The sequence below is a fragment of the Anastrepha obliqua genome, chromosome 1, assembly GCF_027943255.1.
Source record: "Anastrepha obliqua isolate idAnaObli1 chromosome 1, idAnaObli1_1.0, whole genome shotgun sequence".
Taxonomy (NCBI): Eukaryota; Metazoa; Arthropoda; class Insecta; order Diptera; family Tephritidae; genus Anastrepha; species Anastrepha obliqua.
This window is the reverse complement of record NC_072892.1, coordinates 57,564,957-57,839,834: the sequence shown is the minus strand read 5'-3', so window position 1 is coordinate 57,839,834 and position 274,878 is coordinate 57,564,957. Positions and strand designations below refer to the sequence as shown.

The window sequence follows — 274,878 nt, the reverse complement described above, 5'->3', positions numbered from 1 at the left end:
AAAGAGAGAAGTTTAATAGAGTTTCACAGATTGTTATTTTGCGCGAAAATGCAAAATCGTTGTACAAATAGGATAAAATAAAAATGAAAGTAAAGATAAGGAAAAAAGTAATGATAGAGATAAAGATAAATATAAATATAAAGATAAATATAAAGATAAAAATAAACATAAAGATAAAGATAAAAATAAATAGAAAGATAAAGATAGAGATAGAGTTAGAGATAGAGATAGATATAGATATAGAGATGACGATACAGATGGTAGAAAAGATTGATATATATGTAGAGATAGGACTGAAAACAGAAGTACAAATAGAAATAGGAATAGAGATTGGCATCGATAAAGAGGTACTCAGATACGGATAAAGATAAAGATAGATAGAGATATGGAGAAAGAGATGGAAATAGAAATTGATATGGAGATTGAGGTTGAGGTTGAAATAGATACAGAGATAGAGCTACTGATGTAGATAGGGTAAATATAGATTTAGTGATATAGTAGAGATAGAAATAGATTGACATTGATATAGAGAAGGGAATAGAAGAAGAGATAAAGATGGGAAAAATATAGATATAGAAATAGAAGAAAGAACAGCAATGGAAGCGGAGATTGAGATGAAGATAATAATACAAATACTCATTGGGATAAAGACGAGTTTTGAGATAGAGGTGGAAATATAAATTTACATTGAGATTGAGGTAAAGATACTGATAGATACAGATGTAAGGGCAAAGACAAGTAAAGATAAAGATCAAATTAAGACATTCATGTATATAAAAACGGAGATGAAAGTAAAATGATAGATATAAAAATAAGGATAAGGTTTAAGATAGAGATAAAATTAAAAAATTCACGCGTAATAAGGAAAGAGTTTTTCTTTAAAATGGAGCTTTTTCTTTCAATCGGCGTTGCGATTATAAACGAACTGAACTCCAACTTACAATAATAAAACAAAAATAAATAATTGGCGCGTACACTTCTGTTGGGTGTGTTTGGCCGAGCTCCTCCTCCTGTGTGGTGTGCGTCTTGATGTTGTTCCACAAATGGAGGGACCTACAGTTTCAAGCCGACTCCGAACGGCGGATATTTTTATGAGGAACTTTTTCATGGCAGAAATACACTCGGAGGTTTGCCATTGCCTGCCGAGGGGCGACCACTATTAGAAAAATGTTTATGTTACAATAATAACCTATCAAATTTTGAACCACTAACATACCATTAGAGCACTATACTCGGTGGCACAAAATTAATCACCCTACCAAATATTTGCCATGGTTTGCAAATGGCAGCGGATGAATGGCAGCTGCAGTTTGCAAACGGAAATGTAGTACGCAAAGATCAAGATAAAGATTTCCATGACTCATAATATGTTTTTTTCTCATTTAGTAAACAAGGTATTAAACAAAAAAAAAAAAAATTCAGTGATTAATTTTCATGTAAAGTCAAGTCATATATAATGCCTAATTCTTCAGAACAGACTACAAAAGCTAGGTCGTAGGACACTTGATAATCCCACTTCTTAAGGTTGTTCGTGCACCCAAAGGTTGTCGCAATAAATTGATTGGACTATTTACGCAAGCAGTCGCAGCACCAATTAGACGAATTGCATTGAGGAGGAAATCAAACAGTTGCGAACTCTTGGTGGTAGTTTTTTCGCGGTCGTAGTAGTTTCGCGGTAAAAGTTCGATTTCTTGTTGATCCAGGCTGATCAGCGAAAGTATAATGCAAAAAATGGTGCCAAGTATTTAGTTTCTTATACCACTTTTCTATGACCAGATTGGCTAGAGGCCGATTTATTTCTTCAAGGATATTTCTTCGAATCGAAAATTTGTGTCATTCAAAAAAACTGATTTTGTGAGTTATATATTATTGTGTGTTTCGATTTCTATTGTTTATTAAGTGTATATGTTACCTATTTTAGATTTGTTGTAATTTCTATTTACTTTGTCCTGCTTGAAACCGAGAATTTCTATACCAACCTACTGGTAATCTGATTATTATTTATTTTCTGATTTGAAGTATTTTAGTGGCCTTAAATAATTTAGTTTTCGTATTTTTATTTGTTTGCTGTTATTTCGTCATCTTCAGGAGTTCTTGGCTGTGCTGCGGTCTTGCGCTTAGAAGAAAGTAGTAGAAAAAGTACAAGAAAATAGGAAAATTATTTGTTTCTTTTAAAATATTGACTTTTAAAATGTATTTTCGTTATGAGCCAATTAAACTTAATTCTAAATATTTCGTCTTGAGCGCCACCCAGTGAGTAAAATTTTGTGACTTAGGCTTTTTTTCATGCAAGTAATGCCGTTCTTACAAATATATCGACCTCAGTATCATCTAACGGATTGATTCCTGTGAATTAAGGTGCCAAAGTTCCCGGAAAGTTATTTTTAAATCATCTGCAGGATTTTAACTAAATGGTCAAAAACGAAAGAAACCTAATACAAATTTATGAATTTAAGGGGAAATCTTTTCACGCCCCAGAACGATGACGTTTTAAAAATAAAAAGAGAGAGGAGCTTAAGTGTATGTACATAAGTAGGAATTGATGAAAAAATATAAAAATAGCTACCATATAGTTATTATCAGGCTTAAACACACAAGGATGGATAGAGCGGAAAAAGTTTGTTGGTTGATTTGAATATTCCTGCCTCCTTAATACATTTCGTATGCAAACATACAGAGTTATTATTTTTAAAATGGAATTCAGAGATGCTATGCGGTGTATTATCCAAAAAAATTATTAAAAAAAAAATTATTAAAAAAAAAATTATTAAAAAAAAATTATTAAAAAAAAAATTATTAAAAAAAAAATTATTAAAAAAAATCAACTAATAAAAATCAGTTTAAAACTAAATTTTAAAGCTTTTTTAAATGAATTTTGATCGAACATCCCGTACTGCCTCTTAGGCTCAGACCCTTCAAAAAATCGTCCACAAATGAAAATAAAATTATAAAATATCAGATACATACATACATCTCCCATTACTTCCGCATAAAATTTAAACGAACCCGACCGACGAAGGCATGTCTGCTTCACGGTGGAAATTCCTCAACTCAAGGACACCAATCTCAATCTCTCAACATACATACATATGTGCATTCGCCTCTGGAAAGAGTTGTATGTGTGTGTGTGTGTGATTGTTTGGAGAATTACAAGATTAAGTGCAAAACAGCGTAAGAGGAGTAGAATATTCGAAATATAACATAAAATCACCAAAATAAAAAAAAAAAAAAACTAACGAATACCAGGCTTTTGAGCTCTTCAGTCGAGTTGAGCTTATACTCGTATACCCCTTCCCATACAATTACAATCAAATATATACATATGTACATATACTTAATCGTCGACATCAACGTCAGCGTCGGCTATGGCAACATTGATAACTGTGACGATTGTCTTTGTAACCTTCTTGGTGCGTATCTTCGTCTTCGTTTGCAGTGTGCGCCTTCTTGGATTTCACTGAGTTCTGTATTTGCTGAATATTCCCTTTTGCCGTCTTGCATCCACTTATAATTCGCATGTATTTAGTTATGCATGTGTGGTTACACATTCATCCGAAAGCAGTTTTATCTTTCTTGTCTTGAAAGCGCACGCGAGCTGCCACATCAGATATCCTTGCTCTGCTTCGCACACAATCTACAGATAAACAGACCAGCAGTTTTCAGTACTACGATTTGTATTCTTCTTATTTTATGCTGCTTATTTTGTTTGATTCCTTTTATAATATATATAATATTTTGTTCGTTTTATGCTTGCTTTCTATGTATGTATGTGAATGTATGTATGTCTACTACATACAATTCTCTTTCTCTACCTCTCTCTTTCCCTCTTATGTCTTAGTCTACTATTTTTTCAACACTATCTACTGCTGATCTTTGATTAAGTTTTAGTAGCTGGTCAGGATGATGTGTAACTCGTTTTTTATTTGGTCAAGGCTTATCGCCCAAGTATTAAATTTTTAGTATGTAATGGCTTTTAGAAATGTAAATGAAGAAATATAAAAAATTCGGCCTCAAAATTTAGATGTGTTTTAGAAAAGGTCGGACAATATATGACAATATATCCTCAGTTAGTCTAGACGTAACACAACTTATCTTGACTTAACTTAAGAACTTGGGAGTACCCAACACGTCAATTTTTGTTTTTTGTATCTTATTAAATTTTATCTATTTACAGTTGTGCTCCAACATAATTAAGCTACTTTATCTTTTTAAACTATTCGAAATATTTTTTATGTTAAATTTTTTTCTTCACTTTTTTATACAAATATATTTCATTCTTTATAATTATTAATCAAAGTTCCAAACTTTCTTACAAAAAATTAAAAAATTTGAAACTATTGCCGGTGCAGTTAATTCTGATTGAAATTGTAGTGAGACAGACGGTGGTTACGCGGATTAGTGAACAGCTGATTAATTAATTGGATAGTTTCGTCAGCAAGAGATGGACCACAGACAACGAATACGGGCAATAGCTGCCCTAGTACAAACAAATAATTGTTTATTAAAAAAAAAACAAAAAAAAACTTAAATTGAAATTTCTCAAACTGCTCTGAAATATCAAAACAATTAATGTAATTTCGAACGTGTTAGTGCCAACTAGCCTTGCATCCAGTCTTTCTTGTTCTTCTCTTTAAAATTTTCATTATTTTTCATTCACAATAGATATTAACCTTTTGGAGACAGAGCCGCTCGATGGGCGAGCGTCGCTGAGGACGAGAGGTATTGGAGTGCGCAGTAAAGAATATAAATACGGTGTACGTTATAAAAACTAAGGCTTTATTTAACACAAGAAAAATATTTATAAACAAACTGCTATCACTGCTAATGTTGAAATGCCTGAGTGGATTCCTTATTGCACGGATTTCACTTCCACTTGACGAAGTAATGTCGTCGTCTTCAGTCTTATCAGATTCAAAGTAATATTCGTCAGAACTGTCACTATCTAACGTATCTCTAGATCGCTTAGCCATCGTACGTAGGATAAAATATATAAAAAGCTTGCCGGTTCCTCTAGCAGTGACACTGAGAGACTAAATCGAAGGACTGAAACTCGTTCTGACTCTAGCGTCGTCTCACATCGCCAGTTTACACTATAAGGAAGATAAGACTTCATCGCCAATGGCTCCTAATGTCTTTGAATGAGAACGTGACTCTTTTACTATACCTATACGTATCTTATCGCTCAGAACGACAGACGTCGCGAGCCTTGCTACTACGAACAAATTTGGGCAGCTAAAGGGTTTTTCAATAAGGGCGGGTAGATGTTGAAATGGAATAAAATGGCGCTTGCTGTGTGCCACGTAGCGCCGTCCTGCTGGAACCACATGTCGTCTAGGTCCATTTGGTTCAATATGGGCCATAAGAAATTGGAAGGGCCACCACGTCTACCGAAAAATGGGCGCAATGCGCGCAACGTTTGCGTTAATGAACACTCATTTTGATAATAAAGTTTTATCATTTGAACGTGCTGTTCAATCGTATAACTTGTCATGATGATTTGGCATAAGCAACAATAAACAAAAGATTTGACAGATGTCATCAAAACAAAGTGGCTGCCACAGGGCGCCAAAATCGACCCGCGCCAATTGAAAAACCCTATACAGGGTTGGCCATATTAAATTGACCTATGTGATTATTAAAAAAATATGGAAAAAGAAACATTTTTTTGTGTTTCATTGTGAAAAACATTTAATTTAGTTCAAGGAGATTCGTTTACATCACTTTTTGAATATGATATCGCGCAAGTGGTCGCCCTTAGCACGTATTTGGATATGTACAGGGTTGGCCATCTTAAACTGACCCATGTGATTATTAAAAAAATATGGAAAAAGAAACATTTTTTTGTGTTTCATTGTGAAAAACATTTAATTTAGTTCAAGGAGATTCGTTTACATCACTTTTTGAATATGATATCGCGCAAGTGGTCGCCCTTAGCTCGTATAGCGTAATGTGTCCGTTTTTCGGCGTTTTCCATAGTTTTGGCCAGCGTCTCGGCCGATATGGCGGCTATTTCCCGTCGGATATTGGCCTTAAGTGCGCCTAGTGTCTTTGGCTTGTTGACGTAAACCTTAGATTTCAAATTACAGTAAAAAGTTATAGGGTTACTCAATGGGTCAGTTTAATATGGCCAACCCTGTATATGCCGACACGCGTCCCCAAAGGGTTAACTGTCATTTTTTGGCAATGTTGCCATCGAAAATTCCCCTAATCCGTTTAACCTATGAGAATTAAGTCTAGTTGTCAATCCGCATTAGTTGTACTTAATTTCTGAGATGATTCCGAATCAAGCGTTAATGCCGATTACCGCTACCGTCTGTCTAAGATATTACAAAACGAATTTTAAAAACAAAAAAAACCATTTTGTATGCATTTCTCAGTTAGTTATGCAATGTCATAGTTGAGAGAACGAAAGTTATAAGAGTTTGGGGATTTTATTGAGAGAAAAAGTAATGGTAAATACTTTTATTCCTTTGAGGAATAAAACTGTGGAATACACTTCATAATTTGAATTATCCTTACCAGGTGAACTATTACGATAGTGTTGAAGATATGTGTTTAAACAGGAAAAAACGCAAAGGAATGATTATTTTGTTGTCTTCTGATGAGAGCAGTGATGAAGGTGGAGGAGGAAGCAGTGATCAAGTTGAATACGCCAGTAAGATTAGAAGAGAACCCAGATATTGGTGCTCGTGATGCAAGGTAGCATTATGTGCTGTCCTGTTTCCTATTGCTTCTGTTTTCATTCCTATAATGCTTTAATTTTAACGTTATGTGATCTATTTTTTATGAATGAAATAAATTTTCCAAAAAACCAACTCGCAACGTTTGATGTTTAGTCATAATTCCTTAATTTTACAGGCAGAAACATTTTACGCTGTTTATGTCTTTGTTGAAAAAGAATAAAGCAGGCAGAAGAAGTTTTTCCTCACAAAATTAAAAACTTAAAGGGGTAGAGAAAGAGCAACTGAATTTTGTTGGAAAAATAATTTGGTCTTTCTGTGAGCTCTGAAGAAAATTTAATGAAAATTCACAAAAAAACCAAAAAACAAAAAAAAAAAGAAGTCAATAAACGTTTTAAAGTGTATTCTTCATCCGCATCGCAGTTTTTCTTATTCTTTGATAAATTATACATTTAGATGACATTCTCAATCGAAAATAAACACACTATTTAAGAAAAACCTCATAATGCATATTAAATCGCTCCTAGTCGGCACATAGAGTAGTTGACACAAGTGAAATATCATATGTAGTTGCGATCTTACGTGTCACATTTCGAACTTTCAGGAAAACCGCAAGTGTTGCACATTACTCTCTAGTTGGCCCTACGCATGTATTTTTCACACAACCTAATTTGGTTATATTTTTTTTCCAGCCTCTCACAATTTTTGTCATGTGCTGCTTAGTTAATTACTGAGTTAGTCGTTAACTGGTTTATTAAGTCGCCTCTAAATCTGTTCAATAAAAAAATCTCCTCATATAGTTTAACTTCGCTATGCCGTTCACGTCCACGTCCACCTCCACATCCACATTTTCAAGCTTATTCTAATCCACATATCTACATATTTATATTTGTATGTACATACGAGTAAATTTTTGTTAGTTAAGCATTTACTTAACGGACATTGAATACCACAGAATCCACTCAACAGTGTGTTTGTCTTGTGATATTCTTCGAAAAGTGTACAGTACGTAAGTGGACTATAAGCCGTCGGAAACGCATAAGTGTCCATATGCATATGTCCTCCATGGGCATACAGTGCAAACATATGTATTATCTACAGCATACTAATTTACAAGTGATACTCAATCCTTGTGTATGCGGAACTACGCTTACGGGTTTATAAGTACATGTTTGTAAAGTAAAGTGAGGGGCATAATTATAAGGTCACCACTTGTTGTTAAGTTTTGAATACATAATATTTCCTTTTTTTTTTAATTAATTTCAATTCCTTTTTTGTAAATACATATTTTATGCCATAACAAATACCACATAAATCTTGGTTTCAAAATTTTAGCAATATTGTTAAAAATCATTACACTTTTTAGTCAGAATTGTGGGGAAATTCTGGGTATGCAATTATAGTCCATTTAATTCTGGGAAAATAAAGTGTCAGTTTGAAGTGGCTCAAAATGCTCGTTGATTTTTTATAATTTTTTTTCCTTGGCATTGTTTTGCATTTTCTCCACAAAACGAATGAACGATATACATATATTTTTTTTTAATATAGAGAAAAGAGTGGGCCACAAAACAGCCTACACAAAAACCAGAAATTCTGACTTAAAATTTGAAATTTTAATGAAAATTTTAATTTATTTAAATTAATGAAAATTCAATTAAAACGCCACTTAATATATTTAGGTACATTGGTATATGTATGTAAAGTACAATATATTGTATGCATGTATATGTACGTGCAACATCTCCACTCTCACTTATGTATGGCTTTACTATACCTATGTAAATGTGTACTTAATCCTTTCATCTCATCTCTCTCATCGTTTACCATTCTCGTTGCATTATTGAGCTCATGCACACACACAGACACATACACAGCGTAACATTTATGTGTTTCAAATGGAAATCTCCATTAGCTCAAATGTTGATTTTAAGATGGATGTAAATATTATTTGGAATTTTCATGCAAAATTTAAGTGGCTTCATATTTGTGTACTTACATATCCGCTATATACACACATACATGCTTACATACGAATTTAGTTCTATACCTATATGAGTTGGCTCAATTATCTATTTTTAGTTATTTAATGAACATGTTTTGTTTGTTTAGTAAACCATTTCAAATACTTGCCTCTTATCTGTTACATAGTAAGTCTAATAGCAATTTAATCATTTGACAAATTCTAATATTGTGAATTCTCTTTCTCTCTTTGCAGGTAATTGTTACATTGATTAAGTCGATAAGTGGCACACATTTTTGGTAAGCGTATTAAAGAGCCTCTAACAACCATTCGCAGTGGTATATGCAATCAGCAGTAATAGGCTGCGTGCAAATAGAATCAGAGAAAAATGAATGAGTATTTGGCAGATATTCAACTGAAAGAGTTAATGTGGCAAAAATGCAAATTGCCTACTTTTATTAAATTTGTCATAAATTTTGCACTTGCTTTCCGATTTAAGGGTTCCTAGGCTCCGCACTTTCGTAATGAAATTGTTTTGCGTTGTAATATATTTATATACAATATTTTTTTTATAAACTTTATCAATTAAAAAGAATGCAAAAATGTGAAATATTTTTGAGGAAACTTGATTTTTTGAATTTAAACGCATGTTACTCAAAAAGTACTATTCCGATTGACTCAAAGTATATATCAACGCAAAGAGACGACATATAACTTTTGGTTCGTTCGCTATTTTTTATTTCAAATTTAATGTTTTGTTCAAAATCTAATTTTTCTGTTCAAAATTTATTTTTTTTGTTAAAATCTAAGTTGTGTGCTCAAAACTAAATTTTTTCTTCAAAATCTAATTTCTGTTCTTTTTTCTGTTCAAAATTTAATTTTTTATTCTGTTTTTTTTTTTTCAAAATCTAATTTTTGGTTAAAACCTGACTTCTCTCTTCAAAATTTAGTTTTTTGTTCAGAATCTAAATTTTAGTTTTTGTTTAAAATCTGATTCTTTTCTTAATTGCTTACGAGATTTTGGCCGAGTTTAACAAAGCGCGCCAGTCGTTTCTTTCTCGTGCTAACCGGCGCCAATTGGACACACCAAGTGAAGCCAAGTCCTTCTCTACCTGATCTTTCCAACGCAGAGGAGGTCTTCCTCTTCCTCTGCTACCACCAGCTGGTACGCATCGAATACTTAGCGTTTGTATCCATTCGCTGCGCTATGGCTATGTCGCCATTCACTTAAAATTTGATTGTCATGTTCAAAATTTTATTGTTTTTTTCAAAATCTAATTTTTCTGTTTAAATTTGAATTTTTTTTTCAAATCTTATTTTTCTGTTCAAAATTTAATTTTTTTGTTTTTTAACTAAGTGTTGTGCTCAAAATGTGTTCAAAACTGAGTTCTGTTGTCAAAATTTAATTTTTTTTAACAATTAATTCTTTTGTGCACAATTTAATAAATTTTCAAAATCTAATATTGTTTTTTAATCTTATTTTTTTGCTCAAAATTAATTTTGTGTACAGAAATAAATTTTTTGTTCAAAATTTATTTTTTCCAAATCTAATTTCTTTTGTTTAGAATTTACTTTTGAGAATAGGGCGATGATAGGAAAAGTAGGAAATTGAAGGGGGTGGTTCGAGTGTAATGTGTCTTGGAAAAGGCAAATCGATGATGTTGCTTCTTAGTGTTGTTGACTTATTAACGTCTGATGCACAATCGAAATTGAACATATCTTTCATGAATTTGATAAATGTTTCGTCATTTTTCACGTTTGTGTAAATGTATCTTGACCTATTCCATTGGGATTCCATTTACCTCCTTCTCTATATCCATACAAAATATCTATCAAACAAATAAAATTAAAATTTTGTTTTGAAAATTGCAACCATTACATCAATATTTTCTTATGACGTTGTCACGTTAAACTATCGTCAGTAAACCGACTTTACAGACAACCTCTTTTTTTTAACAATTAATTCTTTTGTGCACAATTTAATATTTTTTCAAAATCTAATATTTTTTTTAATCTTATTTTTTTGTTCAAAATTAATTTTGTGTACGGAATTAAATTTTTTGTTCAAAATTTATTTTTTCCAAATCTTATTTCTTTTGTTTAGAATTTAATTTTGAGAATAGGACGATGATAGGAAAAGTAAGAAATGAAAGGGGGTGTTTCGAGTGTAATGTGTCTTGAAAAAGGCAATCGATGATGTTGCCTCTTAGTGTTGTTGACTTATTAACGTCTGATGCACAATCGAAATTGAACATATCTTTCATGAATTTGATAAATGTTTCGTTATTTTTCACGTTTGTGTAAATGTATCTTGACCTATTCCATTGCGATTCCATTTAATTCCTCCTCTATATCCATACAAAATATCTATCAAACAAATAAAATTCAAATTTTGTTTTGAAAATTGCAACCATTACATCAGTATTTTCTTATGACGTTGTCACGTTAAACTATCGTCAGTAAACGGACTTTACAGACAAACTCTTTTTATGTTCAAAATCTAAGTTCTTGTTCAAAATATTATATTATGTTTTGTTCAGAAATTAATTATTTTTCAAAATTTTCAGGGAAACATTTTTATCAGTTCGTTCGAAAATCGTGTAACAAATTTTGTGTCAAATAACGTATTGAGGTTCTAATTACTCAGCGCATGCCGTGCTAGTTAAGAAATATATTATATATTCCGCAAAGCGCGTCAATCTCTACAGGTACTCCTTGAGAGAGCTCAAGTTTCTTGCTAGATTCCAACATATTCTAATTCCAATTTGCTTAAAAACGCTGCTCAAATTTTCTGCGCAAATGCTTAATGGGAGGTCACAACTAATGTAATCAATGCAATGCATTCCGAATAACTATAATTTCGCGCCTGTGCAATTGTGAATTATTATCGCACACATTATGGTTACCGCCACTCTCACACACTCACTTCATTCAGCAAATTACGTATACGCCACCGGTGGGAACGCAAAAGCAATTGTAAGCGACCACACGAGTTGAGCGTTGTACGCGATGCAATTAACAGTTTTCAGTTTACACTTTGCTGCTTTGCATGATGAACATTTGACTTTTGCATTTGAAATTCGTTGATTTCATTTATGGTCGCTTATTCGAGAAACGAACACTTAAAGTTGGACGCGTTAATTAGACAGCGGGGCCCGAAGGGCACTTGCCACATGTGTTGAATGTTTAGAGCTGTAAGTTGTGAGGTGATTTGAGAGAGGGAAGAGCAGATGTGTCTCTTCACTGAGTGATTTCTCCTGTTGCTGGTACGATAGCAATCTCTGGCGCGCACGCTTATGTTTGTTTATCTGTATGTATGTGCATATATTTTACCTCATGCATATATTTGTTTAGTTTTTTCACACTTTTAACATTTAGTTGTAGGTGCAGCTAGTGTTCGATCCAGACCATAATTCGCTGCGAAACGAAAAATTCGCTCGGATACTTTTTCGAATTTCATGCGAAACCGAATATTTTTATATACAAATACAACCGAATATTTTTATATATAACATTGGAATATTAACGAAGTACTGTCTTGCGAGTTTGCGATTACTCTGCATTGCTACCTATGTGTCTGTGTAAAAGTATGTTACTTCGTATGTGGTTATATTAAAGTCGTTTAAGCATAAGTAACGGAAAAATTCAATTTTAGCTTTTAAAATGCAAAAAAATTGCTTAAAAATCTTTAGTCAGAATTTTTTTGAAAAATTTTGGGAATGCACTTTTGTAGCCCACTCAATATTTTTTTCTTTGTGCTGTTTTTGCCGGTTTTCCATATAACCAACGCTCGTAATTGGTTAATATGGGGGAAAAACGCAAGATCACCAGCAAAACAAGTTGTCAATAATCTTAACCATTTTTGAACACAGGTGTATGCACCTACAAATAAATGTTTTGCAAGTAAATGTATCCACTAGGTATCGCAGTGATCGTGGTATTATGTACAAAAAAACGTATTTATGCCTCGATTTAGTTTATGCTCAGGACTTAATTATTCTAACTATTCTAAAAGAAGTGCTTCTGAAAAAACTGTATTCACTAAGAGAAGCTGGGACGATATATTCCAAAAAAGCATTGTTATGGTACGATTTGGGTCATATTCGGCTATTATACAATATAAGAATTAAGGACCGATGTTGCGGCCAATGCTCTTTGAACTTCGCGAACAAATTTATTTTTCTCAAAGTAAAATTCCACAATTTGAAGCTTTGTTCTGGGTTTAAGCGATTCATGATGGCTAGGTTTGGCAAGTGGATACTGAACAGAATGTCAACACAGTTCGCCATTCTCAGCTGTCAAACCATAGTTATTGATATCGGTAGCACTCATTCAGCTTAAAAAACACACTTTATAAGGAAGATTTGTAATTTTTCAAATTGTTTCGTACGTCAATCATGTTTGACACCTGTGAATTAGACAGTTGCTATATACAAGCAGGCAAGTAATGAAGTGCGTAAATATTAAAATAAAGATTTCCATCACTGAAAATACTTTTTTTATATTTATAAAAAAAGTTATATTAGTTAAAAACAAAATTGTATGTTCAATTTCGAGCGATCTTTTGCTGTACCTAAAAAGAAATGCTATAGAAAAAATGTATCCGCGTTGGTTTCGACCTATTAGGTTACATTGCAGTTGAGATATTTATAGAAGACGCATCAATTATGCGGTTTATCAAAGTGCAGGACTTTTGTTTTGTTTCTTACCAAAAGACTTCCAAATATCTATATTTTTGTCTTTAGAAAGTGCATTAATATAGTTTTATATCAGCGCTCTTTGCCCTCATATAACTCGAGCTGAATGTATCGAAAAAACTTTTATTGGCTTTGCTCTACATTCCCTTCGTTTCCGTGACCCAGTACCCTCATACTAATCTAGATGTCTGCTTATCAATTTGAGATTTCTGCAGGCTCGGCGATCTATTTTGTCTTTGGCTTAGTCTTTGATTTTATATTTTGGAGTACCCCATCTAGAACGCTGCGTAATTTAGATTTTTTCCATATTGGCTTTGGTAGAACTCTGTATGCAAGGGTGTATCCCAACCTGAGAGCTTTGATAGACTTCACTGATATCTACAAATCTTTCGGAATTGACTTTGCTTTCTCTATACACCCTTTCATTAAACCTCTTAATTATGCTTATAAGTAATTGATTTCTAATGTTTTGCTATATTTTCTGCTTACTGATTAAGATTATTTTATATTTTTTGTTGAAACATCCGCATTAGTTTGTAAGGTAATTTGTGTTTTTTGGACTAATTTTTACTGCAATAAGTAAATGAATTAATAAGTAACCCGCTCAAAAATTTCAAAAGTTTGAATATGAAATTTGTTGGAAAAAAAATCCTTGTGCTAAAAAACGAATGAATTAATTACGCAAACAAAATGTTCGAAAATAATTTTTTTACTTTTATTTGCCAAAATAAAGTGTATAAAAGTGTACATACCAGTATCGGACACATTTTATAGGCACCCTTTGGCTGTTTATTGTTAAAGTTAGGAGTGGCTGTTCTCATTTTCTTACCCAAAAATGCTATTTGTTCCAATTTTTTATGTTTTAAACATCTGTGCAATAATAAATTGCTTAACAATATTTTTTGGCCGTAAAATGAGCTTTTAAAGTTGTATAGGAAATTTCAGGCATAGCATTTTGCTAAGCCTTACTAGCACATTTTGTGCCAAGTCTTCATGAAAGTTCTTGCCGTTTTCAATTTTTTCTCGTACAGTGTATTTATCAGTTAAAAGTTAAAAAAACTATCAATTTAAATTACAATAAAAAAGCAAACAACATTTTTACAAATTTAAGATTTCTTATAGTCCAAACAGAAGTTTTAATTGAGATCGAATTCGCTCGACAACCGAAAGCGAATATTCGGTTGTATGCTAAATAGTGGAGGCGCTAGGCTGTGCCTTTACTGTTTCACTGCCATTGCCAATGCCTCTGCCGGCAGCTAGTGAAGTGACTGACCGGTTGACGAACTAAATAACTTACTACTTGCCTGTGTTTTATTATGATGATGATGACTCAGATCGACTCGGCAGATGACGTTTGCCCCAGTAGCATACTGCCGTGCGCACACAATTCATTTAACTACATGCCGAGCAGATGGCATACATACACACACTTGCATACAAATAAACACAGCGATATCAATATGCACTATTCAAAAATCACCCATGCACCGACCCTTCTCCCAGTATGCATAGGTGCGTGCTCCTCTCTTCTTCACCTCAACTCGCAGCACTCACTCGAATGTAGCACCAGCAACAGCAACAGCGTCTCTTGGCTCTCCGTGGCTGGCTATTGACGACTGTAACAATCACTCAGTTCAGGCAGTTCACACTCGCAATGCTAGCTTTTGTTGTGCTATAAATATTTTATTTCCATATGCATAACAATTTTTTCACCTCCAGTACACATTACATTGTTGTCACTCACTACCTCATCTCATTCCCTTCTTCTAAAATATTATATCATTACTACTATACGGGTGTAACCGCAACCACTAACAATTCCCAGATATTCAGGTATTCCATTTTCCAACTGTGAAGGCACAACTTGCTTGCGTGCTTTGTGCTGTGCATACTTCCTTCCTTTCTGCTCCCTTTTCGTCGCTGACGAGCATTTGTATGATCTTTCAATTCTCACAAAAGCGTCAAGTAAACAAAACATTTGTGAAGACCAAAATGGAAAAATTAAGTTACAAAAGCGTTGAACGTCGAAGATTTCGCGCGAAAATTTTCGCGAACTGCACGGTAGGCGAGTATTTTGCATTGTTTTTTTTTATATTTTTTCCCCACAAACTTGAGCGTACAAACTGAGAAGAAATTTATAGTAAGGATGGAAAAAGTTGAAACAGTTTGTTGTTACACTTTGCCTTTTATTAAAAGATAAAGCAAGGAATAATCATAATAAAAAGGTGAGCGACGGGCTCAGAGGTTGGTAGTTTTGTCATTTAAGGTGAAATACAATATTAAATATTAAGTGATATAGTCGTACAGGTGTGACCAGCTCGGTTTTTCTACACAAAGTCTGAGTGCACAAATGTTTTCTGTCGCAAGTAAATATAAAATTTTACCGGCAAATAACTTTTTTTTATTATGTAAAAGCAGAAAAAAATCAGAACAACATTCGTTCCCCTGGAGTTTGTCCCAATGGTAGGGGTGTCAGTCGCAACCATACATCGATGTTTTTTTCGCATCGATGCTTCGAAACTTACATCATCGGTGCATCGATACGCATTATTTTCCTAGACTCTGGAAAGAAAACAAAACACCAATTTCATGGAATTATACTAGCTTTGATTTACTTATTTGTTATGCTAATTCAAAAAGTGCGTACGTGTTATTTTTTTTTTTTTTTTTTTTTAATATTTTGAAAGTTTTTCAATTTAACATTTTTTTTAATATTTTTTATAAAAGTATTTTTCATGCTTCAAAGCCATGTAAAACATTTTGTTTAGTACAAAAAAGTGCAAGTCAGCAAAGAAAAAAAAATTAAAAATCAAAGCAATTGAAACTTGCAATTGACAAATTTACAGGTAACTGCTGAGCTTGTGGCGGAGGAGCCATTGCCGGCGTGCAGCGCGATAGGCTTCTAGTAGGATTTGGAAAATTTGAATTTGATAAGTTTACAGCGGCATTTGATAAAATCAATTATTTTTCATTGGTTTTTGCACGTCTTCGTAACTTCTTTTTTTTTGCATACTGTAAGAATCGCACGTTGTTGAAGATTATCTTTCTTACACAGAGATGAATAAGTTGCCTCTATATAGTTGCCTATCCATACTCCTTATATGACCCATCAAATTTGAGGTATTGTCCGCGCTTTTAATTGTTACTTTTTGCATAAATTGCATTGAGCACATTTCTCTTTTTTTTTTTTTTTAAATCTCCATGCAAACGAAAAAATATTGTGTGGCTTCTGAAGTCATGCAAGGCGTGGTGGATAATTGAAGCAACGCAGAGGATATTGGAGAATTGTGGGCAGAATAAGCGCTATTATTACACCGGCAGACATGTTGTTGATGACATCACCGATAATGAAGTGCTGGACGACAATCCAAAAAATACTTACATTTATACAATTTTATATATGTATATATATTATATTTTTTATTTCACTACTTTTTTACGGACATGCCACACTCTTTTTCCTGTGAGGTATTTAAATGCTGCACTTACAAAAATTGTGACAGTTATGATTTCGAGGTTCTAAAAGACTTCGTTTATTTAGGAAACAGCATTAACACCGATAACAATGTCAGCCTGGATATCCAACGTAGAATCTCTCTTGTCAACAAGTGCTACTTTGGACTAAGTAGGCAAATGAGTAGTAAAGTCATCTCTCGACGAACAAAACTAACACTCTACAAGGCTCTAATCATGCCAGTCTTAACGTATGACGCAGAAGCTTGAACGATGACAACATCCGATGAAGCGACGCTTGGAGTGTTTGAGAGAAAGATTCTGCGTAAGATTTTTGGACCTTTGCACGTTGGCAACGGCGAATATCGCAAGCGATGGAACAATGAGCTGTATAAGCTTTACGACGACATACACATAGCGCAGTGAATAAAAAACCAGCGGCTACGGTGTCTGGGTCATGTCGTCGGAATGGATACAAACGCTTCAGCTCTGAAAGTATTCGATGCGGTACCAGCTGGTGGTAGTAGAGGAAGAGGAATACCTCCTCTGCGTTGGGTCAGATCAGGTGGAAAAGGACTTGGTTTCACTTGGTGTGTCCAACTGACGCCGGTTAGCACGAGAAACAAACGACTGGCGCGCTTTGTGAAATTCGGCCAAAATCGCGTAAGCGGTTATCGCGCCAATTAAAAAGAAGAAGAGTTACAAAAATTGCGTGTAGTTACAAAAATTCACCTTTCCTTCTAAAGGACGCAAATTAGTTCGTCTTTCTTCTATGTCCACAACCCAAAACATTGGTCTTCAAAGCTGCATACTCAGATATTTTAGAAAAATTCCGACTGAAAAGTTTGAAGTTTTGATCAAAATGTGTTGATTTTTTTAATTTAGTTCAAAATAAGAAACTTCGAGTTGCATGGTTTTTGAGGTATAATCTTATAATAAAATAAAATAAATTCGATGAAATCTCCCAATTGTTGACTATAGAATTCTGAATTGAGTTATAATTATTTTAGAACCATCAAATTTATAGCAAAACCTTCTTGGTTGTTAACCCGAGCTTGAGATTTTGTCGTTGCTGTTAGAACAGTTTAGGGGATGTTGCTGAAATGTCAGTCCTTGGCCAGGCATAAATCCGGTCATACGTTTGTCGTGAGACCGGCCTGTTGGACCCGCTCTCGACGATTTCATATCATACCGTCCGCATCAAAAATGAGTCAACTTTCAGCAAAGATTCGCAGGCGTTAATTCAATTGCCTCAATTCGTGTGGAACCCATCCATCCAGGCTTTCTTAAAAACAGGAACCTGCAATTTCATGCCGTCTCCCAATGGTAAATTGCTTTTTTTTGTTTAGTTTTTGTTTGAAGAACTTTTTCATGTCACGAATACGAGTAAATACTCAGAGGTTTGCCATTACTTGCCGGGTGGTTACTGCAATAAGAAAAAACTTTTCCCATAATTTTCGTGTTTCGTACCCTCAGCAGATTTCGAGCACTATCAAATAGTAATTACGCCCAAAGGGCGTCTGGAAATAGTTCCTGTTTCAACATTGTCGATGTTTGAATTGTGAGCCAAGAAACCAAACACATTTCTTTACCACGTGCTTCGACTTTTGAGCTTGGTTGTGGAGGTACTGAAGAATGTATCGAGCTTCCTCTATTTTTTTTCTCCATTGTGGAATGCTGTAACACACAACTGACTTTACCAAATACAAAACTGTGAAAGGATTTTTTTTTGGTGAAATATCACGCTTAATTTGGAGGATAGTATGACCCGTCACGATGTCGTGAGATATAGCTCACCAAACGCATCAAGCGTTAGTTTTTTAAAGTGAAATATCTTTATTTCTTGTTTTTACATTTTTTTTAATTGAATAATTATAATAATTAACTGATTTTTTATTTTCTTTTTTTTTTGAATAAAATTTACTTTTCGCCAAAAATGTTTTGGAACAAAAGTTTGTTTGACTCTTTTGTTTTTGATCTTTCAAGTGAAATATCTTTTTTTTTTATTTTTTAATTTAATAATAATAATTAATTGAAATTTGTTTGGAAATTTTTTCGCATAAAATATACTTTTCGCCGAAAATTTTGTTTCAAATTTTGTTTTTTTTTTTCAAATTTATGCTTTTTGTTTTGTCATATTGGAAAAACACCTTCCCTCAGATTGGGAAACAAACTTTTTCATGAATAGCTGCGACTATGCTCAGTAATCTTTGAAAGTTTCATAGTGGGATTCCCATAACTTTAAATAAAATAAAAAATGCAATACATATAAATTTAATTGTTCACTATTTAATATATCCACACTTTAAATGAAATTGCTCTCCAGTGGTTCTCTACACCAGCGCTCATTATACAACTGCTGCTACTCCCAACTTTAAATGACCTTTCCGCCTTATAACCTATTCCATGCTTGTAATATTAAAACACTCTCCAGCTACTTACCCGCTCTCTCAATTATTTAAAATTTTAAGAATAAATAATTTCTACCTTTCCGCCTTATAACCTATTCCATGCTTGTAATATTAAAACACTCTCCAGCTACTTACCCGCTCTCTCAATTATTTAAAATTTTAAGAATAAATAATTTCTATCGCCGCCAACTTACCTGTTCAGAATGCTGAAGCGCTTATAAGTTAAATTTAATTAGCGAAGTTTTCGAAATTATGCGCAGCGAAACTTGTGGAAAGCAGCTGTCATTTAAGCTGCAAAATTCCTGCAAATCTGTGGAGCTTAAGGTGCAATATTCTTAAAGCTTAATACGTCAGAAATCAATGTAGTATGGGGTAGTGCATGATTTTCGTCGAATTAAAATTTCTTTTGATTGCCAATTTTGATTTATTGTCGAAAACCTACTGAAAAGTATGCACTGGTTTCTGGATTTTTTTTCTTTTTTGGCCTAATTTTATCGGCATGGAATTTTCAAATTCGATTCCCTGCGTCCACTCTTTTCTTCACGGTAACAGTTTTGATTTCACTTGTAATATTTTTTTTTACATAAGCGACACTGACACATCCTACTGACTAACACCTGGAAGCGCCACATGATTATTTTCATTAACTATGCACTTTTTATACTTTCATTTTTAATAAATTAATGACGTTAAATTGGCTTGCCGGGAAGTAGAATGCTAAGCAGAAGTATGAAGAAGAGTAGAAGTATGTCGGCAGGCAAGTGTTAAGTTAATTGTTTTCAATTTAGAATTTCTACAGCTTTACAGCGGCTATTATCGTGCACCACTTTGGTAATATTATGATACCAGCCCTTCAGTTAGCTTGAGTGCAGTACTTAAATTTTTTTTTGTTTTACTATGCGCTCGTGTATACCCTGTAAGAAATTCAACTAGGGTCGAACTGAGAAGCCTTTAGTGAATTTAGAACTATGAATAAAAGTCATTTCTTCACTTTTCAATGTAAGCAACTCATGAATCTTACATTGCGATGTTGTGGGAGAAGTAATTTGTACCCCGCTGTATCCCTTCTTCGATAGTTTCTAATTAGTTCCAAATTAGCTGGATGAGTAATAAATTAGCTAGATAGTAGATGGTACCAATGCTAGTGCTAAATTTAGCGTTTTAATTCTTGTGAGAAGCAAAGCGATTTTGGGCTATATTTGAAGTTATGTAGCAATGCGATTTCGAAAAAAATACCATACACAGCACATTAAAGTAAATATCTCCTTGAATTCCGTTGCGTTTACTCCAATAGCTCCTTTTTTTAATTTATAAACTTCTCAATATTCAAAGATCTACTAAGGAATTGCGTACACGCGTTCTGAAACTATAACTTATTACGTAAGGTTTTCGCTGTTGGGTAGATATTGCATGCATATACTTATAGATGTATATTAGGGTGGACCTTAAATGCAGGATGAAAAGTTTCACCACAGAAATGTTTTTTCCTAAATTTCAACCCCTACTTTAATACTATTATAGTGAAAGATATTGCGATAAATTTTGGTCCTGATAAGAGACGCGTTTAGACCTGATAGATAGACATTAATTAAAATTATTATTTTTTTAAGCTAATACTCAGAATTGATACTTAGTTTTACTTTTTGAGTTCCCTGTGCGACACGCTTTAACTATCTCCGATCTGATCAAAATTAGATTATCCCCACCGCACGCGAGCGCTGTTCGCTCGAAATGATTGGGCAGTTGAGTATATTTTATGATAGAAATAAAAAAAATTATAAAATTTTCGAAAAGAACCGAAAATATTTCACTTGAAAAAATTTTCAACATTGAATTAATAGCAAAATTATTTTTCAATATTTGTATAACTTTTTTTCAAAATGTTTATAATTTTTTTCCAAATTTTTATAACTTTTTTACAATTGTTATATTTTACTTATAGAGTGAGAGCCCGCGACGCCCAGACCTTCGTTAAATTATAAAAGTTGGAAATTTTTCTATATACGTCTCCTATACAGGTATAAGCAAACCCAGATTATTAAACCTGGGTCGCGTGGCTTTGGCAGGTAACAAGTAGTAAAGGTGAGTAAAATTGAGTCTCAAATTTGTAATAGTATAAAGCTTAGTTTTTATACATTTCAACTTACAATCATATCAGAAACTGCCTCGTCCATTGGCGGACACTTAGGGCGGTAACAACCCCTCCCCAGACACCCTAACATTCTAATTATTTATAAATCTACTTTCGTCATAGTATAAAATCTAATTTTTATATATGTTATTCAGAGATCTATAAAAATAATGTTTTCACAATCCCCAGACAGTTTCGACGGTTCCCCTATCTTCCCAGACATAATGAAGTCCACTCCAGGCGTGAGCGCGATGAATATATATGTACGTTGGCGCGAGTGAAATAGTGCGATCTGTTCTCTAAATTTATCAAGAAAATTCATTATATACATTTATAACAGATAAAAAAAGGAAATTTTTAAAGGAGAACGCAGAAAAATTTTCATATTAACAAATTATTAAATCAACAATACAATAATGCGATTTTTATTGAGTCAAGTGGAGATCTACGAAAGTTGTAAATATCAATCGAAAATTTTTTCTAGTATTGTGCAGAAAAAAATACGAAAAATCGACAGCTGATGGTAAAATTCTAGAAGTTTAAAGTTAAGAAGATAAATTTGTATGCATGTTAGTTTTACTGTAAGGAGAGAGAATAATTTAGATCGTAATTGAACCAATCGAAAAAGATTTCAATTATATTTATAATTATAGCCATTACAATACAAAGTAAAAATATAATGTGTTAAACATTATTATTAAATCAAAAAAAATATTTAATCAACTTCATCGTCCTCGTCGGTATCTCGATTATCTTCATCGCCGCTACTCCATTCTGCGGATTTGTCCTCATGAATGTCATCGTCTTCATCAGCTTCTGTAATAATTAAAGCAAGTTAGAATAATTATGAATGGTTGATAATTTCTTCATAAACAGTGAACATTATAACATACCTGACAAAGTTTGTAGAGAATCACTGACATAAGTAGGTAGCTGATCTCCTTCAAACCATTTAAAATGGTATTGATCATTTTCCAGTACCCAGCCATTATTTTCAGGTTTATGTGAAGTAGGTTTTCTTAAGTGAGCATTGTTCCAAATCGTACAAATATAATTAGCTCGTAAAAAATGCTGTAGTAGCTCATTTTCACAAGGTGGTAAACTGCTAGCATCAAAGTTTCTCAATTTTTTTCGATTGAAAGCCTCATTAATGTCGGAAACTTTGTATGAGTCTATAAACATCTGAACTCGAGCAGAATTGACATCAATTGCATTCCGAACATTATATACACTGCATATATATTTCTGAATACTATTGAAAATGTTCTTCTGTTCACTGCTGTCCTCTATTAACTTATTTTCGCCGAACTTTATAACTTTATCATTGTTAAAATGAACTCGACAATCAGTATGATAATATATTTTTGGAGCAGAGTAATTATTCAATGTAGTTGAAAACTCGTTATATTCTTCTAAACCTTCAATGTTAGAAAAAATACTACCTTTAAATTGGTTTGTTTCAGCTGCATGAAGTGAAAGCATTTTTGAGCGCACTTTCTTCTTCTGTTTATTACAAAATATACAAACAATCGGAGAGTCATTACTACTGACAACATTTTCGGGTTGAGTATTTACGTCCTCAATTACATTGTTTACTTCAGTAACATCTGGTGTACTAATGTCACCATTTTTTTGATAACTTGTCGATTGTAAGACCTCTGATTCACTAGCTAAAGTCGATTGTGAAATTGTTGAAGGTTCTGTATGTTGAGGCGGTAAATGAGATTGTTCTGTGGAGGTTGAAGGCTGGAGCTTTATCAATTCAGAATATAAATTTTGTTCTGATGATGTTGGAGATTTTGTTGCGAGTTCGGTAGTGAACTCAGGTACTATCGGTGTATCTGGAGATAAATTGTCTACACTAATCGACTCTTTGTTTACTCTTTTTTTCTTTTTTAAATCTGCAGGCTCCGAATTGTAGTACTGTTTATTAACGTCTGTGAATGTTTTATGGCATTCCCGGAGATAACCTCCATCTGTATATTCATCAGGCAAAATAACATTCGCATATTTAAGGTTGTGTTTTTTTCTGACTTTCAAAACAGTTCGGCACTTCTTTAATGTCTCTTCAGAAAGCAATATTAATTTCCCCTCACTTTTCTTACAAATAAAACAACTTAATTTGTTTTTTTCCGGTTCCTCCGTTTCCATGACAACACTTTATCACAACTAGACCACTTATTTTATAATAAATTTTGCAAATAAATTATTAAACGCTTGCTGTACGTATAACAGTTCACACTACATAATATACAATACGGAGTATTATACAGAGTATAAGACAGCTGATGCGCAGAAAAAGATCGCCGTAGACCAATCGCGCTATTTCACTCGCACCAACGTACATATATATTCATCGCGCTCACGCCTGGAGTGGACTTCATTATGTCTGGGAAGATAGGGGAACCATCGAAACTGTCTGGGGATTGTGAAAACATTATTTTTATAGATCTCTGAATAACATATATAAAAATTAGATTTTATACTATGACGAAAGTAGATTTATAAATAATTAGAATGTTAGGGTGTCTGGGGAGGGGTTGTTACCGCCCTAAGTGTCCGCCAATGGACGAGGCAGTTTCTGATATGATTGTAAGTTGAAATGTATAAAAACTAAGCTTTATACTATTACAAATTTGAGACTCAATTTTACTCACCTTTACTCACCTTACTCACCAAAGCCACCGCGACCCAGGTTTAATAATCTGGGTTTGCTTATACCTGTATAGGAGACGTATATAGAAAAATTTCCAACTTTTATAATTTAACGAAGGTCTGGGCGTCGCGGGCTCTTAGTCTATTAATTCAATTTTTTTTCTTTAATATCTTTTTTTTAATTTTTAAAGCTTTTTTTTCAATTATAAATTTTTTAAATTTGAAGTCTATTATATTAATTTAATTAATCTTCTTCTTCTATACTATAAAGGTGAATGTCTGTACGTTGTCCGCGCATCACTACAAAACGGCAACACCAAATGTCGTATACATTTTTATACATTTATATTTTCACCCAATGAAGGTTATAGGCATGTTTTTATAATGGAACTCTCTTCCCACAGCCCCCAGACCGAGCCACCCCTCTCATTCGTCACTAATAATCGAATATTTGCTTAAATTTAATCTAAAAAATCTTAGTTTTTCCTATTTCCCACTATTTATAGCACACTCTAGACTTCATAATCCGCATAAGCTGTTCAACTATGACCCAATGAGATAGAAATCTATGAGATAGAAAATTAATAAAAATAATTTTGCTTGATATTTTTTTGATTGGTTGTTTTGATTTTATTCAACGAGGCATAACAACGGATGCCGTTTATTGTAATATTATGGTTATTAATAAAAAACTATTTTCTATGAAATTATTGTTTGTAATGCTTTTATATACATATCCTAAATCCCTCAAAACTACTCCTACGCGAGCAGGGCCGCGGGTTAAAGCTAGTTTAAAATAATTTTAAAATTCTTTTTTATTGACATTTTTTTCGAAATTTCTTTTAAATAAAATTTTATTTAATTACAAATGTTTTATTTATAAATATTTATTTTTTATATACTAAATTTTTTTTTAGTGTTTTCAGTTTACTTCGTGTACTTATTAACTAATTTTTACAACAATATTCAACGTACTTGGCATACTTTTTATGTGGCATCTGTTAACATAGTTTTACCGTTTGAGTGGGTGATACTAAAAAAAATCATTCATGTAACTTTTATAAGGAACACCCTTATATATATCTGACTAAGAACTTGGCTTGGTTTCAAAGCAACTTTTTGCCTCCAACATCGAATCAACACTTTCAGCTGCACTCAAGCATCGGTTGTTAGCTTAACAAAGTGGCAAGAGACATCCCAAAGGGAGATGCACTACTTTTAGGATGAAGTGAAATATTGTCGGCTGACTTTTGTCCGCCACTTGATGAGAGCATAGACGGATAAAGGGAGGTAATGTAGAACGGAGAATACATAGAAGCAAGCAAATAATAATTTTTCGCTATTTTTTCTCCTCGAAGCACAGTTACGTTAAGTCAACCGAAACTGCTAGCAAAAGCCAACTAAAATCCTTTTAGTATTATGGCAAAAGTAGGAAATAAAAATCCTAAACCAAAGCGTTAGGCTTCACTGCACTTGACTAGTTGACTGGCTGGATGGCTGTGCTTTGCCAGCAAGTTACATAGTCGAGTGACAAAAGCCAATAGCAATCAAATGGAAAAGCGAGTAACTACATACATCAATCACTTGGTTAGTTTTCGGTGCGAGTTAATATCGGCTTAATACAAACATAAATATGTACGTATGAACATATGCTTATACATATTTTCTTGCTTAGTTTGGGTAACTTCTGTTTGCTTACATACATACATAATTGGCGCGTACACCCTTTTTGGGTGTTTGGCACTCGGAGGTTTGCCATTGCCTGCCGAGGGGCGACCACTATTAGAAAAATGTTTTTCTTAATTTTTGTGTTTCACCGAGATTCGAACCTAGGTTCTCTCTGTGAATTCCGAATGGTAGTGACGCACCAACCCATTCGGCTACGGCGGCCGCCGTTTGCTTATTTGCTCGTTTCTTCGTATTTTGCCTAATAAAGTCAAGCCGTTTTCATGTAACACAATCCTTTCCACGAAAGTTAGATGCCTTTTTACGTGGATTTGTTGGCGTATACGGCATTCCTTATGTTTTATGTATCGTTCTTTACTCGCATTTTTGGCATCTCTTACTTACTTACTTCTGCCCTCATTGCCTCGTGGAGCATAGAACCTTCTTGACTTTGCCTTAAGTAAAATATATAATAGTAGTTTTCTTCGTAGTTAGTATAAAAAATCGTCTGCAGCTTAACTCAGCCAAAGCATATACATACTCGTATAATATTAAATATACACGCCCGCATTGTGTTAACGCACTTTCTTTGCCTTTGTGTTCATTTTCATTTTTAAACTCTCTTCTCTTGTTATCCCTTCGTAATAAAATTCCTCGTAAAGCAATATTCTGCTCGTTTTTAATTAAACAGTAGTAATGTTCATGATGGGTAAATTGTAATAAGCGACATTACGGATGAGCTATCAAAGAATATGCTGCCAAAAAGATTTTCGTCCGCGGTGATCCTACAGTACCGGTTACATTATGAAGCTGCACAGTGCCTGCACGTCCGCTTTAATCTCTTTAAAATCTAATCCATGAATAAATTGGACTAGATTCGTAGGCATCGAAGAACACAGATGTTCGTTTCGCCATGCATCTTTTTAAAAGCCTCTGACTTAATTCTAGCTTGGATGTTTTTCAACAAATGGATGAACATACAGTTTTATGCCGCCTCGGAACGGCAGATGGTTTTTTATCAAGAGTTTTTTCATGGCAGAAATACACTCTGAAGCTTGCCATTGCCTGCCGAGGAGCGACCGCTATTAGAAAAAACTTTTTCTTAATTTTGGTGAAATATAGAAAATACAGAAATATTTAGAACATTCCAGTTGAATAGTTTGAAGTTTGATCAATCAAATCGTTGAATTTTTTTTTAAATTAAATTTGGATTTATATTATTTTAGTAGAAGAATGAGCCATATTTTCTCAAAAAAATTATCAAAATTAAATGAAGAACAAATAAATGCTCAAAACTTGTCAATGAAACCTGGCTCTATATTCATTAAACGCACTGTGGTTTTCGTATCATTTCTCTTGGCTTGGATTTCGGTATTAATCTTCTTAAATTTTTCTAAATGCTTCTTTCCGTAAGCTCAACGATTCTTTCCTCATCGGTTATTTTCCTCAAATTCAGGTTGTCTTTGCCACAGTAAAACTATAATAATTAGGTACTTGTGAAAATAAGTCAGTAATGACGAAATATATAATATATTTCAAGAACTTCGAAGGAAAGAATTCCCAAAAATTAAAAAATATATAGAATTTTTTTTTAACAACTTGACGCTCGGGGTTTTTCACAAAAACGTGACCGAAAACTTAGATTTGTTTTTTTTTTTGTATTTAAACTGTTTATCTAAGTTTTTATTGTTTAAAAATAAAAATAACGATCGACAAGCACGATTCGTTCATATGTATGTCGTATTAATATACGAGTAGTACAAATATGTCGAAACCTGCGAGCAGCACTCCGGTTGGTGTGTTAGAGTGTAAGTATGGCCACGGCATGCGAGCGCTGTTTGTTCAAAATCATTAGACGGTTGAGTATATTTTATGATAGAAATAAAAAAAAATTATAAAATTTTCAAAAAGAACCGACAATTTTCACTTGAAAAATTTTTCAACTTTGAATTTATCGCAAAATTATTTTTCAAACTTTGTTCCAGAATTTTTATAATTATTAGCAAAATTTTTATAATTTTTGCAAAATTTTTATAGTTTTTTTAAGTAATTTTTTTTTAATTTAACTTTTTCTTTAATTTAATTTTTTTTCAATCATAGATTTTTTAAATTTTAAATTAATTTAAATTTAAAACTAAAAATAAAAAAAAATTGGAAAAAATATTTAAAAAAAACCGAAGAACTTAATTTCAAAACAAATTTCAAAAAAAAAAAAAAAAAATTAAAATTATTGAAAAAAATTCAGTAAAAATAGAATTTTAAAATTATTTTAAATTCATTAAATTTGAATTCGGTAGTTGAGAAACAAAAAAAAAATATTTGTAAAAAAAACTTAATTTAAAAGCAAATTAAAAAAAACAAAAAATTTAATAAAAAATTTTATTAAAAAAAATTTCAATAAAAAAAGAATTTTTAAATTATTTTAAATTAATTAAATTTAAATTAAATTAATTGTTAAATGAAATTAATTAATAGTATTTAATTAATTCAATTTAAATTAATTTTAAAATTCCTTTTTTATTGAATTTTTGTTTTTTATCACATTTTTTTATTAATTTTTATATTTTTTTTTTTAAATGTTTATGATAAAGTTTTTTTTACAAATATTTTTTTTTTACTTTCAAATTTTTTATTTTAAATTTTTCCAGTTTACTTCTTGTACTCAAGTTTACAAATTCATTAGTTAATTTTAATTAATTATAACAATTGGCAACAATTTCCAACATACTTTGGTCACTTGACATGCTAGCGCTTGTATGCTAATTATACTGTTCCTTGGCCGATTGAACAACTCATGTGCAAGCCGTTGTTTTTGTTTGACCACCTCAAGGTCTCAGAGGCAATATGATAACTTACTCCGACACATGATAACTTGCATATCCTACGTAGTGTCACTGCAAAGTAGACCTACATTAATGTGGAATTTTCTACTTTAACATCTATAAAAATATAAATTAAAAATATTTGGAAAATAGTTTCTTTTAGAAAAGTGAAAATTCCTTCAGGAGCAGGAATCTAAAAACAAAAATCATATCGCATTACATTACAGTTAAATAATTCAGAGATTTTATAAGCTGCGATATAGATATTTTAAAATTTGTTCAGCATTTAAGTGTGCTCAGGTTTCACTCTTCGGTATTTTATCCAAGCAAATTCAATATCAGAATCGCATGAATTGCATGCACGCCCTGCAAACTAAACAAAAAATGCTGGAAATTTTATTTTGCTCCCAACTACCGACACACATTCGTAAACACATATAAGAATGTAGTTCGCATATCAGCTGCAACTGACAGCAAATGCAATTCTTAAATATTTTATTTCACCAAAATGAAACTACGTACAATAACTTACAGTAGCAGGATACTATATGATATGAAAGAGCGGGTATATGTATGTGTAGCATGGCGTTGGTATATGTGTGCTTCAAATGTTGCGCTAAAAAATTTTTGTTGCAAACATGTGTACGCGTATGAGTACTGCATGCTTACATTTCCGAAATGTTATACTCTAAAATGCATACGAAATAAGTACAAGAAAGTGCACGAGGTGAATAGGTTCCATCCACAGATACGCATATACACACTACGTTTTGAGCAGAGCAGACTTTACAAATACTTATACAATTGGTAGCAATTCTTCACTCTTACATTCAACTATGCACAAATGGGCCAAGGGCATTTGGTTGAGAGAGGAGCTGATGGGGAATTGTGTGTGCCTATCGGTATCGTACAGCACAGCCATCTTACCACAATTGCGGTATCGAATGTTCAACTTAAGCTACCAGCATCAATGGCATCCCAGCATGGCAGCAATGATAGTGCCATTAGTATCCGAAAAACACCCGCTTTTCTGTGCCATTGACGGCAGTCAACAGTGTGTTTTCAAGGTTATATTGAAGCCACCTAATGTATGGTTTTGCTTTTGGTTTAAGATGTTTTAAAGGTATTCCATAGGTATTTAAAGGTATTATATGCGAATAATATATACATGTATGTATGTATTAGTCGCCATAAAAGCAGTGGGCGTATGAAGGGAAATATATGTACAATTATTTGTAGTCATCTCATCCAATTTTGGGTTTCTAAAGATCGACATCGAAGAAATGTTGAATTGCCATCGTTTCGCATTTAAATTAGCTGAGGCTGATATAAAAGGACTACTTTATGAGCCACTCAATGAGGTGAGGTAATTATGAGTACAGCATTCACCAATGTTGTTCCTATGTATGTAGCTTAACCACAGCGTGTGGCAACCAAAAGCAAGCCTACACTATTTTTTATTTTCATAATACAGTCTTGTTTTAATTTTTTGTTTAATATTCTAGAAATGGTGTTATTATTATTTATTTTATTATATTATTAGAATTTATTAAAGGGGGTGGTAGGGTTTAGCGCTAAAAAAAAAACACTTTTTTTTGGAATTTTTTACAGAAATATGGCTTAAGATACTTTAATAAAATCAGTTGCATGTTATTGTACATCTTTTCAATAAGTTTTTAAAAAATAGTAATAATAAAATATTGACAAATAAGCCCATGACAGAGTTTTTTTGGAGATATGTTTTTCGAGAGGTGCTCTGCGGTGCCAATCGGCATTCGTCGTAGAATCATCTGAAACTAAAAAAGTCGAATTTTTCAGTAAAAGTATGATGTAATGCTCCCTCCCCCCCCCCCCCCCCCCCCCCCCCCCCCCATTAATAAATTTTTTTTTTGTCATTTTTGGAGTTTTGGTGGCAAAAAAAAACGTAAAACGAGCATTTTTGGCGAAAAATTTCGCCATATTTGTAAGTGAAAAACAACCTTAAGAAAAAAAAAATTAAAAAAAAAACAGTGGGGGGGGGGGGGGTGAGGTTTTTTTGATTTAGAAAACGTGTGCGAAATTTGAAAAGAATCGGTTGAATAGTTTCGGAGTTGTGATTGGCATTGGATTTTAAGAAGTCGTTTCGGGAAAAACGCGTTTGTAAAAATGACTGAAAAATTATCGACGCTCCGCATTCGAGGTAGAGTGCCTACAAAGGCTATAACTTTGAGAGTTCTGCTCCGATCCACTTAAAATTTTGACACAACATTCTTGTAATGATTTACTATAAGATGAGTGAAGAAAAAAAATTTCGATTTTGTGACCGAAAAGGCGGGTCTATTTCGGTAATAACATCACGGATTTTGAGTTTTAAGACCTCAATCAGTTTAATTGGCTCCCTATAGACTTTATCTTTAACATAGCTTTGCAAAAAATAATCCAGTGGTGTTGAAGCTCGTGATCAGAGTTGTCAGTTAACATCTGAATTTGGCAGTGTGACATGTGGCATCGTCGTGTTATCCATATCATCAATATTAGGTCAAAACTCAGTTGTTAACATCTCTCAATCGCGTTATCCGCGTGACCGCATCTCCAGCCTCATTTTGAGAAAAAAGTGGTCCAATCAAGTCCACAGACACTGGTTCACGACATTTGTTGGTATTGACTCATTATGTACCGACTGAACCGACTCAAATTTATGGACAAAATTCTTGATAGAAATCTAAGAAAGACATTTATGTTGACGTCGGCCGGCAAGGTTATGGCGTCGGTCTTTTGGGATGCCCATGGTATTCTTTTCGTTGACTACCTTCAAAAGGGTGGGCGCATCAATAGCGAATATTACATGGCACTACTGACGCGTTTGAAGGCCGAAATCGTCGCAAAACGACCGCATATGGCGAAGAAAAAAATCATTTTTCACCAGGATAATGCACCGTGTCACAAGTCGATGGCAACGATGGTTAAATTGAACAAGTTGGGCTTCGAGCTGCTCCCCCACCCACCGTATTCGCCAGATTTGGCCCCCAGCGACTATTTCTTATTCGCTGAGCTCAAAAAAATGCTCGCAGGCAAGAAATTTCGATCGGATGAGGAGGTCATCGCCGAAACTAATGCGTATTTTGAGGGTCAGCCAAAATCGTTCTACAAAACTGGCATCGAACGTTTGGAAAGGCGTTGGACTGACTGTATAGCCTTAGAAGGAAACTATATTGATGAATAAACTCGAATTTTGATGTAACTCTTGTGTTTTCTTTGTTAGACCGGGGACTTATTGACCGATGTGTTATCTACCGAGTGACGTAGCTGATTTTGTAAAAAAAAAATTCACAAATAGGAGAAATTAAAATTCGATTTGCTAAAAAGGTTAAAAAAAATTATAAATTCTTATATTTTTGTTGATTGCAAAAAAGCGTCACTCTGTGTAGACTGTATATAAAAAAAAAATGTGTGTGTGTGTGTGTGTATAATCAAAACCTCTCTAATTATTTTTATTGGTAATAGCTTAAGATATTTATAAGAAAATGTACTTTAAATTAGGCAGGAAAAAAATCCGTTTTTTAATTTCAGGGTTGTCTTACTCCTTAGGAAATTTAAATTTTCTATTGCGATTTGTATATTTTTTTATTTAATTTATATCGTAATTCTGTCGATTGTTTTAAGTCATTCAGCTTTTATGTTTTCCTTTCATAAACTTCCGCTTTAAAATAACCCCAGTAGAAAAAATCAATTGTTGTGATAAAATGTGGAATTTCTTATCTATAATATAAAAGTGTATCGCAAAATGTGTTCTTTCTTTAAAATGTTCCTTGAAGTCCAAGGATGGTTTGTACGGTGAGAAAAATTCGAATAATTTCCGGGAAAACGCTAAAACTTTCGCTTTCGTGTGTGTGCGTGTTCGCGTTGGAGGATCTAATGCGTTCACACAAAACTGATAATATCGTGAACCCGAACAAATTGAAAAGTAAAAAATGTAAGAGCTATAGATTTGATTGGCCTCGCAATATTCTTTCTTTTGTTTTAGTTTCAGAACGAGTTAAGGAAATATTTCACGCACAAATAATAAATAAAAATAGCTAAGTAAATTCTAAAAATAGTCATGCAGGGTTGAACAAATCCAAACATATTTTAAGAATACCGAAAGATAAACATATGTATTTTAAGAAGAACAAAAGACAAACATGGTCAATTGTATCTTGCCATCAGATTTGTTGGTATATTCACCAGGTAGTCAAACAAAAAACATTGTATAGGGTTTTTCAGTAAGAGCGCTTAAACTTTTGAACTTTTTTGAATAAAACACAAACGGTTTGACTTTTTTAACTAATTTTTTTTTTTATTATCGAGTTTGAACATATACATTTAAGTATGAAATTCGATTTCTTTTGCATGACCACCGCGTGCACGTTTGACGAAGTCTCATCGTTGAACCCAATTTTCGACCACTCTTTTGCATAAATCGGCCGAAATTCCAGCAATTTCTCGTTCAATATTGGCTCTGAGCTCACAAATCGTCGCCTGCTTGTTACTGTAGACCAATGACTTCACATAACCCCAAAACAGGAGGGCTTGTTAAATGGACCGTAAAATGGCCGTAATGCTCTTAAAGTAGCAGCAACAGAACGATTATTTTCATAAAAAATTTGCACGATTTGCAATCGTTGCTCAAGTGTGTAGCGTTCCATGATGAAATGAATACTAATGAAGTTTACAAATGACAAGCGAAAAATAAAAAATATTGCGTCGTTCGCCCTCCCTATCGGAAAAAAGTTGAAGCGCACCTATTGATTAACCCTATATATCATAAAGCTACAACGACATAGTACAAATCATGTATTTAGCGATATTAAAGCCGTTCCTTTTTTAGCATGAAACTCAGGTCCTTTAAGATCAATTTTGCAGCAACAGAGCGCAAGGCCAAATTATTAAGCGCAATGTCCTAAACGGATCCATAAGCAATGTTCAAGTCCTCTGCCAGCTCTTTGATGGTTAATTTGCGGTTATTGATCAACTTTTCTTTCACTTTATTGATATTTTTATCAGTTTTCGGTGTCGACGGGCTCACGATTTCTTCGATTTGTAAACGGCTGTTTTCTTCAGAGTGTCATTACCGAAAAATTTTTCAACATTCAAGGTTTTCGCACCAGTAAATCCATTTTTAACGCCAAACTTTATACCAACTCGTTTTTGCAAATTTAAATCCAGTTTTAAAGCTGTGAAAAGTCGAGCATGTTGCATGCATTAAGAGTAATGCCATCTGGTGAACATATTTTTAAGAGAAACATTTCTTCTCAACATGTCTCAGAAAGTTTGTGTTTTACTGTTGTTGTTTGCGCTTGATATACCTAAATTGTCAATAAAATTCCGAAATATGAGCCAAATCGGATTTTTAAGGGGTAACACCACTGTAGAAATTTCAAAATATTGATTTTTTTTTATAAGTTTAAAAAATTCTTTGAACCTTTTAAAATACAGAACAAAAAGTTTTATACGTTACCGAAGTCTATTTCATAAATATTTTAAGCTTTTAACCAAGCGTTAGTGACTGCTACCTAACGACTTCTCCAAATTTCCAAACTTTAAACGCGTTTTTCTCAAAACACGTTTTCTGAAATTGGCACGCAGCATAACTCAAACAATTTTAAATATTTTTAATCAGGTTTTTCACTACGTCTGTATAATAACCTTCTTAAGAGAAGAGCGTAGGGGATTTTCGATAGATGAATTTAAACGATTGTTATAATTATTTAAGTGCCGTTTTTTTAGTCCAAAATAGAGTTTTTCCCTTCAAATGCTTGCTAATTGCACAAAAATAAATATTTTTTAAATCCCCTACGTGTTTCTCTAGCTATTCTTATCTAGATTAAGAAAAAAAATGTTTCTTTGTTCCAGATTAAAATTTGCACCCTCTGTGCTGGGTGCCGCGGAGCTCCTTCAAGAGAAACCACATTACAAAAATGTCTCCAATGCCGCCATTTTGTAAAATTTTTCGATCAAACTTTGTAGTTTTGTATTTTAGTATATAAGTAATAACTTCCCAAATCAGAGTGATTGTTTCCCCTTTCCTTCTATACAAAAAAATTCTTTAAAAATCGTGTTTATTTTACGCGTGTACAGTGGTGTTACCCCTTAATGAGATTTGTCGAAATATTACATTATCAGATAATATTTCTAACACAAAAAAATAGTCAATAATAACCTTCGAAAATACTTTTTACAAAAGTGGAGTCAAATGAATGTAGAGCAGAAATCAGTTTATCGCTTTCACCTATTAGCCTTCTTAGTCCTTTTATTTTTTTATTAGATGTAAATAAATAGGCGGGTTTTTATTCTAAAATGACGGCCCATGATATAATGTTATTGACATGTATAGATTACGTCCTATGCATTATAATTTTTATCTCATCTCATATTGTTGTTGAATTAGAACACCTTTTTTAATATCCTGTCTCGCGTTTCATTTGTCCCATCAACAATTGGTTTACTTTTATTGTGTCACCCACTCGCTTGCTTTTATTTATTCTTGCATCAGCAAATTCCGTTTGATTTTTATCGGCTTTTCCTTTTGTTGTTCTCATACCTACTTTTCATTTTCTAACTATTCAAATCTACGGATTGAAAGGTTTATCTTCACGGTTTTTTCTTTTGCATGTATTTGTACACCGGTAAGCTCATTTGTCAAGGACCAAGGTTCTACCCTTGGCATAATGGCATAATATTTCATTTATATCTTTCATTTTGTACACGAAATCATTTGCTTAAGATTCACTTTATTTTGCTAAATTTTTAACGAGATCCTCCCTAAAGTGATTGACTTGATTCCATTCCGTTCGCTGTCGTTACAAATTTCTTTGTTTTGAATACCTTGCGTGTTGGTACGAGTATTGATGACGAATAATGATTATGCTTTAAATTAGTGCGAGCTAATAAATGGCAAACATTCAACTTGTTTTGATTGCGCCTCAATTGATAAGAGCAAAAATGAGGGATGGCTAGGACAATTTTTCTTAAATAACAATTAAATGTCGGGGAAAATACATTAATAGAATTCGTTAGGCCGAAATCGTATTATAAAAATCAAGTATATATATATATATATATATATATATATAATTGGCGCGTGGACCCTTTTTGGGTGTTTGGCCGAGCTCCTCCTCCTATTTGCGGCGTGCGTCTTGATGCTGTTCCTCAAGTGGAAGGAGGTACAGTTTTAAGCCGACTCCGAACGGCAGATATTTTTATGAGGAGCTTTTTCATGGCAGAAATACACCCGGAGGTTTGCCATTGCCTGCCGAGGGGCGACCGCTATTAGAAAAATGTTTTTCTTAATTTTGGTGTTTCACCGAGAGTCGAACCTACGTTCTCTCTGTGAATTCCGAATGGTAGTCACGCACTAACCCATTCGGCTACGGCGGCCAAGTATACCACCTTGATGAAAAAGTTCCCGGAACCACGCTCCAGATCAACTGATTTCAGTTCTGTTTTGTTTTTTTTTTTTTGTAAGCCTGCCTTATCTTGATTAAATTTCTACCACAATTTACAACGTCTTGAGTATATCTGCCTCTGGTTTTCGATTTTTTTACAGTTTTAAAAATGGAGTTTAATTTCTAGCAACGATTTTGTATTAAATTTTGCGTTAAAAATAGATTTTTATTTAAAACATCTAATAAATTGTATGAAGCTGCTTCGGTAGTGAGGCTTTAAAGAAAACAGACACTTCCGAACAGATCGCGAGTCCATCGAGGATGACGAACGTAGTGGCAGAGCGTCGATCAACCTTCAGAAAGCTGGCAGAGGACTTTAACATTGCTTAATGATCTGTTCGGAATATTGGAGTTAAAGATTTCTGTTTGCGCCGTGTTGCTGCAAAGTTTGTCAAACAGGCCCTGCAAAATCATACAAAAAACAGACCGCGTTGATATCGCCAAAAACATGACTTCCAAGGCTAAATCCGACCCAATGTATATTAAACGCATCTGATTTGACCAGGTTGAAGGCGATAATATCACTTTTGAGGAATATACTTGTATTTTTTATTTTCTTAATATATTCCGCGAACTTTTTGATCAAGGCGGTATAGTTTGTTTTTCAATAGATGGCCGCAGTGATAAGCGCTGATCGAAATTTAGAATTATAAAACACGATAATGGATAACTGGAGGTTGTGTCAGCTTTTTCGTTCTGGTTCGGTTGAGAAGACACCTTTTATTTATAATATATTAAGCTAACGTACTTGCTAGAACTGGTTCGGCGGGAATCCGCAGCCGATTGTGGCCGTTTGTGTACCCTCAACAGCTGCCCACTTTATAAAATTTTTCGATATGCCCCACACATCAGCAGAATTTATTCCCTTAATCGAGTAGTACTACAGAAGTGGCTTTGTGTGAAATGTACTTAGAGAGTCACGAGTCTGTATTTCATTACGTGTGTGAATATCATGCCTTCAGGATAAGGCGATCATCATGGATGTTGGCATCATGGAGCTTAACCTTAATGGGTTCCTTCGTTTTATTAGCGCTCAGGTTGTCTGAACTTTTAAGACTTTGAGGACCTTACTAGGATTGATTCAATCTAGACGGATTGTTTGATAAAAGGAAGGCATTTTACTGAGGTAATTAACTGCGACTGTAAGTCGCTGGGTGCTGGCAATCTGCTCTAGCAACCTGGGTGAAATTTTGTATTTAGATAATAGTCTTTTTTCAAAGTTCATCTAAATAGGTGTTGCCACTGAGTGTATTCCTATACGTTTGTCCTTTTCTTAAAATATTTATTAGATAAATAAAATATCATAATTTAGGTAGCAAGTGAGAGGTATTATTGTTGGGTTTATTTCAGAAATATTTTGGAATAGAGTTGGTAACTATTTTTCAATATACAATTTTTATTTGATTAAGTACTTAAACTGTTAGAATATGTACTTAAACCATTTAAGGAAAATGAACGACTTCAAAAATGTGTAATTTTATTTTTTATTGTATTCCAGAGAATATTTAATGAGTGTACCTTTTATTCAAATTATTTAAAAACAATAAACTTACCTTAACAATATAGGTTTCAAATGAATCACATTTAAGTAAGTTTTGATCCGAAATATTGAATATTGAATTTGTTTAATATAAAATAGGTGGGCAGCCTTTTAAAAGAATATTTGAATTACATTTTTTGTCGGACTAAATATTGAAATAGCTAACACACAAATATTAAACGCAAATTAATTACGCCGAAAATTGTTGCCACCTTGTTTTTAATATAAAATGGGTGGTCAACCTTTTAAAAAGTAGTTTAATATACATTTTGTATCTCTTTAACAATTTAAGAAGAAAAAATATGAACAATAAACTCAAATAAATGACGTCATAACGCTTAATGTAAAATGTGGTGGCAACCTCATTCAAAAAATATTTCTGTATTAACTTTCTACCTCTTTATTTTGAAAACTAAAATATAAACAATAGACGAATATATAGAAAGTGAAGAAAAAAGGTTGCCACACAATTTTTAATATAAAATGTGGTTGCTTGGTTTTAATATAAAATGTGGTGACAACCTTTTTCAAAAGCATTTCTTGGATAAGGGTGCATAAAATTAATTGTCTACCCGAATTGGGGCAGCTAATTTAGTTGTTAAAAAATTTACAGGTGCACCCAGGAACTGGTGCATGGTGTTGGCAACCCTACAGAAAGCACTCTATACAGAAGAATTGTTCTTATATAGGCCCAAGAGTCAAATCTGGTACTTAGAACTCTTCTTCTTATCCATGTATATATAATTTCAGCTTGACGAAGCATTCGACTGAAAACTAAGATATTTCACAGAGTTTTTGACTCATCTGCTAGCTATGTAGCTTCCCATAATTGCCAAGTTATTTCCCTTTGCTTTTAAAAGATTGTACGTGTATTTAGTTCATACACATTATCTGGAGACCTTTTTTTACTATGCGCAGGAGTATGTGCTCACCTTGTTTCAATTATTCATATTTTCCTACTGAATATGCAAAACGTCATCAAAGAGTAGTTTAAAAAAAGCTCAACTAAAAAATAACTACAACTTACGGCAATGAATGATTTCATTTACTGCGATGTTGAGCGCATCCTTCTTCAGCGTACAAAAAAAGCAACAACAAGAATAATTGCTCATGCATAGCTTATAATTGCTTAGTTTGCGGTAGTAGCAGTGACATATCTTCTTGCCATTAATAGCCAGAACTCATCGCCCGCTTTTCTTTCGCATTCACTTTCGCCTTCTAAAAGTCCTTCGCAGTGAACGAAGTTGCGTCTGATTCAATTGCACCTGATGCAATTGCGCTGGGTTTCCACATCAGCAAGTAAGGCAGTGACAGTATTTTTTTCGTTATCGTCAGCTTTTACCCTGTTGCTCATAATGGTGGCTGGCTGGTATGGCTGTCGAGTGGGTAGGTTGGGTGTTGGATGAAAAGCAAATCTGCCTGAGCTCTCTAGCCTTCAAATTGCCATCGTTACTTTTTACTACTACAAAAACAAATATGCTACCCCCAATGCATCCACAACGCATCACAAATTTGCAAGGACAGCACGTAAATTCACTTACATACTATATGTCGGTCAACGGGGCGTATACGCAACACAACCGAAGGCAATGCAGAAATATTTATATGTGTTTGTATGTCTCGCGTGTAAAACTAATGAAAGTCTGTGTGCTTGCGTGCATATTTAGATGATGTTACCTACAAGCATCTCACTGAACCTCAGTTATCTAGCACCAAGTGCCGCCGATCCGATGAACCCTCAACAGATATGTCACTACATTGGTGTGGAATCATCATAAAATCTGATTGGTGACAGTGAGTCTAGTAATTGAATTTTTTAACTCACATCTACTGAATATGATTGTATTAAATGCTTGTAACAGGTGTTTTTCTTTTCTGTTTTTGTTGAAGGTATAGAATTTATTTGCCAAATCAAATGCAAATCAGTAAAACGACTACTATTCTGCAAATCTAAATTATCAAGAGGATTTTTTAGCAACTTCGAACTTGCACTTTAAACTTAACGTGCACTAAAATTTAATGAGCTTGAAAATTTCATATCAAAAATCTTCTAGAAATTTTAACTTAAAGCCGTGGAAAGTTCGCGAAATTGTTCTAATTTTTGTATAAAATTTGAAAATTATATTTATAAGATTTTTGTCAAATAATTCATTATACTTTTATAAAAAAATAATGAACATTATAAAAACTAGAAATATATTCAAAATTGGTCAAAGTGATGATGTGCTATAATTTTCTCGCGTTGTGGTACAGTACATACTATAATCCAACCATCAGGTTTAATTTTTTTGTGTGAGATTGTTTAATGGTTCTCAAAAATCCCTTAAAGGAAGTCACATCCCATAGCCTAGGCGGTTTAAAGAATTTAAATTAAAGGCGGTGTTAATATGGGAAGTCAAAAGTTCATGATTACTAGCCTGTTCTGTATTTCGAAAACAAAAAAAATATTAAAACATCGTCTGTAGTGGAAGTCAAACTGCTGTAAAAACCTTAAAAACCGCGCGCACCTCTTCTAAAATTATTGAGAAATGTAAGCTGAGGCTGAACTCATCTGCAAGGCAGAATGAGGTTGAACTGTATAGTGGAAACAGTCGGGTGCATCACGGCTGATAAATAAATCCCATGCCCTTTGGTGCAGTATTGACACCTAAAAAACAACCCAGTGTTTTTGGAAAAGGCCAGAAAGAGCAGGGGGAAGCTACATATAAGTATGCAAAATCAATGGAAACGACATATGGTCACCATAGGTATCATCGATGATCCGCAGTATGCATGTTGTTGAGGATAGTATAGAACCGATTCTTTGCCGTTTCTTTCGCCACACTTAGATGGTTCATTTGTGGATCGGATGATGGCCGAGCTACATTCTCTTTTCCTCGACAAACTGCTAAGATTTAAACAAACATATGAGACGTTTGCTGAGGTAATGAGGTAATAAATCTCCACCCCACCTGTCCCTCAAATTCTATCTCTTGCCTCAAGTGCATTGCCCATTGCTGGGAAAAAAATCCGGTCATCCAGAATTCTATTCAATTCCATTAAAAGGGAAAATGTTGGCAAGCTCACAACTTGGATTTGAAATGCAAATCACAAACCCATCGCACACCTCCTTCAGACTTTTTTTTTCCTTGTTCACTCCTCTCGGGAGCATTGGGCCTCGACAAGACCCTTATCTTGCGTTGGCTTCGTTAATCTATTTTGATTTCTGACAGGGTAGGTGATTAGTCTACCAACCTGTCGTTGCTTAGGGACAACGCCTTCTCACTGCTTGAAACGATATCTGTGTTTCACATTTTTCTGTCAGAAGAATCGCACTGATGGTTGAGGACTTCGCTAAATTTAATGTGACTGCGCTATTACCGCGGTTACCCGCTTCCTCTGGCTGGCGCCACTGATACAATGTGTAACAGTGTGTTTGTTTTAGCAGCCACAATGCAAATAATGCGTTGACTATTGTGCGAGAGTAAGGATGGAAAGTATAAGTTTTTGGGTTTGAGGAATTATTGTTTTTTTGTTTTTTTTTTTTTAGAAAGTAGGTAAGTTTGGAAAAGTGTAGGGACCGTGCTTTGCATGGGATTCGAACCCTCTGGGATGGCACGCTAGTACACTTACGCTAGACTATCGAGGCCGCTTCAGAATATAGTTAGTTTGTGTGTTTTATTGGGCTATCGCGAATCTCGGATGTGCTTGATCGACTTATAATTGCCAATGAACCCAGAGTCACATCACGCAGGTGGTGAGTGAGTTTTCATCTTGCCAGGGCTGCACATTCGCAGAGGAGGTTAACTTGACTCACTTTAGATGAAGTATAGACCAGTGATGCCTTCGTTATAGAAGCAACATCGAAAAGTTATATTTTCAAGAATAGCCGAATAGCTTAGTGCGTCACTATCATTCGGAATTCAGAGAAGAAGTAGGTACAAATCTCGCTGAAAGATCAAAATAAAGAAAAAGTTTTTTCGAATAGCGGTCGCCCCTCGGCAGGCAAGGGCAAACCTCCGAGTGTATTTCTGCCATGAAATAGCTCCTCATAAAAAAATATCTGACGTCCGGATTCGGCTTGAAAATGTAGGACCCTTCATTTGTGGAACAACATCAAGACGCACGCTACAAATAGGAGGAGGAGCTCGGCCAAACACCCAAAAAGGGTGTATAGTACGCGCCAATTATATAATATATATATATATATAAACATGATATGTACTTTGCAATGTAAAGTACTATGTCGGTCATTATAACCGGACATACTTTATTAAAAATTGGTCATAATAAGCGACATGTCACTATAAGAGAAGTCATTATAACCGACTTTTTTATAAAGAATTGTGTATGAAAACAAAAGGTCGTAGTGTAGCTACGTCATAATAGGCGGTTGGTCAATATAAGCGGATTCTGCTATATACAGGGTGAACGATATGAAGTGTTACCAACTTGACACTGCTCGTATCTGTAAAACAGCTCATGACATCAACGTCAAAATTGTTCTAATGACAGTTCAATATATTGTTTATAAGCCATCAAAAGCATTTGCTCTCAGTTTTGTTGAATTTTTTTTTCTGTGATGGAATTCAAATGTAATAGTGTGATTGCGTTATATTTGGCTGGAAAATCACAACCAGCGATTGTTCGTGAACTCAGTCATCTCAAAGTGAATAAAATGTTTGTGTATCGCACTATAAAATGTAACAATGATACTGCTAGCTGGTAGATACTGGTATGGAGGTGGACCAAAAAAATCCGCAACAACGCCAGAAATGGTTCGGAAAGTGAAGGCGCGACTTGAACGAAATCCACGTCGAAGTGGAACGAAAATGGTCAAAGAACTGAAAATATTGCAAGACAGCATTCAACGCATATTGAAAAATGAGCCCAAGGTCAAGGCTTACAAGTTTCAAAAAACACACGATCTTTCACCCCAGCAAAAGAAAAATTTCCCAATTGAGCACTTCATAAACACTCAAAACGATCGTGTTTACTTGACCGAACGTTCATACGAGAATTCGAGCCTACGATTGGCCCCTCGAAGCAATTTCCCATCGCAAGTAATGGTTTGGGCCGCAGTGACCGCTGATGGACGCTCTCCAATCGTTTTTGTCGAGTCTGGTGTCAAAGTGAATGTGAGTTATTGTCAGGAAAATGTTTTAGAAGCGGCAAAAGGTGGTCATATCGAGCTAAAGCGAATATATGTTAAAATTGTAATCATTTTTGAACAATTTTGTCTTTGAAATCAATAAAAACTAATTTCACACAAAAAAGTTATGGTGTTTTGAATAGGTAACACTTCATGTCATTCACCCTGTATATTTATATATATAATTTGGTCTTGAAATAGTTCTCACTCTAAATATATCAATCGCGCCTACGCACACATTAGCAACCATGGCAAGAAAGAAGCCTCATCGTAATGGGGGAAGCAAATTTTCACATTTTCTAAAAGGTTTTTGAGAGTAAGTCTTTACATAGCAGCAGACATCTCTATATAAGTCTAAACAACGCTCTCTATATGTATTTATAAGCTCACAGTCGTGGACGGTTCAGGCGGTTTATCGCTGCTGTTGCTGCTTTTACTAAAGTTCTCAACTGCTTCGCCGCACGATGACTCAGATAAAATGTGCAAACTGTTGCATAGCTTCAGGCTGCCTAGAGCAAGGCGCTTATGCATACAAATACAAATGTAAATATTTATATGTATATCAGTGGCGGATCCAGGATTTCATAAAGGGGGGGGCTCCGGGGTATTTTAGAAGGGTGTTTTTATTAAAAATCAATTTCGTGAATAAAATATGGCATTATTCGCGCTGCATGTCGTGACTAGCCGATGAAAAAACTAATAGCTCTAGATATCTTGTAAAAAAAATTCTAAAAATAGTAAAGGACTTTGATTTAAAATTACAAGAATAATTGGCGGTTTTTATACATCGTGGGACACCTTCATAAATAATTACGCCTATTTAAGATACAATATATTATAACATGTGTTGGAGCCAACTTGCAATTCAACCATGTATAGTTTAAGTACGAAAAAATATCAACCCTGTTTGTAACTTCTTTACTTCTTCTTCTTGTATTAATGCTTACTGTGACTCAATTCACTCCAATAAAGTTCTTCAAACGAAACGGTCGTGTTTATATATCTATACTAATATTATAAAGAGGAAAACTTTGTTTGTTTGTTTGTTTGTTTGTAACGAATAGGCTCAAAAACTACTGGACCGATTTTAAAAATTCTTTCACCATTCGAAAACTACATTATCCAAGAGTAACATGGATTACATTTTATTTTGGAAAAAATAGGGTTCCGTAAGATATTTGGATTTTTCGGACACAAACTGAAAAAAATCTTATATATAAAATAAAGTCAGCTTTTTGTGTGTGTTCGCTAACCGGCCGTGTCTGCACCGAATTAAACCAAACTTACACACATTGCTAAGAAGGTATTGAAGATGGTTTCCGTATAGTTTGGATACCTATTGGTGGATAGGGCTCGAGATATAGGTCAAAACGTGGACCCGGGTAACCTTCGGATGTGTATGTACAATATGGGTATCAAATGAAAGCTGTTGATAAGTGCTTTAATACGGGGTAATTTTCATACCTATTGATGACTAGGGTCTCGAAATATATGCCAAAACGTGGACCCGCCGTGTCTTTGCACCGAATTAAACCAAACTTATGCACATTGTTAAGTAAGTATTGAAAATGGGTTTCGTAAAGTTTGGTTGTAATTCGGAGCAGTGGCAACGGGTACAGCGTTCTTTTGAGCCAGCCATAATGTCGCTTACTTTTTTAACGCTTGGGGCGGAACTGAACTGTCAAATTGACAGTGTGAGTTACAATGTGTCAATATTTCTTTCTGATTTGGATGCCATAAGGAAAAAACGTAAGTGCAACATGTAAAAATTGTTTGTGAATTTTTTTGGAGTGGATTTTGGAACAGTGAATAATTTCTTACGAAATTTGAGAATTTAATGTGAAATCCGAATGAAATTATGTGTTCGTGGAAAAAAAATTGTTTTTCGTTTTTTTTTTTTGAAAAATATAAATGGATAATGGTTAAAAAAGCTCCAATGCTTAATAAAACATATAAATTGAAACGAAAAATTCATGGATGATCAGGAAAAAAGACGATTGTTTATTCATATGCGTTGATTTGAAATTTAAAAACAATCTTCTTTTTTCCTGATTTTCAATTTATATTTTATATTTACTCAAAAACAAATAGAAAAACAAAAAATATTGTTTATGCCAAAGCGCTTGAATAAAGAAATAAATAATATGAAAACCATATATTTTCTGTTCTAAACCATATCTATTCTATTTTAGTGTGCCCAGCGAAGGGGGCCGGGTTTGCTAGTAATATTATATATTTAATTGCGCTTTTCTCTAACAACATGTGTTGCTATATAACGGCAAGAAAGTTACCATGAAAGAGCCGTTGCAGCTTTTCCTTATCGTAACGGCGACACCCTGTGTACTGTTAACTCGAAAGTTTAAATAGCGCGCCAACGAAATCGCGATGACGGCGCCGAGTGATTTTTCCCTAAGTTTTTTTGGTGAATAACTAGGCTATCTTTAAACATGCATGAACATGCTTCTATTCTTTTGTTTCTTTCAACGAGCAGAATACATTGTGTCGAGCATTTGTTGACAAGTAGTTAATGTGATTGTTAATACGCCTCCTAACATGAAGAGAACATTATTTTCTTATTTCGAGCGCCTTGATCCAGAATCAGAACCAAAAATAAAAAAGAAGGAAAAACAGGTAAAGTTAAAAATTTGTATCCAAGAACAGTCAGTGTACAGTTGGTGCTCAAATTAATAGAATCACTATGAAAAATTCAAGTTTCAGCCATTTAACTGATAATAATCAAAGAATAGTCTATTTTTAATATGTTGTTTATTAAATTTCTATAATACGACAAAAACAATATACAAATCAGTCTTTTATTAAAAAAATATCAAAAAAAAATCAAAAAATCAATATTTTGCGTGAGCACCTCGTGCAGCAATTAAAACCGGAATCCTTTTGGGTATGCTTTCAACGCATTTTAAGCAGTTTGTTTTTATTTGGTCGTCATTTTTCCAAATATTTTGCAGTCTTTCGCTCAGTTGTTCTTTATTTGTAATATTATCTTTCGATATTTCTGTCTTGGTTGACTCTTAAGGGTTCTCAATTGGATTGAGGTCTGGTTAGTTTCCTGGCCAATTAAGAACCTGAATTTTTTGCTCTTCCAAAAAGCTGCTCACAAAAAGCCAAATATATCGAACGGTAATTTCGACAAAGCAATGATTGCTACAATGTTTCACATTATACAAAAAAGTAGCATTTCCTAACATTTTTGCAAACTACACGTCATTAAACTCGGCAATTTGTTCCTCTACAGTATGATTCTAATAATTTGAGCACCCACTGTAAGTAAAAAGTTAACGTTTTTTGTACAAGATATTTTACTGTAAACAATCATTCTGTGTATACAAGTGTTTTCACTCCAAATCTTTTTAACTCGTGCATATTTTTATTATAACTCAACATGCAGAGCTTGATTAAGGAAATGTATCACTCTACGTAGTTGGCTTTTTACGTTCTTTACCTCTACGAAATATCATTTTTAGTTTCAAAATTCACAATATAATTTACAATATGAATGGTCCGGACCCGAAAACCCCCCCCGTGGATCCGCCACTGATGTATATACCTAAATATGTATGTACAAATTTGTACATATATGTAGTTATCTGAGTGTAGAAGAGATAAGTAAGTGTGTATGTCATAACCTCCTGCTGCGCGTAAATTTATTGCCTTCCTTCTTTCTTCTACTAAAATAGTTATTTTCTCAATCCTACTTTTATTGGTTTTTCTTTAATTTGTTGATGTAGCTGTTGTTTTTGTCCCTTCAGCTGCTACTCCTGTAAGTTATTTTCAACCTTCCAAGAAAATACTTCAAATATGTCTTAGTCTCTTGTGTTCTCTTCACATCTTTTCCTTTGTGCTTTTCTTTTATGTATGTGCTTTCCTTTAGGGGTTTCTTCCCACAATTTGACTTATTACTTGCTGTGCGCAATTAGGTATGTAAAGGTTTCTACGAAGAAACGTTTGCGGCTTATATCCTCTTTGTATTATAAGAGCAACCAAATACTCTTAAGGGCTTTAAAGCAACACTCTTTACTACAAAAAGCTTTTACGAGTTGTTGCCTTGTGTTATGGTGGGCAATAAAAGAAAATATTTGATTAGATTAAAATAAATAATATAGTACAGTAAATAAGATTCCATTTTAGTAAAAAAAAAAAACGATTACGAAGTAATTAAGTTTAACTACTTGAATAATATTTGGGGTGCATTCAAGTCATTAAGTGTCTACTTAATCTAAAGTAGTCAAATAGACGATTAATTTCATGCTCTGCTGAGCTCCAGAACATAGCTGTATTGAAGTGCGTGTAACGCAAGAAGAGCAAAAGAAGTCGCTATCACCAATGTTTGACCAAGAACGAACCGAATACCATCCAACAGCCATCAAATTCAACTGATATGACTCCCGCAATTTTTTCTGTTTGGTGGATTCACAGAACTACTATATGCGCTCCCCGTTGCCGGAAGGAAGTAATAGAAAAATCGAAAACGGCTCTGATGTCTATACCGAAAATAGAGTTCCAGAAATGTTTCGAGAGCTGGATAAAACGCTGGCATAAGGGCGTGGCAGTTCATGGGAAGTTCTTTGAAGGCGATGATATCACTTGGAATCAACTTGTATTTTGACTTTTCTGAATATATCCCGCGAACATGAGCTGGTATACAAGTATTTACCCAGTTGTTTGTGCCACTTAGGCATCTGTGTTGGTCGGGATCCCAGTACATGATTGGTGGTTTCCTCTTCCGCCTTACAAAATCTGCCAGTTCCAACGTATGGGAGCATATTACCAGGTTAATAAGGTGAGAATTCAATCTACTATGCCCTGTTCGAATTCATGTTGTGATGTTAGTCAAATTATTTTTAATCAATTCCGTACAATCTTTAAACCGGCTTAGATCAAAGCTGTCTATAATTGATTTGATTGCAATAAACCGGATAGATTGTCCGCAGTATTTAGGCTTTACTAGACTATAAAAAGGCTGTAGGCCGAAAAGCGGGGAGCTCGCTGCTTTACTGGCTAATTTATTTGTCATTTCGTTTTCAGTAACTCCTGTATGCCCTGGAATCTATAGAATATGGGCAAAGCATGTAAGTAAAACCTGTGTTAAAAAACATGTAAAGCGGAGGAAAAGAAAGGTAATTCTAATTGAGTCTTAGTATTTACCGATACGATCCTCCAACAAAAATTCAATGCCAATGAACAGTCCAGCTTTGTGTAACTTTCGAGCTGCTCTACACATTGCATTACATTACTAATTATCAATTATTATTATTTTTTTTAATTTTCGGCCACATCTCACTCCCACCCCTAAAATTAAATACGAAACTTGGTCTGGTCAAAGCCGAATAAAGTTAGCGTAATTAGACAGGTCATTTGAAAACGCAACCTTGTAACCTCTTTCACAAACAGTTTGATGCTCTTTCCGCAAGTCTCTCGAACCCTTTCCAAGGTTAGTAGCTGTTGTTGGAGCAACTTACAGGTGCCTGTAATCTCTTGTAACAGTTAGTCCAAGAAACAGACTGTGGAACAGACCGGGTGGGACCAAACAAAGAGAGAAGTTTTAGATGACTAAGTTTAGGCGGCCATGTGAACAGGTTGTTAGTACAGAAAACCGGTAGGCTCTTTACTCGTGTCGCTTGAAACCTTTTTTTTTATTGTGCTTCTGGCAAAGCAAATTTCATGCACCAGTAAATTAGAAAGCCTGAACGTCTAATGTCGCTGCGGTGCTGGCTTCTTCTGGCCCATGACATTCCAGCACCAGTTTTGATGTAACCAGGAAAGAGCTGATAGGTTTAATTGCTGCCTGGTTATCAGTAAGGGTAGCTATACTTCAAGATTAAAGTGAGCACATCTTTTTTGTATCCCTTTCCTGGCCCGTATTGTAGATAATTTTGACATTCAAACCACTAAATCGCGAAGAAAAATAAATCAGCTATTCTACTGGTATTGCTTTGTATGGATGCCTTTTCGCTTTATTTGTGTATCAGGACAATTTGACGTTTAGCTGGAATTTCTCAAGAGGCCTATCAAAAACGCTCATACATATGATAATATATATCCAGATATAAGATATATGATAAATAAGTACAGTGTACTCTCTCTTAAGCGGACATCTAAGGGACTGAAAAAGTTTTGCGCTTATGAGAAAAGTGTAAAAAAAGTGAATAATATTTTATGGGAGGCTTAACGTGTTATGGGAGGGTTGTTCGCTCAAGAGAAAATAAATTTTAAAAATTCTTAAGGATTTGTGGTATGTACTGAAAAAAGTGTCCGCGTATAAGTAAGAGGTTTGTCAACTTCGAGATATGGGCTATTGTGTATCCATTGCTCCAGGCAATTGGCAGTATGGCATTAAGCGGAATAAGTCTAAGTGGCACCTTGGTTTTATTTGAAAAAGAAAATTAACTAATGCTATTAAAAAAGTCACATCTGTTTTCTTTTATGTTTTTATTTGATCTGATGAAAACCCAAGTGGCAATTCAAGGCTGCCCATTATTTTCTGCTTATGCCGAAACAAAAACTACTAAAGTCAAAGCACTTTTGTACCTCGCGGCTAACTCAAACAAACTGCAATTTTCCACTGCAATTAACCTGTTCAAAATATCCTCAAAGCATTCGTTGTACTCGGCTAAGGGTATGCCCTAATTATAAATACTTGACCTGATAACCTTGAGCCCTATACTGAACTCCCGCATGCAGACATGCACATGGATACATATCTATAAGTATATATGTATATGCAACCGAGAAGAGAAAGAAAGAGAGAGAGAGAGAGCAATGTCCCACACTTACTCATGCATGTATGCCAAAGGTAATAAGACGACGTTTACGTATTTTCATATACACACATACATACGTATGTACATATTTACAAATATTCTACGCACTAAATGCAATGACAGTTAGCTCAAACACCACCTAAAAGAACAACAGCAAATACTCGAAGGAGTGGCAAGGACTACACAAAATCTATACCAGATTTAAATGGCATAAGTTGCTGCTGCTGCTGCTGCTGCTGCTGCTCTCAACTATTCTGTACGCCCATCTATTTGGCCTAGCAGCATTACACACACAAACCAAGCTCATAACCTTGTGGAAGGCCATGGAAAGGCATCACCAGAAGGACACTAGTAGACACAGACGAAAAACGCGAAAAAGTATCAAGGAGAAATGCAAACAGGTTGCAAAAGCTCTGCCTTAAAAGCAACGTGATAGATAAGTATGTCGACAGAGCGAGAGAGAGAGAGAGATAGGGAAATGGAGAGAACGCTAGAGAAATGAAGCTCACTCTTGCACAGCTCTCTTATCCTCAACATCTCGCATTCCCATTCCCTACACTGGATGCGAAAATGTGTTCAGCTGAATTAGGTCAATGGAGCGCCACAAGGCGCATGAATTCTTTCGACAGCTCTGTTGACTTTCAAATTGTTGACATTTTTTGCACATTGTTTGTGTAGACAGCGCTGGTGGGGACAAGACAAGGCTAGTGCTACTAACAACACAGCATAAGTGCGGGCATATTTTTGTTTTGGATACATACATTTTGATATGCAAATAAATTGGCCATAAAGTCCACTTTAACGCAAAAGAATTTTATCAATTTTATGCTATGAGTTTTTTCAAAGAAACTATATTGGAAAGTGAACTTGGAATACAAGGACTGTACATAAAAATATGTAGGACATAATGAGCTATGTGAATAATAAGCTATAAAAATAATGGACTACATAGTAGGAGTGAAAAACAGCCGATACTATGTAGTTACTTTGCATGATCAAGGAACTTATTGATTTACGATACCCCTTTGCCCAAATTTTAGAAAAAGAAATGAGATAGATTCCATGAAAAGGCTGTAGCGATTTATTACTTCATCTGATAAGCCTTATCTATTATCTTATTTTTCAGAAATTTCTTAATTTGAAAAAAAAAAAATTGGTTTGCACTTGGTAGGCTGATTGATGGGTTTTATTGTTGAAATAGTTGATGCCCGCGCGTTTGCTTGCGTATTCCGTATGAAGCACTTAATAATAAATTAAGAAAAGGGAAAGGAAACAGTTTCTGTTAGTCATAATGAAATTTTGCTTTATATTTAATTTATTTTTATTTACAAAAAAAAATTGTTAGGTTAGGTTAGACAGGCTGCTTGTCGGAGTCAAAACACTTGATGGCCCTAAGGCTCACGGTGATACTTGCATTTGATTTTCATCCCCTAACTAAGTTGCTTAAACCACTTAGATATTTTTAAGAACTACCCCCTCCAATGAGACATTTTGCAAATTTCCCAGGTCTTCGAAGTAATACTCGCTAAGATATTTGGCACGGCGTCTTTGAAGTGCAGGACATTCACAGAGGAGGTGTTGTACCCACTCAATTTCTTCTTCATCTCTACATCTCCTGCAGAAGTCATTGTCAGGTACTCCCATTCTACTGGCTAGGGTGCGAATAGTACAGTGACTTGTTATTACACTTGTGAGGACGCTGGTAGTTGATCTGTTGAAAGCAGACACTTTGTCCTTTTATGATACAGTTTTGACCAGAACTCTTTGGATACCCTAAAGTTAGTAGTCAGATACCACCCGATAGTTTCCGCGATTACGCGCAAGTCAATCGCAGTATACAGTTCGTTTAGAGAAATGATTATGTCCTCTACCACTCGTTGAAGGTCAAGCTCAGAACCTTTCCTTGGACGCTCTTTCATTAAGGTAAAAAAAAAAATAAAAATGTAAACATTTTTTAAAAATTCAACAAAGTTTCATCAAAATTTCAAACTTTTTTATCAGAATTTAAGAAAGAAAATTCAAGTATGTAATTTTATAACCCATTGAATTCTGGCATAATAAACTGCAAATTTGAAGTGGCTGCAGAAACGCGTTGATTTTTGACATTTTTTTTTTTGCGTCGGTCTCACGTATTTTATCAATAAATAAAAATTTCGAGCAATTGTTATACTATTTTCTTCTTCTCAGCTGTTCTCATCGGGCAGACATTTAGACATCTGAGCTCTCACTTCTTGTGGATATTGCGAGTTTAAATATCTCACACAAGAGGTTAATACAAATTTGATTAGATACTGTTGGTCGTCATCCTTTAATCCATGGTATCACAATGGACGAATTTTGATTCTTTATCGAAATGGGCCCCCCTCGAGTGAGCAACCATTTACCTTATCCTATCCTATAGTATTTGTAACGGTTACGTACAAGAAAATGCATAACACCGTCAACAAAAAAATTATTAAAAATCAGGGCGAATTTCGCGGCTTTTTCTACTGTCAAAATATTACAAAATTGAGTAGGCAACAAAACTGCGTACCCAGAATTTTTCTACTAAAAATTTGAAGTTTTAATGAAAATTTATTGTTTTTTATTTTTGATGGTACACAAAAATTGAAATTGTACATATTTTTGTTGTATTATAAACTACACATGTACATATTTATAAAAAAAAAACTAAAAGGTATTCGTATAAAGGCGTGCTAAAATATTATCTTCTTTTAAGTGGCTTATTCAGAAGTAAGTACATTGTTAAGAATGGCAGTAGAAAATGAAAAACGTAAGAAGATGCACGTGGCTACAGGGATAGCAGATTTCAACATATTCAAAACTTTGCAATATGTTGCGCTGACATTATTGGGAACAGATGTGCATGCACCCTATATTGCGAACGAATTTCAAAACACTTTAAAAAGTAAAACAATAAATTAAACCTTCTCAAGCATAAATTGCGAGATACCCACGTCCTAGCACTTAATTCATCTGCATTATTATTAACCATTTGCGCCTTAAGAATTCGGTGGCAGCTACGAACACCCTGAACACCTTTCGTTTAATACCTACTTATGAAAAATGTAACTCTATTTCGATTTTCACGATCCTTGAGATTGTCGGGATATGGTTATTACACTCCCGGGATCTAGGGACCCATACATCCATTTAAGTGCAAACCGGTTTTTTTTTTCAATATATTTTGAGACTCTCTACTACACAATGATTTAAATATACTTTTTTTATTTAATGTGAAAATTTTGTAATCAGTAATAAAACAAAAGCCAAATAAATGTCACAAAAATTCGATGCAAACCAAATTTAAAATTGGAGAAGGAGTGTTCTGAATACGATTTACGTGGGACAAAACCTATATAAAATGGTTTGAACTTGAAATGATGAAGTCAGCATTTTATTTTATTATTTGTATGTTACATATCTGACTACTACTATAATATTATTTGACACCACATGAATATTGATATTTTAGTCATTTGAAGAGTTGAGCACTGGGTACAAGAAACCCAGCTGATTCCTATCAAGAGAGATTTGTAAGCGCAAAGTGCTTTTCAATGTTCATTTTTTGCTATAAAAGATACCATTTCTGTTTCCATTTCATACGCTACGTAAAAAATTTGAAATGCCGAAAATCCCGGGTTAATTTTCGGGATTTCAAAAGTACCGGGCTTGACATCCCCACCAAATATATCCTATCCAAGTAAAATTTATGATTACTTACTCTTTAGGTGGCTACCTGAATTTTAGCTTGGGAACCCTGTTTTTGAAATGAATTTTTCTTAAAAATATTTGTATTGATGACTTTCCTTTAAGCCTTACGTTCGTTTTTTAATAAGTAACCCTTTTTAATTACAAATAGTTGGCAACATCCTGTTAAAATAAAATAAAAATTAAAAAAATGCTAAGAGTTAAGAAGCCAAAATAATTCTCGTTTTTTTTTATTCTTGACTTAAAAAAATAATAATAAATAATTTACTAAGTGGCGCAAAATGAGTCATTCAATTTTGTTTTTGAATTTAAAAAGTACCGGTATACCGGGATTGGCTTTCCCACTACGTAAATCTAAATATCCAATTAAAATTTTTGATTACTTGCTATTCCGGTGGCAACGCTGGAAAAATTTATTTTTGAAAAGGATTTTCCTTACAAATATTTGTCCTAATGGCTTTCCTTACGTTCGTTTTTTAAGAAATAACCCTTCTTTAATTACAAATAGGTGGCAACAACCTGTTGAAATAAAATAAAAATTTAAAATAATTCTAACATTCTCGTTTTTTTTGTTTTGGCTTAAAACATCAAAAAAATATTAATTTATAAGGTAACGCAAACTTAATCATCCAATTTTGTTTTTGACTAACTTTATTTGCTAAATAAACAAAACAAATGATTTTGAATGATAGAAATCCTTATTTTGACCTCTCCGCCTTGTTAATATTTAATAACTTTTTTATCTTACCCGGTATGTAGAAGTTTTTCAGGGTCGCTATAACACCGGGTTTAAAGTATTTTTTTTAAGCATAGAATATATTTGACCTTTAAACACTTCATACCAAATTTACAGAAAAGTGCATTTTTGCCACGGGAATCCAATGATAATTTTGTAAGAATTGGCTGCGCGGATAAATTTAAAATTAAATATAAAAAAAATTATATGGAGGTTTAATTTTTCGGCCATAGACTAAATTTAGGGATCAGATTAAAAAAAAAAATTATTTTGCCAAGGTAATGTAGAAATATGTGGCCCCCGATTTGTTGGAACGAACCAAGAAACCTGTAATACATTCTGCCTCATATCATTAATCAAATCGCAGATCTTGTCTTTTGTGGTCCCTCGTTTGGCTTAAAATAAAAGTTCAACTTATTTGTGCTGCCTGACTGCTCGATCTTGGCACATAAAAATGAATTCGATTATCCTTAAAAGTATAAAAGTAATCACTTTACGACTCTCAAGCGTTCTCCCACTTGTCAGAATAAAATTAAGACTGTACCAAAAACCCCATTCAAAATATCATAGCTACATTTATCAAGCCATAAATTCGTTTAGCATATTTTTTTTTAATAGCGGTTTATGAATTATTTCGACGTGCCTTTTACTCATAACTCTTTGCACGTATCCTTCACATGCCCATTGTGTGTGTGGATGTGTGTATATGTATGTGAAAGTATGGGTGTGTTGGTAATGCATTGAAATGTTTTATTGCTACACAAAAATATTCCTTCACATTTCGAGAGCAATCAAATAAAATATTGCTAAATGAGCTTTTTTTCAACCAAATAAAAGATTTACATATACACCTGTGTTCACAATAATAGCAGCGGCACGTATTGCAAAGTTTTGACTATTTATTTATTTTTATTTTTTCTATTTTTATATATAGTTTATACTACAACAAAAGCCAAAGCGTTTTCGTCAAAATTACAAACTTTTTAATCAGAATTTTTAGAGAAATTTCAAGTATGCAGTTTTATAGCCCCAAGAAGTGCAAATGTGAAGTTGCTTAAAATTCGTGTTTTTTTTTTGTCTGTGGATTTGTGCATTTTCTCCATATAAAAATGGTTCAAGCCTTTGTTATTTGGATTAAAATTAAATTTTAAAATTTAATATAAATTTCTAGAATTTTTAAAATTTTCTAGCAAGTTTGAAACACTAAATAGTTACATAGTTTTTGTTGTATCGGATGTTTGTTTTAAGAGCTTGAGAACTTAAAATTATGATTGAAAACATAAATATTATTTCAATGAATTTTTTTATTATAATCAGGTAGATAATTTCATGCCATTCGATCATATTGACTACTCTTTCCAATAAATATGAATAATAAACCAAACCGAGCCCAATCCGCAAAACAGCGATGCAACGATGGTCAGTTGACTTCAATTCTTGCACGAACTGTATTTTGTAGGCAGGTAAGCCAAGATCCTTGCATAAAATTTTCAAGTAATCGGAGCATAAAGGCCAACAAGTTGAGAATGACCACGATGGTGAAATAGTTGATGCACCACTCTGGCACTCGCCAAGTAGCACAAAAGTGCCGTTTTTATGGCATTATGAGATCTCCAACAGGAAGATATCTACAGCCAGCCAGCCAGAGCTGTTAATGTAATGGAGACGATTGATGGGATTTAGGTTGGAGCACTGATCCGGGCTGTCGGAGAAAGTAGCACCCAGTGACCTTAATCGTCTAGCTGCCAAACCCGGACAGAAAGTGCTCAACAATCTCCTTCTCTGAAAGATCCTAGCTTTTACATTGGATGACGTGGAGTCCACAAGGCTTTCTGAGTCCTGCGTCTATTTTACTGGGGCCTAGCACATGAAGAAATGGAGCTCGATCTTTTTTGTGCTTTTTTGAGAAATAAGTTGTGTAATTCCCCTTTAACAACTGTCAGGGTGATGCCGATGAACGGGTGGGTGGTCTTCGAGACTGAGGGACTGAACCGTTTCCTGGCAAGCTCATCAACAATTTAATCTCCCTCTATGTTCCTATGACCTGGAACCCAGATCAGACAAATGTTACTTGCACACCCAAGAGATTTGTCTCCTCCTTACAGGAGTTTACTAGTTTGGTTCTGCTCCATAGCGTCAGTCGCGGCTTAATTATCGGAGAAAATGTTCCCTAAGCATTTTTCATGCCTGCAGGTTCGCAAATAGATAGAGATAGATAAATTGGCTGACTTAGAGAAAAACCCTGCTCCGACTACCAATTCCTTTTTGGAGCTGTCAGTGAAGATAGAAGTGCAAGCTTTGGTGCAGATTTTTCCCTCGATCCAATCCTGCCTATTTGGAAAGATTACCCTAGCACGACCCTCAAACTCTAGTTTGCAGATAGAGAGATCTATCCGAAGTTCGAAGAAATATGGTGTTAACTGCCCAAAAATGCTACCACGTGCCTTGAGAGATTGCCGCCAGAGGCTAAAACTCCTTTGACCTGATTGCACTTTGAGCTGCGATGGAAATAACGTAAAAGTCAATGGGAAGTAAGTGCAAAACGACATTCAGAGCACCACTGGGCCAAGTTTTATATGCTCCGTTGATGCCAATGCATGCAGTCCTCTGCACCCTCCCCAGTTTAGTGATATATAGCCCTTCGGTAGAGCTTCCCACCAAACCAGTCATCCATACGTTAAAGTTGGCAGAACCGCTGCGTTCTACTTCCTCAGCACGACCTGTGACTTGAGACCCCATTTTTTACCGAACATAGATTTGCAGGGATGGAAGGCTATACTAGCAAACCTTACCAAACACACATTCCCAGCTGTCGATACTTCTCGTGCAGCTAAAAAGCACTCGATAGGAGGAACTACATTTTTACGAAAGAAACAAAAATTAAATAAATATTCAAAACTGTGCAATAAATCGCGCTGCTATTATAGCGAACGCAGGTGTATGTTCATATCAACATGCATCCAAGTACATACATTCATACATTTATTATTCCTATACTTTATTTTATTCCTATACTTAACCTCTAATCTCGTGTTGTTTTTGTTTTTTGTTTTGTGTTTTTTTGCAGGAAAAAGACCAATATGGCAATGAAGTACAGCGCTTGGCACGTCCTCTGCCAGTCGAATATTTGCTGGTAGATGTGCCCGCCTCAACACCACTGCAACCCCAATTCACATTCACACAATACAAGAAACGCGGTGAACCATTCCCCGTGGAGAATCGTTACCTGGATGGACATTTGCAAGATTTTAATGCGCTAAGCACGTATCTCTCCCACTGGACGGATCAAGAGTTTCTCGAGGCCATTTCAGATTTTCACTTGTTGTTGTATCTATATAGAATGGACACGGTGCCGTTGCGTGCACACATGGGCCCACTGTTGGAGGCCGTACGCACCAAAAATGCCGATTTGGCATACAGCTTTAAGGCTAGCGAGCCATGGAAGCTACTGGAGTCGCTAATACACGCAAGCACCGGCGGCAGCAGGTTAGTTTAACGGGTGCCACCCACTTGAATTGAAGTCATAGAGCACGTCTCCTGCTTGACTTGATGGCATTGATATAATGCAATGTATTTCACTTATTTACTATTTTATTTTATTTTTATTTTTGCTTTTTTGTGCCACGTATTTATTTTTTATCCGTTCTCTTCTGTCTTTTGTAGCGGCCCCTCTGCTGGTAATAAGGCTGCTGCGTCCACCACAAGCTCTGCCACAGGTGCTGCCGGCACGAACAATCAATGGCAGTGCAATCACTGCACCTTCATCAATCCTGGCGAATTGAGTTCGTGCGAGATGTGTTCGCTGCCTAGATAAATGCCTATCGCCCTCGCTAATTTCACCGTCATCGCCACCTTTGCTGTTAGCGCAGTCATTTTCATTCATGGACAATATCACTTGGTAGGTTTGTTCGTTGGTTGGTTGGTTGGTTGGTTGATGGTATTTACGTTCGGCTGAAATATAGCAAAATTGCTAATTGGCAGAATTTCATTGTTTCATTTAAATTATATTGGAAAACAAATTATATTAAATTTGACAGCATACAGAAAACACGCAGAATAGACACATTTTGTAATATTCTCTGATTATTTGTAATTTATGTCCAAATAAATTAAAACTGTTGCAAAGTAGCTGAATGATAATAATAACGGTAACAACATCTACACAAACTGTCACACTCTATATACATATAAATATTAATAAAATAAAGGTTTGGCGAACGCTGATGATATGCCTACAGGTGTATTTATTTGTAGCGACTCATTCATGCAAACATACATACACACACATGGATAAACTTTGGAGATTAAAATTGTATACCTACACAGCAAAATAAAGAAATACATAAATGCAAAAGGATGTAAAGTCATCGTCGTCGGTATATATAATTATTATGTCATACATGTTTGTGCTAAAAATATAGATTCAATAAATAAATAAATTATTTATCTATTAACTGAATTTGTTTGTACTTGGTAGGTTTTATAAGCAAATAGCAAAGGCCCACAAGGCATTTTACAAAAAACCGGTGGGTCTACTCTGTAATGCGATGCGAATGGTAATTGCAAGGAGAAAGGAAATTTAATATTTTAATGTAAGATATGTATGTATGTGTGTATATCTTTAATATACAGTCACACAGAAAATGCACATACACTTCACAAATACTAAGATATATTCCGTCAAAAAAAATATCGAGAATTGTTGATATAAAAAACGCGTGTTACACATACCTCACGGAAATAAGTAACGGGGGATTTTTTTAGCTATTATCTTTTTAACCTGGGACCTGTCAATTGGCCACCCAGATCGTGCGATATAACGCGTTTAGATTATTTTTTGTGGGGCTATGTTAAAGCTCATGTCTATTCAGACAAGCCTGCTTCAATTAACGCATTGGAAGACAACATTAAAGCATTTATATGTGAGATACCGGCCGAAACATTGGAAAGAGTATGCCAAAATTGGATTAAGCGGGTGGACCATTTGAAGTGCAGTCGCGGTCAACATTTGCATGAAATAATCTTCAAACATTAAATTATATGTGACTGTACTATCGATTTAAATAAAAATTTCATTCATTTTTCTGAAGTTTACGTGTGTTTTTTTGAAAAACTTTCCTATAGCTCTATATGTGCAAGGGTATTTTCAAATGAAAAACTATAAAGAAGCAGGAGAAAGGTTCAACCAATAATTTTAATGTAGGGTTTTTCAGTAAGAGCGCTTTAACTGTTGAACTTTTTTGAATAAAACACAAACGGTTTGACTTTTTTAACTAATTTTTTTTTATTATCGAGTTTGAACATATATATTTAAGTATGAAATTCGATTTCTTTTGAATGACCATCGCGTGCACGTTTTACGAAGTCCAATCGTTGAACCCAATTTTCGATCACTCTTTTGCATAAATCGGCCGAAATTCCAGCAATTTCGCGTTCAATATTGGCTTTGAGCTCACAAATCGTCGCCGACTTGTTACTGTAGACCAGTGATTCCCAAAGTGGTCTATATCGACCCCTGGGGGTCTATGACAACCTGCAAGGGGTCTGCGTCAGCGAAAAAAAAATGTGGGGGTCAATGAAATGAAAATGGGGGTCCGCGATAGTGGATCTCAACACATACACTGATAATACCTATTTACTTACATCATACTATCTTATAATATCAAAATATATATCCATTATTTATAAAAGCACCTATGAAGTAAAAACTTTATTATATATTATAGAATGTAAATATTGCCAACGTCAAATAATGGAAACGTCAAGTGTAAGAACGGATATCAGCAATTCTGGCTGCAAAACAACATACCCGTTACTTATCCCGTATTATGGAATATAGCGAGGAAATTTTTAATTTCCTTTCCATCGTCATACCTACTGGAAAGGGGGTTCAGCGCTGTTACCAATCTCCTAACGAAAAAAATAAACCCTTACCCTAAGATTAACCCTTACAAAATTGACGCCAAATGTTGATAATTTATTATTAAAGCATCAGGTTCATCCTTCTCACTAAAAATATTGACTTATTGCTTATGTTATTTTATTTATAGTTTATTTTCTGTTACGTATATTTTACATAACAGATACAAAATTTTTTAGTAGTTTTAATTTAAATTCAATTAATATTCAATTAATAAATGTATAAATTAACATGTGTTTTTACTTTAAGTTTTTAGCACTAAACTTCACTACAGTTAGAAATTTACAGGAAATCAATATCAGGTAAGTAGGGGGTCTACCCAACACGGAAAAACATGGCAAAGGGTCTACGACACAAAAAAGTTTGGGGAACTCTGCTGTAGACCAATGACTTCACATAACCCCAAAACGGGACGGCTTGTTAAATGGACCGTAAAATGGCCGTAATGCTCTTAAAGTAGCAGCAACAGAACGATTATTTTCATAAAAAATTTGCACGATTTGCAATCGTTGCTCAAGTGTGTAGCGTTCCATGATGAAATGAATACTAATGAAGTTTACAAATGACAAGCGAAAAATAAAAAATATTGCGTCGTTCGCCCTCCCTATCGGAAAAAAGTTGAAGCGCACCTATTAAATAACCCTATATATTATAACCTTATATTTCGGAAAAATAGGAACAAAAAATTATACAAGAAAAATTCAACTTGACTAAACTTATTAAATTAACAAAGAAATTAAAATAACTTCAAATGAAATAAGTATATGTGCATTGGCCTTTCTTTACACTTTTTTTCAACGTTTCTATAACTCTCGATTTTCTAATAATTAACATGTTTTTCATTTTGAAAAAGAACATCATTTATACGCTTAGGCTTAGAGTCTGTCAAGTTTTGAAGAGTGGAATCACCTATCTTAAACTAAAGCACCTTTCAGGTCTTTCATTGTCTCAAACTACCGACCATTTTTATAAATAAGGGCCGACAATATTCCCCAAAGGTCGTTAATTGAGTTTAAATCGGGACTTAGTGCTGAACTGAAATTTTTCTTGGCGATAGGTAGGCCTTAGTTAAACGAGCCGTATGGATACGCCCCAATCCATGTCTTGTCTTGCTGGAAAGCGCAGTCGTCTCCGTCTATGCTTCCCGCAAACTCAATGGGAACATCCTCAACATAGAATTCTGCGTTGGCTCTTGTCGGAATAAGACAAATTGTAAACTTTCCACCAAGTCCGAAAGCGGCCCAAATCATCAAAGACCAGCCACCCTGGTTCCGCTCATGGTGCGTTTGCCGTGATTACCTAAGGTCCCGCCAATATTTCTGGCAACCATCTGGACCATCTAAGTTGAACTTTTTTTCGTTTGAAAATAGAACGTTTCAGAATTCGTTAGTCCAAGATTTGTATTTTCCGGCAAATGCTAATAGTCTTGGTACCGGCTCCCGCAAACAATATTTAAGTGTTCCGTCCTCGACCAAAATTTGATGTATTCGTCTCTCGGTGACCTTAAGACTTAAATGGTGTTTGATTTTCTTGCAAGACATTTCTTTTTGAGCAGCCAGACGACGAATTTCTCGTTTGCATGTGCTGTCGATGTTAGTTGATCTGCCGCTTCGGTTGAGTTGACCATATGTTTCTGGATTTTTAAGAAATTTGCTGATGGTATTTCTATGCCGATTTACTCTAGCAGAAATTTCATAAATAATTTTGCCTCTTTCGCTTAGCCCTTTAATCAGACCACGCTCTTCATCAGATAAATGTCTTCCACAGGGCATTCTACAGTTAAACCCATCAATAATTCAATTATTCTTTGTTCAAAAGAAGTAATCTAGTTTACTTACATTTTTCTTTATGATACCAATGCAAATAACACACGATTTTTTGAAAACTTGCTCTCAGTGCTTGCCAAATCAATACTGATCTCTGATTGCACATACCATATACTTATTTCACATGAAAACCAAATCTAGCAACACAAATTTGTAATAACGGTACTAAGAATAATGACTAATGAAGAATTTTGCAACCGAATAGTTAAGTTGGACTGCAAATGCAGACTTTGGCTTACCAAACAAAAATGTACCGTTACTATCAACAAAACTTTGCACATATACTTATTTTTTTGAGGTATGTCTACATTTTTTTTTTTTGCTGCAATGTTGGTACAAATATCCTCTATAGTGTCGCAGAGTTTGAGCGTGATCTGTCAATTAGCTTGTTTTTTTTTTCATTTAATTAAATCAGTCAACCGCAGGTGTGCTCTGCGATTTTCAATATGGAAAACAATATCGAACGAATAATTTGTTTTGTGTTTCGAGGGGGTTTCGTGTGCCGAATCAATGAAAATATTGCAAAAAGCCTATGGCGAGTTATGCTAGTGCTTTATCAAAAACACGGGTCTACGAGTGGTATACGACTTTTGCAGATGACCGAAAAATCGTGGAAGATTTGCCCCGATCTGGTCGCTCATCAACGTCTTCAACGGATGAAAACGTTGATAAAGTCAAGGAAATGGTGCTGCTCATTTAAGTTTGAGAGAGCTAGCTCGTGACCTTAGCGTGGCTCACGAATCAATTCGCAACATTTAATCCCATCAATCGGGCATGAGACGCGTGGCTGCTCGACTCGTTCCAACAGAGTTGAATTAAAAAAAAATATTCATCGAAAGAAGGCGGCTGAAGACATACTTGAGCAAGCGAATTTGGACCCAACGTTTATCCAGCACAACATAACAGGTGATGAGACGTGGGCATATGAGTTTGACATGCAAACCAGTCAACAGGCGGCTGAATGGCGCTATCCACATGAGCCGAAACCCAAAAAACCAAGTCAAAGTTGGTCAAAAATGAAAGTCATGCTACTCGTTTTCTTTGATTATCCTGGTGTTATACGGTAAATGAAAAATATTATTTGGAAGTTATGCGATGTTTGAGAGAGAATGTGTTTAGGAAACGGAACAATTTGTGGGAAGAAAACTCATGGAACTTGCACCAGGATAGCGCACCGTCTCACAAGGCTTATATTGTGAACACTTTTTTTACCAAAAACTCGACAAATATTAGCGAACAACCACCGTATTCACCGGATTTAGACCCCTGTGACTTTTTCCTTTCCCCAAAACTTAAATTGCCACTCCGCGGACGCTGCTTTAAGTCGATAGAGGCTTTTAAGGAGAATTCGCTGAAGGAGCTGAAGAAGATCTCCTCAAACGCGTCGTCAAGAACTAATCGTTGGCATATGTGTTTTGCTTCGAATGGAACCTATTTTGAAGGCGACAAAATAAATTTTGATGATGAAACATTTTTTTTTTTATTGAACAATTCCCGGTACTTTTTTGACATAAAGATATTAAAAAAACTGAGTGCACCAACGAAATACTAAAGAACACAAATATTTATTCCGACAATAAAATTTAAAATGTAGCATTTTGAGACTATGTCGGGTGCTTTTTTAAGAGCTTGGGAATTTAAAATGATAATACAAAACAGAATTATTTTTAGAGAAACTTTTTTTCTTATTATAATCTAGTAGATAATTTCACAGCTTTTATATTTTGAATGTGATTTGCGGCATATGTCGGCTGCGGCTACAAATTACATGATCTATTCGATCAGTCCAATTATTGACTACGCTTCCAATAAATCTGGACGTCTGGCGTATTGTGTTGCAAGAAGTGCCGTCTTGTTGGAACCAAATGTCGTCGATGTTTAGCTTATAAATTTTTGCATGTAAACCGCACGTAAAATAAACGAAATGCTACAATATATGAACTTCGCGAACAGATTTATTTTTCAGGTAAGTAAAAATTGAAGCGTTATTCTGGCCTTAAACGAAATGACTTGCCAATTCTGAACAAATAAATAATTGGCGCGTACACTTACATTAGGTGTTTGGGCGAGCTCCTCCTCCTATTTGTGGTGCGCGTCTTGATGTTGCTCCACAAATGGACGGACCTACACTTTTAAGCCGACTCCGAACGGCAGATATTTTTTTATGAGGAGCTATTCGAAAAAACTTTCTTCATTTTAGTGCTTTACGGAGATTTAAACCTACGTACTCCGAATGGTAGCCACGCACCAACCCATTCGGCTACAGCGACCGCCCTTGCCAAAACTTACTGAACAAAAATGTCTACTCAGTTTGTCATTCTCAGCTCTTAAACCATTGTTGTCCATATCGGTAGTTCTCATGCAGCTAAAAAAACAGCAGATATAAAAAACGAAAAATCGTACTCTCTAAAAAGTATTTAAATCTAATTATGATTAATGCAGATAATTGAGTTAGTATCTAGTTGGGCCTTACTTTGCCTCTGCTACTGGTCTTAAGCGATTTTTATCGGTTAAAATTTAATTTTTTTTTATTGTTTCAAATGCTATTCGGTTCCATTCGCGCTTCCGACCATCCTTCAGTTCCTGTTTATGTTTGCTATTAGTTCCTTTGCGTATCCGGGTTTTCTAATTAATGGTCAATTTCCAATGTATTCCGAATTTCTACGGTTGTTGAACACTTCTGATGCGTCGTTTAACTCTTTGAGAAAGGTTAGTCGGACGACCGCAAGAATGATAGATTACAAGGTGGCGCCTTCCAAATTCGTTGCAACGTCATGCCCCGAGAATACACGAACAAAAGGAAGGGAAATTACTTTTTGTGAAGGGTAGGAGGAAGCGAAAGTAATAGAAACTACCAATCACAAGAAATTATACATATACGCACATAAATTCTTTCTAGCCACGGTGTCATCCGCAGAAAAACTGCATTTGGAGGTATTTGTATAATTTGTGCTTTCACATTGTTTTATTAGTTTGTTTCGTTCAAATGTCACAAATCATAATATTAACAAGAAATTCACTGAATTTCTACAAACCTGTGACTTCCCCTACTTTTTTTATTTGTTTTGTATTATTATGGTACCTTAACATACACGCCGTGACGTAAACTCTTACAGCCAGGCGGCAATCAAATCAATGGAGGCAGTTATACTAAGATCAAAGGTTGCACAGGAATGCTTGGCAGCTCTAAATGATATTAGACCATCTTCAAGTTATGGGTTCCGGGACATAGAGATATTGAAGGCAGTTACACGGCCGATGAGCTAGCCAGAAAGGGTACTAGTCTTCTACCGCTTGAAAATAGAGGCAATATTGGGATTCCTATGGCAACTTGCAAATTATGGACAAAAAATAATATTCTCCAGGAGGCCAATAGGTCATGTGGAGCAGAAAATACTTTTGTGTCAGCAGGATAATTTGATAAATAATAATCTTTTTTTTTGTGTCGGTTTTTCAATTAGCCCAAAAGAGCTTAGACCTATGACTTTAAATGGATGGTAGAAGAACGTTATTATCAGGCCAGTCCATAAGTTTGTGCGTATTTTACCCATAATTTCGCTTTTGTACGTTTTTTGCATACAAAAAATTATTCGTGGAATATAACGGGACTATTTATATTTCCTTTGATATATTGTGCATTCAACAAAATGGAATCTTCGAACGTGTATAAGAGGCACTTTTTGTATTTTTTTTATAAAAGTGGTAAAAATGCAACAACTGCTGCTGCAGAAATACCATAAACACTGTTCACGGAGAGGATACCGTGAGTGTAAGAACTGCGCAAAAGTGGTTTTTAAAATTCCAAAGTGGTAACTGCGACGTGGAGAATGCACCGCGCGCTGGTCGTCCTGAAGTCTTTAACTCCGACGCCTTGCTCTAACTCGTGGAAGCTGGGCCAAGTTTGACAGTCGATGTGATAGGTCAGAGGTTAAATTCATTGCATAGTTCACAGTTCACAGCCACCTGGTTCAGTTGGGAAGGGTTTCGCAGCTGGAAAAATGGGTTCCGCATAGACTTTCCGTCGCCAACCGTCAGCAGAGAGTTAATGTGTGTTCTCAGTTGCTACAACGGCTTGAAAATGAAAGTTTTTTTACCGTATCGTTAGTGGTGACGAAAAATGGGTCCTTTACAATAATCCTGTTCGCAAACGCCAATGGTTAGATAAAGATGAAACACCAGAACCGACCCCTAGAGATGGCCTTCACACCAAGAAGATTCTTCTGTCTATTTGGTGGGATATGGCCGGTGTTATTTATTATGAGCTTCTGGAACCAAACCAGACGATAACTGCGATATTATTATTCCCATCAGCTATTCAACTTGAATGAGGTACAATTTTGTTTCACCACGGCAACGCAAGACTTCATACCGCAAGGCAAACATTAGGCAAGCTGAACGAGCTCGGATGGGAGCTAATACCCCATCTACCATACTCTCCGGATATTGCACCTTCTGATTATCATCTTTTCCGTGGACTTCAATCCCATATGAGTAACAAGAACTATTCCTCAAAAGAAGCTATAAAAAGGGATATCGAAGCGTATTTTGGCTCCAAAGTCAAAAAAATTTTTGAGCAGGGAATTAAACATTTGCCTTAACGTTGGGAAGACGTTGCAAATAATGAAAGAATATATGTATATATTGATTAATAAATACTTTAAACACCTTTTTTATAAATTTTAAAACCACCTTTAAAAACGCACAAACTTATGGACAAACCTAATAGATTGTTGACGTTTAAGCCAGACAGTGTTCGACCCTCTCGAACAGCGGTTTGCCCACGGTTAACTTTCTGTCCTTCCATAGGGCGGCATTCACAGAGGAAATGGAAGATTGTGTCCTTTTTCTCGGGTTGTTTCCAACTCTGACAGTATGTCTTGTGAGGGATGCCCATTTTGGCGGGTTGTTCTCCGATAGACCAAAAGCCAGTTATGAATGCCCTTAGTCTCCAGGTGTCCCGTCGTTTCATGTTTATCAATGTTGACGATTGCTTGATTGCTAATTTCAATCTCTCAACCTACAGGTACAGAGTAATGCGAAAAAAGAAAATCAGTAATGGATTTCAAACGTAATAGTATGATTACATTATATTAGGCTGGAAAATCACAATCAGCGGTTGGTCATGAGCTCGAACACCTTAAAGTAAATAAAGTTTTTGTTTATCGCACTATTACCCGTTACAATGCAACTGGTAGCGTCGCTGAGTCGATGAGAAAATTTTTCAAATTGAACAATTCATAAACTCCCAAAACGATAGGGTTTATTTAACCGACCGTTCATACGAGAATTTGAGTCACCGATTGGCCACCAGGAGGCAGCACCCGCCACAGGTAATGGTTTGGGCCACTGTAACCGCAGATGGGCGCTCTCCAATCGTTTTCATCGGGTCTGGCGTTAAGGTAAATGCGAAATATTATCGGGAAAGTATTCTGGAGGTTGCTTTGAAGTCGTGGGCAGACAAACATTTTGCTGGCAGACCATGGACGTTTCACCAGGACTCGGCACCGTCTCACAAAGCTCGAATGAACCTCGAAACGAATGCCTAAAAAACGACGTCCCGAAGTTTATAACGTCTACACAATGACTCTCAAACTCACCAGACGCGAATCCGATGGATTATTCTTTTTGAACTATTTTGGAGAGCAAGATTCGAACTAAAATATTCACCAGTCTCGAGGCGCTGAAAAAAGCCATTGTCTGCGAGTGAGCCAAAATACCTGCAAGTCACATTCGGGCAGCTTGCGATTCGTTTCTGCACCGTCTCGAGGCCCTAGTCAAGGCAAAAGGTGATCATATCGACCAAAAGTATATTGATTCTTAATTTTGTATTATTTTCACATGCCTTTTACTTTGAATTGAATAAAAGTAATTTTCCAAACTATATTGATGGCCTTTTTAATTGGTTACACTTCGGGTGCCGGACCCTGTACAGTCCGCGATGCGGAGGTATTTTATGGAATTTCTATTCTTGACTGCGCCTAAAGGTGTAAATACCGATTCTGCAAGAGCGTTGCCTTGGCAGATTCCCCACTTGCCAGTTCATCTGGTTTTTCGTTACTTTCAATGTCCCGATGTCCCGGGACGCAGATTAAAGTAACTTTATGGTTTTCACTCAAGGTGGTAAGGCTATTCCTACTTTCTTCCACCAACTTAGAGGTTGTTGTAGCCGAATCCAGTGCCTGCATTGCAGATTGGCTATCCGAAAGAATTGCGATATTGCCCTTAAAAGAGAAAACTGCGATTAGTAGCCTACAAGCTTCCCCAATTGCCAGTACTTCCGCATGGAAGACACTGCTGGTATTCGGAAGACGCACATATTTTACAATTTTAGGTCCATGAGAATATATACATACCAGCTCCAACACCACAATCCATTTTACTAACTAATTTTTACCTGGAGGTACCGCAGAAAAAATTGATGAGAAAAAATTACAGGGAAAAATTGAATACCCTTTACTTTATTACTTAGATTGGCTATCCGAAAGAATTGCGATATTGCCCTTAAAAGAGAAAACTGCGATTAGTAGCCTACAATCTTCCCCAATTGCCAGTACTTCCGCATGGAAGACACTGCTGGTATTCGGAAGACGCACATATTTTACAATTTTAGGTCCATGAGAATATATACATACCAGCTCCAACACCACAATCCATTTTACTAACTAATTTTTACCTGGAGGTACCGCAGAAAAAATTGATGAGAAAAAATTACAGGGAAAAATTGAATACCTTTACTTTATTACTTACAACTCTCTAGAAAATAAACTCTTAAATATATTTTTAACAAAAATAGCACTTTACCCTTAAAACTATGACAACTTCGAAATCAAAATCAAATTCATTCATTCTTCGTTTAATGACTAAACTGTCTGGATTTATACAAAATATTTGTAGTGGAAAAAATTATTAATAGCAAATTTTTCAAGTTTTTTTGCACAACTCACCAAATAAAATCACTAACAAAATTCGAAGTATACTTTCGGTAAGTCAAATGTCTACATTTTACTAGCATAAAGTGTTGTCACTGAAAATTTTGAATTTCGTATATTTGGAATCAATTTAATGGGACTGGCAATGCCGAATAGCCCCTAAGAAAAAAGCTCAACGGCTAAAAGCTCTCAAGCCAACAGCTGCTGGCAGCGTCTGTGTGTGTGAGCATGCACATACATACACACACGGACGTGAAAATGTCGTGACTTCACTAAATGGGTGTGTATGTATAATAGAAATGCGCTGATGACGTCGGAGACGCCATGCGAGCGACTAGCATGACAAACTTTCTAGACAAATGGGTATGTTGTTCTTGGCAATAATAATGGAAGCGCTTCATAAAACGATGAATCAACGATACCGTGTAATTCGTCGAGTGTTTGTGCTTTTATTTATTTCTTTGGTTTTTTCTGTTTTTTTGAGCTACTAAATTTTTACTACGTTTAACATTGTTCTTGAGCTTTTTACGACTGTCATTTCCGTTTTTATGTACGATGGTTTGCTATTGGCTCCGTCTTTTCACATTTATAGGGTGAATCGAGGGTGATTATGTATAGTACATATTTATATATTTACGTATGTGTGTGTGTGTAGAACCCAGGTGGCTGGAAGTAAACATTACTTGTTAAAGGGCATTTGAAGGTCTTTTGTGTGTACAAACAAATCGAAAACTGTTGGCTTCTGCTGACGATTTCAAGTTTGTTTATAACCAGCTTACGCACGACACGGCGGGTGTTGCTAGTAGGAAAACCTACAAATGTCCTCGTGTATGTTTGCTGTCAAGGAATGTAACTTATTTATGAGGAAATACACAGTGTGCAAAACTCACACCCTTCTCACATTACCAGCAGCTCTGGGCCAGCACTAGGGAGGCATACGACTTGTTGCCAGCAACTGAGCAAGACAGACACTTTCACATGATCAGCCAGTGTTTGCGGCATTAATTTTTATTTAGGTACTTTTCCAATTTCCATTCAGCAAGCGCGCCCACCTCTTTTGGCCGTTTGTGGCCTGTTGCTGTTGCATACGTGATCGCGAGCGCGTTGACAGTGCAGTTATGGTATACAAAATACGAGTACTTATCCATTCATGCTCGCCTGAACCCGTACAAGTTGCCACAGCCGTCAAATCGTTACCTACACTCGTGCGAAATTTCGTCCGTCCATTGCATTTAGCTAGTCATTTGACGGTGTAAGCTTTTTTTACCAATACAAATATCCAAATACGCAAAATAGGCAGCAATAACAATTCAAGTTCTGTTCTATCCAAAATATTGTTCCAATATATAATACATACTTGCATACATATTAACAATTTGTTTATAATCGATGTAGTATAAAACGTTATTTGTTTTTTTTATTGTAATGCGAATTCTCTTGTCAGCTTTAGCAATCTAACTCACAACTACTGCATTCATCTGGTGTTTACTTTTTGATTATTAGCTGTTTGCCATTTGTTGCGTTGTGTGTTTATCTATGTGTGTACATATGTATGTACATATGTTTGTATATTTCATTAACAAAGTGTTGTGTGATTTCTTACCCTACAATAGAGTCAACTTATCGCTTACATTTTACATGCAGTGGTGTGTTTGATTTTTTACGATAGCGGAGCGGGCGATAAACCCCTTGGGAATGATTCTGATTTGTAGGTTTTTAAGTTGTTGTTGTTTTAACAGCATAAAACATTATCCCAAATATTTGAGGAAAGCTGCTGAAGTCGTAGTCCTTGGCCGAATTTAAAGACGGTTGCTCGTACAAATTTTCGAGTTTATGATTGTAGTACTTCCGCTGCTCCCTCTAAATTCACTACCGTATAGCAAGGTTGTCATAACAATTGAGCGATACAGAGAAATCTCCTATCTAGAAGACGGCTCTTTAGGTGATTGCACAAAGCAGTTGTTCGCCATAAGGATTCTGTGAGCAAATTCTGCTCACAAATTCGTTTGAATTCAATCACAATCGTTTTGAATTCTTACGACTTTCCTTACAATGTGCATAGCCGCGTCAAGCGCACGAGTATTAGCGTATCGAGTATTCTGAATCCATCGCTGAGAAGAGCTAGTTTCGAATTATGCTGTCGTAAGCTGCTTTGAAATATATGAAAAGATGATAGGTCATTATGGCGTTTTTCGGTTAAACTCGCGTCTTTGATCGTTCACGTTTTTAAAACAACTTCGTGTGTTACGGCAGTTGAGGCCTACTTCTAGGAGCTTACATTTTTCATTGCTAAAACTTCCCTTTTTTTCTCTTCCCGTCGTAGATTTTCAAACTTTTCTGCAATTTGTCGCATTTTATGGTTTATCATAGTTTCTTCTTTTATAATTTTTTTCTATAGCCTTTTTCATTCTTCGCCGAACCAGGAAATTTTTCTTTTGCTCTCTGTTTTTCCCAATACTTTTGTGGCTGCAACATTTATGCTTTCGCTTATACCTCCCTAAACCCCATCTACTCCCTCCAAAAGGCTCACTTGGCTTAAAGTTTCGTCAAGAGGTTTCTAAAACTTTGTTTTTATGTGCGGATAGTCTACGACTTCTAAATTTGTTCCTTGGGGTTTTTTGCCAAGTTATTCTTTGTGCTGGCTATCCTTGCCCGGATGCGAACGGCTACTAAAAAGTGGTTGGAATCCTTATTCGCACCACGTAAACTTTTCAGCCGGAGGAGGCTAGATTTATATCTTGAATCAGCCAGTACATGGCCTTATATGTATTTTTTAAATCCAAAATTGGTTTATGTTTGGAGCCATGTGTTTATATATACCATAGAAAACCTAGTTACTAATTTCTATTAGTTATTATATTTATATTTTATTAATGTAATATTCAAATAGTAAAACTATTTTTATTTTTAAACATATACACTTTTTAAATACCAATTAAAAAAACCTGATATTTTTGGTAGCATTTTTGGGGGAAAAGGTCGCGCGTCAAGTGGTTAAACTCATTTTTCTTAATACAAAGTTTAGGTATATGTACAATGGGTGAAATATTTGGATATCTTATAAAATTTATTCAGAAAAAGGTTGAGGGCATTTGATTAACAAATCGTTGACTTTAAATGAATATATACACATATGCAGTTGCAAATATGGGTGGGGTATGAATTGACAAATCTACAGACATGATCAAAAAGGGTAAATCACTGACCATAAGTGGTCAACAGAGTTAGCAAAAATCGACAAGTAGTATGGTTACCAAATAATTTATTAAATTATTAAAGGCTTTCTCGTAGATTTCTTATGGTTCTCATATTAGGAAGAAGAAGGTTAAATTACTTATATGGAACGAAAGTGTAGAAGTTACGATGATGCGTTGTTTTAAGGGCAGTAACGGAAGCCAAATTTGGGCAATTGGAAAAAGAGTTTGTATGTACTCAGTTCTTATAAAAAAAATGTAAGACGTTGTACAAGTAAGATGCCTTTTAAAAGATGTGCCTAGATGTTTTAAAATAAAACATGTACAAATTTAGATTCTTTCAGGTTTCACTCTTTCTATTAAAAAATATGGCTCTTAACAATTATATGTGAAAAATTCCATTTCACCTACAGTAAAAATTCACCAAACAGTCAATTCATGATTGCCTAAATCTTGAGAATATCGAGATATCGATGTTGAAGGTTGTTGAGCAACACTTTGCCCTACAGCAGAAATACTTTCAACAGAGTGTCCAATTTTTGATCTGCCAGTCGTTATTCTATCATCAATAAAAAGAATTTCTTGGAATTTTTCCACCAGTTTTCGACTAATTCGGATGAATATTTTCATAAAAAAGTCCCGTATTTTGCTATGCGTTGTTCTTAAAGATCGATCATTGTCATAATAAGTTTCAATAATTTTAACGTGTTGTTCTACCGAGTAAAATTGTACATCTGCCAACTTGACAAATGTCAAAGATGATATAGAAAAATGTATCGTCTAGGAATTATTCAGGACTGACATCTAGGCGCCAGTTTTGGAAGACCCTCTACTTTTACTTTTTATTTCATTTTGGCTCATTGTAACTCATGTTAAATTATTTTACTGTTACTATTTTTTAATATATTTTTTAGGTTTTTCATTTAATTTTCATGTTGAATTCCTTTGTATTTTACACACAAGGTGGCGCAAAAACAATAACCCTATGAGAAGATTTATAATTTTGGAAATGGCGCCATAGGTCAATCATATTTGACACTCGTGAACTGAATAGCTGTAGCGGTGGAGTTCTAAATAAACATTTCCATCACTCAAAATCGCTTTTTTTATTTAGTAAAAAAGCAATACTAAAACAAAACTCGGTTATGTACATATCCTAAATCCCTCAAAACTACTCCTACGCGAGCGGGGCCGCGGGTTAAAGCTAGTATTCTATATACATGTATATGTAATTGGCGCGTACACCCAATTCGGGAGTTTAAAGCTCCGAGTTCCTCTTCTTATTTGTGGCGAGCAAATGGTGGGAGTTTCAAGCCGAGTCCGATCGGCAGATGTTTTTTATGAGGAGCTTTTTCATAGCAGAAATACACTCGGAGGTTTGCCATTGCCTGCCGAGAAATGTTAGAAAAATGTTTTTCTTCATTTTGGTGTTTGAACCTACGTTCTCTCTGAATTCCGAATGGTAGTCGCGCACCAACCCATTCGGCTACGCCACTGTCTTTGCGTTAAAGAGGTAAGCGGAGCGAAGAATTTCCCCTAATGACGCATGGTTCGCTAAATAAGTTTGTATATTTATTTTAGGTATTTACATATTTATTTATGTGTTGTTATTTCGTATACATACACACTAAGCAAGACGCATGTAGTGTTTCGCTATGTTGCGAGCTTTTTCTTTTCACTTTTTTCTATGTTAATCGTTAATGCTGTCCGTGTGATAAGAAGACAACTGGCTGTATTTTTTGGCGTTTTTGTGCCAATCAGCTGTTTCGTTTGTGTGCCAAATGCTCGGAACCAATTTAAGACACCAATAACCCAGCAAGCCAAAGAAATCGTATTGACTATATTTTTCACAACTTGTAAAAAATTACAGGAGGAACATTTTAACCCTCTAACTTGTTTATAAGGGGGTCTTTTTTGTCTCTTTTGCGGGAAAGGGCAAAAAATGCTTATATGAGAGGGATAAAACGAGTTAAGATGTACGAAAAAAATGATTGTCATAAAATTCTCTTTATACCCCAAAGCTCTGAATTGAACTTGAACGCTAGAAATAGGTCAAAGCGGCAAATGTATGCTGTAACTTTCATGTACTGAAATATGATCAATACATTTTTTTCAACACACTTCGATAATGTAACTGGTTCACAACATAGTATTTCTATGTAGTTGCTGGTCAGAAGCTGAAAGATTTTATAGCTCATTACCCATTTTTGCATTTGTAAGCAAAAATCGAATTAGATATTGTCTTCATGGTTACACTTGACTCTATAAAGCGATTACAATAAATACCCCTTGCTAATTTTTCATAAGGCTTATGCTGACGCAATTTTAGAATGCTTGAATTTCTATTTTTTTTTATTTGTTGCGACTTGTTCATAAATATTTACAAATGACTAACAAGCAACTTAAATATGACAACATTCTACAATTTTTCCTCTATCTAATGTAAAGCAATTTTATGGAAGTATGAGATCGCTAGGTTTAGTTACAATTTAATGAAGGTATGAGATCGCTAGGTTTATTGCGTCTGTGCCTTCGTATCAACCCGTCGATTTCAATTATATTATGTGCTTCTTCATTGATGTGGTTTATTACATTTTCTTTATGGGCTACTAGAATCTTTTCGATTTCAGTGTTCAGAATTTTCATCTGAAACAAACATCTGTACCCCAGTACGTGTGCGCATCTTTCTTCTCGTCTCACACAATAATGAAAGTAGTGAAAGTTTCCTTTTTTGTTATCCAGTTTAGGCCCAATCGACGTTTTTTAGTCACTACAAAATCGTCGAGGCGTGCAAACACTTAAAAATTAGAATAAGCTAAAACAAGTCAATATAGAGGATATAAGTAAATCAATTAAGGGGTCATAATTTTGGAATTTGTTCAAGGCTGTCGGCCGTCACTGTCCCACCGGGTTCATCCACACCATCATGCGTTCATAAAAGTTTTCACCTTAAAAAAAAATAAATAAGTTTTTACATCGAAAATAAATGGCCGAAAATAAATGGCCGATTTATGCGGTTCTTCGAGCGTACAACAGTTAAGATATATCTATATATAGGTTTTTAACTTCAAATTAAATTTTTTTAATTTGAAATTAAAATTTTTTAAAAGTAATTAAAGTTTTTTTTATTTCAAATTAAATTTTTTTAAATTGAAATGAAAGATTTTTAATTTCAAATTAAAATTTATCAATGTGATATTGAATATTTACAATAAAAATGAATACTAACACGAATAAGAATCAAAAAAAGTTCAATTAAAGCAATTTTTACAAAGCGTTTAATGCAACGGTTGCTTCTACGCTGTTACTTTCAGCAAATTTATTAAATAATCCGTCAACAAATGTAATAAAAACACTTGAATTTACTGTTGAGTTAGAAATTACTTGAGAATGTATAATACCATTTAAATTCATGGCTAAAATTAATGAAACATTTCTTCCTCTTGTTGGTGAAACTATTAAATGGGCTGAAGTATTTATCCTCTATCGAGCTTTATTTCTGCGAAGATGGTGGTTGAAACCGAATTCATCGATAAAAAATATTTTCTCATGTGTTTGTGCAGCATTTTGTGAAAAATTTAGTGCATAATTTTTGCGTTGTTCAATTGTTGATTTGGCGTTTAAACGGTCTAAGTTGATTGTAGCGATTTTTAATGTTATTTTTAAAGCTTTTAATGCATTAAATACCGTTGTTGTGGTCATGTTGACGTTTTTATTTTCAATTTATTTTTTATATTTTTTTAAGTAACTGATGGATTTTCTTCAAATAATTTCTCCACATTGTTTAAAATCTCATCACTTAGCTTAACATTTCTTTTTCCACCACTATTTCGTCTAATAATCTCACACCCATCCTTCTTATACCTTCTAATTATAGAAGTGGCTGTGTTTTTATTAATTCTAGCTGATTCTGCTGACTCTGCAATAGCTTTACTTTCTTTATAGCATTTTGTCAAAATATCCTTTTTGTTAATATTCATTTTAACATAATTTCCCCTGCAACGAGGAATACGTAAGTTCTCTTCATTTTCTAAATTGCTATCATCAGAATCTTCTGTGACCTGCATTATTCGCCGTTAATGACGTTTATTTACCGGACTTCCTGTATTATCTTTGTATGTATGTATGTATACATGTATAATACTTAACAGTTGTTAACTGTTAAAAGCAACAATAAAAAAAAATTCAATTAAATTAAAATTGAAATTAAAGTAATCAGTGCATTTTTATGGATTTTGTAAAAAATTATCAAATAGTAAAATATTTTTTTTTTCTCTCATATTTTTTTTTTGACTACATGTACTAACTTTAACCTTCCTCAACATAGTTTTTTGGGTTTTTTTTCTTCACGTCTTTAAAATATTTTATAATTATAATTTTTTTCTCTTAAATGCAACCGGAATAGAATTAAAGAAAAAAATGATTTTTTTTTTATTATAATTTTTTTTTAAATAATAAGAAAGCTAAAGTGAATTTATCATAATAAAAAAGAATAACCTAATGTAATTTAAAGCACGAAAATCTAGCAACAACCACATAGCAAGGAGACCTTCTACGCGTCGTTGGGATGCTATATCGACACCGAAAATATGTAAATGCAATTGCTAATATTCTTCTTTTTATGTTAATATGCACTCTCCCCACAAAATAATGTTAGAACGCCATTATTCTAAATATATATTAACTAGCAAACCCGGCCCCCTTCGCTGGGCACACTAAAATAGAATAGATATGGTTTAGAACAGAAAATATATGCTTTTCATATTATTTATTTCTTTATTCTTTATTCAAGCGCTTTGGCATTAACAATATTTTTTGTTTTTCTATTTGTTTTTGAGTAAATATAAAATATAAATTGAAAATCAGGAAAAAAGAAGATTGTTTTTAAATTTCAAATCAACGCATATGATCATCCATGAATTTTTCGTTTCAATTTATATGTTTTATTAAGCATTGGAGCTTTTTTAACCATTATCCATTTATATTTTTCAAAAAAAAAAACAAAAAAAATTTTTTTTCCACGAACACATAATTTCATTCGGATTTCACATTAAATTCTCAAATTTCGTAAGAAATTATTCACTGTTCCAAAATCCACTCCAAAAAAATTCACAAACAATTTTTACATGTTGCACTTACGTTTTTTCCTTATGGCATCCAAATCAGAAAGAAATATTGACACATTGTAACTCACACTGTCAATTTGACAGTTCAGTTCCGCCCCAAGCGTTAAAAAAGTAAGCGACATTATGGCTGGTTCAAAAGAACGATGTACCCGTTGCCAGTGCTCCGAATTACAACCACATTTTACGAAACCCATTTTCAATACTTACTTAACAATGTGCGTAAGTTTGGTTTAATTCGGTGCAAAGACACGGCGGGTCCACGTTTTGGCATATATTTCGAGACCCTAGTCATCAATAGGTATGAAAATTACCCCGTATTAAAGCACTTATCAACAGCTTTCATTTGATACCCATATTGTACATACACAACCAAAGGTTACCCGGGTCCACGTTTTGACCTATATCCCGAGACCCCAGTCACGTAGCGGCATGAAAAATACTTTGTACTAAAGTAGTCACCAACAGCTTTCATTTGATACCCATATTGTACATACACGTCCGAAGGTTACCCGGGTCCACGTTTTGACCTATATCTCGGGACCCTATCTACCAATAGGTATTCAAACTATACGGAAATCATCTTCAATACTTACTTAACAATGTGTGTAAGTTTGGTTTAATTCGGTTCAAAGACACGGCGAGTCCACGTTTTGGCATATATTTCGAGACCCTAGTCATCAATAGGTATGAAAATTACCCCGTATTAAAGCACTTATCAACAGCTTTCATTTGATACCCATATTGTACATACACAACCAAAGGTTACCCGGGTCCACGTTTTGACCTATATCTCGAGACCCCAGTCACAGAGCGGCATGAAAAATACTCTGGACTAAAGCATTCACCAACAGCTTCCATTTGATACCCATATTGTACATACACAACCAAAGGTTACTCGGGTCCACGTTTTGACCTATATCTCGAGACCCCAGTCACAGAGCGCCATGAAAAATACTCTGGACTAAAGCATTCACCAACAGCTTCCATTTGATACCCATATTGTACATACACATCCGAAGGTTACCCGGGTCCACGTTTTGACCTATATCTCGAGCCCTATTTCCAAAATAAAATATAATCCATGTTACTCGTGGATGATGTAGCTTTCGAATGGTGAAAGAATTTTTAAAATCGGTCCAGTAGTTTTTGAGCCTATTCGTAACAAACAAACAAACAAAGTTTTCCTCTTTATATATTAGTATAGATTTAGAATAGTTGAATTGTCATGCTATGTAATCTTTAATAAATATAATATTGTAATGAAAATTATTCACTAGGTTTTGCATAATTTTGGTTTGAATTCAGAGAAAGTGTAGATGATCTAGTGGGGCTTTATTTACATCTACAAAGCCAAGGTAGGGAGGATATAGAGCAGCCACACGACATACGCATGCGCTGCCAGGCTTAAGAATTCCTAGGCCTTCTAGGACTGTAGGTGTAAGTTATGTATGTTGGCCAATTTATTTAATTGATCTTGTGAGTCGATAGTTATGATGGTAGCTTGGTTCTGCTGCTGCGTTATCGAACCCGCGTACTGAAGCTCCGCGACACAAGCGAGTGCACCCGGCGCAATGGCAGAGCATCATCACAAGCAAGCCTACAAGAACTCATCTATGGTCACATAACATGTGGTTTATTTGACTTTCTTTATCGTCCCTTTTCTTTGTTAACCTCGTATCTACAAAATCATAATTTTCAGTAAATCGATAAAAATGTTTAGAGTTACTTAACTTCTATGAAAAGTTATAACTTATTTGATACGATACTTATAGTAGATACGAGGTTTTTGAATTCGAACATGTAGATACGAGAAAAACCGAAACGCTCTGAAAAAAAATGCTATAATCATTATGAACATTGTATGTTTTGTTTTACGTAACAGGAGTGCTAAGGAGTGTTTTTCACTAAAAATCTTAATTTCGAAAAAAAATGAAGTTACGAGTTTAACACAGAAACGGAATGTTATGGACTACTGGAATCTTTGCGATTTCGATGTTCAAAATTTCTATCTGAAACAGACATCACAAAGAAGTGTTTTGTATCAGGCCAATATACGAGTACACCTCTTATATTATCTCGTTCATTTGTGGCCCACCTGTGTGGTACTGCGTGCTATTGCGCATATCTTGGATTGAAAGGATTGGTTTATTAGGTCGATTTCTATATAATAATGCCACATTTGAACAATATTTTCCTAAATTTTCATGGCAAACTATTGAAAATCGAGCTATAGTGAATCTCTGGGGGTACCTCGAATAAAGTTGTTTCGTGGAGTATATCGTCACTCCCAAGATAATAATTTAAAATGAAAAAATTAAAATGCCTTTGCTGAAGGCACTGTTTCTGTAGCACTTGAAAGCCAGGAAAGCAATTTTGTAAAAAAAAGGCAAATATTTTATTGTAAAATTAATTAAAAAACCAAAAAAAAATCCAGAGTACCTACATAATTTCATAAAAATCTACTGCAGAATTATGGCGTACATTCACTTAAAAAATAAGTTTCAAAAAATCGAGCCTGGTCGTGGAGAAACGGACGCAAAATATTCTTCAGATATTAATTATATACGAGTATGTATGTATATAATAGGCGCTTACACTCTTTATTTGGCCGAGCTCTTCCTACTATTTGTGGCACCCGTCTTGATCTCTTTCCACAAATGGAGGGATCTGCAATTTTATTCCACCTCCGAACGGCATATGGTTTTTTCACTAGAATCGTTTTTATGGCAGACATACACTCGGAGGTTTGTTATTTTGTTATGCTGAGAGAAATTAGAAAAAATTATTAGAAAAAACTTCTTCTATACTTTGTGCCCTTCCGAATAGTAGTCATGCACCAACTCATTCGTCTACGGCGGGAGCCCTTAAAAAATCGATTTTTTTAGAGCTTTGATGAGAATGAATGAAACGAAATTGATTGGTATATTTAACAAAGCAGCATACGAGTACTTATGTATGCGTACATATATGGATCGCCTACTTGAAGAATGTCATAACACAAAAAATCTAAAATTAAAAGCAAAAAAAAAAGCAAAACCGGATTTAAAGTATTTGTTTCCTTTGCTCTACACAGCATAAAGGAAGAACTACTGGCCATTTCTGCATACTTATCTAAAAAACAAAAACAATTTGAAATTATGATTTTCTTGCGGCAAACGTGTGTATATGTAGTACATAAGCATATTTTTGTATATACCAAACATCCATTGGGTTGCTGTTCAGAGTACAAAACAAACAAATAAAATTTAAATATTTTATTGCTCAACCTTTTTTAAGTTTTGTTTATGCGGAAGATATAACGAAAACTTTATTTTGTTCATAAGTTCTTAAAATCTAATGAAGAAGTACCGCTAAAATCTCCAGTCGCCCTAAACAGCTGTTGCCCGCTTCAACGTGATGAACCCAACGTCCTCCTTCCTTACATACACATACAAGTACATATGAAAAATCAGCTGCCGATAATCAACGGATTATTCCAACAACAGCAAGACTATCTACATTCTGTATGGGGGAAGTGTCGTCAGCAACAGCAGCAATAAAATCGCAGTTAGGGTAGTGTTTTCACTTGAAGCAAAACCCAGCAACGACACACTCCTCTCTCATGTGCGTCTGCTGGTGAGGAGGTAAGTGGGTGAGTGTGGGAAAGTGGGTGTGTGTGTGTGTACGGCAGTTAGGCATACGCCGTGACGCCGGTGCTACTGAAAGTGAGTTTTCCTTTTTGGTTGATGTCATTGCTGCGTTTAGTCTTTTGAAGGCAGCCCACTAGAGTAATTGAAAAAAGTTGTTTGTACTGCAGCAGCAGCAACATTTAAGAAATAATAAAAATAATTGTATTTTTACTAAAAGTCTAAAGTTCTTAAAAAGGTGCTTATATACATTTAATATACAAAAATATTCGGTGTATTTTTATTTAATTTGCTACGAGCTGTGCCGGTCATTCCTGTAAGCGGGAAACTTTGTTTTTTCTGTGTGTGTGAAATACTTTACGCGGTAAAAGAAATCCAAGCAGTGCATTTGCTGTTTATTTTGAAACTCTGCTTTGGAAGGCTGTTCAATGCAACCTGTTGCAAGCGTGATGTGAAGTGAAAAAATTAAAATTCTGCCAGTTTATTTGCCAATAACAGTTGCATTACTTTCTTCTTTTTGCCCTTAACCTTGCGTAAGGTCAAAGTGGGTCAGAGGCAACCCAATTTGTATACAAGTAGTGCAGTGTTGTAATGTAGTGGTGAGAGGGATTGAGTTTGTGTGTTAATTTGTATACACATGCCGTTAGGCTTTTAACGTTTTTTGATATTTAAATATTATCGGAGTAATTTTTATATATTTCGTACTGGCTAGTGTTTTATTTTGTTCATGTTTTCACACATGAGAAAATCGATATGACCGCGATATTCTAACTTAATTGTAGTAAATCGTTTTTCACAATCTCTATAGAATTTTTTTTAAGTAAAATTTTATTTGCAAATCAACTTTAAAAAAAATGTCGTAATTTTAAAAAATTGTATAACATGGTAGCCCAACAAAAAAATAAATTTCAAGAGATTTAAAAAAAACATTTCGTTCTTTAATATTTAGCTGTTTTTAGCACTGATACCGTAAAATGAAAGGTGGTTGGGTAACATGAATATATTGCTTAAATTGTTTAGTAGTTTATTGGTGTATAAAGTCCTTGAATGCTTAGATTCTTACGGATTATATTAAGTTAATGTACAATAGTACTAAGAAAAATTAAATAGTACTAAGAGATTAATGACTGGAGCTGATTGACTAAGATTTCATGTACGGCCATGTTGAATCATCACCAGAAGAATTTAAAAACAAATTTAAAACCGCAATTGCCCTAGAATCGGAGCATTCACCCCATATTTGTTTTTTGAGAAGTCATTTTTTAAGGTTTCATACTGACGAAGATTATTATTAGGAATATTAAATTCTTAAGTTAGACCGTGAAAAAGGTCAGGAAGGAAAGGAAAGGAAAGGTTGATCTTTACCAATTTGTTTTTCTTTTTTTTTTGAGTAAATTCCAAGAAAATCTTCCGAGGCTATCGAAGCGCTTAAATAAAGGAGTATGAGATTTGAGACCCACAATCTTTCGCGGTGTAATAATACTGAAGTACAATTAAAATTCAGTGAACTTCGGTTTATATGTAATGTGAGCACATAATTATTTTGTACCAAGTAGAGTGAACAAACATTTTGAATAAAAAAATGTATGCAAATGCCATTTGTTTTTATTTTACTTCGAAATTTTTAGCAATGAAGCTGAAAAGAAGTGCCTTGGTGGATAAAAATGCAAACCAATATTAAATGGTTTATTTTGGAAAAAATTAATTATAATTTCGTTAAAATTTTTTCACATGCTCAAACAGATTAAAATATTCAAACACATCCTTTTTAAACCCTCTCATCGAATTTAGAAAGAACTTAAATTTCTTGGAAAATTATTTTCTTTTGGTTTATATTTTTATATATTATTATTTATTATTTATCTATATTTCTATTTATATTACAATATATAATTATAATTATTTTTTTCGCTTTTAAGTATATCTTCAACCAGACGTAACTTCTGAAGTTTTTGATACTCCATATTGGAAGATTTAGAATATAATGTTTCAACATTTTTAATGATTATAGTTTAGTAATTTGCAAAGAAATTTTGAGAGTGGAGAATTAGAGCCCTTAAAAAAACGATTTTGTGGGACGAATTATTGAAGTACAGTGTACTCTTTCTTAAGCGGGCATCTAAGTTACTGGAACATTTTTCCACTTATGAGAAAAATGTAAACAGAAGTGAATAAAATGTTGTGGGAGGGTTAACGTATTATGGGAGGGGGTTGCTCGCTCAAGAGAAAATTTCTTTTTTAAATTTAAGCGTATGTTGTATATACTGAAAAAAGTGTTCGCTTATGGGAGGTGTCCGCTTAAGAGAGGTGTCCATTAGGAGAGAGTACACTGTAGTCAATACTATCTGACTTATAATACTCCATTTATAAATATCGAGTCATAAAATGTTGACGTATATAAGCTTTTAGTAGCTCATCTTAATGACTGTTTTGTTTTTTGCTACGCCACAGCTTCTTAATCATAAATTTAGTTCATGTCTAAAATTTGGTCGAAGTCAAAGGCCATATTACAGCAAAACATCAGATTTTGTTGCATTTAATATGGAATGGCTGAATAATTATGGTCCCTAGTGCAAATAAGGAAATATTTTATCATAATGACATAAGTTGATGTTGATATCGAAGATATTGCGATGATTTCTTTTTATTTGTCGTGCCCTTTCAGCAAACGATCTAGTAAATTTATTACTAACCTTCACTTTTCTATAGTGATTATCACGTCATCTGTTCAATTTCCCGCAAGGGAATAGCAAAGTTGCACAGTTTATGTGCCGGAAAAGTTATAAAAATTTATTCGTTGCCATCATAGAATATATTATGAGAAACTTATTTTATCTGCGTGCTTCATTTATATTAAAAAGCAGCATAATGTGGTTATGTAAAGTCTCGCTCGCAGGCAAAGTTGTGATAGTCAATCCTTTGAGTAGCTCAAAAACTTTTAGTTTCGGTAAAACATTTCCTGAGTTATTTTCAAACCTCTATATGAAGGCGAGATAATTGCGAATATGGTCCTCCCCAAAATATGTAAGCAGCCATTCTGCAACATAAATGAGCACCTGCCTTGAAACGAACTGCCAGTTAAATAAACAAATGCCTAAAAGTCATATGCGTATAGATGTAAAAAAATCCACAAAATATTTGTAAGATTTGCAGCAAATAGATTGAAGGGTATGATAAGCTGAAAATTGTTTTTTCCGTTTACACTTTTTCTCCGGCGAAGCAATTTAAGCGATATACATACCTACCTAAATTCGTTTATTTATATTATGCCCTGGAAGTGACGAGCGTTTTCGCTGAATGTTACAATTTTTGACATGAAAAGGCTCCCGCCAAAGCAGTGATAGGTTGCTGTGCCTATTCCATATACGCATTTGCCTATTTGAAACGAACAAAGTTGCCTAATAAGATCAAACTTTTCTTGTATTTTCCTGCTTTTGTTTAATATACTGGCTACTGATGCTATTTATAGGATTTTCTACTTTGGAGGCATACAGATGTACATACACATATCGTTACTTCAATACAGAAAGGCTCTGTCTATCATATTTGTACTTAAAGTAGAAGATAAAAGTTTGCAAAACTTTAACATCTGCAGGCGAATATTTTTTATTTCAGTTTCATATTAAAATAGATGATACCCGAGTTTTTTCCCCTCGTAACACAAAAGGAGCAAAAAAAGGTGTCTTGCTAAAATCTTCTCTAAGTTTGTTTTCTTGTTAAAACTCTGAAGTAAAAAAATTAAAATTTTGTCTTATTGTGAGTGCATAAATAACACCGGTCTTACGAGTTTTGGGGTTTGTCTTCGGAATGCCAATTTTTTTCTTTTTATTGCGTAACTAATGGAGGGAGAAGTAACTTTTTGTAAAAGTTTGCTTTTATAGAAACCAGAGGAATTTTTGCAAAAATTGAACAGGTACCGTATCTATAAAGAGTCAATAAATAATATAAATAACATGGAAATAAAATATTTTCAGTTAAAAAGATAACTTTCGTTAAAAAAATTAAAATTCGATTTTAATTTTTTCTGTGAAAACGAAACTTAAAATCTGGCTTTTAGTTTTTTGGCCAAAAAGAAGAATTAAAAATTCACTCTTAGTTTTTCAGACATATGTAAATAGTTAAATCTGACTTTTAATTTTTCAGTCAAATATAAAGATTCATTTGTGACTGATAATTTTTTGATAGAAAAAAGTTAAAACTCGATTTTTTCGATCTATCAAAAACATAACTTATAATATGACTTTTATTTTTTTGGCCAAAAATAAAAATTAAAAGTTTAAGTCAACTTTGCCCTTTAATTTTTCAGTCAAATGTAAATATGCAAATGTGACTTTTATTTTTCGGTAAAAAAATCTGACTTTCAATTTTTCGGTCAAAAATAAAGATTAAAAGCCGTTAAATGCAAATATTTAAATCTGACTTTTAAGTTTTCGGTAAAAAAAAATACAAATCCAATAATTACTTTTTGTGTCAAAAGAAAACTTAAAATCTGGTGTAACTATGCCAGATTTAAATATTTTAATTTTATTTTTTCGGTCGGAAATAGGAGCAAAGTTTCAACCATATTTTTCCAGTAAAAAATAAATGTAAGTATAACGCCTATACGTAAAAGAAATAAAAATCACCTCAAGGGGAGGGTGATTGTATCACCAGAGCCGCGTTCAAAGTTCATCACATCGTGATGAAAAACGCTTTCTTTTTTCCTCTGAGTAGCCACCCAAATTTTGTGTTTTTTGAAAGTCTATTGGTAGCATAAAAATAAAATGCTTGAGCTTCGACTAATTGTGCTATTAATTCGATAACTATACCTATATGTATTTCCATTAATTTTTTTTAGCGGGTCTAGTTTTTCAAAAAAAAAATATATATTTTAAGACGCTTAGACATATCTCGAGGTTGACCCAAGCCGGACTATAAATACTATTTTTTATAATATCGACCTCAGTGCTACTTATCGTTCTAAATATTTCTTGCTAAAACATTTATTTGTATGCAGATAAGACATATTCCGTATATAAACTAAATCGGCCCATACATACGATTTTCCGGAAACTATCAACCCGAAGCTGCCTCGCTGGTTCAAATAAACTAAAATAACTGAATAAAATTTCATTTCAATGGGACTTTTCGCATTAGAATCACAGAAGAATTATTCTCACTGTTTCACGGTAGATGAAAACCAGCAACACAAAATTTGTATAGGTAGTACTGCCACTTGAACGCGGGATAGAAACTGGAAACATTTTTTGAGAAAAACTACTTCATTTCATACCCCCTTTTGCCTACAAACAGAGTTCTTCTGATGGCCGAAATATTGTAGTGCGAAATCGACTCTTCGTATTAAGGGTTAGGAGCCTATAAATTAAAAAAAATAAAAATACTTTCACGTTTCAGTGCCCACAAGGAATAACAACTAAACTCAGGAAAGTTGGGATTTTTTATTAAGCAAAATTATTTGAGCTCAATGATAGCAATTTTGTAATATTTTAGAACGCAATTCAATTCATAACGAGACAAAAGTTAACTTAAGTTAACTTAAGAGAAGCCAAGTAAACAAACAGTTAAATTCTTTCTATTTTTCGTTTTATTTTAGTTCTTAATCCTACCTCAACTCTATCTGTTTCATGTGGAGTTGTTTGTTTTTTTTTTTATTTTTTTTTTTTAATTTCTAAATCGTATTTCGATTTTATTTATTATTCCAAGGGAAAATATTTTATGGTGAAAATGTATTAGACTGCTTCAGTGGGTTTAGGATTTGAAAATTTTACTCTATACCTTTGAAATGAGCACACAATTTGACTTTGACTATTCAAAACATGAAACTCGAGCTTATTTTGTTGTTATTTAAAATTTAAAATGCTAAATTAATCAAATTAGAAATTTAGTTATTAATTAGACAGAAATTTCACATTTGAGTAGAACCACGGCACGGTTTGGAATGAAACCCTAATTCTATTTAAGAAAATTTTGAACAAATGTTGAAGCAAATTGAGACTAACTGCTCTATTCCAAAATCATGAATATAGAATATCGATTTTAGCTGTTTACTTTTAAAGGTATAAAATATTCGTTCTTTTGAGCTCTTAATGATTAAATTTTTAGTGGTGGTTTATTTTAATGCAAGGAATGCAGTGGTAGCAATAAATCAACTTTGTACTAACTCGACTTTCTTCCGGGTACCGATTTGTGAGTACTATTTAAGTATAGTATAAATGTATACACTAACTAATTATAACTAACTGCTGACTTTTTTTTGACATTTTTATGATTTATTATCTCAACGAAATCGATTTTGAGGGAAATATAATATAATTATAGTCTTTCTTATACATAAGATATGTACTTTCTCGAAATTTCCTCAGTAAATTGGAAAAGCCCAAAAGTACAAGCACTACAATACCGTAATATTAACGCACTGTATGTATGTATGTAGATTACATGTGCTTTTGTAATGTGTATGAGAATGCGAAGTACATACAGGAAAAAACACCAAACAACCCCAAGTAAACAGCTGTCAAAAGCCTAGAGAAAGTTATAAATAAATGGTGTGAAATGAAGGGCATGACATTCAACATACATACCTACAAGGTGACGCGAATTATTTATGAATGTCTTTGAATAAGTTTTGTACTAAATAAACAAAAGTGATTTTAAATGATGAAAATGTTTATTTTGTGCAATGCAGCTGTCTAGTTTACAAGTGTCAAATATGATTGCCGTACAAAAAGTATACATCTTCCGATAGGGTGATTAATTTTGCGCACTTTTTTACATGCATATACATATATACTACTGTGGGCAAAAAGTAAGGTGAATTTGGTTGTAAAATGAAAAATCTTTATTTATTCTTGTTAATCAATTTCATCCCCTTCAAAATAATCCCCTCTCGATGAAATACACTTATGCCAACGATTTTTCTAATCCCCGAAACATGCCAAATAATCCATTTCCGGTATAGCCATCAGCACCTTATTCGATTCAGCTTTTATCTCCTCAATCGACTCGAAACGCGTTCCTCGGAGTGGTCTCTTGAGATTTGGGAATAGCCAGAAGTCACACGGAGCCAAATCAGGCGAATACGGTGGTTGCGGAACGATATGCGTGGAACTTTTGGTGAAATGATCACGACGAACGAGTGCAGTGTGAGACGGTGCATTATCGTGATGTAAAAACCAAGAGTTGTTGCCCCATAATTCTGGTCTTTTTAGACGAATTGCTTCACGTAAACGACGCATAACGCTCAAATAATATTCCTTATTAACAGTTTGGCCAGGTGGAAGGAATTCATAGTGCACCACACCACGAAAATCGAAAAAAACTGTCATCATGGCTTTTATTTTTCAACGACTTTGACGTGCTCTTTTCGGTCTGGTCTCGCCTTTAGCACGATATTCGCTTGATTGGTCGGTTGTTTCAGGGTCGTAAGCATAAATCCAAGTCTCATCTCCCGTAGTGATGCATTTGAGCTTGTCCAGATAGTCTGAAAGCATTGTTTCACACACATCAAAGAGACGACTTTTTTCCAAGAAATTGAGAGTTTTCGGTACCAAACGAGATTTGACTTTTCGTAGGCCCAAATGGTCTTTTAAAATGGTTTTCACAGATCCTTCTGATATTCCGATTACATCAGTAAGGTCTTTAACAGTTAACCGACGATTTTTGAGCACTAACTCCTTTACTTTATTGACGTGTTGGTCATCTGTGGACGTCGATGGTCGTCCGGAGCGCTCCAAGTCATCAACACATTCTCGACCCTCTTTGAAGTCTTTGTACCACTCATAAACATTTTTCTGCTACATGGTCGAATCACCAAATGCCTTCTGCAACATGCTAAACGTTTCCGCAGCCGAAATTTCATTCCGCAAACAAAATTTGAAGGCACTTCTCTGCTCAATCAAATCAGACATTGTAAAAATCGAAAAATGCACTCTTGGTCGTTTCGTAAACACAAGCGTAAATATATTGGTCCAGATGATATTAACAGTGCTGCCAACTCATGAAAAAAATAACTAGAGCGAAATTTTAATCCCGCGAAGTTTGACAAATAAATTCACCTTACTTTTTGCCCATAGTAGTATGTCAAACGCATTATACCCACCTTAACTTGTTCAAGTCCCAGCTCTTGTCTAAAACTCAAAGCTAACTATGTAGAAGACCCTTATGGGGTTAGGGGTAGACAGAGGCTCGAAAAAATGACGATTTTAAATAATTTTTTTTTTAGTCAATTGCTTCATTTTATAAAAATAAAAACATAGCATTAATACATCTTGTTTCGACTTGACTTTAGCAAAATTTGAAATAAAAAGAAACATTAATAATTGTAAAAGTTATCGCTGTTTGTGTGGAGCTCGTTTCTCCAGAAGTCCCATGCGGTGATCATCACAAGTCCTTGGTGATTCATCTAAAATCAATCGGACAAGAGAAATTAGTTTTATTAATAGTTGTGCCTGAGCAAAGAATTTTTTTTTTAAGAATTAACAATATGGCGGCCTCAGGAAAAATTTTTCAGATTTTCGAGAAAAAACCGAAAAAGCCTTCGATCAGGCAGGAGTTTTTTATGTTTTTCAACAGCAGTATACATTTTATTGAAATCTATCAAGCAGTTTTTAAGTTACAGTGATCACCAGTTGAAAAAACATATGTAGTTTACTTAGTTACAGAATCCGGTACAACTCCGAACTAAATGATCTCACTCAGAACGCGGCGGCTGTGCGTTTTGCTAAAGCGCAACCCATAAGATGGCTAGGCCATGTTACCCGTATGCTTGCTAACTGTGCCGTGAGAAAAGCCATGACCGGAAAGCTAATGGGCGTAAAGGTCAAAGGCAAACCGAGGAATCGATGGATAGACGCAGCGGAAAATGATCTCAAGGATTTGGTAATACGTAACTACGAAGCAAAAGCCCAAGATCGACCGCTTTGTAGGAGTATCATAAAGTAAGCTTTGACGCGCCACGCGTTGTAATGCTGTGAAAGAAAAAAAATATGTACATACATCTGTCATACATATACATATCTGCCAGATATTCGTCACGCTTGTGGACAAAACAGCCCGAATCCTTAAGCTTTCGTAAGATAAGACACAGAAAATGTTGGCAATTTTGCTAGCTGAATACGAGGTACTACAGTCAGTGAAACTTTTTGTTTAGGGCAATAATTCAATCTGTCATCGTACGAATTACATATAAGAATTTCTTACAACTCTTCTTAGAAATTCCTTTTTTCCGCTTAATACATGCATATGCACAGCCATCCATGTAGACACACTTCTTATACATTATTTATTTGCTGTCAAATGAGTGTCACCACAAAATTTACTTCCGCTTATTTGTATTGGATGTCATTTGCCAAAAAATTTCATCTGCTGAACGGCATAACGATAATAGCCGATATCACAAATGTAATGCAAATTTAATTTTAGACATTCAGATGATAACTTTTGCGTTGGTTGCTGCCCAAAAAATAGATAAATAAATCAGCGCATATACATACATACATATGAGCTTATGTATGTATGCATTTTTGTTTGTGTTTCATATTCATTGACGGAATTTATTGGTTGGTGCTTGAAATATGTATGAAGAGTGTTTATTTTCTTTCCATATGCACTCATATATTCATATGTATACATACATACATTCATGTCGACTGTTCAAATTGGTTTTGGATAAGCAATTAAATATTTTTAAACACTGCTACTAGCTGTTTTATTTCAATTAAATTAATTTTGTTTATGTTTCTTGTTTCATTGTTCAAATTCAACGGCATAACAGGCATAGACAAATTCAAGTTCGGATGAAACCAAAACAAACATACTCGGCAGATGTTTTAAAACAAATAAATCGTTTATCTTTTGCATACCAAACCAATTCATATATGACACATGGAAGAAATGTTTCTTTTGTTCAAAATTAGCTTCAATCATCAACGTAATTTCCATTAAGAACAACGCAATCATTCCAGCGCCGCTCTCACATTTCAATACCACTTTTGTAAAACGATTTATCTTTTGCCTCAAAATAGGTACCCGTTTCAGCGATAACCTCTTTATTCGAGCGAAATTTCCTACCGGCGAGCATTTTTTTAGGTCTACGAACAGCCAGTAGTCGCTGGGAGCCAAATATGGCGAATACAGTGGATGTGGGAGTAATTCGAAGTTCAATTCATGTCGGTGTGCCATTGTTTTTATTGCATGGTGCATGGTTCTTGTTTTTGGCCAACAGTGAGCGAACGCGGCACCCACTTTGAAAGAGCTCTCTCATAGTCAAATACTCATGCAATATAAAGCCAACGCTCTTGTGATATCTTTACAATGTCAGCTAACTCATGCAACTTCACTTTTCGATCATTGAAAACGATTTTGTGGATTTTTTTTGGTGTTTGGATGTTTTCTGGTGTTACCGCCTCATTTGGACGTCTACTGCGTTGTACATCAGCGATGTCTTTATGACCACGTTTAAGGACAGCAAACCATCGTTCTCAGTACTGTGGAATTAAGGAATCTTCTAAAATTTCTGAAAGTGCACACTAGTTTTAGGAAGATCAGGACAAGCTTTCTATGCGATATCACAGTTTTTTATGAGCCTGCGTGTGTCTCATAGTGGTCAGCCGCTACAACCCAACCTAACCTAAGTGAAGTAAATTCAGAAAAACCACTAAAATGTACCTAACAGTTATACAGTGCTAAATCTTTAAGTTCTTCTATCCAAAGTACACAGATATGTACATATGTATGTGGTGGGATTGTGTACTCGCGTATGTGTATTTCAATATCGCTTATAAAATTATATTCACTGTTTATTATTCTTTGGCATATTTCTTGTGCATATGTTGCGAAATCGCGTAGGCCACTACGTTCAAAGTTCCTGGAATAACGCAATGTTGCACTTTATCTGCCGATAAGCGATTTCATTGAGGGATTACACATTGGCAAATATGCCATGTAGAGAAACTCACTAATGCCCAACTGGTGCGCTGCTAGTGAAATTAGGACCATGACTAGCTCCCGTTCCCTCTTTTTGCTATATAAGCATTTGTTCGACAATTCGAGCCTGAGGCTAGAATTTTCAGGTCAGCCTAGGTTTTCCCTGCAGTATGTGTTTTGCTCACCGATAAACATTTGTAGCTATAAAAATGATTTCTAATAATTTTAAAATTTCAGAAATGGTGTATCTAAAGGCCTTTGTGGGCTTAGAATCACAGTCTTCTACTTATTTTCAGATCTGACCTCATGGACTTTGCGGTTTATTCCAACATTTTTTTCTTTAGTACATTTGCTACTATATTCATTTAAAAAAACTAATTCTTTTCAGTATAAATTTATAGACAGACTTTATGGATCTAAATTATCCAATGAAAACTGCTTGTTAGTATGCTTTTATGACTGTTCATTTATTCTGTAACTTCAACTTTTTTTTTATAAAAATATAGTTTATACTACAACAAAAACCATATAAAGTAAAGTTAATGCGGTCTTAAGGATTTTCTCAATTTATTCTGCTTCTCCATTCTCTATTCTGATTTTTGAAACTTCTGGGTAATAAGTTTGAAAGTTTGATAAAAATTTGGCGAATTTTTATAAATTTGAAACTATGTTCTATATGCTTTTTTATGAAATATATTCAAAACAAAATTGTTGAAATTACAAAATATATATATGTATAAACTTAAATATATAAACATCGGAACTTATCAATATGTGGTGCACACTATATTTTTACACCGACAGTGTACTAGGTGCAATTGTACAACCCTTCTAAACAATGTCTATGGATCGTTAATAATAATAATAATTAAAAAATATATATTGGCGCGAAATTATTATTTTTTTTTTATTTTAAAAATTCTAAATTATAATAACATTCTTTTAATTTCTAATTTTTTTATTTAATGAAATTTTTTTAATTTTTTGTCTTTTGAAACGACGACTATAGATTTTATCAAAATTTTCTGATTTTACGCGCCATCGACATTCGGAGAGCAATATAACCAAACCGTTGCCTTTGCCTTCACTTCTTAATATAATTATACTCCGTGCTCGTATGATTATGTTACAATTACTCAACACGTGAATGTTTTGTTTTTGTATCTTCTATTTCTTTGTTACTTCTGTTTGACAGTTCCTCTCTTAAAATCCCATATCAAATAAACTATTTTGAAAAAATATATACCTATATATAATTGGCACGGATATAATAAACGCTTGAAAAAGGTCGATGCTGCGCGAACCGTGTATGATGGAAGAGTCTTGTCGAGGCCCTATGCTCCCGAGAGGAGTGAACAAGGACAAAAAAAAGAATATAATTGTTCCACAAATGGAGGGATCTACAGTTTCAACCGACTCCGAACGGCAGATATTCATGAATATTCGGCAGCTTTTTCATGGCAGAAATACAATCGGAGGTTTGCCATTGCCTGCCGAGGGGCGACCGCTATTAGAAAAAACTTTTTCTTCATTTTGATCTTTCACCGAGATTCCAACCTAAATTCCTTCTTAATTTCCTAATGGTAGTCACGCACCAACTCAGTATCTAAAATCTACAGTTCCTCAAGTTAAGTTATGTTTTAATCGCTAAAAAAGTTTTCTATGTAAGTAATAGAGCAAAATATTAAGTTAAGTTAAGTTAAGTTACAAGACTTAGGTTTCCACTAACAGAGTTTTGATACTCATTAGTTGAGATGTCACTAATTCTGATCTAGAAATATGATTCATTAGTTGCGCTTTTTCCTGCTGGGTTTATGGTATACCATATACAATATGTATGTACATATTCGCATATAGGGTCATGTGTTCTTTGATAAAGTGTGTGCAAAAAAGTTAAAACACGAGTAAATATGGTTTTTATACCTATAATACTCGTATATGTAAATTTGTGATAGGATTTACTATCAAGAAAATATTGATTTAGTTGTCTATCTCTTGGCCGCTTGAGTTAATATTGGATTTAATTTGTTAAATATGGATTGAAGTGCACTTAAAGAGCGTTCGGAAAAATTCATGGAATCAAAGCACAACGACATACATACATACATTTCTACAGTGGTATGTGATAAAATTAATTAATAACTAAGGCAACTGACTTAACCTCCGGTATTTTCTAACAAAATGATATTCTTTAATAAAGTAATGCCATACAAGTACAATAACTAAGTCAACTGCCTGAGCTCCGAGGTTTATTGGCGATTCAATTCACATAAGCTGGTTTTATATGTTTGTTGTTTTGTGATTGTGTTCTTATCACTAAATACGTTTTGATCGAGGTCAGCGAAGCAAGATTTTCTATTTTAGTTTTAGCGTTATCCGGTAGTAAAGGCGGAGCTATTATAAACAATTAATTCACACACCTTTGACCAACAATGTACACGGAGACTTAGGGCTTAGATAAACGCAATGCAGTGGATTTTTTCAACTCCATAGCCTCTACTAAGCCAATACCGTTAGTGCGTGCTACTAAACTCAGTAAGATCACTTGCTGTCAGATGATAAATAGAGTGATTTTTGAGTTAAAACAGAACACTACGGATCTAGATATGAACTGTCGATAACGTGTTCTTACAGTGGCTCCCTTGAAGAGTATAAATAAGGCCACTTCGGTATATGAAATGAGTAGAAACCAGGATTTTCCTGCGCGGGGTACCCACACTTGTGTTAATCCTCCCGCTGGTTCTTCAGCGGCTTGAGTATCGGGTATGCAGGCCCAAAACTCATTCACAACCAAGACGAGTAGGGTTGAAAATCAGGGCTCTGGAGGAAGCAAGCTACTGGTTGAGGATGGACACCTATTGGACTGTGCGTCCTCGTCGGGTTCTATACGTAGCTCTATCGAGAGCCTGTTGCTGGGTGAAAATGAGCTTAGTTCAGTGGAACCAGTGAGAGCAATGGGGATGCAGGTGGCCCCTGCAAATCCTTTAGCTGATCCTGGCGAAGCTTACCAACTCATCAACGTCTCAGTGCTCTGACCCTTTCTTCTACGAACGAAAGTAATGTGGTTAATTTGATTGCAAGTTCAAAAGGACTATTGCACTAATGGCTGATTCGGGAGGCATTTTGGGGGACATATACGTGGTTATGATGCAGGTAACCCCTAGCTGTCATGCCACAACGACCGAGAAAACCAAATTGGTGCCTGTTCTGGCACCAGCTTCGGCGACTATTGGGACTATGGTTAATCCGAGTTCACGCTCAGAAAGTATCAGTGCACCAATAGACGCGGAACAGATGCCAGCTTCAGGAGCAAATCTGTCTAATAGGCAGAAGAAGCGGCAAAGGCAAAGGAACGCGAAGAAGGCGAGAGAAGAAGAAGGTATGACTACGGCCAACGCAAATTGCGCAGCTATTTGGTTATTAATATTGCCCATCGACTTCTGTCGTTTTTGCGATGAATCCCTGGCTCTTTTACCATTACAATTTTTTCTAGAATGCGAAGCCATAGCTACATGAAGATATAGCCATTTCGACCTGGCACGGTCGGAAGAAAGGCACATATGCTTAGCCTCACCCAGATCTATCTTAGGTTTACTGAGGGTACTTGATTTGGATGAGGTACTGTGATTAGTAGTGGGTACAAAATACCTTTAGGTAAAAATGCAATCCTCCCTTTAGTTATATTCTATTATATTATCTGGTTGGCGCCACACGCTATTTATGCCGGATTGCTGCAGATAAGTTGTTAAAGCTAAATTGCTGGAGTTAATTGCTCTGGCTCAAACATATGAGGAGGGACAATCTAATTTTAGCTTGCCAATATCTACTTATATTAACTTTTCATGGCTAACTTATCCCCAACCTGCTTGCTGACGGTATCCAATAAAATTCTGTAGTGTTTAACCAGTCTCGATTTCTGGATCTTGCGAAAAAATTGTGCTCGAACATCTAAAAAATAATTGCGTGGTGTGGTAATTTACTAGGTGACAACAGACTCAACCACTTTTGCCTGATAAAGACAAAAACAGGCAGAATGAAGTATTCTCTTACCTCCAAGCAGTCCGAGAAGCGCCCAACATAGCGTTGCGCTTTTTTGTTTAAACTATTTTAGGAAGAGAAGTAATTTAATCTACTAAATACTAGAGCGCTCATATAAATGGCGGTTATACAAGAGATTCCAAGGCCAAAGAAATGTTTATAATGTGCCCCATTCTGTAAATTTTTATTTTCTTTATGTGCAGAAAGAGCCTTGCTTCATCCCCTTTGAGTTTTTACTTTCTTAGGTTTGCGGTTTTATTTTATTTCACACAGTTCAAGCTAAATCAAAATATTATATGCCTGTACTCCCATTAGCACGTACGGCCCCCCATTCTCTTAATGAATAGATTGCACGCCTATAAATACCCGTAAAATATAATTACTTCAAGTTTCGTTATTAATTGTGGAATTTGATAAAGTGGAAAAGTAGAAAGAGAATAATAGTTAAAGGGTTTGGATGGAGATACGGCTCTGTTGTTGATAAATTGCATTTATAGCAATTAAGTTTTTGCATTGTTGTCATTATCTGAAAATCAATAATGGTTAATATGGCAACAATAACAGCAAACATTTCACTGTTGATATCAAAGTAAACACTCAACAAATACTAAAAAAAAATAACTTTTAACATCAAAGAGCTAAGTTATTTTCAAAATCATAATGCCATAGAAAGAATATTAGCAGCAATTAAGTCACACGATTACTGGAAATTTAATAAAATGATAAAGCAAAACCCCATTCATTTATTACGTGGGAGAGACATTAATATTTATGTACACTGCTAGCGCACATAATTAGGCTGGATTTTAAGTGGCGTAGAATTATAATTTGACAAAAGTAGCATTAGGGAAATTAGATTTTTTTAGGCTGCACATAGATTCATGACGTGAATGATGGAATATGATTTTCTGCATATGACAGCTAGCGGAGTATCGAAGAATGATAGAATGGTAGATTATGCCCTGAGACTTACTCTTATGCGATAAAAATAACAGTATGAATAGGAGGCAAAGAAAAAGAGTCAAAAAAACCGACAAAATCACCCACAAATGATACGAAAATTGTATGTATTTTACCTATTTCATATTGCATGAGATTCATATTGCAAAATAATCATCAATAAAATCCTTAAAAATTGAACTATTTTGTGGTTGACATAGCTTTAAACAACAATTCGTGTCTAAATATCTCCTTCTTTGGATTAAGAACTCACTGTCAATTTTTTAAAGGTTAAATTCCTGCTCTTTTCGCAATTTTTATTTATTTTTTATTAAAAAGTGGCACAAATTTAATCAACCTATTTTAAGATTTATAATTCATCATCATCAGTCATATTTGACACTTGTGAACTAGACAGCTCTTCTTAGCGATGGCAAAATTCGGTATTAGCGACAAGTTAATACGTTTAACACGCTCGACCATCGCAAGAGTTCGCCACCTTGAACGGACTTCGGCAAGGGGATGGACTCTCATGTCTCCTCTTTAATATTGCCCTTGAAAAGGTCATCAGGGACTCTGTCATAAATACAAAGGGAACTATTTTGTTTAAATCGTTTCAATTGCTGGCTTACGCGGACTATATAGACATAATCGCATCTTCGCTGCCGAGTTTGAAAGAAGCCTTCGTAAGATTGAGAGAGCAACAAAATGTATGGGTTCAGAAATTAACGAAGCTAAAACTAAAGCGCTTTGTTCAACTACATCGGACTCTGTCAGATACAATGTGGGTCAAATACTAAAAATCGGTGACTATGGTTTCGAAGTAGTGAAGGAATTTAAATACCTTGGGGTAATCATTAATCATGACAACAAAATGTCTTTAGAAATCGGTCACAGAATCCTTATGGCCAACCGCTGCTATTTTTCGCTGTGTCAACACCTAAGGGGTCGCCTCCTAGACAGAAAAACAAAGATTTCCCTGTATCGCTGAATTATATTATAATTTCCATCTTGCTATGCGGAAGTGAGACATGGACAAACAAAAATGCAGATAAACATAAGCTACTGATTTTCGAGAGGAGAGTTCTGCGACAAATTTTTGGCGCGATATGCGATATAGGCGAGTGACGGAAACGCTACAATCATGAACTCGCAAAACTATATGCGCACCCATCTGTGATAACCACAATCATAATCAACAAATTGAGATGGGCAGGTCACATATTGCGGGCTAACACGGGTTACCCACCTCAACAAATACTCTTCGGTAAGTGCCACAGACAAAGAAGAAGGGGCCGCCCGCCGCTTAGATGGATAGACGGCGTAGAAGATGCAGGCTTATTGGGATTTCGGGCATGGAGGACACAAACACGAAACCGAGACAATTGGAGGCATATGCTACAGCACGCGAAGACCCGACCGGGGTTGTCCAGCCAATAATGATGATGATGAACTATACAGTGTACGAACAGACAAGAAATAAAGCGCTGGAGGTCCAAATAAAAATTAAAATCACTCACAAATGATTTTGTTTATTTAGAAAAATGTTTTTCAAAAACAAAATTGATGATTAATTTTACGCCACCTTGTATATATCACAATTTGCAAATGCCATGATGTCAGATAATTTACACCTAATTGTGAATTGCATTAAAATTTGCAAAGAGATTTTAGAAATAAATATTCCCACTTTGTAAACCTTGCCTGGGTATAAGTTTGTACCTCTGAAATACCAAGCAGCACTGAATAAAAAGGCGACTTGATTAGCTTGTCAAATTATTCGTCATAACGTACGAGTTTTTTTACTCTGAAAAAAAAAGTTCAAAAAGCGCTTAATTGTGTCTGCATCTATGGACCCACATATGTACTCGTACGTACAGAAAGTTGATAGGGTATTTCAAGTTCGAGTGTCTTTTTATGGCAATGCTTCTTTTATAATTGTCAATGCTCTTTTCACAAACGTTAAGTGGATTGGGAGAAATTATATTTGGTAATAATAAAAATCTACCAGAAATGTGGTGTATCTGTAAAAACTATTTATATTTCACTAAATTTTGAATATATTCAATCGTTATAAGCGTACGATAGAGTCCCAAAAAAAGAATTACCGACAAATTTGGGTCGACTGAATCGCTCGGTACAATTCATAAAAAAAGCAGTGCAGGTTTTTAACTTCCTCTCCTGAGACTGATTGGTGCGCACTGATGTCTGAAAGTGTCATTGTACAATTTTTTTTCGAAAATTCAGCTGGAAATGTGTTCATCAGCATTAGATGCGATATACGCTAAGAACGTTATTTTCCTTGGATATTGTTGATATGTGGTTGTAGAGAGACTGTGCAACAAGCCATACAACCAAGGAAGCAATCAGTTTACTGCAAATGAAATTTTTGCGAAGAATAATTTCATGATATTCTGTAGTCAGTTGACCGCCAAGATGACTCAAAACGATTTTTTGTGTTAAGATTTTTTTGAGTAACTCTGAAACAATGATGATTGAATGATAACAATCGGCGCAAAATTTTCGAGATAGAGCGTTTGTTATGGCTACAGGTAAGTGTTATCACCAAATGAATCGAAAAATCCATGATGTATGCAATTTTCTAAGCGATTCAATATCATTTGCAAAGTTCGCTGATAAGTTGCTAGCAAATGCTCATTTGCACAGGCGGCAAAAGTTGAAGAAATCCAAATTTCAAAGTTGACATTTACATTGTGGTAAAATATTAAATATGAAGAGAAGAAGAATTGTAAAACTTTGCTTTAACATAATTACCAAAGAAAATATAAAAGAGCTAATCAACAAAATACTTCCTACGAACTTTTTAACAACAAAAGTAAACAAAGATTAACGGACCACTTAGCTCATCAGTATATGACCACCATTGGAATCATTGAGGACCCGATTTACCTGTCTCGCTTAGAGAAAGCGGATAGCACTGAGCATTTTATCTGTGAGTGTCTTGTCTTTGCAAGAGCAAGGCTGCGAATTTTGGGTTCCGATGTCATGAGAATGAGTAATATTCGTTCTTTCCAACAGGAGGATATTTTCAGGTTTTTCAAAGAACCTGGAAAATCCTCGCAGGACTAGCTATCTCTGTTTTTATCCTATTCTATATCCTTCTCTCTTCTTTACGCCTTGACTAACTACCCTGATCTCTCGGCTCGCCTTTTTCAAATTTCAATTTCAAACAAAGTTTGATAAATAGTAAATCGTGTGTATACCCTATGATCAAAAAGTACCGGGAATGATCAAAAAGTACCGGGAATGTTTAATTTAAACGAACCGCGCATGTGGCAGTCGGTCCATACTTTTTTCTTATATTGGTAGGACTATAAGACACATCTGTCACTTTTTAGCGCCATCGGATCGTTTGCGAGATGCTGTACGTCGCAAACGGTCGAAAATGTGGGAAACAATGATTGGACTTTGCATGATGATAACGCGTCATCGCACTTGTTGTTGTAACAGTTCATTAGCCCTGCCAATACGGTGTAGTCACCGATCGTCATCGTCTAACCCATCGCACGGTACGCCCTGGAAACATGCAGTTCCGACGCATTGGGTCAAGAAGAAGAGAGGTGTTAGGAGAGTATGTCAGAGTCGCTACTGGATAAGTAAGAGTTTAACCTGCTACAATATCCAGAACGTAATTGAGTCAATGTTACGCGGTTGAGGGCGATGTTTTTGACTGCTTAGAAAATAGCCTCACTTATACACTGCTTAAGCATAGACACGTGGGGCATTTAGAAAAACAATATTTTATCATTAATAAATTTTAGACCCTCTATTACTTACCTCTGTGCATGTGTCAATAAATAGATAAAAAAACACCAGTCTAACGGTTAGACGCGATAGAAGTGAAACCTTCCGTAAAACAAACTGAGAGAGAATAAGACGAAAGCAGCATTAGGAGCAAGATAATTATAGGTTCATTATAATATTGCTATAAAGTTCATATTTTATTTTCTTCATTTTATTATTATTCATCCTCAATGTTTTCAATTTCAACAAATGATACGAGTGGCTTATGATAGATAAAATATGATACAAATGCTTTGGTTTCGATGTTGTCAACATATCTTTGAAATACCGCGTCAATGGTTGTTTTTGATCGTGTTGTCGATTCAGTGCGATTGTTACACATTTTTAAATTGAATGTTGTAGTGAGAACGTCAATTAAAGGAACCGCTGTGTCCAATGCAAAATTTACGTTAAAATCGCCACTTAAAATCATTGGAACTTTATTGTAATCTTTTCTAAGTATCCGCGATACTTCTGGTGTATACTTTATTAAATTTTCGTGAATGAATTCCGTGATGCTATTAATTGATTTTTTTTTCTGTCGATACTCACGACACTTTTCTGTATTATTTTTCGGCATAATTGCGGTAAATATTTAAAAATGAAAATATTTACGAATATAAAAATACACACGCGGTTGCTATTATGAGCGTCCCCAGCAAAACCTGCGTGACCGAAACTCTAACACAATTACATTTTTTTGAATGTTACAAACACATATGCACGCAGGTTTTGCTGGGGCGTGACCGAAACTCTAACACAATTACACATATGCACTCGTATTTGTTTGAAAATCGACTTTTTTTTTTTGGTTCTCCGTCACCTTTGGAAAATGTGTAAACAGTAAGCAAGCTTTATTCAAATATTTTCCCTCATTTTTGCATCAGTAAAATTAAACAAACGCCGTAGCCGAATGGGTTGGTGCGTGACTACTATTCAGAATTCACAGAGAGAACGTCAGTTCGAATCTCGGTGAAAACACCAAAATTAAGGAAAACTATTTTTCTAATAGCGCTCACCCCTCAGCAGGCAATGGCAAAACACCGAGTGTATTTCTGCCATGAAAAAAAGCTCCTCATAAACATATCATAAAATAAAATAAAATAACTGTATAAAAAAAATTTTTCTCTTGTGATTCGAACCAAGGATTTTGGATCGGAAGCTCACATTGCTAATCGCTCGGCTACCGCGCCATGCTGTCGGCGCTGGCCTAAAAGTTATGTAGTTCGTCGCTACGTTTATATCAACATATAATATAACGCTTCGTAACTAAATAACTTTTAGGCCAGCGCCGACAGCATGGCGCGGTAGTCGAGCGACTAGCAATGTGAGCTTCCGATCCAAAATCCTTGGTTCGAATCACAAGAAAAAATAAAAGTTATTTTTATTTAGTTCGTCGCTACGTTTATATCAACATATAATATAACGCTTCGTAGCCAAGAGGGTCGCTTTTTTCGTTTCACTTTTTCTCAAATCACTCCCAACGATTCTAAAGAAGTTTTCACTTCAAAAATTCTCATTAAAAAAGTTGTAATCCAAATGTATAAAAATTCCAACTTCAAAGACCCTGTACAATACACGAATACATTGTCATAACTACAAATAGTGAAAACTAATATATTTATTTTTAATCAACCTTTTGCAATAATATTAAATTAAACTTTTATAATCATAAATACATAAATAATAGTGAAGTAAAAAGTTCAGAATGTTTTCCGCTACACTGCGTCCGGTCATCCTCTGCGCAGATTTAAAGGTGTGAAAACATTTATTAGCTACACGATGAAAAAAATTTTATCCCACAATAAATTAATACGCAGCGAAGCATGGCCGGGTTTTCTAGTGCATGATGAATTGTGAGTTATTTTACCGAATTCTGTGCCCAACTGCATCTCCTCAATTCTGGGATAAAACAGATCGGTTGCAATGCATCTGCGTAGGGTTGATCTAAATTCCGCATAATTTTCGATAAACATCAATGTCTTGTATGATATTTGAATGGAATAAAATATGAATTCGAAAGTTTATTTTGTTAAATTAGTGAAGAAGCCTTTTTAGAACAGATTTAAAATCAGATGTATTCCGAAATTCTATAATTCTTCATGTTTCTTTTCTGCAGTGAAGTCCCAACTGAGGTTCTTGGGGAAAAAGAAATTCATTATTTTCGCGGTAGATGGCTGTAGTGATCGATATCTCGTGAAGTATCGATCAGACAATTTAAAGTGTATGCTCGTTGTCGAGATGAGATTTCATACTAAAAATTCGTTAAGTGTTTTTTGTTTCTTCCATTCAGTTGTGAGTTACAGGGTGTTAACAATGAAAGCCACCAAAGAGAAAATTTGGTACATTTTACAGTTTTTCTTTGAAAAATGCGAAAATGCACGCCAGACCGCTGAAATTGTAGTGGTGCAGGAAGCATTTCTCTGATCTGGGTTCCATGACATAGGAACATAGTGGGCAATGAAATTGCTGATGAGCTTGCCAGGAAGGTGACTGGATCGGCCTCAGAGACCTGCTACCCGGTCATCGGCATCCCCCTGACAGTTGTTAAAGGGGAACTGCACAAATTATTTCTTAGGAAAGCGCAGAAAAGAAGACGCTCCATTTCTTCATGTGCTATTTCGAAAACCCTTTGGCTCCAATACGATACACGAAGGACTCATAAAGTCCTTTGGACTCCTCGCCATTCAGTTTCCAAACTCTTAGCTGTGTTTTCCGGTCACTGGACGATCGGCACACACGCGGAAAAGCTAGCGTTACCATTTAACCCCCATTGCAGAAGCTGTGGGAACCTTTCAGAGAAGGAGACTGTAGAGCATTGTGGCTGTACCATAAATGTCCGGGTTTGGCAGCTAGACGACTAAGGTCACTGAGCGCTCCTTTCTTCGACAACCTGGGGCAGTGCGCCAATCTAAATCCAATCAATCTCCTCCATTATATCAACAGCTCTGGCTGGCTGTAGATATCTGCCTGTTGGAGGTCTCATAATGATATCAAAACGGGGCTCTAGTGCTACTTGACGAGTGCCAGACCGGCACTTCAACCATTTCACCTACGGTGCAGATGCTGTAACAGCTAATTACTTACAATTTTGGTTTCATCGATTCCGTTTAGACATTTTTGATGTTAAAGAAAATGTCTATAAAATCATAGAAATAATCAAAGTTGGCCGGCATGTTAGTAGTCGTAGCATTGCCCAGGAGCTAAAGATCGACCATAAAACCGTTTTATGTTAAACCATTTAAGCAAATATTTTACGCAAAAGTAATGTATTTATTTTTCTCCAAACTAATAGTAATATAAAATACATACAAATTCTCTTTATTAACTTATGACGAATTTTTCTTCTATATTTTTATTTAGAATTAAAAATGTCGTATCGTCCACTCTTTGGCAAATTAATGGAGGCTACCAAGCTTCGTCAGTTGTTGACTAATCAGCATCCGGTAAGTGGAGTATTGTATGTATGTAATGTGCATATATGAACATATGTATTGTGCAATATGTGTTCCATTTTATCAATTTATCCGTTTGACTACATTTTCCTTTAATTACAAATATTATAGATGATAATGCGCTCACAGCTCCGATATAGTTCCATCAGTAAGTCGTCAAAAGCGTTATTGTACTCGCAATAGAAGTCAATTCTTACCAATGTAATTTTCTCTTGCAGAACCCAGAACTCCTCTTAACAGCCCGTCGATGTTCAGTCCAACGGTTATTAAGCGCTACTGGGAGGTAAGTTTTACTCATTAGAACGTATTAGGAATAATTATTTAATTATAGGAACAAGTGTAAAATACACTTTTTTAGTGTTGGCATAAGGCTAAAATATAAATAAAATAAAATAATTTTTATAAAATTTTCTCAGTGCATAGACTAATGAGTTTTTTTCTAAGTCTGCTGCGATATTTTGAGTAATTTCCAATGAACAGCAGGCTTTGTGGGTTTTATGTTTAGTCATCAAGTCAAGACACTTAATTATAAGTATGTATGTATGTATGCATAAGTTATTAAGAAATATATTTTATTACTTAAGTAAATTCATTTGCAGCGCAGGCCATTTGTTTTATAGCTTTTTATCGTTTTCGCGAATTTACATATGCATACGTATGTATGTATGTATTAGCTAAGTCATAATGTAATAGTTAGTAGAGTGCGACGTAGGTTGCCTGCAGGCCACTGTTTTTATAGAGAGAATATGTATTTTAGTAATAATTCTAATAATAATGGGCGCTAACTGACTACCTTGTTTTACTCATTGGCGAACGTAAAGGAACTAAGAACAAAAACAAAATTTTATTTAAAAAAAATGTTTGTAAAATGTCTTATTTGCTTATTTAAACGCAATTTTTAAATTTTCTATAAAAAACTTCTTTTATTTAAAAATCTTTAGAAACAACATTTTTTATTTTTGTCGGCCGCCGGTTCGAATCTCGGTGAAAACACCAAAATTAAGAAAAACATTTTTCTAATAGCGGTCGCCCATCGGCAGGCAATGGCAAACCTCCATGTGTGTTTCTGCATGAAAAAGCTCCTCATAAAAATATCTGCCGTTCGGAATCGGCTTGAAACTGTAGGTCCCTCCATTTGTGGAACAACATCAAGACGCACACCACAAATAGGAGGAGGAGCTCGGCCAAACAACCAAAAAGGGTGTACGCGCCAATTATATATATATATACATATATAATGTAGTTTGAATTATTTTATAATGCCTCATTTGGAAATAAAATTGAGTCAAAACTGCAATATCATGTATGGGCTCATATGCGGTAAAAGATTAAGGAATTGAAAAAAAAAAATTTAATTTAAAGGAAGTTTAGTAAATTTCTCAATTTTTTTGTGTAAAAATAATTTTTAAACTTTTTATTTTTAAATAAATTTTGTTTAAATTTAAAAGAAGTTTGTTAAATTTCTCATAGTTTTTGTTTAAAAATGATTTTTAAACATTTTATGAAGATAATTATTTTTTTCAAAATTCCTCAGAATTTTTTTTTTATTTTTATACAACTTCTTATTTTTGTGTTTAAAAATGATTTTTAAACCTTTTATGCATATAATCTTATTTGCAATATTCGTCAAAAAATTTTATTTTAAATTATTTTTTTTTTGTTTATTTTATTTTATTTATTCTTTTTTATTTTTATAACATTTTTTTTTATTTAAAAGAAGTTTGTTCAATTTCTCATATTGTTTAAAAATGATTTTTAAACTTTTTATGCACATAATTTTTTTTCCAAAATTCCTCAGAAATTTTTTATATTACTTTTATATACAATAATTTTGTTTTTTATGTAAAAGAAGTTGGTTAAATTTCTTTTTTTTTTTGTTGATTTGATTATTTAACTTTTTATGCATATCATTTTTTTTCCAAAATTTATCAGAAACAACTACAATTACCTAAACACCGGAAACAAAAATGAAAAAAATTGAATATTTTTATTTTATTTGTTTCTATTTTTTATGGGTTTTAGTAACCGATAATATCTAATTGAAATATACGAATACTTACGCATAGCGCATAAAGTCTGCGTTCACCTTAAAGATATTTTTGAGTTGACTAAAACCACAAAATTAACTCATAGTTCAAAGCATATTTTATTTATTGGTTTCTTTATTATATTCGTAAGTGACAAAAGCAAAAAAAAAATATCAAGATTCTTCACTTTATTTTTTACATAACGTTATAAGTTATTGCAGTTGCATGTAAATATAGCAACCAGAAAGTCTGCGCTCATTTTTAAAATGCACCTCACTTCACTTTTAAAGCTTCATAAATAATATACAGACACGATAATTAATATTTTGTTGGATAGCCTCGATGTTTTCGGACTTCATTTAATCTATTTGGCATTAAGTTTACTAACTTCTCTGTTTCCTCAGTTGTGATAATCGCCACCTTATTTGTTATTACATTTTGATGAATTCTTTTTTCTAACAGATCCCACAGATGTTCATTAGGAGGGAGGTCGGGCGGCTGTGCAGGTGTTTTGCGCTCTTTTGAAGACTTGTACTAAAGCCAAAGCTTACCGATCTCGGCTGTGTGTTTCAGGTTATTATCTCGTTGGTACCAAATGTTCTTGATAAGCTAAGATTTTCGACATTTATTTTTAAAATATTCAAATACCCCTATTTATCTATCGCCGATTCAATAAATTATGGCTGACTCACATCACTTGCTGTCATGCATTCCACACCATAACTCCATCACCGCCGTGTTTGACTGTACCAACAAGATTTTGATTCTCAAAAACAGTGCCTGATTTGTGCCAAACGACCTCTTATCCCCAAAATACAAAATTTACTTTCGTCTGAAATAATTACTTGTTTCCAAAACTCTATAGGCGTATTTTATAATTATTAGCAAATGTGATTTTGTCTGTTCACTTTACCCATCTTTAAGTACATCTTTTCTAGCAGTTTCCACACAAATGATTTTTTAAATGTTTGCTTTTACAATTTTTATTATGCAATTCGAAGGTTAAACTTTGCCATATCGAAGAAGCGCCCTTCTCGGACCGATAGCAGCACTTAGCTGTTCTACTTTCGCATGTGATGTGGTCGAGTTTGGGCTTTCCTTCTTTAATGATATTTGGTTTAATGGGTTTACATTCGGTTTGAGCATAGTGAATATGGAATTATTCACTGTTCTCCAAATGCGAAAGAACTCTTCTGCGACACCTATTTGATAGTGAGCTTCGACATCAGCACAAAACACAGGTGGAAAATATTTTCAACTCACTGACGTGAAATTCGTCCCCAACTCTACTCTGACTCGATGAAATCGCTTGAATGCCCATCTAGACCAGCCATTTAGTTATCCAATTTGGGCAGAAATTTATTGCACTTATCAAAATCACAAGGGCAATTAGAGCTCGGGGTGAGCCAGTGGTTCCTTCACAATCGCACTCCATATGACTTCATTGCGTCGCTTCTCTTAGTATATTATTTATCTGCATCAACATCATCTGCCCATCTTGTTGGCGGTCTTCCATGCTTTTTCCTGCCCATAATAAGAGAGAAAAGTCGTTTTCGCAATTCTGCTGTCGTCCAACCAGAGAAGGTGTCCTAACCACCTTAACCGCTTAGCTTTAGTGAAACGCACAATGTTTTGACCTGATATCAGTTGCTCGAACTCATCACCGTATCTGATTCTGTAAGAACCATGAGCTTCTCTTACTAGTCCAAATATCTTTCTTAGAATTTTATGCTCAAAGCGGAGAAGATAGTTCTTTATATGGTCTTATTAGCGTCTTTTAGATTTGTGCCTTGCACGAACTCAATAGTAATTTATTTTTGAGAAGCTTCAGATAAGCAAAATAACTCCATTTAGCACCTTATAGCCTATCATTCACGCCGATTAAGGGAGTCTGCAGCGCTGCTAAGGCTTACACCCAGGTATTTAAAACCCTCCACTTTGTGAAAAATATATGGGCTGACCTCCAGGTTTCCTTAGCGTGCGACGCTCAAACATATAAGGAGGTATTTTGTCTTATCGACATTCACTTCAAGACCGACTAGCTTGCTTTAGTTATCAGCTTCAGCGTACAGTCGGCAAGTGCGCGTTGGTTTCTCGCAAGCATAGAAAGGACGTCAGCATAGCCGCACTTACGCTCTGTGAAATTTGGCTTTCATCTTGGCTACTGATGCGCATTGCTAATAACCCACTTGGATACTATGTAGTTAGTTACGTATTTCCTTTTTTAGACTGATAACTGTTGCGCCACCCTCGTAAGCATCCGTCTGGTGCAACATTTTATTTATTTATGTCGACTTTCTCATCTTAATCTGCAAATCTGTTTGGGAAGAAATATTTACAAAAACTTTAATCAATAAATGTAGTAAAATTAAAAGCGATCAGCTTACTTCGTTTCACTGGAAAGCACGGCATACACATACACACGAAAAGTATGGATGCATTAATGTGACTCAAAATTAGTTGAAGCGTCTAGTTTTAAGCAAATAAAAGCATGTAAAATAAATATTTCGATAAGCAGCACTTCTACACATTGATATTTGAAAAGATCTAACTACAAGTACTCTTTTGCGATTTCTCATATAGGCTTCTAAGATTCCATTATTAATATACATTCACACATACATGCATACATATCTACATACCCTGACTTTAAAATATCTACTAGCGTGCCTAGTTCTTAATAAAATGAGTGACTTGTAAACAATTCCTTAAATCATAAAAAATGGTACTCCGGTAAATTATATTTCCCACGGTTTAAAGAAAAGATACTACTTTATGAATAAGTGATAAGGAGTTAAAAAAGAAGTAGAAAAGACAACAGTAAAAGCGAATGATTTAGGTGTGCATGAAAAAGCTAGTGATACTCGTACTACCTTTTACAAATATAAATTCTACTCATTTTCTATTGCTCTACTCATTTACTCAAACTACTGAAAAAGTACAAAAATACACGTCAAATGATGCAATTAATATGTATGTATCTCTTGTTTATTATTATTATTTTTTTTGTACGGTTAGTAATACAATACGAGTACATATTTTTTATTTATTTTTTTATTTAACATACTGTTATTCTACAATATTACTCATGTTCTTTATTAAAAATGCGGTTAAATTTGTTTATCTTGCACAAATTGCAATAAGATATATGTACTTTTATATACATACATAAATTATTTATGTACAGCAATCTTTACGATGTACGAACATGTCGAATACTTATTATCTACTTGCAGAAATGTGCATAACTATGATGTAGTAAAAGTAATAACACGAAATCATGACAAGCGTGGGTCGGCCAATAAATTATTGATACTTCAACTCTTTCGAAGCTCCCAACTGTTTCGTCAGTACGAGTACAATAGTTGTAGAATTTGTTTAACAATAAATAACATGAGAGAGAAAAGTTAATTAATACGAATTAATACGAAGTGTGGCTGTTAAATAACGAAGCACGATAAAAGCAGTGCATACGCAGCGGTAAACGGTACAAAATGCATTCGAGCAGAGTGCAGTACCTATCGCTTCTGTAAACAAATCGGTGTAGCTATAGCGTTTGCAGTTGTTTTTTTTTTGTTTGGGTTTGTTTCGAATGAAAAATGTTAAATTTAAAAATATATTGTAAGAAGTGTCTGTTAAGAGGTGGCCGGCCAATTACAGCATCCCATTTTTAAACTACAAATGTAGCCTATACTTAAGAAATTGTTCATTTTAAAATATAGGTACGTGCATGTGAAGTCTGTAGCCTATGAAAGCTTTCTATTTATCATAGAAAAGAGGAACCGTGATATAAAGAGTGGGCTTTGTAGTATGACTGTGATTCTTTTTCAACTACAAGTGGTTGATTTCTATTGGAGTCGTCAAGGATGTTAGCTACCAGGTTCGCTCGTTAGGTATGGTGAAAAAAAATGTTTAGGGGAACTTTGGATTCGATTCAACAAATTTAGCTTTAGCTTAGTGAAACACAAAAAGAATGACGTCGGCATATCTGTCAAATTCGCTTAGAGCCGAATAACGGTCTGCTAGGTAGTACACCTCTAAAAATCGTTTCACCATGTGGAGTCATGAGGTTTGTACATATATGCTGTGTTAGCGTTCATTCCAAAGAAATATATTTCCAGCAGAGACATAAAAGTAGTTCTAGCACTACTTAGTGTGGAGCGCTATAGGAATAGAGAAAATATTCATATTGAAAGTGAGAAAATTAAGCATAGAATTGCTGTGAAATTTCACATGAAACTGAAAAAAAACTCGCTACCGAAATTTTCAAATTTGTTTAAGGAAATCTTTGGCAAAGAATAAATGGTAGGTACCTTTAATTTCTAACAAGCACCTCTTCATTAAAAAGACCCGAAACCATCCAACAACACACCATCAAAGAGCGAAGATCTAAGGCTAAGATATGTAAGTTAGCACCTAATTGTGGGGCTAGGCTAGGTGAAGTGATACAAGGGCGGTATAATCAGAAGAGATTCAGACAACACATAACCTTAAGTCATTGCCACAACTCATTGCGCAGACATCTGCACAGACTTGGGATATGGTTCACTGACTCCTGTCTTTTTGCAACCACTCTCCGGAAACGGGGACACAACTTCTTCTCGAATGTAATGCTATACCGAGAAAAAGGATAAAAGATATCTCAGTTGGATCCTTCCGAGAGAAAGACACATATGTACATTCAGCCCAGCCCAGCTTCATCTTAAGTTTATTAAGATAGCTGGCTTTGGATGAGGTACCGTAAAGAGTAGAGGGCATCGATGACCTTAAAGTCGAAACGCAAGCCTCAGTTTAATTCATCCATTCATTCAACAAACACCACATTAATAAGAGAACCTAAGCTTACAAGACAATTTCCCCGGAACTTCTTCTCTAGTCATCGTCGTTAAACGAATACACTTTGGTCGACTAAAGTCAGAGATGAAGATTTGAGCAAAATCAGAGTGTATCCATGTCCACTGTTCCCTTGGATGGATGTATATTCCGTATTTGCTATAAATCATATATCAAAAAGCCGTTTTCTTAATTACCATAACCTATTTTATTACAGCTAATTCTTTTATGCCGATAAGCTTACCTCTAAAACTTATTAAAGTATCGAACCGATTTAAAATTTTTTTTAAGTGTTCAAGTGAAGTAAAGTGAAGTGAAATCAATTAAGGTAATGAACAAAAAACAACAGGTTTTGATCACTGAAATTAGCATCCTTGAAAATCTTTAACTAAAAGAGTGAAATTTTTACCGCCTTTCTCGTGTTTCGGTACCAGCAAAATTTATCTTTAAAAGAGGTAAAAAACACTTAAAAGTTAGGCATAAAACACTCCACACATATTTTTGTGGAATTCTCCTGATGAGACAATTCTGGGCCGTAGAGTAACGTATGTATAACTGACTGCTGGGTGAAATGAGTTTATCAACTCGGTTGGTAAAGCTCACTTCATTGGTTGGTTGACGCCAAAGTTGATATATTACTAGGTTTGTCCTTTAGCTATGGTGAAAAACGAAATTGAGTGAGTAACTTCAGCTGCCACATCAACTGAGATTCGGCACCAGGATTCTGCCCGCTCAATTCACATACATTCACATACCCTTCTTTACGTATATCACCAACACAATATCAGTTTTTTCGTAAACAAACCGCTTTCATGACCCCTGTTACGTCAGCCAATCAGCTAATTCCTTCGAATTCGCTGAGAGCCGCTTAACGGTCTGATATTGGTCACACCTTCTGAAATTTTTTCACCATGGGTTGGCTCTTATGTTAGAAAATACGAAAATGTAAGCGGTGCCACTACAAATTTGGCCGTCTACTGTATACGTGAGTCATTTCAAGGCAACACTAAGTAGCAAAATTCATTTTGCACCAATATTGTATTTTACACTTTTGGATTATTTATTTATCTACTCAAAATTTTCCATAGAACTTAGAACTTTTCTCTGAGCAAAATATATCTTCTAATTACTGAACTTCTACAGAGACATTTTTGATATATAAGACTTTTGAATCACTGCAAAATATCGCTTCCAGAAATAATGCCTTAAGTTATTTAGACTCCTCCAACCCACACTTGTCATATCGCAAAGTACACGCAGTAGCAATTTGATGTGAAATTTAAGATTTTCCGAAACAGTCTAGAGATACAAAGATTTAATTAACAGGCATATATTTTAAGCAGAACTACATATGTATGTATAATACATATTTATTTGTAATGGTCGTTGTTTTATCATAAAGTCGGTTTTAAGTATTATATTTATTGCCAAAAAATCCTAACAGGCAAAACATTTACAACATTCTCTAAACCTTTTCATAAAAAGTGCGTAATTTAACTTTCGAAAAGCGTGATAAAGTGCCAACGAGTACAGGAATATATATGTAACTGCAATTTATAAATACATAAATATAATAAATACAATACTGCTGCAAGATAACATATTTTCTGCAGTCAATGCATTTGAGTCACTTAAAATGCGTGTGTGCATTTTTTTCTCCAATACTGTCTAAAGGCTGGCTACATACAAATTTCTTGCTGCGTTCGCATTTGTATTTACTACGCTTTGACAGCTGTGAAGGCTGTTAAACTCGATGAAACGAATGGCGCCTGCGATTCGCTAAGCGTTAGCGCGTGTCCAATAGATAGAGCAACTGGCTTAAATAAACATATTTATGTTGTCAACACTGGAAAAGAGCTGTTAAAACTGCATTTACTTAGAAGCATTTAATGAGTATTAGTAAGAAGCAACAAAAATTGTCCTGTATGAACGCAGTCTAATCAGATTTGCCAAATATCAGAAAAGCGAGTTGGTAGCATTGAAAATAGTGAGTTATGCAAGTTTTATGAGGTATTAGCTGCACCCGCTAGCACCAAATCTTGCTCGATATCGTTGTTGCTGCTTTCATATGCAAATTTTTTGTCAAGCGAGCAAAGCCCAGAGATAGCGAGCAGAGAAGTGGCAGAATCGAAGGCGCCTAAAATAAATTTATTCGCTGTAAAAAAGCGGTCATGTAGCGGTTCAAGCGTGGCGATTCGCGTATTGAATGATGACGCGCCTTCGGTTTTTTATGTATGGCATCTCTTAATTAAATACAAACATACTTTTACATACAAATGTCGTGTGCTTTTAGATACCAATAATGTCTTATGCTCTTATTTAGATTGCTTATTGAGATGTTAATTAAAGTTTGTCTAGGCTTTTGCCATTACGCATTGTTGACATTTTCACATTGACCTTCCAGAAAAATTAAGTTGTTTTCTTGGAGTGCTGAAAATATTTAACAGTTTTGTTTACCACTTGTGCACACACGTGTAGACTTGAGGGTATAGTCAATTTTTATATATTTTTTTGTTTGTTTTTGTTTTGCTTTTGGTATTAAACATCAACTTTCGCTTGCAATAAAATTTATTTTTAGAAAACTAAAAATTATTTTTTTTATGATTTTACTCATGTTTCCTGCGTTTGTTTATGTATCTATTTATATCTATTATGTTTATGCTGTTTGTTGTTGTTTCAAAAACGTTTGCTGTTTTTTAATAGTCTTTAATAATTTTCTGTTCGAATTAGTTGCACACTTTTCTCTTTTAGTTTAAGTGTTTATTACTATGCGCGCTTTATGGTTTGTTTGTGTATACATATGTATGTATGTATGTACTCATGCATGTGTTCTGTATTATAATTTTATGATACATATTTTTAGTGGATATTCCTTGCTCTACGGATATTGTCTGTGTGTTCTGTAAAAATTTAACTCGTAGTATTCATAAATTTCTTATTTTTTATATTTTTTTAGATATTTGTTTAATTTTTGCATTTTTATTCTTTACTTTCTATGATATTAATTTTTGTATTTAATCGCCATTTTTAGTTATAAACATTTTCTTAACTGTCAATTCTTATTACCGTTATGCTTTTCTGTGATTTGCTGATTAACTTAATCAACTCCAAACGATGTATTTTAATAAATAATTCTTTAATATATACAAATAAAAATTTCATGATTTTTCGGAAGCAAAGCACGTTTGGTGTAATTTGATATTGTTGGGTATTTACTCGTATGTATGTATTTAAGTATATTTCTAGAAAGTCAGTAGCATATTCTATTATTTATGGAGTCAGGAAAAATTAAAAATTAAAACAGTCAAAAAAATGTAGCAGATTACAATAAGAATGCCCTGTCAGCTACCCACCTTTTTTCACTTCATTAAATATTTATTGTATAAAGAAATAGAACCACATGAACTCTCATCCTTTACTGTCACAATGTTTTTTGTTCGTATGTATATATATTTATATATAATTAGCCCATACACCCTTTTGAGTGTTTCGCCGAGCTCCGCCTCCTATTTGTGGTGTGCGTCGTTCGTAGTTCGATGAAAATTGCGAAAAACCAATAAGAAATATAAATGGAATTGTTAAGATTTTTTCCCTTCAAATTAAAATTTTTTTTTTTTTTTTTCAAAGTAGGCTGGGCAGCATATCGCTTATTTGCTGCAAGAGTGTCGTAACTCAAACACAATTTTTTTTATAATGGAGAAATTACCATCACCTTTCGTTTTTATGCTATGTAAAAGCCCATGGCGATATCTATCGATATTATCTCATTAGATAAAATAATGTATTTACTTTTTTAAAAGCTTGATACAGTTTGCAGTTGCAGCCGAATTTCAAATTTGTTGAGTGATAACCTTCTTGCAGCAAACACTGTGTTAAATAACTATGTATTATTTCTCTCTTATTTGATTTGAATAACTTTTTTAAGAAATATGGTTTATTTTCCTACAAAAACTATATAATTCTAAGTTTCTATATAAATTAAAAAAAAAGAAAATAGAAAGAATTTGAACAGAATGGAACCGAATTCACACTTACAGAAAAACCCTTGGAGAATATCAACACTCCGCAAACTTTCAGTAGCCAATATAACGTGGGACTGGTCCGGCATTATTAAAAACGCGTCTAAAATGCCTGGGAGCCCCATTGTTTGGAGGTCTGGAGGACGTCTCAAAAGCGGATCTCCCAGCTCTGCTTAAATTCGCCAAAAGCGCTGACATCCTACATGATATCTACTTTCGGTATTCATAGAGGTCGGTCTCCATCTGGTATCACTAGGAACCAAAAGGTCTATGCGTGGCTTATTGCCAACCAGGCTAACCTAACCTAACGTGGGGCTCTGCAAAAAAAACTGCCCAGAACCGGGTCAGATGGAAAAACCTTATGCCCTATACTCCCAAGAGGAATGAAATAAAGAGATAAAAAAAAAACAATAAAAAAGAAGAAAAAGAATAAAATGAAGAAAAATTCCAGGCATGCAGTTTTACAGCCCACTGAATTTTATTATGATTAAATATAAGTTTAAAGTGGCTAAAAATCCCATTGATTTCTGAAATTTTTTTTGGTGACGATGTTGAATGTTTTTTTTTTCATATAAAAAGAATGTGAGCAATCGCCAAAAAAAAGTTAGTAATCAACGCGGTTTCTGTGTTACTTCAAGCTTCCACTTTTTAATAAGCTATAAAACTGCATACCTGGAATTTTTCTGAAAATTCTGATTAAAAAGTGTGAGTCCCACCCTTTCGGAGGGCTACCATCTAACCTAAACTGGAGTAGGTTTGGGTAACAACATTCCACGCTTACAAAGTTAACATAGATCTTGCCCTGAGTAATTGGGATGTTCTATGTCGGCATAGACTGTTGATCCTAAGGTGATATTTTTGAGTCCACAGTATGGTATTTTCGTTTCAAAGAAATTTTGAAACTTAAATTATCTCTATTGTAAAAGAAAATATTAATTATATGATATTATCATTGGATATTTGATTTATTCAATTCGCATCGAAAATATTACTTACGGTGCCGGGTGTATTTACTTCTTGTAATTCTTGCGTCCAAGTAAAATTTGATTTTGGTTATCACTCACAGGACTTACCCTTTCATTTTTGTTTTAAGTAGGTTAAAAAATCTTTATATTTTATAGGAAAATTGTATATTTCAATTCAACTTTTATTCAAGATGTATTCTCAAGCTACAAATATAATTGATTAATAAGTTAAATAATGCATGAAAAGCCAGAAATTATGTGCTTAAGTTGAAGAAAGCTTAGAAATCTCATTTAATATACGAAGGGAAATTTTTTGAATGGAACACAACTGAAATATTTTGAGTCTTACTTTAGTATCAGAAAAACAATTTTAGTTCAACGCCTAATATATTTTTAAGTGATATTTGCTTGAGCTGTAAGAGTCTGTAGGGGTTAATTTCTTTATGGTGTACACATCTTGCGTTTTGACTTATTTCTCATATTCCAGTAGAATTTAGAGCTTTGGTGTATTAAAAGACTTATAGTAGAATTCGATGACAAATATTTTTTTGCTTTGTTATAAACCGTTATATACCTCTATTATAAGTACTGTTGACCTCTTGAGGGTTTCACGTTATTTTTTAAATAGAACTGAATCACTAAACCTTTTTAGCATAAAATCGCTATTGGATGCTTACGTCCTATTATTTGTAGCAGAAATTAGTAGTAAAGGAATCAAGGAGAAGAGCAAACATTTAGTGAGTGTACAGTGATATCTACCAATCTCATTGGGCTCATAAAAGGATTAGTCTCGAGTTGGTATGCCTTCATAAGTCATATGTACACTTCTTGCGACTCATTTCAAAAAACTTAGAAGGTGACCTACTAGGTAAGACTTTAGTAGGCTGCTAAAGTTGCGTAAATTGATTTTAAGGAGCCGCAAGTCTTCCTTCAGGTCCTTAATCCCTCGTGGAACATAGGGCATCAGAGTCGCAAATATTCATGTAGAAATAATGATATTCATAGCAGAATTATCATCGAAAAGATTTGAGTTCTGACTGAGAGGATGGCTAAAGTTTGAGATACGTGAAAAATTTACATTTGCCATAGTTTGCTGCTTGGATAGAAAAACGAGGAGGAGAGGAAAATAATTTGCACACAAATGATTGCAGTCAGAAGAATACTGATCGAAATACTCCTCCGATTTATATATGTCTCTTGTAGTTAACTCAGCGATGGATGCCTCTACTACTTTATGTCACCTCCCCAAAGGCAGCTAGGATTCATAAGAAGCTTTTGTGTACTAGAAACTGGTGGATCGCAATTATTGGCTAAGAGAAAAAAGTATTAAAAAAGTATTATTTCATGTTCATAATAAACATCGAAACCTGTTTCACCTTAAACTTATGCAATGGGGCGCAAAATTAATCACTCTATAGGAAAATTTATAGTATTTGCAAATGGCGTCGTACACCAATCATTTTTGATACTTATAAATCAGACAAGAAATGGAGCGCATAAGAGTCACGATAACGAAGTTCATCACTTAAAACAAGTTTATTAAATAAAAGTTATGAAAAAACAAAATTGGGTGATTATTTTTGCACCACCTTGTATAAAGTACATATTGATAAGTTTTGAATTTTTTTTCTTTTTCGTTTTCTGTGTATAACCATTTTTCATTCAATAACAAAAGCCACATAAAACCAAGTTTCAAACTGTGTGCAAACTTTTCAACCTCCTCATCAATGCCGATTCAAAAATTCACACTTTTTATGCAGAATTTTTAGAAACTTTTTGGGTATGCAGTGAAAGTAAGTAAAGGGCAAGTCTAAAGCGTCTAAACATTTTCATTGATTTTTAATAAATTTTTTCCTTGATGGTGTTGCGCACTTTCGCCATTTCGTTATAAAAAATTAACAATACTTTGTTGTACTAGAATTTAAAGTGCTATCAAACTGCATACCGAAAAATTATCTAAAAATTCTGCAGTGTGAAGTTTTATTGGAAATTGGTTGAGAGTTTAATAAGTTTACACAAAATTTCAAACTCGGATTATTGTGGGTTTTGTTATAGAATAAAACATCGTTAAACAGCTATAAAACTGCATACTTAAAAATTTTCTAAAAATTTTGCATCAAATTTTCAAACATTTTTATAAACTTTGTATGAAGTCTAAAACTTGGATTGCTTAGTTATATGTAGCTTTAGTTATATGTATCAGGTCAGTCCATAAGTTCGTGCGTATTTTACCCATAATTTCACTTTTGTACGATTATTCGCGGAATATAATGGAACTATTTATATTCTCTTTAATATATTGTGCATTCAACAAGTGATTTTAGTCGCGGACAGACGCACGTGCTGTTAAAAAATAAAATGGAATCTTCGAACGCGTATAAGAGGCATATTTTGTATTTTTTTATAAAAGTGGTAAAAATGCAACAACTGCTGCTGCAGAAATACCGCTGCAGGATATCGTGGGTGTAAGGACTACGCAAAAGTGGTTTTCAAAATTCTGAAGTGGTAACTGCAACGGGGAGAATGCCCCGCGCGCTGTTCGTCCTGAAGTCTTTAACTGCGACGCCTTGCTCGAACTCGTGGAAGCTGAGCCAAATTTGACAGTCGATATGATAGCTCAGAGGTTAAATTCATTGCATGGAACAGTTCACAGCCACCTGGTTCAGTTGGGAAAGGTTTCAAAGCTGGGAAAATGGGTTCCGCATAGACTTTCCGTCGCCAACCTTCAGCAGAGAGTGTGTGTAATGTGTGTTCTCAGCTACTGCAACGGCTTGGAAATTATAGTTTTTTGAACCGTATCGTTAGTGGTGATGAAAAATGGGTCCTTTACAATAATCCTGTTCGCAAACGCCAATGGTTAGATAAAGATGAAACACCAGAACCGACCCCTAGAGATGACCTTCACACCAAGAAGATTCTTCTGTCTATTTGGTGGGATATGGCCGGTATTATTTATTATGAACTTCTGGAACCAAACCAGACGATAACTGCGGTATTATTATTCCCTTCAGCTATTAAACTTAAATGAGGCACAATTTTGTTTCACCACGTCAACGCAAGACTTCATACCGCAAGGCAAACATTAGGCAAGCTGAACGAGCTCGGATGGGAGCTAATACCCCAACCACCATACTCTCCGGATATTGCACCTTTTGATAATCATCTTTTCCGTGGACTTCAATCCCATATGAGTAACAAGAACTACTCCTCAAAAGAAGCTATAAAAAGGGATATCGAAGCGTATTTTGGCTTCAAAGTCAAAAAAATTTTTGAGCAGGGAATTAAACATTTGCCTGAACGTTGGGAAGACATTGCAAATAATGAAGGAAAATATATTATTGATTAATAAATACTTTAAACACCTTTTTTATTAATTTTAAAACCACCTTTCAAAAACGCACGAACTTATGGGCTGACCTGATAGCTTAAGTTATACAGGGTGGGCCATATAGCGTTTGCTTTTTGAACCGCCTATTTTTTTGAGAATGGTAAAACAAATGACATGTCAAATATGTTCATAATTTACTTAAAGATTTAATATTTACGAAATGGGACGCTATATGCTTGAATAAAATTGGGAAATATTGAAAACCTATTTCCAAAGTGGTGAGTCTTCTTCTCCTTTTCTGATTTTCACATCGGTGGCTACGTCAATAAGCAAAATTGTCGGATTTGGGGCTCAGAAAATCCACACGTTACTGTAGAGGAGCAAATGCATACACAACCAGTCACTGTGTGGTGTTGTTTTTGGTCTGGCGGCATCATCGGGCCATTTTTTTCCGAAAATGAGCAAGGAGCCGTGGTTACAGTAAATGGCGAGCGTTACCGTGACATGCTCAACGAGTTGTTTCCAAAAATTGAAGAGGATGACATGGACGACATTTGGCTTCAACAGAACGGTGCAACTTGTCACACTGCCAAAGTTACACTCGAACTTTTGACTACCGTTTTTGAAAATCGAATAATCAGCCGAAATTCCGATATCAATTGGCCGCCTCGGAGCTGTGATTTAAGCCCATAGGACTATTTTTTGTGGGAAGCCGTTAAGGACAAATGCTATGCGAACCATGCAGAGACGATAGATGCTTTAAAGACGAAATCGAAGTTGCCATTCATGAAATTGGAGCCCAAACAATCGAAAATGTGCTTAAAAATTGGGTTGATCGAATGGTTTACTGTAAAGCCAGTCGTGGCAGTCATTTGAACGATATTATTTTTCATTCATAAATGACAATGTTGAATCTTCAAAATAAAAAAAAGTTTGAAAAAATATTGATTAGTTTTTTTTTAAAGCCGATTCAAAAAGCAAATTTTACATGGCTCACCCTATATGTCGAAGAAATTATATTTTTACAAACGAACTAATTAAAAAAAAGAAAGTAAATGAAAAGTCAAAACTTGTCAATATGTTGTGGTGCTTTTGTAATTTTGCCTTTAACTGCTTATGTAATTACCTCTTTAACTACTGAGTACGTGACTAATAGCAAATATCAGTGGGAAAAGAATTAAGACAAAAAACAAAAAATAACAAAAAAAATTAAGCAAAAAAGCAAGTAAAACAATGTACCAAATGACGATGAATGCTAATTTACTCTCAATGTGACTACCACAAATTTAGTGACAATACTACATACGTAAGTATCTATGTATGATACATATCACAAGATATGTGTTTAAAAGAGGAAAAGAAAAAAATATGAATTAAAAAATAGATTTCTACTTTTAATTAATGGAGCTTCAAAAATATTTCTCTTTGCTACTGGAATAAGCAGACTACTCCCAAAGTATTAACTACATAGGTTTCTGTGTGTTAAATATTTGCTTAATGTTACATTTGAACTACATACATACATAGGTATATTCCGAAACTACATACAGACGTACTACTTAGGTATGAGGAATGCGTCAATTTATTCAAACTAATTTCACAGCAATTTAAATTTACCGTTTTATAAAGATCGAAAACAAACTTACAATACATACATAACAATTACAAGTATTCAATACAAATACTCATACAAATACATTTCATTTGGTTCGTACAACGTTTTACTTTACTACAAATTCTACTTTGCTTCTTTTGCTACATAGTTTTTATTTGATTAAGCATTTTTGTTTTTGTTATAATATTCTACAATTACTTTATTATCAACTTTTACGCAACAATATTTACTTAATAATTTCATTTCTTAAGCTATATAAAGGAATATGTTAGCGCGCTTTTAGGCGCTCATTTTATACGCTACCTGCGTTTATGCATTTCATCGTGCGCGCACACACACTCGAAAATTGGTGCTGGGCGATTTATTTTGCAAAGAAGTAAACACAAATATTCCATTTAAATTTTATTGCATTAGATTTTCTTTATTCTTCATTCTTCATTCTTCATTCGTCAGTATATATGTTTGAGAATGCATGTATACGTAGCTAGAAAAGGAACGAAATTAAATAGGTTTGTTTTACATAGATTTTTTTGCTACATTTTTTTGTTTTTTGTTGTAATTCACATATGTATATGTGTAAACACAATTCAATTGAGCTGAAGGGTTTACTTACAAACGCGTAAATTTTCGTATGCGCGAAAAAATGCTGTCGTCATTTATTTTCGCTTTTCATTTTATAACTAAAACTAAATTGAATGCCCCTTTTTGTTTGTATACATATATATAGAAAGGGTGTGTTTTTTGGTTTGTTGTATATATAATCGTTATAAATTTATATATATGTATATAAGTTTTATATTTTTGTGTATATAAAGTTATACACCACTACATTGTGTATATATGTATGTATTTCTGTACTTGCAATATAAGCAGTAAATACACTAAATCACAAGCTTAATTTAATATATACTTTCAATATGTATATTTTCCTCATTTTTAGTTTTTTATTTTTTATTTTTCCTTTTTAATTTTATTAGTTTTTTATATTTTGTATTCTATTATTTCATTATGTATTGAACGTTTAATATAATACTAAAAAAACTTTCACATATACACAGACAATCAAGTTGCACGCGCTTTCGATTATACTGGCGCAAAAATTTGCATGTAAGTAAAAACAATAACAATTTTCGAGTACAGAGTTAGGAAAAAGATAAGTTCAAAAACTAACAGCGCTTCGATGCTGCTCACCAACTACTGTGAATATACAAACACAATACAGTTTTATATGTACGCATGTATACAACTATATGAAGTACATTAGGGTGGTCAAAAAAAACTTCTTTATGCTACCCCCATAAATTTGGTCTATGATTAAAAAATGAAGCACGTATTTTTTATTTTTTAATTTTTTTGTTTTATTTTTTATTTACTTTTTATTTGTTCTTTTTTTAGTTGTTATATTTTTTATGTTTTAATTTTTATTTACTTTTCTATTTTTTCTTTTTTATTTGTTTTGCTTTTTATTTTTTATGTTTTATTTTTTTTTCTTCTTCTGCTTTTTATTTTTTATGTTTTATTTTTTCTTCTTCTACTTTTTATTTATTAAATTTTTTATTTTTATATTTTATATAGAACTTTTTTCTCTTTATGTTTTATTTCTTTAATTTATATATATTTTTTTTAATTTTTATTTTTTATGTTTTATTTTCCTTACATTTTTTCTTTATTTTACTTTTCATTACGGCACATCTTCTTAAATTTCGTAAAATTTGTTTACAGACCGATATTATTTAGTCTGTTTAATATCCTTTCACAAAAGTCCAAAAAATATACCCTATATTGCATTAAAAAAATAAGAATATAACCTTTTTTCCATAAAAGCAATGAAAACAGCTCAAAATTAAAAAAAAATATCTTTACATTTGCGTGCAAAGCGCTGAAAATGTGGAATTTAGCACCGTGACAGATTTTTATTTGCTTCAAAAATAATTTCATACTTTTAAGTGTTTTCACAAATTAAATTTTTTTATCGAGGGCCAAAGGATTTTTTTTTTTTTTTTTGATGTTAACATGCAACGAAGCGAATGCTAGAGGTTCTTTGGAACATCTACTTTGTCCCTGCCCTGCTCTTCGTAGGACTCGCCAAACGTGCCTACAATAACATTCTTTTCCTCGTTGAGGGAGGATACCAACAGGCAGATATCTACACCTAGCCTAGGATTTAGGTTGGCGCACTGCCCCAGGCTGTCGAAGAAAGGAGCGCCTAGTGACCTTAGTCGTCTAGCTGCCAAACACGGACATTTACAGACAAAATGCTCAACAGTCTCCTTCTCTGAAAGGTCCCCACAGCTTTTGCAATGGGGGTTAAATGGTAATCCTAGCTTTTCCGCGTGTGTGCCGATCGTCCAGTGACGAGGAGTCCAAAGGACTTTATGAGTCCTTCGTATATCGTATTGGAGCCAAAGGGTTTTCGAAATAGCACATGAAGAAATGGAGCTCCATCTTTTCTGCGCTTTCCTGAGAAATAATTTGTGCAGTTCCCCTTTAACAACTGTCAGGGTGATGCCGATGACCGGGTAGCAGGTCTCTAAGGCCAATTCAGTCCCATTCCTGGCAAGCTCATCAGCAATTTCATTGCCCACTATGTTCCTATGTCCTGGAACCCAGATCAGAGAAATGTTACCTGCACACCTACGAGATTTGATCCTAATCCTAACCTAATCACAGGATTTTTTTTTGTTTCCAAAAGTTTTTTAAATTACAATAAATTTTTATCAATTTTTTTATCCATACAAAAAAAGTAGGTTTTTCCTTTTTTTGAATTTTAGTATTAGAACTGGAAATAGGACTTGCCAGTATATTATTATTTTAAATATTTTTTATAGGTCGGTAGACCCTGCTGCTAGTTGCTTTGATTTTGTAATATGATTATTTGTAATTATATTTGAAGTAAATAAATAAATAAAAACTATTTAAACAAATTATTGTTATCCATTATAAAAATAAAGTCATTGGATAGGGATAGATTTAAGAGTTTTGTTTTGGTCCTATGCTTCACTGTGGAGCGGAAGGAATATGTACATGTATATTTATAAATATATATATTATCTTGGGTTCACCTGCATCAAAATAGTTATTGTACATACAGCTCAATCATAAGTTAAGATATGTTGTACCTGGGTTAACTTATTAACATTTTTAAGACAGTAGTAACAAAAACAGAGAAAATCAATTAAGGTAAATATTAAATTTAAAAAAATTAAACAAAAAATAATTGTATCATTTTTTCGCCCACAGAGCAAATATAGGTAGAGACATTAAGAAAAATATATATTTTTTTTGACCACCCTAAAGTATAATATATGCACATGTGCATTTAGTTTACAGTTTATCTAAAAATACACGTTACAGTACTTTCAAAAATTGCTTAGTAGATATTTTTTATAGTAAGTAACTACATTTGGGTATAGCAATCAACATTTTTTCAAAAAAAAATTCAGATTTTTATAATACAATAATATAATATTTAAAGAAAAATACCAAAATTTGCAAAAAAAAAGTACTGTTTTTTGTATGAGTTAACAGGATTCTTACGAAATTCTAGCAATTTTACAATAGTAAATACATACATACATGTATTAATCGATATATGGAAAATTCTACTAAATTGTATATATAAATGTATATGTATGTATAAGTGTACATATCAATCGCTACTTGTATATAGTGTACATGTGTAATTTGCTTTTTTCCACACAATGCGTTTGTGTTTGGTAACTGTGAAAAGGGGTATGAAAACATTGTTTTTTTTTTACTTAAAATCTTACACATTTTGTTATGAGTGATTTCATGTTTCCTAGTTAGTGGACCTACACTATATTGTAGCCAAAAAATTACAAGAATGTGGTATAGCAATTATGGAAGAGACCACCTGCCGTTTTGTTTCTAAACTTCACAATTTTTTCAAACAAATTAATGGTGACTAATGACCCCTACCAACGTAGATTCTCTCTTGCCAACAAGTGCTACTTTGGACTAAGTAGGCAAATAAATAGTAAAGTCATCTCTCGACGAGCAAAACTAACACTCTACAAGGCTCTCATCATCACGTATGACGCAGAAGCGTGGGCGATGATAACATCCGACCGAGCGACACTTGGAGTGTTTGAGAGAAAGATTCTGCGCACGATTTTTGGACCTTTGCACGTTGGCACCTGTGAATATCGCAAGCGATGGAACAATGAGCTGTATGAGCATTACATAGCGCAGCGAATAAAGATCCAGCGGCTACGTTGGCTGGGTCATGTCATCCGAATGGAACGCTCCGGCTCTGAAAGTATTCGATGCGGAGTCAACTGGGTGTAGCAGAGGAAGAGGAAGGCCCCCGTTGCGTTGGAAAGATCAGGTGGAGAAGGACTTGACTTCACTTGGTGTGACCAGCTGACGCCGGTTAGCACGAGAAAGAAACGACTGGCGCGCTTTGTTAAACTCGGTGAAAATCGCGTAAGCGGTTATCGCGCCAATTAAGAAAAAGCAGAATGACCCCTACTGAAATTTTCTGGAGCATATTTTTCTGAAATATTTTAATCCTCTATCGACTCGACATACTTAAATATTTTCAGATGTTCAGAAATTATAGTCAAAATGACCCACACTTGTAAGAAATATTGGATTAAAGTGTTCCACGAAATTATCATCATCATCAATTACTTTATCTCCCATTGGAGCAAAGCACCTCAATAAAGCATTTCCTCTTGGTCCTGTTTTTGGCTAGCAACTTTAGTGCGCTCCACGCACATTCATTGATTTCTTTTTATAGTGATCTTTTTCTTGTAGTCTTACGTCGGCCCCTCTTGCGGCTTCCTTACGGGTTCCAATCAAGAGTTTGTCGACGGACTTCCATTGCATCTTTTCGCAGCATGTGGCCTATCCACCTCCACTTTCGTAATTGTGTATGGATGGCCATGAGCTGCAAGTTGCACTTTTCTTATAACTCATCGTTCATAGTTCCACGAAATTATGCGTCAGCAACTTTTATTATAGAGTCTTAAATATTAAATTAATGGTAAATGCACTTGGATACCAGATTTTTTCTATTAATTTAGGTGAACTTATGATGAAACAAAAAAAATGTACAAAAATTTTGACATCTGGGGACTAAACGGCAAGTGGTTCATTATTCAATATTTTATCAGCTCGTACAGAGCTATTAGTAAAAAAGAGTATGGCAGCACAGTGTATTTGCTATGCGTAAATTATATGTATACACATAAGCCATTTACTGGAAGAAGCCCAAAAAAAATTATTTTAGGTAATTATGCAGAAGTAACCACCAGCTCTTCTTTTACACCTAAAAAAATTTATGAGATACTATTAATAGGTATCGGCAAGATACATTTTTATGTGTCTTAACTTTTACTTAGGCAGGCATAGTAAATTGAAAGCTGTGAAACATCAAACAGAATAAGAGAGAAGCTCGAAACTCAATCCAAACTTTTTTATTGCTCAACTGCTCAAATATTTGCTCGAAATGTCTGCGCATTTGAACAACTGGTGCAGCTAAACAAAAATTGTCCATTTTATTTGTCCGCATTTCTTCTTAAAAAAATTAAAAATACAAAAACGTAAAAATATCTACATCAAGCAGCGTTCGAATTATTGGAAAAAGCTCTATATACTCGAAAATTGTCAAGTAATCAGCATCGAGCAGACGAGCGAGTACTCGTTGCTTCATTGTCCGGGCTGTTCGAAAATGTGCTAACAAAATCGTGAGCTCTAGTTTGAATTATTGTACAGCTCTATAAGTAAAAACACTCACAGCAGGTCTTCAAAAAATGCCCGAAGTTTAGATTATCTGCTTATAAAAGGCTCCTTATGCAACATGGCTGCATAGAAAATGAGTAAATTTCAGAGAAAATAGTATCAGAAAGTTTAAAAAATTTTTAGATATTTCTCAATAAAAAATCATTATTATAGTTAAGAAATATTAGTTTGGGGAAAAAGAAATCCATATTTTTTGCGTAAAATATTTGCGTAAATGGTTTAAAACTGTCAAATCCAATGGTCGGTCTTTAGGTTCTAGGCAAAGTTACGACTATCAACATGCCGGTCAACTTCGATTATTTCTGAGATTTTATCGACATTTTCTTTAACATCAAAAATGTCTAAGCGATATCTACGAAGTCAAAATTGTACGTAATTAGCTGTTACAGTATCGGCACCATAAACACCATTCACCATTTCAGCGGCCTGGCGTGCATTTTCACATTTTTCAAAGAAAAACTGTAAAATGTACCAAATTTTCTCTTTGGTGCTTCCCTTGTTAACTCCCTGTAACTCACAACTGAGTGGAACAAACAAAAAACAGTAAACGAACTTTGACAACGAGCATAAACTTTAAATGGTTTGATCGATACATATCGATCACTACAGCAATCTACCGCGAATTTCTTTTTCCCCAAACTGATATATTAGAAATATTATATTTGTTATTGTAAATTTTCAAAGTTAAAGGCAATATTTTTTTTCTTCTCTATATTCTATTGTTATTCCAATTTGGCGTAGTTAGAAAAAGAGTGATTTTACTTGTTTTTCTGCGCAATGGTTTGAATACAGATTTTTACTATGGCGTTTGAGTAATAAAAATGCGTTAAAATCCAACTAATCTCCTGCCGGTAACAAGAAAGTAAACAAAAATAGTGAAAAATGTGCAAAGAAAGATTTGTTTACATCATAAGAAAGAGTCTTGGTAAAGCTGAATGTACGCGGAGATTTCTTCCACCCAAACGATCGTTCTTCCTAAACAAAATATTATATGTTAAGTTAATGTTAAAAAATGTTAAAAAAATGTTAATGTTAAGTGTGGAAGACTCAACTGAATATTGTAGTACCCCATCTGGCCTTTACTTACCTTTGACGCTAACTTATTTGGAAAAATTCAAACGGAATTTCAACTAAATGTCTTCAATGCCGAGATACTTCATTATTTTTCTCTCCAAATTAATTTGAATATTTTGCAGATTGATTTTGAAATGTATGTATGTTTATACCTGAATGTGTTTCATGGGTAATGCATGTATGTATGTACGAGTATATATGTACATAATACAACTACAATTAGTCGTGATATGTCAAATTGCATTCCAGATTTAGATCAAAACTTTTTGAAGACTGCGTGTTTTTTTTTTTTTGCTTTTTTTATTTAGTTTTTTTTGCTTTTAATAATTTAATTATTTTTATTTTTTATTTAATATGTTTCCTTATCGAGAACAAATGAACCTACATATATTACATTATAAATATATTTTTGCAGCAATTAATTGAGAAGAGCAAATAAATAGGAGGCTGGCGTATTGCATTGCAAGTTGTTTCGATTATAGCGGGGTAGGCTAATGGGAGTTTCCTTTTTTGGGTGAAATTATTTAGTTATATCATTTAGATAATCTTCAGAGAGCGTTTTAAAATATGATTCTTAATTAGCTGTATTTCAATATATATATATATATTTTTTTTTTTTTTTGCCTGAATGCTGAACTTACAAACGAGCATAAATAGCAATTAAATACTTTTTCCTTAGTATCCGCGGATACGAGTACATTTGATCATTTAAGTTTGGAAATTTTTTCTGCTTGTAAGAGCGTTAACTGAGCTTGAAATCTTTTAAGTTCTAATGCATTGTTTTCATCATAAAATTTGCTTATAAATACAGTATATATGTGTGTATGTATATATAGTTCACCTATTTTCAAAATCTTATTCAAACAGTTTGATATAAAGAATGTTACTGAAATAAATTGGAAATAAATTATGCACCTCCTTCTCAATTGTTCAAATATACATGCGATATATAGTTTTTACTTCAACGTACACACTTCAATGTACTTGTAAATTTCCTTATTTCCTTATTAACTATTATAATAACTCTTAATTGATAATTTTTGCTTATTGAATATTTCCATGAAACGAATTGCTTTCATCATTATTGTTTTCTCTAGTTAAACTGTGTCACTGATAATGCCTTGTTCACACTGACCGGCATAAAGATTCAATATATTTATATCTAAAATTTTCAATTTCACTTTGCGCTCTTACTATCCTATTTTGCTTTATTAATATTTATTTAATTATTTCTTTCTTCGCTTTTTCTGCCTACCTTCAACACTAGTGTGACTTACGCATGATGTGAATAGGTGTATTTGTCGTTGTAGCAGAATTGCTCTGCCACTTCTACAGAGTTATAGTCTTTTGTAGGTGAAATATATCTAGTTTCGTTTGTATGTATGGATTTATAAACAGTGAGAGTGTAGTAGAGTTTGTGTCGCGCATTATTATATGAACAAACTAATGCCGCGTTCACACTTGTGTGCCTAACTGCACATAAATATTGTTACCGAGTAATTGACTATGATAATAGAGAGAGAGAGAGAGTGAGAGTGTTTGAGATGATATTTTGAAACACTATTCATAGCACATACAGGTCGTTTGTATGTATATTTTTTACAATTTTGTTTTTTTCTATTAGAGTTTGTGGTATCTACTGTTGTATTGGAGTTCATGTATCTATGTTTCCAACTTAAAAAAAATATACATATATGTATATTCATAAAAAAACACAAAATAATACGTATAGATTTTCAAGTGAAGTCAAAAGCTCTTTTCTAGTTTCTATAAAAAAAAAAATCACTAATAAAACTATTGTTAAAAATATTACAATTTCCAGATAACCTTAAAAAGGTTTTAACAGTCTTAGGCCACAACTTTGCTCTCAAATTATATTGGGTATTAAACTTAATTTCTTTGTGTGTAAAATTTAAATATTCCAAAATTATGCTAATCAAAAAAAGTCCTATTGAAAATTATGACATTTTTCAAGCATTTTGTAAACGACAGTTCTGAAAAAGTGCTTAGCTTTAAAAGTTACATAATTATAAAGCCAATTTTTTTATGAGCACTTTCATAAGAATCAACGCTTTTTACGGGACTGGCGGAAAAAATAATAACACCGATCGACACGATTTCTCGGTCTCGCTCATGGTGAAAAGATTCCTAAAGTTACCTACTTAGCAGACTATTATTCGCCTCTGAGCGAATTTGACAGAATCAGCTGATGTGCTGAAGTCACTTGCGGTCACGAAGGAGTTTGCTTACGAAAAAACTGAGATTGTATTAGTATTGTATGTAAAAAAAATTAACCAATGACACTTCGTTGCCATCTGAACAACGGCTGATTGGACGAGTGTTTGAATGCATGTGAAATGATCGTGCAGAATTCGGCTGCCGAATACACAAGTGACGTGGCTGTCAAAGTCGCAATTTTCTTTTTCACCATAATTAAATAGCAAACCTTGTAAATCAGTCATCTTCTGAATGTCATAATTTTTTTTGGCTCCTTTTTTACGTCACTAATAACTTTGTTTCATCAAAGATTCTTTACTAGAAACCAAAGCAATTCGAACTTTTAGGAAAAATAACTGATTTTTTAATATTTTCATTATAAAGCACAGCTCTCTGTTTGCATTCACACTCATTAAGTGCTACCAAACAAATGTAATTTTTGGCAAGTCGTTCCCAGCGCTACAAAGATCCGTGCTTTTATGTATGTGTACCAGTTGCTTCATTCACCACTTGCTGACAATTGGAGATTAGAAGACTCCTATTAACCACACCTTTCATAATCACTTCATGCGGCGCATAACTTTGGAACTATGAGTTTCTCACTTCTGTAGTGATATGTTGATATTTTGGTACAAAATTGTCCATTTTCCATCAGTTGTAAAAATTATTGAAGCTTAACAATTACAATAAAGGTTGAGTAAAAGCACTTCAAAATAGATTTTATTTAAATTTATTCAACTTATAATAATTTCTGTATATCCGCCATTAAGGCTAAGTTTAACACCCAATATAATCGTAATACTTTTGGTTCCTCACTAATTATCTACATTAATAACGGAACTCAATATATGGAAAAAACTGTATATTTTTAGTCAAAATAAGTTTTTAAAAACAAATGCATTTTACCTAAAAAAATTTCTAATTTCTACTCATACTCAATTAGTTTGTCACTCAAGGAAGTTTAGTCATAGATCATTTTACACCAATTTATGTAAAATTAAATTTATTCTCCTTGCTAATTACTAATGTACATAGGTGTATACTGCTGTATAGGAAGACCCTCGCTTACTTGTTACCTAAGTTTATAATGAAGATTAGTAAATTTCAAACCCCTTACATAAACCGTTGATTTTATTTATAAATATTTTCATCTAAATTTATTAGTTTTTTTTTGTTTTTTGCCACAATGTTCGTTGTTACTTTACAGTCAGTCGGAAATTAACTTTAAAATATATCTTATTATTTCTTTTTTTGTTGTTTTTTGTTTTACCAAATACCCGTACATATTTTAATATATAATACATGCCTCATATAAGTATATGTATATGTGTGTATTATATGTATTAGTCATATGTATAGGTGTATGAGGAAAGGCCAATATGTTTGCACAACACTTTACGTTAATTTTCTGTTGTTCACCGATTTTCATTTTTTGTTTTTTTTTTTTGAGAAAATTCCATTACATTAAATTTGTATATCAATTTGAGGATTTCGAGGTTATTTTTGTGTTTTTTGATTCAATTATTATTTTTCTTTTTTTGTTTCAATTTTTAGAGATATGTGTTTGTACATAATGCCAAATTAACTAGCTCGAAAAACTTTCGTCAACGTTCGCTCTTTTACTTACTTTATAAATTACGATGATAATGAATTATGAATCCGTTGTCAGACCAAATGTGCGCTGCACAAGTAATTATAGCTTGAGCAGAGACGGCTGTCGGCATGAGTACCTTTATACTTCGATATAGCCATACTTCAATTAAACCAACAAGAAATTTGAGTATTTTTTTAGACTTCTTTAAATTTTATAAGTAAGCCTGAGTGGCGCTACCTTAGTGAATATTATTTTCTGTTACTGGTGTGCCGTCTAAAGCTTCGTGTGGGTATTTGAGTGGCTCATGTAGCAGCCATTAAGGCTTAAGTAGGCCGCTCATATGTATTCATTATCACATGGCACATTACACCTAACCACTCACGTAATTATGCAGCTCAAGCACGTATCACATTTTCGCGTGAAAGGAAAAGTTTCCTGAAATTAATTATTGCATACTTTTAGGTAGGGCAGGAAAGCGAGAATCTCAATTCGAAAAACCAATGGGTAGGGTTATTTGATATGACATAGGTACACATGGCTAAATAAGTATTTAATTAATTCATATAGTTAATAAGACAATTTTGAGATGTGTACATGAGCGATTTCATATCAATTGATCCAAGTAGTTTAGATACTGCTGTCAATTATGTTAAAAATTAGAAAGAAATAAACTGAAAAAGCTTTGAAAAAAATTTTATAATTTTAAGATTTATTCAATGTTGAAAATGTTGGTATACAAATTTTTCAAGTGAAATATCTTCGGTTCTTTTACCCTTTTCATAATTATTTTTATTTTTATTTTTTTTTTTTTGGGATAGATATACTTTCTAAAAAAACGTTTCTTGGGGAAAAAGTTATATTCTTTTGTTCAAAATTATTGGGGAAAAATCTTTTTTATAATTTTATTTCATAGTAGGCTTCTTTTAACCTAAAACCATTTTTTTAAATATACTTTAAACATACTTTGAAAAAATGTTTGGTAAAAAATTATATTCTCTTGTTGAAAATTTCAGGGAAAACAATTTTGTTTTAAACAATTTTACTACTTTAAACATACTTTAAAAAAATTTTTGTTAGAAAATTATATTCTCTTGTTGAAAAATTCAAGGAAAACAATTTTATAAATATTTACTTTATTTCATAGAAGACTTCTTTTAATATTTAAGTTTTTTCTAATTTTTCAGTATAAAATATATTTTAAACAAAAATTTTTTGAGGGAAAAATTATATTCTTTTGTTGAAAATTATTAGTGCAACATCGTTTTTGAAAGTTTTGTTTTTTAGTTCAAAGAAAAAAATGTTGGTAGTATTAAATATAATTAAAAAAGTTAGTTTGAGAAAAAATTCAAAACAAAATTTTTGGGCCAAAATCTTTTTTGTAAGTTTTTTGTTTTAGTTCATAGAAGGCTTCTTTTAACTTAAAGCTTCTACTTTTATTTTTTAGTACTCAAAATAGTTAAACAAATGTTTTGGGTAAAGAATTATAATTTTTTTCTTAGAGATTTTTGTGGAACATTTCTTTTATGCAAGTTTTTTTTTTTAGTTTAAACTAGTTTCAACTTAAACATTTTGTTAATTACATATTTAATAGTATTTTTTATAGTAAAAATTAAAAAAATTTTTTTTTTTTTGGGAAAAAAGTCTAAAGAAATTTTCGGGCAAAAATCTTTTTTTTTTTGCAAGTTTTTACTTTAGTTCATAGACGGCTAACTAAACATTAAAATTTTGTTTTACGTTTTTCGTATAAAATATACTTAAAAAAATAGTTTCATGAAAAAATTCTATTCTTTTGTTAAAATTTTTTGAGGAAAAAAAATTTGTATTTACAAAAAAAATTTGTACATATTTTTCTTGTTTAATAGAAACCTTCTTTTAACTAAAAATAATAAATAAAATTTGTTGAAATATTCTATACTTTTTGGTCCAAATTTTTTGTATAAATTTTTTCTTTATTTCATAGAAGGCTTTTTTAAACTTCAAAAAAAATATGTTTTTAATTTGTTAGTAAAAAATATACTTTGGAAATAAATTATACTTTGGTGGAAATTTTTGGGTATATTTTTTTTTTTGCTTTCCAATTTGCTTTATTTAATTTCAAATTTTAATCACTTTTAGCTTTTGTATTTATATGTATTTGTATTTGTCAAAAAGTGCACAACATTTTTTTTTAATAGCTGGATATATCCTCTATCGTTTGAGGAATCATAGATTTAAACTCCTTTTTTTGGAAATTTATTCCTTTGAAACTTTAAGATCCCTTAAAAATATATAAGAAAATAAAAAACTGAGTATGCAGCCATGATTTCATTAAATTTGTAGCTTTACGTGCATATGAAATTCGCCCTCCAATATTTTTACTGCAGAACGGTATATTAGATTAAATATAGATGTATAAATCTTAGAATGCTATCGACTCAGCAATGCTTCCCAGGTAGATTTTTAACTCAATTCTGAAACAAAACGCCAAGAAATAATGTCGGTTTAAAAGAAGTCTCTGTATTTTTACTCCTCAGAATTTCCAACAGCCATTTGCTGTTTGAAAAACACAGCATCACTCTTGGCCTGAGTATTCCTTATGCGAGAAGTTCTTAAATTAATGCCTTTCATCGTTCCTTACTACCTTTCATCTGACCTGTACATGCAAATTTTACATATCTGCTTACCTATGCTATCACTTTTTCATAAGTTTAATATACAATTGATAATTTTTTTATATCAAGTTTCTAATACAGTCCTATACATTTTTTGGTTTATATGTTTGGTTTTTTTGTTTGTCTTTCAAATGTCAACTGATGTGTTATGTAAATATTTCTTAAATTTTTTATTAATAATCAATGTGTAATATTACTTTTTAATACTGTATACTTCACTTCAAATAAGTTTTTAAATATCTATTTTTTATTTTTTTCATTACTCAAAAATTGTTTTTCCTGCTAAATACTGTTTTCTTGCTTATCCTTTTGAAACACAGTTGAGCTTATTGTCATACGATGATATTCTAGTTGTTATAAGTTTTGGGTACAATTGTTTTTTGTTTTTTTTTTTAATATATGCATTTTTCTCATGTATTTGCTTGGGTTCACGAAAATGTCTGCTATTTTGCGACTCAACAAAAATTCTGCTGGCATTCATATGTATAGGTGCATGTATGGATGTGTATGAGTGAGTGCTCTTCACTTTGGTGTTTTTTGTTATTTTCTTTGCAGAAAGCATTAAAGTAATTCTGAGTACCTTTAAGTTTTACCTTACGCCACAATATACCTACATACCTATGTACATATGTTTGTAGAAGTATGCATGCAAAGTTTTCGAATTTATTATCTTCTGCGAGAATTTGGAAACCTTTCTTGCTATGCCTAGTCAACATTTTACTTCTAATTACAAATACATATATGTATGTGTGTATGGATGTATACAAATGTAAATATGTATATATACATTTATATGTGTATGTGGGGATGTAAATACATTTATATGTATGTATGTATTGTTTTTTGCTTTGTGTAATTTCTATCCATGAAGGGTGCACATAGATCTTTCATTCAGGTCGCAGTGCTAAATCATCTCATAATAAAATGATTGCTAATGTTTATTTATTTTATTTGCTGTTGCTGAAATATTTTCTTGCTACTTGCACAAGACAACATTTTTTGCTTACATTCAAAAAAGGTAAAACAAGTAAATTTATTATTATTCACATAAGTCGCAGGTAAAATACTATTTCTATTGTGGGTATGTATGTATGTGTTTATATATTCAAATATTTGTTTAAAGAATCTAATAAAGTACTAATCATAGGCAAACAGGTAACTAAAGCTGAAAGCAAATTTGAATATATGTATGTATGTATGTACATATGGCTCATTCGCTGAAAGAGTGTAATATTCCCAAAAAAATTGTTTAAGATAAGTATTAAGAAATGACCACCACCTCTTCTCATGCGCTGTGTAAAAAAATGTACATATAACGATATACAAATGTATGTACGCATATCCCGTGACCCACTTGTGCTTATTTTTTGTTTTTTTTTGAATAATCATTACAAAACAGTGGTAAAGCGCTGTTCGCCGACGCTTTAGCCCTGACACCTTATAAGGGGCTCGTTCGCATGATCGGTTAAATAATTTACCTAATTTATAGATTATTTGAAATCTCTACTTCATCGTCACGAAAGATTTAATAGGTTGTAAATGTTTTAACAAGCTATGTATTCTCATGAAATAAATACAAGAAGAGTTCAAAAACAAAAAATTCACAAATTCCATTTTTAGAATTTTCAATAAGAATTTCTAGAAAAATGTGTGGTATGCAGTTTTGTAGCTAATTGAATATTAGTCTAATAATGTGCAAGTTTGAAACTGCTGAAAAGTCTGGTTGATTTTTTATAATTTTTTTCCTGGCGGTCTTGCGTATTTACTCCATATCACAAAGAAATTAGCGTCGTTATATGGAGAAAGTTATAAGAAAGAAAAAAAATTTCAAAAAGCAACGGGATTTTTCAGCAACTTTAAACGTGCACTTCGTTAGACTAATATTTAATATGCTATAAAACTGCATACCAAAAATAGTTGCAGGAATTCTAGTTAAAAACCGTCGAATGGAAAGTTTGTGGAATTTTTCCAACTTTTTTAGTTTGACACTTTGATTTATATGGCATATTACTAGCTGACAAGGAGCTATATAAATAAATAATGGGCGCGTACACTTCTGTTAGGTGTTTGGTCAAGCTCCTCCTCCTATTTGTTGTGTGCGACTTGATGTTGTTCCAAAACTGGGGAGCATACAGTTTTAAACCGACTCCGAACGGTAAAATGGTTTTTTATGAGGAGTTTTTTCATGGTCGAAATATACTCGGAGGTTTGCCATTGTCTGCCGAGAAGCCACCGTTATTAGAAAAAACTTTTTCTGTCATTTTTCTTCCGAATCGTAGTCACACACAAACCCATTCAGCTACGGCGGCCGCACGCAAGCTATACTTTTATAAACAAAGATAAAACTAGTCAAAACTGGTCAAAATATGTCATTTGTCACACGCTGTATATGAACAGCATTCCATTGGATGAAAAGGTGTCTGTACTTTTATTTAGAGAAGCATAGTGAATGGAAAACTTTGTAGGCATTTCCCTCCAATTTTTGACTTTTTGAGTTATGACGTTCTTTCAGCAAACGAGCGATATGTATGTAAATTGAAATTTCGGCTAGATGTTAAAGGTTATAAAATATATTATTAAATATACAAGGTGGCGCAAAATTAATCATTCTATAGGAAGATATTACAATTCTTGCAAATGGCGTCATACGTCAATCATATTTGACACTCGTGGACCAAACAGCTTCAGTATGCAAAGTTCAAAGTAAAGATTTCCATCACTCAAAAGCATATTTTTTATTTAGTAAAAAATTTATTGAAAATCAAAATTGGATGATTAATTATGCGCCACCTTGTAAAAAAACAAATGTATGTATTTACATTGAAAATTTACGTTGCTTGCACCTACATATCTATCTATGTATGTATATGAGTTCATCACAAACTTAGATGGGGAATCACTGCACGTAAAACTACAAACTACTTGAACTATGAAAAACAAACTAACAGTGTTTTTTTCGCAACTCTCTGAAAAAAACTAATAATTATAAATTTCAAAGCTACTTCACAATATAGTAAATGAATTACTTTAATTTTATTTTTGGGTTTTGTACAAACGAATATCTCTAAATGACGAAAACAAATATTTTATTATATATTTGTATGTATGTATGTATGTATGCATGTGTGTGTGTTTAGGTAAATATTTATATGATTTATTTCGATTTCAAAATGTTGGCGCTGTTCAGATTTTCCATAATAGTTAGGCGCGTTCCAGCGATTTTCGGACCAAAATATGTCAAATAGCAAAGTAACACTCACAAGAGACGGGTAACGAGAGAGCAATCGGGAGAAATGGATATGAAAGAACTTTTGCTGCAAGTAGACGTATAAATGTCAAACGGTTTGCTTATAAAATTTTGAAATTCTTAAACCCAAGACTATACAAAAAAGCCAATGAAATATCCTTAAGCATACAAGGTGGCGCAAAATTAATCACGCTATCGGAAAATTTATCATTTTTGCAAGTGGCGACGTACTTCAATAATATTTGACACTTGTGTAGTTGCCCTACACAAACAGACAAGCTATGTAGTGCGTAAAGGTCAAAATTTTTTTATTTAGTAAAAAATTTTAAAGAAAAAAATTGATGATTAATTTTGCGCCACCTTGTATACATCGCTTCAAATATTTCGGTATTTGTGTGGATTTGATTCACAATTTCCGAAGCTTTATGGGTGTCACAAAATTTATGAAAGCAATAAAAAATTTATTTCAAATAAGAAACATTTCTTACTTAATTTTGAAATGTTTCGTTTTTGGTTTCCATTTTGCTAAAAATAAATTTTATGCTATGCTCCAGATCTTTTGCTTATGGTTTACAAAGGCAACTCTATTCGTCATTTGTTAGTTTTTACGAATTTGCCAGAAGAAAACTTCGAACTAAGGCCCGGAACAAAATTGCAGCGGGTAACGGGCTGGCGAGTGGTGATCTGCTAATCCAATTCCGTAGAAAATTCGATAGGTTTAGGTTTAACACAATTGTGACGGGCCGATTTTCAGCTGACTTTTTGTGGTTACAAAAAAATCAATTTTGTGGTAAAATCTCTTCGTTTGCTATATTTGTGAAGCATGATTCAATTATTAAAGGTTTGCTCACTTGTGACATTAGAATTTTGACACTCCCTTATCAAAGGGCGTAGATGGTGGAAAAATTAAATACCTTTTTGGTAAAAATGGTAGCAAAAAACGTTTTCTATTTACTTAAATTATAACTGGTACAAACAGAAATTGCCAGGAATGATATTAAAAAAAATGTTATTAAGTTAAACCCAGATTGATATTTAATTTTTAAATTGAAAACTGATCACGAAGTTGGGAAGTTTTACCAATATGAAGCTATTATATTACCTAAGCAGTATGGCCCTAGTGAATTCCTTGCGCCTTGCTTTACTATGCTATGCCCATGTAAGTTCGGAGTTTTGACCCCCAAGTCGCGATTATTCATTCCTAACTACTTGACAAACTACCACGGGCATGAAACACCAAATGATAGAAAATGTTGTTTGTACTCGTAATAGCAGAGGCTCCTCGACAGGCAATGGCACACCTCCGAGTGTATTTCTGCCATGAAAAAACTCCTCATAGAAAGCCATCTGCCATCAGGAGGCTATGATTAGTTACATATTGCTAAATGAGCTCTTGTTGGTAACTTATGTATCATTAAAGTAACGTAGTAAGTACTTTGCCCACCTGTATTTGAAAGGCATTGGACTCAAATTGTCAAAACGTCCATCTTTCACGTTCATTGCCCCAAAACGATGCTTTGTGATATTCTGATTTAAACTGTATGTCAGTATGTTTTCCATATCGTCTTGGTTATTCACATAGCGAGCAAGTGCTTATACACCCTTTTGAAAACGAAATGTTTTTCCTACAAATTTTACATTTCTTCCACTTTTGCTAAAAATGTCTAGAGTTAACAACCCAGTGTCTTGCTAAGGGAGTCGATTTGTCAAGAGGGAATGAGAAAGCTGCTTACTGAGCAAACCTTTCATTATTGAATCATGTTTGTGAAGCAACTCGTTGAAGCTCATAGTTACAAAACAACAGTTTCTTTCGCATTATTGATAATTTGCATTGATTCTTTTTCAAACCGAATATAATTTGCTTGTTATTTGCCTGATGTTGCTTGTGAATAAATAAATTGTCATCAAGTAATCAGAAAAGCACTCCTGAGTCTTCAACCCGTCGGAGAAAATAGAAATGAATCTAATTATTTTGCTGCCGTAAACATAACCGACGCCAAGAAATCCAGCCCCACCGCAATTCTTTGCAATTTTATGCCATTAAATGTTTTCTAGCTTTGATAGCGGGTACCCGTGAACCCGTTTTCCGCTGTCCACTCTAATTCTGTTCAAGCAGTAAACGCGGCAATTTTTAACAGAGAGTGTGCCTGAGTTACGCTCAATTAGAAGAGTTTTGCGCCTGAAACGCATTTTCAGTAATTTCTCACTAAATTCTGCAAATCTTATGTGCACTAGAAAGCACCGAATCTGTTGAGGGGGTGTTGAATGGCGTCCCCGTGAACGCTTTGAACAATACGAGTTATGAGAAATTAAAGGGTGTTTTTTTAGAGGTTAGGTTTTCAAGTTGGCACTACTTTTTTCGTAGATGGTCTTTTTGACAGCTGTTACTTGATTTATGCTCAGTTTGGTTTGCCATTTCATAATGAATAGACTTACACCTGAACAACGTTTGCAAATCGTGCAAATTTATTACAAAAATAATGGTTCGGTTCGCGCGGTTCGAAAATAATGGTTTTTGTTCAGCGATGAAGCTCACTTTTGGTTGAATGGGTATGCCCATAAGCAAAATTGTCGAATTTGGAGTGAACATAATCCACAAGCCATTGGTTTGGTGTGCTCTATGTGCAGAGGGAATCAATGGTCCATATTTCTTTAAAAATGAAGCCGGCCATAATGTTACAGTCAATGGAGAGCGCTATAGAGCCGTGATTGGACGATGTTGATGTGGACGACCTTTGGTTCCAACAAGACGACGCTACATGCCATACAGCCAACGCAACAATCGATTTATTGAAGGAAACTTTTGGTGAGCACATTATCTCGCGCCGTGGACCTGTGGCGTGGCCTCCAAGATCGTGCGATATAACACCGCTGGACTATTTCTTGTGGGGCTATGTGAAGTCGCTTGTCTACGCAGATAAGCCCGAGACGATTGACGTCTTGGAAGAGAATATTCGGCGCGTTATTGCTGACATACGGCCCCAATTGCTGCAAAAAGTGGTCGAAAATTGAGCCTCTCGTCTGGAATTTATTCGAGCCAGCCGCGGCATCCACTTGCCCGAAATCATTTTTAAAACATAATGGCAAACCCTTATCTTTATAATAAAGTTAAATTCTTGGCCATAACATTAAATTATATACGTTTTATTTCATCTGGAAAACCTAACCTCTAAAAAAAACACCCTTTATTTGAAAATAAGAAGGGTCTAGGTTCCTCACAGATTATATCTTACACAATACCGAATTAAAAAAAAATCACATTTTTACTCCGCATTTCCGCTCTCTACTAAATATGCCTTCACATCTATGGTGAAAAGATTTCAGAGGTATGGCTAACATCACGTTAATCGGAGCTCATTGAATTTCTCTTAACTTTACTTAGGGAGGCATCGTAAATACAAAATTTTGCAGCCGCTTTTTCATTAATTTTTGATCTTTTAAGTTATGGCGTTCTTCCAGCAAACAAATGATACGGGTTGATGTGAATAGAGAATAACCAAAAATTTACTAAATGTTGAGCATCCAACGATTTTGAAGCTACTATATTTCTTACGTCTTTTTTCAAAATTCACACATTCATGGAGTGCAACTTTCTATTGAAGAAGGCATTTCTAAAAAAATTGTATGCGCTATCAACTAAAATGACAGAGAAAAACATACGGTTTACATATGTATTTATATAAAAAAAATATAGATTTAATATTTGCAGGGGAAAAAAAGAGCTTTTGACTTCTGTTTTACTTGAAATGTCTAAAAAAAGGCTAAGCCCACTAGATACATAGAACAAAGCAAAGCACACCAACAAAAGTTTGAATTTACAAACGAATTTTTATTCAACTGAAATAAAATTTGAAAAATTAAATAATGCGAAACATTATAAAATAAATGCTTAATAGACATTTTTTAAGCAAAAACATTTTTTTTTTAAATTATGCAAATTTTTAATTTTGCTTAAATTTAAATGAAATGACTGTAAAATAAATTTTATGTATGAATGTTTGTTTGTAAGGTGTGTATAAGCTTATAAAATAATTTAAATACTTTTTTTTTACTAATATTTAATTTTTTTAATTAGTTTTTAATATATTTTTTAATTAATAATTACTTTTGTTAAACTTAAAATTAAAACAAAAATTTTGTTTTGTAGCTTAAATAATACGAGATCATTTGATGCACGGCTTTTGCTCGTCTTTTAACTGTATTTAAGGTTTATTTTCACTTTGGAGCCAGTTTTTGGCGATACTTTGGCCTTAAAACTTAAAGTAATGATAAAACATTTTCTTTAAATGAACACAAAACTAAAACTAATTTTTATAATTTTTTTATTTTGTATTTTAATTTATAAAACATATGTACATATGAGTAAGTAAAACTTGGAATTAAAATAGTTTAATATTGTAATTTTATACAAAAATTTTAAATAAAATTAAAATTAATAATTCAAGAATTAAAAAAAAAAACAGAACCTTATGAAATCATGAATTCTATAGACTTTTGACGAAAAAATTGATCTGACTCCAGAATTTTTTTGCGTTTCGTTCAATAAGTACAATTTTTTGGCAAAACAAATTTTTTGAAAATTTTTCTTGTAGATAAATCCTTGAGCTAAGCGCTTAAATGCTAAAAAATTTCCATATTTTCCAAGAACGCAGCCATTTAATGCTTGTCGCATAGAAGACTCTAAGTCCATTTAAGTTGTTTAGTCAAAAGCCTACAGAGACCAAGGTGTATATTCGGCAAAAATGTATCTGGGAATAAAACTTTTGGTAAATTTATAGAATTTTTTTTTCAATCTAACGATTTTCGAATTTGTTGTATCTTTTTGCCGCTACTACTCAAGTACGAAAGCGAGCATTGAAAAAAAAAAATCAAAAAATCTAATATGCAGAGATTCCATTAAATTGGTTTGATTAGTTAAGTGAGTTTCATCTTCTCGGAGGCTACCATTTAAGCTAAACTGATTGTGGATAGAAATCTTGCATGCTTACAAAGTTAACATAGATTCTGCCCTGAGTAATTGGAATGAGCAATTTTGATCCTAATTACTCCCAATTGATTCAATGGGATAGAATTTTGATTCTAAAGTGAAAGTATTGAGTCGTCAGCAAGATAATTTTTTTTTTTTTTTTTTTTCAAACACGCAATGATACAAATTGCAAATTCTCGGAATGACATTTTAGTGAAAATTAAATTAACTCTATTGCAACTGTGTAACTATTGGTTATTTGATAGTATAATAATAAGCGCTTTTCTTCTCCAAACCTATGTGTGTATGTATGTATGTATATGCTCTTACTATTCCGAGTTACTGCACTAATTGCCGAGTCTTAGTACTTCAAGTAATCGCAATGCGTCTTAAGTTTATCTTTTAAGTCTTAGCTTTAAAGTTTAGCATCATCTTTTTTTATTTTTCAAGAATTAGTTTTAAACAGAATTTACAAATAGCACATTTTTAAGGGAAGCTAGCTACTGAGGCTTTCCTCATTATTTGATTAAAAACTGAGTATTCTGGCTTGCACTGAGAATTACAAAAATAGCACTACATCGTTTACATACAGTGTTGAAAAAAACAATAAAATGGGGACACGACTCTTTCAAGCAGCACAATTATAAGTATGTATGGTTTGAATTTTTTTGCTGACGGTGTTGAATAGTTTATTCCATATAAAAACAAAATTGAACTTTGGCTAATGCAAAAGAAGCACAAGACAACGACCGAAAAAAAACATTGTCAAAAATCAATGCGACTTTTTAGTAACTTGAAACTTGAAACTTGCACTTTATTGCCTCAAAATTTTATTGGCTATAGGCCCACTTACCCGAAATTTCTCCAGAAATTCTAATTAAAAAGTTAAAAATTGTTATGAAAATTTGTTGAATTTGAAGAATTATATCCAAGTAGGAGAATGTGAAAATTTCTTTAGTTAAACTTAATTACATTATTTCACTTTGGTCTTGCAAAAATATGATAAAGAATTATATGATAAAGGTTATTGTGCACCATTAAAGGGTTATTGTGCATCAATTTTCGTTCCTCCTACTATACAAAAGTAAATTAATATTTGCTATCGAACCAGTTTCAAAACTCTGTAAATATCTTGCGCACCACCGCATTCTGTTCTAAAAAAAAAATGGAATGTCAAGTGCATGTCGGTGAAAGCGTCAGTTGAGGTACATCCATCTGGCGTTTGTGAAATGTCTTTGGCTTTGAATTAGTGATTATGTAATGATTGTTGGTTTTTTTTTATTAAATAAAAAAATTAAATTATGCTACATAAAAAACTATATTAAAAACTAAAAAAAGTACAATAAAGGCTTACAAAAATCTCGCTAAAAAACTAAATAAATAAATAAGAGCTCGAAGCTTACAATGCTATAAATATTTACTTTACAGATAAAACTATTTTGTACACAACAACAAAAAATTATGCAACAAAATGTTAGTGGCAAATAACTACATTTGTTCAAATTTATAAAAATTAAACTAAATCATCAATGAACGTTTCAAAAATTTCCAAATGTTTTTTTATTTTTATCTTCAAAATCTACACTAGCTAATGGTTCTAAGAGCTATAAGTTTAAGTATAAATTATTATAAATAGCACGTATGTAAGTAGGTAAAATGAGATTACAATGAATAAATATTTATGTATGTGTACTTTAGACAAAGCAACTTACTTTGAAGGAGGGTTTTTGCCTGCGTGATTCCATGCCAAGTGATGCAAGTATTTTGGTCATTGTCGCACTTTTTTTGGAAATTGGTTTATTTATAGGCTGGGCTTAAGTGTAATAAGAAGTAAAATGAAATAAATTAAAGAAAAAATTGTATAATTTTGAGATGTTTTCATTGTTCAAAATTTTGGCATTCATTTTTTTTTGAAGGGAAATATCTTCGGTTATTCATAACATTTTTACACTTTTTTTAGTTTTCTGGTAAAAAACATTCTTTAAAAAAACAAATTTCAGAAAAAAATAATGAAATTTGTTGAAAAAAACTAGTCTTTTGATAAAAACAATGAAAATATAAATATATATTTTTTTTGAGAAAAGAATTATATTTGTTTTTGTTCAAAATTCTCAAAAAAAAAATATAATAATTTTTTTCTCAAATTTCAAAATAATCTGCAAAAAAAATATTTTTTTCTAAACAAAAAATCTCCAAAAATAAATATTTTTTTCTAAACAAAACTTAATGTTTTCTAATTTTAATTTCTAATTTCTTAATTTTGATTTCTAAAAAATATTTAAGTAAAAAAAAAAAAAAAAAATTTTTAATTTTTGTCAAACAAATTTGAAATTGTTTCGAGACGCATATTTTATTCTAAAAAAACTAAAAAAAGTATACAATTTTGAAAATATCCGAACCCATGAATACATCTCAAAACTATTAAATTTTTTTCAAAATTGTATCAATTTACTTTATTTTTGAAACACCACCTTTCAGATTTCAAGATTTTTGTTCCTATATTTTTAATAATAGCCGAAACTATGCTTGGTAATTCATGAAAGTTCCATAAACGGATTGTCACAATTTTTCGGGTTGTATTCAAATAAGAAAATAGCTTTTTATATAACAATTTTTTTTAAAGAAGTTTTTCCTCACAAAATTTTTTTTATATGAAATTAAAAAAAATTTAAAAAATAATTATAAACTAAATAAAAATATATATATAAATAAATTTATATATAAACTAAAAAAAAATTACAAAATAAAAAAGTTAATAAAAACAAAAAAAGAATTATAAAAAATTATAAACAAAATTTATATAAAATTAAAAAAAGAAATTTTTAAATATAAAATATTCAAATTTATTTTTTTAGTTTTAATTATAAAAAGTTAAAAAAAAATTGTAAAGAAAATTAAGAAAAACAAATTAAAAACTAAAAAAATATTTATAAAAAATTAAAAAAAAAAAATATTTACAAAATAAAAAAAAAAATTGTACAAATAAAAAAGTTTATAAAAAAAAAATAAAAAAGAATTATAAACAAAACTTATATATAATTAGAAAAAGAAATTTTTAAATATAAAACATTGAAATTTATTTTTTTTAATTATAAAAAATAAAAATATTACAAAAATAAGAAAACAAAATTATAAAAAATTAAAAAAACAAATTCTGCAAAATTAAGAAAAAAATAAATTTACAAAATAAAACAGTTTATAAAAAAAAAAAAATAAAAAAGAATTATAAAAAATTATAAACAAAATTTATATAAAATTAAAAAAGAAATTTTTAAATACAAAATACTGAAATTTTTTTTTTTTCATTATAAAAAGTTTTTTCATTATAAAAAAAAAATATAAAAAAATAAAAAAAAGCTATAAAAAATTAAAAAAAAATTAAAATATAAGAAAAAAAAATTATAAAATTAAAAAAAAGGAAAAAAAGTGTAATGAAAAATTAAAAAATATATATTTAACAAATTAAAAAAAAAAAATTTGATAAAAAAACGTATACAAAATAAAAAAAGTTTATAAAAAATAAAAAAGTATAAAAAATTAATAAAAATATTACAAACAACTGAAATATTTCACTTTGTAAAACTCGATACCAAAATGTTCTATATCTCAAAATTATTAACTTTTTTTCAAAACTTTTTCAGAATACTTTTATTAGAGGCGCGCCCACAAATTTACACAAAAATTTACAGCAATGTCCAAAATACTTTAATTAATTAACATGAATGCAATCGCGCTCTACTGTCTTTTAAGGCAATACGAAATTTGAATGACTTGACAAACGCAGTAATGCAAAGCACGAGTCGTTTTGTTCTTAAACTTCAGTAGGCAAGTGAACAATTCGCGCAACTTAGTTGGAAATCATAATCGAGCTGAGACTGGGCATATTGGGCACCATTACTTCTGCTTGTTTGGAAATAAAAGTGTTTATGAAGTCACCCTATTTCGATTTTGTTTATTGCGCCTGGTCCTGCTGTGAAAACGAAGAGCGTTTAAGTCTGTTAGCTAATGTTGCTTTATCAAAAGTTTACACAATTGTTTGTATATGTAGTTGTGTATACTTTTCGAATTACACTTAGATAACCTTTCGGGCATGCGCACCAAATTTTCCATTGTTCCGCCTTCGCCATTTAAATACGTTACAAAACACTGTGACACTGAACCACTAAACTAGACAGCGCGGGCAGCTGTGCTAAATAGAATTAAATTGTTTTTTTTTTGCATCATTCAAAAAGGGAATACATATACAATACCATAATTTAGGAAATACGCAAAACAGGAGGTTAGAATAATTTACAAAACGATGGTTTGCATTTTTACTATGTGACTCGATTCTTTGGTTGATTGATTGTTGGTCAGGGTACCACCGCCTCTACAGCTAAGTAATTAAATACATAGGTATATATGCATGTATCTATGTATATAAATAGTACTTCATCAAACACTTACCTTTTGGAGTTTAGCTGCGAAATAAACAGTTCTATATGCAACGTTACTACGAACCAATCATACAAAAATTTCAAATTTGGTTGTTCAAATTTGTTTTTTTGGTACTAAAAATACTAAGAGAAAATGGCTAAATGTCAATCAAATTTTCAACAACACAACAACAACAGCTAATATTTAAAATATACAGTAGGCCAAACAGACAACAACGTATGTATGCACGAATATGTACGAGCATTTATGTACATATGTAGACAAAGACCGTCAGCACATATCTAAAGGATTGATTACGTATGTATGTATGTAACTACGTACTTGTACTTCAATAAAATACCAAACAATCTACGCAAATTTACAGGAATACGATTTTGTAGTAGGTAATAAAAACACAGTACAAATTACATTTTCGCTTTTATTAATTTCCTGCTTAATTAATATTTATATATACATATATATGTATATATATATAGAATATGTATGTAGTAGGTATATGTGATAGGCGTAATAATAAATTGTCAATTCAATTTGAATGCAAATATATAATATATATATATACGGTACTTGTATACATAATAACGCACGAAATATGTGTGTATGTATCTATGTACTTTTGCCAAATCGAATACAATTACAATAAATGTAGATTTTTTGTTTGTTTTTTGTTTTTTTTGTTTTTTATTCAAATTTATTCGACAAAAACAGTTATTCAAATATGTACAATGCATGAAATTGAAATAAACTAAAAATATACGAATACTAAAATCAAATCAAATCAAAATTCCAATTCAAACAACAAAATACTTGGTGAAAAACTATAAAAGTAAGAAGTAAAAACTAAATATTACATACAAACTAATTACTAAAAATATAATTTTTTGTTTACATCTAAGAGAGAAAAAAATAATAAACATGCGTACAAGTTCAATATACGTTTTTTTTTTGAGTGTACATGGTAGTACTTACATCTAATTGTATTTGCTGTTGAAAAATATGTTTTTTCTCTAAAACAACTAACTCAAAAATTGCAACTACGTTAGTACAAAACAGTTAAAAAAAAAATACTTTGTAAATGATTGGATGAGTTTGATAATTAAGGCGTATGTTTGTATGCATGTCTAGACATACATATGTGTATGTATGTGTGCGATTACATTCAACTTATATTATAGATGTACTAAAACTAAATGATAGCATGGAAGTTAGGTGTTTTGCTAATGGAAATACGAAAAAGGGTGCTAAATATGGCAAGCGTTGAGCAAAGCGAATATATTTAGAAACAATTCCCTTCCCAAAATTTGAGTAGCACAAATAGAAAATTGCCGTATATTTACCAAATTAAAACTCCTCATTCCATATTAAAATGTATTAGCCTATATTCATCACTGATATCAGAACGAAAATTATTTTTGCTGATAAATTCTACGAGCTGCTGGCCGGGGTAGCCGATACTCAAATAAATCTTTTAGTTTGCTATTAATTTTTTTAACCTTGATTTATATACCTTTAGATGACATTTTTAAGAAATATATTTTAAGAAGTAAGTCTGATATTTACACTCTTATCTAAATAATGGTCATATAAAAACACTACTCGTAAAAAATTCCAGAATCAAGTCTGGTTCCCTCCCTTCACGACTCCCTCGACTTTCTGAACGGCCTTCACACAGCGATTTACATTGAATTTCTTTCAAGAGCTAAGTTAAATAGCCAGAAGTTCGGCATACGAAGTACGAGAGCTTTATATGTATGGTGGGCGTGTTTTTGGCCAAATTATCCCGCACAGTGAATGCAGTGCGAGATGGTGCAAGAGTTGTCGAGGGCGAGATATTTATTCTTATTTTGTGAATAACTCCGCACAAATGATGCGTAATATCCAGATAATGTAATGACTCGAAACATAGCTAACGGTTCCAAAAGAGGTGGATTTTTTTAGTTTCCGGACATACCATTGTTGCGACGGTAGCTTTGATGATGCATTAGGCATTTTCAACTCCCTCATACGTAAAAAAGCAAAGGAAAGTCACCTTTCCATTTCACCGTATTTTACAACAAAAATGTTCTAACAAATAGAGCATCAAGTGATTTTGTTAGCAAATGAAGATGGTTTTCTTAAAATTTTAGTTCTACATTTTTAGCACAAACTTTTGATATTAAATCCTGATAGTATTTACTAATAAAAATTTCGAACTGAATTTTTAGAACAAATTTGTATCAATATTTTGGTACTAAATTTTAGTATTAAATTAAATTCTTTAGTAATATATTTGCTAACAAAATTTTAGTGCTGAATTATACAAGTTCTAATCAATATTTTGGTACTAATTTTTTTCAATTAAAATCTCCATTATTCGCTCACGAAATTTTAGTATTAATTTTTATGAATACTTTAAGAGAGAAACATTTTCGAATTGAGTTTGAAGGATACATTTTGGTCAATATTTTCGTACCAAATTAACTTTTTTAAATTTAAATCTCCAGTATTTGTACCAAATTTTTATCAACACTTCGGCATTAATTGGCAGTAAAATTTTCGAACTGACCTCTTAGAATAAAATTTTATTAATATTTTGGTACTAAATTAGTTTCTTTAAGTTCAAATTCCAAAATGAGTGAATTGTTTTCTTAAAATTTAGAACTAAATTTTTAGCGCAAACCTTTAATTATCATATACTAGCATAGATACTAGTAATATTTGCTAATAAAATTTTCGAAGTGAACTTTTAGAATACATTTTTATCAATATTTTAGTACTAAATTTCCATGTTCACTTTAGAATCTCCGATATTTACTAAGAAAATTTTAGAACTAATATAAATTAAACAAGTTATCAATGTTTTGGTACTACATTTTAAACTTGCTAACAACATTTTAGTATTAAATTTTCTTCAATACTTCAATGTGAGTTTGTAGAACAAATGTTTGTCAATATTTTGGTACCCAATTAACTTCTTTAAATTAAAATCTTCACTTTTTGTCAGCAAAAGTTTAGTACTAAATTTTTACCAAAACCTCCACATCAAATATTAGCAAAATTATCGCCTTGAATTTTTATTAATATTTTGGTACGAAATGAACCTTTTTAAATTTAAATCTCCAGTAACTGCTAACAAAATGATAGTACTAAATTGGACAAGTTTTTATAAATATTTTGATACTAATTTTTTTCTCTGAATTAAAATCTCCAATACTTTTCAGCAAAATTTTATATATCAAGAGATTTTATTTGAATTTGAAATGAATGAATTGTTTTCTCCAAATTTACATCTAAATTTTCAGCACAAACTTTTTTTCGAACGGAACTTTTCAAACAATAATTAATAATATTTTGGTACTAAATTAGTTTCTTTAAGTTCAAATTCCAAAATGAGTGAATTGTTTTCTTAAAATTTAGAACTAAATTTTTAGCGCAAACCTTTAATTATCATATACTAGCATAGATACTAGTAATATTTGCTAATAAAATTTTAGAAATGAACTTTTGGAATACATTTTTATCAATATTTTAGTACTAAATTTCCATGTTCACTTTAAAATCTCCGGTATTTACTAAGAAAATTTTAGTACTAAATTAAACAAGTTATCAATATTTTGGTACTACATTTTAAACTTGCTAACAAAATTTTAGTATTAAATTTTCTTCAATACTTCAATGTGAGTTTGAGTTTGCCCCCGAAAATGGGCAATTTTACGTGTCTCAAAAAACTATTTCTACGTTTTATTCTGGCTACTAATAGTATTAAAAACAGATTTAAACAGCAGTAACTGAGCGTATTTTTGGGCTTCAAATAAATGAAAAAAATATATACAAAAAATATATTTCCGTGCCAATTCATTACTCAATACTTAAAAATAAAGATAAAATATCCTTCGCTCACTAAATTCGAAATATAAAAACATTATCTTTGCTCAACGCCAGCAATCGATGCATGTGTAGGACTATACGAAAGAAATTTAGAAATATAAGACTAAAAACTTATACACAAAAATGTTATGTAGAAATTATAAATAATTAATTAATTAATCAAGAGTTAGGCAAAATTTATATGGACTGAATTGTACCAAAATTGACTATAAAGAAATTTCTTATTGCTTATGATAAAAATAAAATAAAAATGATAAATGTGCATATACCGTTGAGGTCAAAGCCATGACAGGGCAAGTGAGAAGCAAAGAGAAAGTAAGCGATTTCAGTTTGTCAAACAGCAGATAGTGGGAATTGAGTTAAAGATTTTTTATTTTTTTTAACTGAAAACCCCTTCTTAATTGGGACTAAATGTTTGCAAATGAGGCATACCGATGCACTATCATATATGAATGAGATTGGTACAGAACTAACCTCACAATGCGTGCACGGTCGCAAAATTAAGCTAGTAATACTTTTTGCTGCCGAAATGTCAAAGAATATTTGTACATTTTGGCAAATTATGACGATAAAAAATTATAACTTTTTAATCACTAAGTATTTATTAGTTATGAGCGATTTAAATGTAAGTATGTACTTCTATTAAGAGCCTTGTAATTTCCTCATTGATGTCGATGATATTTGTGTGCATGTGTGCATGTATGTAATCATATTTGTTTTATAGCTACTTGTACAAAGTAAATTATTATTAAAAAATCAAAAATCAATTAATACCTTTAAACACTATTTTTAATTATAATAAAAACTACAAATCATTTTAGTGATTCCTAATAAATGTGGTATGTGAATATTTTACGTCGAAAAGCTTAAAGTTAATTGCATAAAAAATATTAAAAAATTAAAAAAAAAAATTTAATTATTTTTCTTGCTAAAATGCATAACTTGTACCAACACTTTTAATTCAGAGTGTTATTCATAAAAAAGTATATAAGAGGATTTCATAGCGTGCCTGGTAGATGAGTAAAAAAGCAAGATCTAAAAAATTAAGGGCAAACAAAGTTTTAAATTAAATACGAAATTTCACTGAATTATACTGCAAAAGCCTTATATTTTTTTAACTTGAATCCAAATTTCATACTCTAATGAGAAAAGTTCTCGGATGCGCTCATATATGGATGGAATCTACATTGTAGATAAATATATTTTTATCAAAAAAGAAAAACAAATTATATTTTCTCGCAATATTTGCTTTAGCAGCTTTATTATTGGTGTTGTAACAGCGCAAACATTCCTGGATTAACACATCCTTCGTCGAATATAAATCCAGTAGTTCCGCTAGTTCGTGGCAAGTGCCAGGCGCATCATCATCAAGAAAGTGGCACTACACCGAATTTTAAACTTAAATCCAATGCTGGCCTCATTTCCTGTGTACACAAATGCCAAGCAACATTTCCGCTGCGACTTACTGAGCAGTTTTGGGCGTCTGGATTCTCAGAGAATTTTACTATTAAATTTTCTTGCTTTTTTTTAATTAATCACGTGATTAGTTTTGATTAAATACTACTTTAACTTATAAATTTTGCATTTAGTATTTTGTTTCTTTGTCCAAGTGGAATCACTCGCAAGGGCTGCCATTTACCCCCTATCCTAGCCTATTCTATAAACTTTGCAAGTTACCGCTGTCAACGGCTAGACATTGGAGGACTGGAAAGTTGATGTAGTCTACGTTTTGGCGAAGTGTTAGTAGTATTTGAAATGAACACCCTGTATCTAGAAAAATTCGAGTCGCATTCCTGTGCGTCAACTCTACCTTGGGCGTTTAAAATTTAATCAGCAGCAATGCTGTCAGGGTAAATCAACATTGTACCTGTTCGTTGGATGCCGCAACAATATTGCGCAACATTGTTCGGTGCAATATGTTGCCAACTACAATTACTGTGTGCCTGACGTAATCAAGCGAATGCAATGAGATGTGTTGCTAAGCGACCGAGAGTGTTGCTAAGCAAATGCAAAGTGTTGCCAAACTAACGTGAGCAACATTTAGATGCAGAAAATTTAGAAGCTCTCATTTTACTCTTTTACGAGGCGACGCGATAAATCCTTTATTGTTAAGTACAATCAGTGTTAGAAGGCAAGAAAAAAATAAATGCTACTGCTAGTAACGAAATAAAAATCAACTAATTAATTAATAAAAAATTAAATCGTGCAAATCTAAGCAAAACTGCGCAGCAGCACTAATTAAATGCACTACAACTTAATATTTAATAATAATAATAATAATAATAATAAATCTATTTCAAAAATAATAATCAAAATCGAATGCATTTAATTTCGCTTCGTTTTCGAGCGGCTTTTAACATTTATATTTATGCTACTACGCAATAGTTAATAATATTTATGTATGGATACGCACTTAATTTTCGTACTATTTGTTTTACAATTGGGCGTCAATCACATACATATGCATGTATGTATGTATGCATGTATTGTTTTAATTATTAATTTCAAGAAATAATGGGGCAAGCAATTACGATATTTATTATATTCATACATTTTTAAGTACTAAACTAAAGTTTGATTAAAATTCAATAAAAGAAAACACTGAACTAAGCACTCTAAATACAAATACAATACAATTTTTTGTTTAACATAGTTGAGATGGTGGTATTAGAATGCATTTTATAATTTTTGAAATTATATACAGAATGAATATACAGGTTTACTGAAGTTTTTCTAAGCAACTTATGTTTGAAAATGTAATAAGCAGCGAGCGTATGCGTTAACAGCTGATTGCGAACGGAGTTCTATAGAAAGAAATATGTGTGGGTGTGTGTATAGCAGGTTTTAGTAATGTTAAGATATAAATTTCTTCTTTTTTAATTTAAGTAGCTTGAAGAGGGTTGTGTGTATGTTGAGTGAAGATATACATAGATTAGTGCGTAAGTGGTATGTGATGCATACGCATGTGTATGTATATTTTTGCTTTCTTGTTTTTTTGTTTTTTTTTTGTCGCGTTGATAGAGCAGTCGTGTATTTGCAGTACGAAAATCCCAAAAAGACAACAATGTGTGCAGTTATTATTTTCTATTTCAAACTGTAGCTACTTTAGAAGATGCAGAACATTTACGGACTGTCTTCTGAATAGTTTCGAATAGAAAGCACATAGAAGTTCTAATCAAGTTTGAAAGGTTTCTTTCACTTTCAATTCACAATAACCTAGCACTAGAATAGCACCGCGAAAATATTTCGCTGAATATTTTTAATTAATGGCAAGCAATCAGTTCACAAAAATGCAACTTTTGCGACATGCTTCATGCAGTAATACAAAAATTTCGTTGACTTGTGACCCATGCCATTAAATGCATGTAACTTAAAACATGGCTTCGACAACTTTTTGATACGGACAAGCAGGATGAAAAAGCTTAGTTTTATTTTCAAAATCGATGCTTGTTGTCGTTGTAGTATAAACATTTTCCATACATGTATGGGAAATGCTGCTGGAGTGCCACTTCTTCGCCGGATATAAATTCGGCTCGTGCAGTTAAAGTAGCACCGACTGTCGTGGGAACGTCAAAATCAACCCTTTTTCGAAGGAAAATGTGCACCATGTTTATTTATTTATTTTTTAATTTTCATTAATTTTATACAAAAGTATAGTTCATACTGCAACAAAACCCAGATAATGCAAACTTTCAAACTTTGTGCAAAAATTAATATAAATTTCCTCAAAATTTCTGAAAAAATTTCAAGTATGAAAATTTGCACAAATGTTAAAGTAGGAAATTTTATAGCTCATTTTTATGCAAAGATAATTTGAACCTCTTGAAACTTGCATTTTATTATATCAAAAATTCAGTTGTATATAAAACTGCATACCCGAAATTTTTCTAAAAATTCTGAATAAAAAGTTTGAATTGTCAATGAAAATTTGCCGAAGTTTTACAAATTTTATACAAAGTACGAAACTTTTCTTTACATGGTTCTTGTTGTAGTATGGAACTATATTTTGTAAGAAAAATAATTGAAATTACAAAATAAATAAATACTTTTTTTTATTATCAATCTGACTAATAACATTTAAAAATATTTAATAAATAAATAGTCAATACTTAGCATTATCTGGTGTACACTTTCTTTTGCCGTCGACAGTGTATAGTCAAGAGGAGTTGTCGGTCTTTTCATCCAGCAAATATGCACGCAATGTGCGATAAGAGCACATAGTAATCTTTTTGGGATTTAGATTGTAACTTTCGACCGTTGGTTTTCCGATTTTTCTTGCTTACTTATACGAGTATGTAAGTGGGTATGATTCTGCGTGAACAGTAGTCACACATTTTTTGCGTTTGTCCCCTTTTCCTTGGGTTGCGTGCACACTAATTATTTATGTACATATGCTATGTTGTTGGTATGTACGGTATGTATGCATTAAGTTGTATGTATGTATGTATGTATGTATGTATGTTATATGTATTATGTTTTGTTGTCATGTTTATCTAAATTAAACGCAATCAAGTCGGTGGTTTAAAAATTCTAATTCTCATTATTTATAATTATTGTTATATGCATTTCTTGTTTTATATATTATATATATATATATTTGTTTTTTTTTTTAATTTTTTTTTTGTTGTGTTAAGTTCTACTAATATAAGATTTTTAAATTGTATATTCCTTTTGTTTTTGTAATTTTGCCTGCAACTCGGTTTTAAGTTAAACATAACATTTGTAGGGAATCCTGTTAGCTTTTTTCACTACTGTCTACAATGTTCGGCTTATATGCTCTTAAAATTAGATATATTTATATGGTATTTGTTTTTTTTATTGTTTTCAACATTTCCACAATATCTTCCGAGTACATGCGCTCCGCGGTTTTCGGCGCAAACGTAAATGTAACGCCACGCTTCATGCGCACTGAAAAATTATATAATACTTAATACCGGTATTTGTTTAGCAATTGCATATACACAATTTTAATTTTTTTTTTCTTCTTCTTCGTCTGCTAATACATATTGCTGCAGTTGCGAAATTGACAAATTACTGTTGCTGCGCGCGCGAATGTGCATCTAAGTTGCAATTCGCAGCCACTAAAAAAATACGCGCTTTCTTTTCATGTATTCATATATTCATTGCTTTGAGTCACTTATAACTAAATATATGTATGTATATGTATGTGTGTATTAATATGCATTCTTGCTTTCTTATTTCATTTTTATGCGCGTTGAAGAAGTGCATCTTTCGAGCTTTTAATATTTACTTTTAGAGTTTTAGCGCATTTAGAGTTTGTCTTTTGTCGGTGAATTAAATTAAATACTTATAAGAAAACACACAAATTTCTTTGTTTAAGTTCTTTTTTTGTTTTTAACATTTTACTTCATAGCTTATCGAAAATTATTAGTTGGTGTTTTATCAAGCAGTGAAAACATACAGAAGTAAACCTCAATTGTTTTTTGCATCATTTCCCTTCTTCATTCATTGCGCATTCCTTCAAATTTATTGCTGTCTTTAATATGTATGTACTTGGAAACGCGCATTCTACGTTTCCTTAAGGTATTAACCTAGCGAAAAAGCGCACGCGCTTACAGTTTACATGGTAACTAAGTATTAATAAGCATTTTATACACATTTTTAGTGTTTTTCCATTCAGTTTATCTTTTTTTTTATTTTGTTTTTTTTTTATTGAATTCAAAGTAATATTGAAAACGAAAAATGTATTAGTTAGCATCTCATTAAATTAACAAATTCATTTCGCTCGTGCGCTCACATATAACACACACTTGTATGTACATATGTATCACAAGTCGTTGTAGTAATGTTGTAACGCACGCACACACACACACACACAACGCCAATGAATTATCCTCCGGTGTGTCACGAGTATGTGCATGCTGCGTATTTAAACTCCTGTTTGGCGTTTATGCCGTTGTCGTGAGCATTAATTATATTCATTTAATTCTATTCATATATTTATAAATATTTTTAAGTTAAGAGTATTTCCTTCTGCACTCCTTATTTGCTTAAAAATTTCCCCATTCGTTAGCTTCAACATACGACTTCCTCAAATAAATGATGGGTGCTTTGTTTAGACGTACATGCCCATGCCATACACTTGGCTCCAGTCGACTCCCTGAAAGCTGGACATGTCTACATTGGTTAGCGTATAGCTCTGATATGGATTGGCAGCCGCACTCAAGGGATTGCCAGCGACGAGTGCTGCCTGTTGTGCGGCGGCTGCTGCCAGTGGATGATGTGCCGCTTGTGCGCCATGTGCGCTCGCTCCGGCGGCGGGACCGGCGACGGCGAGCGCATTATGTGCATTCTGTGCGGCGGCCACGTTTTGTGTGTTGGCGGCGTTATGCTGCTGTGCTGCAGCGGCGGCGGCAGCGTGGGCAGTGTGTTGCTGTTGAGCGGCGGCGGCAGCATTCGCATGCTGTTGCTGTTGTGCCGCAACATGTTGCTGTTGCGCCTGCACCAAAGCATTGGCGGCAGCAGCGCTCGTGGGAATGGGATAGGGTGCATATCTGTTGCATAAAGAAAAAAAACGAAAATGGAATAATTAGGATATATTTAACTGCATTGTACACTCTCATCAAACACTCACCTGACGCTGTGCAAGGCCTGTGGATATGTGGTAAGCAATTTGCCAAAGCTAGCTGGATTGGCGGCTACTGCAGCAGCGGCGGCGGCATTTTGTACTTGGAAGGGTGACTGCGAGATGAGCGCAGCCTGTTGTGCAGCGGCGGCGGCAGCAGCGCCACTGGCGGCATGCAATTGTAATGTTGACGGCGCTTGCAACATGGCTAATGAACTCATGGTGGTGACGCCTGCGCGTGTGCCAATCAACTGGCCCGGTGCGGTCGGTATGGGCACGCCTAATGTGCTCAACATAATACGTTTCTGCAGCAATTGGGCGGCAGCTGGTGTGACAGCCTCCTTTGGTTGGGCTTTCTTGCATTCGACCTTCTTGTTTTTAATGGTATGGAAATGTATCTCACAAACACGATCCACGACATCCTCGTTCTCGAATGTGACAAAACCGAAACCGCGATGACGTTTCGTTTGTTGATCCATCAACATGACTGTCTCTTCGACGGTGCCAAACTGATTGAAATAGGCTTTCACCTCGTCGGCGGAAGTATCTTGCGAGACGCCGCCAACAAAAATCTTCTTTGTCTTATTAGCCTGACGTGGGCGATTCTTGGGTGTAGCATGCTTGGGATCGATTTTCTTGCCATCCAGTGTATGTATGGGCACCTGTAGGACTTTGTCCACGCTACAGGGCTCTTGGAATGTGATGAAACCAAAACCGCGACTGCGCTGTAAGTCACAACAACCGCAACAGGAGGCAACAGGAGGCAGCATGATGGTAAGGTGGCGCCGAAAAAAAAAGCCAAATTAAATTATATTAGTAAACTTGCAGGAAAAAAGGGGTATAGGCATACGAGAACTACTAAGTTTCAAAGAAATACATTTGTTTAAAAACATTTGCTGCAACTAATTTCAACTAAATCGTACAACTGTAGTATGCAAGAGCAATTCAAGTAAATTCAAATCAACACTAGGCAATTTGTTCTTTTTTTTGTACTCAAGTAGTTTTAGAGTTACGAGTATAATTAAATTGCAATTATACATTTGAATATATATATTTTTTTAGATGATACAAATATTTAATATGTAGGTAGGAAAGATAAATCAACGGATTGTATGCAGGAAAATCAATATTATTCGAAGAAGAAGAGACGATAAAAACGTTTTACTTATGTATTGGCAGTTGTAAATAAATCATCAATCAATAGTCAATAAGTCAACCAACACTCAATCATAACCTAGACGCAAAATCTATACATACACCAAGTTTACAAGTCTATACCTAAGGCTAGGCGATTAGTTAACTAATTGAGAATGCATTACAAATCACTAAGACAAAAATTTTGCTTAAACAAAACACTAATTAGTCAGCAATTGAACTGAGTTGTTTAGGCAATGAGGAATGAAGTTATAATTTATAGATCTAAAACACCAAGTTCAGGAAAGCACATTTTAATTTTCATATTCATCCGTTCCCATATGTATAGTAAATTTTCAAGTACCGTTATCTAGATAACTACAGCCAATCTGGCGAAATGAGGTATGCTTTGAAATTTAGAAGGCTTCAATTAAGTAGGATCAACGATCAAAAACTTTGCCCAAATGTTGAACTTGCAAAGTGTGATCGAACAATTGCCCACCAATCGGTTAAATACTTAGATTTAGTTTATTTTTTCAAATAAAGTTGATGATTTTATTGAATTTTAGGGTAATTAATCCAGGCATATCTATTATGTGATTAACCATTTTACAAAATAATAAAGGAACGCTCATAGCTCAAATAACAGTTGTCTGGCACAAATTGTGTAATATTAGCACTTAAATAATATACTGAATTGTGCATTTGAGGTATAATTTAAGGCACTTATAGCTTTTTATATTTTCTCGACAGAGAACTGTGAGCAAATAAATTTTACGGCCTTTGTTTATGAACTAAACTCGAAATCGGGTCACATTTAGGTGGGTATATAATAGACTACTATTTAAGGCCCTCGCCTCATTTGAGTAGGCGTTTTTCTGGAGTTTCTTCTTAAACGGAAACAAAAAAAAAAAGATTTTTTATTTCCGTTTTCAGTATTTTATTTTTTGATGCATTGTTAAAAAATAAAAAAAAACATTTTCGGCCATACGAGGTTCGTTCAAAGAGTTGTCAGCCTTAAAAAAAAGGCCTTCACATGGACAATGGATACGGATATAGCCGGATTTTGATGGAATAAAATTTAAACGACGTAGAATTGATGTCGTTATCGTGTGAACTACGATCATTCGGAAAAAAAATTGTAGTATTTTTAAGGTCAAAGAAGGGGTATAAAAACTGTTTTTCAACTGTGAACGTCCGCCATTTTGTCAATTTTTATTTTTTTAATGAACGTAGTTCACACGATAACGACGTTCATAGTGAATAAGAACCAGCGACATACTTGTTTTGGAAGACCATTTTTTGGGCGATTCTCGTATGACCAAAGGGCCCTAACTTACGGCAGTTAACTTTCATGCCGTGTGCAAAAGTATGCAATATTTAATTTAAAATTTCCATTTCACGCGAAAATGTGACAAGACCTCGAATTACATGATGAGGCAATAAATCTACTGCTATATGTCTGCGAGGTTGAGTTTATGTACAACTAATTATTATTCCGCAAAATTTTTGTGTGAAGCATTTTCAATTTATGGACGATTTATTATTACTGCACAAAATTTTTGTATCAAACAGTTTTAATTTCAAATCGTGCTAAAGATACACCTCCATTCTAGTTAACTAATCGCTTTCAAACAAGCACTAAAAGAATTAATTTATATGCATTTTCTGTCGCCGATGTAAAGAAAAGCATTGGACAATCCGCTGCAAAAACCATACTCTACACATAGTAGGTACGTTTTATGTATCCCAATTTCGAAACGCTAACAAGTGCTAAATGGAAGCGAAAATATGTTTTTTTTTTGTACTAATATATTTTCTATGATATTTAGTATGGGTGTATGAAATAAAATGGCCTAAGCAATAGGTAAAATAAAGTCGACTTTTCGGCGGTAATCGAAAATCTTCGGAAACTAAAAATATTCGAAAGGCAAAAGCAAAACAGCTTGGGACTAAAGAGGATTGGTGGCCTACATACAAAAATAGACAAATTAAAAAATTTCTAAAACAAAATAAAAAATCGATAAACCGTCGGTCACTAAAACTCTTCTATGCGATATTTACACGTATGCGCACACACGCGCACAATACTTGCACATACACGCTCAAATAATAACAAATAACAAGGAGATTCGCATAAGTCTTGCCTGTCGATCAATGGATCGCTACATAACAAAAACTTTGGATAATTGTAGAAAAAATGGATATGTACGTGTGTATGTATGTGTGTCGTTAAGTACTAAAAATGATAGCTAAAACTAGTGCCTAGTTTACAATCTATGATATGCATATATACGTATGTATAGGTTTTTCATTTATCAATTCATAAAAACTGAGATGTGCAACTTCGCCTCCAGTAAACTACAGAATTTTTGCTTGTAACCTTATTGTTATATTAGGATGTCTACATTTCTGTAAGCTTTCTTTTTTACTTGAGTAGAAGTTAAGTAGCAACGCGCTCTTACACAATACTCGATAATTCGTTAACGCATATGTCCTAAGGACGTTTTAGTGGTAAGATAACAGTAACACACAATTATTTTATAAACATTGGTTCAATTACAAAAGTACATACTGTACATATATACGATAATAGTAACAAAGTAAACATTTTTGGATTTTGGAAATTACATAAATACAGTGTGTATAGGTTTTTATCGTAAAGAAATTCGTATCGATGTTTTTACAATTGCATTTAATTAGAATGAGAAAATAGATTATTTTACATCTAAGCATGGGGACTTACAGCTAGACGATTCATTATTTATTTGAATTACAAAAAATAAGTTACATTTTTCAATGGGTTAGAAAACAGCGTACAAACTAATTATAGTATTTATATAAATTTACATTATATGTATGTATGTATGTATATATAAATTTATTTTTTCAATTTATAGACTTTATTACTAGTTAGCAACAGCTGCGTTATTTGAACATTTACAAATAATTTTATACAGGTTTAGTTTTGAATATCTATGTTATATTCGCATGTACATATGTTATATATATGTATGTATGTATATGTGTATGTATTATACATACATACAGGGAGAGCTAGTCTAGATAATTGCTTCGGTTGGCGTCTAGTAACAATACACTTTTGGGCTATTTACTTAAGTTTTTTAAAATACTCGCTTCATATGTATTACTAAAACGCTACAAAAAACTTAGACCTATCAATCTTGCACCTTTTCAAAGCATAACATTGACACAACTTAAATATGTAGTATATATGTGTATGTGAGTTCAATTAATTTACTTTTTCTCATACTTTTTTGCTTTCTAAAAAGCAAGAGAAATAAAAATTGCTAAGTTTTTCTAGCTAAGAAAATCTATAATCAAATGAAATAAAATATAGGGGAGGTGGCGATGATATTTCGAATAAAAATGTAGTTGACTACCAGAAAAAGACTATAACTAAGAAATATTTTTGAATATAAACAAAATGTAATACCCCTAATGAATAATAACACTGGTATATAAATTTTGATGTTTTTTTTTTGCACACCGGATGCCCCTATCCATCCAGTTCCTTTGCAAAATCGCTCGCTGATTCCGAAAATCGAATAAAGTTTTATTTTATGTACAAGTTTTAGACACATTCAGTACATGATCGGACAATTTTAGTAGGAATTATAGGAAATGAAATATAATAAAATTTCCTAATAGTTTGTGAGAAACGAGTTCCAATATTTTTTTATGAAAAACCAAAAATATTTCCAACTTCAACTTTATTTTTGCACCGTAAAAAATATCTGCCGTTCGGAGCCGGCTTAAAACTGTGTTCCTTCCACTTGAGGAACAGCATCAAGGCGCACGCCGCAAATAGGAGGAGGAGCTCGACTAAAAACCAATTATATATATATATAATAGTATATATATGAAAGCCTGCTGTTTTAGGAAAAAACAAGCTACTAATGAAGAAAATGGGTTATCAAGAAAGTTTCGAATGATGAAATGAAAAATGTCCTCGTGTCTTGGAAAGCCAATTTTAGTTAATAAATTAACTCGATTTCCGGATCAAGCGTGCGAATGGTTCATCCGGTGAATGGTGGTCCGCGGTGCGAATGTTTGGTGTAAACCCGTGTAACACCGCTTTAATAATAAATTAAAGATGAATTTAAAAAATTATAAAAAATACAAAAATGGTATCTTATCACCAAAAGCGGAATAATACGTAATAAGTTAGTTTTTTGTTAAAGTTTGAGGAGAATAAAAAAATAAATTTTGGTAATCCTGTAACATTCTTTTTCATTAGAATAAACAGTAAAAGTCCTGCCGACGCAAGGTATTGTGGACGCAAAAATTTTTTAGTACATCCTGCATTTCGAGCAGTGAGCCTGAATGGTTAAATACATTTTTTACAACACAAAATAAAATTATTTTGAATGCTGGAAATTTCTATTTTGACCTTTACACGCTCCATTGCTTGTCTGTTTGTAATACTGCAACTGTCTAGTGCAAAAGCATTAAAGTTGATTGGCGTTCAGACGCCATTTGCAAAAATTATAAATCTTCCGATTGGGTGATTAATTTTGCGCCACCTTGTATATGTTTTCTAAATCGCTGTACAACATTACTGAGATAGAGAGAAATTCGATAACTTTTGAATAACCCACCTATGAAATAGAAGAAATTTAATTTAATTTTCATTTAAACACTCCTTTCTCTCTTGTTCAACTCTGTTCTTGTTCTTGTCGTTCTGAAAAACTAACCCTGCCCCAAACATGAGGAAACGGCACGCTTTCTAAGCCTACCGATAAATAAATGCGTAGACCAGACTTAGACGGCTTGTTGTTGTTGCAGCAACATAACAAATCTCCTCTACACAATTTTAGGATGTGAAGTGACGGTGCTTAGCCGCACTAAGGTCTAGTTTGTGCCACTAAAATATGCCCGACTGCTAATTGATTTAAGCAGGACTTTATAATGCAGATATAAAAACTCAGTTTTTTCCCCAACGTTTCTTTAAGAAATTTTTATGTTGTTTACAGCAACAACAACACATGTTTCATGTATTAAACACGAAAATAGGCGCCTAGTATTCTCTGCAAAGAACAACTTCCGAATAAAGTCATCACACAAATAACTATCAAGATGTTCTTTGGAATCTGAAAATAATTTTAAATGCCGATTATTACTACAGTGCAATGGAATCAAATGTGAAATTGGCAATAGTGAACAGAAAATATGACATCCGCTACAAAATTAATGAATAATAGCAATGTAAAGTATGAAATTAAAATGATTAGCAACACATTAATACAGGATAATTAGCTTGAAACGGAAGGCAAAATGTTTAACTAATCTAATATAAGACTAAAATATATTAATAAAAAAAGCGTCAAATCGATACACGAAGAAGTTTAATAAAATTTTATACATCAGCCTTTATTTGCTCTAAAAAAGTAGTACAGAGAAAACGATTTTAGTACTTTTTGGATTGGAAAAGTTTAATTTCCTTAACCCACTATAAACTCCCTAAATAGTAAATACGTACAACTATTAGGAAAAAAATAAGACAAAATGTAATTAACTTCACAATTCACTCAAATATTGTCTGTACGTAGTTTAGGCATAGCTAATTTTTCCTTAAGGAAATGGAACGACTAAAGCAGCACTTCCTTAAGAAATATTGAATAGTGTTTTACACTTTTACAAAAGCAGCCACAGTTTAATGCTTCCGAAGCATATCCTTTTCAAATACTCAACTTTATGAGAGATAACCGTTTAGTAAAAACAACAGTTTGATTAGTTACATTTATTTTATGCGATACTAACGATGTCTAAGCATTATTTTTTTCTCTTTAGTTTGCTGTTGTTGCTGTAAATATTAACAAATGTAATATGGTTTATACAATAGAAATTCTTAAATGTACGTACATATATTACTGTAATGTGTTTTAAGGATGGCGATCAGTTAAGGGCTTGAATTTTTTAAGGCTAATTTTACAGTGGAGGGTTAACTCTTGCGAACGAAGAAACTGTAGCTTGGGGTAGCCCGAAGCAAATAAAAACAAGAAAAAAAAAATGCTTGATGCTAAACCCTAAATTTGTTCTATGGAGCGAGCAAATTAAAAAATAGAAATAAATAAAATAAGAAAAAAAGGAACAAAAGGAACAAAAAAGAAACACAACAAATAAACAAAATATATAAAAAAACTTAACATAAAAGTACAAACAATAACAAACAACTAAAAAATACAAATAAGAAAAAAGGAACAAAAAAAACAAAAAAGAAAAACAACAAATAAACAAAATATTATATATAAAAAAAACTTAACACAAAAGTACAAACAACTAAAAAATACAAATAAACAAAAAAAACCAAAGCAAATAAAAAAAAAAAATAAATAAAATAAAATAAACAAAAAAACCAAACCAAATAAAAAATAAAAAAAAAGAAGCAAATAAAAATCAAACAAAAGAAAACAAAAAAAAAAAAACCAAAGCAAATGAAAAACAAGCAAAAAGCCAAAGCAAATAAATAAACAAAAAATAAAGACCTAAAAAAAAAACTGAAAGAAAAATAACAAATAAAAACATGAAAGTAAAACAACCAAAAAAACATAACACAGAAGAGAAAACAAATAACCAAAAACAACAAAACACAAAAGAGCAAAAACAAATAACCAAAAACAATTAAAAATGTAAATAACAAAAACACAAACAAACAAAACAAAAAAAAACATAAAGGTTTCTCGCTTTTTGCCTTAGGAAAAATTTAGAGGGTAGCATCAGGAAAACAAATTCTTTTTTGGCCATTCTACTGTATATTATTTTACCCGCTTATGTGTACATAGCTAGTTAACTGCATTTTTTTTTAAATAATTGCATATATTTTTGGCTAAGGCAAACAAAATAACTAAAACTAAAATAAAACAGTTTTTCACAAAAAAAAATATATATATTATATACTATGTATAGAAATCTTTTACTAGCTTATAGCTATTAGTTAACGGTATTTTTTTTTTTTTTAATTATTGTATATTTATCTTAGTCGAATAAATAAATAAAAATAAAATATATATTTTTTAATTTTTCAAAAACAAAAAATTATTATAATGAAAAAATTATTAAAATTTCTTTTTGTTTTTTGTAAAAAAAAAAAATTAAAATTGTATTTAAAAAAAGTTTTATTTTTGGACTGTCAAAAAAAAAATTAATAACAAATTAACTAGCCCATTTTTTGAAAAAAATAATTTTTAAAATTAAACTCAAATGCAATTTTTTAAATTAAAATCAAAATTAAATTTAAATCACAAATTTGTTTGTAATTAATAAAAACCAAAGCTAAAAAAAGTTTGAGAAACAAAAATGCCTTCGCCAATCAGCTCAGTTGCGCAGAACCGAAAATGAAAGCTTCAGCAATATTAATTGGCTCACCACTATGAAATCTGCCCTTCATAAATAAACTACATATTTCTTCCCGAAATGCTTATATAGGCGCAGAAGTATACATTTTTTTTACAATACGCATACTTCACTCAATGTGTTTTTTAATTGTATTTTACACATACAGTAATACACTAAAATAGGCAATATTAAATTTACAACTGAAAGACGCTTACTGACTTTTTTGAGCATCTAAAATGCACTAAACACATACACATATAGAAATAGGCAAATATTTATGGACTTTTAACAAAATAATTTATTTGATTTGAGTTCAACGTTTATTAGTATGGGTTCTCGATGTATAGATACAGTGAAGGATTAGTAATTTTAATATTGCATTTACTGTTTGATAGGCGCGCTTTGTTGAACTCAGGCAAAATCGTGTAAGCGGTTATAGCGCTAATCAAGAAGAAGTTTGACAGCTAGAAAATTCTATGCCGATTCAAGTTATTTTGTTAAAAAGTTCACAGAAAGGTATAAGGCATATATTCATATTTGAGTAAAGGCACTGCAGGGATATTATTGTTAACAACAAATAAGTAGAGAACGACTGAACATCGATTTTTAAAGCCGAAAGCTGAAACTTTGGTTGAAACTGAGTCGAACATTTTCAAGGGCCAAACGCAGTTTTTTCGACAGAAAATGTGGGCTTTGATACCAGTATTAAAAAAAAATATATATTCAAAAACCGAAAACAATTTTTGCAATTTTTGTTTTTTAAATGTTCGGCTTTTTTTCGCTGAAATCGAAGTGAACTTTCGTAGCGGCATATGGCAGACACCGAAGTTCGGTCGTTCTCTAGCAAAAACGTTATCGAACAGATCAGTTACTTTTAATAAATACTCAGTACCAAAAAAAATGTATACATATATGTAAATACTATAAAATAGATTATAATAAAAACGCTAAATTTTATATGAAATAGTACATATAAATTTAAATTAGTATTGTAATACATATGAGATGGTAAGAAGGAAAAAAATCCATTACAATTTTAGATACATTTACAGCTTTGGGGTAAATTCGACAACAGTTCCTAGTTGATAGTAGTAATATTTATTAATTGTACATATTTAAATACGCATTAAACTATTGCAAGTATACGGTTACCTATGTACTTAGATACCTACTTAAAAATGGGTAATTTTCATTAATGAGCGTATGAAAAAGTACGATTACATTTTTGTTTTAATTTAATTTTCAGATGCGATAGTTAGGAGGAAAAAATTGTTATAGTCAAATACCTATGATTATTGGACGACACCGAAAACTAGTTGACGTTGCGGCGGTTGGTGCGCATGTGCAAAATGCAAAATGCGGTTTAACAGGATTCAATATAGTGAACAAACTAGTTTCGGAGTTGCATGCTCGGACCAGCTCCTCTGTTTGCCTGTTTGCCCTTTCTTCATACAGCCGTATATAGTTTAGGGTTGCAGCCTTCTTTTGTTAGTTATCCCTGCTACTAAGGACTCTCTGCGTGTTGTTTGGCTTGTCGTAATCCTGCAGCCCAGCTGCCACGTAACGCTTTTGCTGTTAGTATTTTCAATTGAAAGCGTTAATTTACGTATGGTGGAGTATGGAGTAGTGGCAAGGCCGAAGAGAGAAGAGCTCTTTTGCGTATCGATATACTTTTTCTATGTGTGAATGTACTGATATGCAGACATACAGACGTCGACCAGTGACTCAGGTATATTATAATTTCGGCATTTAATCCTACACACACACACACAGAGAAGCAGAAACACATCGTGGATAGGTTGTGAATGCCTCATTTGACTGGGTAGATACTTCCTGCGCGTTTACTTTGTCCTGTTCTTTTCTGCAATGCTGTATTATTTATTTGCTGTTATAATGCTGTTTCTTCTTGCTGACGTTTTCTCTAAATTTGTTGTAAAGCCGTATGGATATGGTTTTTATTAGCGTTTAGAAATAAATTTCGACGACGTTAAGGTTAAATTCTATTTTTCTTTGCTTACTTTTAGAATTTAGCTTACTTGAGTTTGCTTACTCTCTACATACATTTTTCTTTACTCTACCATCTGTAGGAGAATATTCGAACTTAATTCTACTGAAATTCGATTTGAGGGTATGATTATCATACTGCGGGTTATAAGTAATTAGTTGCTTTAAGTTATAAAAGATTATCAAATGTGGTAAACTGTGCGCCTCAAAGTTCCAAGCATTCAGTTTTTTTGTATTTTTTTAGGTATTTTCACCTTTTTGCAAAAATACTTTTGGTTTTGTATCTTGCCATTGAAAATATTTTACTAATCTACATAATACTAAGTTAAAAATAAATGTAATTGGAAAAGATTCGAAATATGTGGATACTAAAATAATTGGTATTATCCTGCGGATGTAGCAGGATAGCAGGCAGAAACTAGTTTTTGTTAAAAAAAAAGTCTAGTTCAAAACAACCTTTTAGAGCCAGTTGTGTTTGTGTGCTCGTTTGCTACGCATAGGTTTAGTGCGTCACTCGCATATGGCCGGTATGCAAAAAATCAAACATACATACACACAGACGTGGTCACATTAAAAGCATAGCGAAATTTTGCTAAATATAAACCAAGGAAAAACTTAATCAAAAATCAGTGCAAATTTTGAGTCATATTTTCCTAAAAACTCTAATTAAACACTTCGAAATTTTCATTTTTTTTTTAATTTTGTACAAAGCTTATAACAAAAAAAAAAACATTAAGAAAAAAAGCAAAAATAAATTTAAAAATAGATAAAAAATTATAAAAACAAGAAAAATAAATAGTCAAAACTTTGTAAGATGCCGTGTTTCTTTGAACGCAGTGGTAGATTAGAATATAAAATTTATAAAAAATCAAAAAAAATGTCATAAAAAAATCATAAAAAGTTAAAAATGTTTGGTTAGAATTTCTAGAAAATGAATAAAATCGCTCAATTCGCGTTGTTTATTAATAGTTCCTTTTGGGCCCGGTTGTTGTTGTTGTAGTAGCATAAACTTTCCATATACATATACGGAGAATGATGCTGAAGTGCTAGTGCTTGGCCGGATGTAAATCCGGGTCGTTCCAGTTACGAAGAACCGACTGTTGTGGGAATGCCGGTGACGCCGGTCTTTCCATACAACAAATGCTCGAAATTTTTTTAAATCCTTGTTTTTATTTATTTATTTATTTAATTTAGTTTAATTTATTTATTTATTTAATTTTAATTTATTTATTTATTTAATTTTATTTTATTTAGTTACTTAATTTTATTTATTTATTTAGTTTTATTTATTTATTTCATTTTATTTTATATATTTATTTCATTTCATATATTACTTTAAATTTTTTTTAATTCTGACCAAAAAGTTGAAACTTTGATTTATATGGTTTTTGTTGTTTTATAGCCCATATTAAGAAAAAAATCAAATAAAAAATAATTAAAAGTAGTATTAAATAATTAAACTTGGCTATCGTCACTATGCTATTTTTATGACCACGAATGTATGCATACATATAGGTAATCCAAGGATGTGGTCAAAAAAGAAATAAAAAGAAATCCGGGGCACCGTTATAGGTGAGACAGGATGTCCCTGTGTTTGTATGTATTTGTAAGAGGATATTAATACATATAACCTATGGGATATAAGCAAATAAATCTGGAATAGGGACAAAGAAAAATAAAATAAATTTCGAAAACAACCAAAGCTGCACCATTCAAAACTCGTTTTCCAAAGAGTCGCAACGTAAAAAAATACGCCAAATTCAAAAATAGCAGCAGGACATGCCAAAAAAAAAAATTTCACATATAAATCAAAAAGGAAGTATACACACATACATATGTACGTATAGAAGGGAGTAACGTTAGCCGCATCAACAGCGACAGGAGTAAAGCTGCGTCAAAGAACACAATCCAAAGCAATAACAAATGCCGTTTTATTGTTTTATATACCGGTTTTCACTTAATTTCGCCTTTGCCACACAGCGATGCCCAACCGTGCGCCGACGCGGCATTCCGCATTATAGCATTTATAAAAGTGTTGATGTGGTATTGAACTATATAAAAACAAAAAAAAAAAAAAAAACAATTCAATTGAACAGCTGGAACATTGCGCTTGCGCTTTGCGCCACTTTTTACGAAAAATACAGCCACCAACAAGCCAACGAGGAGTCTACCCTACCCAATCCATTGGCAGATGTTTGAGGCAGTTGGACGCACTTTCTGTAGTATAGGGCGCGCGCTAAACATTAACGACCATAAGACTGGCGCATGAGCTGCACAAGGGGAATGCCCTACATTGATGCATTGAACTTTGTGTACAAACATATTTGTAGGTACGAGTTTTGCCAATGATTTGCAGAAAGCGCGCGCGCGCTTTGATTGTGACAAATTACACTTCCTAAATTTGATGGTTGTATCTATTTTTTTTTCTGAATACGGCGCATATTTGTGATTCTGTTTTTATTTATGATTTTTAAATTTTTTGAGAAATGTTTTGGGCTTCAATAGTAACCAAAAAGTGCAGTACATCATTAATTTTACATGGAGCTACGTTGTACTACATCTCCGTAGATTTGTAGCTACACACATTTATGTATGCTTGTATGTATGTCTAAAGTTGAATGTCGTGCCAAAGGCACAGGTAACAGTTGGCTTTCATGCAGCTGCGCGCCGTACTCAATAACCTATGTCAATTCAATGAATACACAAAAATAAGATCCTTTACTTCATACATATGCATTTTTGAGCTCTTGTTTGTTATTGCTTTACGCTCCTGACATGCTGTTGACGCGCTCATACTGTTGAGGTAAAATACAATTAAAAGGTGCAGCTGCTTGCTAATTTAGCCGGCTGGCAGCGTGAAAGAAGCTAAAACGTACGTTGCAGTCAACCGTGTAAGAAAATAAACACACATACATGTACGGCGTATGTATGCATGTATGAATGTGTATACTCGTTGGCCCAAAATGCAGGCATGTAGATGTATGCAAATAAATAAAGTATTATATTGTAAAATAAACGCACATATGTATGTACTATATATATATATGTGTACATGTGTATGTATAGAAATGGTAGACCATGTGAAAAAGAAATTTTGAAGAAACTTAAGGACAAATATTGTTACACCCAAAGCCAGCGTAGGCAGCCACTGAATAGTAATAGTAGATATAACAAATAAAAGTAGGTAGATATTGTAAATAGTAGTAGTAGTTGTTGTTGTTGTAAGGTAGTAAAAAGGCACTCCTCCGCATCAACGCTGGAAAGGAGACCACTACGTGCTTACCTGTGTCACAGGATCCTTCATGATCAGCACATCGGTTACGGTGCCGAAAACATTGAAGTATTCCTTCAGCTTTTCCGATGATGTTTGCCAGCTAAGACCGCCAACGAAGAGTTTACCCGGTGCTGGATCTGTAGTGGAGCTACCATTTACTGGCGTCGAACGACCCGATGAGCTGGTCTTCACAACACCATTGGCAGTACCATTATTCCCGCCAACAGCTGTTCCAGCATTACCATTTAACAGCACCATGGCATTCTGTTGCGATTGCTGTTGTTGTTGCTGCTGCTGAGCGGAAGCGTTATTATTTACTGTATTCTGCTGTGACTGCTGCTGTTGCGCCTGTGCTGCTGCTGCGGCGGCGGCTGCTACTGCCGCTTGTGCTTGAGCGGTCTGTTGAGCAGCGTTATTTTGTTGCTGTTGTTGCACCGATTGGCTTTTCAAAACAGCGGCCGTTGTATTGGACAATGTACCATTTACAGCAGCTACATTGACCAGCGCAGTATGTAGGTCACGATGTTGATGGTCGATGAGTCCAGCAGCGGCTGCGGCTGCAGCTGCAGCAGCGTTGTCAATTGGGTTGCTGTGAGCAAAGAAAAACGGTTGATTGTTTGTGGACTCTTCCTTAATGCGTGCCGCAGCACCAAGGGGGATTGTATGAGGATGGTGTTGTAACATGGTAACTACTTTTCTTTTTAGTACGTGCACTTAACGTCTTAGCTTAATTTCGAAGAATAACGGAGACGCGTACGCGAAAACGGTGTATGCCCAAGTGATTGGACTACAAGGGCAAAAGTGAGGTTAAAAAGAAATTATGAAGTTGAAGGTGAAAAATCAGATTCGCACAACGCGCCTCATATAATAATTAATGGATTTTGTTTTAATTTAGATCTAAATATTTTCACGTTAATCAAATATAGTTAAATCGCTGGAGAGCCCCTTGTCAATCCTGTGAAATTTTCACTTTTTCTACAAGTCGAAATAAATAAATAGCAACGCTTTCCACACGGTTGCCCTAGGTAACTGCACGAAGTCGTTGCTCAGTTGTTTTCCTCAAATATTTTTCTTGCTTTTCTGAATTAATTTGTTTATATGCTAAGCTGTGTAGGGTGTTTTTATGTTCTTGGATGATTTTGTTATTGTTATTTATTTCTTTTGCCCAAATACAAACACAAGAACAAATTTTAAAACCACTTGCTGAATCACTAAGCCGCTTTCATTTTATTTCCTTCACTATAACCGTTTATCTATACTTTTTTCATTTGATAAATGTGTTTTTCACATGCAATTTATTTCGATATTCATTCAATAACACAATATTTAAATGTCTCAGCACATACAACTCCGCTCAATATATTCACAAATACACAATTTCGATGTAGAAACGACTTGGTTGCCTATCCTTTAATGCAATATCTTTGGCTTTAAATTCTATTCACAGTCAACTGTTTGCTTTTATACTCGTGCGTTATTTAAATGGACGAAGGCATTGAAAAGCCGAGCAATCCTTGCATACATGTTGCGGCAACATGTTCGTTCGCACAGGTAGTTGTTTTGTAAGCATTCAGCACATGCGCATATTGCTGAATGTGTTTGAAGGATCGCCGGTATGTTTGGGGAAGTGTTGAGAAATGACATTTTGGAAGTGGCTTGAAATATTTCACAAAATTTAATATTTTTGAAAATGTAGCGAAAACATAAATTCATTGTATAATTTTTCCACTAAAAATGTGTCACTTCTTCAAAGCAATGAGACTTCTACATGGACTATATTTTTAATTTGCGAAATGCTACGAAATTGTGGATTATTTTTTTAACATCTTCGTAGCAGAAAAAACCCTGCTGCAGATAATTAAAAAAAAACTATTGTAATTAAAAAGGTATATATATGTAGTAAATTGCATTTAAAACTTTTTGTATCGTTTTTTTTTTAAATCGCTTAATTTCAAAAGATTAAAAGTGAGCCAAAGCACATGGGGACACAATGCGTTATTCATTTAAAAGTCTAAATTCAGTTCAGAATTAATTATGTTAAAAACTCAGCTATTTAAAGTAAAAAAAAAAAAATGATTCGAAACTAAATCTATATACAAGGTGGCGCAAAATTAACCACCCTATCGGAAGATTAAAAATTTTTGCAAATGACGTCGCACGTCAATTATATTTGACAATTGCGAGTTAAGCAGCTGCAGTGTACAAACGAAAAAGCAGTGCAGCGCGTAAGGGTCAAAATAAAGACTGCCAACCCTCAAAATCTTTATTTTTATTTAGTAAAAAAGTTATGCAAAACCAAAATGGGATGAGTAATTTTGTGCCAATATGTATACATATGTATATGTAGATTTAATTTAGAATCGTTTTTTTTTACTTTCAAGAGTTGAGTTTTTAATTTCCTCCAATTTAATAAATATGTACCATTGAATGTTCTGGTTTATGTGAGAATGTTTCGCTGAGAAAGAGTAGAAGGTTCAGCAAGAGGTTCCCAGAGAGAGAATGCAGGAAGTTAATCACTTGAGCTTCTGAAATGAATTCTTTTATTATTTATTTCTTTTTAGCTGTTCAGATCGGATGGGAACAAATAATTTGGTTTTTGTACCGCTATAAATCTACTTTTGAATATTTTAAGGAAAATGAACTAAGACGAACGTGCGCGGTGTTGCATTAACGTTGAGTGAAAATTTCTTGCAGCTACATTGAATATTTAAATTCTTAATTGAGTCAAAATATATAAATCAAATGATATGAAATACTATGAAAATATTGAGCGATAATGCAGGGCTAACAGTTTTTTCTGCACCATTGCCCACAAAAGATATTTTGAATAAATAAAAAGACATTTTAGAGTTCAGGTGGACGCATAATTTGGAAAAAGTTGACACTGATTTGAAACTGGTTTCAATTTTAATGATAATTCAATGTAATTTCCTTTTAAAAAAATTACTAACTTCGCGCTAATTGTTCTGAAAATTTTTCTAGGTAATACCAATTATAGTTCTTACATTAGGCGGTATGACCTGCGAATATCTGTGGACCTTACGGCTCGCATTTACACGCCATGACGTTTGGTAAGCTTAGGAGACATAAAATATGAAACCAAATACATTAAAAAATAAATAAAATAAAAAACTCTACTATTTAGTTACTATGGCAAAATGCCGTATGAAGATTATACGCGCATAATGAAAAATCAACCACCACCCATAAAGAAGGTGCGTCAATATTATTCATTATTATCTTAATAAATAATAATGTATGGATATAATATGTATGTATGTATGCATATATATTTTAACCTTTGCAGTTTCGTACCTACAATCAAAGATATTTTTGGCCACCGGGCTTAGTTGCTGCACTGAAAGATGGCGAGTTTTAAAAATTAATAGTTTTTTAATCGATTAATTTTAATTTAATCGATTGAATCAAGATTTCAAAATAATCAAAAATTATATGAAGTGAATTTTATTAAAAAAATAATTTAATTATAAATTTATTTTTATTCATTATTTTATTATTAAAATTTCTACCATGACGATCCATATAGACCTAGAAAAGCTAGAAATAAGCGAGTGTCCTTTTTGAAGGTCGGTACATTTTTTATATACAAAAACTATTTAAAATAAAAGCTTTTTCAAGCAGCATTTCTAATATTTATCTAAAAGATATTTTTTATAGAAGGTATCTATTGGTTTTGTTTTTCTATTTACTTTTAATTTCGAAATTAAGTCGAAGTTTGTAAAATAGTTAATTTTGTATTATTTTTGCGTTTCAGTAATCAGTCGGTTTTTAAAACCATTAATTATCTGTAGATAAGTATAGGCAGGATACTGTCCCATTATACTGATGCTACGAAGACTTAAAAAAAAAGTAAAATAATCAGTCTGTTTTTGTTTTTTAACTATTTTTATCTGTAGATAAGTATATTGAGTATATGTTTAAATTGTTGAAATAGTAATATTTTGATATATTTTCGTACAAGCATTAGTTTTTTTACAAAATAATTGCAATCGTCTAATGCTTTTTTCTATATTTTTTATATTTCCAGTTGACTCCCCTGTTTGTTATTGTTGGTGGCGCAGTTTTGGGTCTATGCTACGCAATCGTGCGAAATGGACTGTCACGTGACGATGTGCGGTGAGTGACAGATGTAAAAGACGCAGTTCTATAATTTAATGATACCTAGAAAGGTTTTCTAAATCAATTGACAAAAAAAAACTATTTACAATATAATTACGGAATTTCTAAAATTAGTTTTGCTAGTCAAAAAACAAAAAAAAAAAAATCGAAGAAGAAAGCACAAACTCTTTTAAAATCACGCTCCTTCGATGTTAACTTTTCGTGTTTGCCAAAATCAGCTGTTTTGTCAGCTCTTTTGCAAGGCTGCCCCAAGGTTACACAGTGCGTTCATAAGCTCTTCAGCCATTCTGCTACTAAGCAAATCTACCAGACTAGCTGCGCTGATTTCTGAGTGCTGCTATAAAGTAGTTAGTAACAATAGATATGTTTGAACTAGTTCGTACTTAAATCTAATCTAAAAAATACGAAAATCTACATTAATTCATATTTTAAGTGCATTAGCAACCGAATATTGATGAATGTAATTTTTTTTCTTTCTCGTACTCAGTAATAGTAACTCAGAAAACAAGCACTATTTGAAATTAAATATTTTTAGCAAGGTAAACGATACACCTAAACTATGTTCTTGGGCGATGGTGTAAACGTAGCAGTTAACTATTACGCCGATATTTTTCTAGCGAAGCAGTACTAAAATAGAAATTGGATAGTTTTTGTCTATTTTTTGGTAAAAAATCTATAATTTTAGAGAAACAAATTACGTATAAAAAGTAACAGGATAATAAGTTGCGAATACAAAGAGTTTGATGGACCTAAATATAAAAAAAATATTTTATTGAAATATATACATATATCTCAATTTATAAAACTTAGCAAAGAAATTTGTTTTTTCAAGCTGTGAGTGTAAACGTAGCTTTACGCTTAGATGTTTTTGAGTTAAAAATAATTCCATAAAATTTTTCCATGTGCAAGTAGAATCATTGCAATCTAATGTAGGGTGACTCAGTCAACAGGGGTACTTATATGACAGATCAGCTGTCGAATTTTTTTTGCTCTCAAAAATTAAATTAAAGCCCAAAATTTACTCGTTTTTTAAAGTAGGTAAAAAGTCACTTAAGGGATAATTTGAAAGTCTGCATGAAAGGTTTCAGTGTAATAGCAAGCAATATGCGTCTGACGTAATTGTGAGGAGCCACTTGTATAAAATCGCCCTCAGGTAAAAATATCCATAATTAAAATCACTACCGGTGCGCTTATGAAACCGTCAATTGCTGTAGAATTAAAATAGTAAATTACTTTTTATTATACAAATTTAGCATGTCTTGATTTTTAACTGAATTTTCAAACGTCTTACAAATTTTTATTTTCTCCTAATAGCTTCTACTCCAGCGCTAAAATGAATTGTGAGAACATTGAAAAGTCCGATCCCAGAAAGGTGAGCTTTTTTGTTGTTGTATATTAACTGTTATAACAATAAACAATTTCAAAATATCTTTACAGTTTTTGGTGTATAATCAAAAATATAAAGTACCTGAAGGATTAAAGGAGGCATTAGCTGCACTTGAAGAACCCACAGAGGAGGAGAAAAATGCAGCTGCCAAGAAGTCAAAGTAAAAAAGTGTGCCGAATAATAAATTAGTATCGGCATATCGTTTTAAAATAATATTGTTAAGGTTAAGAGAAAAGTTATGAATTCCAATGGAGAGGCACTAGTAAATTAGAAAATTCATATATTTGTATGAAAGCATTACGCTGGGCGCTGAAATTTATTGTTGTTGAACAGAGAAGGAATTGATTTACGAAAAAATGAAATATTTTGTAAAAATTACATTAATTTATTTTTTTGTTATAAAAATAAGTACAAACTAAACTGTCAATTTACTGAGAATTGGAAAAGTGATGGTTAATATCTACGAATGATTCTTTTAAATTACAATTCGCCTTGTACAGATGTACACAGATATTTCATTTTTAATATTCTCAAACAGAGAACCATTCGCTTCAAATTAAAAAAAAAAATCGTAAGTGTGTACGAACAAAAATGCAAAAATTTTACTATAATTTATTTATTAAATATTTTATGTAATCGCTTGTTCCTTAAGTCATGCTTTTACTTTTAAGTTAAAATGTTTAGAAATAAATGTAAATGTTAATCCAAACAAATGTGTAACTGAGGAATTTATTTATGTGTGTATATATGATATAATTATTTGCAGCGCTCACACATCCGCTTGAGGATAAAAGTACGAAACGACAAGGCAGAATATGCGTACAGAGCGGAAATGATGTGATGCGGTCAAATTTATCTCTTCATTGTATGCAAGCACATGTTTATCTGCAGTAAATCGAACAAGTGCAGAGCCGTCCTCGCTATGTTTTCTACTGCCAATTTTTGCACAACGATGTTTGGAACGCCTTATGAATTGCTTCTATTTCGACCGATTCCTAACATTAAATTGTTCAGAAAAAAAACCTAAACTACAACTAGCGGGCGCCGTAGTCGAATGGGTTTACTCCTGCCTATCATTCGGAAGTGCGCAGATTTGAAGCTCCGTGTATGAAACACCAAATGGAAAAATTCTAATAACGGTTGCCCTTCGATAGGCAATGGCAAACCTCCGGGAGTATTTCTGCAATGAAAATTCTCCCAAAAACCATCTGAAGTGTCGGCTTAAAACTGTAGGTCCCTCTATTTGTGGAAAAACATCAAAACTTACCCCACGAATAGGAGGTGGAGCTCGGCAAAACACCCAAAAAGTGTGTAAGCGCTAATTATATATATTACATATACATATATGTATATATATTACATAACTAATTGTAGCTGTAATAACTAATATCCTTTCATATCTATGTTTAAAAATTAGGTGGCAACCCTACAACAAAATTTTTCTGGATTAAAGTAATTCAAATATTTTACTGAATTTTTTGAGTAGTTGGCAACCCTGTTGAAAATAAGTCTGAACTAAGTTTTCTCAACAACTCTCATTTGATACCAATATTTTAATATTTTTTTAAAAACATACTTAATGAAAACATTTTTTTGGATATGTGAGAATCTTATTTTTTACATGGGTGGCAACCCTATCTAATACTTCTGCATTAAAACGTTCAAAAATAACTTTCGTTTGCATTATTTTTACTGATTTGCATATTTAATTAATTTTAATTTTCTCAATTAGTGGCAACCCTATTAAAAATAAGTATAAACTAAAGTTCTTTTAGACTTCTTTTATTCGATATTCAATATTGCTTTTTTATTTTTTTGCTTTTTTTTTAATTTGTTACACAGTTACACAGGAAACCCCATTCAATTTGGTTTCTGCATTAAAATGTTCACAATAAAAACATTTCGTTTGTAATATACATTTAAATTTTTTCAATTGGTGGCAACCCTATTCCAAAATATGTATGCATTAAAGTTTTTTAAGACTCCTTTCATCCAATTGTGGATTACTTGCACACTGGAAAACAACAAATTCTGCATATTATTGTACCCTTTTAGACCAGATGAAGGAAAACATTTGTGGAAAGACCCAGTTAGCAAAAGAAAACAAACAAATCGGTTTCAACATGACAAGGCACGTGTCACAAGAGCATTTTGACAATGACTAAAATCCAAGAACTAAAGTTCGAATTGTTGGAGTAACCACCGTATTCAACATATTTGGCCCCTAGCGATTTTCATCTGTTTGCAGACCTTAAAAAATTCATGCGCGAAAAGCGTTTTTCATCAAATGATGAGGTCATCACAGCTGTGGGAGCGTATTTTGCAGCCGTTCCAGATTCTCACTTCACGGATGGAATTCATAAATTGGAATCTGGTTGGGACAGGTGTATTGATGTTCAGGGGGACTAAATTGGATAATAAAATGTATTTCCAACCCCTAAAATTGTGTTTTTCTTGTCGAACCACAAAACTTATTGAACAATCTAGTAGATTTTTTTTATTAAAAATACCGAGTCAATTTATTTTTTCCGCAAGAATTATTGCAAACGCTTTGTTATATAGTAGTGAGGTCATACTAAAAATATTCTAGTCTAATGTCCATCGACTTTCGAAAAACACCCACCAAGTCGACATCAAACTTCAACTTGAACTAAAGGAGGGGACCTTCATAACGAATTATATGTATGTCAGAACGCAGTATTGCCAGTTCCTGAGTTACAACTAAATTCCCGGAACTGAATCACCACATGCATGCAGTTGTGTACGTACTCGTACTCGCTTGCGTATAAAAATGCTATGAAATGCTCTTGCCTTGAATGATATCAATTTATAGGTACACCTCACTAACAAGGCAACAGACATTCCTCATAACTACATATGTGTGTATGTAGGTATTACATTTCCTCAAGTAAACACATGCATTTGCGAGGATATGCTGCAATGCACTGCAATGCGAAGCCTGTATGAAGGTATGTAGGAATGTACGTTTGATAGGCCTCTAAAATTTCCTTCTTCATCGATTTGCCATTGTGGTTGGAGATATACCGGCACCCGTTGTTATTCGAGTCGTTCACCATTGTCAGGACAACTGTCAATAACAATGGGTTAAATGGGTAAAGCACCAATACATACACATGTGAAGGTGTGCATTTTTACATACTACATCTGTTCATAAAAGTGGCCCTGCCGGGAAAATCTAAATTAGAGATGAGATGCGTCTTTTGTAGAATCTGTAAAATTTCGCAATTCTCTACTTATTTTGCGAGTTAAAACATTAGTATTTAGAGTGTAAAGGTATCCGAACAGAAGGGTATATAAGTACATAACGTCGTGTGATTACTGTGGCTTTCACTTAGTAAGTTGCTGGCTTGAGTGCTGTGGTTTTTTCAAATACAATTTAAGTTGTTGTGCAAATTCGTAATTTCAATAAAATATAAATTCTAAATTTCTAAGTTAAAAATTATAAAGCATTTATTAAAAATTATTAAAAAAAAATAATAACAAAATTTTGAAAATTTGTTATCCTTTTCCACAAATTGAATATAGGACCTCCTGTATTGCTCTTCACTGCAGGCTATTGTTATATGCGCATATGTACATACATATGCATGTACGTTCGTGCAATTCACCAGCATTTACAGCCCACACTTGGAATGTATGGAACCCCTTAAACAAATTTACAGTACTTGAATTTCTCAGGTTTATTATCAAAAAGCAGTGGACTATTCTTTTATACACATCCATACGTACACTTATGGCCGCACATACTCGTACATACATATGTGTGTAGGCGTAATTTGAGACGAACATGAACTTCGATTAAGCCTAAAGTAGAAGATATCATTTATGTATGCAATACATCAACAATTTTATAGGCATCAATTTTCTCTTCCGATTCGCAAGTTCATTTTGTTTGGTTGGCAAAGGAACTGGGCTACAAACATATGGCATTTACATGTGAGGATTTAGGTCTTGCAGGAATATTTACTGCTTCGCGATAGATGAGACATTCTTCATTCACTTTCCCTCAAGAGAAGAGTGGAAGGAGTACAGCATATGGAGACAGGGCTTGGTGAACCAATTAACAGATGCCTCGAAGTTGGACACCTTATAAATTTGCAACATATCGGAAATGTAGTTTTCAAAGTTGCACATCAAATAAATTTATGCAAAAAAGTAGCATTTCATACAAATTTTCGAAGGCTTATTGAATTAAAAATTAATTAATTAAATCGTAGCATGATTCTCCTATCGCTCTCAGTTCACATAATTCATCTAACTTAAGAATTAAAAATGAGAAGCTTTCTAAGTTTCTTAAGGCTGGAGTAATCATTTCCCATGTTTTTCAGGTTGCTCTGTGATAATATATGTTAAATTACGTTTAATTCTAGAGTAATTACACTAGAAGTCTTAGCTGACACAGCATTAAGTTAAGATTTGAACTCCAAGAACAACAAGAAAATAAATTCTTCACATAGGCAAATTAAAAGTTTAAATTCAGAACTGCTCCTCAGTAAATATATTGACACATTTGTATGGTATTTGTATGGGATACACTTAACACGCACCCATTTCAGTGACATATTTACATACATACGTACAAACGTTGAAGTTTACGCATTTTTAGTATACAAGTAATTAAATTTAAGAAAATCCCCCTTTGCCCATCATCATAGGAGCAAGAGTGGAGATCTTAATTGAAAACAAACATTTTGCTTGTGGTGTAAAAGAAAAACATACACACACACTTATTTACACATAACAAAGTAACAACCGAGTGATATGCAGTGACGGTGATGTGATGTTGCTCCTGTTACCGTTGTTGCAGTTATTTGCCGTATATGGCCATTGTTGCCTGCGGCCACTGTAGCCGAGTGAGTTAGGCTTGACTACCATTCGGTTGGTTGTGGGTTCGAAGCGCACTGTGCACACGAAACTGTAAATGGTAGAAAAAAAATTGTTTCCCAGTAGGTAATGACAATACCTGTGCAAATTTCTGCCGGGGAGAAAATCTTCTTATAGAAAACCAACTGCCAATTAGAGGAGGTATAAAATTATATGCCCCGCCATTTGTGGCAGTAATAGCAAGGCGTGCAATCATAAGGACGTATCTACCAATTGTAGAGGGCCTTTTGAGTTCGAGCTTCTTTTCTTGCAGTTTTTTGTTTTGACAACTATTTTGACAGTTCTATTTGCCAAAATGAGTGCGATGATCTCTCTAATTTTGATGTTGTGCACGGTATTGCAAACAAAATAGCAATCGCTTGCTTTGTTCTCGAATAGAAATCCATTTCTTTGTAGGCTCTTTGTATAACCCAAACACCAGTTCATGTTCAATTTGTTTTAAATTATAAAAAGAAATTGCGCGTTGGATATGCGCTGGATTTAGAGCTGCAAAGTAGAAAGTTGAATTATTTTCTTCCAGAAATTTCTATTTTATTCAAGTTTGTTCTGATAACTTTGGAATCGTAAAAACAAATGAACATCGACTTGACTACTTCAAACGCGATTTTTTGGGTAGTGGCGCATCTGGGGCCTTCCATTCGGCACTTTGCTGCTTAGTTTCAGGTTCATGTTGGAAGCACCACGTTTCATCGCCAGTTACAATTTTGTAAAGGAAGTTCTCGTCTTCTCTCGCCTGTTTAATGAGGTCTTTCGAATGTTGAACTCTGAGCAATTTTGCTCCTCAGTTAACTTGTGCGGAATAAAACGTGCATAGACCTTTCGTAAGCCCAAATGATATATGTTTTGGAGATATTCAACTCCGACTCCATGAATTTCAATGAAATCATCATTCATTTTTGATAAATTTCGATGGAGTTTTCGGTGATTACTGATTTTGGGCGGCCCCGATGTCCATTGTCAATTATGTCCTCACAACCATCGGTGAAACGTGTAAACCACTCATGAACTCCGGCACGAGATATACAATCATCGCCATACACTTTTCTCATCAATTCAAATGTTTCGGTAAACGTTTTACCGATTTCACAACAAAATTTGATATTGGCTCTTTGTGCGAAACTTATTTTTATACCGATGACACAAACATACTGACACTTTAGACGCAATAACTTCGCTTCCACTGAACCGAATGTCACCAAGCTTTCTTTGGAAGTCAGCTAGGGATGTAACTTCCATTGCACTAACTCATTAAAAAGATGGCGCTATGAAAACCATTTTTTTGGGCTTAATTTACAAAGTATGAAAGAATTTAGAATACAAACATGAATGTATTTTTTGAAGCTTTTTGAGATGTGAAAAGTACACACTGGTTTTAGGAAAGATAAGTACAGGTTCTCCATGCGGCATCATCACAATGGGCTATGAGTCTAAGTGTAAATAGCCGCTTCAACCTAACCCAACCTATTGCAAAAAAAAAGAAAACAAAAACTAAAAAAAAGCCCACAAAACTAATCTTTCATGGGCATTATTCAAAAGGAATATTCCGCTTATTTGCGTTATTATATATTCGGAATAGTAATTTTACTAGTTACAGGCATTTGAATTCAAAAAAAGTAAGACATTTTCAAGATTTTTCGACAATTTTTGATTTTTATAAATTATTTTTAATTGATAAACTTTGCAAAAAAAAAAATAATTAATAGACCTCAAATCGGGAATAAAATGTAAAAGAACGCATAAAAGCGACCGATATTAATCTTTCCTACATTCATTCTTGGCAGATTTTCAAGAGAAGTTCATTGTCGTATTCAGCGACCTTGAAATCAGTACTCTTTTAGTACAATTTTGTAATACTTTAAAGAAAAAAATTAATTGTAATGATACAATTTTTTGTTGAGCTATAAAGTTTTCCCCAAAAGATATTTCAACAAAATAGAGCAAATCAATCCGAATTTGGCAGAGCTCAAAAAAAATTAAGATCTTGAATATTTGCAACTTTTGCGGCTTTAATTTGCGGCATCAAAAACTCGTTTATCGTGGCGCGTTAGCGTTCGCCATTCACTGTTACATTGGCGCTAGTCTCGTCTTTGAAGAGATATGGCCGATGATTCCACCAGTCTATAGGCCGCACCAAACGATTGTTTTGAATGGTTGTAATAGCTGATCTTGAATGGCTGCGAGTTGCTCTTCAGCCCAAATACGGCAATTTTCAGGCGTAAGTTTTTCTATGATGAAATGTCAATGAATACTTAAAAAATGATGTATTTAGTTTGACAGTAGTAGTAGTTTGACAGTGACCCTTTTAGATTAAGCCAAAAGCTTTGCGTACGCCCTTGTTGGTAATCTCTCTGCTATTTACTTCCACAGTGCACTTTCTCATAATGGTCACCTCTCTTAAGCGGGCACCTTCCATAAGCGGACACATTTTTCAGTCCCTTACCTGTCCGTTGAACAGAGAGTACCCTGTTTATGTCAATAAACAGATAATACCTTTCTTTAAAAAAAATTTGTTTAATTTTAATTTAAAAATCGAAAGACCCTGTATGTTATATATATATATATAATATGTATGTATATATGTATATATAAACATTGTTGCCCGCAACATGCCATTTTTCACACAGACGCTTTTAAACAAACAGGATATCGTAACCGCCTTAGGCGTAATGTGGCTAACACAAGCACACACACAAATTTATACATACATATATGCTTACATACACATATACACACAAATAGATGAGCACAAACATTTTTCCCCAATGGAGTTGAGCAAAAGTGAATAGAGATTGAGTTGGAAGTGCGTTTTCCTTGCGAAAAACTTCGTGAAGTTCCATTGCGCAGACGCTTTCACTGTAGTTATTAGTATTTTCCATGTTGGAAAATTTTAATAATGGAAAAACTACGCAGAAATGCTCAATCGGTTGAGAGTATAACTTTTTTATGTCTATTCCTAACTTCAAGATAGATATTTTGAATACTCTCTTTATAACAAAAAATAAAAAAAAATAAAAAAATAGAAAACTATGTATGTCTGAGTATTTGCTCCTGCTTGGATGTATTTTTCTTCTATGTATGTACACTTAGTGACACACAAATAAAGTACACACATAAACAGTTAAATATTTGCATTGCTTCAACATCCAACAGTGGGATGTATTAATTTTGTATGCTACTTCTGCATTTTAAAATTTATTGTACTCACTACAATTTGGATATCTGGTATTAGGAAAAAGTGTAAAATATTAACTTCATGCCGCTTACGTTGTATTAGTTTACAAAAAAATAAAAACTGTCCGCCATACATTTTGAATACAACGTTGTATTTCGTCTGCCTCAAAGGTTGATGTGTGTGTGTGGAGCTGCTTGGTTCTTGATATTTTGTTTGCTAGTTGACTGGCTTTGTTACAATGTAAATTGGAAAATAATTCAATCAATCGCTGGGATATGCAGAGTGCATAAATGGCGTGTGAGTGAGTGAATGCTGAGAGTGCGGCTAGAAAAGCAGTGTAAGTTTATGTTGCATATTGTTTGGCGTTTTAGATAACCGCATACATTTGTGTATGTGTTTGTTTGTAAGTAGATCTAGGTATGTATGCAAAGGCATGCATATTGTTGCATTGATTGCTATAATACGGTTAAGTGGCGGCTTGTGATGATGCTGATGACATTTCACAATCGAAGTAATCGTATTTTATGAGGAAGAAATTAACGTCAAAACAAGTAAGGACATCGATGTCTATGGTTGGTGTCGAATGGAAGATTTCGAGTTTTAAATAAATATTTTATGTTATGTAAATATTAAATTTTTACTTAAAGTATCTAGTATTTTTATTGCAAATTTTAAAATGTAAACATTTTTATTTTATGTAGCTAGATATCGAGTTTGCGAATACAGCGTTGTCCACATATGTATGTAGTGTTTTTGTTTTTTGAACCACATGTTATTTTGATAGTGACAGTCCATTCCCGCTCGAAATCTTGATAGGAAGTCAGTATCAAATCTCTGCAGAACGAAATGAATCAGTTTACGAGTGAACATTGTTAGGAAATATTGCAGCTCGAAATCTGATTGGACTATCATATTTTCTATCGGAGTACATTTTGATATTGGCGGCTATGTTAGGAAGCAAAACCGTCATATCAGGGAATGGAAAAATCCATACGTGGTCGTCGAGAAACGAATGCATCGCCAGTAACAGCTTGCCGCGGATTTTGTAGTTCTGATATCATCGGCCCATTTTGCTTTTAAAATGCTGCTGAGCGTTCCAGAGACATGAAAAATGTTTTTTTTTTGTGGCAAAAAATCGAACACATCGACTTGTACGATTTGTAGTTTTACCAGAACGGTGCGTCAGACCACACATCCCATTCTACAATCTATAGTTTGCTCGTCAAGTTCGGTAATTTCGTTATTAGCCGTCTCGGCGATATCAATTGACCACCTCGGAGTTGCGAGATTAGACGTTTTTTTTTGTCGAGTACCTTGAAAGACCGATGCTACGCGAACAACCCTTTGACAATTCATGCCTTTAAGGCAAAGCTTGCTTGCTTGCATTCGTGAGATAGAGTCAGAAGCCGTTCCAAAGGTTTTGAATACTTTTTTTTTTATTTTTTTCATTTTTCTCATTACATTTATTTATTTAATCTTTGGAGGGATCCAAAAACGATGGATTTGTAGTCTCCCTTAAAGCTTCCGTTATCCCCCACGTCGATTGGGATAGATGTGGATGGACGGAGTCGAAAAGAACGTGTTTTTAGTCTTTCAGCTGGGATCCAGAAAGACCTAGTTTCCAGTCTCCCTTACGATGATTGTGTGCGAAATTTCTTTTTTTTGGGTGAGATAGAATTGGGTGGAGGGAAAGGACATAGTGTCCAGTCTCCCTCGAAACTTTCTTTATCTTTAATAACGAAAGCCGAAATGGCCGAAATTCCGTTGCCTTCGTGGACGGATGCGTAATTGAGTTAAGAGGATGCGCTATTGCGAAGCCAGTTGAGACAGCCACATGAATGAAATCGAATAATGATAGTATTTGCGCTTTCAAACAAACCGATAATATACCGAAAAAAATACCAGTCTAACGGTTAGACGCGATAGAAGTGAAACCTTCCGTAAAACAAACTGAGAGAGAATGAGACGAAAGCAGCATTAGGGGCGGGATAATTATAGGTTCATTATAATCTTGCTATAAAGTTCATATTTTATTTTCTTCATTTTATTATTATTCAGCCTCCATGTTTTCAATTTCAACAAATGATACGAGTGGCTTATGATAGCTAAAATATGATACAAATGCTTTGGTTTCGATGTTGTCAACATATCTTTGAAATACCGCGTCAATTGTTGTTTTTGATCGTGTTGTCGATTCAGTGCGATTGTTACACATTTTTAAATTGAATGTTGTATTGAGAAAGTCAATTGAAGGAACCGCTGTGTCCAATGCAAAATTTACGTTAAAATCGCCACTTAAAATCATTGGAACTTTATCGTAATCTTTTCTAAGTATCCGCGATACTTCTGCTGTATACTTTATTAAATTTTCGTGAATAAATTCCGTGATGCTATTTATTGATTTTTTTTTCTGTCGATATTCACGACACTTTTCTGCATTATTTTTCGGCATAATTGCGGTAAATATTTAAAAATGAAAATATTTACGAATATAAAAATACACACGCGGTTGCTATTATGAGCGTCTCCAGCAAAACCTGCGTGACCGAAACTCTAACACAATTACATTTTTTTGAATGTTACAAACACATATGCACGCAGGTTTTGCTGGGGCGTGACCGAAACTCTAACACAATTACACATATGCACTCGTATTTGCTTGAAAATCGACTTTTTTTTTGGTTCTCCGTCACCTTTGGAAAATGTGTAAACAGTAAGCAAACTTTATTCAAATATTTTCCCTCAGTTCGAATCTCGGTGAAAACACCAAAATTAAGGAAAACTATTTTTCCAATAGCGCTCACCCCTCAGCAGGCAATGGCAAAACACCGAGTGTATTTCTGCCATGAAACATATCAACATATAATATAACGCTTCGTAACTAAATAACTTTTAGGCCAGCGCCGACAGCATGGCGCGGTAGCCGAGCGACTAGCAATGTGAGCTTCCGATCCAAAATCCTTGGTTCGAATCACAAGAAAAAATAAAAGTTATTTAGTTCGTCGCTACGTTTATATCAACATATAATATAACGCTTCGTAGCCAAGAGGGTCGCTTTTTTCGTTTCACTTTTTCTCAAATCACTCCCAACGATTCTAAAGAAGTTTTCACTTCAAAAAGTATTTTTGTTAATTTGTTTGCATTTTTTAAATTAAATCAAATTTACATCCTTTACCAGATGTTCGGCTCAACTTCTCTCCTACAGTTTGTGATGCACCCTAAATGTACGAGGTACCTTTTCACAATGTTATACAATAATCTACAAATGCATTTCTACCAACAAAACTAATAAAATACATTGCCACCTTAGGCTATTCTGTGTCCTCCACTGATCGAAATACTTCATCTTGACTACTTTCGAAAATCTCGAAGGTCGATCTGTGTTAGTGAATATCAATACTTCAGCTGCATGAATGGTTGGCCAAGGTGCTTCACCTGTATTTCTGATAAGTTTTCGGCATGAATTATTAAAAAAGCGGCCTGAGTCATTTGATGACTTGTTTGACTATGAAAACTGACCATTACAATAGATTTATTGGAGGTTTGCACTTCGATGTCATGTTTTGTTTGCTAGACACCGTAATTTTTTAAAGTTAGGCAAATGATGACAGCTTTCGAGAGAAAAATTATTTGTTAGATCTTTGGTCCCTTCCGCGTTGGTATCATGTACGTTGGAACAGTGGCCTGTATGAGCTACAAGGTGAAGTCTAAAATAAACAAGATTGGCGTCATATAAATGTTTTTGATGACGCATTATTTTTAATGAGTTAGTGCGTTGGAAGTTACGTCCCCAGCTGACTTCCAGTGAAAGCTTGGTGACATTCGGTTCAGTGGAAGCAAAGTTATTGCGTCTAAAGTGTCAGTATGTTTGTGTCATCGATACAAAAATGAGTTTCGAACAAAGAGCTTATATCAAATTTCCTATTAAGGTCGGTAAAACGTTTACCGAAACATTTGAACTGATGAAAAAAGTGTATGGCGACGATTGTCTATCACGCTTCAGAGATGGTTGTGAGGACATAAATGACAATGAACATACGGGTCCCCCAAAATCAGTAATCACCGAAACTCCATCGAAATTGTTCGTAAATTTGTCAAAAATGAAAAGAAATCATCGTTGAAATTCATGGAATCGGAGTTGAATATCTCCAAAACATAGATCGTTTGGGCTTATGAAAGGTATGTGCATGTTTTATTCCGCACAAGTTAACTGAGGACTAAAAATTGCTCAGAATTCAACATTCGAAAGACCTTATTAAACAGGCGAGAGAAGACGAGAAATTCCTTTACAACATTGTAACTGGCGATGAAACGTGGTGCTTCCAACATGAACCTGAAACTAAGCGGCAAAGTGCCGAATGGAAGACCCAAGAAGCGCCACTACCCAAAAAATCGCGTTTGGAGAAGTAAAAATTCAAGTCGATGTTCATTTGCTTTTACGATTCCAAGGGAATTGTCTACAATGACAGTGTATCGAGGCCAGGGGGGACTTTTTTGAATAAATAATATCGAAGTTATTAGAACAAAGCTCCTGTCGTTTCCAGTTTAGCTCAGTCTTGTTAATTTGGACTTCACCTTGTATATAGGGACATAGGCATAGTTACACGTATAAAAATACAACGGCTAGGTTGGGTTGGCCATGTCACCGGTATGAACAAAAACGCTCCAGCAAGGCGTACTACGAAACAGTAACCCAAAAAGGAAGACGAGGACGGGAAAAATCATATCTACGTTAGAAGGACCAAGTGCTGCAGGTCCTGTTAGCGCTCGGGAGCGCATGGCCAGAGGCAGCGGTCGGGCTTTTGGATTCGGCCAAAACCGGCATGCGATTGTAGCGCCACCTAAGTAAGTAAGTAAGTAAGTAAGTAAGTAAGTAAGTAAGTAAGTAAGTAAGTAAGTTAGTAAGTTAGTAAGTAAGTAAGTAAGTAAGTAAGTAAGTAAGTAAGTTAGTAAGTGAGTAAGTAAGTTAGTAAGTAAGTAAGTAAATGATGACTTCTTAAGTTCCCACAATTTAAATATCCACAGACTGATGAACATATTTTGGAAGAAAAAAATAATAATTTATGCAAATAAGAGTATTTAAAATTTTTGTTTTTGATAAAAAATTGCCAAAAAATTAAAATTAGGAAATCGGAAAAATCCCACATCCCGTTACAAAGAATGTATTTAGGAAGCGGTGTACCAAGTTTTATGTGAATTAGTTCAAAATTGTTTGAATTATGCATACCGTTTTGAAAAATGCTTTTTCGAGGAAAACGCAAAGCAAGATAAGAAATGTCCTCTGAACTGCCATTGCCTTCAAATGATTTAGATTTTAGAAATTTGTAATTCAAAATTAACCAAAGAAAAAAATAGTAGGCACATTAGCAGGTTTGTAACTTCACGCACAAACAATTTTCCAATAAAATTTATTAATTTACTATTGTTCTACATATTTTACGCTGTGTTGAGAGCATATACATATATTAAATTTATTTACTCTCGCACACACAAATATTTATCTTGCAAACATCCAATGCCGGAATTAGCATTTTTATGGTTGCGGTTATTGGTTCATTGGCATGAATCAAATATATGCATATACATACGTACTTGTTATAGGTATATGCACGTATATGTTTTCCACATCAAGCTGATATATGCAACACTCGCATAAGTAACACTCAGCGACCGTTGCCTTGACATATGAATCCAGTGTGAAACAATTGCCAAAAATATAAAGCGATAACTCACAACGGAGAAAATGCTCGTGTGTGCATTATGAGGTAAAAGGACACTTCCATAGGAAAGGGAGGTGATAGATCCTAGATTTAAATTTTGAATTTTGTATTATATTTTTTTTGCACGCTATTCGCAGTTCATAATATGAAATTTGAATGAAACGCATTTTTTTAGAATTTTTATCTCTAAAACTATATACGAACCTTCACATGTATACAAAATTTAACGGAATTTGTCAAGTTTTAATTTTAGGAAAACATAAATGTAAAAAAATATTTTTTTTAAATTTGTTAAAACGCAAATTTTTAATGTCCATAAGTCTTAGATTTTCCAAAAAAAAAAAATCTAAAATTTGAACCTGTCTTAAAAACTAGTGCAATTTTCAAAAAGGCATTTTGTGTCATTTCTGAAAACTAAATTTTTGAAATTTACGCTCCGAGTTGAAAAAAAGTTGTGCTCTTATATGAAAATTTTAAACTCTGACACTCTGACATTTTCAGTTTTGATTTTAAGAAAAAAATTGAGAATTGTAAGATTGTTTAGCACAGTTATTTAGCATCCAAAGTACCACAAAAATACCAAACTAAAAAAACAACAAATATTTGATCCACCAGTTCCTTTTCCTATGGGTCGCCCAAAAATAGCCCCAACGGGCTTGGGAGCCGTTTCAGTGCAGCTTTCGAAGCGCTTTTCTAGAATGGCATTCAAAGCGCGCAGAGATTCTGAAGTTCAATGACGTAAAGGAAAAATTAAGTAAAAAATAAAATAAAATCTTTCATAAAAAAAATTTTTTTTGCTATTATTTTTGTTACGCTTAAAAATATGTAAAAAAATAAAATTATTATTATATTTAAAAAAAATGTTCTTATTATTTTTTTTAATAATTTTATTTTTCTTATAATTTTTTGGAATATGTTTTTCTCATTATTTTTTTCAATAATTTGATTTTTCTTATTATTTTTTTAATATTTCTTTTTGTTAGTTTTTTAATATTTTTTTTTAATAATTTTATTTATCTTTTATATATTTTTAAGTTTAGCAGAAGTCATGTCTGGTAGTAATAGGTTTTTAAGAAAAAAATTTTTTTTTTCGATTTTCACCTCAAAAGATAATGACATTTCGTAAATATTGTTACGTTGCGCTCTCTAGTGGAGAAAAATAAGAAAAGAGTTCCCAGTACTCAAAACAATCCATGAATACAATTTTATCTAACAAATATAATTAAATATTTTAAAACTAAAAATTTTAAATTAAAAGGTTCTACTTCCCGAACTCCATTTAGGAGATTTGCTCTCACACACGTTGCTGTTCAAAATTATGCACCAGTAGAATAACTCACACATAAAAGCAAGAAAAAAATATATTATGGACAATATGACCCACCCTAATGCATGTATACATTACGTTATATTTGAGTATATGAATATATATAATCATACCGCTTATACTTTATTTAATATTCTGTCTACATTTATCCTTCCCGTACTTACAAAGAACACCCAACCTATCCTGCGGCGTTTAAGTCGCGACTTTTTGGCGCATGTCTTTGCCCTCTTTGTCTCTCTCTTTGTACATTTGCTTCAATTTTAATTAATGCGGTGACATCAGTGTCCGCTGAATACCGGACGAATTCGCACAAAGGACACTTTGGAGAATTAAATGCTGGTGGGTATGTTCAAGGTGGAATAATTTGATAAGTAGTCACAGAGGAGAAAGTAACTATAATATGAGAAGCAACAAAATACATAATTAAAGCGAAAGATGAGAACACAGTTTAAGCAAAAACAAAAATATATATTATATATTTAATTAAGCTCAGCTAAGAATTTGGCAGTAAAGTTTGCAATTTTTATTCTAGCACTAATTTCATTATCATCATTTGGCGCTACAGTTTATGGTGAGCCTTGGCTTGTGAAATTCATTTTGGCGCCTTCAAAACTTTTCTTTTCATTTTTACATGATTTGAAAAAATTTAGTTTTTACTAAAACGGTTTTCTAGTGCCACCTTCAACTATGTTGGTGAGTTTTAGTAAGTCAATACGAGTAGCCCAGAGTATTGATATCAGTTTGGGGAAAGAAATGAATACCAAAAAGGTATAATACATTTATGGTATTTTTTTAGGTTAAAATTGCGTTATTGGTATGCACAAACCAGAATAATTTTTTCAAATTTGAAGTTATATGCCACAGCGCGAGAATCGAAGAATACCAAGAAGGTTTTCTTTATGTTTATCTTTATTTTTATCTTTATCTCTATATCTATCTCTATCTCTATCTCTATCTCTATCTCTATCTCTATCTCTATCTCTATCTCTATCTCTATCTCTATCTCTATCTCTATCTCTATCTCTATCTCTATCTCTATCTCTATCTCTATCTCTATCTCTATCTCTATCTCTATCTCTATCTCTATCTCTATCTCTATCTCTATCTCTATCTCTATCTCTATCTCTATCTCTATCTCTATCTCTATCTCTATCTCTATCTCTATCTCTATCTCTATCTCTATCTCTATCTCTATCTCTATCTCTATCTCTATCTCTATCTCTATCTCTATCTCTATCTCTATCTCTATCTCTATCTCTATCTCTATCTCTATCTCTATCTCTATCTCTATCTCTATCTCTATCTCTATCTCTATCTCTATCTCTATCTCTATCTCTATCTCTATCTCTATCTCTATCTCTATCTCTATCTCTATCTCTATCTCTATCTCTATCTCTATCTCTATCTCTATCTCTATCTCTATCTCTATCTCTATCTCTATCTCTATCTCTATCTCTATCTCTATCTCTATCTCTATCTTTATCTCTATCTCTATCTCTATCTCTATCTCTATCTCTATCTCTATCTCTATCTCTATCTCTATCTCTATCTCCATCTCTATCTCTTTTTCTATTTCTAGTTTGCTTTTATCTCTGCCTTTTCGTCGTCTACATTCATCTTTACCTTCATCTGTTTTAATCTTTATCTAAAACTTATTCTCTATCCATTGCTTAACGCGTTTCTTTAACTAAGTGCCAACATTAAAGCATACATTTAGGAGCCATAGGTACATACATGTTTATAAATGTGTATGTATTAGTGTGCGTTCACTTTATATTCAACTTCTTCGATTTTATTAATTATATTTGCTTTGACAGCAAAATACCTTTGGATTAACAGAATGGCTTCCAGGAGGGTCAGCTATTTGAAGGTAGCTGTTTGAAGCTATTCCAAAACTAATCAAGTCTTTTCTCTCACTAATACTTTTACTAGTACAGCAAAAATGTTTGCAAAATATTGATTGGTTTTTTAGAAGTTTTTAAAACTAAATCAATTGATGTCCCACCAACCAATTAGTTGGGGCCGAGTTGAATACCACAGGACGACCAGCTCATATCAGCGCAAACACGCAGTGGAGTATATTAAATGAATGGGAGAACAATTTTTCAGACAATATTGTCTTCCATTTCTATTTGCGTTAAATAGAGGCAAAAATATTCGCTCCATGAGGTAAAAAATTAAAAAAAAATATATATATATTTTAGAGGTCATCAATTTTCTATCATTACACGTCTCTAATTTGAGTATTTTTATCCTCAACTAACCCGCTTCAATTATATATATAAATACCACACTACATCACGAACAGATGGTGTCCACAAAAAAACTAAAAAATCATTTAAATAAAAATAAATAAAAAAATGTGAAACCAAATTGAATTTTCGTTGCATTAAAACAAACAAAAAGTCAAACTCCACGCATACAAAAGTATATACCAAAACATATGTATTCCTTCTTACAGTCAACCAGTCAACCAGTCAGTCCGTCAGTCAGTCAACCGCACGACCTCTTTCTGGACCTTTTCAAAATGCATTTACTTACATTTTTTTACTTTTAATTTTATCTTGTACTTTTGCTCACTCCTTATCGCATTTAAGAACAATTCTCCGCTCTCTTACGGGGAATTGCGTCAAGTGAGTGAGAAAATGAATGAGTGAAATGAGTCGTGTGCCTTGATAGGAGTACATACATATATAAGAATACTCGTACTATCAGCATATATCCATGTAGGTATGTATGTATGTGTGTAAAAAGGAAATATGGGTAAGCGAGAAATGAAAGCGGAAATAGGCATAGCAACAGTCAACTAAAGGGTACAACAGGCACAATAGAACCGGTTCATATGTACGAGAACCACACATACGTACATATATATAGTTGTATGTGTGCACATTTGTAGATGTTTACATTCATGTGCGCACCAGGCCGCTAGCAAGCTAATATTTTTGAAATGAGTGTATCCTACTCGAGTATGAAATGGATACTTCCGGCAATAAGAGCAACGTTTTGCTACACTCAATCATTTTTGCGAATACACAGTAATTTTTTACTTGTGCGTGTACGAGTATTAAGAATTTGAATTTCCTGTTTCTTGCATGAGGACGATTCTGTTGTCGTTATTATTTTTTATCTTTTACACTCGGTTATGTGGAAATGATGTCTTCTTAAACTTTGTATCGTTCATTTGGTGCAAAAGTGTCACAATCCAAAAAAAAAAAAAATTATATTTTAGCTTTAGGATGAACAGCAGCTTTTTCTTTTTGCTGTGTAAAAAAATGCGATATGTTTATTTACTTTTACTGAGGGAGGTATAATAAATAGTAAATTCTTTTGACGACTTTTTTTTTTGTTATGGCGTTCCTGCTATAAACGAGATGGTCAATGGTATCAATAATTTTTATACTACATGTAAGTGTAGATATATTATACATATATTAACTCTCATTTACGAAACCTATTGAAAGATTATACAATGTTTGAATACTAAAAATGGCAGGCGACGTAGCCGAATAGGTTGGTGTGTGACTACCATTCGGAATTCGAAGAACTTGGGTTCGAATATTCGTGAAATACAATGAAAAATGATGAAAAGTTTTTTCTAATAGCGCCCGAACGTCGGTAGGCAATGGCAAACCTCTGAGTGTATTTCTGCCATGAAAATGCTCCTCATAAAAAAATATCTGCCGCCCCGGTCGGCTGAAACCTCTCCATTTATGGAAAATATCAAGACGCACGCCATAAATTGGAGGAGGAGCTCGGTCCAAACACCCAAAAGGCCCAATAAATATATAAAAATTTGTAAGAAATGTTCGTCATTTTGGCGAAGCTGGCGCTGAAGCCGAGGTTCATTCGCTTCATATTGATAAACTTTATAGAACTGGCTCATTCTCAATTCTCTTTTTTGTAGGGTATCAGGTTGAGACCACAGCTCGTAGGTTGGCAACATATAACGCAAAATGTGTTCAAAACTGTAGAAAATGACTCCTCTGCGACAAAACAGCGTCAATTAGTATTGAAATTAGAAAACAGCGCAGCGAAGTGAGCGAGAAGAATCTCTTAGGGAATCGATCTAAATACACAAACGCCACTGGATACCCTCTTTTCACAAGTTAAACAGAAAGCTATAGCACTAGGGATAGCGTGGGTTAGCTAGAGACTTACTTTCGATGAACAAAAAGGCACTGAACATGGAAAATGCGGCACTAGACTTACACTATATTGTTCATATGACCACCCGGTTTGGAGTCGCTAAAGCGATGCCAGTATTAGTTGTAGAAATGAGGAAAGCATAGAGTTCATTCAGTACTTTTTGAGCGAAAGCCCTACGCTTTGAAAAATCCGCTTAAAATTTATAAGGAATAATTTCGTGGAATAAATTTATGAGGAATAAATAGTAGAGGCTGGAAGAGCTGATTGAATTTGCCAAAAGATCAGGTTCGTTCAACGATTTCTTTGAAAATGACTGCGGCAATCTATTCTGCTCGCTGCACTGGACCAAAAGAGTGAAACAATTTCTCTATCCTAAACAAAATTTGTCAAAATATGATAGTTTTTGTACTCAGGATAATTTAAGTGATTAACAAAGTTCGATCAGCTTTAAATTTATACTTGGCCTCTCCTCTGATTTGCATTGTGCGTCTTAGCGGCAGTTGCGTGTCATCGCTCGTCAAAGAGCGATTGAAATTGAAATGAAATTTGAAAAGTCGAGCGAAGAAGCACTAAGAGATTTGGTAACTCCAAAAGCACTCAGGCTAAAAAAGCCCATTGTATTTATAGCCCTGGAAAATGAAAGAGTAGATAGTCAAGGAGGAAAGGTGAAACAGAAGGAAAAAGATAGGATACAATAAAAAAATAGAGGTAGTTAGACCTGTGAGAATTTTCCAGATTCTTTGGTAAATCTAAAAATATCCTCCTACGGGACACTCACAGAGAAAATTCTCAGTGCTGTCCGCCTTCTATAAGCAAGACAGGCAAATCGGGTCCTCAATTATTCCAATGGTGGTCATATGTTGACCCGATGGATTGTGACCTATAATAATGCCAACCATCAACCGAACCACTTTTCTTCCAAGTTTTAGAAGAAAGTCAGACAGTTTTCGGGTCGGGCTTGTCACAAAATACTTTACAGTTCTGCAATGTTCTAGACGCATACATACAAAGAGCGATTAATATCAGAAAAACCGTTTTCTGTTATAAGAAGTGGTATAATGGACATTGAACTCAGGAGTTACCAAACGATATTCAAGCACATATCCACTTGGCAACCACTCTGCATATGCCCATTTTGAAGTAAATTGCAACTTTGCAAGCAGTTCTCTCAGCACTCTACTCTTTTCCACTTCATACCCTGCAAGGAAAATGTAGAGTAACGAAATAAAACATTTCTCTCACTATTTCTATTTCACAAATTGAAATCGACTTCTTTATAAAGTTTATATCGAGAGTAAAGACATCTGTCTTCTGAAAGTTATAGTGTTAATGCCGTAAAATTGTTGACCATTAAGGTCGAGACCCCATCAGTTGACTATTTAGATATAGAATTTGAATTTTTTCCGAACTAATTTACAGTTTTATGCCATCTCCGAACGGCAGCTGGATTTTTATGAGGAGAAGAAATATACTTGCCGCGGCCCGATGCTACTTTGCGTTACAAAGACTCAACGGTTTTGAGCGTAAAATCCTACGAAAAATATTCGGTGCTGCTTGCGAAAACGGCATTCGGAGAATACTATTCAATCACGAGCTTCAAAAACTGTATAAACACCCGGGTATTGTTATGACGATTAACTAAACCCGATGGACTGGTTCCATTATGTAGGCAGTCGAAGTATATCCACCGAAGAAAACCTACTGGATACGTGCAGAAGAAATATCGGCGAACGAAACCAAAACTGCGAAGGTTAGATGGTCCAGATCGAGACGCTGAGCTATTTGGTATACGTCATTGAAGTACTCAAGCGAGAATTAAATCGGACTGGAGACAAATGGTACAGGCAGCCAAGACTCGGAGCGGGTTGTTGAGCTAACAATGACGACGATGACAGAATATACTCACGGGATTGCCATTAGCTGCTGAGGAGCGTCTACTATTAGAAAAAAAATACCAGTCTAACGGTTAGACGCGATAGAAGTGAAACCTTCCGTAAAACAAACTGAGAGAGAATGAGACGAAAGCAGCATTAGGAGCGGGATAATTATAGGTTCATTATAATATTGCTATAAAGTTCATATTTTATTTCCTTCATTTTATGAAGAATGTTTTCAATTTCAACAAATGATACGAGTGGCTTATGATAGCTAAAATATGATACAAATGCTTTGGTTTCGATGTTGTCAACATATCTTTGAAATATTGCGTCAATTGTTGTTTTTGATCGTGTTGTCGATTCAGTGCGGTTGTTACACATTTTTAAATTGAATGTTGTATTGAGAAAGTCAATTAAAGGAACCGCTGTGTCCAATGCAAATTTTATGTTAAAATCGCGACTTAAAATCATTGGAACTTTATCGTAATCTTTTCTAAGTATCCGCGATACTTCTGGTGTATACTTTATTAAACTTTCGTGAATGAATTCCGTGATGCTATTTATTAATTGATTCGGTGAAATATAAATTGCCACAATTAAAACTGTTTTTCCATTGCTCAATCTGGTTTCGCATACACATATTTCTCCCACTTTAGAGAGCTGAACAGACAGTGATTCTAGTTGCTGTGCATTCAGATCTATCTGTGGAGTTACAATACGAGCACCGTCATTTTGAATGTGGTACATTGCAACACCGCTTGCAATTGCGGTAAATATTTAAAAATGAAAATATTTACGAATATAAAAATACGGACGCAATACAGCACACGCGGTTGCTATTATGAGCATCGTAACGCGTATATTACACAGACGTACTAACATACACACAAACATTCGTAGGACGCTTGGCCTAAGCAAGTATTAGGTAGTGTAGTATAGGTATACATAATGCCTTCTCGCTCACCTCGGCTCCGTAATACGCAGGCGCGCACACATACGTACTAGCATACATACAAACATACATACGTATGACGCTTGAACTAAAAACCAAAGCAAGTAATAGGCAGTGTAGTATACTTACTACAATACTCACTATACTAGCGTGTCTCAGCAGTACGCAGCCACACACATATACGTATATCAACATATAACGCTTCGTAGTGTCGCTTTTTCGTTTCATCGAGTCTCAATCACTCCCAACGATTCTAAAGAAGTTTTCACTTCAAAAACTTGTTTCCTATCAGTTTATGTTTCATGCTTATTATAGGTTTCGAAGCGAAGGCAGCCGAATGGCACAAATTATAGCAGATACAAGAAAAATTATAATAAAAAGAGAAAACAATTATAATTCTCAAGGAATCGAATCTCGACCCGCCAAAATGTTACGCTAATGCACTACCATATAAATTATTATCAGAACGTCATCAATGTAGCTTTTTGTATTTTTATTTTTAGTTGCAATTTTCAAATTTAGCAGTCATTTGAAAGTTTCGTAAAAGTGATGCGTGCCAAATTTCGTACTAATTAGTATAGTCAAATATTTGAGTGCTAAGATTCTGACTAAGAAGGACCGTTTAGCATCACCGATTCTATTAACGGATAGGATTATATTACAGTATGCCTCATACCATATGCAACGAAATTTATTTATGATATTTATCTCTTTATGTCCCTCATATTAATTGGGTAAATTAATTAGAATGCTTAACAGAAAGGTTATTCAAACAGATGAGATTCATCAGAACGAAGTGCATTAGGGTGCATTCATATTTTCTAATCATTAACCAATTAGTGTGATAGCTAATTGGTGGATTAGCAATAACCATCCAACAATGTTAATAGTCACCTCAGAAAGCAGAAGCTGCCTGTATGCGACTTGAAGAGTTAAAGGGTATCTATCGCCCCCAAGCAAGATTTTGCGAAAACAGCAAGTTGATACGGATACTTTTATGAATTGTCATAGCTTGCAACTCATTATTTTGGTGATTTCACCATTACTGTTTAGGAATGTGATTTCAGTATTTTTAAATTTAAAATGACGGAATCAATATGGCTGTGGGATGTTGAAAAAATGTCTCATATTCGCTTAAAAGTTATCTTACTCGAAGACTGGGAGACCTGATAATGAAGCTACAATTTACAATATTCGAAACGGGAATGATGAAAGCATTGCTGAAGAAAATCGCTGTACCATTTTCAGTAGCCCTAACTGTATATAATACATACATACACATACATACTACATACACTCTCAAACTAATAATAGCAATTCAATTTATATGTGCCCGATTTGAGTTCTTTGACATTAAAATATCCTACACTTACCCACAAAGCACTTCACAATCTCGTCCACATGTTGACATCGTTCATAAAACTCACAATTTATCATCATTACACTATTACATTTTCAACTTGTGTTTAAATACATACATACATACCATACATGCTTGGCGATTCACAGCAAAAGCATTGCATCGCTAAACTATCACAAATAACACTCGGAAACCAACAATCGTAACCCACTCATTACCACCCCCACTCTCTCTCAATACATACATAGCACTACAAAGCTAATTGCTCTCGCCCAGCAAGCATCGTTACCATGCTTAGTCCTTACAATAGCTGCCTAGTTATTCTAACTGCCTTTCCGGCAGACTTGAAATCGAACCAAAGATGCTTAGTAGTGTTGGTCGCTAAATGTACCCTGCAGAGAAGTCCACTAGTACCGAACTGGTACAATTCTAGCGAACTTAAGGCTTAACCATGACTAGTTCGACGCGTTTTCTCTTGCCCTTATTATTATTTATTTTCCTTGTTCACTCTGCTCGGTAGCATAGGGCATCGACCATCGTATCAAGACTCTTCCATCGTACACGGTTCTAGGCAGTTGTTTGTGCGCCGTCCCATGAGATATCGGCACCTGCTAGCTAGCGCAACATTAACCTTCTCCAAGTATTATTTGGCTGACCGCGACCTCTGCTCCTTTGCGGGTTCCAGGCCAAGCACGTGATGCTATCTGGTGGTTTTCTACGCGTGTGACCTCCATCACTTTCTGAGGCATTTGTTGCCTCTGTGCGATGGTAGTAGAGACCAACCACGTTTCACTTCCGTACAACAATACTGACTTCACACATGAGCAAAATATTCGCAGTTTGGAGCACCAGGAGATTTGAGAATTCGCCCTTACTTAGGCATTCGCTCGAACGCCGCCGTTGATGTGTTTAGCCTGCAGTTGACATCTCAAACTCATTTATTATAAATCTTCAAAATGATTACCTATGGACCCAGAATGCCTAAGGTCTCATAAAGATATTTCTCAAAAACTCGATAAAATTTCAACAAATCTTTGAAGCTTTTAATTAGATCTTTTAGAATTTTTTAGGTATGCAGTGTTGCAGCTCATTCAAGTTTTATGTGCCTACTACTCGTGTTAACAGTTGGTAGCCTGTGAGGTTTATGACACCTTGTCAAGTGATTTTCTTCGTATTTTGGTCGTTCTCGTAAATTTTTTCTTGTGCTTACGTAGTGACATTTGGATCGATTTGTAAACGGACATACTATACGAACACGTATGCTAGCGCTTCGCTAGAGCAGTGTGTTGCAGATTTCTCACTGGTACGTTCTAAGTATTTGAATATAACGCGAAAAGTCAAGGGAATCCCAATATGAAACTTTTAGAAATTACAAAGCATTGTCTCAGCTATTAGATAAACCAAAGGAAAAAATTCGAGAGGAAGTGTTTTTCAAAAATTATAAAACACAATTTTTTCATAAAAATTTTTAATAAAAAATAATTTTTTCCAAAAAATGTTTCTTCTAATATTTTTCAACAAAAACAATATTTTTGTTTTTTAATTTTTCACAAAAGTTTTCAGCAACATTGTTTTTTTAGTTTTTCTGTTTTTGTTATATATAATATTTAATTCTAAAAATGGAAACAAAAAGAAAAAAGTATGGTGTTAAAAATAATCGAGCGGATCGCATTTTAAAACCCTCTCTATATTCAATCTCAAAACATTCTTTTTTGATTTTTGTCACAAAAATTTTGAAGAAAAACAAAAAATTTGGTTTTCAGTTTTCATAAAAATTAAAAAAAAGGTTTCATTCTAAAAATTCAAAAATTTTATGTTAAAAGCAGTCTTAGAGACTTCACTTTAAGAAACTCTATATTCAAACCCATAAAATTCTTTTTCCATTTTTTTCTTGTGAACAAAAATACACATTTTTTTGTTCAAATTTTCACAAAAATTAAAAAACAAAACATTTTTTTTTATATAATATATTTCATTCTAAAAATTAAAACAAAAAAAATGTTAATGTTAAAAGGAATCGAAGAGATTTCATATTAAAAATCTCTATATTCTAACTCACAAATTTTTTTCTTTATTTTTTTCTCAAAAATTGTGAACAAAAATAATTTTTTTTTCAAATTTTCACAAAAATTTTGAAAAATTTTTGTTTTTATATATTTCATTCTAAAAATTTTAACAAAAAGAAAAAAAATTATTTTAAAACAAATCGTAGAAATTTTACTTTAAAAAACTCTATATTCAAACTCACAAATTTTCACAAATATTTAAAAAACAATTTTTTGTTATATATTTCATTCTAAAAATTTAAACCAAAAGAAACAATTTTAATGCCAAAAGAAATCGAAGATTTCACTTTAAAAACTCTATATTCAAACTCACAAAATTTTTTTTTTTTCACTTTTTTCACAAAAATTTTGAATTAAAATATAATTTGTTTTCTTCAAATATCTTAAAATTTCCAATGTATCTTGTTCACGGTTAAAGGCGCAAATTTCGCAATCCGTACGATTTTTAGTCACACATACTGTTTGCATCTAATTGCCATTATATCTATGAATAATCGTAGTCCTCATTTGTATCACAACTCTCATACGCACATACGTACATACATGTCATACTTAACCCCAATTTTCGTAAGCGAGCCAAAAAACATATTTTTTAATCAAGTCATTATGCCTTAGGAGATGGCTGAGGCTGAGTACAGTGCAGCGTATTGGAAACAATTACTCTCATGTTACAGTACAAAAAAAGAAAAAAAAAACAACAAAAAAAATAGAAAAATAAAAACAAAACAAAAAAATCAAGGCAGGGCCAACAACCGATTCCTTTTGCCTTGCTGCCAACGGCAAGTTGGCGAAAACATATTAGCGCATCTGTACATATAAAAATGTTCTTTATTGTTTTTGATTGTTTCATATTGAATATTTATACTTGTAAAATATAATAGCACACCCTGCACAATTCTGTAGGTAGTGGAGCGCACAATATGCGCGCAACGGCGTGGAAAGATTGGTAGCGAAATTTGTGCACTAACATACAAACACGAATACAAATCCTGCATCTACACATATTTTATAGGTATGTGTGTGTGTGTATGTGCCCGAGCAGGAGCTCCCTCTCGGCGAGCATCCATGCAGCTAACATTTTTTATTGAGAAATTTCAGCCTAAAATCAACGTCATACCGTATGTATAATTTACGGCAGGGGGGCAGAGGGGTAGGGGGTGCAGTTGTTGGTTTGCAAGATATTGTAATATTCTGCCATGTACTTTACGATTCATATGCACGCATAAAGGGATGATGACGACAAAGGTGGCCCACCGACAGGACAATGACGACGGCGACCGACAGCCGACCACCGTTGCTGGCCTTTGACAGGAGCAGACACAATGCGAATGAGTGCTGTTAACGAGTCGTACGAGTATTTGATGAAAACACAAAAAGGAAAAAAAGCAATTGAGAGCAAGTCAGTTTGTTTTTTTTTATTTCAATTTTGTGAATTTCGTATGGTGTGCTTCTACAAACACTGGAAAGTGAATTGGAAAGCATTGGATTTTGCTGAACATAAGCATAATTTTAGGGGGTGTTTTCCAATTCCCTTATATGGGTGTCGTGTTCGTCTGGGGCGACAGGCGGCGAAAGTAGTGGCTCAAACTGAGAGATTGCACGTATTTACATAGAGAACCAATTTATGATTAGAGCGTACACAACAAATACACTATGTAGTGTTCGACAAAAGTATATGCAGCTTAATTCTCTCGGGGATGCACAGAGAAAAACAAATTTTTCATTACAGATTCATTACAAATGAAGCGAAAACTAAGCACTGCTTTGTTCTTTAATAAATAGAGTGAGCTTTATTAACTGAATAAACAAAACTATTCTTGATTTATTTAATTTATTTCATTTTCTCAACTACTTGGCGAAAAACATGTTGCTAGGTGCGCAAGGGACCAGATCAATGGGTCAGAAAATACCATGCCGTTGGTCGATTTTAACGAAGTTTCGTACGGAATGGTTTTTGAAATCGCTGATTATGAATCCAAAATATGAAACCATGGGTCCAATATGGCGGGTACTTTCAAAAATAATCTTTAATCATTAAACCATGTATTTTGGGACTTTTTGAGTCACTGATTAGGAAACAAAAAACAAAAAAAATTTTTTTAAATTATGAAAATTAAAAAAGTGAAAAATTTGGAATACAAATATGTAAGATAAAATTTCGGAAACTTTGTTGTTTGGGTTTTTGGAGACGCTGATTACGAAGCAACAAAAACAAATTAGAAAGCAAAATTTATGAAAATTAAAAAAGTGCAAATTTTAAATAAAAAAATGTAAGAAAAAATTGAGGAAATTAAAAAAAAATTAATTACACCTAAAACAAAAATAAATTATGTAATAAAATTTATGAAAATTAAAAAAGTGAGGCAAAAGGGTGATCATTGATCAAGTATTTTGTGGCAGAATTTTCATTAAAAAATTACTATTTCATTCGGTTTTGGTATAAACATATATTTTCTATCATCAATTAAGTAAATAAACCCATTGTCTGGAAAAACAAATGTCAAACATCTCAATACAGATAACTTTGGTAACCATCTCTTCTCGGTAAACTCCAAATTGAAACAAAAACGAGCGTGTTGAGATAACACTATTGCGCTGGAAATGAACGACTTTTCTAAAATATATTGTAAGAGAGCTCTTCACAGTAGATAAATGCACTAGGCCTCTTCTATTCGCCAATTCTCTGCTCGCTATCTCTCTGTTCGGCTCACTTGATGAAAAATTTACAAGTCCCACTTGCTAATGCTTGGCGAAAAGAATAGGCCTATTATTGGTGAAAGTATCCCATGGGCTGCCATAAAAAGTACTGCCGTTCGGATTCAGCTTAAAACTGTAGGTCCTTCCATCTGTGAAACAACATCAAGACGCACGTCACAAGTAGGAGGAGGAGCTTGGCCTAACACTCGGCCTAAAAGGGGGTAAGTGCCAATTATATATGTTGATGTTTAACTCATCAAAAAATACTGTTATACCGAAAGTACACTAAGGTTCACATAATTAAGTCTCTTCATCTTTTTACAATGTTTTTCATGTCAAATGTTCTTAGTCTATGTTTCATTTCTATTCCCCTCACATATTTCTATATCCGCTCACTGAATTCTATATACTTATACTTTGTTCTTTATACTTTATTATTTATTATTTATTTTTTACTTTTTATTTTATTTTTTTTTAACTTTATTCGTTTTATTTTTTAATTTTTTATTATTATTTATTCTTTACTTTTGTCTTTTATTTATTATTATTTTTTTTTTAATTTTTTTTTTGTTTTTTTTGTTTCTCATTATTTTTTTTTATTTTGTTTTATTTTTTTATTCTTTGTCCTTTATTATTTATTATTTATTCTATATCATTTTTATTAATTATTTATTTCTTCTTCTTCTTAATTTTTGTTATTCTTTATTTATTATTCTTTATTCTTGCTTACTTGTACTTTATCGTATATTCTTTCTTTCTTATTAAAAATCTTCACAAATCTTCTCAAGTGAATTTCATCTTCAGCACCCATAAACGCCTTTCGAATTTAAAAGCTATTTAAATTGTGCATAAGTTTCAGTAACTCAATGCTAATTGCAATTATTTCGAAACAGATGTATTGAACCGACCTATTAAGGACTTTTTGTTGTAATTTTCAAATTATGTAGCTACACCCACAAGTTAGAGCATTTAGGAGATATCTCAATCTGTATGGCCTTTTACATTTATAAAAATATGGTTCACATATGTACATACATACACACATACTAGTATAGAGGGTTATTCCTCTCTTCTTCGATTTGTATTTGTTCTTCTTATTTCGCTCAGTTAATCGCAATGCCTGTGCTCTATAGCGGTATAACGCGACTAAGTAAGTATTACCACTGACTGGATGGCGCTAACAGCTACGCCAACAGCGTCGTCACTGGAATATACAGAGCCAACTTTCTCGTTGTGGTACGCGCCTTTCTTCGCAAATCTACCCTCACACAGCGTTTACTCAATGAGCTCGCCGTCAGTCAGTTTTTGGATTTCGTACGTGCAATTTCGACCTGAGCGCAGTTAGCAGACGGGACGACATAATTTCTTTTTAGATAAACCAATATTCTCAAAAAAAAAAAAAATTAATTAATTGGATAATTGTAGGATTTTTAGATTTATATATTGCACAAAAATATTGGTTCATGAAAAAACTGCGGTCTTACAGAAAGAGTTTGCCAGAGGAGCACAGAAGCGCAGAAGCTGTGTAAATTTGATTTGCGAGTAAAAATAGATGTATTTCATGACAATTGAGTATCTGAGTGTATACCGGAAATAGTTTTGACGAAACAAACCAGCTTAACAAATGCAAAGTAGTAAATAAGAAAGAGAAAAAATCGATCGATTGCCAGTGATATTGTCCTGTCACAGCAGTACTGTTCTTCTCGATATGATAACCTACTGCTGGGCCGGGGCATTAACACTGTCCTTCGAAGGTGAACAACAACAGCGGCAGCAATAATGAAACGGCACCAATGAACAATTGTGAAAAGTATTCAAATGAATTTGGCTGATTTGTGGCATACACACATATTTTCGAGGCATACTTCTCGGCGTACACACACAGTTCATGATAAACGCATTAAACAACTGGATTATTTCTTAACACAGCAATGCAGTTTGTCAGCCAGATATGTATTTAGTTTGCGTTTTCGAGGTATACTTTTGAGCGTTAGCCAGATTTACTAGTGTGCATACGATATATGCATGAATGTATGTATGTATGTATATGTATATGAAATATTCATGCTTTTTTCGCGTTCACACATATACATACGCACTTACCCATTTACGTACGCAAATACATGCATATGTATGTGGATTCAACGAATCGCGTCGGTTAAACGCCAATTTGACTTAGTCTGAAAATATCCGGTATAGGGCGAAAAGCAGGAAAAATCAATTTTCCATTTTTAAATCGAGTAGTAGCAGCAGCCAACGCCATAGATGTGGCAGCAGCAGCACTATGCGATGGAAAGCAGGGTGTAGCGACAGCATCAGCAGCAGTGGCAGTGATTGCTGCGTTCACTGAGTCAAGCTGAGTTCGAACTTTGTTGGCAGCAGCTTCCAAAAAATAAGGGACAAAGGATGCTTCAAGTCGGTGGTGCCAAAACGAGATGGATATTGTTATCGGCAATTGTTGTGTGAAGCTGCGAAATGTGCTCACACACATACATACATACACATGCATATGCATGTATCAAAGTTGGAAGCTTGGGAAGCTGAAATTGGAATTGCCATGGAAGCAGTCGACTATATATAGTTGTGGATGTGGAATGTATCGTACTTGGATGCTAATATTGTGGAACTTGATGAAGCAAGCTAATGAATTATGCAAAGCGAAACGCTGAGCTGCTGAAAAAATAACTACATCAAAAAACTGCAGGTATTCGAAGAAAGATTGTTTAGTATGGCAAACAAAAATTAAAATAAAAGAAATACAAAAATAGGACTAATGGTTAACTATAAATGTATGTACGTATGTGGCATACAAAATGGTAATAATTATTGGAATATTTCCACAGCGTCAGCGTAAAATTCTGAAAAAATCGATAAACCACCACTGCCGCTGCCATTAGGCCAAAGTGTGACACGAACAAAAAGCAGTACAAAAACTCCCTTACTACCTCCACCCTACACCACCACCACCACAACTAGCACTGCCACCGTCACCGCTACGACCAACACATACCCGCCGCTGCACCATCAGCACCCTAACCAACACTTCGCATTCGTATATCAACGCGTTACACTAACAAAACACCCACTAAACGTCATTGTGGGTATCTACACGCTTGTATGCAACAACAAAAACGACCGACTGTCAGAGAGAAAACAACAAGAAAAAAAATGAAATTGTATAATTAGCAACAACAAAAATAACAGCAGTAGTATTGTCACAGTGCCGGTAATAGGGTAGAGTACAACCCTGCTGTACGCACACACGCCTATAAGTAGTTACTACTACAGTGATAACACGCTCCACTATACTCGTGCACTACTATGCTTACGAGCAACATTCACCCCATTACAAGTTTCCTCTCTATCCTCTTTAGCTAACCTTTAATCGCTTGCAAACTTTAGTTTTCTACATCACTGCCACCTTTTTTCTCTCATCTGTTTCTTTCTTTGTTTGATTAAAGCTAAATTGTGCACCCTTTTCAACAAGTAACGCTGCATTCGTGCCCTCACTTTTAGTTTGGCCACCGTTGCCCTACCCAAAAAAAGAATTGCCAATAAACATACACACACTGTATTTGCTCATACACACATACATACGAACGCACGTACATGCTTACATGTATACATACATCCATACATACATCCATACATACGTACATACATACATGCATACACATCACTATAATACTGAGAAAAGTGTATTCGGTTATTGGCCGCTTTGTAAGGCACAGCACATTGTAAAGCGTTGACGTTGACTGCGACGCTACCCTCATTTTATGAGCTGTGTATGTGTGGCAAGTATCCGTGTGTATGTACACGTTTGCGTGCGTGTAGTGGTAAGTTGCGTTGACATCAATGAGCACGTTAAGCTTTTCAGTGTGAGCTTTTCTTTTGTCGTGTCGTGTCGGTTTCAAATTCAAAAAGCTCGACTTTCAAAAGGTTCCCTACTTGCTGGTTTTGAGGAAATCATTTCTTACATTTCGCAGGTCAAATTGATTTGAAGTTTTCCAAATTAATTTTATTTTATTTTTATGTTGGTCAGTAATTTTTCAAATAAGCTCAAAGTACTTTAGTGAGTTGGGGCACATTAACCCTCTAATGTCATAGAATTACTCAATTCAATACTTTTGCCTTTAGCCAACTATTTTACTTGTTTTAACGACACAAATTTCTATAATTTACCATGGAAAATTGAGTACATACTCGTATTTTCACGGGCGTGGCAGAAAATATGAAAAAACACAAGGCAACGTTTTAAGTGAATTCATTCGTTTTTTGCTGAAGGCAAATATATATTTCAAATAAGGTTCATAACTTCAAATACATTTTAAAAATTCCGAGAGAGTTTGTAGAGATTAAGGGAATTTATTTTATGGCTTAGTTAACAAGGTTATCTCACCTTGGCTATAGAATATAATTGGTCACTCAAGTCATAATTTAGCTTTCAGTTTGTCGTGCTTAAATTAAAAAAAGTATATATTTAAGGGCTTAAATTCGAAGCGGATTCATTTCAGGCATTCAGAAATTAAAAAAAATCAGATTAAGCTTTCAAAGCTAACTTTAATTTAGACTTAAAGAAAAAAATGAAAACATCAATTAGCTTGGGGCTAAGAGAGTTAATGAAGATGGATCCATTAGTATATCAGCAGCTAAAACTCTTTCGAGTTTTGAAACGAAACTTTCGTTTACAATTAAAAATAATTAAGCCTTCAAAGTTTAGTTTTGGTCATAACAGGGTTAACGGAGCTGATCACAAGCTGAAGTAGCTATTGCTTTTTTTATAGTTTTTGAAGCTAAATTTTCTTAACACTTAAAATAATTAAGCCTTCAAAGTGAAGGTGGACATATTAATAGGTGGGCAACTAATCGCATATTTGTTTGAGTTTTCAAAGCTTAATTTGATCCACATACATTCAAAAAAAATTCAGCCAACAAAGGTTATTTTTGTGCCTTCGGAGTTAATGAAGTTAAATATCGGTTGGCAGTTATAGCTGTGCTTATTTCGTTTTAAACTTTAATGCTCTTCCGGACTTACACTTAAAAAAATTAAGCCTTCAAGCAAGATATTGGCTTTGACCAGCCGGTGGATTTTCGCAGAGCCTCGCACCGTGGTTTCTTAGGTGATGAAACAATGACAAAGAGGTTGAATTGATTCTGCACTTTCTGTGCGAACGTCTCACGCCTCGAAGAATGTGCTTTATATATTACAGAAACCGCATTTTCGATTACCTAAACAGAGCTAATTAGACTCGCTGCAGGGTGATTTAAAAACATGAGATAGGACGGATCAGACTGACTAACCTAGCTTATAAAAATATGTACGAAAAGTTCTCAGACATGCTCAATATGGCGAAGTCGACATTATTGCTAGTATCGGGTGTGTTTTTGACTGCATGAGAATCGATAGATTAGATTAGATAGCCCACCTGAGAATAGAAAACTTTGTTGCCATTTCTGTTCAGTAAGGTTTGGCAAGTCATCATGAATCGTTTGAAGCCAGAACAACGTTTCTAATTTGTGGAAAATGATTTTGAAATAAAATTAATATACTCGCAAAGTTCATAGATTGAAGTGCTGAAGAAGACGCTGACATGCTAATTTCTCATCGTTCTCAGCTTGTTAGCTTTTGTCCTTTGACAACGTGGAAAATTTTGTACAACGATTTTGACTTACGTGCCTATAAACTACAGCTCCTTCAAGAGTTGAAACCAAATGACCATTGTATGCGTTGTACTTTTGCTGATTGCACTCATTTAAATTTATTCAGATTAATTAGAAAAAAATAGCCAAAAATTGAACTGATCAAATGAACCATGTAACTCTTAGCCGTGGCGGACATATTCCGGATATCACATCCAAAAAACAAATGCCATGAAATTAATTATCTGATTATAATAAAAAATAGTCATTCCAACCATATTTCTGTTTTGTATTATCATTTTAAGTTCTCAAGCTCTTAAAAAAATACTCGATACACATTCTATTCTATCATTATTTAAATAGAATGAGCAAAAAGGTTGATCATCTCGTTAAACTCCTTTATGGTAGCATTTTTTGTAAAATTATATTTTAATTCCGCAAAACTATGCGCACGCTCGTTGTGAGAGTTCACTCTTTCAGAAGTTTTTACTGAGCATTTTTGGTCATATCGACCGATCACAATGGCTAAATCTCAATAGTCTCATACTTCAAACAATACTTGTTTATAGTTTTCTGTGATAGAGCTGGATTTGCATCGTGCGCTGGACTTGAGATGGACGATACAATTTTTTATAAAGGGTGGTTAAATTTCAAGGGCCGATGTTGAATGTGAACCATATCTAAAATTATATTTTAATTCCGCAAAACTATGCGCACGCTCGTTGTGAGAGTTCACTCTTTCAGAAGTTTTTACTGAGCATTTTTGGTCATATCGACCGATCACAATGGCTAAATCTCAATAGTCTCATACTTCAAACAATACTTGTTTATAGTTTTCTGTGATAGAGCTGGATTTGCATCGTGCGCTGGACTTGAGATGGACGATACAATTTTTTATAAAGGGTGGTTAAATTTCAAGGGCCGATGTTGAATGTGAACCATATCTAAACGTCAACGACACCTTTGGACTTCTTTCTTTGAGGTTATTTGAAAGAAAAGGTGTATGTCGAAAAGCCAGCAACAATTCAAGATCTAAAGGATGAGATAATTCGGCACATTAACGGCATAGAACCTCAATTATACCTCAGCGTCATCGAAAATTTGGACCATCGGATGGCAGTGTGCCGCCGAGACCGCGGCGGCCATTTGGCCGATATTTTCTTCTATACGTAATTAAGCCATATCAATATTATCATAGTAAAGAGAAATGACAATAATTTTCTAAAAAAATTGTATTTTATCCAAAATTAACACCGGCCTTTGAAACTTAACCAGCCTTTATAAAACGCCAAATTGTAGGCATTGAGCTTTTTGTCACCTCTGTAAAACTACCTTCAAAATGAAGAGTAGATATTAGAAATATTTACAGAAATGGGTGTGGCAGCCCGTATACAAGGTGATGAGATCGCTTTCGACAAACCAATTTTATTTTCGTTTAGTAATAATTTTAAGCTAAATTCCATGTACTTAGTCGCTTCGAAATCTTCATTGTCATAAAGAGTCCATTTAATTCCAGTAAACTATCTGCTGTTGCATATAAGTAAACAGATATATACAGAGGGGATCGGTACTTTGATGGTAGGCGGTTTAGTTCGGGTTAAAGTGCCACGTTGACGGGGTTAGGCTTTTGATGTTTTCTCCTCGTAAAAAAACACAAACGCATATTAGCTTAATTTATAAGTAAATATTCACTTCATCTTTTGTTTTTTTTAATGTTTAATGTTTATGCGTACGTGTGTGTGTGTTTGTGTGTTTGTGCCAGAGAAAAGGTATATTGATAAAATTACTCACTCCTTTTGTCATGCCCAAATCCAAAGGCAACCACATTTTCGTGTGCCATGTACGGACATACTTTCTAGCCACTCCCAAGATCTGACTGGCCACTTTTGCTGCTACAATCACACTTTCGACTGCGCCCTACACACATACATAAAAGTGTAACTACAATCTTCTTTTCGCCCCGTTCGTTGGCGGACAGCTGGGGTGAGGCTAACAGTATCAAGTTAAAGTTTATGTGTTTTTTTCTTTGCTTTTTTCCACCTTACTTTGCGCATCAGATTGTTCAGAAGTTCAGAACGTTAGAGAAAAAAAGTCATTTGTATGTATACTAAATTCAGATACACGTATAAGCAAGCCACATACACGCCTGTACATACGTTTTTATGCAGCATCTTTGGTTGCATTTTAAGTATCTCGAAATCGCCGGTCTGTACGTTCGTCCTTGTAAGTCATACGTTTCGGGCCGTGCCACACGAACTTTAGTTCATTCGCTTATTTCGATTTTATCCCTATTCGGCTGACAATTTATACGCTGTGCCGGATTACATACAAACATACATACGCATGTAGGAGTAGAGTGCTGAATTTTTAGCAGCTTGCAATATTAAACGAAAAGGATCTAAGAAAAACTATTTACCGGCATCACTCCAACCACAAACTTCAGCAATTCAAGTGCCAAGCAGCTGTAACTCTGGAGCATGCTCGTATATTGCAAACACACACATACACAATCGTATATCCACTAAGTGTACACGGCTTCGTAAATTCGCTACTCGCTGCCTTTGCTATGGGAATTGGCGCAAGGCAAGGCGATATGAATGCATATACGTGTATGCGCTGAAACGAGTGCTTTTGTGAGAATGAAACATTTTTCGGTAATGGGTATCTATCCACAAAATGCTGACGGATATATGTAAATAGCGCAAAAAATGCTCCAAGAATACCTGCTACCTTCAGTGAGCCAAATAAAGCCACACACATTTAAATATATTCTCCGGAGGAAGAGCGGCTAAGGATATGCTTCACATTTTCAGGATCGAAGGCACATAAGTTGCAATTTTGGCAAAAGTGTGTAGCAGCAAGCGGAGAAAATTAAATTTAAGACATTTTACAAAAAAAAGAGAGCAAGAAAAAAAAAACCATGAACAACACAACCATCTCTCCAACAGTCCCCAGCAGCGCTGTATGAGAGAAAATTCTTTTTTTATTTGCTTTTCATGGAATAAAAAAGTAGGAACCAATCAAATTTTCATGATAGCGCTGCTAAGCATTAACAATGCACGGCGAAAATGTGCATCTACATATACATTCGCACTCAGCTACATCAGCACACACATGCATACATACATACATATGCATGCTAGTGAATGGATTTGAAAGGATGCTGCTTTGAATTTTTTGTAGTGAACATTTTTGGTGCATAGTGTAGATTTCAAATGAGAAATCAAATGTAAATCTTATTCTATTGAATTTTTTATATATTTTTATTTTTTGCTCGAGGGAAAATTTACTTAATATTATATTATTTGCTTGAGTTACGCTTGATGAACTTCTGACAAAAGCTGCTCTTATCGCAAATATAAACATAATATAAATGTTTCTTTGTTTTGTGATAATTCATGCGGAATTCTCCATGTAGTTGTACTTCGGGATCGGCTATACAGTTGTTGATTTTCTCTTCTCAGAGAAATTGAAAAATTGAAATGCAACACTGTGTGCTGGGTAATGAAGTACACATTAAAGCAATCAACTTAAATGAATTGGGGAAAACTTTTTTAAGTCAAATAATGGAAAATTGGTGAGTAAAGTGGGGTATTTTTTTCTGAAGTTTTAGAGAGGGGTGTGTTCACAATGATGTGTTAACCCACATTCGCCAGTTACCAGTCAGCATTAAATCCCACAGTACCGATTTAACTCAAGGATGATAGATTACTAGGTTTGGCCAATAATTATGGTGAAAAACAAAATTGTGAGGGGAACTTCGGCTTCCACGTCACGGGAGTATTCCCCACCTGAAATTTGATATTGGCTACACCATTAAACATCGTTTCACTAGGATGTTATCCAATGGTTTAATATTCGAGAGTTAGTGAGAGGAAGTGGACTGATTTTACGCGCATTTTGAAATTGAAATACATGAATTATATACATAAAAGTATAAAAACGTAGAAAATTTCGCCTATAAAGCATCGCTCAAAAACTATTGTTCCGATTTAAACTTTTTCTACACCGTTAAAAATCCTATGTCGTAAAGGGTTTGCCTGACACAACCACTTCAGCTGAATGTTGCCAACTGTTTGTATTTAAGAACATTTAGAATAGATGTAAGTGTTACAGCATGGATACCAAGACACATATTTTTAAGAAAAATGAATTCCAGAAACATTTTTTTAATAGAGCTGCCATCTGAGTTTTATTGCAGTAATAGCACTTTACTACACATTGCAGTTCAATACTAAGGTATCAAATGAAAGTTGTTTCATCAAGCTTAAATAATATTTTTTTTAGCTGGTGTTGCCACCCATATTTTTATAATTAAAAAGTTAGGTACAAAAATATATTAATTGTAAAAATATGCACGCATACACATGTTTACATTAATCTTAAGTTAAAAATAGCTTTAATCCAACGCAGTTCTTAAAAGGCCATCTAATTGTAAGGAAAAAAATTTAATCAATAACCAAATTTTTTCAGCGGTATCTTATCATGGGTATCAAAAAAAAAATAAACAGATCCTTAATGAAAGTGATTTGTGTACGGTGTTGCCACCTAACTCTTAAAATAAAAATGGTACTAATAACAGTAACAATGAATTAAGTATTATGATGTGGATATCGCAAAAATTATTAATTAAAAAATATTTTTGGAATGGCGTTGCCACTTATTATTTTTTTTTTTTAAGTATTGGAATTGCTTTATAAAGTAATGAAAAATTGTTAATATAAAGTAGAAAGTTTGTGTCTTTCTCTTTAAAAAATGTAATGTTGTTATATGTGCGTTTGTGTGCTATAATACTTCATGCACTTTCATTTGATATGCAAAGCGAAGTTGTGGCCACCAGCTAGTTTTTAGTAGAAAGAATTATTTAAATTCTAAACCATATAATTTTAATTTTTAAAAATTACCTGATATACATAAGTGATGTAGAAGATTGTAGTGCAGTTTATGACATATTTTCTTTTCAAGCTTTTCATTTTTGTTTAGAGCAGCCACATTTAAAGATTAGTTATTGCGAAATCGAAGTTGTCTTAACCGTTGGTTAGCTCATTCAAATTAGTTATAGTTAACTTCAGGTTAACTCTTTACTGTGAAAACTGCCCTTATTATAGAAATTATTTTATTACTTTCCTTTATTTTGAGGGCTAACTCATCATAGCAGCATCGTAAAAATTAGTCAATACTATTAGCCAATTGCTTTTATCTTCATTTAAAGGTCAACTCATGACTGCGATATCTAAATTATCTTAACCTTTGGTTAGCTGATACAACTTTTAGTTATAGGTAACCTCAGATTAACTCGCCACAGTGAAAATTACCCTTATTAGAGGAACTCGTTGATTGCTTCAACTCATCACAGCGAAACTAACATTTATTGAACCATTGGATAATTTAACATTAACTTAAACTTGACTCGTCGTTGTGGAAATAAATAAGCCAATTTACAATAATTAGCCAATTACTTTAATTTTATTTCAATTTTAGTTCATTATTTAAAATTATCTCATACAATTAAACTCATACATCTGACTTAAAGTTACATTCTAGTTACCATGAAAACTTAACATATTAGAGAAAATACTTGATTACTTTCTTTTATGTTGGAAGTAAACTCATCAAACCGAAATTGATATTTTTTAACTGCTGGACAACTTAAATTTAAATCTTCGCTATGAAAATATCCTTATTAGAAAATTATCCGATTACTTCTCATTTCATTTACAGGTTAACTCATTACTATAAAATCTAAATTAATTTAACCGTTGGTTAACTCATACATCGTAGTTAAAGTGAGCTTCAGGTGGAAAAACTTTTCACTTTTCAGTGAAATCACTTTTTTTTACTTAAAAGCCAACTCATTATTGTGAAATTGGAATTAATTTTTCTGTGAGTTAACTCACGCATTTTAGTTAATTTAGCTCTTAATACAATCCAATGAGGAATAATATTGATTGGTAGCATTGAAGAGGTCATGTGGCTGATTTTGCGGCACGAGTGGCGAAAGTGCACATTTTCATAAGAATACTTGTGACCTTTAACAAGCTCATCCTGTAAGAAAAACTGTCAGGAATTGTTAAATTAAAAAACCTGTTTAAAGTTATTAACTAAATCCAAAAAAAGGTGCTAAATAAAGAATATTATCTGGACAATATGAGGCACTTGAGAGAAATGTTTGATTTATTGAACAAAATCTCATGTTTTTTTGCAGCACGATCATGAGCCCTCCTAAAATCATTCTAGTCATTGTACGTAAGCCATTGTGGGCCCATACAGTTTTATATTAATTGGATATAGCTCTGGCTGATTATTTTCTTTTTCCAACCTCAAATTACCACTTCGAGGCATCCGTCTTCAGTTGATACTTATAAAATTCCGTTGATACGATTAAGACGGCGCTTATGGTATTTTGCTTATTCTTGATATAAACTGTTTCACTGAGGCTGAAATGTGATTTTCTAGAGGTTTATCCACTTGAATTCGCTGATAACAATTCGAAGCAAAAGCGATTTTATTTTGTACCTGGTGAGCAGGGTTTCCCAAGCATTTTTTCCCCGCGTGAGTACTACCCATCTATTGTGGTTTGAAGGAATAAAACTTGGCGTAATTATGGAAGGATTTGAATGCAATTTTTGAGAGAGACTTACATTTTTTTTTATATTTTGAATTGGAGGTATGGTTCAAAAATGTATATATTTGTAGCCCATTCCATTTTCCGTTTTCTGGTTACACTTGGCATGTAAAAGATGTTGCTTTAATGCCACGCTTTTTCATTGGCAGAGCAAATATATATTTTTTATATTGAAAGAAGATACATAGATAAAGTTGAGAATTTTCTCGTAAGTCGAAAAACAATTGTTTTTTTTTTCTATTTTAAAGCATATCAAGTCAACAATTTTTCACCATTATTTTTTTCTCTCCATACTTTTAAAATTATTGTATGAAAAATGTATTTGGAAACTATATCAGCTCATAATTTTCTTGAATTGAGGACCAATTATTATCTTCTAAAAGTAGAAAAATTTAAGGTCGCCCTACAAATTGATTATTTGTTTCGGGAAATTAACTGTTGTACCAAGTAAAAAAAGTTTATAATTACTAGTCATCATATAAAATATTTGTACCTACTTACATGCATATATGTATATAAGTAAGATTAAGTCAGCCATTTATAACATATGCATCGGCTAGCATGCAATTGGGGGCTCTGGATATTGTGGGTCACGTGCGTATGTATATGTGCATATTTCCCATTTAGATCATATTTAGATATACAGCTATAAAAATAATTCCATGGCTATTAGAGCATATGGTAAGCATTAAGGAGTTATGGTTATTTATATAGAAAATGCTTGTAAAGGGTCGACAAGCAGCACGGAAGTCAATTGCGTAAATAACAACTGCTGAGTAAATACGAGCGCAGGCATACAATGAAGGAGTAGGCAAGGATGTGTGCATAGTCCAAATGTATGAACGTAAGTATGTTAAGAGTGATATTTGTAATGAATTCAGATTATTACAACTTCCTTAGCCTTTATGAAAGAGGAAGCATTGTACATAAATTCTTGTTTCCATGCTTTTATTTATGTAGGCCGCACATGGGAACTTAGTTTCGATAAGTTATTGTGTATTGTAATTTTCAGTCGCGCACACTTATAACAGACTTCCGAGAATGTGCTTTATATGGAAGAAAATTCTTAGCATTGTATGCGAACAAAATTGTCGAAAATCAACGCGATTTTCGAACGACCTCAAACTTTCGATTTTTTACTTTAAATTGCTTGTGCTACAAAACTGCATACCTAGAAGTTTTGTTAAAGAATTTTAATAAAAAAATTTTAATTTTTCACAATAATTTTTTGAAATTTGTTAAATTTTTGTGAATTTTGTACAAGGCTTGGAACAGAGATTTTGAAGGATTTTGTTATATAATGTGCCATATTTAAGGGATTAGAAGTAGTCATAGTTTTCACCAATTTTTTTTTTCCTTTTGCATTTTGTTAAAGTATAATATTTTAAAAATATTGTGTGAAAATTTGCGGTGAATCCGATAAATACTCTCCGAGTGATTCAACAATTAACAAGGGGCGCTGGGGCGCTCCGGAGCGTTCGAGAGCAAGTAGTAAAACTTTAAATGCGTTTACTTATTATTGTTTTTGAACTTTAAATGCGTTTTTCTCAAAATTATATTTTTTGAACTGGTGATCACTGTGAATTAAAAGCCGCTTTGTAGATTTCAATAAAAATTACACTGCTTTTGAAAAACATAAGAACTCGTGCCTGATCAAAGGATTTTGTTTTTTTAAATTTCGATTTTTTTTAAACAATTATTGTCGGTTTTTTTTCAAAAAACTGGAAAATATTTCCTGAGGCCGCCAGTAGGAAAAATTTTGAAAAAAAAGCTTCGATCAGTCAAAAGGTTATCTATTAATAAAACTAATTTCCCTTGTCCGATTGATTTTAGATAAAACTCCAAGAATTTGTGAAGATCACCGCAAGGGACTTCTAGAGAAACGGGCTGCGAAGAAATTACGCATGAAAAATATTGTGAATATTGTAAAAAAACGATGTGACTTAATTAAGTGAGCATAAGCCTTTGCAATGCCTTTGTTTTGTTCAGTCATGTAGTAATTGAAGAAAAATTTTAAGCTTTAATGAATCACTGCTCATCATCATGTATAACTAAATTTGTTAAAAATTAGTATGAGCATGCACAAATAACATATGCGCTGAAAAGTCCAAAGAAAACACGGGTTTTTTTAGTTCGAAATTAGCTCAATCAACGTAATTTCCATCAAGAACAACGCAATCACTCCAACGCCGCTCTAACATTTCAATACAACTTTTGTTGAACGATTTATCTCTTGCCTCAAAATAGGCCTCAGTTTCAGCGATAACCTCTTCGAGGGATAATTCTTACCGGTGAGCTTTTTTTATGGTTGATATTCCTACTGAACTTCGTCAAAGAAAAAGGGCGAAATGACTCGAACTGCACACCCTTCCAAAACCATGAGCTTTTAGCATTCAGCATTACATGTTCAGACAATTCTAGATAAATATGGTATTCAAGTGCTTGAGTGTCAGCATTATACGTATTAGACTACCAAGGAGACATTCTTACCTGTGGGACTTCTATCTGTTCCCTATGGGGAAATATGCACTAAAAAACACTTGAGTGCATTTGAAATAGGAAAGAGAAAAGTGCGCACATGAAGCGTTAAAGGATGATAGATGATAAAAAATAAATATGTATTATATCTAAAAAAAATTATTTAATTTCAAACAATCTTAAAGTTATAAATGAGATTCTTAAAGGACTTAAAAGAACTGTCCGAATTCAACTATTTCATTATTTGCTTAAATAATTATTTTATCCCTCAAGAAGTATTGGATGAAAATCTAAAATTTTGTCATGCGTGCCTAGAGGCAGGAATTTTTTTTATAATAAAAATAATGAAAAAACGATATTTAAATATTTTAGGCGTTTTAATTAATTTTTTTACATATAAAAATAAAATCAAATACATATTTTTTTATTTAAAAAATGGAACTGAAGTTGACCCTCCCAAAAAATTGGACCTGGACGGAAGTGTTGTCCATTTTGGCTCTTCCATTTATCTGAAACACAAAAACCCAAAAATTATTAATAAGTACGGTTGTAGCTATCTCCTGTACTAGAATAAAAAAACAAAATGGCGCGGTTTTGAATTTGACACTCTAAAAATCGGGGTTTTTTCAGTTTTTTAATACGAAATAATTGAAATAATAACACGTTAAAGGCGAGAGTCGTAGTACCATGACTTATCTCGACTGTAGCTTACCAGTTTTTGTATTTTTGTGTTTAGTTCTTTTTTAATATTTCTTGTAGTTGTGAGAGTTTAAATAAACTTTGTAGTCTAAATTTTTTTTATGATTACACAAAATATCGCCCGCTTTAGGAGGAAAAACAACGCGAGGCGATCGCTGCGTTACCTAGCAAACTTTCGTCAAGATCCCCCGCCTTTAATGTGATAATATGATTCTAGTACGGGCGATACCCATTGATGTTGTGAATAACATATTGAAATTTCAGACGATTCGGTTGACTAGTTTTTTTTTTTTTTTGACAATACCAGGCCGAAAACATTTGTTATGAGATAAATGAGTTTAAAGTTTGAGGTACAGGAGGACGCGGATCGCTCTCTACTTAGTTAATGGGCTATAGAAGCTATAATATTGGGCATTTCTGCATGAAAATTTTACAGTATATTTTTATATTATATTTTCGAAATATCGAAAAAACAAAAAATCGATTTTTGAAATTTCTAGATCACCGTATCCCCTTAACCTTTTTATTTAACCAGAAAGCATTGAGAAAAGTGTAAGTACTACTTGAGGTTTCTAGGCATACACCCATACATATAAACATACACATGTATGTAATTTGGTGTATAAATATATAGATACAAATCCAATAGTAATAAAGATACATATATATAAGTACATATATACAGTCATTCTGGCATTAGATGTTTGCTGTGCAACTTGAGGGACTTCTTAGCAACAGATGTGCTACATTACTAATTTTGTTTTTGTAACTTTTATGTTTATTTTTTTCTCAGGTGGAGGAGACACTCCTTTTAATTAATAAAATTACACGGCTATTAATATAACTCAACGTCATGTAAGTAATATGGAAATATTGAATATCTTATGCATATTAAGCATATGGTATAACAGTGCAGTGTGACATCGATATGACGAACTACGCTATAACAAAAAACTCTATGCAATATATAGAGCAGATTTACACCATATGGTTAGTTGAAGAAAATCAATTGATATGCTATAATAAAAAGATAAACTATGATGTACTGAAGCGCTTCTCACGAGTTCACTGACCTTCTTATACAAAAGCTAATTATAGCCTAGAGCAAGGACATACTATATACACCTATCTTTGCTGACCAAGAAGGTAAATAAATGACAAATATGAGTTTGATATTCATTTTAAAGGGTTAGGGGTAGTCAAAATTTTCAATTGATTTTTTGTGTATTTTCTTAAAGTATAGTATCTTAAAAATATTGTTGGAAAATTTTAAGTGAATCCGACAAATACTTTTCGAGTTATTCATCAATTAACAAAGGGCGCTCGGGCGCTCCGGAGCGTTCGCAAAACTTTAAATACGTTTTTATCAAAACTATGTTTGTTGAACTGTTGATAACTGTAGCTTAAAAACCGCTTGGTAGATTTCAATAAAATTTAAACTACTTTTGAAAAACATAAAAAACTCGTGAAATTATGGTATAGATATTTTTGAAGTAAAATGTTTTATGATTTTTATAAAAAGAAAGTTTAACATATGTTAAACTTTGGAAAAAAATTACGACATACTAAGCATAAAAACAATTTATTAAACAAAAATTATGCATAACTTTTTTTTTAATTGTTAGATAAAGTTAAAGAGAAAAGTAAACTGAAAATAACGTATATTAAAAAAATGTCTTTTAAATAATATTAATAATAATAATAAAAAATAATATCAAACAAAAATTAATAAATAAAATTTAAATAAAGGGTTAAATTTCAAGGGCCGATGTTGAATATGAACCACACCTAAACGCCAACGACACCGTTGGACTTCTTTCTTTGGGGTTATTTGAAAGAAAAGGTGTACGTCGATAAGCCAGCAACAATTCAAGAGACAAAGCATGAGATAAAGCGGTACATTAACCTCGATTATGCCTCAGCGTCATCGAAAATTTGGACCATCGGATGGAGGTGTGCCGCCTAGACCGCGGCGGCCATTTGTTCTATACGTAATTGAGCCTTACTAATATTATCATAATAAAGAGAAATGACAAAATTTTATTTTATTTAAAATCAACACCGGCCCTTGAAATTTAAAAACCCTTTATATTCGGTCAAAAAAATATCAGGAATTGTTCATTTAAAAAGCGCGCGTTACGCATACAAGTTTGTCAAAATTTTTTTTCCTGGAATATTGATACAACTGTGCTCTAGAGTGTGATCTGTCAATTAGCTTGTTTTTTTTATTCATTTAAGTATATCAGTCAACCGCAGGAGTACTCTGCGATTTTTCTTCTTCTTCTTCTTAATAAGCGCGATAGCTGTTTACGCGATTTTGGCCGAGTTTAACAAGTGCGCCAGTCGTTTCTTTCTCGTGCCAAGTCCACGAAGCCAAGTCCTTCTCCACCTGATCTTTCCAACGCAGAGGAGGCCTTCCTCTTCCTCTGCTACCACGAGCTGGTACCGCATCGAAGCCGGAGCGTTTGTATCCATACGAAGTCTTACAGCCTCGAAATTAAAACTGTCAACAGTGACGTGGGTGCCGATAAGCGACTGCGCCAACTGTTTGTTTGAAGACAGGAGGTACTTCATTTTGTCCTCGTTCACCACCAGACCCATTCGCTTTGCCTCTTTATCCAGTTTGGAGCAGGCAGAACTAACAGCACGGTTGTTAAGACCGATGTTGTCAATATCATCGGCATACGATTTTTACTATGGATAAAAATATCGAACAAATAATGTGTCTTAAATTTTGTGTTTTGAACGGGATTTCAGGTGCCGAATCAATGAAAATATTGCAGAAAGCCTTTAGCGGGTTATGCTAGTGCTTTATCAAAAACATGGGTCTAGGAGTGATATAAACTCTTATGCAGAGGGCAGAAAAATCGTGAAAGACTTGCCCCAACCTGGTCGCCCATTGAAGACGTTTCAACGGATGAAAATGTCGACAAAGTCAAGGAAATTGTGTTGCTCATTTAAGTTTGAGGGAGGTAGCTCGTGACCTTAACGTGTCTCACGAATAAATTTGCCACTCCGCGGACGTCACTTTTGAGTTGATAGAGGCTTTTAAGGAGAATTCGCTGAAGGAGCTGAAGATGACTGGACTAATCGTTGGCATATGTGTATTGCTTCGAATGGACCCTATTTTGAAGTCGACAAAATAAATTTTAAACATTTTTTTGCGTTTTATTGACCAATTCCCGGTACTTTTTAGACAAAATGTACATAGTAATCAGAAAACAAAGATTTGGAAATATTTTTTTTATTGATTAAAATAAAAAAATATTTTTTTTTTTCATTTTTCATTCAACTTTAAAAAAATATGCGTTTTTTATTAAAATACTCAAGAAACATTTTTTTTTGTTATGGAGAGTTTTTCATGGCGGAAATTCACGCGGAGATTTGTCATTGGCTGCCCAGGTAACCGCTGTGAGAAAAAACCAAGTTTTCGAGCTTATGCACTTCCGAATGGTAGTTAGGCGGTAACTTTTTACACCCGGTTTTGGAATAAAATTCGATTTTCACTTGAATGTATCAGGTAATAACTTTTATTATTTATTTAACTCTATTTATTATTATTAATTAATATTTAAAAAGTCTATACGTTTCATAAATTGTAGAAGTTCGATATAATTAATCTGAAAAGAAATATTTATCACTTGGTTAGCTGGCTTCAGCTCGTAAAAAGCTCCTACGTTACAGCTCTTGGAACAATTTCTATCAGATAAAAGGTTCAGGTGTATATGTATATATGTATGCAAACTATTAAAGATATGCGGCAGTACTAACAAAATGTACATATGATATTATATTACATAAAGTTGGCAGTCGTTTTAAACTCGCAGCAAACTGATATCTGCCTTATAATCTTTTTCATATACTCCTTGTCACTTGCGGTTTCAACTCAAACAGAATTCCTAAGGTTTTATATATCCCACCATTCTGCTCATACACCCAATCCGCTTAACAATTTAGCTCATAAGCAGGCGCTTCACTTTTAAATATCCTTTTATCCTTTACTCATTCAAACGCTTAGCTCACACAACTCGGTATTTGTTGTTTGTCTGTTTGTGCGTTTAACAGGTCTTAACAGCTCTACTCAAAGGACTTTTAGAAGCTGGGTTGAATGGGAAGTAACTACTTATATGTATGTGTAAGCACTCGTATACGCAAGCACTGGCAGCTACTTACTCTGGTATTTAGCAGTTATGAAAATTATTTTAAAGGAAAAAGACACGCAGTGCTACTCGTATTCCTACGTGGTCATAAAGGTATTAAGAATTTAAGCATGAATATGTGCTTTTCCATTTATTTATATGCTTATATATGTATGTGTATGCATTTGAGTGGGTGTGTGAGTCTATATATGGGAGCGGAAGTTGACATGTGCCGGTATTTATTTTAATATACTTCTGTTCATTTGCTTGATTTGTATGTGTATTTGTGTGCTATAAAAGTATGTTTTCTTTTGCTCAGCAGGTTAGCCACCGGAGATTAAATTTTCTGTGCAGCTCTTATTTAAATGCTTTGTTTAGGCTCTTCCGCAGCAATATTTGGAGCACAGCTTATTTGAGGAATTTCATTTAGTTGGAATATTTATCAATGCTTCCGTTATACTGAATATAGATATGAGAAATTTCTTAAAAAAATTGTGTTTTTTCATAAAAAGTTTTTTTTTCATAAAAAAGTTAAAAAAAAAAACACTTTAAGAAAAATTCGTTATATGGTAGATAATAGAGATTAAAAAAAATATGTTTTTTTCATAACATAGTTTAATTAAAAAAATACCTGAAATATATAATGTCTATAAAAGATTTAAAAAATATGTTAAATTTTTTTATAAAAATATATATTAATATTATAGAAAAAATATTTTTTGAAAAGGTTTCTTTAAAAAAAATACTTAAAAATTAAATAATTTTTTTTTTATTTAAATCTGTACCTACATACATAAAAAAACCTTTGAAAATTATGTTAAACTTCTTTTATAAAAGTACATATATAAAGTGTTAAAATATTTAAGTGTTAAACAATAACTGATTAATATTACAGAGAAACATTAAATTTTAAGATTTCTATAAAAACACTTTCTTTAAAAATTAATGAAATTTTATGAAAACAGTATATTAATTTTTTTATTCTTTGTTTAATAAATAATAATATTAATGAACTTCGAATCCCGTATTCGCCAGATTTGGAGCCCAGCGACTACTGGTTGTTTGCAGACCTAAAAAAAATGCCTACCGGTAAGAAATTTCGATCGAATAATCGCTGAAACTAAGGCCTGTTTTGAGGCAAAAGATAAATCGTTCTACAAAAGTGGCATTGAAATTTTAGAGCGTCGCTGGAATGATTGCGTTGCTCTTGATAGAAATTACGATGATGAATGAAGCTAATTTTAAATAAAAAAAAATCATTAAATAGCTAAAATTTTTAATTTTTTCTCAAAATGCATTAACATAGTTCAGTTTTTACTCAAGTTGTACGTTGCGCAGCCAGTCGGATGGATGGAAATGCACGTTTCGTTTATATAAAAGGTGGATGTGGTCTCATTAACTTTATTGATATCAAATGCAATGTACAGCCCATGAAAAAAATTGATCACCTCTACATTTTGATAAGTTTTGACTATTTATTTATCCATCCTTTAACTTAAATTACTTTTCTAGAAAATTATAGTGCATTCTATAAGAAATAGCATATGAATCCAAGTTTCAAACGTTGTTTGAAATGTTGAAAAATTCATCATTCCTCCATCAATTCATTCATTTCCTTCAATATGTAACCTTCGTTGGACACCTTTTTTGAAAACTTCGGTTGGGCACCCGGGTCTGGCCTTTTTTTCGTCCTGTTTGAGGGTCCAAAATTAAATTTTAGGAAGCTATTTGGCAGCTCAAGTCGTTAGCTATAATAGAAATATGTTAAATTCATGTCCAAAGTCGAAAAAGTCCGGCCAGACCCAGGTGCCCAACAGAGGCTCAAATAATTTTTAAGTATTTTTGAGAATGTAGTTTTATGGGCCATAATTATATGAGAACACACGCCTTTTATAAAAATTAGGAAATATAATAGAAAAATTCTCTGTGAATAGAAAAATTCTCTCTTTGAAAATTCATCCAAAAACTATAGAATTGTACCAGTCTTTCAAGTTCGAGCTTTTTTATTAGCTTAGTGCTTCGTTTTGACAATTGTTATAGTAGGATGTCGTCTCTTTTAACAGATGTGATGCAGAAAGTTTAAAGTTTACTAAAATAGGGTCCTATATAATAAGTAATGAAGAGCTCTGGAGAAAAACCAAGGAGGAGCCCGTCTCACGCCAGTTAACACGCAGGAAATGGAGTTGGATGAGCCACGATCTTAGAAAACGGCCTCACAGCATCACAAGAATGACGCTATATTGGAATCCTCAGGGAAGCAGAAGCCGCCGCCGGCTAAAGAACACTTGGAAGGGATCCATCCTGCATGACTTATTCTCCATAAACACAGCTGGGACAATGCTAAGACGATAGCATCTAACCGCGTGCGTTGGAGAAGCCTTGTCGAGGCTCGAGAGCCGTACAAAAACAACTAAAATCCACAAAAAACAAAAAATTGGAAAAAATGGTTTTAAAATATTTTTCCCAAAATCTTGGATATTTTCCATTCCACTATTATATTGGTCCAATAGAGCCTGAGCACATTTGAGTCGACTGGCTGGATAAAAGGCATAGAGTCAGTTTGTACCATTGCCATTCAACTGAAAAATTTCGGCTTTAAGGAAAAACATCTCAGAAGACAAAATTTTGCATTAATAGCAGCGCGATATATAGCAAACTTTTGACTATTTACTTATTTTCTAATAAATTTTTTTTTATGTTTTCAATTTAGTTTATACTAGAACAAAAACCATATCATTTGAAGTTCCAAGCTTTGCACAAAATTTTTAAAACTTCAACATATTTTAAAGTGTCTCAAAAATCGTTTGCTTTGTTGCTTTTCTTCCACGTAACAAATGTACGAAATTTTTTCTATGGCGAAAATCCACACGATCTCTAGCAAAAAAAACTGTCCAAGTTGTATGTTATCAATGTTACTACTGTTGTTGGTATAGATATTGCAGATATTTGATTCAAACAGATCGTGCCAAGCAACCAAGAAAATAATGAATGAAATTTTCATTAAGTATAATTTTACAGAGTGCTCTGCAGTGCCAATTGAATGCCTTTGACCGATTTTCTATGGCGCCAACTCAAAGACGGGGTATGAATAAGCTAAATACAATTGAGCCTTGAAAACATAACATTCGGCGCGAATTAACCGAGCTAGCGCCCCAGTTATGCCTGAATGCCATTGAAGATCTCAACGAAAGCATCTACACAGGGTTCATTTTGAAAATATCTTCTATCATTAATAATTGTAAAGATGCTCTACAAGCCACAAATAGTACTAAAAATAATTAAATTAATCCCAATTAAACAAAAAAAATATACATTTAATTTGAATTAAAAAAGACATTCTTGCTAGAAATACTCTATGACTAACATCACCAGTTGATGAGATGAGCAAATACAGTACACACATACACATGCAAACAACAACAAAATTGGTTTACTTGCAACCATGACAGACAGTTTGTGGGCAAAAGAAAAGTTTTTTGCATACAAATTATAAAAAAGTAGTCTTCTCCTTTAACATTTCCGCACCACCCAAAAAGCCAACGGAATTGCAATGAGCTACATGTTGGGTAATAGCAGTAATGATAGCAACAAAAAAGGGGTCAACTAAGAAAAAATACATTCCAAAAGGGGTGCATGCAAAGCAATGTCGTTTTTAGCTCTATTTACTGTTGTTCGTGTTATTTATGTCGTTTGTGTTGTTGCTTTTATTTTAGGCACACTTTAGACTCATTGAATGCAGACACACTTCAAAGCGAAACCGGAAGTTGGCAGGTGAAGGCTAAAACGAGCTGATGCTGCACTTGTCTGTGCACAACCGAGAGTGGCTTGTGGCAAGTGGCTGGTGAGTGCGTGCACTTCCTGTTGCTAGCTAATCTACACACATACGCACGCACAAAGAGATGAGTGAGGGAGATGAGATCCCTGTAGGAATATCTGTTTCTTCGTTGATCAAACATAATACTATGGAATTCATTTCCTGCTAGTTCTGGGTTCAAAAAAAAAAAAAGAAATAAAAATTCTTTCTTTCCTATAATTATAAAATTAATCACTTTTAATCCAGTTTATTATATTGTATTTTTGTTCATTTCATCATTTCTATTGAAAATTTTATATCAAGTACGACATGAAGCTACAAAAACAAGCCACATACAGAATTTTAATCGTTTTCTATTTTTAGAGCACATAACTCATTCTTTACACAAAAAAATCGGCACTCCCAAAATACTGCGCAAAAATATTCAGATTTATGTGGGCTCAACCGAGTTGAAAGTACCTCCAAAAATCTCATTATTTTCCGTTGATAAAAATTTAATAAAAAATTTTATACAGATCTTTTTGGCTTGAACTCTTCTATCACGTAAAGTGGTGTTTTGGAAAAAAAAAATATTTTTAAAAACTAATTTTATTTATAAAAAACTGGATTCCTGTGGGTATTTTTAAGCTCAAATATTTTAGTGGTAAATTTAAATTATAATCACTTTTATAATTTTGCAACTCAATTTTGAATGATTCTAAGAGCAGTAATTGTGCTGAACTACCACCTAAGGAAGCGGTAACGGTAAACTTTTAAAGTATTTAATAAAATATAAAAAATTGAAATAGCTTAAAAATGTTGTTCATTTAACGCTTGGAACTTATTTCAGCTATACATAAATAAAATACGTTTTCGTTTCTATACGACAAATGGTAACATTTATCCCTATTCTGTAACTTGAGTTGAAAAAAATGTATCAAAAGTAAAAAAAACTTACCACTTAATGAATAAATTTATCCTTAATGGCGCTCCATTAAAAAATAGTCCAATGAAATCAAATTACAGCTTTAAAGTAATCAATTGACATCAACGCTTAGGCTGATTATAGGATTTTCGCAGGCAGTCCGCAAAATGTGGAAAGTAAGGTTGGCAGTGTGGTACATAGCGCCGTGCAGTCAAAACACTCGATACTTCAAGTTCCAAATGCTAGAAGGGCCAATCCAGTATTTTATTTTGTTATTAAAAATCAATTATGAAATAATCTTTCGAAGCAATATTTTATGACTGCCACATAAATGTAATTCTCCATGACTACATTTCAGAGGAAAGGTATGACCGCTGTCAAATATAAACACTTTACGCTTAACGCACGAACAACTGCTCTAAGTGCCAACACCAATTAGTTGAAAGGAACACCAATTAGTTGCAAAGGCAGAAAGAGATGGCTGACATCAGATCATTAAAAACTATCAATTAACATTTAATTATTTAATATGAACTACTAGTTAATTTCCCTATAGGGTATGTGGGCAGCGCCTAAATTCATACCAAATAAAGTAAGTGCTTGCCACGTTTGGGGGCGTAAGTGTTAGGTAGCTTTGTACTCGCTTGTGCTAGGCAGCGTACAATTTCAAAAAGCTGTAAATAGTTTAAGGCTCTTAACGTTGACATTTGCATGCACGGAAATGGGTGCATCTCCATAAGGCCCGTGGAGAGGTGAGATGAAAGAAACCTTTGCTGCCAAGCGCATACATGCAGGCTTTTATGTGTGGCACCATATCGTCCGTAGCACTGCTAGAAAAATGCAAATCAGCGCTGTGTAGGCCGTACGCCTTTTTATGAACTACAGAAAGCAAAGTGACAAAGTGAATAAGTGAAAAAATTTTGGAACTCAAAATGAACTGGAGAATTAATTTTAAAATTAAATAGCCGACAGTGAAAAAATAAGTACCTCAAAAGAGGATAAAGAGTTGCTGTTTTAGAGTTTCAATGAAGAATTTTATTATTGAGTAATGTGTTGAGTAAAAAAATAGTAATTTATTGTTAGAAAATATTTAATTTAAAAACAGGAATTATTTTGGGAACAGGGCTTGGCGGGCCTGTCCACGGATGGCTCAAAGTCGGACGGATGGGTTGGCGGAAGAGTGTTCTACGAACAGCTACCCATCAGAGTCAAGTTCAGGTCACCGGATCACTGTAGTGTGTTCCAAGCAGAGGTAGCCGCAATCAAAGAAGCAGCTGATTGGCTACTCACTTGCGCAATAACTGTTAAAAGAGTTACGCCTATGGCCAAGCGGCAATTAGCGCACTGGGCTCAATTATGGTGCACTCGAAACGGGACAGGGAATGTCTGGTTTTGCTTTCGATCGCATACGGATTGTTTGACATAAGGTTAATCTGACAACCTGGTCATAGCGACATTGCGGGAAACTACGAAGCGGACGAGCTGGCCAGACAAGGGACCTGTGAGGTAGTTTCTCCGCGAAAAGAGAGAATCCAGATTCCCATGGCAACCTGCTCTCTACTCCTGGAACGATGGGCTTTGCGTCAACTCAGCGAGCGTTGGCGCTTCTCGCCACGTGTGTATTGGAAGTGTTCAAGGAATATTCTGAGGATGACAATACCTCAGCGCTCAAACTTCATGAGTGTCTTTACGGTGCACTATCCGCGAGGTTTGCATGCCGTGAGACTTGGAATTACTTCGAGTCCTGTTTGCGTGAGCTGTATGGCGGATGAGGTGGAATTATCTCAACACCTTTTCCTTAGCTGCCCCGCAGAGTCCTACTTCGTCTGCGTTCTGTTTTATAATTCTGATGGAAAAACAGTACCAATTTTTTGTTTGTTTGATAGTGATGCGCCTCATTATACGCACATACTCCATTAAAGTGCTTTGCAAAAGGTTATAATGTGGTCCCTTTCTTCTGTTACTATTCTAAGCTACACCAAGTCATTGTAGTTGTATTAATAGGATTCGAAAAATCTACGCATGTGCTTATAAATATGCATGCATTACTTTACAAAGCTCAGGACGGGTTCTAAAGACACACATTTCCATTTTGTGTTTTACAAGTGGTTTGAAAAGCTACTCCGCAGATTTTTAGTAGCTTTCGAAAGCTTTTAGGTTTGCGCATAGGATAATTCTGATGCACTTACTTCCCAACAGATGGCGCTGTTTGGAGGAAAAAATGCGTAGGCGGTGGTAATTGGTGTAAAGTTTGTGAAAAAAGCTTTTTAGACACAGGGTGTTATTTGAATTTGAAGAACAAAAAGATGCTTTGAAAGTTTATTGTTGATTTGTAAGAAGCATTGTGGTGTAGCAGCCAATGTTGCCAAATACAATTTTTTCCCATTTAACTTGCGAAGAAAATACTTGCAAAGATTAAAAATTATAAAGAACTTAATTAACTTTTTGGTAATTTTATTCTCTGAGGTTTTGCGAAAATTCGTCCTATAACGAATGGATGACAACAATTTTTTAGAGAAAATGTTCAACATCGTCAGGGTGAAAAATAACTAAAAATCATTTTAGAAATTTCAGCTTTCAGCTGCGCTCACACTAAACGTGGCTGCCAGAAGTTTATTGAAACCACGAAAAAAATTGTAGAGCTACTACGATTTTTATAACAGCCTAATGAAATGAGCGATTTGCGAACTTTTTTGAGGCAATGATGGAAATCAATTCAGTTCTGCCTATTCATCCAGGCAAACGCAAGCTCAAGTAAATAGCGATACATATCTTCCGAAAACTTGGAGCATAAAACGATTTTGGTACCCACATGCTCTCAACATAAGCTTTTAAGGCAGTGGTGGACTCTTACAACTTATTTTTTAACCTTGACTGGCACCAAGATTTAATTCGGTAATTCCTCAAAATTGTATTGTCCGTATGAGCTAATAAAAATTTAAAGTGTTGTGAATTTTTTGTTTATGAATTTATCAAAACTGATGAAACTTTTAATGAATTTAAGAGTACCTAAGTTTGCTCAAGCAAAAAGATATCTTAGGAGGATACAACTTGGGCGAAAACTATGGAAAACGCTTTCGCAGCTCAAAAGGAAATGAGAACAAAATAATGAACTCCGCTAGACTTGATAATGACAAATTGGTTTTGAAAATCTGGTGATAAATAGTCAATTTATAATAAAATAAAAATTTCGCCGGTTCTTAGAAGGGTAAAAAAAATTTTTTGCAATTCTTTACGTATGGCGACCGACCCGGCCTAATATGCTTATGTGTGGCTTTTCATATGTGTTGAATTTAAGTAATAACCATGCCCATCTTTCCACATTCCTCTAATTAAAAAAAAAAAAGGCAAATATATCGCCCAGTTTCTGCAAGAGCATCGGAAACAAAAAAAAAAGAAAAATTTAACAACTAATGCACGCAGCGACGCTTTGATCGTTCGTAGTATATTTCACTGATTTTTCTTTTAAATATAACTCGAACAGCGTATTTATAATAATAATAATTGGCTGTTTGGCAGAGCTTCTGTGCGTCTTGGTGTTTTTCTACAAATGGAGAGACCTACAGGAAAGTGCTTTTCAAAAATGAAAACAAAATGAAATTTCCCAAAAGCTCTCAGCGGCACAATTAAATTGCCCTAAAATGTTTCAAATAAGTAATATTTATAGTAAAAACTAAACAAAAAATTATAAAAATGTTAAAAAGAATCGAAGATGTTTCCCTTAAAAAATTGTAAGTATACCCAAATTTTCAACATTGAGTAAATCTCAAAATTATAACATTTTTTTCAAAAGTTTTCGCATTGCATTTGTTAGTTATTACAGCCAAGCCTACAAATAAATAAATTTTTAGAAGCATTGACGGCAATGCTCAAAATACTTGGAACACTTGATATGGAATCGCCGTTTGAAGCCGTTTTTTCTCGATTTTTTGAGTTATGACCTCCGTCCACTGACCAAACAATTTTGTAATGACCAGGGAACTTTGTATACTATTTTATGAACAATCAATTTCGTACGGACGTGTTCATTTGGACATGAATTCTCTGTTTTTTTTACAATATTTTTGTTTTCCAGTAAAAAATGTTGAATGTAAATATTATTTAATTATGTGTATAAATGACAGACATTTGAGCCACTGTATATACGAGCATACATAAGTATTTATTTTTGCAATTTTTTGCTATAAGCGAAAAGTGAAATTTTCAAATCTATTTTTTAACCTTAACAGACCAAATAATTTTGATGTGCAATATTCGTACATATTATGGGGTACGTCTTTAGACTGCGCGCTTCGGTTTCGATGAGGACCAACAGGAACAAAGGAAGTTATTGCGCAGCAACAATGCATTGACATGAATTTCTAAAACATAAAACGTAGAAAAACAGCAGCAACAACAAAATGTACATAATAAATATGCGCAATAGATGTACTATACGCAGAGAATGCCACAAAGATCGTTCTCCCATTACATCGACTTGGTGGAGTTGTTTCGTAAGGACAATAACTTCTTGTTGTTGCTGTTTTGTTGATGCGACTCTAACCACTATTAACCTAACTATTGCGTGCTATGAGTACCACTCGTAATTTGCTCATAAATTTCAATTCAAAAACTGCGTAACAGCTATTTGAACTTCACTGGCAGAGGATAGTAAAGAGAAATATGAATGTAGGCACTTGAGTTGGTTATGCGCCATAAGGCTGCAGGATATGTGAATAACAGAGGAACTGTAATATAAAGAAAGCGCACTCACTGTGGCAGTTATGATGGAATGAAATGTTAAATTTGGGGTGATTGTTTTCGTGACTGCGTATGTATTTACGTGTGTATGTGTTTGTGTGTATGTGCAAATTGGTATTGTCGCAGCGTAAGATCATTGGGGGTAAGTACATTTTTTGAGATTTTTATATTCAAAGAGAATTTGATGATGATGCATTTTTTTAACATTTAAAATTATAGACTGGCAGACTATTCAATACAGGCTGAGATTGTACAAGTAGATATTGAATTTCGCATTAGTATGCAGCAAAGCAGATAAACATATATACGTACATTAGGGTGTATCCCTCCAGGGGGAAAAAACAATAGGTACAAAGTATCGGAACTATAAAATTGAAAATTGAAAAATTAACTCTCCGTTGGATACCTTTTTTTAAAACTTCGCTTGGGCGACTGGCTTCGGACTTTATTCTTCCTGTTCGAGGATCCTTTTAAAAATATTGTATCCATAAATCGATAGAAAATTACATTTTAGGAAGCTATCTGGAAGCTCAAGTCGTTAGCTATAATAGAAATATGTTAAATTCACGTTCAAAGTCGAAAAGTCTGGCCAGAAAAGTCTAACCAGACCCGGGTACTCAACAATGAGTGAAAGTATGCTATTTCCGCAAAAATATTTCAGAAAAACAATTTAATTAATGTACAGGGGGCGCAAAATTAATCACCAGTTTTTTTTTTTAATATTTTTTTACTAAATAAAAGAAAAGATTTTGAGTGATTTTGGCCATTAGGCGCTCCATTACTTGCCTGTTCTACAAGATTTGGCACTCGAAGTGTAACCAATTAAAAAGGCCATAAATTTAGTTTAGAAAATTACTTTTATTCAATTCAAGGCAAAAGGTATGTGAAAATAATACAAAATTAAGAATCAATTTATTTTTGCTCGATATGACCACCTCTTGTCTTGACTATGGCCTTGAGACAGTCCAGAAACGAATCGCAAGCCACACGAATGTGTCTTGTCTATTCACAAGTGCCAAATGTGAGTGAGATAGGACAACATTTTTAAAAATTATAAATATTTCGATATAATTGGCACCTACACACCCGTTTTTGGTGTTTGGCCGAGCTCCACCTTCTAGTGCGGCGTGCGTCTTGATGTTGTTCGCCAAAAAGGATGCTTTCTTTCGATAGGTTGATTAATTTTGCGCCACCTTGTACGTGAATTGGATCTATTTGAAAGTACCTCCCAAAATATTATTAAAGTAAGTTCATTAATAAAATTTCTAAACTTTTTATGTAGGCCTTTTAAGCATCAATTCTTCTAACCTTTGAGGTTTTATAAGTTTTTCAGAAATATTTTGGCGTAAATCTCAAAAAAATATATGTACTTTATAACTCCAGTCGAAAACTCACAATTTCTATGGGTAAGGCACCCTAACGCTTACATACACACACACATCTACATATATGTTTTATGCTAAGGATGCAAGCTATTCTCTACCACAAGTCAATGAATTAAGAGGATTTTCCAGCAGCGAATGCTTTATCAGCATCTCAATAAAGCACACCAGTGAAGATCTTTAGACAAGAACAAAATTTAAAATAATACTTTAATCTCAAACACAACAATGCCGCGCCAATTGAGGGACTGACAGCTGAGCTGAGCTGAGCTATTCAAATATGACAATAAGAAGCTGGCAAGGTGTGTGCATCATCTAATAAGCAGAATAGGTCGGATGCATGCGTGCCTGCCTATAGAGACTTAATAGTGCATTGCTCAATATACGAGAGGGATAATCCAGAAAATTGCACCAACTAACGTCGAATCAGTATTTTTAAATTCTATTGAGTGTGTAAAATAGTAAAGCTCACATTTAATGAACTAACTGTGTCTTTTCAGCGTGGATTTAGAAATGCATATCTAGTACATATCTTCAAATTCTTAGAAATAATTCGATAAACCAATAACATTGCACGCTGAAATAAAACTTTTCCAAAATAAAAAATAAAAAACATTCTGGTAGGTTGATTGGTTGGTTGAAGTGGTTATTCAACAATAATCCATTTTGTTGCCACATCTTCGCTACCAACAAGTTATACGAATATTTCTTCACGACTATATTAATTCGTGCGATTTAGAAGCCTTATAAGGATGTTTACGTCATACTTCCATAAGGAAGGGCATTCCACTGCCATGAGTCTCCATGAATTCCCTGCCCATTCATCGTTTGTTTGAAAGTTTACGGCTGAATTTTATTTTGGTGGCTCAAAAATCGTGTTAATTTTTGACATTTGTTTCCCCTTCTATACGAAGGAAAACACCAAAAAAAAATCAATTGTCATCTTAATACAGGGTTTGTGTCCTAAGGGCGTTCTAAGCATTTGGTGGGATATCCGAGAACGTATTCCTGCGCTATCCTTTGAGTAAAGATACCTGATCGACCTTTTGAATAAAGATACCAATTTTGCAATACTAAAGTGGCAGCCGGAGAGATATTCGTTAAAAGGCGACTGAAGGTTTAGTTTTGATTGAACATTTTTATTCATAGGACTATAGGCTTTCCATGTTGGCTTCTCGTAAAAACAAAATAATAATAAATAAATACAAAAAAAAAACATATATAATCCCATCAACTACATGTATTCAAGCTTCTATTAGGTGCATAAGCATGCGTGTGTGTGTGTATGAATTGACAACTTTGTGAATTTAGAATTTTCGTTTTGTGGAGTCTTAGCTTAGTTGCCTCTTGACTTGTTTACTTGCCCAACTCCGCCCAATTCGCCTGGCTTTTACCCAACCTCCTTTCGCAATTTTTTCATGTTTAACCTCCCTGTAATTGTCCCGCTGTCATTGTGTTGATTGGTGGCTTGTGAGTATCTCCATTTTTGCGTATCTATGCTTATGTTTGCACTTCCTGTTTATTCGCAGGCAGCGTTTTATGGCTGTCAGCAGGTTCATAGCTTTGCAATCTATACACACAGGGCTAGCAAGTGAAACCCACAAAAGCCCTGTGTCACACTCAATTCCACTCGAATCGGTATGAAGCATGGCAACTCAGTACGACATAGTACTTAACTCAAATCAATACAACGTTCGATTGGAGTGCCTGTTAAACAAAACAAAAAAATGTGCGAGTGGATGCATAGTGGGTTGATGCAGTAGAGAAGATACGAGCTGAAAGTATTTTTTGAATATTGAAAACATTTTTTATTCGAAATGCGACAGCTTCGCTTATTCACATAGCCACCGATATGAAAATGCCCTTCGTTAGAAAAGATGCTCTTACGAGCATAATAGTTGTCCACTTCAAGCTGTTGGCAGGCCCAAATTAAAAAGAGATAACGAAGCGCATGGTCGAATATCTTCAATTGCTAAGTCAATTGGATCATGTTTACGAATAATGCGAGGTTATTGTGCAAAATTCGCATAAGGCTGGTGCGCGTAAGGTTCAGCTGTTGAGCTCGATGGCGAGTGGATGTTGCTGGGCTGAGTCAAAGCGGAAAAGAGCTGTCACTGTCAAAATAACATTTGAGCAAAAAACCATTATATGGACCACCTTATCTTAAAATAGAGGTTTGATTTGTAAGGAACAAATACTCCAAGCAAGGCAAATCGGAAAATTTGGTTACTCCAAAACAAGGAATAAGTGAGCTGTTTCAGAGTGGATTTCGAACACAGGATACATTGGATGGTAATACCTATTCAATCAGTTACACCACCAGTGAGACTCTATGCCGATATAAAGAACTATGCTCTATAATTCACTTGATTCGATCATACGGTATTTGGAATCAGAGAAAAGTTTCCCTTTGTAAAATGCGAGAGCTCATAGAAGGAAGTCGTCCACACAAGGCTTCAGATTTGCCTTGATTAAGACTCACATTTTTAAAGACTCACACTTCAGCAGCACCCCTCCACATTGAAAGTGAACACTATTTGATTCTGTTAAAACAGAGAAAGGGTTAGCCGCTTACGCCCTGCAGAATGGAAGATGACGTAGTGTATATTGAAATTGAAATAAGTAAAAAATCAAATATTTTACGACGGTCTTTTGAAGAGTTCCAAACTACTTCATTGTTTGGGGTAAACCTTATTTATTTTTCGACATAGTCTTCCTTTAGACGGATTATACACTTCGTCCAATGATGCTCTAGTTTGTTGATCCCTTCCGAAAAATAGGATTTGTCCAAGTCTAAAAAATAACAATTAGTTTCTCTCAACCCCTCTTCATTTGAATAAAAATTTTTTCCGCTAGCCATTGCCTCTAATTGGATAACAAATAGCAGTCCTGGCTTCCTCGGACTGACAAATAGGGGGGATGTGAAATGAGTTGAAACCTTATTTCCACTTATTTTGTGACCACAACTGCTGCGGCGTGAGCTGGTCCGTTGCTTTCTTCTTCTTCTTCTCCCTTGTTTTTATCCCATTTCATTTGGGGTCAGCTCTCCTAGTACGTAATCTCCAGATTTCTCGACCCTGGCTCATCTCGGTGTTTTAGTTTGCACGTTTCATATCACTTTCTGGCACCTGGCTTCCTTGGCGTCATGGCGGTGTTTAACACGTTTTCTGTCATATCTGATCCAGGCTTCCTCTGGACATGCTCATACCAGAGAAGACGGCTTTCTTGAATGTTTTGCTCAATCGGCGCGTTTTTAAGACTACCACGAATGAGTAGATTAGTCGCTTTGCCCAGCATTGTGGCCGAGGCTGACCAACTCAACATTTTTATTTTTGCCGTTTGAAGTTTTCTTTCTGATGAATTTTCAAAAGCCAGCATTCGGCTCCATATAACAAAGTGGGGCGCACGACGGTTTTATATAGTTTGCCTTTTAGGCGAATTGACATTCTTTTGTCACATAGCACCACACCTTCATTCACTTCTTCAGTATTTGTTGTAACTATGCCTAAGTATTCAAATATGGGGACCTCATTTAGAGGGCTGCCATTCAACAAAATTGGTGCTCCAGCCGAAAGCCTCCGATGCTAGCGCTGCACTACTTTCAGTTTGTATTATAATTATATTGTTATGTAAACCTTTATAAAATAAAATAAAAATAAATAAAATTGGTGCTAAGCTTGTTGGTGTCGAGTTGTTGGAAAACTCGCAGCGCATAACCTTTGTCTTCTTCCTGCTTATTTTTAGCCTATGCGATTCGAGGTTGTTTTGCCACTGATTGAGTTGGCTTGGATCTCATTTGCATCTTCGCTCACTAGCGCAATGTCGTCTGTGTACAGTATCGTCCACGGGGCGCCGCGTTGAATGGTTGCGTCTATGTAGTCAATGACCAAATTGAAAAAAGAGGGCTCAATGCGGTATCTGTTCTTCCAAGAGATGCTACTAACTAAACATAGCCTCGATACGCGCCAGTAGTGCCATCTCTCTGACATTGTAGGGACTCTTCAAACGACCTTCGTACATTGTTAGTATAGTTATTCAATAGGCAAACATCGTATGTCTGCTGTCTAAAAATTACTGTTGTTTTAAGGTATATAATACTGCATAACGCACTAAATTAAAAACAGCCGTTAGCCATTTATGTACCAAATATTTCGATTGCCCAAAAATGCAAACTATACCACTGTGACCGCATTTGATTGATTGGAATTTATGCTGACAAGGCACGACGACACTTCGCGACTTTACCTATTCCAAGTACTCGAGTGGTATATAAACAATAAAGCACAACAAAGCATAATTCACATTGTAGACAAGGCAGGAGAGCAGCAAAAACATGCCAAACAACAGCAAGAACTATATAGCAGAAACAATTACAAATACAATGCCACAAACACGAGTAGATTGTCAACAAAAGACTGTCTAAGCTCGAACTGGATAGAGTTGGAGCTGACGTTGAAGTTGAAAGCGCTACTGTCTGTACTCTTAGGATGTGCACAAGTCTGTATTTACATGTCGCTGTAAGTGTAGTGTAGGCACCATCTCATCATGCCGGAGTATATTTGCGAAAAAGCTCAAGTAAACTGCATGCCTTACATACACACATACGTATTGGCATAAGGAGTATTAGGATATGTGCCTGGAATAGGCAGTGGAAGAAGGACTATGTAAATGACGCATAATACTACAAAAATGAATGTGTGAATGTGTGCAGCTCTGCGTATGCATGTAAAGTGCCAAACAGGCTGAAGTTTAGCGCGGTGCCTCTTCAGGCAGGAATGAGAGTTGTGCTATAAGGTAGTTGAATATTTCAGAGACTTCAGAGCACTCGTCGAGCTGTTATTATATTTTTATGAGGTTTCGTTTTGTGCAACGCTAGGCATTAGAATATACATACAGTGGGGGTTAAAATAATTGAGCGCGCCAATTTCGGTTATTAATTTTTTTCATACCTCGTTTTTTGTTATTTTTTATAAAAATATAATTCATGTTTTGCTCTAAATATTTTTATATGGAAAAAATGCGCGAATTTGGCAAAAACAAAAAAAAAAAGGACAAAAGTCAATAAGAGTTTTTAGCCACTCCAAAAGTATATTCCACACTATTATACAAGGTGACACAAAATTATTTCTGGAATCTTTTGTTTTTAATAATAATAATAGTAAATAAACAATAAATAATTTAGTGTGACAGAAATCTTTAATTTGACTTTTGCGCCGTTTATTGCTTGTCTATTTGTATTGTGCAGTTGTCTAGTTCCCAAGTGTCAAATATGATTTATGTACAAATCAATTCGCAAAAAATTTTATTAAAATTGAATGAACTATGCAACTATGTGTCCAGAATTTTTTAAACTAAAAGAAAACCAAAGATTTTTCTGACTAATCACTTTGAAATTTTTTGAGCGTTTGTTGAATTTTTTTATTGTAATTGAGCACAAAGCTTAAAATTTTCATTTATATGGTTTTGGTTGCAACAAGTATAACATTTTTATAAAAAAATATAATAAAAAGAGAAAAATAAATAAAATATGGTGAAATAGGGTGATTAATTTTGCACCACCTTATACCAAAATTGAATGGGCTGCATAACTCCTGAACTTGTTTTGTTTGTTTATTAACTATAAAATTTTTTGAAATTTTGATGAACTATTTTTGATTTTTGATCATTCAGCACAAAGTTTGAAACTTGCATTTATATGGTTTTTGTTGTAGCATTAACTATATTTAAAAACAAAAATTAAAAAAAATCAGAAAAAAGAAAGAAAAATATAGTGAAATAGGGAGATTAATTTTGCGCCAACTTGCACCAAAATTTAATGGGCTGCACAACTCCAGAACTGTTTTAAACTTAAACAAACATTTTTTTTGTTAAAAACAAATAACAAAAAAAAACAAGTCTAATTTTTTGAGCATTTGTAGTTTTTTTTAATTAAGCACAAAGCTTGAAACCGATAGGGTTTTTGTTGTTGCATAAACTAAATTTATATGAAAAAGAAAAAAAAGTTTAAACAAAAAAATTGTGAAATCTTGACAACAATTGCGCTGATATTATTTTAACCGCCACTGTACAAATAGGATGTTTTTTTTCTTTTGTTTTTTGCTTGTGACTTTACAATTTTGCTTCACATGTTTTTATATTTCCTGGTTATTTGTTTGTTTATCCGTATGGTTGATTGCATGAACTTTGCGCCAACGCCGCCGACGCATGTTGTTGCATATATTAATCGCAGTACAAAGACGTTATTTGTTTTCAAGATAAAGCCTGTGAAAGCGTATAGAACCTGTGATGATTATCTGATTTTGTGCAAACTAAGCGAAAAAGGGAATAACAATAATGTGCCGATACTCGAATACCGATAATGCGAAGTCAGATGTTGTATTATGCAGTCAGTCGAAATTTCACATATTTCGCGCCGCGTGCGCTTCAGAAGTCCCTCGCTTGAATGCAAGTACTTCGATTTTTTTTATAGCTTTGCTAACGGCACATAAGCAGACAATAAGATTCGATAACATTGCTGTAAAAATGACTTCAAACATTTGTGTTAAAAAATGGCGAGTAGAACTAAGTACTTGAAAGTATTTGAGACGTAAGCTCATCTCATTTGCTTCTTCATTTAACTTTTTTCATCATAAAAGTGCACACTCGAAGCACATCTAATTTTCAGAGTTCATTGTATACTCTAACGTGTGTGGTAGTAAAAGCATGTATTTAATGCCTTTTGCCGCGTTTTCTCATTATCTTTTAATATGCTTGTATGTGTAAAGGCGTTTTCAAAAAGTGCGCTCGAACTTTGGCAGTACGAAAGTGTGACGACCAACTTGGTAAAGCGACAGCTGTCAAATTTGGCGAGAATATCTATGTAGTCTTCACATTTAACATGATACAATATTCGAAAAAGCGTTGAAATTTTTAAAATTTGATATCAAAATCATTGTTCTTTCGCCAAATATTCCGCGCTTCGTAGTGTTTCGAATAAATGAGTTTAGGTGGAATAAACTGTGCATTTAATAAAATAAAAAAAAATCTGATCAGTTAAAAACCATTTTGCTTTCCCTCTAATAACTAAATTGAGTTACGAAAATGCTTCTTTCGTATCTTTATTGGATACGGTAGAATAAAAAACATTTAATGCGAAAGTTATACTTAAAAATTAAAAATTAGGTGGGAGTAAATATTCTCATTACCCAAATTTTTAGGCGATTTTCGCATTGTTCGAAAAATTCTTTTCGCGCAGTTATGCAAATAGAAGCTGAAAATCGAAAAACTGAGAGAATCGATATCAATTTTTTGATACCGAAACTTTTAGGTTACTCACTGCATATCCCTAACCATTCAATTGTTTTGCATTTCACACGATTTTGTTTCTTCTCGGTGATCATTTCCGTAGTAATTTAGTAGTTTTTTTTTAAGTACGCGAATATTGCGACAATTCATAAATGGGCACATACCTTCTTTTCGTAGACTTTACCATGTTACAACACCATTCTAGAGGCTATTAATTGGAGATTTATTATGTATGTAAATGCAAGTTGAGGTTTTATGAAGTCTGGAATGGGCAAACGGCTTACATACCTGCAATTAAAGATATAGAGAGATCGGAATTAGAAATTACAATTTTATACATTTTTTTAAGCCTAAAAGTTTTTTGGTTTTATTTAAACTAAATAAGTTTTATTATATATATTATATTTGGAGCTTGAAACATTTTATTTATATAAAATTACAATAATACATATCAAAGATTCAACGCAAAAACTACTCCATAAATAAGGGTTTAACAAGTTGGGCTATTTGCTTATTAATTCATTCGCCTAGCGACCTTGCCGGCAATTTTCAACCAGCTTCTGACATAATCTATTGAAAGCACAGGCTGTTTGCATCTTATAACCAGAGGTAGCCATGGTATTCTTCTCCCACTACGAGCAAGTTTCTTTTCACAAACTACTGACTGATTTTATTCACCCATTTTTTTCAACCATTATTAAGTAAAACATATTTCAGTACAAATGCAAATAAACAACACAAGATATTGTGGTTACATTTCGCAAATCTGAACTACCAAATCCCACCAGCAAATTCCTATTTAAAGTAACACAACTTTACTTACTTTCTTAAGTACCTTTATGTCTTAATTTTAATTCAAAGCTTTCTTTTATTATCATATATATTGTAAATTTTCTTACTAAAGTAATTCTCATTTAACTGCCTTACTCACTTAAGCGAAAATCACTTAAGTGCCTCACTCTTTTCACTTTTTAACGGAATTTCACTTCAATACTTACTTACGGCATACTTACTTAAGTGAGTATTAGGTATCACTTATCTAGGTATACTCACTTAAGTGAGTATTTAAGCATCACTTACCTAGGTATACTCGCTCAAGTGGTTTTTGCTAAGTACCTCATTCTTTTCACTTTGAAGGAAATTATATTGTAGCATCAAATATCGAAAAAGTTTCCTTTTGAAGTTCCTCTCGCTTAAGCACCTTACTCATTTAAAAGTGTCGATCGCTAAATGGCTCCTACTTCAGTAACTTTGAATCTTCCCTCTCCCCTGGACTTTCACTTTTATCTTTATAAAAAAAGCAACAGGATATTTTATCAACTTCAAACTTGCACTTTATTATACTAAAATTTTAGAGGCTATTAAATTGCATAAAAAAGTATCTTTAGAAATTTTAATTCAGACTGCGGAGTTGAGTTGAAAAGCTTGTGAAATGTTTCTAATTTTTGTATGAAATTTGAAATTGCAAACCAGCTACATATAGAAAACAGAGATCATACATTTTACATCATTGTCTTGCTTGCTTGGCACACAGCGAATCTACACCCCAGCATAAATCTTTTGGAAAAATGTTTCTTTTATTTTAAAATTCCAATAGTGATAGGAGATACGATCTGAGAGTTTTGTAACAAAATAACTATATTCCAATCGGTTGCGTAATTTTTGATATGTTGCAGTTTGAGAATGAATTGTAGGATTTTTTAACAAATTTTTGCTCATAGGCACGCTTTTTTTGTACGTTTATGGAATTTACGTCGAAAAAACCTTGCAAAAGAGATCAACTTCAAAATGCCAAAAATCCTGTGCAAATCGGAGCATTCTGTGCACAGTTATTAGCGTACACACATATGCACATATTTTGGGAATTTATTTTATGTATCAGATGTAGAACTTTCTGTATGAGTACGGATCAAAAAACTGTGTGCGTAAAGAAATTAGAGCTTCGTTCATACAACTTTTGCAGAGTTACTTCACTACTCAAATATGTTTTTCACCTGTAGGCACATTGACCTGCCTCACTAACGAAGCAATAAATACTTATATTGCTATGTGGTGCATATGTATTCATGTACATTTGTATGTATGTATGCATGTATGTATGTTTAAGAAATGTTGGTCAGCAGTACTTTCTGGCAGTTCACTGAAAGTATGCCAACCTGTCTGTGGGTGTGATAAGATATTTTTACTTTTTTTACTTCCCCACTTCTTCTTGCCTCTCCTCTGCCATTCAAGCAACGTTCATAGCAACAAAGGTGATGATGATGAGTTGGTAATGCTTGCGTCAAATATTTACAACTATTACGAGTGTAAAGCGCTTGGATGCGAAATGGGAAGCAACAAGTCCATTGGGTATACGAAGTGAATGCTAAAGTTCATTTGAAACTATGCAAATAGACTGATGGAAGCTGAGAAAGCGTTAAAATGTGGAATTTGAAAAATAAATAGTGAATTTGGCAAACTTTTGGTTGGAAAAATATGAATGAGAAGAATTTTTGGTAAGAGTCTAATTTCTGATGAAACTGAACATAAAATGATGATGCGATTTTTTGGGTCCGAATTTGTTCTTATAACAGAAATTCACATAATTCAAAGAAATTCATACAAAGGTGGGTCAATAGGTTCCTGATTGTTAGCACAGGCAGTGTACTAACTAAAAGCAAACATTTAAATGGCTAAAAGAGAGAAATTGAAAGAAGAAATTCTAGAATTGATATTTGACAATCATTTAAAAAAAAAACACCTACTAGGAGTATTTGATTATTTTCAATCGCAATCTGAACTAGTTTTTGCGGCGTTAAATACCGGTAGGGGAAAGATGGTTTCACTGCAACTCTCCAAAGATCGAGCTCTCGTCCAGGCAGCGAAGCAAAATCAGTGCAAGAAAAAGGTAGTGCGTAAGCCCGCAGTCGCACAGGAAATTGCATAAATTAGATTAAGAATTATTATCGGATGGAATGTAGATGTAATTGATGAAACAAGAAGAATTTTGGACAGCACCAAAGCAATGGGCAAACGTTTAGGGGCAAATTGTTCGCCGATGAATAATCAACGAAAATATTGAGCGACTCCAAACTTACACTTTGTTATATTGAAATTTATTGAACTACAAGTATAAAACTGTGTACTCACTATTTTTTTTAATTTTATTAAAAAAATGGTTTTGTAAATTTGCCGATTTTTTATAAATTATGTACAAAGTTGGAAACGTGGATTATTGTGGACTTGGAATTGGAAGTATGCACGACATTTTCAAAGCAAAAATTTGCAGAGCTATCCAAAATAAGGTAGTACTACCTTTTTGGCACTTCCACGGGGAGAGTGGTTAGTTCGGACTCAGTTAGAAACTATTACGTAAATAATAAGCTAATTGGTGGAAATAATAAAACGGCTCTTATTTATGGTATTTATATATCTTATATTTATATATATTTCCCTCAAATAATAAATAATGTTTTGTAGAAAGTTTTGGTTTTTTTGTAGAAGTAATGGCCGATTCGATGTTAAGTAATCCAAGTATTTTGGATGCTGTAGTAAGTTTTTCTAGTTTAGTGTGAAAAATTATGTAATAATATAAAAAAAAATGTAATAATATTGAGATTTATTCAATTTAATTCAGGGAAAATTCTGGTGAATGAAATGCCTTCGGCTCATTCCAACATTTAAACCAATTTTCTACTTACGTTTTTAGAAAAAAATACACTTAAGATTTGTTTATTAGACACAACCAATGAAACTATACGGTTAAAACGCAATCATATCTTAGACTTGCCACTCCTCTAGTATGAATCTACTCAACCTATAAACTTTAAGGTAAAATTAAGTAAGTTAATCTTAAGTGATAATATTAACAAACAATGAATTTAAGCAATCTTGAAGTACTAATGAATTTTAATAATTTAAGAATGAACTGTACAAGTTAACAAGCTGTTGTAATTTCTATGTAGATTTGCACAAAAGCAAAACTACCGCTGCCATTATCTTATAAGATCTAATTTGCTGAATGTCTTATAGTAGATAGATTGCAAATAAAGTAAGTTATAAAAAAAAAAAAGATTTGTTTTTTGGGAAATAATATTTGTTTGTTTAAAATTTTTGTGAAAAAATGTTTTTTTTTACATTTTTGAAATATGAAAAATAGACGAGGGTTCAGGGTCTCTATAAAAATATTAATCTTTATTTAAAAAAACGCTAATTTTCGAACATTTGTCAAAGAAAATCAAAAGAAGAAAATAAACATTTTTATATATCTTTTAAGAATATTTTACTTTTAAGAAAAAATTCACCTAATACAATACATTTTTTTTTAATTGTAATTTTTTTTTTGTAAAATTAATATTGTTTTTTTTTTCTAACATTGTAAAGAAAATTTTTTTGTAAAATAATAAAAATATTTGTTTAAAATTTGTGGGAAAAATATATATTTTTTTACATTTCTGAAAAAAACGTGGTGAAGACGTTTTTTTAAATAAATTTTTATTTTATTTTAAATTTAAAATTGTTTTTAAATAATATATTTTTTTTAAGTTAAAATTTTTGTCTAAATTTTTTTGGGGTGTCTGTAAAAAATAATTGTTTTGTTTTAATAAAGCATAGAGTATACATTTTAAAATTGTAAAATTGAAAAAAATTTACCATTAAAAAAAATATTTTTTTTTGTAATATATTAAAAACAAATTTCTAAATTTGTGGGAACAAATATCTTTTTTTTTACATTTCTGAAAAAAACGAGTTGAATATACATAAAAAAAAGTTTTTTTTTTAATTTTGGGGGTTTCTGGGTATTTTTAAAAATAACTATTTTGTTTTAATAAAGCATAGAGTACTAATTTTAAAATTGTAAAATTAAAACAAAAAAAATTTACGTTTTAAGGAAAAAATATATTTGCTAAACAATTTTTTTTGTTAAATAACAAAAAATGTTGTTTAAAATTTGTTGGAAAAAAGATATTTTTTTACATTTCTGAAAAATAAAAAAAAGAAGTTGAATATATTTATTTTAATAAAAGCTTTTTTTTAATTTTGAGGGTTTCAGGGTATTTATAAAAAATAATTCTTTTGCTTTAATAAAGCATAGAGTACTAATTTTCTAGCCCAAACAATTAAAAAAAAGGTTTCTACGTTTTAAGAAAAGAATTACTTACAAAAATTATTATTTTCCAAAACAAAAAAAAACATTTGCCTAAAATTTTTGAGAAATTTTTTTTTGTATATTACATTTTTGAAAATGAAAAAACAAGGCTTATATGTTTTTTTAATTAATTTTTTTTATTTAAAATTTTTTAATATAATAATACTTTTTTGTTTAAATAAAGCACAGTGCACATAAGGAAATTAAAATAAACATATGAGATATTATCCATCTATAAGCAATTTTCACAAAATTTACGAAAAATTACAAGTTCAATGCGTTGACAGCGCGAGTAAATACTAAATAAAAAATAAAAATACAATATAGTTTTTTGTTCATAGCATAAGAGGCAGCATAAAGAAAAATGCTTTTTTGTGCCAGTAGGAAACATAAATCTTCGAAGCATGCTTAGGCCAAACTTCTTCTCCATTATTGTTTACCCAGAAACTGAGTGCCTGCTATTCAACGCCAGATTATTTTTTATGAAATGCATTTTCACGTACGTACGTAAGTTTGACAGTCTCTATTGAGGCATAATTTACTATTAGAAAAAATTCTTTGACGTGTATTGTACGTAGGGCCTTACACAAGTGTGCCAAAAACAAACACACTATGCACACTATAGCAGTCGCAGTAGTGAAATATACTGACTCTTTTTATTTATTTTCTTTTTCTGTTTTTTTTTAATTTTTTATGATTTCTCATTATTTTAACCGAGTATTTGATGCATTTCGATATCTGCCGGTATTCTCTAATAAACTACAATATTTTTTCTCTTCTAATAGTGTTTATTTATTTATGTGCCTACATACACTTATGGGCAATAAAACAAGTCAGTGCTTCCAGGTAGGTTTTAACGGGTTAACGTTGCCAAGTGAGGCCAAGCGTTGTCATGCTGTACAATCACTTTTTCATGCCTCTCCGCGTATTGCGGCCGCTTCTCGCGCAATGCTCGGCTCAATCGCATCAATTGAAGTCGATACCGACCCTCAGTGTTGGTTTCGCTTGGTTTTAACAGTTCATAATAAATAACACCAACTTGGTCTCACCAAATACATAGCATAACCTTCGCAGCGCGAATATTCGGCCGAGGCGACGACGTAGAAGCACGACCGGACAGTCCCCATGATTTTCTTTTCTTTGGATTGCTGTAATGAATCTATTTTTCATCACCCGTCACGATGGTGGAATCCCAAGTCCCCTGTTTCTGAATCATTCCCAAAACATGCAATGGCCTGGAAATTGATTGGCGGGTAACCACTAATACTGAATCAAGCTCTCCTTGTGTTTGACACGGATCTTCATTGAGCAATGCTTCCAATTCAGCGTCTTCGAAGGTTTTTGGCCTTACTTCACGCGGACGGCCGTCAACATTAAAATCACCGTCTTTGAAGCGATGGAACCAATCTCGGCACGTTGTTTCACTTAAAGCAGCATCTCCATAAACTTTTTGTAGCTCTCGGTGCGCTTCAGCCGCCGTTTTTTTCGAATGAAAGGGGAAAATCAACACTTCCTGCAAATGACGATTACTCGGCACAAAATCAGACATTTCCACAAAACTAAAAGTATATAATTCCAAAACAAAATCACTAATGTGTCGAAGCAGTTTGTTTACTATATGTCTAAGCATCCATTGAAAAACAGCGAGAACTTAGTTGCGCACCTAATATAAGGTTGTCAAAAAAGTCTTGCGGTATTTTTATTGATTTTTCAATTGTTCATAAAATTGGTTATAATAATGCGATTTAAGTCAAATATGCGCCGTTTTGTTCGATGACGAGTTCCCAACGAGAAGCCAACTTCATAATGCCCCTCTTATAGAAGCTCGCTTCCCTATTGTCAAAAAACTCGGAGAGCCAATTTTCACAGGACTCTCTTGTGGACAACTTCCGACTACCAAGCTCGTTCGCCATGGACAGAAATAGGTGGTAATCACTTGGTGCGAGATCCGGACTATACGGTGGATGCAAAAGAACCTCCCATTCGAGCTCCCGGAGCTTCTGGTGCGTCACCAAAGATGTGTGTGGCCTGGCGTTGTCCTGATGGAGGACAATTCGGCCTCTGTTGATCAAAGATGGCCTCTTCTGCATGAGTGCTGCATTCAAGCGGTCCAGTTGTTGGCAGTACAGGTCCGAATTGAGCGTTTGGCCATAGGGGAGCAGCTCATAGTGGATGATTCCCTGCCAATCCCACCAAACACACAGAAGAACCTTCCTGGCCGTCAATCCAGGCTTGGCCACCGTCTGGGCAGCTTCACCGCTTTTCGACCACGACCGTTTGCGCTTCACGTTGTCGTAAGTGACCCACTTTTCATCGCCAGTTACCATCCGCTTCAAAAACGGGTCGATTTTGTTGCGATTCAAAAGCGATTCGCATGCATCCATACGGGCAAAAATGTTTTTTTGCGTGAAGTCGTGTGGTACGCATACATCGAGCTTCTTTTTGAATCCAAGCATCTTTAAATGGTTTATAACGGTTTGATGACTCATGCCCAGCTCTTGGCCGATGCTACGGCTGCTACTATGCCGGACTCTTTCGATCAATTCAGCGATTTTATCGCAATTTTCGACGACAGGCCTTCCGGACCGTGGCGCATCTTCGATCACCTCTGCACCAGAACGAAAACGTTGAAACCATCGTTGTGCGGTGGAAATGGAAACTGTATCGGGTCCATAAACTGCACAAATTTTATTGGCAGCATGAGATGCATTTTTGCCTTTATCGTAGTAGTACTGTAAAATATGCCGTATTTTCTCTTTATTTTGCTCCATGTTTGCGACGCTATAACTCACGAACGAATAAAAGCAAACAACAATTAATCAAACACGTGTTAGCACGTGAAAAGAGCTTTCCAAAAAGCTCTAGCGTGAACCGATGCGACGAATACAACTAGAACTAACCGCTTGCAAAGACAAGCTTGCGGAAATACCGCAAGACTTTTTTGCCAACCTTATATATTAATTTTTTATAAAAGTTTAACTCTTCATACACAAACAAAAAAAAAGAATACAAATCATTTTCTTAAACTTTGTGTAAAAATTATGAAAATCCTGCTACTTTTCACCAGAATTTAAAACTTTTTTATCAGAACTTTTAGAATAAATTTTGGTGTGCAATTTTTTAGCCCATTCAATTTTGGGGTAATAAAGAGCAAGTTAAAAATGGCTACAAAAACTGCTGATTTTTGCCGATTTTGCGTATAGTGCTACGCATTTTCTTCCATACAAAATACTTTCGACAATTTTTTTATAATGCACAAAAATGGCGCGCAAAGTATGGCAAAGTATAAAAAAATGGTTTTTTTGAATGATGAGTTACAATTTTATGAAAAATTTATATATATAAAATAAAAAAACTAAAATGACCAAAATTGGTTAAAATTGGTCAAAATGTCGCACACCTATTTTGTTGTTCACGAGTGTATATGTACATACATATATCTCAAACTTCTAATCTCTCTTTTTCTAATGGCATTTTATATCTACGTAAAAACGTAGGCAGTATCTTTCCAATCGACCCAGAAAACTAAGTAAGCATGTATTTTTTCTCTTGAAGTCTAAGTACACTCGCAAAATGAGTAAAGTAAACGAAATGCGGGTAAAACCGAAAAAAAGTATTTTATGTATACACAACAGAAAGTTTTTAACACATTTTTAAGAATGATTGTCATTATTTATGTAGTCAAACGGTGAGTAAACGAAATCAATCTGCCTAAAACCGAAAAGCGCTCAGCTAAGCTCTTAGGCCATCAGTTTGCTTGTTGGTCGTTTAACAAAAGCAAGCATTTGCTTCGTAGTTTTTGTGTGTGTACTTTTTACTACTTTTAGTATGCGCGGTTTCTTTGCGGCATGTAATGCAAGTGGGCTAGTAGAATACGAGCGAAATGACTTTACTTAGTTTTGTTCACATTTCTTATTGTTTAGGAACAAAAATATGCCAGTGATTAAAAAAAAAAACAGTAGAACCAACTAAATCAGTAGTAGACCGAAATGCATTGGATTCCAATTTTTCTCTTCAAATTAACAGGTGATTTTCATATGATTCAAGTAAATAGAAAATAATGGGCTATTCATGTGGAGTGCGGAAATTAAAGCATTAATAAATAAAAATAAAAATAATAAAAAAAAAAAAAATTATTATAAATGAATAAAGTTCGAAGTGGTACAAAATTGTAAAAAAATAGAAAGAAAATAGAATGCATAAAGAATGGGTATGCGTGGGATTGCGTGGTATTTATGCTTTTATTTCGAAAATTAATTTTTTTCCCGCTGAGTAATTTATTTCATAAATTCAGCTGTCTATCAATATTGCAGAGACAATCAATTATTGAAGTTGTGAAGCGAAAAATAATTAAAAATAATAATAAAAGTAAAACATAGAAACTAAAAAATATAAAATAAATAAAAATAAAAATACAATTTCCCTTAGTAAAATTTTTCTTATGATGATAATATTTTTATAAAAAAAACGGATAATTTGTACAGTTATATTTATACTTGCATCTAAGCAAAACTCATGTTGAATGGCTCACTGATATCAATAAGATCAAAAATGGCAAGTGAGGAAGTGCTCAATTCGGTCCATACCCGCGCAGGTTGTTAATTTTTGGGGAGTCAAATAAACTCATAACCAATGAGAGTTGTAGCTTCTAACATCAGACGAAGGGAAGGAAATTTAGTATAACGATATAAAAACAGGGATGTTGTTTTTATTTGATCTAAATAATATTTATGTCGGATTTCAATGCGGTTTGGAGCAAAAAGTCTACTAAGCGTGGCAAATTTTATGGAGTCATTATCGAGACACACAAATTTACCTATAAGTGAGTGTGGTAACGCGCTTCTTTAAAGCCAAAAATGGGCCTCATTGCTGAACAAAATTCCTGGCCTGTTCATTTCACAGAGCACCGATTTTCATAATACAATTGGAAGATTTGTAAACATTGTTGAGACGTAAGCCTTTCCATTATTAAATGTCAATGAATACTGAAAGAAGGTAGTATTTAGTTTGACAGTAGTCACGCGTGATCTGTCAAAAACACCCTATTCGAAAAAGTATCTTCAATCTGCTCACCTTTTATAACTGAGTTATAGCATTGTTTTCTTTTTTGAAAATTACTGTTATATGGGATGTGAGTGCGGCAGTTGATCGATTTTGCTCATTTTTATTACCAACCTAGCTTGGGCAAAGAATAGTAGTACTTGTACTAAGATTCATTCAAATAAATTATATTAATTTTTGCTCGCCTTAGTGGATACGTATGAACGGACGGATGGACGAGCAAATCAACTAAGCATGAACTTATGTAATCAACAGGACTTTCCAAGCAAATACGTAAGCCGAATAGAGCGTTAGCGGAATTCCTTACCCAGCTGTAAAGAAAGGAGCCATATTCGCTGGGTGTTGTAATCATGGGGAAAAATCCATTGAATCAACGTTTGGTTTAGGTTTAAGCAACTTAGTTAGGGGATGGCTAACCTAACCTAACATTTGGTTATTGTAAAAATCATCAAAAAAATCTGCAGCTAAAAATCGGAGATAAAATACTAAATACTTTTTATTAAAACATAAAAGATTGGTTATGAGGGTATTTAAAGTGGTTCAACAGTTGTTTCCTTTTCTTTTCAAGATATCCACCGTATAAGTTTTGAAGGGATGGGTTTTCGAACTTTTCTTAGACCCACTTAGATGTTATTAATGTGGCCAGATAGAGATCAGTGAATGTTTTTCGAATTGCTATCTTTCATCAGCTGTAAAAGCTACCAACTGTCCAGCTGTTCAGTAAGGTTTGCCTTTCATCATGCATTGATGAACGTATGCAAAGTACTAAGCAACATTGAAAGTTGTACATAATGAACGCGAATTTTGTCGAGAGGTTGATCCTATCATCAGTAAGCTGGTAAAACTTCATCGCTTCGTGAACCGTCAGAGTGACGCAACGTCTCGAAGTTTTAAAAAAGAAATTTGACGACTGCATCATCATACGGCAAGCATTCATCAATTGGCTCATATGACTCAACCAACAACGATTTTTTGCTATAGCGTTACGTCTCTGACTTCGCCAAAATTTTTGATATGGACAAAATTTTTAATACGGACTAAAAATGCTGCGACTTAACCTTCCACGATTTTTTGCTCTTGTTTAAACGACGCGGTTGGCTTGCTTAGGCTGAGCTCGAGGCTAACATACGGGACAATATTATTAGAATACCAAAGCCGAAATTCAATTTCTAGCACAGTTGTTGTTTTATTTAAATTTCCATTTCTATCGTTCTTATCTGGTCACCTATTACACAGCCATTCCACGTTAGGTGTAACAAAAAGTGATGATTTCCTACGAATGGATCTTTGAATTCGCCCAAATTTTAGATATGGACTAAATTTATGCTCAAACTAACAAAGTGGATGTCAAACATTTTGAAATTTTTTTCATAAAAGTTATGATGTGGCAAAAATCAAAAAGTTTTTGCAAGTGGTACTAAAATCTTACTATCATTATCGACATCAAGTAACGATTACAGCTTAGGGTGAGCTTTAGCTTCCTCCAAAACTCTCTTCCATTCTGCACGATTCATAGTACTATACCTCCAGTTCCTAACTCGTAGATTTGTTAGGTCGGCTATGACTTGGTCAAGCCAGGTTAACCTTGGACGTCCTTGTATCCGGCTCATTAGGGAATTTGTTGCTAAAACAGATAGTTGAGGGCGGCTGTCCTTCAAATGCACAGTGTGCCCTAACTATCGAAATCTTTAGGATTTTATGTGTTTAACGACGGCTTCTCCCCGGCATAAGTTCAGCTATTCATGCCGGGCTATTCGTGGTAGCGTATTACGTACTTTCCGTCGTTGCAGCGTACGGGTTCAAACACCCTTCGTACTACTTTTCTTTCGAAAACGCTTAAGCTTATTTCATCTTTGTTTGTCGATGTCCAGCACTCGCAGCCGCAGGTAAGACATCACCGGCAGTATTATTGCCTGGCAGTATTTAAACTCCAGCAATTTTGTGTGGGCGTAATACACTTTGTTTTCTGCCATTATTCTCTCTCGTATTGCATTGTGAGTGCTGTTGCAACTTTTTATTAGAACACCCAAATATGTATTTCAAGTGCTGAACAACCTCAAGGTGAAGCCCCGATTTCGATGTTTTCAGGATGTTTCTTCGCTGCGCGAGATCTTCAGATATTTAGGTCTGCCTTCATATATTCTAAGGCTTTGCGCAACTTTCAATGTTACAAAAGGTTTCAAATAGATACCTAAATATATTATATAATAAAACATGAAAATCTGGTTTCAGAAATCTTTTGATCCGAGTTGTACAAATGGTGTATGAGTATGGAGTTGGTAAGCTAATAAGATAGAAAGCTTAAAGGCTTCAGAAGTTATGATTATTTGACGATACGCTACCAAGCCAAAAAACAAAATGATCGAATTTAAGGAAAATATTTGCCCATTTCTGAATTTTGTATGAATTATTCTGAACTAGTTTATTTTCAAATGGTATAATCTAAATTAAGTTTAGATTTTGAGTTTAGATTTTTGCCTCACCATAAAGTAAAATAGGATTTCCAATCAAAGCTGTTTTCGAATTCATGGGGGGAATATAGTTTGGCGAAAATTGCAAGCAACGAGTAGTGAATACTTTTAATAATACGTGATTTATCATTATATTTCAGTTCTACCAAATGCGATCTACATTTATGCAAAACTGTCACCTGAAGATTCTTCCAAGTCAGCCGAGATGTTGAGCTATGTTTTGTCGCCCTACCACCAGAATTTCACCAAAAATGGTCATCTACACAACGACAATGACCTCAATGGCATTGACTTGCAATTGGTGAGCAATGGTGGTCACCAGTATGATATCAAAACTTACGACAAAAGAGGTAATCATAAGAACGACGACAATGATAGCGAACGACGACGAGCAGAAAGCGAAAGAGGAGATGCCGGGGAGCAAAAATCAACAAAAGAAGGAGCAAAAGTTACAGAAGCAATAGAAGAAAAGGAATATTTACAGAACAATACAATGTACAAATACAAAGAATTCCTTACAAAGCAGCGTAACAACAACAACAATAACAGTAACTACCATAAAACCACAACAAAGACGAGTAACAAAAAACAAACAAACACTTTGAGTGAGAAAGCAACGATGGTGACAAAAGCGAATGCGGGCTTGTCGATGCGGGTCAAAAATGATTTGCACAAAGTTGATGACATAAATGAAACGAGCAGAAATCGCACCGAAACAACAACCAACACAATTAGAAGAATAATAGCAACAACGCCACAAAACACAAAGCAAGCCTCTCTAACAAGTATCGGCCGAGACGCTATCGTTGGCAACAAGGGAAGAGGTGCAGTGCTAAATAGCGCCAAACCGAATGCTACACAAGAACAGGCAGTCAATACGAAACTGTATTACCTCTCCGGATTCCTTAATCCATTCGGACAATTAGTCGCCTTCTTTGGCAGCGATCAACTGCATCTGCAGGATTATACTTTATTTTTCAATGCCGAACGGCATACAGTGTTTCAGTTGCACACCAATAACAACAACAACAACGCTTTGCAATCAACTGTAACTACTGGTAGTGGGCGTGTATTGAACGTGGCCCCCGATTCTTTTGTGTCAGCGTTTGGTGCTAATGCGCCAACGGCAGATATATCGCCCGTCACTCCCTACCACTCGTCGTCGGCCTCGTCGATCATCGTCGAGGAGGTGCAGCTGTACAATGGCAAATCCTTGCGGCAGTCACGTTTCAGCCCTTTCAATCCAACGCGGTAAGTGATGGTCGTCAAAACGGTTTTAAGCAGAAATGAATTATGTGTGTCAGGCGGGCAGTGCTGAGCTGTTGCTGAAATGATGTTGCAACGAGCTGAAATGCTAAATTGGGTGTGAGAAAGTGTGCATGTTTGTGTATGTGTGGAATGTGTGCTTGTGGGCCACATTTTCAAAATTCGATTTGGGCCAAACGTGATTGGAATGCTGGCGGTTTTTCAAAATGGAATTTGTGTCATAGGGGCACTAGTTGCTCACTTTGGTTTTACTGTGTTTTGTGTTCGCTCGACCAGCTCTTCACTTTGCCACCTTCTATTGTACTTGCGGCGTGTATCGGTGGTGTAATGGGCTATTTTCACTTCAAAGGTTGCCGAGAAACGTGTGATTTTCGTTTTCTCTATTGTTCGTCGTTTGAGGAAGACGAAAAAATCATATGCCTATTAACCATGTTTGGCCTAACAGATCCATGCAACTTCAGTAGGTTTGTTAAATGAGTTCATGAGTTCACAAGAAAGTGTACTTTAGGACTAGAAATATCAGTTCTGGGTCGCCGATACTAATCGAGTTAAATTTCGTTAATATTTGAGTATAATTTGTTCTTCAGATGCATCTAATCAAACATTCATTACTAAATCCTCTTCTTTGAGGCAAGAAAGGCTTTATTTGCCACATCAGTTGAGTTTTAGGCGCTAGCAACTCCTTCTTTGTAAGCAGAGTTTATAGTGGAGAAGAATCATGGGTTTAGACTGCGAATAACCGATTACCATACACAACCATAAAAGGCCGACACACGCAGCGGTTAGCCTGATGGATAATTTGCATAGGGCTTCAACTAACAGCTCGCAAACGTCAGAGTTGCTAGGAAGTTATATGATATGCCAGTAGTCTTAATTAAGGAAATTGTACACAAATAAATAAATAAATTCGAAACAATAACGGGATCCCAAAATCACAAAATAAGATTCCGAAAATCTTGAAACCAGAAAAATCCCGAAAATGAACATCCCTATTCGGCACCACAAAGTGTTAGTTTTGTTCGTCGAGAGAGGATTTTACTACTCAATTGTCTGTTTAGTCCAAAGTAGCATTTGTTGGCAAGAGAGATTCTACGTTGGATTTCAAAACTGACTTTATTATCGCTCTTAATGCTGGTTCCTAAATAAACTAAATCTTTTACAACTGTCAACTGTCAACAACGACGTGAGTACCGATACGCTTTGTTTGATGACAGGAGATACTTCGTTTTGTCCTCGTTCCCCACCAGACCCATTTGCTTGGCTTCCTTATTCAGTTTGCAAAAAGTAGATCTAACATCTCGGTTGGATGATGGTTCCATGTGTAGAAGTTTACACAAGTGACGAAAGTACCTGGTCGGCATTCACTTGGGAGTGGCCGGCAAGATACTTCTGCATATGGTCCAAGCAGCTCACAACTTCCGGACTTCGCCCAAGTATCATCTGGATAGCTTCCGAACAACCGTTCAAGAGCGAACTAATGTAAGAAAGCGAAGCAATCCGGATACCTGATTGTGCGCTGGGTTTAGGACCCGTCACGTAAAAATCCCTCCCAGTGAAAACTAAAACCTAACTCCTTCCTCTCCGATTATGTGTCGGAAGGTACAAATTTTAGGAACAGGGGTTTTAAGTAAACGAACGTGATGCTTCAAATGAAAATATGGCATGTGCTCAGGATGATGCACTACAGAGCTGCTTTAGGATCTGTTAGGATATATCATAAAGAGCCCAATTGGGATTTGGTTTTATGTGAGCAGGCATTGATATCAGCCACTTCAACCTCAACCTCACCCATACCCTGACCCTACTAGCCATTTAATAATCTAGTGTGGGATTGAAAGCAAACTCAAGAGCACCTTTAACAAAAAATTGGCATCAGTAATGGAATTTCTTCAAAAATGTGCTATAGTAACAGAAAACCAGTCATTGTTCGGGTGTCATCCACATATGACATAGGTACGTCAATCTAACTAGGTCAAATAAATTGATGTAATCTCTCGAAATCCAACAGATACGACCAAAATATTATACTTGACTCTCCAAGGTTCTAGACCTGACTATTCGGTTGAATTGAGAGTTTAATGACTGAAACGGCATAACCAACTCGCAGTATATATAATTGGAAATTACACTCTTTGTTGAGTGTTTGGGTATCAAGTTTGTCCCCACAAATCGAAAGACCTATAATTTCATGCTGCCTACGAACGGCAGATGGTTCTCTTTGAAGAGTTCTTTCATAGCAGAAGTATATTCAGAGGCTTACTTTTGCCTGCCGAGGGGCGACTACTTTAGGGGTTTCGAACCCGAACATTACTGGACTTTATCATCGCTAGATAGCAGTTGGGGTGCTTCGGTTCATATTCTAAAAATACAGTACTCGTACTGTCTAAATTTAGTGAGAAGATAATATATTGTAAAGTATGTATCCTATTTATAGTTGATAAAAAATATAAGTCTTGTAAAAAAGACCAACGAGATGCAGAAAGATCTCAGTAGTCATGAGACTCGTTGAAATGCAGACATGTCTTAACGAAAGCGGACAAAGAGCCTGTAACTACCTTCATGAACTCTCGTATCCGGAATGCCGTTATCGGAGTCCCACTACCATCTTTAGTCGCTTTGTATAGCCTAAATTACCCTGATACAATAATGTATGGGATAGTGAGACAGGTTAGAAGCTTAACCAACTTACCCAGAATATACTCAACATGTGTCCAACATGCGAACCACCTCTTCACATGTTCGCTTAAATCTAGTCATCTAACACCTCTCGCTCTTTAGTGACACACTTTAGTGACAGGGATGCTATTACATAGATAGATAGATTCTTTATGATATTTGCACTTCGACGTCATGGTCTTTTGTGCCCTCTACTAATCGGAGTACCTCATCCAGACCCAGTTCCCTTATTGAACTCAGGATAGAGCTGGGTCAGATTGAGCGTATGTGCTTTTCCTCTGGCTGCCGTTGGCCAAGATGTCTCAACCTTCTCTGTGATATAGCGCTGCTTCGCAGTAGAAGATGTATTGGGGTCTCCTGGGATTGGCCGAGGAAAGGACAAGAGTCAGTAGACCAAATCCTAGCCTATTACAGTACCAACGTTTAACCTGTGGCGTTTAAATGATGCTTGCTTACTTGCACAAAATTCTTTCGGCTAAAATTTTATATTCAACTTTATGTTTATTGCCTTTTTATATCTTTGCAATTAAATATTTTGCCTTTAAAATATTATCTGTATTTAATTTTTCCTTTTTCTCAACAGTATTCTCATTCACGGTTGGTTTGGTGGCGCGAATGCAGGCGTCTATCAGACGCTTGTGCCCACTTATCTTCAGCAAGGCGCTGGCAATTACAACGTCTTCACCGTCGACTGGGGCCGAGGCGCTGTTGCAGACTATATTACCGCCAGCTACCGTGTCAAGCCAGTCGGTAAAGTGCTAGCAAAATTCATCGATTTCCTACAACGTGAAGCTGGCATACGCTATGAGGATCTGCACGTTATTGGCTTCAGCATGGGCGCACACATTGCCGGCATCGCTGGAAAACACATACAAACCGGCCGTTTGCCAGTGATCTATGCACTCGATCCAGCGCTGCCGTTCTTTCGCTACGAGAATTTCGATGAACGCATAGCAATCACCGATGCCGATTATGTTGAGGTGGTACACACAAGCGTCGGCTCATATGGCTACGATCAACCGCTTGGACATGTGGATTTTTATGTGAACTATGGCAGCGCGCAGCCGGGCTGTTTTTTCAATGAATGCAGTCACTTTCGTGCATTTCAAATATTCGCTGAGTCACTACAAGGGAAACACGCATTTCGCGCGCAGGGTTGCGATGTAAAGCTATGGCAGGATATGATCAAGCATAGAAGGTGTTCGATGGGCACAGGAAGGCAAATGCTGCTGGGTGGCGATCCGACAAATGTGATGGCGTTGCGTGGACGTGGCGGTGTATTTTATTTGGCGACGAATGCAGTGTCCCCCTATGCGAAAGATGTAACGTGATATAGAGAAAATGGACGGGTAGGAGAGTCAATAAAAAAAAATCGCAAAACAAAAAATAGGGTAAACATGTTTTGCTTTGCATAATACACCCTTGCTAGAAATATGTAATCAAAAGGAAGAAGAGGAAAAAAAAAAACAAATGTGAATGAAGAATTAAAAAGCGCAATGAGCACACAAATGTATCGCGAGTGTTTTTGTTTTGTTTGGTAAAAATTTTAATTAGTACGCGCGACTTTTTTCCGTTGCTTTGTACTTGACTTAAGCACACACATACACACACACGCACTCGTTTGAAAATCAACGACTTTGCCTTTGCACAGCGGAAAAGAGCGCAGATATTTTTACTTTCGCTTATGCGCCTATTTGTATGCAATGGATTTTGTTATGGGCAACATTGAAATGGAAATTAAAAAATGCTGCCATGTGTGAAATTCTTGCACAAAAGCGCATTTAACCCCGGTATTCGGCGTCGTAATGCGCCTTTCATTAAGACTGCCATGCATTTTCGCTATCGCTTTTTTATATACATTTTGCCGTTGTTGTTGTTTCTTAAGCAACGCTAAAAAGTAAAAGCTCAGTGCGAGTGTCGAAAAACTTGATTTTCCAACGAGTACAAGGCACGTATGTCGTCGCATGCATCGGATATTGCATCAGCTGCCACATGGCTGGTTTTTTATGGCAAGAGTTTGCTTTTAAAATTGCAGTAAAATTTTGAGAATTGTATTTAATGACATTTTAGTGTCGAAAATATGGTTGCCAAGTGCATTGAAGTGAGAGTGGAAAAAATGGATTCCAGGCTTATAAAAATATAATATATTTTGTCCAAATAGTCCAAATGATGCATCGGCTACAAGCCAAGAATTCATAAACAAGACTTAAGTAAACAAATGAGCGATTATGTGTGAAGTGATCCAAATATTTGGGACGCTGTCGTCAAGTCTTCGAAAAATGAAATATGAAACTTTAAATTTTGTTTAAGAAAAAAAAAATTTTTTTTTCTCAATTAAGATTCTTGGTTGGCTTCTTTAGAGCCATGCACTCATTTTTTTATATTTTGCACAAATATATAGGACTAAAAATATTTACCAAGCGCTCAGATGGCATTCACTACCTACGATAGAGTATTAGGGTCTCAAATAGCAACTAGTGACTGCTCTCTGAATTTGGAATAGGTAAGAGGTCAAAAGACGCAAAGGAGTCAGTGCATTCATAACAGCGCACCTACGAAGAGTAAAGTGATCAAATTTCGAGCAGAAGTTGCCTATCTTAATTTAAGTTCGGAAAAAGTCAAACAGTAACTCCTGAGTTCTTCAGTTGCAAAGAGGTTCCAGAAAAAACTGATTGTAGGCGCACAAATGGGCTCACTCATTTTGGGAAAGAAGAAAAGGATACCAGGCTGAAGACTAAAACCGTACAGGGGAAAAATGGTCATAAAGCAGAGAACGTGCAGAGTATCAAGTTGCGCTGGAATGTGTAATGGACATATCATTGTCTTGGTGGTGCTTTGAATTTGAACCGAAATCGACCTTCAAGTATAGCAATCAAAGCCAAAAGACTTGTGCCCAAAACTTTGTGGTATAGAATTCAAAAGGGTCAAGAAAAATGATAAGCTTAAAAAAATTCCCAGTCACGCTCACCACCCCCATTGCTCCAAATATTCAAAAACAAAAATGGTTCTTTGTTGGCAACTCTCCTCAAATGGCGCTCCAAATATGTCTGATGTTGAGCGAAAAACACACGGAGTAGAAAATATGGCGACTGAATGGTGAAAGTGTCACACTGACACACTGAAACGGATATGGATATGCGCGACATTCATGCATGCACACATATGCAGGTTATCGTGCGTGTTTGCAAAATACTGCCATAGATAAGCATTTAGAGCGCTTTAACCTATGCACCCGTCTGCATACGAATTAATAATTCAAAGACTCACCCACCATTACTGGCAAGAATTTGCGTACATTCACACTTACTTGCGCTCATGGACACGGAAGTATAAAAATGCATGCGATGAATGAATGAATAAAAAAAATTTAAATAATTGAAAAAAGTTCAGATCACAAAAATGTTTATGAAAATGGAAATGAATCCTTTAGCAACTTTGCTGAGTTTCGTGTGGGCTAACAGCTTCTGTGTCAAATGGGGTTTTGGCAGGTGGTATAAAGACTTTGCTTTGTCTTCTTTAACTCTTGATTTTGACCCATTTCTCGTTTACCATTGCTAGCAGGCACTCACACACGCAGGCATGCTTCAGCTGAGCGAGCTTTGTGCGATAAACATTTCTGCATATCGTGGCATACTTGCAGGCATCTCTTCTGTATGCACATCTAACATTTCACAAACGCATACATTTTCATTTGCATGCATACATACACATGTACACCCATACATAAATACATATGGAAGTGTGCACATAAATTTGAAAATTCTAGCTGTGCAATGGAGAATTTTTTGTTATTTGCCAACAAAATCTCTGCTTCAATCACAGATAACAACTAAACGTCGCACGTACTTGAGCAAAAAATATTCCCTGCTGGAAAACCTCTATTAAATTCAACTTCTGCATTATAGTGAAGTCAAAAACAGGAATAGGGTTGCCCCATGTAAATTTTTTTATGAGTATCAAACGAATTATTTTAGGAACATTTAAGTGTGGAAAAAGAGTTGAATAGTATTGCCACATTTTTTAAACTTGACAACAAAAAAATGATTTTATTGAAGTATAATAGAATTTGAAAAGAAAGTTAAATATAACCCAATAGTGAGAGCAATGCTTGTTAAATACTTAAAAATTTGCCACCTATTTGTTTTTTTCGTTTTGTAAATGAACATTTAACAAAAGGTGTTTAGGAATAATAAAATCTAGAAAAAATATTTAGCAGTGTTGCCACACTTTTACTAAATTTTTCTATTTTAATTATTAAAATACTATTTTATTTAAAAATATTGATATTCAACGATCTATTTAAGGAATCTTTAACAGTAGCGGACCACCCACTTATCCTAATATTTGTTCAAATATGGAAATAAAAAAATGTTGAATAAAACACTATAATGAGCGCATCAAATGGACAGCACTTCTAAATTTGTGACGCCTCATCGCGACTTTTACAAATTCCAAACTGTTACTCAACTTAAGAGAAAAAAGATGTCTGTTAATCGAACCTAAGGACGAACATCACGATGTCAAAAGACGAACAGATCTGTCACCTTTCTCAATGTTTATTTTGAAACGAATGGTTATTAAGAAAATCCTAATCTAGAAAAAAAGTTGAGCAGTGTTGCCAAATTTTTTAATAATTTTTTTTTTAGTTTACTCAGAAAGTTAAATAAAACTTAATTTTTCAAAACTTCAACAAATGTAAAAAAATTACAAATTCGCCACGCCATATTATAAATTTTGCCAAATTGCCAGCTGTAATTCAACTTCATAGCGCATATAAGCCGAATAATATAATATAATTTGAGGCTAAAAGTCATAGCCCTATGACTTCTGTATTCTAGTGAGGTCATAAATGAATCTCAAAAATTTTATTTCAAAATCGCACCTTGGAATACTTAAACCTGAACAAGAAAAAGCAGTGTTGCCAAATTTTTACTAAAATTTCTACTTTACTCAATAAAACGCAATTTTCAAAATTTGTTTTAAATGAAAAAAACAGGAGTCGAATCATGATCGAATAAAAAACAATTACAAATTTCCGGGAAAAGTGTAATCTTACCGGAGAGTGAAGTTCATGGTCTCTACTTATGACTTCTGCCTTTTCGCAGGAGGAAAACAATTGCCCACGAACCTTATTTATGTTTTAAGTTATCAGCGACTCCAAACATCTTGGAGACTTCAGTTAGACGACCTTAGCTATACTTTTTGATGTTGCGTTCGCCATATTGAATCCGCGATTTGATTGAATTTCAAAAAATTGCCATCGGATTTGAAATCAGCGAACGAAAAAACTCCTGAGTAGTGATTTTCATAAGCTTACCTCAAAATAATTTATAATTCGATAGTCATTGCTGGACCATAAAGGGATAAAGTCATTTTATTCGAAGTTGCTTACTTTGTTTTTTAAATGGTTATTATATTGTAAGACTTGAGCTTCAATTTGAGTATAAGTTGAAGGCTCTACCACGTCAGTTTTTGAGGGAGTAAAAATATCCAAAACACATTTTTCACACCAATTTCCTCAAAACCATGACGCAACTTTGAACCGGATGGGACTTTTGAACCCCAGAGTTGTGTTCAGTGCACAAGAATGCATCGGAAAGTAGTCTCATATAAACAAAATTCTATCTTATCCAACAGAACTTTTGAGTCGATTGCACTCGATCTTCCAGGGATGCCAACGCATGTAGTGTAATTGAAAACGGGCATGCCAATTGTGATATTGCCAGATTTCAACCAACCAAGGCTTTTCAGCGGCATGCAGCTTGAAGTCAAAGAAATAATGAGGTATTGCTTTTAGCTCATTTTTAGTGTCCTTTCAGCGTGTGAAAAATTAGCCCTTACCAGATTAGTTAACATTTACCGAAATAGCACCAGTTGTGAACTAAAAATAAATCACATCATTAGTTGAAGTTTTCCATGCAGCCTTGTGATTGTGTTCAGGACTGCTTATGTATGTGGGCGTGTGCAAGCTTACGCAATGGCATTTGTGATTAGCGTCAGCAAAAGTTCTTAATCGGATTGTGCAATGATTTCGCAAAAGTTTTTGAGGCTTGTTAGCAAAAGGATAACTTTGCGCTTTCCCAAGTTCTTGCTTAATTTTCAATTATGGAATTTACTTTGCCTATGTGTCTGTGTTGCGAGGCGTAAAATATTTTTCAGCTAGATTTTAATTATTCATGCTAATATTAGATTCTTATGTCCAATTGAATGCACTTGAAATTACTCGCTGATCAATTCCCTTTGACAAGCTACTCGTATGTAAGTATGTTAAAAACAAAAACAAAAATAAGAACAAAAAAAAATATAAATTTTTTCATTAAACAAAATTGGTTGTACAAATTTGCTTGCAAATAAAACTTTGAATTTGCTTGGTGATGTGCTGAATATTTGCTTATTGGCTAACATTTTGTAAACCTCAAATACCAATCAAATTTGGGTTTTTGTTTATTCATCGAGTTGTAGCAAATTGCTTTGAAGTGATTTCAATAAACCAAATAATTGAGCATTTTTTAATATTTGCTTTACAAAACTGAATATGAGTTAGCGTGCATATGTGCATATGTGCATATGGATATGTGTGTTGTAAATAGGACTGTTCGAAAAAGTGTGGTTGGCTAAAACAATCAGAATTAAAGTACTTGCGTAGTTATAGGGCAGTGGAAGTTGATACGAGTACGAGGGTAGTTCAAATATGTTTTTTGAAATTGAAATTTGAATAGGTCGAGCCAAGGATCACCAGGAGATTTGGTTGCTCCTAAAACACTCAGACTAAAACGCCCATTGCATTTAGAGCTCTGGAGAGAGGGAAAGGAGGGAAGGAGAAAAGTATCAGAATAGAGGCACAGATAGAGAAAATTTTCCAGATTCTTTGGCAAATCTGTAAATATCCTCCAGTTTTAGAGACGAATATTACTCATTCTCACGACATCGGAACCCAAAGCTCGTAGCCGTGCTCTAGCAAAGGCAGGACACTCACAGAGAAAGTGCTCAGTGCTATCCGCCTCCTCCAAGCACGACAGACACACTGGGTCTTCAATGATTCCAATGGTGGTCATATGCCATGGGCTGTGTCCCGTAATAATACCGAGCATCAACCGAATGTCTTTCCTTCCAAGTTTTAGTAGAAAGTTTGACAGTTTTTTATTCGGACTTGTCACAAAACACTGTGCAGTTCTGCAGCGTTCTAGACCGGACCATCGCTCTTTATGTAGATTGCATACATAATCGCTGATCCAATTCATGATTCCTGCGGAACTGATTCCGATTATTGGCTCTGGCCCTTGTGGGGGAACCGCTGATCCAATTCATCGGCAATTTCGCTTCATTGAACACTGGAGTGTCCTGGAACCCATATAAGTACAAGCCTGTTTTGTCTTGCGGCAGAATTAAGCTTCTACTGACATTCTTGAACAGTCTTTGAGGTTTGCTTCGCATTCTCCAGGGCCTTCAGTGCAGCCTGATTGCCACTGAATACTCCAATCTGTTTGTCGCTCCATCTCCTCTCGATTATCTATTCGGCTACTTTCAGGATGGCAAAAATTTGCGTTTGGAAAACAATTGCCACTTCCCCCATAGCATAGGGATACTTATTACTATCGTTTAAGTACCATTCGGCTCCAGACCCTATTTCATATATTTCATTCGTGGACCCATTGAATACATTCTGGATTGCTCCATTGCTCCCGCAATGGAAATCTGACATAAATTTCCTTCCCAAACTGTGGGTATCAGGTCGTCTTTAGGTGCCAAAAATAGTGGATACTGCTCAGATAGCAACTTAAATATGTTATTTACTTTGCGGCGTTGCATTTGCATTGCATTGGTATCAAATGTCACATTTTAAAAGACTTTTTCCCGAAGGTTTTTGAAGATTTTTTTCCTTCGGAAGCTAGAAAGTTTGATCATCTCTCAGGGATCGCATGAAATCATCAACGTATCGGCCCAATTGAAGTGAATCGTCTTTTGGAGAAGACATTCTGGATTGATCGGAACAAGTTGTAGTTAGAAGAGATAATGAGCTATACGGCGGTGGGGTCTATAATGAATAAATCCGAGATGGTCATCTTTGACATTTCTCAAGCAGAGTTACAGGCAGATATGTACAATTTCACACGATACAACGAGATAAAAGTATTGAAAGATCTTTAAGAACAACACATCGCAAAATTCGTTATATTTTTGGAGGAAATAATCGTTTGTAAAAAAATTTCGAGAAACTGGTTGTGTCGAGTAGCAGACTAGCAGACCAAAACTAGACTTTCTCGCTGTAGGCCGCAAGCTGATCCGCTAGGTGGCGCTGCATGCAAAAATCATATTTATGATCCGATTTGGCTTAAATTCAAAATATTGGTTAGTTTTATGTTAAGAGAAAATTTTTGTGAACACTTTTCGAAATACTTTACTTGAACTTCAGTGCCACCCAGCAGGTCAATGAGGAAAATTCTATACAGGGTGTATGCGATGAGGCTACAATTTTGCAGTTGGTAGTGATCTAAGAACTAACGGTCCAAGAAAAAGGAATTTCATGCACGATATATCACTTGCTCACGCATCACTCTCTGATAATCTATATACCTATTTCAGCTACAGATAGAAAATTGTCGAGTATTTCTCTCAACAAAATTTTGTAAATCGATATTTTTAGCTTTAAATATTTTCTAATGTATTTTTTCTGTAACCTTTTTATGAAATGCATTGTTAGTATTATAAGTGACGCAGAGTTGCGAGCAGATAAAACATTTTTTTATGCCAGTTATACATATGTATGTGTGTTACCTAAGGGCTCCAAAACCGCTCGGCCGACTTCAGAGAAATTTTTGTGAGTTGCTGTAAGTACTGGGTGTCGCTGAGGTCGAGTTATTTCTAAATACGGTATTTACAACGAATTTTTAAATATTAAAATTTGGTTTTTGGGTTTTTTTTGTTTTATAAAAATATGAATTATACTACTTATACATGCAATCAACATACAGCGGTGGTCACAATAAAGGCACAGTGCCATTTCAAAAATTTTTAAGAAAACCAGATAGCTCAAAGTTACATACTTAGCACGAAATTTAGAAAAGTTAAACACATTTTCATCAAAAATTCTAGCTTATTAGTTAAGAAAAATTTTAGAAAAACTTTGGGGTTTGCAATTTTATAGCCCGAATGAATGCTCGGCAGCCGTAGCCGAATGGATTGGTGCGTGACTACCGAACCTAAATTCACAAAAAGAACGTAGGTTCGAAGCTCGGCAAATACCAAAAATTAAGAAAAATATTTTCCAATAGCGGTCGCCCCTCGGCAGGCAATGGTAAACCTCCGAGTGTATTTCTGCCATGAAAAAGCTCCTCATAAAAATATCTACCGTTCGGAGTTGGCTTGAAACTGTAGGTCCCTCCATTTGCGGAACAACATCAAGACACACACCACAAGTAGGAGGAGGAGCTCGGCCAAACACCCAAAAAGGGTGTTCGCGCCAAATATATACATATATATAATGAATGCTCGAAATTTTTTTATATAGACGAAAATGCATAACTTTGTCACCAAAACAAACAAAAACATTAAAAATCTATAAAAAATGTTTAGCCACTTTAAATTTGCACTATATTTTACTAAAATTTCAGGAGCTACAAAATTTTAATATGTTGACGAAATTTGTTGAATTTTTCAAAAGTTTGTACAAAGTGTGAGATTTTGAGTTATGTGGTGTTTGTTGTATTATAATCTACATTTTTACAAAACAAAAAAAAAATTTAAAAATGACTCTGTGCTATTATTGTGACCACCTCTGTATATTGATTGTATGACAAGAAATAACTGTGGAGCAAATATGTGATATATATTCCCTAAATGCCGCTGTGGTCGATATATTTTTATAACCGTATTTACGGTCAGATTTTGCTAGTTTACAGAATATATTGCACATTGTTTATAGACCCCCCGAAATTTTAAAAAGGCATCACATATTGAAAAGTTTTGACTATTTACTTATTTACTCTTTAATTTATATGATTTTTTTTTTATGAAACAAAAAGTACCCTAATAATCCGAGTTTCCTATTTTACTAAAGATTTATACAAATCCGAAAAATTTCCATAAAAATTTTAAAAATATGAACAGGATGTTTGGAAATAAATTGAGTCCGCAGCCTATTAAATTTTAATATAACAAAGTGCAAGTATGCAGTAGTTAAAAATTTTCGTTGATTTTTGATAATTTTTTCCCCTAACAGTGTATCGCATTTTCTCCGTATAAAAAAGGTGCCATCGATGGAAAAGAAATATATTTTCGTTTCCGGCGGTTATTATAATTAGTGTCAATTATATGCAGAAGAGTTTTCCATACTTTAGATTTAGAATAAATTATGCACTTAATTGTCAAAACAGAATTGTTTCAAATTCTCCGGTCTTTAGATATCCTATTATAAAAAAAAAATCAAGTCTGCTATCAGCTGTAATTAAATTTTTCTCACCATGCTAACATTGCATCCAAATAATTCATTTTCGTAGAAATTTCTTGCTCAGTTGCTCAGAGAAAATGCCACTCTTGCGAAGTCTTACTTTATTTTTGTAAGAAAATTTTCTTTAAGCCAATGGAAGTCACGCTTTGTTTATTACACGTAAAATTTAATTGGCCGGAAAGTATTGAAATCAACACTTTAGGCGCAAAGTAAACACAATTATTGTTGTTGTTTTGTTGTTTTTTATTGACCACTTGCAGCATGCAATCTGCCACTTTAGTTGCATCAAAGTAGAAACAACATACACACACACATACACCAGTGCCACAAGAAAAACGGCAAGGGCAAGCGGAAAATAAGCGCGCAAACCGGCAGATCAGCCGAAAAAATACTCGAACATTAGTCAGCACGCAAATAGTAAATAAATGCAATGAATAAATAAATAAATAAATCAACGGAGAATTCCGTTTGCCACTCAGTAAGCGGAAATTGTGCGGACGTGAAGAAGACTTTTTTCAACTGAATTGCGAAATGAAGTGTAACGCTGGTAAAACTGCAGTAGGCAGTACGCAGCAAGCAGCAAACAGTTGCCAGCAGCAAGCAATGGAAAATAGTGTTGTTGCTGTTGTTGTTGTTAGCTTGCAATGTATGCAACAAAATATGCTGTTGTTGTTGGTTGCATTTTTGTTGTTGTTTTTATTTTACTTTTTGTTGTTGTTGTTACCGTTGTTGTTGTGGTTGCTATTATTGTTGTTGTCCAAATATTAGTTGTTAATAATGTTGCTGTTGTTGTTGTTGTTGGTGGTGGTTTTACTCATACAAGTATTTACACTTCTATTTGTTGCAAGGCTTTGTTAGGTAAGGTTGCAACTCTTGTATGTGTATGCCCTACAACATACCTTAATTGTTGTTATTGTTGCTACAATTTTGTTCTTATTAGGTTTTGGGGTGCCTATGTGGTATTTGTTGTTAGTCAGTTAGTTCATCGGCTTGCCGCTGCTGCTGTATCTGTCGCTGCCACTTGGTTGGTTGTTTGGTTGACTGGTTGATTGAGTTGAGCTGCAATAAGGAGAAGCCGTACAAGAGTTTAACACAAACACACGCATACATATATGCATCACAAGTTTGTTGCAACCACCACTTGTGTGTGTGTGTGTGTGTGTTAATGCGACTTGAACCTAAATCACTAAAGCAGCGCTGCAGCAGGCAGGCTGCCACAAAATATAAATACAAACAAAATAAACAACAGAAAACGAATTAGAGAAAATTAGAAGAAGAAGCGAAGAACAAACAAAAATAAAAACCAAAAAACAATATGAAGAAGCAACGAATAAAATAATGCTATACAAAAATTAATTGTCGAGTAGTTGGAATTGAGCCACTCGATTCACTCACTGTGCCTACGCCTATGCGGGTGGATGTGTTAGCTGGTGCATTCGTATGCCATCAAGTTGCATTTATGGTTGTGGGAACGATGGCGGGCGATTGGCACGCGCACAGCACTAATATCTAATGGCACAATAGCCGGTGGCAAGGCAGGCGGCATAAATCTTAATTTGTCGCCAACGTGCTGCAGTCATGCAACTTGCAATACTGGCAACTGCTGTTAATGTGAAATAAGGAAGGGTTGCCAAGTGATCACTAAATTTGTGAAATATTTATTTTTAAGAGACTCAACGTAAGATGTTAACTAATTTTTAGAAAATAGTTCAACTGCTTTGCGATGAGGTTTTACGAAAATCACAAAAATAAAGGCCATTGCCAAACACTAGACCATCTATGCCTTAATTGCAATGTAGAATATTGGATGAGTACTTGTAAAATTCCGAAAAAAACTTCATTCTATTGAAAACTCTGCGAGACACTAACTAAACTGGTTGGCTTGTATGGCTTTTTTTAACAATTTAAGCTATTCTTTCAATTATTAAAAACAGCCTTAATTATTGGACGACTGTGCTATAGATTTTACTCGGGATACGAGCAGACATATCGCTTTATTTGAGAGCATTAAGGTACATATTTTCTTAAAAAATGGGATAAGAGCTCATCGACACAGACACTTCGAGAATGCATACCAAGAAATTCTTGGTGGGTAAGAAAAATTAGTAAGCGAAAGGTGGTATGGAGGCTAAGTTGATGGAAAATTTATAAGAAAACAGCCGACTGAACTCAATGGTGGCTTCTCTAACAAAATACCGACTTATAAGAATAAAAATATTTAACAATAATTCTGATGATTTGTATTAATAATTACAGTACTAGGTTGTGCAATAAGTTTTGCGTTTCGACAAGAAAAACACAATTTTATGGCTTGAAATACATGTTATTATTCAGTGAAGGCTCACTGAACATCAATACACTTGTTCAAAAGAGGCTCCAATTTATGAAGTGAGAATATGGAAGGGCTGCAAAATACACTTCCACAGCTGTTATGATCTCATCATTTTATGAAAAACGCCTTTCACATATGCATTTTTTTAGATCTAGAAACAGATGGAAATCGATAGACGCTAAATCTGGTGAATACGCCGGATGCACCGACAATTCAAACTTTAATTCATGAGTTTTAGTAATTGTCAAAATGCTTTTGGTACACAGTGCATTGTCCTGATGAAAAATATTTTTTTCCTTATGCTATCAGGATATTTTTTTACGAATTTTTTCCTTCAGCTAGTCTGAACGGTTACAGTAATATTCAGAATTTATTGTTTTCCAGTTCGCAAGTAATCCACAAACAAAAGTCCTTTCGCATACCAAAAAACTTATGCTAACATCTTTTTTGCCGATTTCTAGATATGAATTCGTATCAGAGTCGAAGTACTAAGTTCACACCACTCTTCAGGCTAACGTTTTGATTTAGGATCATGGTGATAGAGCCAAGTCTCATCTATAGTGATGAATCGATGCGCAAAATCCTTCTTGACCTTTCGAAAACGCTCTAAATGTAGCTGAGGAAGTTGTATTCGAATGTATTTTTGTTCCATTGTTAGCGAATGCAGCCCACAGCTTTCTGAAAACCAATACTTCAGTGAAATCTCTTTCAGTCACTAATTGATGGCGAAAAGTCTTTATACAATTTGAACATTCGTTCGTAAATTTTCTTTGCTTTTAAATCTGAAAAAAAAAATGAAAATTCAATCACTGCCAGATACTTGATTTTTTCCATTGTAGAAAGAAAGAATAAATCGATAGATTGAAATGAAAATTCACATACGTCCATATGAAGAGTGACCAACATAAAAAAAAAAAACAAAAAATGTGGCTAGTAGCAATGCCCTCTCTTATCGTTCCCTTTATTTGCAATAAAACATCGAGACATCAAGGCGCATACCACAAATATCAGGAATACCTAGGTCAAACAAGCAATAAAGTTCAATTAAATTTAACCTAGACCGAGTGATAATAATTATTAAAACAATAAGGATAGATGATTATTAATTCTATTTATATATATTTATTGTCCCCAGGTATGTAATAATTGTCACACATAATTTTAAAAAATATTTCTTGAATAGTTCATCGACGACTAAAAACGAATGTAAAAATATTATTTATTGTTCCTTTTTTTCTTTTGATTTTTTTCAAAAGGGCAGTGCACCGCCGTTATCTGTATGAACCAAGCCTAGTTCTTGAATGGATTTCGAGCACTTTTATTAATAAATTCACATTTAGTTATTAAACCAAAAATGTACTAGAAGGCAGACATTTTTTCAATAATTTGAAATAAATTTTTGTTCTAAAACAATTATTTTTTCCTAAAAATTTATTTTGTTTTATCTCTTTAGGCAAATAGTGTAATATTACGACTTTTAATGGAGATTTTTGGGTTTTTAAGCAAAATATCATGAATTTATCATTTCCAAAACATATGAAGAAAGTGCTCTACTAAAAAATTAAATTTATTAAAAGTGTTGAACAAAATCAGTCACGATTGTTAGCGTACGAGGGTTATCTTAAATATAAGTTACTAATTGTAAATCGCTTATCCATGCAGGGTTATGGACCATAACTTTTGATCTCTGCCTTGGCTAAACGTCATTCGGCTTTTGCAAATTATTCGAAATTTTATTTCACTTTGACTGCTGACGGAGAGTGTCGGGTTATGCGACGCACAATTGTAAATTAACCACTAAATTAAAAAACATACATTTTCTAATGAATTTGAATTATGAAGTATTTTCAGCAACAAGTAGATGAAAAACCTAAAAAAGTGCAAGCTGACTGCCGCTTTTCTTGGCTATGTCCGAAATATTTGGCATCAGGAACTACAGCCATAGCGCAGAAATCGAGTCCGCGCCACATTTTCGCATGAAATAAAAAATTATTTACGTCGATAATTGCACAAGAAAACGTCACTCGACTAAATCCATTTTCCTCACCCAAAGCGAATCGGTTTCGGGATAAAAAATTAAACGCTTAATTGTAAAAATGATGACGGTATCCCTGTTGCAATCAGAAGATTGGATTGTGTAGGTAAAAAAATTGCAAGAATGTGCGTATAGATAGCAAAGCAAATATTGCAGCATTCTCTAAGGTTATTGCTTTTTTACCCGAGCTGTTCTGTTGTCAACGCAGATGTTAGTTGTGGCTTATAGCAACTTTGTTGTTATACGCGGCTGACAATTGAAGTTGTGGTAAACAATTTGAAAAGAGTGCAAATGAAAAATTAACAAGAAATGCTAGAATGCAGTGGCGCAAAGTCAAACTTGTGCAAAATTTGTGACAGTAGTGGCGGGAAAACTTTTGCAGCGAGGCCTTTAAATGCGGTAAGTAGGAAATGAGACTGTGGTAAGCTGTGAAAAAAGCGAAAAGAAATGGAATACTATTTGGGAAGTTTCCAAAACATAACTATAAGGAAAGTCAAAAGTAGAAGATCGCAATATTCGAGCACACAGTACATACTGTACCGCGACAAACGAGAGCATCTCAACATTTTGAACAGTTTTGAATGTTTTTGGTTCTTTAATCTAATCAGTTTTTTTATAAAAAGCTACACACACATTTTTGTTTATTTCAAATAAGAAATTGTATTTAATTAATTAAAAAGTTAAGAGCTTCTGAAATAAGCTACACTCCCTTTGAGTGGACACCTCAACACCAAGGGAGGTTTCAATGTTTATGATTTTTTCCCATATAAATTTTGTTAACCAACAGTTAGCCGCCTTCTAACTGTATCTGACGGATAGCCAGTCTTCAACAGCGCTTGTTTGCCACACAAAGCAATGCAACAAGAAATGAAAAATTCCATCTTTCATGTGTTGCTTGAGTTGCTGCCGCTGTGCGGTTAAACTCCCACTGTGCGTCAATTCGCACTGCACCAGCAAAGCTGCTAACAATTGTTCACAATCGGTTTGACTTTTGTATTTAATTTCTTTCACATTCCTTTTATCCCAATTTCTATTTTATTTTTATTTTTCTTTTTCCTTTTCTTCTTATTTTTGAATAACTTTTCGACAAGGACTAACCACAGTGCCACAAAACACATGAAAGTACTCGAGCAGTAGTGTATGCAGTTGAACTATAACGGCTACTAAGCAACAGACAATGCTTTTGGGGTATTGTGTGCGTGTTTCCGTGGGTGTTCGTGTGTTTGTGTGCGTAAGCCAGTCGTGCAACTAACAGTTTAGAAAATTTTTAATTCATTTTTAAGCGGCGCTGAACAATTGTGGCTGCCGAAAAGTACCGCGACTTCTTCCCTACTGTACCAGTCTATCCTGTGTGCGCTCGCATACATTCACACACGTGTGAATATGTGTACATGTGCGCTTGCATATGCGTGTATATGTCATTTATTA

General features: G+C 33.8%; 5 protein-coding genes across 8 annotated transcripts; 3 read left to right on the top strand and 2 right to left on the bottom strand.

The window, feature by feature from the left end:
• Positions 1 to 22,047: 22,047 nt before the first annotated feature.
• Positions 22,048 to 22,629, bottom strand: LOC129253010 (uncharacterized). The gene is made up of 2 exons (XM_054891225.1): positions 22,226 to 22,629; positions 22,048 to 22,148 (listed from the first exon to the last, which is right to left on the bottom strand). Exons 1-2 carry the CDS (start codon positions 22,512 to 22,514, stop codon positions 22,048 to 22,050), a joined length of 390 nt encoding a protein of 129 aa, XP_054747200.1. The 5' UTR covers positions 22,515 to 22,629.
• A 34,265-nt stretch (positions 22,630 to 56,894) lies between these two features.
• Positions 56,895 to 57,782, top strand: LOC129245076 (nuclear protein localization protein 4 homolog). Its single transcript, XM_054883049.1, has 2 exons — positions 56,895 to 57,320; positions 57,498 to 57,782. Exons 1-2 carry the CDS (start codon positions 57,175 to 57,177, stop codon positions 57,646 to 57,648), a joined length of 297 nt encoding a protein of 98 aa, XP_054739024.1. The 5' UTR covers positions 56,895 to 57,174; the 3' UTR covers positions 57,649 to 57,782.
• Positions 57,783 to 68,420: 10,638 nt separating this feature from the next.
• On the top strand, positions 68,421 to 176,760 carry LOC129239500 (uncharacterized). Of its 3 annotated transcripts, none has more exons than XM_054875019.1 (7): positions 68,421 to 68,562; positions 103,523 to 103,605; positions 103,726 to 103,762; positions 103,833 to 103,897; positions 174,626 to 174,714; positions 176,032 to 176,089; positions 176,155 to 176,759. In XM_054875019.1, exons 2-7 carry the CDS (start codon positions 103,531 to 103,533, stop codon positions 176,266 to 176,268), a joined length of 438 nt encoding a protein of 145 aa, XP_054730994.1. In that variant the 5' UTR covers positions 68,421 to 68,562; positions 103,523 to 103,530; the 3' UTR covers positions 176,269 to 176,759. The 3 variants fall into 3 exon arrangements, with proteins under 3 accessions (XP_054730994.1, XP_054731010.1, XP_054731002.1); XM_054875035.1 differs by lacking the exons at positions 174,626 to 174,714; positions 176,032 to 176,089; positions 176,155 to 176,759 and adding exons at positions 173,560 to 173,648; positions 173,723 to 173,792; positions 173,885 to 174,073 and having other exon boundaries at positions 68,423 to 68,562; XM_054875027.1 differs by lacking the exon at positions 68,421 to 68,562 and adding an exon at positions 80,588 to 80,693 and having other exon boundaries at positions 176,155 to 176,760.
• On the bottom strand, positions 155,318 to 269,559 carry LOC129239487 (poly(U)-binding-splicing factor PUF60). 2 transcript variants are annotated; one of them, XM_054875010.1, is made up of 4 exons: positions 269,096 to 269,559; positions 170,587 to 171,166; positions 156,816 to 157,531; positions 155,318 to 156,735 (listed from the first exon to the last, which is right to left on the bottom strand). In XM_054875010.1, the coding sequence occupies exons 1-4, from the start codon at positions 269,122 to 269,124 to the stop codon at positions 156,297 to 156,299; spliced, it is 1,764 nt and encodes a 587-aa protein (XP_054730985.1). In that variant the 5' UTR covers positions 269,125 to 269,559; the 3' UTR covers positions 155,318 to 156,296. The 2 variants fall into 2 exon arrangements, with proteins under 2 accessions (XP_054730985.1, XP_054730978.1); XM_054875003.1 differs by lacking the exon at positions 269,096 to 269,559 and having other exon boundaries at positions 170,587 to 172,047.
• On the top strand, positions 251,109 to 260,085 carry LOC129239480 (uncharacterized). The gene is made up of 3 exons (XM_054874990.1): positions 251,109 to 251,188; positions 254,835 to 255,945; positions 259,220 to 260,085. The coding sequence occupies exons 1-3, from the start codon at positions 251,152 to 251,154 to the stop codon at positions 259,965 to 259,967; spliced, it is 1,896 nt and encodes a 631-aa protein (XP_054730965.1). The 5' UTR covers positions 251,109 to 251,151; the 3' UTR covers positions 259,968 to 260,085.
• Positions 269,560 to 274,878: the final 5,319 nt, after the last annotated feature.

What these genes read in the sequence shown, in the direction of transcription:
- LOC129239500 (XM_054875027.1), top strand. Translation starts at nt 103,531, where the DNA reads ATGTCGTATCGTCCACTCTTTGGCAAATTAATGGAGGCTACCAAGCTT. An exon ending in TTATTAAGCGCTACTGGGAG is followed by an intron (nt 103,898 to 174,625) that starts GTAAGTTTTACT and finishes TTATATTTCCAG; the next exon opens with TTGACTCCCCTGTTTGTTAT. An exon ending in CTGTCACGTGACGATGTGCG is followed by an intron (nt 174,715 to 176,031) that starts GTGAGTGACAGA and finishes TTCTCCTAATAG; the next exon opens with CTTCTACTCCAGCGCTAAAA.
- LOC129239480 (XM_054874990.1), top strand. Translation starts at nt 251,152, where the DNA reads ATGCATTGGATTCCAATTTTTCTCTTCAAATTAACAG. An exon ending in TTTTCTCTTCAAATTAACAG is followed by an intron (nt 251,189 to 254,834) that starts GTGATTTTCATA and finishes ATTATATTTCAG; the next exon opens with TTCTACCAAATGCGATCTAC. An exon ending in AGCCCTTTCAATCCAACGCG is followed by an intron (nt 255,946 to 259,219) that starts GTAAGTGATGGT and finishes TTTTCTCAACAG; the next exon opens with TATTCTCATTCACGGTTGGT.
- LOC129239487 (XM_054875003.1), bottom strand. Translation starts at nt 171,261, where the DNA reads ATGTTACAACACCATCCTCATACAATCCCCCTTGGTGCTGCGGCACGC. An exon ending in TGAAGGATCCTGTGACACAG is followed by an intron (nt 157,532 to 170,586) that starts GTAAGCACGTAG and finishes TGTGACTTACAG; the next exon opens with CGCAGTCGCGGTTTTGGTTT. An exon ending in CAGGCCTTGCACAGCGTCAG is followed by an intron (nt 156,736 to 156,815) that starts GTGAGTGTTTGA and finishes TTTATGCAACAG; the next exon opens with ATATGCACCCTATCCCATTC.
- LOC129253010 (XM_054891225.1), bottom strand. Translation starts at nt 22,514, where the DNA reads ATGTTTATAGACTCATACAAAGTTTCCGACATTAATGAGGCTTTCAAT. An exon ending in TTCTCTACAAACTTTGTCAG is followed by an intron (nt 22,149 to 22,225) that starts GTATGTTATAAT and finishes TAATTATTACAG; the next exon opens with AAGCTGATGAAGACGATGAC.
- LOC129245076 (XM_054883049.1), top strand. Translation starts at nt 57,175, where the DNA reads ATGGACACGGTGCCGTTGCGTGCACACATGGGCCCACTGTTGGAGGCC. An exon ending in GCAAGCACCGGCGGCAGCAG is followed by an intron (nt 57,321 to 57,497) that starts GTTAGTTTAACG and finishes TGTCTTTTGTAG; the next exon opens with CGGCCCCTCTGCTGGTAATA.